At 41.5% G+C, this 232,072-nt stretch overlaps 6 protein-coding genes and 2 long non-coding RNA genes across 20 annotated transcripts; 2 read left to right on the top strand and 6 right to left on the bottom strand.

The window, feature by feature from the left end:
• Positions 1–57,970: 57,970 nt before the first annotated feature.
• On the bottom strand, positions 57,971–84,686 carry FAXC (failed axon connections homolog, metaxin like GST domain containing). 2 transcript variants are annotated; one of them, XM_071806716.1, is made up of 6 exons: positions 84,628–84,686; positions 83,676–83,811; positions 77,607–77,803; positions 71,216–71,433; positions 66,206–66,322; positions 57,971–64,680 (listed from the first exon to the last, which is right to left on the bottom strand). In XM_071806716.1, exons 2-6 carry the CDS (start codon positions 83,712–83,714, stop codon positions 64,397–64,399), a joined length of 855 nt encoding a protein of 284 aa, XP_071662817.1. In that variant the 5' UTR covers positions 83,715–83,811; positions 84,628–84,686; the 3' UTR covers positions 57,971–64,396. The 2 variants fall into 2 exon arrangements, with proteins under 2 accessions (XP_071662817.1, XP_065689834.2); XM_065833762.2 differs by lacking the exon at positions 84,628–84,686 and adding an exon at positions 84,307–84,583.
• Positions 84,687–93,046: 8,360 nt separating this feature from the next.
• Positions 93,047–95,088, bottom strand: LOC139827607 (uncharacterized). Its single transcript, XR_011738433.1, has 2 exons — positions 94,943–95,088; positions 93,047–94,831 (listed from the first exon to the last, which is right to left on the bottom strand). It is a non-coding gene; the product is annotated as an uncharacterized lncRNA (long non-coding RNA).
• A 1,582-nt stretch (positions 95,089–96,670) lies between these two features.
• Positions 96,671–103,784, bottom strand: COQ3 (coenzyme Q3, methyltransferase). 5 transcript variants are annotated; one of them, XM_065833763.2, is made up of 8 exons: positions 103,662–103,782; positions 102,780–102,866; positions 102,337–102,460; positions 101,809–101,961; positions 101,550–101,649; positions 99,735–99,977; positions 98,535–98,694; positions 96,671–96,957 (listed from the first exon to the last, which is right to left on the bottom strand). In XM_065833763.2, the coding sequence occupies exons 1-8, from the start codon at positions 103,747–103,749 to the stop codon at positions 96,761–96,763; spliced, it is 1,152 nt and encodes a 383-aa protein (XP_065689835.2). In that variant the 5' UTR covers positions 103,750–103,782; the 3' UTR covers positions 96,671–96,760. The 5 variants fall into 5 exon arrangements, with proteins under 5 accessions (XP_065689835.2, XP_065689837.2, XP_065689838.2 ...); XM_065833765.2 differs by having other exon boundaries at positions 102,337–102,430; XM_065833766.2 differs by lacking the exon at positions 102,780–102,866 and having other exon boundaries at positions 103,662–103,784.
• Positions 103,785–106,554: 2,770 nt separating this feature from the next.
• Positions 106,555–134,669, bottom strand: PNISR (PNN interacting serine and arginine rich protein). The gene is made up of 12 exons (XM_065834276.2): positions 134,532–134,669; positions 121,988–122,106; positions 120,557–120,745; positions 117,295–117,518; positions 115,457–115,634; positions 114,960–115,150; positions 114,232–114,369; positions 113,093–113,192; positions 112,338–112,391; positions 110,874–111,044; positions 107,142–108,243; positions 106,555–106,900 (listed from the first exon to the last, which is right to left on the bottom strand). Exons 2-12 carry the CDS (start codon positions 122,073–122,075, stop codon positions 106,870–106,872), a joined length of 2,466 nt encoding a protein of 821 aa, XP_065690348.1. The 5' UTR covers positions 122,076–122,106; positions 134,532–134,669; the 3' UTR covers positions 106,555–106,869.
• A 153-nt stretch (positions 134,670–134,822) lies between these two features.
• LOC136099281 (uncharacterized) lies at positions 134,823–149,988 on the top strand. Its single transcript, XR_010651066.2, has 3 exons — positions 134,823–135,271; positions 144,428–144,487; positions 146,626–149,988. It is a non-coding gene; the product is annotated as an uncharacterized lncRNA (long non-coding RNA).
• Positions 141,270–196,278, bottom strand: USP45 (ubiquitin specific peptidase 45). 4 transcript variants are annotated; one of them, XM_065833283.2, is made up of 18 exons: positions 196,148–196,278; positions 187,624–187,733; positions 185,345–185,514; positions 183,655–183,758; positions 183,055–183,155; positions 173,707–173,852; positions 172,343–172,438; positions 169,916–170,046; positions 157,868–157,955; positions 153,947–154,028; positions 152,854–152,945; positions 150,718–150,774; positions 150,002–150,145; positions 146,350–147,022; positions 144,620–144,717; positions 144,176–144,262; positions 143,570–143,723; positions 141,270–142,392 (listed from the first exon to the last, which is right to left on the bottom strand). In XM_065833283.2, the coding sequence occupies exons 2-18, from the start codon at positions 187,721–187,723 to the stop codon at positions 142,259–142,261; spliced, it is 2,457 nt and encodes an 818-aa protein (XP_065689355.2). In that variant the 5' UTR covers positions 187,724–187,733; positions 196,148–196,278; the 3' UTR covers positions 141,270–142,258. The 4 variants fall into 4 exon arrangements, with proteins under 4 accessions (XP_065689355.2, XP_071662808.1, XP_071662809.1 ...); XM_071806707.1 differs by lacking the exon at positions 196,148–196,278 and adding an exon at positions 195,648–195,666; XM_071806709.1 differs by lacking the exons at positions 141,270–142,392; positions 143,570–143,723; positions 144,176–144,262; ... (1 more) ...; positions 146,350–147,022; positions 152,854–152,945 and having other exon boundaries at positions 150,007–150,145.
• Positions 196,279–196,681: 403 nt separating this feature from the next.
• Positions 196,682–201,781, top strand: TSTD1 (thiosulfate sulfurtransferase like domain containing 1). Of its 2 annotated transcripts, none has more exons than XM_071806714.1 (4): positions 196,682–196,751; positions 199,518–199,688; positions 199,892–200,051; positions 201,389–201,781. In XM_071806714.1, exons 1-4 carry the CDS (start codon positions 196,697–196,699, stop codon positions 201,450–201,452), a joined length of 450 nt encoding a protein of 149 aa, XP_071662815.1. In that variant the 5' UTR covers positions 196,682–196,696; the 3' UTR covers positions 201,453–201,781. The 2 variants fall into 2 exon arrangements, with proteins under 2 accessions (XP_071662815.1, XP_065690785.2); XM_065834713.2 differs by lacking the exon at positions 196,682–196,751 and adding an exon at positions 199,271–199,397.
• Positions 201,782–204,031: 2,250 nt separating this feature from the next.
• CCNC (cyclin C) lies at positions 204,032–222,735 on the bottom strand. 4 transcript variants are annotated; one of them, XM_065834032.2, is made up of 12 exons: positions 222,591–222,735; positions 221,978–222,084; positions 218,206–218,290; positions 217,894–217,963; positions 216,410–216,461; positions 213,540–213,595; positions 212,368–212,403; positions 210,581–210,672; positions 209,787–209,854; positions 209,423–209,502; positions 206,457–206,575; positions 204,032–205,821 (listed from the first exon to the last, which is right to left on the bottom strand). In XM_065834032.2, exons 1-12 carry the CDS (start codon positions 222,620–222,622, stop codon positions 205,767–205,769), a joined length of 852 nt encoding a protein of 283 aa, XP_065690104.1. In that variant the 5' UTR covers positions 222,623–222,735; the 3' UTR covers positions 204,032–205,766. The 4 variants fall into 4 exon arrangements, with proteins under 4 accessions (XP_065690104.1, XP_071662811.1, XP_071662812.1 ...); XM_071806710.1 differs by lacking the exon at positions 222,591–222,735 and adding an exon at positions 222,380–222,559; XM_071806711.1 differs by lacking the exon at positions 222,591–222,735 and having other exon boundaries at positions 218,206–218,558; positions 221,978–222,039.
• Between the last annotated feature and the right edge of the window lie 9,337 nt (positions 222,736–232,072).

Here is a 232,072-nt window from a genome sequence, read left to right as displayed (position 1 = left end):
AGGTCTGCCACCCAAGGAGCTGAGATGTGCACGTGTTTTCCATCACCCTCCCCAGCCTCCTAGTCCCTGCAGGCAGGAATCCTGGTGCTTTGACTGGCAGGGGAACGTGCTGCACCCCATGGCACACAGGTTTGTCATAGGGTGCTCAGCAGCTACGTCGAGACATGGTGCAGGGGAATCAGATGATGGCACCCACTTCTACAGTGCCACCCTCAATGTACCACAGTATTCTGTGGGGTTTTGAACTGGAGCCAGAAATTGTCACTGACCAAAACTGCTTGGCCAGTTAATCGATGTTAAAAAGTGTAAATTTTATCATATATTTTTAAATGTGAGTTATGTCAATGTGATGGATATTAAAAAAACGGAGATATTTTTGTAAACAAAGATTTTCAGATCCCCTTCTTTAACCTCTCTTCAGAATTTAAAATTGCTGCTTTCAATTTTTCCTGAAAGGTATGATATCTGAAAACACTTTCTGTTGCCCTTTTTTCTTTTTCTTTTATCTTTGTTTTTTAATTAATAAAAGCTGAGATATCTACATCAGTATAGCACAAACATTTGGGCTCTGAAAAATAAATCTACATTTTTTAATACTTGATGCACAATATTAAGTGATCAACACCAATTTAAAATCGTGAGTAATAATAAATCAATAGTGTGCATTTCAAGAAATTCACTTGAGAAGTTAAAATTGACAGCTACCTTCCTTTTACTAAATAGGTAAATGCTGCCTTTAAAGCAGTCATATTATTTCTCAGCATCAACATAAACTATTTTCAGCTAGCTCTTGTAAATAGTTAAGACTGTGTTTTCCTCCACTTTCCTGTTGCCAAATGAACTAACATAGATTGTTTATGCCTTTTAAATGGTGCTTAGGGCATGCACACAAAGCATAAGTCATCCCTGTTTCTTTTGCCCACTGCTGAACACTGTATTTTCCCTTTAGTGGACAAAGATTTTACTCCCACTCCTCTAACAGAAGGATTGTGAAGTCATCTCAGAGCTTATTACCCAATGGAGGTGTCACACAGGCCACTTTTATGAATGGCCCTGGAAGAAGTAAACATAATAAATCAGTGCTAAAGGGTATGTGGCCATGTGAAACGTTTCCAGAGTTTTTTTCCATATCATGGGATTTGAGTTTTCTCTACTTGACCAATTATTTAATGAGATTATTTTTGTGTGGCCATGTGAAGTGATAAGAGATTGTTACCTCTGGATCACAGATTTAAGGGCAGCCTAGGTGTCCTTTCAGTAATGGTTGTAAAATTAGCCAGCAATTTTAGTACTCTCTTCATTTTAACAAAATATTTAACCTGATGGTTGAAATTCTCTCCAGATAAGGAGAATGATGAAGGAGTGATCAAGACTGTCCTGTGCCCTGGATCCTCTCACCTGGGAGAAAACCAGGCAAGTGGCGATGGAGCCTTGTGATATGTCACTGACCATGAGAAAGAATGTTTGCTGCTCCAATTATTCTACCTGGCTCCACCGTTTCAGGACAGACCACAATCACTGCTGGGCCTCATAGCATTGCCTTTCATCCTGGTCTGGTTACACCCTCATGGAGCAGTCTGGAGCCTGCATCACTGTGGGTAAATTCAAAATTTCATTGCCTGCTTCAGGAAAATATAAAAGATATCCATCTCCAAGCCTATCAGTGTGGCAAACAGCATGAACAATAAATTCAGAAAATGTCGTATTTTGAACAACCAGTTCTGGTGTTTTCCTCCAGTTCCCAAATGAAAAACTCTAATGTTTTCTAAACACTGATTTTTTTAATAAGAAATGATCTGTGGTGCCAGGACAATGCAGTTTCAGACTCATGCATGTTTATTGCACATACCGTGAAGCTTGTGAAGATTTATACAGTGATCAACTGCTTCTGCATCCTGAATCATTCCAGAGACAGATTATCTGTAAATAGGAGACCTTGAGGGAGCAGAAAACATAAGAAAGAACGTGCAGTTGCTCTAACAAGCAAAAAACCTTAAAAAAGGGGATGAGCTTCTGTACCCAAAAGCATTTAAAAGAAAAGCTGATGGTTTTCCCTGCAAAGACACACTGATGATACAAGACAAGTCAGAGGAAAGGTGACTGCCATATAAAACAAGCCAGGACAAACCTCCACAGCATTGGAGGTAGGAGAGCATCTTTCACCCTCACAGTCCAGCAGTATGTGGGCAGTTGGTGGGCAGCACAGCCTCTAAGAGAGCAGAAAACTCTACCTTTGGGGCTTCCCACATGGGTTTGCTTCCTCCTTCCAGCACAACCTCTAAGGTCAGACCTCCTTGAAGATACGGGGGCCACTGGTGGCTATGACAGAAGCTCTGCCACATCCAAACACCCCCAGATGGAAGGTGGTAGGCAAGGTCACAACCAAAATGACAACTGTCTACTTTTAAGAACAGTGGCAGTAAGCTTGTTGGGACAAGGTTTGAAGGCAGTGCCTTGGTTTGTCAATAGGACAGCAATGCCCTACTCTCCCCCAGGGCTTGTGTGGGCTGAGCTGGGAAGGGGCACATGTGTGGGGAATGGACAGGCTTGTTTATGCCACCTCTTATAAATGCATTAGTAGAGAGATGGGGCAGCCTCTGCATTTCAAAGATACCTATTTCTGGGTAGATTTTATTAACTTGAAGAACTTGGCTCCAGACACCTGGAGAATAGTTTAAAGTGATTCACAGAATCATGGAATCACAGTATCATTTTGGCTGGAAGAGACCCTCAGGATCATCAAGTCCAACCATAACCTAGGTCTGGCATTAAACGAAGTCCATAAGAACCTCATCTACATGTATTTTAAACACCTTCAGGGATGGTGACTCCACCACTTCCCTGGGCAGCCTGTTCCAATGCTTCACAAACCTTTCCATGAAGAAATTTTTCCTAATATCCAATGTAAACCTCCCCTGGCATCCTGAGGCCATTTCTTCTCATCCTGTCACTTGCTATTTGGGAGAAGAGACGAACACCCTCCATGCTACAACCTCCTTTCAGTTAGTTGTGGACAGTGATAAGATCTCGCCTCAGCCTCCTTTTCTCCAGGCTAAACAGCCCCAGTTCCCTCAGCCACTCCTCATCAGACTTGTGCTCCAGACCCTTCACCAGCTTCATTGCCCTTCTCTGAACTCTCCAGCACCTCAGTGTCTTTCTTGTAGTGAGATGACTTCATCATGCAGAAGTTTTTGGGAAGGAAAAGGACTTTCAAGAGTCGCCTTTGGGCAAATTCACAGGTGAATCAAAGTTATAATAAAATGCTCTTTGCAGACAGCACAAGCCACAACAGGTAACCTGCAATGACCTGGACCTGTGTGTTGTCATTTACCTGTGGGAAATGACTATGTAAAGTTTCCAAATGGCAGCATGGACACTTCCTCCCTCTGCATAGGGCTGAGAATTTGCAGAGAGGTCTCAGACCTGCCTGAGCTGGCAGTTATGGAGAAGTCCATCTACGATAGGAGTGGGTGTGACAAGAAACAGTGTCCTTGTAACCAACCATACCTAGTGTAGCATGGGAAGTATGTACCAGGGCCTCGGCACAGTTAGGAAGTGAACCATTATACTCACATGGAGTTCATGCCCTCCACAGCTCGGCAATCTGAAACTACAAGATTCTTTAAGTCATACAGCCAGGAGACAGAAAAGTACAATCTACCTAAAAATACAGCTTGCAGAAAACTGCAAGGAAATTCTGGCTAAAGTAGACCACCCACTACTTTAACTTCTGCCTTTTCCAGGCCACAGAATTATATCTATTACCTTTTATGTACTGTAAATGTAAGCAGTGAATCTAGACTGTACCAGCTTTCCTGGCCCCAAAAGCTGACCCACTGTCTTTACTTTCAATGGCAGAATTTATAAAACCTGCATTGCAGTTCAGCCTTGAGTTTGGGCTGACATGTGTCTCCTTCCCCAAGTGAGTTGCCTGGTTACATTTCAAGCAGACTTCTGAAAGTATACAAATGTACTTCTTCTAAAACTGATAATCATCTTCAAGGGGGGAAGGCTTATATCCTGTTTTTGCTGATGAGAAGGGCCCCGGGCACCCTGATTTAAAAAATAATCTGACAAGAAGCGAAGACTCAAATGCTCCTTGACACATATACATCTGACACCTCAGATAATCAGCATAGTTTCATGGAATTAGATGAAACTCCATACTCAACCCCCACCCCACACTTGTCATCTCACAGCAGAAAACATGCTGAATAACAGTGTGTTGCACCAGGGCTAGGGTTTTATGATATTTTCAGTCCAGGAGAAAAATAATAAAATATTCTCTTTTTTCACTGTTAGTTTGTTTGTTTGTTTTCCATCAACAGGGCTATTCTTCTCTTAATGCCATATCAAATTTTAAAAATTTTTCCACAGTCCATTTCTAAAGGCAATACATGAACCCAAGGAAGGAAAAATGGAAAAAGAGAAAACAAAATGGAGCTGCTTGAGCTCAGCTTTAAAAACAAAAAAAAGAAGGACTTCCATACCCTGGAGCTGGAAGCCCCAATCTGCCTCCAGACAAATTCCTTCACTTGCCATTGATTTCAGTGACACCCACATAGTGTGGGCATGGGAAAAATTTGGCCCATCTTGTTTAAAAAAATACTATCTATCTGTGCAAGATTTTTGCTCACAAAAGAGAACCTAAAGGATATGTGAGTCATGTGAAAGCACATAGATTTGGAAAGGGAGTGCTTTACAATGTAGAGGAGCACAATAAAGCTTTGCTCCCCCCCTTACCTGAAATATTTTTGCAACAGCTGCATTTCCAAGATCCCTTCTTTATTCTCATCCTCTTTGATCTATCCAGTTCTTTTTATGCCAGTGATCGATCCCAATGACTTTCCTCCTGAGACTTCCAGACAGCCTGTGCCCTACTCTCACAACTACAGGCAGTATCCCCTGAGTTTAGTGGCTCATCTTCCTCCTCAATCCTCCTCCTGCTCCTCCCACTGGCCAAATTTCTCAGTCTTTGCCCATAGCTGTCTGCTTATTCCTTGGCAGCACTATCCTTAGGTGTCCTCACATGTTACATCAATAGACAAATGACCTGTAATCCTCTCTCAATCATGCCCATATCTACTTGGTTTCCAAGGATGTTGATGCGGGAGGTGAAAGGAGAGTTCTGTATGATCTGGCACCAATGGTTTTGTTTTCATTATTTCATCTCCAAACGTAGTAGAAAAAAATATAATTTCCTTCACCTTTCCTGGCACCACTGTTTTCTTGATGATCAGTATTGCTGGTCCTGTAGTCCTATGTCTGTCTGTACCTACGTGTCTCCTTGACCCTTCTTCTATGTGTTGCAGTCCAGGGCAGGAACTCTCTTCTTCTTCAGTGCTTTTGTAGCCATGGAGCAGAAATGTCCCAGCCCATGCCTGGACCTCCCATCCACTTGGGTCAAGGCCATATTACTGGTCCAATACTGTAGATGAAGGGTTTGGATTTCTAGACATATTTTCCTTTTCATTTTTTCTTTCAGCAGTAGGCTGAAGAGTGGAATCTTTATACAGGCTTTACACAGGCTCCGATTATCTTCCATCTTACTGGAGGTAGCTTTTTTATCAGTCTTCCAAGTCCTCACCTAAGGTGGATCAGAGTTTCTTTCTCAGACTTTGCTTTAGCTCACAGAGATTTGAATTTGAAGTTAGCATCCCCATAATAAGACTAGAAGAATTTCAGCCCACATTATGTTTTGGTTGTTTATCTGAGATCTCTGAGCAACCATGGTTTCCATCAGCTTCAAATATGGATGCTCAACAGCTTTGCAAAAAAGTAGGTCCCTAAATTCAGTAAATTTCATTTGAAAAAATGGTATAAAAACTGGTATAAACACTGGTATAAAACTCTTCTCTTTAAAAATTCCCAGTAGTTTTTCCTTCTAAAAGGCTAGGTATAATTAAAAGTATGGTCTCATCCCCCATATTTTCAAGTTGCAGGTGCCAACAAACACCAAAAAGTGCAGACAGCTGGAACAAGGAAGACAGTGGGGACTGATGTTTTACAAGTTTGGCAAGGGAAGTGAAAAAGCCAACGCAGTAAAAGGAAAGAATACATACGGCAAGTAGATAAGGTATCTCACCAGCCTTACAGCATTCGTAGATAAAGAGTTCACAATCTAGCCTCATTGTGTTCACGTGGGGAGTATTTTGTCAAAGCACTGGCATCCAGCTATACGCCTTACTGCGCAAGTGTTACTATTGATAGTTAAGGCTGGTGTTTCTTTGTGCTGGACGAAGGTAGCAACAGTGATAGCTAAGACTGCAAACACTGCTCACTTTAACCCTTTTTTAAATCGCTCTTTACCTTTATTTTCCAGACATCATTTTCCTTATTCATTTCAGCACTTTGTTCCATGCCCACACTGGACAAAAAAAGGGTTTTGGTCAGCCCATTACAGTAATCATTAAATGTAAGAGGGTTAATTTCAACAATTACATATAAAGTATATCTGTAAATGATGCAGACATTATCATTGTTTTTAGTTTAGATATTCTGCAAGTCATTTTGTGTGTTTACATGTAATTGTCCCTCTATTTTAAGGACTGTCCTGGGCTCTCTGTTGTTACAGAATGTCTCTGTCTTGTGGTATTTGGCATCACCAGGCATTCTACAGCAAAGGCAATAAGAAATCCAGAAAACAATTGCAGCCCCAGGAATTATTAATGTTCATTGTGTGCTCTTGTAGGTAAGCGAGACCATCCGTGGACAAAGCTTGCTTCTCTGTCCGGGTTGATTGCATGCCATCAGGAGGGCACGGCCACAGCCTGAGCAGAGTGTGTTGCAGGGGATTGCAGTGTGCTCAGCCTTGTGAGGTTTACACAATGATCAATGGCTTCAGCATCCCGAATTACTCTGGAGACCATTTGTTAAAGAAGGGGCCTTAGGGAGCAGAAAACAGAAGTAGGGAGCAGATTCACAGTTAAAGGAAGCATTGGTACAAGGCAACTAATAAGTAAAAATTCAGATCATCTTCTGAATTTCCTAAAAACTCAAGGTGTTTTAGACCAGGGTTTTGCTCTGGTCCCACCTCTAGAACTGAAGCACAAATCAGGCCCCTGTATGAAATCTCTCTAAATGCACAAGGCACCATCAATCAAAAGGTGTAATCAGCTTTCCCCTGCTCAGTCCCCGCAGAGCTATTCCTGGCATGCTGTTGGAAGAAAGCAAAGGCAGAAAGATGCTTTTTTTTCCCTCTGAACATGGTCCTAGTGAGATGGCTGCCCTGCATGAAGAATGCAGCCAATATCCCCTATCTGTAAGCTGAGTTGCACAGTGTGTCATCTCTGCCTCTGCCAAGGTGATCGATTCCCAGTGTCTGGGACTGTCGGATCAGCGTCTGTTCCACGCTCAGCTCACCCACAGATACTTCTACCTCATTTGACTGTCAAAAGTTTTCTTCTCATTTTTGGAATAGCATTACCAGACATGGCCTAAAATTTCATGAGTGAACTACAGACCAGCTCCTGCCTCCCCTTTTATGTGTGTTCAGCTCCTCAGTGTACCAGTAGCAACATGAAAGCAGAGCAAAAGGAGTCGTGTCCCCTCACACATATGGCTGTGAAGCAGGACTTGGGAACAAACCTCGCAGAAGTTTTGCACACCCTCACTGTCAGCAACAATAGAAAATCTCAGTATGTTACTGCCAGCCCCTAAGGGGCCACAGACACAGACTTTCTGCTGTGGCTCTTCTCTAAAAACAGGAGCACTACACAGGGCATCAGGGAATCTTGCTTATACGCAGAGACATTTAGTTACAGGCCTGGGTCCTAAAACAATTTAAAGGATGTTTGTGGAACCAGGAGGAGATATAAAGGCAGTAAAGCCTCACAGGAAATAAGGGAGGAGAAGGAGGGCTGGGAATTACTATACCTGGAGCTGCAGCTTTAAATCTATCCCCTCAGTCCCCCTCAGCACATCGCAGGATTTTATGTCAAGGTTGCCCACACTGACGCTAACCCTCAATCCACACATCAATGGAGGTCTCCCTATTGGGACGGTTCAGAAGATATACCGCCAAATGAAGCCTTTCAGCAAAGAGCACAGCAGTGAAATCAGATTGACCTCAGAAATTTTCTTCCTTTTCTTTCTTTTTTACTATACAAAAGTCCTGCATAGGGGTTACCGCATATTTTGCAACGCCAAGATGCGTATCATTCACATGTAGAGGTTATACAGGTGTCACTGGGAGAACGTATCCCTTCAAGAATTGTTCTAATTAGTGACTTGAGCTTTCATTTAATTACACTCTTTAATACACGATTTGGAATTACAGAGGTGGGTGTAATTTAATTAGCAAAAAAAAAAAAAGACATATTTCTATTCCCTTAAAATATAGGTTACACTTAAGACATGACAAGGATGGCACAGATTTTTCCTGGGAACCAGGACTGTATCCCTTCACCTTGAGGCATGATAGGATGCAGCCTTGGGCATGAGAGTGAGAGCATGACTGGGGGATGGCAGCTGCTCATTAGGGCCTGCCAGGGGTCTCAGCCTGGCTCCTGGCAGACAGGTGGCCACATGACTAACGAAACTCCTTACAATTAGCACTAATTGACACTCTTGTGGCCAGTCTCCAATGAGAGGTCAGGGACTGATTGAGCTTAGAGGCTGGACATCCCGGCCTGGCAGCAAGGGTCGAGGGCAGGTCACCCTGCCACCACCACTGCTGTGTTGCCACGTGAGAGCACAAGATTCAGAGCTAATATTTTGACAGCTCTGGTGTTCACCAGGGCCTCCTGCAGCCACTGACCTAACCTACCCTGGCTTTAGTTCTGCTGTAAATGCGTCAACCTGGCCTCTTTCCTACACCAGCTCCAGGAATTTATCCCATCCTTCCTGTCCTCCATCCCCTCCCCACAGAGGTGCTGGTTTTCTGGGGAGCAGAAACAGGAGTCTGAGTTCACTACCATCTCCCACCTTTCATTTTTTTAATTTAGTAACATTTCCACATTAAAAATGTGCAGTAAACTGACCAGCTGCCACCCCTTGATGCTTAATCCTCTCTAATCTGGTCTGGGAACACTGAAATGTACAACTTTCGTTCATTATGCAGCTTCCAAAAATAATTGAATGTAGCAAGTAGCGAGGGCAGAAAGTGAGGAGAAAAGGAAACTAACCCCCCAGCTATTTATTTATCGTTTGCTAATGGCTTGCATGGCATGCTCACACTACCGAGGGTGATGTTCACCTCCTTAGAGGGCACATAGGCTACTCAAGACGTGGACTGAAAAATGCTCCCCATCCAACACAGGCCCTTTCCACCTGGGAAAGAGATAGCCCGTGCCCCACAGACCTTGCAATCTAACAGCAAACAACATGGTCCTTAGGGACAGAATTAATTGGGAGTTTGGCTTTTACACTAGTTGGCTTGATTGACTTCATCTGAGGCCCCACAAACGCAATAAGTCTTTCTGAGGGGCTCCCTATAAATTTATGGCTCACAAGGCAGGAAAAAAATCTCATGTAAATTATACCCTTTGAAAATGATCATGAGGTATCTAGATGGCCCAGGAGACTGGAGAGGAAGGCTCAGGTTTCATCTCTGGCTCATTTAGTATAGGTAAGTAGTAATAACTCATTGTTATTCTCCTAAAGTAATGCAAAAGCCTAGGAAAAACAAGTTGGTTTATCAGTCTGCTTATACCATGCCCAGTATCCAAACACATCGCTGTCTACAAGCACACATCTATGAGGTTTTCCACATGAAAAGCAGCAGGTCTAAGGACTGACTGGTGAGTAGTCACAGAAATGAACTGGTTCTCTTCTTTCTTCATGGATGGCCTCTCCTCCTTTTGCTGAAAAGCCACAGTCACATCAACATATTTTTATTAAACAACAATTAGGAAACCCTACCATTTGGGGAGCGATTGAAGGTGCATCTGACAGAGCCACTGGCACGTTGCTCCATGTTGCTGTACTCTGAGCCTGGGTTCACCTGGAGACCCACCATTTAAGTTTTGCCTTCAACAGCCTCCATGGCTCCAGTCATGATTTCTAATCCAAACATCTAACGTGGCCTTTTCTTATGGTGCTGACAGCTTTTTCCCCAGCATACAGCTCTTTTTCTTGACAGAAATACAAAGCCTTATCCTTCAGAGAAAGGACTTCTCTCAGGATCTGACTGTCTGACTTGTATAGAAAAGCTAAGACATCTATAGAAAGTGAAGTATTCAGTAAAACTCAACTTTAAGAAATTATTTTCCAGTCAGCTGTATCCCACACAGGTCCCATCTCTGAGAAACTTTGAGTCTTTGCTTTTACTTGGCCTCAGCAAAATCTTAGAAAAAGCAATATAGAAATCTCTGGAGGTCAGGGTCCTCTCTCAGCCATCTGCAAACTGTCTAACAAAGTCATCATTTCTTTACAAAGTGCAATATCAAGAGCATATTGTTTCACACATGCTGCTTATAATTTTCCACTTTGAAACAAGCAGCTACAAGCTCTTCTAGAGGGGCATTTTATTTTGAACAAAGGCAATCAACTTGGAAAAAGTGACTGATTGCTATAGTGTTAGTTTGCATTTCATGTCACCTGGCTTTCAAGTTCTCATTAATTACATTATGTTAATAAATTAATCCTGGTAACACACCTGTTGTTAAGAATTATCCATACTTTATAGTTAGAGATACCATAAGAGGGCTATTAAGAGGTTTGCTTAGGTTCTATACTAAAACTGGAAACTCTAGTCCAGTTTTATACTGGATCCAGATTATATCTGTATAAATATATGCCTTCCCTCTACCCTTTTCCAACTTCTACAAATAGAGGCAGCATCAAAGGAGTCATGTTCTCCCTTCCCAGTACGCAGGAGATGGCTTGGTTCATTTATGGGGCTGTACGGGTACAAGAAAATCATTGCAAAAAGGTAATAATTGAAAAACTTCTTCATTTGCATGCCTTTTCTGTTCACCCCAGCTAGGACAGACCAAAGTGGCTCACCCTTAACTTCTACCTGGAGTTAAGGCAGAGGCAGCAAAGGCAGCTGAGCACCTGCTGGAGGACACACAGGGTGATGGGTACGGCTGGATTAGCCCTAGGGACAGGTGGAAAGGGCAACGGGTGGAGGTGGCTACTGGCCAAATCCTTACTAGGACTTTCCTTTCTGGGATGCGGAGGGTGGCACCAGTGCTGGTGGTGCAAGGAGTCTGATCAGGCTCCCCACTCCTCAGCTTCTGTACTTGGGGTGGGTAGTGGTGCAGGAAACCCCAGATGGGCCAAAACACTGCCCTCTCCTCCTTCATCCATCCACCCAGTATAGCTCAGCTTTGCCCCTGCGAGCCCTGCCATGGGCTATAGCACTTTGTGCCAGGTGTGTTTCTACAAGAGTGTAATTTTGTTCCACAATGACACAGCCGAGTGTTGAGTTGATAAGGACACAGACCACCATGTCCCTATCTCTGCCTGATAAGATGTATTAGAGATTTCCTGGTAACTTCTTTTAGGGACAATGGTGTGCTGGGTAGACAGTGGTGTCTAAAACCCCTTTGGGCTGTGGCCCACCTTAATCTCTGAGTCTGTGTCCTCAAAGAGGGACCACACAGCCCTTCTTCACAAACCAACCAACCAGCCAGCCAGCTCAGGAAAACTAAGAGTCCTTGCTGCTAGGCTGGGTGCTGAAGTGTGTCTTCACATCTCAATGAACCTCAAGCATCCCAGGTTCCCCCCTTTCTTTATTTCTCCCTCCATCACCTTTTGTTGCACATGCAGAGGGACTGGGTCACCTGGGACATCCCTGTTGTCCAAGTGGCTCCTCAGAGGCAGGAGAGGTAAGGGAAGGCTAGCACCAGCAGGCATGGGCTGGCCACCACATCCCCTCATACCCCTTCCTCTCCAACAGTATTTTAGAATCACTCTGATCCTGGCAACTGAGTACTTCCCAGAGAGTTAATTTGTGAAAAGAAATGTCGATTAAAAGGGTTTGCAGCAATAATTCTGTCATTCAGCTTCAGCTCCATGAAATAACACTTCATTTTTAGTGTCCAAACAATAAATAAAGATAAAATGAGCATTGGCTTAAACAGCATTTAGCAGGCGTGAGTTCCCAAAGAATGGCATGAAACCAGTATCAGTTGCTGCTTTTCCTTATGAGAATCAATAGGAAATGCTGAATGAGTTAAAAAAAAGCAGAACATAATAAAAAAAAAAAATTACTGTTAGAACAGGGGGCTCTCTGCATTGCTTGCGCTGTGTATCCGTGATCCTTTTGTGTCTCTTTTTATCCTACCCAGGAATGGAATTAGCTTTCAGTCTTTCCTTTTTTTTTTCCTAAAAAAAAAAAAAAATTGATCTTATTTAAATCAGCCCCTTAGCAGGTTGGCTGAATTCTTGAAAGCCTAACACAGCCTGCAGATGTCTGTCTGTGCAGCCACATGGCAGAACCAGGCTTTGGGGGTCCCCAGAGCATCACGCGGGACCAGGAACTTCTTGGTGCTGGTTCCAAAAATCCATATCCCTTTCCAGTTCATTACAAACGCCTATTGTTTGCCATATTTATCTGCCATCACTGCTGTTTGTTAGCAAATGGAAAAAGAAATGCCAGGACTAAATTTCAGCCTGCCCTTAGAATAGTGGAAAGGGGCTACAGGAATTGAATGACAGATGGTCTTTGAATGATATACAGAACCTCTGCCCCTGGGCCTGCTTTGGAGGAGCTGTTTTGGATTGTTGCTCAGAAGAGTGGGAGGTTGTTGTGTGATATGTGATTATTCCATAATAATTTTAATTATTTTGCCTGTTTTCAAACAATAGTCTCAGCCTTTTTTAATTTTTACACTCACTGAGTTGTGACACGAGCATTCTTCCCTCTGTGTTAGCAGGGATTAAAATCAAACCCTGTATCCCTTCCTTTTTTTTTTTTTTTTTCAAATAATCCATGTTTAAATAAATTACCTCAGCCTGGAAAAGTGAGTTACAGGGCATTCTCCTGACGTGCGCGATGGAGAGAAAAGTGAAAGGCTGGGGAGCAGGGCTGGGGGGATGGGGAAGGCTTTATTGTGTTTTGCAGGATGAGATTGTCACCGTAACAAGTTTCAAGAAGAGGCTGCTCTTTAACTCCTCTTCCTCGGTGCAGAGAGCGCAGCTCTGGGAGCCTCATTTACATGCATATGGGTATCTGATTGGATCTGTTCAAAGGTACAGTAGGAGTCAGTCAGATTGCATATGATGTGCATATAAATGAAGTTCCCAAAGTGGGGTGTGATGCTTCAGGAGAGACAGGGAAAATATGCTGTCTCTGCTTCATCCAAAGTCCAATAGAAACTTGTGGATTATTTTTCTTTTAACCAGCTTGAGATAAGCAAGAGTGCAAGCCAAAAAAAACATATATGTACGATATATATATGTATGTATGTATATATTTCTCCCCTCCCCATTTTCTGAATTTACATTTTAGACCAAATGCAGTACATCTCTGAAACACCATAAATTGCATTAATTCTGCATTACCAGAGCTCACGTTGTTTGGTTTACAGGCTGACTGCACACACATTGCTCTGCACAGGGCAGGGGTGCAGAGCTCAGTTCCTTTGCAGCGGACACTCATCCCGGTCAGCATACCAGCATCGCATGCACCTCCATCCCTCCTCTGGCAAGCAGGGATCCAGGGAAAGCTAATGGCTTTCCTGGGTTTTGGTCTTTCTCCTCCCCAAGGAGAAATACACAGGAGACTGGGAGGCACCTGGATGAGGCCGTAAGGATGGGTGCTTCTCTGAGCCTAACTCCTGCCCCAAGATGCTGCATTTGTGGGGCTGGGGTGATGATGGAAGCTGTAGACAGGGGGGATCCTGCATCTCATCCAAGGGGACACACTGTAATATCTGCAGTTTCATCTTCATCAAAACACAGAATATCTCTCTGCAGAGAGGTGCCTCACTCATCCCACAGTTAATACCCAACAGAAATTCAGATTATTCTGTCCCACTAGTGATGAGAGTCTGACAAGTGTACTCTGCCTCCCTGGGATATCCACCAACGGACGAAATCTGGCTGCTCCTCACAGGGCATTCTTGCGCCACAGATGCCAAACCAAGTAAGCCTATATCTACCCATGGAAATAAAAATGCCCTCTATTCCTCTCTCCTCAGTGTTACAGGGAGACCAGAAGAAATAGGTTAGACAGTGATGAGGATGCTCTGGCAAACATCAAGAGTCCCTTGAAGCTAGATGCCGTGGTTTCAAAACCTTAAAGCTACAATGCACATCTCTAAGAGAAATGTTTCCAAAGCAATCTGAAAAACTCAACTTAAAAGATCTGTCTTTTTCTCTTCTTTTTTTGTTTTTTTTTTAACCTGTCAAGACTTGTCTCCTGGTCTGGGTTTTTCTCATAAAACACTAGATGATATCAAACACTTCAAACCATCATTAAAAGGAATTTACTGTACAGCTTTAGGGATACTATCAGACATAAAAGGAGCCAAGCAGAACACTGAGCACAGGTGAATACAACAGAGAGACATTTCCAGTTCTGCAGCTTAAAAAATATTTGTTTCTGTAACTTTGGGCTACTTCCTATTTGTGGTTCAGAATCTAAAGAGCTTTGCTTTGCCTTAAAGCTGCACCTTGAACTCCTTTTGAAAGAACCTGTGATGAGCAGAGCAGGTATCAGGTCTTAATAACAAAGCCTAAATGCAGGTTTTTGTGGTGAAATATGAAGGAGGGTCATTGCTACAGGGGAGGGCTTGCAGGCAGGAGCCCATTTCAGTTTTCATCAGTAAACCAGATGACCAAATGAAATCTTGTAAAACTCAATGATGACATGAAGACTGGTGGAGTGGTAAACAAGGAGAGAGGCTTAGTGTTACAGGCTGACAGGAATTGCCTGGATGGATGGTTGCAAGCCAGCAACATGCGTTTTAAGATCATTGAATGCTGTGTAATTCAGGTAATATATGAGGGACTGGACAACAAGCTCTGCCTGGGACCATGTGGCCTCAGAAAAGGATTTAGAGACACCGATGACAAGTGCCTCTACAGAAGCTCTCATAGCAGTGGTAACGCAGAAGAGAGCACTGTGATCTCTGGATGTTTAAGGGGGATATCTTGTAGAAATCACAAACTATCTTGCCTCTACAGTCCTAGATACTAACGCCCATCTCTGGAGAAGACCATGAAGAGATCCGTGTGCATACAAATGAAATACAAAACAGCTTCTCTGACACCGGCACAACACAAACGATGAGCAAGAAGCTAAGGCCTAGTGCCTGCACTCTAGATGTCAGGAGCCTTTTTGAAGATAAGGAAGCCTAAGGGTGTCCCATGCACAGGGGATTTGTGCTGTGTGAAGGAGTCTTTTACCACCTGAAAGGTGTCCCTCAGTCTGACTTGTGGCACTAGCAATTAAAAAGTTACAGTGGCTGATCAGCATCCTGTTTACAGTGAGCCTGGAGATCTCAGTAGTGAACCACTCGCTAAAATCCTCCATTAGTTTCCTGATAATAATCTGATGTCATAGGCAAAGAAGCACTGGGCAGAGGGCCTCATTCTTAAGTTTGTCTGAAGATAGGTTGTTGTCTCATATCTTTCCATACTCCAATCAGGAGGCTGGACTAAATGACCTCCTGAAATTCCTTTCACCCTGAATTATTCCATGACTCCACCCTGATACCTTGTAAAACGTGAAGATCAAGTCACAGATTGTGCCTCCACACCTTGCAGGGCTTTGCTGTCCATCATGTTTGCAAGATTTTGAACTTCCCAACTGGATAGCAACTCTTACCACTGAAATACTGCGACTGCCTCCGTGATACACAGAATAGCATGTAAAGAAAACATGATTTCGGCCAGCTGGGGTTATTTTATAAAGACTTTTAGAAGACAAAAAAGTACCTCTGGGAAATAATTGTCATTCTTCATTCATTATTTAAACCTTCAGAAAAAAGCTTTGCAAATAGCTGTGTACAGTGTTCTTTATTAAAAAAAAAAAAAAAAAAAAAGTTAAACCATAAGATACATATATGATATGCATTATATCACTTCCCCGAATTGGCCCAATGTAAGAGAGACTGTAAGGTGAGAATATAAGTGGTTGCTTAAGTCAAAATTCATATTAAAGTTTGGGATAGTTAAATACAGATCTGGCTCCCCGCATTAATAATAGCAACAACAATTATTACGTTTACTTAGGAGTTTTTTCCCAATCCATCATATCTAGGGCTTAGATTTTAGCGATGTATAATGCTAATCCACATTGTTTAAATGCCTGCTGCCCATCAAAGTATAATCCATCTGGAACTATGAGAAAAACAAGAATCAGTATCCAGTGGTGCTATTAATTATCCTTCAAGGATTAAATGCTTCGATTTCACCAAGTTGTCGCCCTATAACACCACTGCTCGGTAACTTTGTAGTACCTTTGCTTGCCCAAACAAGCTGAATCACATCATTTTTGCATATTGCTGCTAACATAGTTCAGGGCACCATCTACATAATGTGGTTCCTAGGAGCTGGTGATTGAGAGAGCACAAAATGTGTGTCCTGAGGGTTTCCACTGAAGGACTTAAATGTAATAGAAAGTCAGAGGTCCTGAGAGGTCTCCTGGTAAGGATCGTTTGCCATGCCTTTGAGCAGAGCCCTAAACTGCAAAAGCAGCAGAATATTGGAAATTTTTTGTGTATTTTAGAAGCCAAATCCTCTTGAAGTTACTCAGCTCTGATTTTGAAACAATTTATGCTGGATACCGTAATTGCAGATTTAACTTCTTACTGGCAATAGTTTTATTAAACTTCACTGACAGTTCACTGAGAGATCCTAGGAAAAACAGTGTTAGTCAGTGTAAGAGTCGGTCTGAAGATTTGCCTGACCATCTCCATTAGGAACTGAGAAAACTGAGGCCCTGACAGAAAGAATGCACGGACAATGACTTGGAGAGAGGCCTGAGGAGAAGCATTGTGTTGCACTGGTTTCTCTGATTCGGGGGGGCTGCTGCTTATAACGACTGTTATATGGACTTCACCTGCTGCTTCAGACAAACCAGCCCTTGCCTCCTAAAAGGGATTGTTATGAGGGTCTCTTTGACCCAGGGACAATATCTGCCATTTGGAAGATGTGTTCTCACCTGCAGCCTCAGTCACAGTTGTTCCCCAACTGCTCCCTCAAGCAATGGCCAACAAAAAGGAGCATCCCCAGAAGCTCGCCAAGGGTCCTGAGGTCACCCAATGGACCAGAGAAAGACCTCTGAATGCTGGACACAGAAGCGCTGGCAAAAGAAAGTGTGAATCTTTCGAGCCTGCGCAGTTTAAGCCTGGGTTGCAAAATCAAGGTGGAGACTAGCCTCAAACAATGGGAGCGAGGAGGGGTGAAGAAGTATAAGAGATGACTCCAGAATGGACACTGTGGAGATCTTCCCACCAGAGGATCCCGAACCACAACGCAGGACTGGCCAGACTCTATGGGACCGGAGACCAGATGGATGTCTCTGGAAATCGTCTGGTGGTAAAGCAATCCTCATTCCCACTTTTTTCTTTTTCTTCCCCTGTTTTTTTTCCCTTTTCCTTTTTCTTTCTCTCTCGTTATCGCGTGCTGCTTTATGGGCAAAATAATAAAGTAACATTGTTTGATTGAATTATAACCCCTTGGCATTTTGGTTGGCTTAATTTTGTGCTTCGAGATCAAGGTAAAGGAACCATCATGCGTCCATCACCGAATGGACCGTAACACTCAGTTCATACTCTGATCCTGATCCTGCAGATCATGTAAGTTGGGAAGTGGTTTGTGTGAGGACTACTGGAAAAGATCCTTAGTAGACTTCATCAGTATTAAATGCACCAACATTTCTTGCAAGTGATTGACAGGCTTCCTTGTAAATCAGTTCAGAAACCAGCTGTCATGAAATGGTGCTCCTGGCTTTGCTTTGCTGTTTCTCATTCAAGATGGGTGATATGGGGACACACAGATTGTCCTAATGCTTTCCCAGACACAGAGGGAGACCTTCTCTCCTGCTATCAGATCCCATCATCACCTCAGCTCTTAATTTCCTCAGCAAAACCCAAGCAGCAAGAGCTGGTACTGCAAGAAAATATATTCTTACTGAATGCCGAACATCTGTATTTGTTTTCAGGAAGCCCTTTCCGCCACAGACAAGGCACTGGAATACTATTCAGTAAGATTTAACTGCAGGATTCGGGGTCCGTCTTCTGTTTTCAGCAGAAACTTTTTTCTTCAGCTTTTGCAATTTCAGACGTAACTGTTACAAAAAGCTATATTTTCCTAAGTTTTTACAAACACTTACACGCATATGCACACACAGAGATGGAAAAAATATATAAACAGCCTAATTTAGTATAGCATCCTTCATGACACTGTGCCCAGTCTGTATTTTAAAAATAAGCTTATTAATCATTATGAACATTAGAACAAGAAAAGCTCTTCAGCAATTATAGGAAGCTACAAAATAAATTGAAATAGTTGTTCAATGCTTGTTAAGCGCAGTATATATCCAGTTAATCAATGCAAGAATACAAAGGATATGATTAAAATGCAGTTTTTGTTATTAAAAGGTACAAAAAGCTAACTCTCCATACCTATGACTCACCTCCACTAGAAGCAGAAAGAGTCAGAAAATTTATGGCTGAGGAAAAGGTTGTTTTGACTGCAGATAACTGCAGGTGAAATCATAGCCAGTTCAGTGAAATTTTCTTTAAAAAAAAAATATGTAAGAATGTAATCTGGAATATAAGAATTTTGTGTTTATTTGAATTTCATTTGAATGCAAATATTTACTTACTGTAGTACATATTTACATGGTCAGAGCATGAATGCATCTTTTAATTATTATATTATCTTAATGGCAAATTGACATTTTAAAATGTCACATAAAAGCACAAATCAAAGAGGCTAGCTTAATACAATAAACATGATGTGTGACTGAGAACAGGTACTTTCAGTTTTCTTCTGTTAGTCCAGAAATCCTTAATTAAGCTGTTTTGAGGATTAATAAAACAGTTTCAAATGGATTTATTAAAATATACACATGGAAGAGAGTTTGATCTAGCAAAAAGAGTTTCAATCCCAGCTAGGTAACAAAACCTGACGATTTCTGTTGAAACTTTATAACTTCATTCAGTTCATGTTTTAGTATGCTACTAATTTAAGTAAAGCAAAGAATACAAAATTTAAAAAAAAAAAAAGTTAAATTCAGGAATTTAATTTTCAGAGTGGAAGTGCAAAAAATTTGCAAAAAACACTTGAGGTAATTCTTGTTTCATGGGAAAACTAAAGATGTTTAACATGATTACAAAGAAAGCAAAGCAGTGATGGTTTACTACTATAAGCATATTGATGTATCATATTGCGAATAGAGGAAAACCATCCCAGTGCTCAGCGCTTTTGGAGGCAGAAGCTCTTCTTCCTGGAATCAAACCTACATCTCTGTGACTTCTCATCTGATCTCCAAAGGACACCCAGATCACTTGAATACCTTCCATTTATGCTCACGGGGTGGTAAAACTGTCCTTTTTCTTCTTCATATGAAACAAAGCTAACCCTGAAATTTTTCCTCCAAAGGTCATGTTTGTGGTGATGGTTCCTGCTGCCCCTCCCTGGCCCCTCCTCTTTCCTGAAGATGCCGTCTCCACTAACACTGGTCTCCAGTGCCGAGCACCACGCTATTTGAATATCTGCATACTAACATCTATAACATAGCTTTAGTTATTCTTAAGTAATGCTGTGTATGTACACTCATCATTGCACTTCCAACTCTTCTGTGGCCAAACTGCTCCCTAGACAGTTATTCCTTTTCTTGCATTTCTGCAGTCTGATCTGCTACCAAAGTGCAGGAGCTTGCACTTAGCAAAATCTACCCCATTTTTTCAGACAAATTCCTCAAATTTTCAATATAATTTTGAATTCTAGCCCTGCCCACCATTGCACTTCAAGTGTTTCACAATTTGGTATTTCTTTAAATCTGTCTGCGTGTCCATACCACAGAGGAGGGGCACCTCAGTGCAGTCTGACAGTGAAGGGTTGCCTGCTATCCTTTGGCCATTTTTCCAGCAAACCATCCACCCAGCTGACTATAGGTCATGTTTTAAGAATTTGCTCATGAGACATGACATCTAGGAATCGCAATCTGTCTTGCATATCATTCTTCCTTCATCCATAAGGTCTGTTGCCCGTAAGTCAGTGACCTGGGCTTGATGTATTTTATTCTTGATGAGGCCATTACTGGCTGTTGAGCTTTTTTTTGTCCTTATCCACATGGTTACAAAATGCTGATCCATTGGCATGTACATCCAAGAATTGAGTTAAAATGAGTCTAATACCTGGCATCCCCCTCAGTTGCCATGACCCACTCTTACGAAGCTACACACCCCCTTCCCAAAACCCCGTTAATTCTCCCGCTCCTTCAGGCAGCTCCCAAGCTGTCCAAATTCAGCCCTGGTATGTCCAGCTGATTTGAAATGATTCAATTTTCATACATATTTCTCTCTTATTCTAGTCAGAGTCCTTAGGTGTTATTTACTAGCATTAATTGTTTTGACTGTCTCATTTAATCCTTCAGGAAATACAAGGAAATACTGAAAACTTTACCCTTCTTAGCTTCCTCTTTGTTAGATTTTCCTCTCCCTTGAAGACTGGACTGATGTTTTTTCTGATCCTTTTCTTATCAGTAGTACATTTTCAGAATCTTGTATATTTTATAATTAACTTTGCTTGCTGCACTTCCACTTAACTCAGTAAACACCTTGTAAAAATCATTTTCGTTTTAAGAGGAACACACAAAAGAAAAATGCAATTGCTCTCCATAACATAATCAAATAGAGGTTTTTCAAAGTTACTATGTCATTTAAATATCCTGGATCAGCAGTGATGTGGTGAATGCCAATGAAACACCACTTTCATATTATACCAGTATCATTCTGCCAGTAAATTTCTCCATGTAGAAAAGTCCTTAGCAGTATTCCCCAGTGTTCTCCCATTGTGAGTGACATTTCATAGAGCTGAGAAAAATAACATTGAAATGACCCTAAACCGTGATGAAGCGTGGCAAAATTGTGGAAATGCAGAGGCTTTGAATACAAATGGTTTTAGATTTTAAATACATCTTCCTTTTATTAATCTAGTGGAATTGGGGAGCTATTCAATACAGCAGACCAAACAAAAAGAAGCCAGGAACTGTTGTGCAAAAAAATTATTCCAGTCATAGTGAGACCAACAGGCTAACAAATCTCACTGCAAAATATCTATGAGGTTACACCTATTTTTACATGTAGATCCTAGTGTTACTATTCCATGTGCTTATAAATGCTAACTATGCATATTTTTTCTGAGAATTGGTCGTTAATAATTAACATAATAATATCTGCCTCTAAATAACAGGTAGTTTCTCCATTTTTGCCAGCCTGTCACCCTCCTAGCTGTGTTACCCATGACAAGCAGTGGCACTGTGGATGTCAAACTGCCTGGCAGCTTCATCAGGAAAGAACAACCCCAGGCTTTTCCTCTTCCAACAGCCATTGCAGAAAACCAGGAAACTTTGCTGAGGAAGCAACAAGTCCAGCTGAGGGCATCTTGTCATCAGGAGTCCTATAGGAGTTGCACTAAGGTAGATTGAATTAGCTCCCATGTGTCAGTCATATTCAGGATGACAGCAAAACCTCCCCCTTGCAACAAAGTGGCCGAACTGTCACCCTCTATTCAATAAGTTCTGAGCAAATGATACATATCTAGAGAAAGGAAGATCTCGATCATAAATTAATTGTGCATCAAAGAACATCACGAGAGTTGGCTCACAGGCAAAACTTTTCAGTGCAAGTGTTTCTCCACAGAAAACTGGAAACTTATCAGGGTAGGTGATAAACAAATAGTAATAAGCAGGGCCACATCCCATTGGGTTTTGAATACCTCCACGGATGGAAACTTCACAACTTCTCTGGGCAGCCTGTGCCAGGGTTCAGTCACCCTCATGGTAAAAAAGTGTTTCCTGATGTTCAGAGGGACCCTCCTGTGTTTCAGTTTGTGCCTCTTGTCCTGCCACGGGGTACCACTGAAAAGAGACAGGCTTCTTCACACCCTTCCTTCTTAACATCTTCCCTCTTATTCAGGCTGAATCATCCCAGCTGTAATTCCTGTGTATAGAAAGCTCATCAACTTTAAATCACAGTCTTAAAAATAGACTGGGATGGGGCCTCTCCAGGATGCCTTTGAGCTACATCAGCAGACCACTGCAGAGCAGACTTGGCTGCCATGGGCTCTGCAGTAGTTGTTGGGGGTTTAAATGGGAGGCTTGTAGGTAAAACATCTTCTATTCAGTGCAGTTTAGAAGTAGTAAAATTCCATTTGTTTGGAAGGTTTGTCACTGTGTTTAATCATGTTCTTTCGTTGCTCTTTGATAATGCTTGCTTTGTTCTCACATCTTTTTTTGCACGGTTTTAAAATGAGTGTTGGGAGATATTTCTCAGGAAAAAAAAAATAAATATATATATATTAGCAAAAGAGAGTTTCATACAACTGTAATTCCATTTAGATCACTGTCAGTGACAGGCAGAATTTACTTAAAGATATTTTCTGTGCTTTACGGTTACTCATTCATGCAAATAAAGATAGCCCTTGAAGCCAAGTCACCTTGCCCTCTCAATCATCCACCTTGCCCTCCAGAGCTCTGGGGGGAATGCTAAATTAAAATCTGTCTGCTCTGGCAGAGGTGGGTTTTTTGATATAAAGCCAGAATAATTATTCAGACATATGTTTACAGCTGCAAGGTTGTATTTTGCTGAAGATTTTTTAAAGTGAAAATGTAACTTGGTTGCTAAAGGGTTTTCTGTTAATCGCTGCAGAGGTATGAAAGACAGGGAAATTTGTGAGTTTACCCTCTTTCATCTCACTCCTTGTGACTTTTTTTTGTCCAGCTCACCTTTTTTTTTTTTTTTGGAGGGTTAAAAACATTTCCAAGTCATATCATTTAAGAAGTTTCATGATATTTTTGTGTGCAGAAACAAAGTTACAGTTTTCACCCTTTTTTGGCTTTTTCTGATGGTAACAAACACTGGTGAGACTGAAGTAAAAGGCTAAGGAAAGGTTATGTTAGTCACATTAAGAGTTCAATGGAGAGCTTCAAACAATATTTAAAGTTGTTTTGCAGCACTGAAAATTAGCTTAAAGGATAACAAATGCAAATTCAGAAATGCATAGCTGGAACTTGCAAACTCTCCAGTAATGGAAAGAGATCAAGTCTTCAAATTTTTTTAACTGTGGTGATCCTTGAAGCAACAAGAACAGGAGAAACAGAAGGGGAGAATTCTCAAAAGGAAGAAGAGTCTGTCTTTGATGTTTTAATGGCACTCACGTTGCATAACCCTTGCAGGAACAGGTAATATAATACAAAATAAAACTTCCTCAAATGCAGCAGGATGTCACTTTGGGTATTAAACTCTTGAGTAGTGATACATCTAAAGCAATTGTCATAGAGCTAATTTAATCAGAGACCTGAAATACCTCTAGATGTTCCTCCCCACTTTTTATTTTACCCAATTTTTATCTAAGCTTGAGCTTTCAAACAGTGCCTGTTGTGAGCCAGGTCTGGCTAGTCTGACAGACTGTTTCCACCTCAACAGCTGGAATATATGCAGTGAATGAGGTCCGCAGTGCATCTTGATTTTTGTCTCTCTCTTTCTTTAGTGTGTTGCCTAGCTGTTCTCAGAAGAAAATCAATTACAGTAAGATCAGCGGTTTTCAGCTGCCTTGAGCTAGGAAGTCCTGGGAAGCACTGCCTCATGAAGCTACAAAGCCAGGAAGATGGTGGTATCTGAGCAAGTGGAAATTGGAAACACTGGGAAAAGCCTCAAGTCACGGTAAGCATTCAGAAAATCTGTCTCATAGCAAAGGACTCCAGAATCCTAGTAATATTATTTAAACAAAATGAAAAGCTTAAGAAGTGATTGACTATTGTAAGCAGGCACCTTTGCGAGGAAGTGATCTCCAATGCTGCATGGCTTTTTGATTAAACAGAAAAAGACATCCAGGAGTAAAAAGCTGAAGCCAGAGAAAAAAGTAAAAACAGATTTTTTTAAAGAAGCTTTATTAACACCTTAAAGAATCATGGGGTGAACTTTTGTGGATCCCTCAAAGTTCACATTTCAGGACCCAATAGGTTTCTAAAGATGTAGGAACTGCCTGAGCACAACAACATGGGGGGATCCTGGTCTCTGTCCCGAGGGAGGTCACAGGAGATGGTCACTGAGGTTCCTGTGGCCCTGCAATCCTGTGGAAACACTCAGAGACATCAAGAAAATAGTTTCAAGTTATGACTCTGTCATGATCCATTCGGTGATGGACTTTTACCTTGATCTCAAAGTGCAAAATTAAGGCAACCAAAATGCCAACGGGTTATAATTCAATCAAGCAGTGTTACTTTATTAATTTGCTCCTAAAGTGGCATGCGATAGAGAGAGAGAGTAAGAAAAAGAAAAGGGAAAAGAGATGGGGAAAAAGTAAAGGTAAAGATAAGAGATGAGGTTGCATTTATCACCAATCAGGTTCCAGAAGTGTCCCTCTGGTCTCCAGTCCCATAGAGTCCTGCCGGTCCTCTGTCGCGGATTGGGGTCCTCTGGCAGGAATCTTCAAAGTGTCCATTCTGGAGTCATCTCTCATGCTTCTTCAGCCCTCCTCACTCCCATTGTTTGAGGCCAATCTCCACCTTGATTTTGCAACCCAGGCTTAAACTGTGCCGGCTCAAAAGATTCAAGCTTCTTTTGCCAGCGCTTACATGTCCAGCATTCAGGGCTCTTTCTCAGGACCCTTGGCGAGCTTCTGGGGATGCTTCTTTTTGTTGGCCATTGTTTGGGGGAGCAGTTGGTGAACAGGTGTGACTGAGGCTGCAGGTGAGAACACATCTTCCGGACGGCAGATATTGTCCCTGGGTCAAAGAGACCCTCATAACAATCTCTTTTAAGAGGTGAGGGCTGGTTGGTCTGAAGCAGCAGGTGAAGTCCATACAGCAGCCATTGTGAGCAGCAGCCCCCCCGAATCAGAGAAACCAGTGCAACACAATGCTTCTCCTCAGGCCTCTCTCCAAGTCATTGTCCATGCGTTCGTTCTGCCAGGGCCTCAGCTCTCTAACTTCCTTATGGCGATGTTCAGGCAAATACTGCTCCATCTTTGGAGCGACTCTCACAGACTCTTACAAGCAGAGAGAAATTACCCGGAGTCCCCAAACCACTACTTGTGGCCCAGAATCACTTCTGATAAAATCTTTTAAATTGGCCCAAGCTTCAATAGGTAGAGAATGGGCCAAAGGAGGAAAAAAAAATTGCTATTCATTCAAAACAGGTTTGCTTGTTTGTTTTCTTCACCTGTCTGTCTCATACTAGGTTATGCACCATGTTGCTGAAGTCTTTAGTGTAATCTAATAATCAATAGAGTTTGGGAACAAATTTATGTACACAAAGAAACTTTCTCACTTACAATGTCTAATCCTGGATAATGACATTACAGTTTTGAGACACTGTAACTGAGCCCATTCCAAGACCTATCAGCTTTCATTAACACAGCCATTCATCCCCGCTTTAATCTTTCTTCTTAAACTAATCAATCTATGAATCAAAGAAAATGTCTGTGTCCATATGGCTCAAGTTTTACCAAAGTCTGATATTTAGCTCAGGGTCTGATTCACAAAAACATCCGCCCGCCAATCTAGATTTGTACATTAATTTCCAGGTAAGACACCTTTCTTGAAAAGATCATACTTCAACTGGAATTTAACACTGAGTATAGAAAAAAAGCACAATGACATTCAGTTCAGGGGCTTAATGAATCAAACCAGAATGATTCAGGCCTTATTAGCCCCAGTTATGTGTCATTTCATCTTATACAATCATTTTCCCCGCCTATTTAATTTAAGAATAATCTTTTGTCATGGTTATTTTTTAACACTTAGGAATCAGGTGGACTGCCACCGAGGCCACTTTCTAATACAATTTATTCTTCTCTAATGAATTGTCAAGATGTTTTCTAGTCTTTCTGAAAGCAGCTCATAAAAGGCACTCCTTTTTTTTATTATTATTATAAGAGTAGATTTCTGCTCTTCATGGATCTTGCAGAGGATTTTGCTTCCTGTTTAATTGAACACCAGATGTGTTAGATGGAGAAATTTCAACCTGTGGGTCGACTATTGAACTGGGAAGTAGCAGTTTCTTCTCCTTGGTCTTCTGTCTTTAAGGTTTCCAAACCTGGGGTTGAGCTGACCAGCATTTGCCAATAGCAGAATTTTTGAATGCCAGCAAAGACTCATCTGCTCTCTGATGCTTTCAAGGTATCTAAAATACCAAACATTCTGTTTCATTTGCATTATACTGTGAAAAGATGTTATCTGTAGCCAGGCAGACAGATAAACACCACCACCAGCCCACCTGCATTTGAGGTCAGCACTGCAGTCCTGTAACCAAGCGGTACTGACATTAAGCAAAGAAAGATCTCTCTTTTTAGAAAAGTTATTTACAGCACATACAAATCCTTAAAGTTTAGTTCTGTTGCGTACATCCAGGTAACACTCATTTACAGAGAGTCCTCTGAACTCATAAATACTACTCCTTGTGAGCTTGTGTTGCTGAAAATAATGGTGAAGGTGGAGGAACAGAAGAGTATAAATACACCAGGTTGTAGAGAGAATACCAAATTCTTGCCTCCCTTTGTGACCCGCTCTGGTAATCAGCCTTTGAAGTGGTGTTTGTTGTCAATATGAGTGGCTAAGAGCCAGATCCAACTCCTTTCCTCACTAAGAGTAACTCCTTACTCCCTGAGAGTAACTCTTCATTCCCTGAGTAACCTTGCTGATGGAGAGGTAAGAAAGTGTGGGAAACCTTTGGCTGTACAGCAACCTAAGGAGCTTGTGAGCCCCCATGGTTCAAATAACTAAGCAAGGTCACTAGTCCATCACAATCATTGTATGCATACATGAGGTGATAGACATGCCTATCTACCTGCCTATATAGTATACATACATGTTGGTGGCACTTATATTCATCAAATCCCACTGATTGGGTGAGATGATAAATAACAAACAAGAATTTTTGGAAATGGCTATCAAAAACATCCTGCACCAGTAGTGAGAGCAAGAAAACAAAAAGGCAGAACAAGTCATTTTCTGCTGCAAAAGGTCTCTCTTCCTCTGGCTGAAGTTCTCATAAAATGCATCAAGACAACTCTATGGAGAGCTACAGCTGTATCTACATCTACTGAATGGACCCTCATGTCCTCCACAAATCTCTAACTGCAACACAAAACTCTTCACTGGATCCTGACAGTCATTTGGTTCCAAACCAAGGCTGAGTCCTTCTCCTGCAATGGGACTTAACCTCCTTCCCAGAGGCCTCATGCCCAGGGTCGCTGTTGCTATCCCTCCATTCCACCCCACAGTGTCCTGCCACTGACGCCCAGAGAAGAGGAGAAAAGCTGGAGAGTTAAGTGGTGCCACGTAGACAGCCAAGGTATGACCACGAGGAGGCATGGGCTCGTGCAGGTGGCATTTATTTCACAGCTGTGTGTTGGAAAGGCTGATTTTGGAGCAGTTTGAAGTGTAAAGTTACTTTTCTGTCTTCTGGCACACTGCCGCCTGCTAGCAGGAAAGTTTTCATAGGTATCTGGAGAGAAAGACTCGTGATTTTTTGCTGTCTCCCTTAGTACCACTAGAGGCTTTATGCTCCCTGTGAGCAGGTAATATTAATACTTCCACCTCTCTCCACTGCAACTGGCATTGCAGTGCTTGATAGACTTATAAAACCATGGGTGGCTCAAGTTAACATCCTCCCTAGGGAGTATAGGACTTGCTTGTAACAGGTGTTATTTATTGTAGCTTTTGAGGTTCTGGAAATTGCGCAGCAGTTAAGGGAAAGAGAAGAAATAGGAACAAGATGTGCTCCAATAGTTTTAGGAGTGGAGGGAAGAGAAAGTTATTGAAACCAGTGTCATACAGATAACACTAAAGAATTTACATTTCAACATTTGAAGCTTCAGATTAGCTGGTTGTGGTCAATTTTTTCAGTCTTACAAGCTAGGTAATATGCTTTAAATGTGGACACGGTGCAATTAATTTGGAAGCCAAAACAATGTAGTTGTTAGACATCCGAAATCAGGTGAATGTGAGTGCCCAGTACTTAGACCCTAGCAGGCTCCTGCTTTAAATCAATTTGCAGAGAGGCTTCACGTGAACCCCATGGTCCTCAGAAGAGAATAAGCAGGACCCAGATCTGAACTTTAAAGGTACATACACAATCTGGTACTGCAAATGAAGTCAACAGAAAACAAGTATTAAATACAGAATTTTCTTTTATCAAGTGATACTGTTGTAGTTCCTCTACAATAGAGTTGTATCAGTCCTTGCAAAGGAAATTTGTTTCCTATAGCAGACAGAAGAAAAAAATTATGTTTTGCATTGATGAAGTCTAGCTGAAGAAAAGCATAACTAGTAGACCACAAGTATATGGATGAATGAAACAAGACATATTTTGAAGAGGAAATTGTCGTAACAACATAAGAAAATACAGATGGGCATTATAGTTGCCTCCAGTGACCAGGAGCAAATGGAAATTGCAAAATATCTCTTCATTGTTTGATGAAAATCCTTTTTGGCAGAGACTAGAGATGTGGTCTCCATACCAAAGGGTTGCCCAGCCTACATGTTTCCCAAAGCCCATTCATGATGATGAATCCTCAGTCAGCTTGCATTATTCATGTCCCAGTATGCACCAGGCACAGAGAACATGCCTTGTCTGGGTGGGACAGAATGGGCCTTGCAACTACATGATGGCATTAAACCTCTCACCATGGCTCCCTGAGATGGAGAAGGATTTCACAATGATCCCATGGAGACAGACATCATTCAGGGAAGGTACAAAACTACTCAGAGACAAATTCATCCTGGATTCCTGTCCTCCACTTAGACTTGGGTAGGTCAACCAGCATTAAACTTTTGGGCTCTGTTTATCTGCAATCAGATGGAAGAATGGCAAGAAAAATAAAGGGACTGTAACCAAGCATTTTAACAACTAACACTGTTAGTACAAAATCCTGCCATTTAAAACATTCAGTTGAAAGTCTACGTTAGGCTTCTGAATGACTCTTTAATTTTTCCTAATGGAACTTTTCTTTCTTCTGTTCAAGACTGTGGAGGAACATCAGTGCCTGGAGTATGTTGGTATGCACAGAGTCTCTTGTGACTTCTGCTCCTCCTCCAGCTCCATTCCTTAGCAAGTCTTACACAGGAAAAGTTTCTTCAACTTTTTCAGCATTTCTGTTACAGCACCTGACCAAGCCAGCCTGATCACAGAGAAAGAAAGTGAGTGTTCATCATCTGCCTCATCTCCTTTCCTCTCTCTGCATGGTAGAACCAGCCTGGATAACACTGGAAGCCACCAGTCTAGTGTGCATTGGTCTGATATGAACCTTTACTGATCATGTTTATCCAGCACCTACTCAGTTCAATCTGCATACCAAGCCACATGAAAGCTGTGAGGCAGAAAGTGAATTTCAAAAATGTGATTTTCCTTTCAGATAAATGCGTTTTACTCAGAGCAAGCTGAATTCTAACTTCTCTCCCAGATTCTGCATTTTAAAATTGCTCTTGAAAGTTGAGCAGCTAAGCATCCAAATCTATGGCAAAAGTTCTAGCATCAGTCTGTAAGGCAGGAACTATCCTCTATCCATGCCCTGTGCTTTCTGTTTCAGCGTTTGGGTAGTCTTGAAATTTTTTTATGTGTTATTGTTTTAGTCAAGACAGTTTTGGATGCCTCCAAGTGCCCAGTGGACTGCTGATCAATTAATATAGTGGTAGATCGATCCCTAAAAATATTGGAAGTGGGTAACTGAAGTTACTTGTGGTTGCTTAACTGGACCTCTTTAATTTATGTTAGTTACATCAAAAGTTAAACTGATGACTGGGAGGTGCCTGACCAACTGTCACTGCCCAAAGCTGCTGCTATAGCTTTCTAACCGGAAATGACTGCTGCCTTTCGATGAATTTTGTCTGTGTAGGACATGATGCTGCCTGGGACTACATGGGTCTTACTTCAGTATTGTAACTGGGGTCTGTAGCAAGATAAGACTTGTTTTTCCTGTGCTTTCTGTGATGGCAGAAAAAGTTACTTCTGTCAAATAGCATGGAGAGGCTGAATGGTGTCAAGGAATTGAAGAAGAACCAAGACTCAGGGAGGAAAATAAGGCTAGAGCTATTGCCATGCTGCCGTGTGCCAAGGCCAGGACAGGAAGATGAACAGAAGCAAAATCTGTGACAAAGAGAGCAAGGAGCTGGGGATCAGAAGCTAGCAGAGTGGTGGGGAAAAGATATGTTAACAGTTACTGCACATTACATTATAGGTATACGCTTAAACATAAACACAAACCATTTGGGAAAATAAAGCCTGGGTCCTGGGGACTTCAAACTGACCACCTGAAAGTAGATCACCTGCAGCTCCTCTTTGCCCCTGCTCCTCATCTTTAAGACAGCAACCTGCACTGACACCATCACCACCCTCACTGGAGAGCCATGAAAACAAAACAAGGTTTCTGAAGCACCGTGAAACCATATTGGTGGACAATACAGCAAAACCACAAGAAAATTAACAACTTCTGCCTGCAGAGCCCAGTTTGAATAGTACACAGAGACCACACACAGAATAAGTCAAAAACAAAGCACTGAATAGTTGCCTGCTACATAAGTATAGCCCCTTCCATGTACAGAATAAGGCCACAGCGCCGTGGGAAAAATATTATGCAACACTATGACTAAAGCTTGTTATGAAGGGGGTAAATTAAGGACTGCATAGAAAAGTTAAACGCTGTTGATACATCTCTTCTGAGGGCTTATCCACATAATCATTTCCTTTGAATCTTTTAGTGTAACAGATATAAGAGCGGGAAACAAAATTATTCACAGCCACAAGAAGGTCCAGAGAGAAATGAAATACTTGTTTTGTGCTTTCGGGTGGACTTTCAGATGGGTGACCCTTGCATGGATTCCAGTGATTTCAGACCCTTTCTGTGAACTTTCCTACAGAAAAAAAAAAAAAAAATCTGTAAATTTCTAGAAGCCAAAACAAACAATCGATTTGCTAAATTGAAGTTTCCTCCACTTTCTTTTTTATACATCCCCAGAACCAACAGTAAGTAAATGTCTTTTTCTGGGAGTGTACGTATAAGAAGTACATACAGCTGTTTGAGGATTTTTTTTTTTTGATTCATCAGATTCGTATCTGAAGAGCTTGTCTGAGAATTGCTACCCAGCTTCAGGTTTGTAATCATATTAACTCAGAACCTAAGGCATCCCAGCAAACCCTCCCAGAAGAGAAAGCCCAAAACGTTTGGGATCTGTGTCTGTATCTCTGCATCCAGGAATCTCTCTCTATATCCCTATATAAAAGCACATATGTATGCACTATACACGTCCTTACATTTTTATTTCTATTTAGGCATATACATACATATATACATTTATATGTCGGTATAACAAGTGATACATCAAAGAGACAGAGAATAAAATATTGATCCCCCCCGTGCAATGCGGAGTGAGCCTGAATGTTGAGGGGGGAAGCAGCAGGGAAAGGGAAGCCCCTTGTGCCCCGGTGTGGCCGCAGCCTCATCCTGTCCCACCACCATTGGAGGGTGCCTTGGCCAACACTGGCGCTCCTAGGGGAGCCAGCAGGGCCGGAACTGGTGGGAGCAGCGGGATGGGAGCAGGACCGGACTGGGATGGGGACCAGGGAGGCTGTGACACGTTCCGTGCCAGCAGGGTCCCCAGCGATGCCGCAGGTATCCCCTGCTGCAGCTCAGCCTTCCCAGGGAAGGAGGGCCTGGGGGAGAGGAGGAGAGGCTTGGTTCCCCCGATTAAATTTTATACATCCCTCTACTGTTTCTCAGGTTGCTTTCAAACTCACAAAATCCAAGAAATATATTCACAGATGTTCCCTTGTTTATTTGTTGACTCTGTGTAATTTGTTTGCCCTAATTTGTTTTTGTCTATCATGGGACTTCCCTTTTTAATTTCCCTTTCTCTGTTTACCACTCTTTGTGGAGCAGCGGTCTGTTAAGCTGTGAGAGGCACATGCCAAATTAAAAAAAAAAAAAAGGAAATAAAAAAAAAAAAAAAGCACTGCAGATTGTTTTAAGCATTGGCTGCCCCTTTGGGCCTGAAGGCCTTGCTTGCAGCCTGCACCTGCTCCTCCTCTTGAGACACAGGGCTCCTGATCTTTATCCCCTGCCTTTAAGCTGCCTGATTCCTATTATCCAAAGTCAAACAGCGTTCTCTACATTCACGCCTCCAGCACTTGGCATGAAATTAATAAGCCTGGCTGATACATTTCCCTGGAAGCCTGCCACTCTTTAACAGTGGTGTTAGATTAAAAATTTTGGCATGGTTAATGAACAGGGAAAAGCTGAAGCCAAAAGTTTCATGCAGCAATGCAAAGATTTGGGGGTTATGAAAAGAATACCAACTTTGTTCGCATTTTCTGAATGCCGTCCTAATTACAGGGTTAGATAACAGACACAACAAAATAGTCATGGCTAGAAGAAAGGACGTGTTCTCATCCTTCCCTCGCATTTGATTTTTATCTATAGCCTTTTCAATCACATCCCATTTTGCTGTATTGTGTAACCTGGAAAACAGTGGCACTCAGTTGGATTCAAAACCCTGCAGTTCACACACATAGCAACAAAAGCGGGACCCAAACCCAGATACTGCCCTGTCCCCCTTCCGCAGGGCCTGGGAGCAGTGCAGTCCTCTTTCAGCCTCTTCTGGAGACTGGGAACAGCTTCTGCTCCAGAACGCAAAGTCCAGTGTGGATTGCAGGGGGTGGCAACATTTCCAAGTAATTCTGGCATTTGGGCATTTCAGATCTTCATCCATCTCTGGTTGTAACAGATTTGGTTTACAGTATGCTGCCAGCATTGTTAGTTTTTTTCCCCTAGAAATAATAACCCTAACAAGAACTTCCATGTGTTTACACTTGTATATGTGTATGTTACGTAAATACATGTTCATACAAATACTTGGGCATGTGTATGTGCAACACAAGAAATGCTATCTGAGTCTTTTGGGTGCAAACCTTTTACTTAGATTTGTGTGACACACAGTGTGCATCTACTGATTTTGTATGCTCTTTGAAATAAAATTATCTCAAAGATTCCCCACAATAGCCACTTTCTGCCTCCTGCTTACTTCATCACGACTATATTGTTACTACCAAAGCTACAAAAGTACTCTGAAGCATACAGCCTGCTAAACTGAAAGAGATTGAAAAGATGCTAAAGCATCCTTAGCATGTCACCTATATGTGTGATTTAGTGTTAGGAAGAACACAAGACCTCTCTCTTTCCCAGCCTGCTATAGGTCCCACAGCTGCAAAGTCACAGTGTCTTACAGTGGCAACAGTGCTTCCACCTTCTGTTCCCTGTAAGACTCTGGCCTGTGTTCCTGAAATCCCCCAAAAGCACCTTACCAAGCAGCTGAACTGTATACAAGTGGCCATCCTCTAGTGCAAAGAGACCTGCTCTGGAGAGATCTCCAGCAGCCGTTTTGCTTCTGAGGAGCTGTGCAACAGTGCTAATGGCAACAGAAAAGATCGACTTCTCCAGCTTAGTGCTCAGGGGAATCTTGAAAGAAAGGAGCCTTGTATTGCCTTACTATTGTATTACCTACTTTTTCCTGATTTGCTTGCCATCCCCTGCCTTTTTTTCCTCTGTCACAAACACAGATTTGTCACTATGCCTTGACCAAAGTCATTTAGCACATCCTGGCTCTTTTGCTGCTCCCAACTTCCTTCTCTCATTACCTCCCACCTCCTGGGATGCATTCACTTTCTCTGTCTGTCAAGGGACTCTTTGGAGCTGTGGTTTCCTGGTCTTCCCATGCAGATTCCCTTCATCAAAAATTTCCTTTTCCATGGTCTCTAATGACTTCCAGCTGAGTCAGAGAGACATCTCTTCCACATTAAAAAGTCTTGGCCATTCTGCTGCTGATGAGGCAGCCAAACTCCTTTTGCTTTGGAGAAATGGCCTGTCCTCAGAGCTATTTTTCTGAAATGAAATTTGTCCCTCCCTTAAATTATCAACATGAGGCACACTGGTTGGGCTGGCTGTTAGCTCTTCACCCACCACACTATCTGCCTTTGCTCAGAAAGTGCCGGTATCACACAGCAGCTAATGTATTAATAGTTAGCTTATACTACCACGTCAACTGTGGCCTCAACTGATATTGTAGAAAAGTGTGAAACGATAAGGAAATAGCTATTCTGAGTGATAGGACATGGCTCTGTGTGCAACTCCTACCTTTCACAGCTGCTCTTTACTCATGCGTGCCCTTGGACAGCTTCCCAGGCTGTCTCACTCCAAGAGTCTCCTATAATGCTCCTCCTCTCCACCTAGGGTCAAGTCATCTTCTCCTACGCTAGCACCAACAGCTGGAGGCCAATGACATATGAAGTGCACACCAAACATAATAAGAGTTTACAATGCTAATAACTTAAGCAGGCAGCATTTGACTGAGGCGTAAGTGTGACATGGCAAAAAAAAAATGACATGGAAGTTTAGACAGCACAACTTGTCAGACTTTGCATCTTATATACAGATGAAATAGGGCATCTGCAAAACATGACCTTCTTAAGCTATCCTGCTTGACCTACTGTGGAGCTGTTCCAGGAAGGACAGACACATGGGGAGCTGATTAGACAGTGGGAGCTTTTGTTCCAGAATTTTGAAATTTTGCTGAGAATCTAGAAACCATTTTTTTCAATTGTCTGCTGAAAGAAAAGCAGTTTATAGTTTTTATTTTACAAGCAACAATTTCAAGAAAAAATGAAATTTTCCCATCAAATTATCAGTTTCCCATTTGAAGAAAATAGATTGGAAGGAAAGTTTTTGATCAGTCCCTTCCACCAATCATCAGGTTCTTCATTCTCCAACCATACTTTATGAGTCCTTTGTGCACCATCAAGCTCAACTCCTCCAGCCTACCTAATGGCATCAAGAACTGAGACTTTCTCTGTACAGGCAGAGAAGGCTATGCAGAAATGGTGTGCACCTCCATTAGATCATAAGGCCAGGTAACCCAAACAGTACACTCCAAATATTGGCAAAGCTGTGATGTTTTGAATGTCCAGCATGCCTCTAATTTTTAATTATGAGTTACACATGAGTTTATAGTCAGTTAAGGAGAGTCAAAATCAACCAGTTATGAGATCCTTATGTATTAATCAGCATTTTCTGCTACTACTAAAAATAGCAATTCGTATGTATTATTGCTGTGGAAAAAGCAGAGGACTAGTTTAAATACGTGTTAAGTCACCATGTGGTATTACGTGGCTCCTGCTGTTCTGGTCTCTCTGTTCCATATGAGAATGGCAAAATCAAAACATATATAGAGCAAAATGATATTGCATCAACTCCTGCTGGTAGAAACAATAAAAATACAGAAATTATTTGTTTATGTGACATTTTTGAAAGAATGTGACAAAAATGCTAAATATCTCTCTACATAATCTCACGACATAAGCTGTTTCTAGCATCTGAGTCAGCCATACTACGTGATACCACAAACTCTTCAGATTACATAAAGTTTGAGAAGTGCAGATAAACACAAATGTTATAATTGCCAAAATAAAAGAGTGTAAAGGCAGGGAGAATCCAGCTTAAAGCCTAACTTAAGGGACTGGATCCATTCTTTTTCTGAAACAGTTTCAGCTGAGCACATTTATAAATCTCCCTATAAATCTCATCTGTAGCCGTGTTTATCTATCTCCACCATTCCCAGCAGGCAACCTGATGCCTACATGCCTTGAAACCTCCTCTTGATATTAATTCCCCCTCCCTTTATATTTCACCTGAATATAAACCTTTTTTCCCCCTTCATCTTTATTATTGTTTATGTTGATGTATGGAAATTAATGCTCATAAGGGAAAAGACATCTGTATTTAGACTGGGTTGCAGAAATGGTGTAACGGAGAGTGGCTGGGACCTGGTTTGGAGAATTTTCTCAGGAGATGCTCTGAAGTGGCGTATGGACTAGTGATAGATGCAGCTTAACAGTCTGCAAGGAGGTTCTGCCACATTTGTTTGTCTATTCTCACTGTCCACTCTGCCTTCACACCTCTTCCCCAAAGCCAGCAAAAGCAATATCCCAGGGTAACGCTAGCACACTACGGAGCACCAGCAAAACTGGTGCACATCAACATTTAAGGTTGAACGAACTGGGGAGGTAAATTAACATGGGGGCTGTGCTGAGAAATGGGGCTGTGAGGTTATCTAGTGAATCAGGGAAGGGGTGGAGGAGAAATGGATACCATGTGTGAGAGACGTATACGTGTTTTGGAGACCCACACAAAAGAAAAGTCACAGGGATGATGCACGGGAGAAGATAAACCAGAAATGGACCCAAGAACAACTGCCTGCTGGCATTCAGTCCCCTGGCCTCTCCCAAACGGTGTCAAATAATCAGAGGTCAGTTGCAAAGCAGCAAAGACCACAAACCTGTGGCAATGCAGGATTTTGAGAGTGTCACCTGTTCTTCAACCACCTTCTTATCTCCTTATCTTCTGTGTTCACAAGGGGTCGGTTTGATTACCAGTTCTAACTCTCTAGAAATTCCCCAGCTCTTAGTTTTACCCCCATGTGTCTCCCCAAATTAAGATCGGATTGTACTAATTTCAAGATTTTCTCATGTTATTTTTCCTAGTGGAGGGGATGCCAGATAATTCCTGTGATACCTATTCAGCTGGTGCTCTCATCCCGGCAGTGGCACCAGTGCTGCCCCACCACCCCTCCCAGTCCCTTGTCCATGTGATGCCCCTCACCATCAGTCACATATGGGTGTCAGGGTGACGTGGCAGCAGCATGGCATGTGAGGACTGTGTGTCCTGCAGGGTCCTGCTATCCCAGCTTGTAACCCAGAATATTTAGGAACAGAGCTTTTGTGTGATCCAGTGTATGTAACTACATCCATTGTATGATTCAATATGCCAGATTTCCACCCCAATGTGTAACTTAAGAAGTGTCATACTACGTTTCACACTCACCTAATTACAAGCGACATCTCAGCAGTTCATATTTCCTGTCTTTCTGTGAGTTTTTTCCTCTATTTCTTTTTTCTTCTTTTTTTTTTTTTCCTTTTTTTAAGGCAGCGGATGGTTGTCAAACATGCTGTCTGCACAGATCAGTCCCACTCGAAGCTGGAACACATCTCTGGAGTTTTTCCCTGGGGTTGTCTGGGAACTGTGCATACTGCACTGTGGCGAGCTCTTGCTTGCCCTGCAACCAGCGAAAAGATCTTAAACTACCCCAGGTGCCAGCTGCATCCTGCCAGATGGTCAGGGATTTTTCGCTGTCGGTCTCAGACTGACCCAGCAAAGATGGCACATTCCCACCAACTCTACGTGACCCACCGCAAAACTACGTCCTTACGCTCAGGCAGCTTTGAGTGGCTGCTCTCGGGTAAATGTGTCACAGTCAGTTTTCTGAGAGATCTGGGAGGGGAGTATCAATCTTCATTAATTTGTGGAATGGGGACCTTGCCGTTACCAAATGATTAGTTTCCTCATCGCCTGGGAGCACGCTGCAACCTCCAGCCCTGGAAAACCCCGGTTCCAGGCACCAGAGGCACCTGGTACAAAACTCTGTGCCATGGATTTGGCATCTCGCTGCACATTTGTTGGAACGCTGACGGCCAGAGAGGCTGAAGATGCCATGCGTTGTCCTGGGGGCTCTGCTGACACCCTGCCAGAGCCAGGCTGGCAGGAGCTACTGAGGCAGATGCTTGCCCACATCTCTCAGCAGAAACACAGCCGAGTGGTGACTATCCAGGAGAGGGGGAGAGGTACGAATAAAATCCTCAAAGTAAAAGCATGGTGTACTCGTGAAATCTGGTTCTTTCCTAATTATTTCATTTAGCACTCTTAATGTTGCCAATTATGCAAGAGGGTTCAATTATTCATACCATAGGAATTGTGACATGAGAGCAGGTCAGTGGACTTTTTATTATTAGATAAAGTTCATGTCTTCAGAAATATTCTCATGGGCCAGTCTGTGGCAGCTGAATTAACTCTCACAGGAGGGATGAACCATTGCTAATTCTCCACTGCTCCGTATGCAGAGCATGATTCAGCATCCTCATCATCTTCAACACTATCAGCAAGGTACCTTTTAAAAAATCTGAATGACCCTCCAACATGTGCCTCCAGAGTTCTCTGCCCTGAGAAGAATACAAAATTTATTTAAAAAAAAAAAAACACAAGGTAAAAAATGCACTGCTAATGTAACACGGGAGAAGAATTATAGACACATTGAAGTTAGCGTTGTTGTGAAAGAATACAGCAGAATAGGACAGAGCAGAACAGAGCAGAATTACTTCTTTGTCCAGATCAATTAGCCTATATTCTGGCAATTAGGAGTAGTTCAAATTGATGATGGCAGTCAGCTACCTCTTTGAATCCTTTTTATTTACAGACGTGCATACAAATGCCCTATTCCCTGAGCAGGGCAGGAATCAAGAGGATTCCTCAGTCCAGCTCTAGACCTCTTCCATCCCACACTCTGCCCAGAAACTGAATTCTCTTTCTCTTTTTTGCAGCATCATGTTTCCTATCCATTTTTTCGGTCCCTTGGATTTTCTTGGCTGCGTAGTTTGTCAAACTCTTGTTCTCCCTCCTCTAAATAAGTTAGTTTCTGACCAGGCTTACAAGCAATCCACATTTTTATGCAACTGTTGTATTTGGTTTGAATAGTGTACAGTTGCCATGTAGACCGGTTTTGATCAGGTTTCCCCTAGTCTCCATCATAAAAATAGAATAGCCAAATAAACAAAGTTTGGTAATGTCCAGTGACAGATTCCTTGAAGAAAAAATGCAAGAAGTCTTCATACAGATAATTAAGAAGAAACTTGCTCTTGGAGGAAGTGTCTGCTTAACCCCTGTCTCTTGAATGGCTTCTGTATTCAATGAGGCAAAAAGATTTATATTCCTTTTGCATTTTTCATGCTAGCTAATGTGACTGTAGATTTCTTAGTTATCTGTCATTGCCCTAATTGTAAATGTCTAATCTGCTTTTAGTCCTGCTAACCACTTGGAGTTCTATGATATGTAGCCACCATGAGCATCACAGGTTTATTTTGCGTTGTGTTAAAAAAGCATTTGTTTAGATTTTGAGTGGTAATGCCACTTTTTAGTTTAGATATCCATCTGGCATTACCAGAAAGTATATGTGATCTATTTACCTTCTCCATTTTCAGTATTTTATATTTTGCCAATATGTTCCCACTTCCCTACCTTCTTTCCAAACTAAGCAGTCTTAGTCATTCCAGCCGTAACTCTGATGGAAGCACTTTCTATTTTTTACAACCACCTCTGCTACTGAGATAGCAGCTTCTGCTTCACAGGTCTTTTTGAGACAAAGGAAGCAGAACTTAGACCAAAATTCTGGATTATGTCATACTTTATGTTTTGTGTCTTCATAACATGTCGGATATGGCTATAACATGTTCAGCATTCAACCCATTTTTTGCACAGCCAACCTTATGATCCTTTCGCTTATAGCTGCAAATTCATCAGCCGCTTTCACTGAGCTCTCGGGCTGACCCAATTATTTTCTTAGTTATGCGGAACTGACATCCCACCAATATTTGTAAGTAACTTAAATTATTCCATCTAACTGTATTAGACACAATAATGTAAGCTACCTTGTACTCATTAAGAACAGAAGCTTTCACTTTTCATTTCACAATCTATTAATGAGTTTTTTTATTTTTTAAATCCTCTTTTCAAAACCTGACTGTAAACGCCCTATTTTTTGGCATAAGCTCATCTCTCTGGTTATTGAGCTTTTGCCCCACTGGTCTTGGTTTTCAGCAGCCCCCCATACTTCCTACCTGAGTTCTGCTCCATGCCCAAGCTGACACATCCAGCCTCCTCTCTTGTTTATTGGCACAAAATTGAGGAGCTGATTTCTCTCCCTCTTCATCATGAAAATTTGCATGCAAACAAGGAAAAGCCTGGGTCAGTAATGCTTGATTATGCATGTGTTTCCTAGAACCTAGGCCTTGGGCTGTTGAGGAGCTATTTTTGCCATCCTTCTCCCAGTACAATATACTTAAAACTATAATTCATTATGTCACTCATTTTGTCCAAAAATACATTTTTAGTCTGGTTTCTTTTGCTTTAAGAACAAAGTAGAGCAATACAGAACAAATTCCAGCATTCTTACCAAAGGAGAAAGGGATAGAGAGAGAGAAGCATGACCTCCTGATACAAGTAGGACTGAATATGGCAAATCCTCTACAGTAGGTGGAAGAATTTCGTTTTTTGGTTTTATAATCATAGACACCACAGTGAATGCCTTAAGCTATTTATAATGTCATGCCTTATGCCTGGCTCTTCCAGAGTATAAATTTATTATAGTTACAGATATATAAGAGGAAAGTGTGCAATTATGCTTGGACACAAAGATCTTAACAATAAAATAATATCACTGACACACCTCCATGTCAGAAGAAATGCAGCCTGGACAGTGTCAGAGGACGGGATATAATTATGTATTAATAACAAGGAAAGAGAAAGATTTTGAAAGAGGGAATTAAATGTGGGAGCCTAGCACATCAACAAAAGGATCCGTCTGCCCTAACTTTCAAGGCTGAAAAGATGACAAAGCCTGACCTCGTTGACTTATGTTTTTTGAATTATCAACAAGAGGGAACAGAAGTTTCCAGAGGTGATTCGTTGCCAACTGTTGCAGATGTCTGTCTGAGGATGTTCTTAAATGTTCTCTGGAGACATCTGTTCTGTATATCAGACTCTGAAGGGAGCCTTCATGATCTAAATCCAGTGTAGACACCCAAGAGCCATGAGGGAACTAGCTTTGATTTAGACATCTAAGTTTAAGACCATTGAATTAAGTTGGATGTACTTCTCCCAGTCTTCCATTTTTAATGTCATCTTCACTTTCCAGAAGAAAGATTGTGACCTCAGTGCATAGTGACCAGGGGTAGACATTGTGCAATGAACCCAAAGAGATGTTGAGCACAGCAAGGTCCCGCAGCATCTGACATTGCAGTGGCCCAAATCTCAGCAGTAGTTTCTCCAGAGATGAGCTTGGCCACCTGCCTTTTTAGCTTTATGTACCTTTCCAGGATATACGTAGTTTTACCTTCTGCTGTAAACAACAGGAAGACTCAGGCTGACAGCTTATGCACCTGTATTCACAGCAAAGAATCAAAATTGCAGGTACACAGCAAAAAAAACCCCTAAACCCCAAGATTTTCTCCATTACCCCATTAAACCCACGCTGAAGACAAGAAAGGGAAACATGAGCTGCCATGAGAGGCACACTTATGTGACTGGGTGCAGACAGATGTAATCTCACTCCAGTATGAAGAGCAGAACTGCATTAGTGTGTGGATGCACTTGAGCTAGAAACTCACCCCATGTCTCCTCAGCCCTTAGTTTCCTTGCAGTAACACTGGTGGGGATGGCAGTTCTGAACACCTGCTTGAGAGAAATGAGTGTGAAATGCAATACTGCTTGTTCAGCTCTTTTACTATGTTAAGTGCCACTAAAATACTGCAAGTGCTAAATATATATTATTCAACTTTTAAAGGTATAATGGGAACTGGCAACCATAATTGGCTTGGTCAGTGTGTATGTCATATTTGTCCTGGCTGGAAATAAAGAGCATAGCTATTACAATTTGAGTAGGAAAATTTGATCAGTGGCTCATATAATTGCCTCATAATATATAAGGGCTAGTTTATCTCTTTGTGATCAAACCAGGGAAACAAGCTTGTAATTCTCATAGCCAGTACCACCAGCTTTTTCAGTCCATGCATGGGCTGAAAAATCCAGTTCAAATTCTGCTCTGGTAGAGAACCCATATTAGACCTACCACAGGCAAAAGAGTTGGGTGGGATGTGAACTTGATAATGACAGGAAAAGAGAGAGAAAAAAACTTTAAAATAAAAAATAATAAAAGATATTTTTTTAAATAAATAAATAAATAAATAAATAAAAATAAATCCACTCTTATCTTAAAAATACAACAACACAGCCTCATCAGTTCCTTGCCACTGGGCTTCTCTTGCAGTCAGACTTCATCGGCCAGACCAAGGATGTGCACCAGCAGCTGCTTTCCTCTCGCACATGGTCACAGCTAGCTGGGCAAGAGCTACTTAGTCCAGAAGATCCTACGAAACATCTGTTTCACTGTCACAATACTACCTAGCCCAGAAAACACTCTCTAAAATGTTATCACAACCACCAGTAGAAGCTAAAAGGCATTGCCTCGGTGGAATAAAAAGAGAGTGGGAGATATCCACCAGCATCTAAACATCTAAGACCACGACATTTAGATAATTATTTTAATAATAAATGAGAAAGTAATATAAGTGTTCAGGACTCAGGAAATGACAATTGTATCCCTGTCCATGGCAGGGGGGTTGAAACTAGGTGATCTCAAAGATCCCTTTAAATTCAAACTATGATTCTATAACAAAATGAATGTGACCCTGAGGTTGTCTCATGCTTGTTTCACAATACAGTCCTTAATCACATTACCACTGTTTTTTATTATTCTTTCAATACTCAAGATATTGGGTACTGGAATTGCTGTTTTCTCCTTATAATTTACTTCTGTAGCACCCAAACCTTTTCTGTTAACTCCTTACATCAATGCAGCTACCCATCCTCCAATGACTGTCCCACACTCATATATTAGATCTGACACTTCCCAGAGCTCGAGGTTAACTATAGATGTGTAAGGTACCCCATCAGCTGGTTTGACAGCTGGATTTAATGCTCTCACACACAGTCAAATAGTCTACAGAGTACTTTTTCTGAGCACACTCCATAAACCTGATACTTAGCTTATGGGTGTTGGGAGTGTCTGCACGTGCAGTGTCGTGTCTTCCATGGGGTATTGCCCTCTGGAGGAACATTTTCCCCCTCTGATTGTATAGGAGCAACCTCATCCCTGACTTAGCATTTGCTGTTTACAGTTAGGCAAAACAAATAAGCACCTGCAATGCCTCTTTTGTTGGATAGCCAGCATTTTTGTAGTAGTCACTGTGGTTGGGTTGATCTCCATGTACTGCATTTATTGCTGCATGTTTTGGTGCTCTGAGAACCAGGAGCTGAGTGACTCCACCTGGGCAGCCTTAACAAGTGACCACAGAGGTGTGGCTACTTCTGCATACATGGTCATTCAAATTACTTCTTCAGTATCACTGAAAAACTCTGGGCCAAAATTGAATTCTCCAGGATGGTATTATCCAGCTAAACAATGGTGCTATCCTTTTTCTTACTGTTTTGTTCACTACTCCCTTCCCAACTCCTGCAGAAGACATGCTGTTGAGGCACTGAAGGCAACAGTCTCTTCCATGATCCAGTCCTGCCATGTCTCCTGCACACCTTCCCAGATGTGCTCCGGGCTCCTGGCAGTTGTTCGAGCCCAAATAACTCCATGGTTAGAGGAAGGACTAATTAAATAAGTACGTTGACAGACTTTCTATAGAACTTTGCTCCCCTGCACTGGAAAAAGTGAAAAAAAAAAGAAGTTCACTGAATTCTGTTTTAGAGTGAAAACAATGTCAAACAGGCTCATACAGATCGGTAGATAAAAATTTTAAGTGGCTTTAAACTACACTTACAGAGGTCTTTGTCCCCTTTCCTATAATTACATGTATCACATTCCCATCTTCCTGAGGAGTGAAGAACATTTTAGGAAGGGTGGAGTTCGATAATCAAAGGAAAAAAAAGCTAAAGATAAGGCAGCTTTTTCAGGCTGGGCAGCATAAACATGGAGCTCACCAAGGTTTAAAAGAATCAAAATTAAGGGATGCAGTGAAGAAGCTGCAGGACTGACTACCCAATAAGGAATGAATCTGACAGAGCAGGATCAAAGGGTCTAGAGGATGACGATGTTTTTCGAGTTAAAATCAAAAGGAACGTTACAAAGGGGAGGAATAAAACAGGTAATGAGAGCAGCGTTTAGATACCCCATCTGAACAAACAGCCCAGAGGAACCTGAGGCTGTCCAGATATCTAAATGAAAAATTAAGAGAGCCCTCAGCACAAGAAATGAAGAACTTTGCCTGGAGCTCTCACCTGGATCCAGGAAGCAGTGGCACTTAAGTACCAGGAGCATAAACAAAACTTTAAAAAAAAAAGAAGATTAAATGCAATCTTCACCTAAAATGGGCTCAGTGATTCATACCTCTTCAAGATAATAGAAAACCTTATTTCTTCTACTCTTCTTCTGCAACTTTCACCTGTACACTTATCATCAGGCTTTTGAGACGCATCTGTGACTGTTCAGAAAGTCGTAATAGTCAGTAGAGCCTATTTCTGCACAGAACCCTCTTCAGGAGCAAAGACAAAGAGACTGGAAAGGACATCAGCCTTATAAATTTGCTCCACTAAAACTGGGCTTATGTAGACCAATCAGGTTTGGGAACACCTTGAAAATTTTTTGAAGGACCACTAAAGCCAATTAGCACTGCCTTTGCTGGAAGTTGAACCAGAGCTGATGCAGCAGGTAAAAATATAGAATAAACTTGGTCAAACATATCAGAATTCCACCAGGATGCAGGAGGGATGGATTTGATCTTTTGTTTTGACACTGTAATCATCTGCTACCTGGTTTATCCTCTACCCTTTATAAGATACACCAGTGTTCACTGATCAAACATAGTTTTTTTCTACCAAAAGGGATCAAAATACTTTGTTTTGTGACCCAGTGCCTGACTAACCAGATCTCTTTTTATTAGTATTCTGATGGTGGCCCAGCAGCAGAGTAGCATGGAGGGAAGCAGTTGTTTTGATTTGCGTCCACTTTGTGGTTTTTAGCTCCAAGCATTGCCTCCAGCCACTTGCACTTCCTTAAGAGGATTATTTGCTAGTGATATTTTCTTGAAAAAAAAACCATCAACTCAATGTTATGCTGTTGCATTTGCTTAGGAAAATAAGAGAACTTAATGACCACGTATATGTCCAGGAGGGAATACCAATGTCATTAATACTTTATTTAGCGGCTTAAAAATAACAACAGCAATGCAACCAGACTTGCCTCAAAGCTTTTTTAGTGCAGAATAGCTGGTCTTGGTAACCCCATGTCCCTCTCTCTCCTTCCACCACCCCTTCCACAGTTTACCCTGGGAGAAGCATTTGGCTTGCAGCTCTGCAGGCAACAGAAACAGCTCTCAGAAACAGAATGTTCCTTCAGGTTGACCCAAGTAAATATTTTTTCAGAATTTCTGGTGAATTTAACCTGCAGTTGGGGTTATTTTTGGTGAAGACTAGATCACTTGGGTAAAGTCACTGTCAAAAAATACCTCCCATGAGAGAAAATCATGATGGGGAAGACGTTGTGCCCTGCTGCTGAAGGCAGCAATGGAGGTTGAAGTGTGTTGATATGGGGACAGCTGTGCTTCCATGAGAGCAGAGAGGTGAACTGTAACTCTCCACTGTTCAGAGCGGTGCCCTAAATCCCCAGCAGTCCCCCTCGGCCCTCATTGTCTCTCAGAGGATGGCAACAGGGGATGCTGTTCTGGGAGGGCAAAAGAGTCTGAACGTGAGTGTACAACCAGTCATCTTTGTCCTCCTCCTGAATCTACAGCTGTTGTGTTGGGGGCTGTGGAGAGTATGTCCCTGTCCCATAGGTGTTTGTGGACCTACAGAGCACTTACGCAAAGCAGAACAGCTGCAGCAAGAGAAACTAGGAACACGTCCCAGCAGACCACAGAGTGGAAAACACTTGAGTTTGAACCAGGTTTGAATTAGAGGAGGAATTTGAAGTATTATCTCCCACAATCCAAGTTATTGTCCTAACTCAGTTGGGAAGATTTGGTGTGTAAATGAATTATTTACAGGTAACACTCAAATAGAAAAAGGTTAAAAGTGATTATGGATTGGGACTGCAAGTCAAAATTAACATTCTGCTCTGGAAACAACTTGTCATTTTGATGTACTACTTCTCTCCACCTTCACTTGACACAGGCCCACCAGCCATAAGCAATAATTCCCTTTCCGTGCAGCAAAAACTGTTTCTTATGGGAGAAATGTCATAGAATCATAGAATCATTCTGGTTGGAAGAGACCCTCAAGGTCATCAAGTTCAACCATTAATGTAACTCTGGCTTTAAACTGTGTCTCTAAGAATCTCATCTATACATCTTTTAAACACCTCCAGGGACGGTGACTCCACCACTTCCCTGGGCAGTCTGTTCCAATGCTTCACAACCTTTTCTGTGAAGAATTTTTTCCTATTATTTCCAATCTAAACCTCCCCTGGCACAACTTGAGGCCATTTCCTCTTGTCCTGTCACTTGCTACGTGGGAGAAGAGACCAACACCCTCCATGATACAACCTCCTCTCAGATAGTTGTAGACAGCAATAAGGTCTCCCCTCAGCCTCCTTTTCTCCAGGTTAAACAACCCCAGTTCCCTCAGCTGTTCCTCATCAGACTTGTGCTCTAAGGTCAGTATTCCTTCAGTGGCAGCTCTGTAAGTACACAGCACCATTTCTCTGCCCTTACACATCATTGCTCTTTAGATAACAGCACCCAATATGAACACTTAAAAAATACCTACCACAGACAGTCATATGTTCCTCTTTATCTCAGTCCAGTGGACTTTTCCTCGGAAGAGGAAATAACGGAAGTTCCTACTTTATAAACAGGGAACTTGAAGGCCAAGCAGGCTGCTAAGACCCCACAGCAAGGAGGTGAGGTTTTAGACCTAGTTGTTAATATACTGGGGAAAGCTCCAGATATTAAAATAATAGAATTGAAAAAAAAAAAAAAAAAGCCTATGTATTGGTAGCTGCATCACAACAAACCAGCAAACCAGCCGACAGTATGCAATATTCAATACTTGAAACAGCTGAAATGGTCACCACCCCCATGCTGCATTTTTTGTTCAGAGAAGGTAACAAAAACACGTATCTCTGCAGATACGGTTTCTGAACTCCTTCCTGTTTTATTACAAAAGTCGTTTAGAACCTACTTTATCAGGAGATGTTTCTGTCAACAAACTTATTGCCCCAAATATTGAGGAAACCAATCAGAAAAGGGAATAAGAATCTAATTACAGAAATGCTCTCCCTGCCTGCCCTAAAAAATCAGTGCTAGTGGGCTGTGTGTGGGTTTGTGCACTCACACTGCTGTTGGGTACGAGCCTGGAGGCTCAGTTTGACATAGGGGAAAGAGTGAAAGCAGTGCACATACAGAGAAATCCTGCTTCTTGAAGTTTACATGCCATTTCGGATGAACGGTAATCCAAGCCTTCAGCCAAAAGAAATGTGTTACAACCCAAGGCTGGTGATAGATCTAGGAGGCCATAGTCCCATGGCAAATAAGCCAGATTTGTAAATTCATGTAAAAGCACTGAGAGATAAATCACATATGAACCTACACAGCAAGTCCAGTCCATTCACGGTGGGCATGTGGAGCAAGCACCAGGCTGGCCAAATAGAGATTTTTGTCAGTCACCCCCATGGTTAAGGGTCAGGATCCTTTTGCTTTTCCAGTGCCATCTGAGCATCCCCTCCTGTTGGTGTGGGCATGCTGAACCTTGCATGGGGAGTCGGTGATCAGCAAACCTGGCAGATGGGTCAATAACCTCCTGGTATGCACCTGACCAGTATATCTATACACTGTCTGTTACATGAAGTCAAAACTACTTCAGCACAAGTCACAGAGCTCCTGCTTTGTCCTTTGGTAGGGAATGTTCTTCTCTGACTGGCTGATGGAGTATGTACTTGGGGAAATGTGAGTTTTGCTTCTGCTGTGACCCTGCAATACCTCAACAAAGACTGGCTACTACTGCTGTTACTACTCATATACAAACAGACACCCTTTTCCTAGCATGAAAAAGTTGCAAAACCAGCTCCTTGACAGGCATTTGGAGGTACTTTTGTCCCCAGTTTGTGATAGGGAAACTGAGGCATGGCAAGCGTGGGTGACTAGCACAAGGTCATACACGCCAGTGGGAGTTCTGGGAATAAAGCCCAGAAGCTTTTGATGTATTGAGGCACAGGCATATATTTCATACCGCCTTGGCAGGCTGTGGATGCTCTCCTCTCCTCCCCACCATCAGTGTGCCACAGAAACAGCCTTTGTTCTCCCTAACTTGCATCCAAATGTTTCAAATATCACTTCTGCTGTGAACTATAAAACTCATATTTGGTCTCTATGGAGCCCTTGCCCAGCAAGTATGTGGCTGTTTCTGCTTACTGCTGGGCTGGACTTCCTCTGGTCCTGAGTATTTGCCAAGTTCTGTACCTTTGATCAGGGTACGGGGTCAGTCTGTACAGCTTGTCTTGACATTTTTAGTTGTCTTTTGTCCATCACAGAGACCCTCTTGCCATGAACACTGATTACAAGGAGACCTGGTTTTGTTTGTTTTTACCAAAAATGTTTAATTCTGATTATAATTACAAGTTTCATGCTTTGCTAGCTTAGCAAAAGGCTAAGGTAAAAAATATAACAGCCCATTAGCAAACTACAGGAGGGTCTAGAGCTATAATTTTCCTATTAAACTACTCGTTGGCTGAAACCCGTGCTGAACATGGGTCAGGTCTTTTAATGTAAAAGGAAAAAAATCTGAGTGCATCTAGGACGACTTGCGAGCACCACAGATAGCCATTAAACTGTTTGTGAGTTCTCTGATATTTTTTTCTTGGGAGGAAGTCCTGACCTTGAAAGTTGTGTAAACACAGGAGTTGTACAAAGACATCTCCCCGCTCCCCTCTTGCCCTGCGTGTGGTACCAGGGATGGTATCGCACACTCTCCACACACTGATGATAAGCTGAACTAACAAGAATATGAAGAAAATGTGCCAAACCTGCCGAGGGAAATGAAAATCAAATCCCCTTTCTCGCATCAGCGTCAAATTTTTATTTCTCGACAAGATAGGAGCTCGGTGGAAGGGAAACGGAACGATTAAAAAACAGATAAAAACTAGAAAGAAAGCACATATCCAAGTCATCCACTGCCCCCCCGTGGCTGTGTGTGAAGCACCTCCAAAGCACCTGGCAGCAGAGGAGGGCCTCATCTTCAAGTCCATTCAAATACATTTGCCAAATTAGTAGATTGTTTTTATGTTGTCTTTCCTCAGCACTTAATGCTTGGGTGATGGGTGAAAGATCGTTTTTAACTTAAGTAGTGGTTGAATATTAATTTAAAAAAAAAAAAAAAAGTATGTTACGTGTAAAATTTTAAAAACATGGGAAAGTATAATGTATTCATAGTTGTCTACAATTTTTAGAAAAATATAATTGTACTTTTTTTGTGACAAATTCAATAAAAACTCTTGCTATAATAATATTATGCTCTAAGATCTACCCTGTACCTTTCCTTAATACAGTGCAAGAGTCCCTGAAAAATTCCTGGATCAGGCACAGATAGGATTACTTATTTTCCTGTGCCATTGCCAAAGGGGCAGGATTGGGATTGCTGAGTGTGTTGGAAGTGTTGTTTTGTGGCTTTTGATTCAGCAATATTTTTGGCGTGTGGTGTATTTGTTGTCGACACATATACGAGTGACGTTTAAGAGATGTTCAACAATCCTAGATCAAAAATCAATTACATCTTTTCAGTATTTCTGCTGTTTGCATGAGCTGTTTCCCACTTTTGCCAATCAGTAATCTACAAATTGCTTAATTACAGACACACTTCCGACACTGCACAAGTGCACTGTTGCTTCTATGAAAATGATGGGAAGATGTGCTGCCACCACAGAGGTGAGTGCTGAAGGTCAGATGAAGAAGAAGATTGCCAACAGAGGTGGTGTGACCACAAATGTGATAATTAAGGTCCAGCTTCTCTGCCATGGATGTCCCTGCCGGGGCAGAGTGAGAGACAGCTGCCCCATGGAGTGGCAAGGGAACCCTGTGGCGAGATGTCCCGTGTTTCCCAAACCCACCATGCGCACCCTGTGATTGTGAGGAAAAGCCTAAGCAAGGGGATGAAGCAGGAATTTTAAATTATGCACAAATAGTTATTTTACTATTTATAACTATTCCCTGGAGTCCTGCATCCAGCTCTGGAGCCCTCAACACAGGAGAGACATGGACCTGTTGGAGAGGGTCCAGAAGAGGCCACCAAGATGATCAGAGGGATGGAACACCTCTTCTATGAGGACAGGCTGTGAGGGCTGGTGTTGTTCAGCCTGGAGAAGAGAAGGCTCCGGAGAGATCTTATTGTGGCCTTTCAGTACTTAAAAGGGGACTATGAGAAAGATGGGGACAGACTTTTTAGCAGGGCCTGTTGTGACAAGACAAGGGGTAATGGTTTTAAACTAAAGGAGGGGAGATTCAGACTAGACATGAGGAAGAAATTTGTTACAGTGAGGGTGGTGAAACACTGGCACAGCTTTCCCAGAGAGGTGATAGATGCCCCATCCCTGGAAACATTCAAGGTCAGGCTGAACGGGGCTCTGAGCAACCTGATCCAGCTGAAGATGACTCTGCTCCTTGTAGGGGGTTGGACTAAAATGACCTTTGAAGGTCTGTTCCAACTCAAACTATTCTATGATTCTATTTAAATACTTCTCCACAGTAAGTATCCGACATGGAGGAAGAAGGAAGGACCCTGATATCCTCTCCACCAGAACACAGAAAAGATGGCTGAGTTGGTGACACATGATGAACCCTGGAGGCATTTGTTTCAGCACAACATAGCATCTCCAGAAAGCAAGTTTGCTTGGACAGCTACGTCCAGACACCACAGAAGGAAGAGAAGATGGTCAGGAACCAGAAACAAGAGAAAGTAAGAGGAAGATTTGTCACCAGGGGAGATGCAGGAGTCATCTGAGCATGTCAGCAACACTACACTACACCAAGTATCCATCAAGATGAGGACAGAGGGGTTGTCTGAGAAGGAATGATTCAGGATGCAATGGGGACCTTCCCTGAGGCTAACAGCAATCAATAATCAGCAAGGATTCTACAAAAGGAGAAGAAAGGGAACAGAATTCCGTACATTTCCCTGATGTATAACTACAGCAAGATTGAATGGGACATCTCATGTCTCTCTTCTAGTAACAATACATAATTAAAATCAACAACAATCCCACATGGGCAACTCCTTGAAGAAAGACATCAAGGTCTTTTTTTCTAGCTTTTTCCAAAAGAGTCTCTTCAGAGTCTCTTTCCATTTTTCCCAGGAGAGAAAACAGGAATATTTGTGGTCTAGGCATTCATTGCTGGATCCTCTCCTGGTGAGACAGCAGACAGCAGGAACAGGAGGGTGCATGTCGTCGTGCGCAGGAGCAGCCAGCTCTGCTGGAGGCACATCAGAACAACCAGGAGGAGGCTGAACTACAGAAGCAAACTGAAGGCAAATAAGGTAGAAGCCCAACATCAGCCCTCCACAAAGATGTTTTGCAGAATGCAAAGCGGATGATTTGTTTCTGCTTCCTCACATACAGCTAAGAGATGAAGTACCAAGTAGGGAGCACTAGATGTTTTAGAAACATGGATACCAGTGTTAGATGTAATTTTGTCACTGGAAGTTAGTGGGCACGATTCACTTGGCTTGAATGTTAAACTGGCTGACTACACCCTGCTTAGGATTAGGAGGCTATAGGAGGGGAAGGATCAGCACTTGAAATTACAAACGTAATTCTCTCGTTTAGAGTTTGACTAAACAAAAACTAATGACATTTTGAAAATGCATGGAACAAAATGCTGACTAAACTAGGCCAGGGAGGGGGCATCTGAGGGGTCTGACATCTCCAGTGTCGGTCAGTCATTCGTATCTATCTAATTTCTTTCACATGTTGAAGAGAAAAAATATTTACTTACCTAACAAAGCTTTGCTTGCTTATGTTGGCAGTGGCCTGATGACATGAGCTACCCTCAGCTCTGGTAGGGAGGCAAATAGGCTTAGATTACAGTTAAAACTGGCACTTCTGTTTGGCAGAGATTACACACAAAGCAAGAATGAAAAACAGCTAAACGGGGACTTTGTTGGGCCTTTTCTTATTTGGGGCATTGTTATACCAGATCAAAATCAGGGTGATTGACACCTAAGTTGTCATTTTAACCCCAGCACAGAAGTTTGGGGATGTGAAATTAATAACTGGCCCTGGTGCCTCCTGACAGCAGGGTGGCATAAGGGGCATGGTGTGATGATGCTGCTCGGGCCAGGGCTACCTCAAACTTGTTTGCCTAAAGACAGTTTCACTTTGAAGCATCCTTCTGTCTTGAATCTGGATGGAAACAAGCAAGTGTAACAAGATTTGTAAGCAGAAATGCTGCAAGACAACTCGTTGTTGTTCAACATTTTTTGCCTTGTTGAGTGGCACAGTGTGTATGGAAAGGTAGCCCCAGAGGGCAGCATCCAGCAGCCTGCATGGAAGTACTCACACCAAAATAAATGACTTGTGTCTCCTCTGAGTCATTCCAGCCATGTTTTGGTATCTGTGAAATTCAATCATCAGTGTTTGTAATCAGAGCGGCGCAAATAATGATTTCATAAACATGTTTACCTGAATGGTAAGTATTTTATTTATCATTTCCTTTCTCACCCCAGTTTCTTCCCCCTCTTCCCATCTCCTCAAACACCAGAAGACAGCAAAATACAAGATTGTCTGCAGAACAGTTGAGAAACTGTTTCATTTAGATGATGAATGAACCTCTTCCTGACTCACAATTCAGTGTGACAAGCATGCATTTACATTTGTGCAAGTAAAAGTTGTCACAGAATCTACTACTGTTTGCTCCTGCTGATAAAAAGAAATCTCAAACAACAGCAGCAAATCCAGAACTTTCTCACCTTATTAGGATGGAAAATGCTGAATTTTAAGATAATCTGTTAGAAGTCATTCTGAAGCCTCCAAGATGCATCCAAGGCTAGAAGCCTGGTTTTAGACTGGTAAAAGTCTGTCATAAAAACTACCTGGTCTCTTTGCCAGCATCTGCTGAGGGACTAAAGCATCATTGCAATAAAACAAGCTGTTTCATACAGTTTTATGAATGAACAACCTGTGTGCTGCAGCCTCCAGATCTCTGTTGGTGGGTATCACAGCATTTAACATGATGGAAACGCATTCCTGTGGATCTTGTCCCTCTTCCTCCCTGTAAAACTTGAAAATTCTTCCAGGTAGAATTTTAAAACGTCACATAACAAGCATTAGGCTTACATTTGTAAAATGTTTGCTCACCTTCCATACCCTCCTCCCACCAATAGCTTCTGGTTTACTCCATTTTTTAAAATGTTGTATCATTTTTCCCCACAAGCCACAGCTATTTGCCGGCATGTACCACATATATGGTCCTTTCTGACATTTTCTTTATGCTGTCCCGCTCAGGTGATGAATGTTTCCAAAGTTCTCTGAAATCTATCTACACATTCAAAAAATATAAAATAGACAAGGTATGTCATTACCAAGTATTTGAGTTTTATCCAGTTTTTGTTAGCCAGCTCCAAAACCATGGAGAGATTCACACTATTCATTCTTGTTTGTCATATTTTTAGGCTAATTGTAAAAGTATTAATGTTTTAATGGCTTTAAATAAAAGACTGAAGATTTCTTTAATGACTTGTTGAAGGGATTTTATGTTGTGGATCATTTAATAAAGGAGGCTTTAAAAAGATTGTTATCCACTCTGATTCCCCAAGTGGGTTCCAGAATTATCCATTATATAATTTATTTATTATATAAACAGTATATCAGATTAAGTAATTTTGCTTATCTTTCAGTCTTGTAGCAGAAAGCAAATAAATTAGCTAACAATAGTTATAGTAGCTAGAAAGTCTTCATATAATCCTCAAACTTTCACAAACTCCAGCTATTCTGCAGGGGTTTGGTAGCTGGTTGTGAGCTACAGGGAAATCCAGGCACTTTCTAACTCACATTCATTAGAATGTATACATTAAGACAAGTACTATCTTTTGAATTATTTTATGGGAATAGCAGGGCTGGCATTGATTGGCTTTCAGAAGACAGCTGGGAGAATATTCACTATCCCAGTGGTACCAAGCCTGAGAATGCAGAATAGCTGTAGTCCCACCTTTAAAAAGTGTGATAGTACTTTACAGATTAAATATTACAGTGAAGTTTTCCAGAGTGGTAAGAGGAGAAGCTCTGGCTGTTCACAACTTGCACAACTCAGGAGAAAGGAGGCACAAACTTCACCCCCTGTTTTTTCAGGAATAATGGATGCACACAGTTGGGAGCCAACTGTTTTCACAGTGATGCTTTCTTCATCAGCAAAACTTCATGTTTTCCCCTTCCGAATCATTGTGTGACAGTGAATCACTGATGACCTTCAAGCAGTGAGATCAAAAATAGAGCTGGGTGCAGAGAACAGCTGGTTTTGGGGGAACCTTTCCTATGCTCAGCTCCAGGTCTCCAAAGCAACAGCAAGCATATCGCTACACCTCTGAGCGCTTTGGATGCTCCTGGGAGCCATCACCTTTCCCTGCCCCACTGGCTATTCCTGTGACGCTGTGTTCACAGGTTAACTGGGGTGCCAAGAAACCGTGTCAACAGGAGCCGCGTTAGCATGCAGTGAAGTTTGCACACTGAATAATTATGGTTTTCTTTGTCACAATGAATCACTGTATGTGAAATTACAGCAATTCCTCTATGTGTAGATGTAGCTGACAAATCAAAACTTCTTATTACACAATAACTGTGCTTCAGTTGGCTCCCAAATAAACGCTGCCTTCAAAACGATGGCACAGCATGGCCCAATCTTAAAGCCTTCATGCCTGGGCAAGGGAAACTGAGCTCCTTTCATTATTGTCTGTAAGAGCAGCACACCCCCCAGCTGCTGCAGATTTTGCTGTGAAGGAGAGAAAAAGGGCCTCTGCCTGGTGACAGCCCATGCCTCCTCTCTCAAAATCTCATTATTTCTGTGTCACATTTCTCCTTTAAATAATTTCCTTTCTGTTTTGACAAATAAGGCTTTACTTTAGACCCTCAACTTCCATCCTAGAGCAATCGGCACTTCTAGAACACCCTCTAACCCACACAAAGTGCATCTGCTAAGAGTATTTTTGATGCCTATTGCTTGCTTATGTCTTTCATTTCTTTGTGTCCATCCACTGGCTCTTCTTATATCAAATTCCAGTTTCTTCACTTAGTTTCAAGGCTCTTGACAACTGTATCTTTCTAGTCTTGTCTATTTACTGAATCTCAACAGGGATGTTATGAAAATAAACTTGTTCGTATTTTTGAAGCACCCAGAAATCACGATAATGACTGCCACAGAGACGCTCATGAGGAAATCAGTCATTCTGTTTCCATTGTAAGGCTCATCATTAATTTACCAGTCTCTACCCCTGCACCAGATGAGGCAGAGGTCTTAAGGAAAAAAAAACTGTAAGAAAGAACTGAAATCTGAAACTCGATACTCATGCAAAAAGAGATGGCATTAAAACTACACACGCAATTGAACTCTGCTATTTCCTAACTGTAGGGTGCTCAACATTACAGCTTGAAATTTCATTGAACAATTTCTGTCTGCAATGGTACATCATTTCCCAGAAAAAGTATCAAAATTGAGGTGATGTCTGGGCTTCCAGGTAGAGACACAGCTGTTTTAGTGTGCGACGCAGCCTGGGATTAAGAGGTGTTAATTTCAGTGTCTGGCTGTAGGGTACACTCATGAGCTGAGAGTCTGGCGTCCACTGTCATCCAGGGAGCTCCAGGCAGTGCAGCCAGCACAGCGGGAGCAGCTCAGCACACCCAGAGCAGACACTGAGGAGCCCCAGGGCTGCACGGACCACCGAGAGCAAATCTCCATGGACCACAGCAATGCAGACACCTAGAGATGCCTAGCGAGGCCTTAACATAAAAAAAAGTAGTTGGCTGAATGCAGAGCCAAATATTGAAACAATAAACTGTCTCTTCTCACTCCTGTTGTACCACTTTTCTTCTGGGATTGCAAATCTTGTGGTAGGCAGTCTGAGCCTCTGAAGAACATTGTATGCAAGGACTCATGCTGGTCAGATTATTTGGGCCCTACCACGGTATAAACGTTGAATATTACCAGTTGTGACACCACCACCACTGTTTTCTTTCATTTTCCCTTTGAAGTGGTTACCCAGGGTGGGATTCAATTGCCTGAACACAGGTGGTTAGCCATAATTTCAGATGCCACAGGAGAGCTTGCTTGGCCCCTGGCTGCTGCTCTTGGTCCCAGGTGTCCCCTGGGTGCCGCCAGCCAGCTCTGCATGGATGCCCCAGATCTGCCAGGGCATCTCAGGAGGTACCGGGTACCTACCTTGAACCCCAGCCTCACAGCAGACATCAGAGTGGGGACAGAGCTGGCATAGAGACTTCTGATCAGCTGCTATTAACAATTTATCTGGAAAATGAGGAATACTCCCACCCAGGATTTGGTCAATGGCTAAATGGCTGTTCAGGGAAGTTAATGGCGCAGTTCCCCTCAAGGGTGCTGCCCTGGGGCACTCTCAGACCAGCTGCCTCCATCTCCTCTCATGGAAACTGGGGGTGCATGCAATTTTTCAGCAGTGCTCTCTGAATTAAGAATCAGGCTTACCAGCAGTTATGATGATTCACCACATTCCTGCTGGCAAGGCTGCAGTAAGCAGCTATATGTGCCCGCATGGCCCAGAACTACTGTGTAATGTCCAGAATATTTCTCACATGCCATAATTTAAAGTTTTGGGGACTGGGGGATAAGCAGAGTTTGTGAGTATTTCACCAAGACACAAGTTCACTGAACAACCAGAGACCTTGACAGGGCTCTCAGTTTAGGCTGCCAGGTCTTCTGAGCTCGCAATATTTAGTGTTTCAAGTCCTGTATTTCAACCTAGGTACCTGTGTCTGACCTCCATGTTTACTAAATACATTGACACTTCCAGCCTTCATGGAGCAAAGCTCTATAAACATCAGCTTCACCAGCCATAAAACTGTAAGGCCATGAAAGGAGCCAAAAATCTATTCAGAATGGTAGTACAGGGTTAGGCTTGACTTGTCATTTTTAATGCTCAAGTGGGTGAAGTGCACCTACCTGTCCCCTTCAAGACACAAAACTGGGTAAATAGCCTATAAATCCCACCTTTTCTTTCTCCCATCAGGCACTGCCCTGATCCTCACTGGAGTAAAAGTATCCCCTGTCCCAGGCTGTGTCCCTGTTAGGGGGACACAAGAGCAGGACCTGCAAAAACAAGAGCAGGGGGCAGGCTGGGTGCCTGCAGGGCTTCCCAGTGTGCCAGCAGCAGCATCGGTCCACTGTCAATCCCACCATAGGGCCAGAACGCCCAACCGCACTCTCTGCTCCCCACTGAGGGCACCCAACACAGCCCAAGGAGAAACGTCAGGGCTATGTTTAAGTGCAGCTACAAGCCCACCCAGTAGGTTTTTATGAAACACAGATGTATTACATACGCCTGCAACGCTGCCATCATTCCTTAAGAAACAGGATTTTATGTCAATCTTCTGCAAGGTCTGAAGGTACCTCTGCATAGTCCTGCACCTTGATCACCTGCACGCTGTTGCCCCATCTTTCTTCCAGCAAGGCCACGCCTCCTGTCACACAGTCCCTAAGCTGCATTTGGGGCAGTGTGCTAAGTCTGGCTAAGGACTTACACTTGCTGAAAAATTTCCAAAAATATTATCACACAATGAAACTAGTCAGAACAGAGCTTTGGGCAAAGACCTTAAAGCTTCTGTGCTCCTGATGGAGCTCCCTTCTCAAGAGTATTTATTTTCACTCTGGTAGCAGGAGCCACAAAAGAGAGAGAGGGGAGCAGGAATCTATCCTCCCTCCCAAGTTTAAGTGCAGTCCTTCCTCTTGTGCTGGCCCCTGAAATCCATCCTGATGCGTCAAGGAGAGAGACAAGCAGTGACAGATGGACCCCATCCAAACAACGCTGGTAGCTAAAGTATTTGCCTGGGGAGATGAGGGTTTAACTCACTGGCCACTGAAGTTTCATACACTCCCTGCTCTCACATTTAAGAGAACACTGTTAGTTCACAGCTCTACAGAAAGCACAGACACATTCAGAGTAAGGACATGAACCAGGAAGGTATTTTAGATCCATTAGTTATAATTTACACACCAGTGACATACAGCATAAAGACAAAATATACAGATTTTCATATATATACACACATGGATCAACACAGTGCACAATTCAAAGTTATGTTACAATTAAGTGTACAATTTTAAATATGGCTTTATAAACTAGTAGTAATAACAGTGCTAAAATAATGTATGTCTCATGTAAGTTCATAGACAAACAACATGGTGTAGCTACAGCATTAAAGTCCTCATTTCGCAATGTGTTGCTTCATTTTGCTAACTCTCATACACTGCAGCTAGCACATACTTTATTCTTGCTGGATTGCACACCCCAATGACTAAAACTTTGGGATTTGCTTTCTTCAAGTATCCTGAAAAATATAAGCCCGCACATTCAAGATTAGTTGTAAGAACAAACTAAGAAGTGAGGGAAGAACACACATAGTGCCCAGTGAGAACAACAATACAACCAGTGAAGCTTTAAAAAGTACTTTTTTATTGTTTAGAGTTGAAAAAAAACAGGATCATGTTTTGCTTGTCTTACTGCCCCCAATAAGATAAATTTTTAGGTGAGCATAATTAGAGGAGCAAGAGAAATTGTAATTTCTGGGTCACTTGGAAGCTTGGTTGGAAACTCTGGCCTCCCTGAAGCAAATGGCACTTCTGACAGTGACTTCAAAGGAGGAAGGATTTTATTTGTTCTGCAAAAGTTGAATGCGTTCTGGAAGCATATGCTCCATTTCAGCTTTAGTTTGTTAAGCTGAATGTGGAAATCATTAGATGAAATCCTACAATCCTTTTTATGCACAAGTCAGACTAATGGTCCATAATGATCTCCTCTGGCCTTAAAAATCTGGAAGTGGGGCAAGCAGGATGTGGCACTAACAGTTTAGCACTGCAGGAACACACTGAATGTTTTCATTGACTGAGACTCCTGTGCTGTACACAGACACCCCATTTCTTTACCAAACTCCTCAGGGAGCTGTGGAAACCTTTGTTGAGAAGTAGTTCACATGAGGGTACTTCCACCGGGAAGGAATGCAAGAAAAGCCCTCCCTGATGGCCATCAAGGAAAGAGGATTGCCTAAAACCACTGAGACAGAGCTGATTCATGTTGTTACAACTTCCTCCACTAAGACAAAGCTGTAAAGACAAGGGTCACTGGCCTGAAAATTAAATCCCCCCCTCCTACCAGCAACCCATGAGGTACAGAGGAACACCTTCCCTTGACAGGGTACCAGACGACCATGACAGCCCACGTTCACCAGGAATCTCAAAGCTGGGCTCACCACAATGCTCTGTAAAGGGGTCAAACCCAAAAGAATCCTTGTCCTTGCCCTTCGTCACCAGGATGCAGATGACTCTGCAGCGCAGGCACGGGGTGACAGAACGGTGGCAGCCTCACCGGAGCCACAGCTACCAAAAGGGGTCCCTCTGCTGCCCACCTGGCACTAACGAACACCCAACACGTAGCACAGCACACACAAATACCCATAGCATTAGTCAAATGCTGAAATCACCACTGTCAGAGGTACCTCTACTCCTGGTCCCTGGGATTAGACACTACCGCTTGGGTGCTCCTCCAGATCACAGCCACTGACAACTCACACTATATATATGTACATATATATATATATATATATATATAAAAATTTCCATACACTAGCTACTGGGCCATTCAACATAATTCTGCATTTAGAGAGCATAATTTGCTTAAATTCGATCATGTGCCTAATTCCTTATTTTGCAGTATTTGGAGATGGAGGAGGCTAGGCTAAATAGCTACTTGTCAGAAAACAGATTCAAATTCTTATTCAAACATCTAAGGACAAGACCCACTTGAATTCATCCTCTGCCACAGAAATTTTACTTGGTGAGCTGCCCTGCATAAATCTGCACATAACACTTTTCCAGCAGGCAATATTTTGTAAGGCTTAGTATCTGACAGATATAGCCCCTTCAATGAAAACAGCATGAAACTGTCATGATTACTTGAGCAGACATCACTGACAAAAGGAAATTTGTGCCTGATCTGCTGCTGCAGAAATATTTCAGGCAATATTTTTTCAAAGAGAATATAGATCTGGAGGGACATTGCCAAGGTTTTAAAGATCAAAACGTGTAACTTGCAGTGTTATAATTGGATGGGAACAGTCCTCCAGATCTGAAACATCAGGTTTGGTTTGGTTTTTAAATCAAGCACCACATTTGTAGGATTTCTGTAGGACCTATACACGTCCTGGCGTCTGTTTCCCCCACTCGGTAACAGTGAGCTCTGCTGACAGAGCCAAGGAGGCCGACAGGGGTAAACAAATCCCGTCTGACATGACAGAGTGTTACACAGTCAAACACTGCTATTCACATGAAAAAACAACAGACTGCTTCAAATCTAACTGTACTGGAAATGCAAGCCTTGATTTAAACTCCCAAATGAGGAGCAGACTAATTATCCACTCTCTTAAAGTAGAACCACAGAAACAAGGGCAAATGCTCAGCCTTTGGGGGCATTTGAGGTAAAGTAACCAGGAGGAAGCCTGCTATATCTCAGTGGGATGCGGGTTGTTCTCCAGGTGGTGAGCAGGGCAGGGCTCCTACCTGTTGCTGGAACAGGGGTGTTGGCCAGGCTGCAGGTTCAGCCTGTGTCCTGTGGTGACCCACCACTCTGCACCCTCCTGGCATCCACGCCTCTCCCACCCACTGCCTCCTTCCCTGACCACCCAAAGGTCCCGTGCCCTATTTTGGGAGGGGATGGACAGCATAGAGGAGCCCCAACCAAGCTCTCCTCCTGCCAGGACCATGGACCACTCTCTCCGAAACCAGCCCAGGGCTGTGGCTGGGACCACGACCAGATTTAGCTGTGATGCTCTCAGGGACCTGACGGACATCTGATGCTCAGACAAAGGTCCCTGAGCCTTTCTTAATGTCACCCTGCAATTAGCATCTGGTCACCAAAGCAGGACACCTGGCCAGGGAAAAACATTATGTGGTCGGTGTCACCTCAGACACAACGTTGTGGTTTCCTTCCTCCTCCAGCTTGAAGTGGCCATCCCAGCTCACCCACGGCACAGCTGTCCCAGGTGGCACTGCTGCAGAGACACCTGGTGTCCCCAGCCCCCGCCAGCAGCACAGCCAGGACCTTTGGCATCCCTACGATGGACTTGCTTGCAATTTTCATCAGTGAGGAAGAAAACAAAACAGAGGAAATAAAGATGCCTAATGACTATTTTTAGTTCTGCATAGCCCCTCGGCCCCAAGATAGAAAATAAAGATGATTGAAGGGAAAAAAACCACTGTGGAACTAAGAAAATGTTGCTCTTCTAGCAGAATTTTGGAAAGTTCAAGAATTTTCTGTTTTTATTGAGGAAAACTCTTGTCTTCTCTTTCCCATGCAAACCAAAATGGACTAGCACTTTTTCATATCTGTTGAAAGAGTAATTTTTTTTTTTCTAAAACATCTTTTTTTCTGCCCAGGAACACCTTGCCAAGATGAGTTTCCACATTAAAAAAAAAAAAAAGCTTGGATTAAATCCTTTTAAACAGGTCTAACAGTCAGTATTCGTTTCTGGATGGGATAAATATACACAAGGATTTCCTACCAAACCTGAACAAAATACTACACCTACAACTTCCTAAAGAGACACTGTTTACTAATTTCACCTCCAGTTTGAAACATGGCCAAACATAACAACACAGACTTTATCTAGAGTAGCTGTCATAAGGAGAAAGCCAACTAACTTCTCCCAACTAACTTCTCCTCTAAAGGAATCCTGAGTAGTCCCTCAGAAAGGGAAGGCATGTGATGAGCTACAAAATACATTCACCTCACTGATTAACACCCTGAAAAACCTCAGAATTTTTTTACAATGAGGGTGGTGAAACATGGAACGGGTTGTCCAGAGACGTGGTAGATGCCCCATCCCTGGAAACATTCAAGGCCAGGCTGGACGGGGCTCTGAGCAACCTGATCTAGTTGAAAATGCCCCTGCTCATTGCAGGGGGGTTGGACTAGATGACCTTTGAAGGTCCCTTCCAACCCAAACTATTCTATGATTCAGTCCACAGCAAAACGCCGCTCCCATTTCTACAACCCCTTTGGATCCTCTCTTTTTTTCACCCTCCCCAAGGACAAAGCCCATTACCTGGCCAGGGAGGGTGAGGTTCAGTTTCCACTGATAACACACCAGTTATTCGAAACCAAGGTAAAAATAAAAATCTCTGGCTGTGAATGTAAGTGTGACCCTGCGAGGCACCTAAATCCTCAGCGCAGGTCCCCACATCATGCTGTGGTGGCACCAGCCCCAGCCAGCACACCAGCAGCTCTGAGGTGGGGCAGACAAACAAGGTCACGGCATGACACCAGCTGTGGCACTGCCCATCTCTGTGCCAAGCCACACAAAATCCAAATCAGGCTGTGCACGCATGGGAGGGTAAAATTACACCACCAACTTGTGGTTAACCTGCTTTTTGGGATGTCACAAGCGCCATTGACAAAGACATATCAGTCAGCCCACCAAAATTATAAAGATGACACTTTCTGCTGAACTCAGGCTGGTCTTTTAGTAACCGTGACAAACAGATGGGACTCATCTGCTGTCAGCAGGAGCCTCCATACCTGCAACCACACCCTCACAATGCTGAAAAGATGCAGAAAGCACGGCCTTCAAACGCACATAGGCAAATGAACAAGAACATCTCCATCAGAATTTCCAACATGCAAATGTTTTTAAAGACGAGCTTTCTGACATGAATACTTTTTATCCAGAATACCAATGCCTACGTCTCTGCAGGCAGCAACTACCCTGACTTGTCTATGAAGTTTCGGACATTTTAAGCCATCGCCTCTGTGCTTTCAAGCCCAAGATTCATCTTCTTGTGCCCTATTCCTGTGCTTAGTTTCCTGAGAGGGGTCCCAAGTAACCGGATGATATCCTCCTCCTTCTTGGTTTTGGTCCGCTTTCCAAATGACACTTGCCCACAACAACTGAGATTATTGATCAGAACATGGCACCAAGGATATGGCTGGGGAACTGAGGAAACAAGTGCAAATTCACACCCACCTCAGGCCACACCACACTTGCCAGCTCTCGCTGTGGTGGCTCCCATGCATGAACAGAGCTGGAGACTCACTGCAGATTTGTGTTCCCCTGCTTTCAGTGCCACAGTTAGCTCAGTGTTTCCTCAGCACAAGCACTTTCCTCTGCAGGAGACACTCCAGAATCCAAGAGAGAGAGGTGTTCTTTGAAAACTGCAGTTATTTCAAGCTCCAGACTATTAGGACTACCAACAATTAACATGCTAAAGCAGTTGTCTGCCCTATCTGCTCCCAGAACACGTGGCATCACCAGTACATTATAAAAATTTTGTTGAGGGATCCTGATTCATCTAACTGTAACTCATTGAGAAGGTCATAATTAAAATATCGCACCCACTGAAGCACCTTCCTAGGCAGCTCTAAAGCAGTTGATTGCCTTGGCCAACATCTTGCATTTCCACAGCATCCCATGCCTAGAAACACCGCAAACTGCTTTGCAAGCTCCATGGGTTTGATGTGTCTGTTGGTAAAGAGCACAAAGCACCCAGTGCTGAGATGCACCATTCTTTAGTAACAAATCCCAATTCCTTAGCCTTGCCTAGCAATAGCAGACAACAGCCAGAGGCAGGAAGCAAAAACGTAATAACAATCATTCAAAAACACAGAAAAAATTTAGATGCCTGAGGCAGGTTTTGACCAACACACATTCCAGATGAGCGTTTGTGAGATTATACATTAAAATTGACATTTCCCTTCTGAATAAAAATATTCTAGACTAGTGATTTCAATCTTTTGCAAAGAATCACTAAAAAGTTCCTTTCTGCAGGAATATGTTTTCTTCCCGCCTTCCTTGACTGTCTCTGAAAGAATCAGGAGCAGGTTTTTCCTGCAGACACTATAAACATATGCACCCAAAGTACAGGTAGCTATCAGCTAAAAGCCCTCCCGAAACTCCACCAAATCAATACAGCATCAATTATTTTCTTCCATGGGAGAAAGGTGTGCCAGTCAAGCCTCTTCCATTTTTGTCCTGAGCCCATTCCTGTAAAGGTATCAACACAAACCAGCTCTGGCAAATGCTCCACTTCCCAGAGGTCTGTCCCACCTGGTTGCGGGACCTGGTTTTGAACACAAACAAAAATGTAGATTGAAAGGTCCTGTTGCCTTCTGGACCTTCAGTTTGTCCACATGTGTTTTAAGTAACAGTTTACCTTGGTTCCACTTGAACAGTTACACAAAATGAAATAAGGTTGAAATAGTCCAGGTAGCATGTGACAGTTGAGTCAAGCACAATGGTCTCTTCCAAAGTGGTATAAACCTCTTCCAGACCTGGAGGAGAAAATACATCAGACAGGTGCCAAGAACAGCTTGTCTGCAAAATGGGAGATGCTTGTATGCATCACTTGCATTGTTCATGATCTCTGTACTCATCCATGTCCACATCCGAATCAAAGAGTGAGTGTCCAGTGTAATCTGTGTCAGGGGTTTGAGAAATACTGTTCCCTTCCTCATCAAGTGTTTCTGTCCTTGAATAAAAACTCAAGTCCCGCAAAGGGGAGTAAGTCTTGCTCGCTTCGCTGCTTTCCTCAGATTCATACAGAGTGTTGTCATCATCATGGTGCCATTCTGGCCAAAATTTCCTCCTTATTCTTTCACAATACATAGCAAGGTTAATCAGTTCACCTGAAACACAGCACAACAGACTCCAGTAAATGCATCCAGTCAATAATGCTCTAACTCACCTACTGATGCAGAAAGATGTTGGCACTGTTTCAAAATAAATTGTGCAGGTTCCTCCCAAAGAGGTTTCAAAGTGTCAAGATCCCATCAATCCTCTTAGCAGCTCTGTTTGGAACTTTCATGTAACTTAAAACACGTATTATTAACCTACATACAACAAGAAGGGTTACACTGGCATAAATATAAACGCATGTAACAAAATAATTATCCCAAATTCAACCTCTACAGAAATAAATCAAGACAAGATAATAATACTGTAAGTTTTTCATAGTAAAATCCTGCTTACTTTGCAGAAACCTGGTTTCTAAAGACAATTTGATCCTATTTAAACAACACTTGGTTAGTAAAATAGAGAAAATTTGCAGTTTCCACCACCAGATGGCAGCCTTGCCTGCAAGATAAATTCACACTGTAAAGTTTTTATACAGTCACTGGCTCACCCCTAATGTTACCAGCCTTAATACCTTACACCTCGTGTTTATATAGACATGTATGCTTAGACTGTGCTTAGAGAAGAAATTACGAAAGAATTCAAAGAAATAATAGCACAACAGCATGAGTAAGTGGTTGGGTACAGAGAATCAACCATATTGCTTGGGTATTTGCATCTATTACCATGTAGTTAAGACAAACTAGTTCACCAAACATAGTATTCCTCCTTGAAAGCCACGGACACTTGAGGACTTTATCTGCCATTTGCCAGACATCAAAGGGAAGAATTGTATAGACAATACTTATATCCTCTAAGTATTTTCTTCCTCAAAGTTTTAATAATGAGGAAGTCCAAGCCTCTTCACTGTTGCTTTAGTAGCAGTCTCTTTCACAAAGATCCACAGGTCACATTCATTTCATTTGCACCTATTTTACATCCTTTTCCTCCTTAGCTCTTCCCATTTTTCATGCTGCACAGCTTTATTCTGAAAAGGGATGCAAAGATACTTTGACACGCCTATACCACCCCACAAGAAAAAAAAAAAAGGAAAAACAACAAGTGGAATGGAAGGCTATGCTGGTTTCCAATTCATGCAAAAATACAGTGACTCCAAAGTCAGGCTGGACCTTTTTCTTGCTCAGCATCTTCAATAACAGCAAAGGCTGTAATTTCAGCAGAACAATAGCACGTGCAGTTCCACTGTCAACAAAACTACTCAGTTCAGCAGAATTTGGCTCATGGCCATGCGCCCGTCTTCTTGTACTTTACTCAGCAGTCATTTATTAAACGCATTCAGTCCTTGCTATGTTAGACAGCGAAAAGATCAAGTACAGGAATAGAAACAATTTCCATGTGGAACATTAAACAGAAAAACAAGAATTTTAAGAGAAAACAACATTACAGGATACAAATGTTACATCAAAGGCAAGGACAGCCAGCGATGCAGTCTTCAAATGTCCTTACAAGGTGCTTCAAGTTTAAACATGGCAAATGCCACCAAGAGTTTTTCATCAGAGATCACCTGAGCTTTCTTACCTTTAATTAGTCTCTCTGGTCGAGTACCTGGTAGTGTCCACATGGCCTGTGCCAGATGCCCGAAGACAGTGGCATCAACAGTGGAAACGTGTGGTCCCATAATGTACTTCTTGTCACCTGTAAATACAACAGCAAAACATTTCTCGACTGGATGTCACTTCTCCCCAGTTATTAAGAACAAAAAAATAATTTCCTGGTTACATATTCAGTGTATTTTTTTTTTTACTGAAATCATTCAGCTGAAAAGGTTCACCTGTTCAAAGACAGGGATTCAACACTGAATATGGTTCGAAAGCTGTTTCCAGGGTTCAGCAGGTGAAAACCATCACTGCAGCTTCCCCTGTACTCACCATTTCTGTAACCAGGCCCATTACAAACCCACCACTGGTCACATAACCTCCTCTGCTCGTCACTGCTGACAGCGCACACACACTGCACTAGTTCTGCTGCATTTAAAACCTTCTCTGCAGCCAGCAGGTGCCTGCAAGCACGATTTTCTCCTTCAGTGCAAACCCAAAATCGTTCAGCCATGGTTGGAAATCACTAATGCATTTGCTGAAAGAAGCTCATCACCCTGTATCTCTCCTGCACGCAGACCCAGCTTCAGGTTACTCAACTGATCACACAAAAAAGGAAAGCCATACCCAAAGTTTTCCTAAACTGATGCAGCAGTCAGACTGGCAGTGGCTGCTCAGAAACAACCCGCATCTCCAGGAGGAAGACACAGCCATCAGAAGGAGCGAGCAACTCCTCTCTCACAGCATCAGTGAGGTGCCCCCACCTCCAAACACTCATTTCTACCTGGCAGGGACCAAACAGAGGCACCTCAGGCAGGCAAGTGACTCAACAGCCACTTGGAACTGGCCGGGGTCAGAGGAGGGATGTGTCTGCTCCACACCACTATTCTGCTTACCTCTCTGGGCATCCCAATGCCATGATGGTCCTGAGAGGCCACCACAGCACAAACAGATAGATAACTACCTAAGATAGGGAAGAAAATCACATTTCAAAGCCACCATTTGCAAAGAAATCTCCAGTATAAATGTTTTCGTCACCACAGGCACAAGACCTGGAGCAAAGACCACACACAGCACACACAGGTGAAACATGGGGTATTGCAGAGGTCAGGTTAGATGGTTTCACTGTCTCTGCCTTGGCCCAAAGTGCTATAAACTCTGTGAAATGTGGTATGTAATTGAATTCTCCAAATCCAGTTATCCCACCTCCCGAGGACACTCTTCCCCTGACCAATATAAGCTGTCTGTAATCCAGCAGGTTATTAAGTGTTAGGGTTATTGAGCGAGTTTAGAAAAACTGTCCAGCAGTAAAATGCATCAAATTCTGGAGTACAATCCAATGAATGCTGTCATTCCCCTGTACTACAGTGGAGCAAAGCAGTGCTCAGGAATAACCTCCTCTAGCCTGTCAGGTGTAATTTTAACATGGAGTTAAGTCTCCCCAGCTCTTTCACGATTGCATCAATCTATTGTTTGAAAACTATGTATGGGGTAGATGTTGTGTCTTCTCAGCATTTACGTGACGCATAGCATTCATTGATTTTAAACACAGCTCAAAAATTGGTCCCCAAACCACAGTTATATGCCAACACTAGGAATTCAGGACCATACAACTGGGTTTGAGACTCCATCCACAGCAATGTGCTGGGAAGCAATTAATGCCGTTTCCACCTTGCTACAACGAAGGCAGGCAGTGAGTGAGGGCTGAACCATCCCGCTCTTTTGCAAACAGAGTGGCTCCCCCCTGGCACAGCACCTGCACCTTCAGGTGTGTGGAAACAAAGGGGAAGAGAAGGAAATAGAGCTGTGGTTCCATAAAACTAAATCTGGTTTTAGATCACCCTGCGCTGCATAACACAGCCTGTATGCACATTTCCTTCTACCAATTCCAATCTGTTCCCAAAACCTTCAGTGCAACTTTTTTCCAGAAGACTTTCTGACAGACCAGGTGTCACCTCTCAGTGTCTAGTGTTATGTCTGACTACACAGTGCCTGTTGCATTGAGGCTGCCATAGCACTCATAACCTTCAACACCTCCCTGTATCCTCTGGCTAATCCCACAAAAATGCAACCACCAGGTCACACCAGTCTTGGATGAAATTTGTACTGCCCAGGGATTTGCGAGCACACAGCTCCTCTATTCACAGATACATGCGCCAGAGGATTAAAAAGCAGCTACTTGAGCACTGGGTCAAGAAACCCCTGTAAGAGACAGATGTGCAAGACACAGGTCTGGCAGGAGACCTGTACCCTGCTCAGTTCCCCCCATTTCCTTACACTACCAGGCAGTACGAAACTACAACACCACAAGGAAATTACAGTTGTGGTTTAAGAGCTGCAGGACAGAGAGCAAGGTGATATCAATGGGGCAAGCCGATCCATCACAGGATGATTAGTTCCCTTTTCTAGGTTTATAAGACATCTGGAGGATTCTGTTAGGGAAACAGGTACATGGGAGAAGGAAAAATTATCCTCAGAAATGAAAAAGGAAAAAAAGTAGCACCCAAAATGTGACTGGGAATGTCAAAATGAGCATCACAAGACCTGGCGGCTGCCAAGCTGTCATTCTCTGGAAGGAGCACTTGGAATTTAAGTTATTCTTGTTCCCATGTGAATGGTTCCTGTTAAAAAACAGGGAGCATTAAATTAATCTGATATTCCTGATGACTGACAGCTACAGTTTGGTATGTGCAGCTATTCTGCATCATAAGTATCCTTTTTAGGATCTTAAGATTGCCTTCTAATTAACAACCAAAACCCCAATTGCTTCCTCTTCTAGGAAAACACATGGGCACATATATGTGGAGTAGAATCTCACAAAGATTTTTGTGCAGCCAACAGCTGACTGATTGCCTTCCCCTCCCCGCCGTGAAACAGCAGTTTCCAGCCAGGCTGGAAGTCCGCATCCCACCTCCTGTCCCCATCCCAGTGACACCACCTGGAGGCCACAGTTACTAGACCCAACCATATACAGCTGACTGGAGAAAACCTGAGCATGTTGGTGTTAATGAAAAATCAGGGCAATTACATAAAAGCAGATAAACGTACCAATAATCAAAGGGCAAATATGATTCATGTAACTACACACTGAATAATCTGACATCCATTTCTGAAGGGAAGATAAGAAAACATACAACATTCAGCTGGCAATGTATTAAAATAAGAAGAATACAACAGATGCCCATCAAGGCTCTTTGAAGTAGACCAGGCACCACATTCTCATCAATAATCTGGAAGGAAAAATAAATCCCTGCAGATAACATGTATCAGACATTAAAAAAAAAAAAAAATTGGAAAAAAAAATAACACCTTAACTTTGAAGATTTCCAGTGATTTCTCCCCACCAAATGTAAGAGACTGATTATAGCATTTACCTTCACAAGGAGATGACCCAAGCCACCCAAGGAAGAAGACACATCCACTGCTGCTCCATTCAGCCTGCCAGAATTGACCAGCCAGAACCGGGGGGCTCCGCTGAGCACCCAAGTCATAGGTTAAACTTGTCCCAGCCCCATCCCAACCCCACTCCTCTCTGTGATGTACATGGAGACACGTGGTGCCAACCTTGAAGCTGCAGCAACAGCAGTCCCACAGGGGAGGGTACCCTGGGCTGGCCACAGCTCTGCAGCAGATGTGCCCAGACTTTTTCTTCTCAAATGAGCTGCTCCCTCGCTTCCTCCATCAGAAAGAAAATGGATCTCTTAAGCTCCAAAACCAGGTTTTCTTGTTAACAAATAAAATGCAGCATGAGAAAGCACTGACAGAAAAGGAGCTGTCAAAAAATATCCCACTTGCCCATTGTGCCCCATGCATCACGTCTTTTTTTCCATATTGCTCCAAATCCAGCAACTTGGCAGGTTTGTTTCAGAAAACAAAGTTACAGAACACCCTACACAGCCCCATCTAGGTCCTCTGTAAATATCTTCATTTCCAAAACACCTCAGAAGTCCAGGAGCATCTCTCTTCCTTCCCTTTTCCAGCAAGCATTCAGTTTTTGCCTGTTGCTCTCATCCTGCTCTCCCCATCCACTCCACCTTTACTTATTTAGAGCACATGCAATGTGTCCCCCCTTCAGAGCACAGGGCATGGAGGCAGCCCTGCCCTCCACTCAGCCACCTCTTTAAAGCCATCATAACAGGGAACAAAGCAGCCACACAGATACAAACTTTCTTGGTTGCTTGTGCAAGAGACACAAGCTCAAGGGAAGCGACAATCTGCCCCAAACGAATTCCTCAACTTGTAAATTTTAACACAGAAGCACAATATTGTTAGCTCTCAGCAAACTGCAAGGCAAGCAGCACAGTGCAGACAGCTCCAGCGCAGATTTCAGCCTGAGCTACACAACAGAAATGAGGCTCATGTGGTTCTAGTTGAGTGAGGTCAACCTTCAAACTAACCCTATGGGATCCATCCATGACAACCAAGAAGCTTAAAACCACCCACTTTGACAACACAGACCCATCTCCTACCAGCAGCTTTGAATAAAGCTGCCAACACCAACCAAATACAACAAAGTCCAGCTCACCAAAATAACATCTGCAAAGGGTTTTCAAACAGCAGCCTCATAACAATCTATCAAACAGCCATGACTCCCATGAAGAAAAAATGTGACCCCCCCCACTCCAAAATATAAGTAAGAGGTTTCACATGCAAAGCTAAACACTACATTTTCCTAAATTCAAACAGCAAAATGCTCTTCCAAAATTGCAGGCCACATTCTGCTTCTTTAGATACACCTAGCTAATGCTTGGAGAAAGCCACATATCCCTCTAGACACACAATTTGGTAGCAAAAAAAGAGCAGGGAAAGAAACACTGTCTCTCTGAGATCAAGGGTGGCACTGAATGACAGCAGCAGTGTGGACTCCACCTATTGACAAAATGAGATTATTTGTGTACACCACCAAGCTGCCAGGAAGCACTCGCAGTCGATTTCACCCTGTGGACAGTGGGTTGTGAACAACCAGAATGTGTGTTAACTTGCTGTACGTTACCCAGGAGGCCAGCTAGTGTCCGCATGTCCTTCTCCATCAGCGTGTACATCTCCTCCTCAGAGAAGCGGCCGATGCCGTGGCCGTACATCTCACGCTTCACGATCCCTTTAGTCAGATGGCAGAAGATCCACTTCAGCAAGTCGCTGAAGGGGCCAAAAAGTGACACCATCTTTTGTGTCTCGTGAAGATTTTCCACCCATTGGCAGTAAGCCAAAGTCCTAGAGGGATGCAAAAATAAGTTAGAGCAACACAGTACCCAGACAGCCCATGAGAACCCTGCAAAGTCTTACACAAAAGTTAGGCAGTGAGTTTTTTTAAAGCTGAGCGCTCACTGCCCTGATGGAGAGGTAGTTTCTAGTGAAGAGTAGACCCTGATGAAACTCAGAGTGACAGCAAACTGACTTTGCAATACTATCGCAGGCTGCCCAGTGCTTTATTTTCTCAGTAAACCACAATGCACTTTAAGAGAAAATGAGATTCACATTGCAATATAAAATAAAAGCTGCAGAATTCTGCTAAGCTCACATAAGAAAACACAGTGCCAAAAGTGCCACGATTTATTGGCTAAAGCTGATTGAGTGCACAGGCCTGGGGAAAACAACAACCAAACAGCCCACGAAGAAACCAATCATTCCCACCAACCTGTTCTCATTGTTTTCTATACTGCTGAAACTTAGCCAAGTAGTAACTTTGCCCCAACAAAAATATTGTACCAGTCATTTTTCAGAAGAACTCTGCTCTTCTTAGAAACCAACTGTGTTGGTTTTGGCTGGTATAGAGTTAATTTTCTTCATAGTAGCTGGTATGTGGCTATGTTTTGGATTTGTGCTAGAAACAGTGTTGATAACACAGGGATGTTTTAGTTACTCATGAGTAGTGCTTACACAGAGTCAAGGCCTTTTCTCGTCCCCACAGCATCCCAGCAGTGAGTAGGCTGGGGGTGCACAAGGAGCTGGGAGAGGACACAGCTGGGACAGCTGACCAAAACCGACCAAAGGGATATCCCATACCATATGACATCATGCTCAGCATATAAAGCTGGAGCAGAGGAAGGAAAGGGGGCACATTCAGAGTTATGGTGTCTGGCTTCCAATGTAATCATTCCATATGATAGAGCCCTGCTGTCCTGGAGATGGCTGAACACCTGCCTGCCCATAGGAAGTAGTGAATGAATTTCTTGTTTTGTTTTGCTTGTGTGCGCAGTTTTTGCTTTACCCATGAAACTGTCTTTACCTAAACTCACACACTGTTCAGTACCACTCTTTGAACTGGGGCATTCTGCACAACCCTTGTTTTCCAAAATGGGTGAATCAACTCATGTCACTGGGCTGGTTTCAGGACAGCAGAGTCTGAAACAAAGCCAGATTTAGCGAGAGGCACCAGCACAAGATGGCAAACATGAAGTCAGCAAGCACAGAAATTAATGGCTACTGAAACTCCGAAGTATTAACCTCGGCTAGAAGATGCGATGTGACACTGCCTTGCGCGGGGAATAAAAGAGGATTTAAGAAGGATGGAAAGAAGACTGGGCTGAAAGCATAAGGGTGCTCCACAGAGCAGAACGTTCCATTAGTTGAGTTTCACAGGCCTGGGAAAAGACATGGTCCCTTGGGCAGGTACAGCTCTGAATAGGAAGAAAAACCCTGGTCTTGATGCAAACACTGGGAAATAACTACGAACACTATCTATATCTGTAAATTATTATTTATTACTTGGATATGCTAGGAAAAACCTGTTCTCTAAGAACACTGCTGTGTGCAAAGACCCTCTTTCCCCAGCATGGACCTGACCAGCTTCACTCAGCAACTCTGCAGCACAGCTTAACTGCTTTAGGGCAACAGGTCTGGCCACAGAGAGGGACAACAAAAAAGGAAGAAAATATAGAAAGTCGGGAGACTCCGCAGCTCCTTTTAAAAGTCACCCCAGTCACACAAGACTGACTTGGCCCTGCGGACTTGCCATTACTATTGTTCACTCCAACCACACCAGCGAGCTGGCACCACATCAAAAATGATCAACCACATTCAGGATGGTTTAATTTCATGAGACGGGATGAACAAGGTTTCCCACAAAGCTAACTGGCCTACACTTTAAAGTAAAAATACATTTCCCATGCTCTGGGGGGAAAGGTCTTTGGGTGTGGAAAAGGCAGAGATGAGATCAAGCATTTAACTATCAGGACAGCAGTGCAGGAAAAGCAGAATTGCACAGGATTTGGGTAATCCTGCTTAGGCTAAGATGTCAAGCACAGTCTTAAGACATCTGCTTGTCACTTTGAATAAATTGTCACATGTCCCAAATCTCAAATTTACATGGGCAATGAAGGCAGCTAAATGGACAACCAGAGAGTTTACTTCTAAAATTTTATTGTTCTGAGCACACAAAAGCAAAGAAAAAAGTAGGCTCAGATTCAGACAGACAGTTAAAAGCACTTTTAAAACTGGCTTTACGAGCACTTTGTTAAAAGAATTCTACTCAAAGGTTCATTAATCTGTGCTTCCTACCAAAACATACTCCTCTTCATTTAATGCCACCCATCATCCCTCTGCTCAGACTACACTAACAGAGTAATATCTACATTACAAAAGGTTAGGAAATGCCAGAAATTGGGTAGGCTACATAACCTACTTCAGCATAACTACACCGTTTAAACTACCATTAGTATTTATAGGATGACATAATTATTTTAAATAATGGCCTGAACTGAGCATTTTGGGAAACATTAACGTTCCCATTTGTGCCAGTACATCTACATCTGTACGAATCTTAAGAGTATAAATAAAACAATAATGCGTTAAAGAGCAATGCTGCGGGGGTGAAGCAAATCTGAAGTCTAAATGTAACACCAGCTTTGGCCTCAATACATAAATCAGGAGAGGAGATGGAGAAAGTGACTCATCGGCAGCGGCTTGCCTGATTATCCCCAAACTGTCTGCACATCAAGGCAAAGGGGAGGTGTTCACAAGGATGTGAACTGGGGGTTATTTTTCCTATCAGAACCTGTGCAGGGTGGAATTTCTTGATATACATAAGCGTAATAACAAATTCATTCCACAATCAGCTGTAGAAAGCCCACCTGCTGCGCGACTTCCCAGAGCAACTGGCTTTTAAGCTGCCGGTGACATTCAAGCCTCATCATTGTTAACAGCAGGAGAGACGTCACTCTTATAATTGGCTTGATGTATTTAAACATATTCATATTACAAACATATTTTATGTATAATACATGGCAAGTCTGAACACCGACCAAAGGCAGATTAGTTTTTATTTGCTTTTCCTGTACTTCAAGCACTCACCACATACATGATGTTTACATGGTCTTCTTGAAAGACAAAGCTAGAAATGAGTTAAATATGTATGTCTATTTATACATATATATATATATATATACACACACACAAATCACTAGGGTTCTGTTTGACAATACAGATAAACCAATCTAATGGGTTAGTTTTGTTAAGCTGCATATTCAAGGTTTTAGGTTCTCACTAAGCCCATTTGTGACACCGACCTGCAATCCTTCTCCTTAGATTAAAGTGCCAGCAATCACCCCGCAGGGGCTGCCAGCTTTCCAGGCACCAGGAGCTGCCTGGTTTGAACGCCAGCAGTGCTGCCAAGCCCGGCGTGCCAGCACCAGAAGGACGCGAGAACCTGACGTCCTCCAGCCCATCTTACACAGAGGTCTGATCCCACAAATATGCTCCATATACACCAAAAACTCAGTGCATCCTGAAGATGGCTGTGGGTGCTCCACAGGTTTCTGAGGGCCCACGAGTCACTGCAGGCAGTGGAGGTGACCCAGGCCAAGCCCTGAGCACATGACAGAGGTCTGCTCTGGATCCAAGATCTGGAGCAAGAGCCACAAGAATCAGTCTGCTCCCATCTCTTCCCTGCTGATTCAGCCCAACACCCATCCAGGTTAGTAGGCTTTTTTCTTTTGCAGATTTAAACATAGCAAAAGCCTTATAGTTATGACATTCCCCAGGCACAGGAGCTCCAGTGCCAGCTCCAAATCAGTCTGGTGCATCTCTGAGATATGCTCTAATCCCAGCACTAAGATAGACACACTCACTCCCTGTCTTCCTGCCTGACCTCTGCCAGGCACTGGGTGGAAGCAGAGTGTCCAGAGGCTGAGGTTCACAACAGCCCTGCACTGCTCCCAACTCCAGCCAGAGCAGCAATTTCCACCTGTAAGAGGCACTAATTGGTGAAGATGAGCAATTACCTTGGCAAAAGCAAAACGGTTCAGGAGGACATGCTGAGCACCCACCAGGATTAGCTCCATCCAGAGACAGCACACCACAGGATGTACTTAGCTTGTGCGTTCAATAAATGTACTGCAGTATTACTTATTTATGATGAAGCTACTTTCCATGCTGCTGGCCATGAAATGGTAGGAATCACATTTTATATTGCTGCTTTGGAGGCTTGATTTTATAAATCTTATTGTGCAGAAAGGCCATCACCATTACGAATTCCTCACCATGGGACTTGAGGACACCATGAACAAACCCTAAGCTTCTGGTGAGACAGGTGGACAGGTTCAAGGACCAAAATGAAAGGATCCCACAACCACAGACGCCATGCTGTCAGGCAGAAAGGCGGTTCTATGCAGCTAAAGCCTGGTTCTATTTTAGTGTAACTACAGGATGGTCAAAGATGTTAACCAGGAATTATAGCACTACAACTGTGACGCCTCATAGCTCAGGCTTTGCCCAGTACAGAGAACCAGCATGGTGTAACCTCACCACTACAGCAAGCCTCTGGTACAGCCACACAGCAGCGACATACAGTAAGACTTAGAGTTGGATGTTTTTCTACACTGCAGCAAAAATACACGCCTTAGGGAAACTCAACTGTGTGCCTAAACAGGAAAGGCAACAGGGATATACAGTCAGGCGTGCACACCTCTGCTCTTACTTGGTCTAGTGTTGTCCACCCATTTCGATGCCATCTGCCTGGGTCAGCACCCGAACCTGCACTACCTGTCCCCTGTGCTCCCCTGTGTCAGACCCAGCAGTGCCGAGTCAGCTCAGGGGGAGTCTGGACAGACAGACAACAGCTTCACAGATGGACAGACAACAGCTTCATAGAGGAAAGCACGGTTTGTAATTCAGACAACAGCCATATAAATTTGCCATCAGTAATGTTACATTTAAAGCAGTTAAGTCTACGAACCACAAAACAACTGACACTAAAGCAAGGAGATGGAGCTTTAAGGGATTAAAAGGCCTCATCTTCCCTTTGGCAGCTATAATAATTGGGGAAGTGAAATTTTTTTTTAAATCACACTTGCAGGCATTTGAGTCAGATTTTTGAGGCTATGGCACTGCACATGGGTGTAACTGGTGAAGGTCACACTTCTTGGAAAGTAAGGATTACATTTCTAAACTACATCATTTAAATCGGCCTACTGAACGCTAAAATTGTTCCCTTGAAACACTAAAAATTATTTGCAGAACTGTATGTACACATGCTGCTGCTCATCTTTGATCATAAGGTGGATGAAAAAGCAGGTAAGGGCATTCTAGTTAAATCACACATTTTTTTAAGAAAATAAGTGAAATATAAATGCAAGACTTATTACAGTAGGGACTTAAATGCATGCTAGAACGCAAACTATTTGGAAGGAGCCTTGTCCCTACTGAGGCAGCCAATACAGCATGTAAGATGTCATGTCCACCTGCTACTTCTGTGAATCCAGACTGGAAAGGGGACTTTGTAAAAAAGGACTGAAATGTAAAGTGGTGAGGGAAAACTACAGGTGTTATTTTCAAAGGTGTCAGTAAAATGCATAAAGTACCAGTAAGGTTATATTTATGTTTTCCATTCACACACCTCGGCTTCTCAGTATACTGTGACTAATACTGCATCCTATCACCTGGCAGTGTTGCCAGCAATACATATTAACCAGGAGTATCCTGTTTTACAGGAAAGGCAATAATCCACACTGTCATCACACGCACAGATAAATAAAATCAATAACTGTAAGAACACAATATTCTGGATTCACACTAAATGCTGGATTTGTTCCCACCCACTCCCCAAACCACAAATGTATCTAGGCATCTTGATATTTTTTCCCTCTTTATTAGGAAGGCTGGTTTTATATGGAGGTCATATGAAACAGGTCAGAGGAACAGCCCAGTGCTGCTCCCTTCTGCAAAGCTGCAGGCAATGGGCCTGAACTCCTCACCTCACCCACACTGCGCTACAGCTGTCAGGGGAGTTACGCCTGCGTACACAGAAAGAAGCAGCAGTTTTCTAAGGTGAAGAGAGTTGTGAAATTAAAAATTGGGTACCCACACTTTCAGAGAGAGAAAATAAGGCCGCAGCACAGGCGCATATCTGGCAGCACAAGAGCGCAGCCAGCTTCGCCATGCAAGCTTACCAGTACAGGTGCTCCTCCACCATTTTTGTTATGGCTCTGGAAACAGCTCTTTCGTGCGGACCAAGGTGTTTATTCAAGTTCACTCCAAGTTTCTCTTCCAAGAAGTCAATAATGAACTCGGTGCCAGATACTTGCTTGTGATTGTATTCTATCCAAGGCATTTTCCCTTGAGGGGAAAGTTTTCCATCAAAGTAATTCTAAGGAAAAAAAAAGGTAAGTAAACAAACAAACATGCAGAAAAAAAGGCCATTCAAGTTCTGTTTCAACAAGAATAAAGCTTTAAAAATATTTTTGTGTTTTTAAAGGCAACATTATAGAATCACAATCATTTTGCTTGGAACAGAACTTAAATAACATCGAGTCTAACTGTTAACCCAGCACTACCAAGCCCATCACTAAACCATGTCCCTAAGAGCCTCATCTAAACACCTTTTAAATACCTCCAGGGATGGTGACTCCACCACTTCCCTGGGCAGCCTGATCCTGACAACCCTTTCTGGGAAGAATTTTTTCCTATTTCCAATCTAAACCTCCCCTGGTGCAACTTGAGGCCATTTCCTCTTGTCCTATCACTTGCTACTTGTGAGAAGAGACCAACATCCTCCATGCCACAACCTCCTTTCAGGTAGTTGTAGACAGCAATAAGGTCTCCCCTCAGCCTCCTTTTCTCCAGGCTTAACAGCCCCAGTTCCCTCAGCCACTCCTCGTCAGAATTGTGCTCCAAGCTCCTCACCAGCTTCATTGCCCTTCTCTGCCTTTTTTTTTAATTCAATACTCTAGACTAGTGGCAGCTGTTCAGTCACAGCAACAACTTTACCCTATATGACAATTCAGATGAAATTAATTATTTCCAGGCCCTGCAAGATGTTATATGCTTTTATGCTGGATGCCACATGATATAATATTATTTAAGTACCTGAGTTATTTAAGGGGTTGGAGATGCCCAGATTTCCCAGAAGATTTGGTTCATTATTCTAAACAAGTTTTTTAATCACAAGACTCACCCCTAAATTTGGCTCTTGCACAGAGCAGCACTTTTCATGTTAGGAGTACTTTATAAAGATTGATTCACTACCTATCTCAGATAGCTGCATTACCTCCAAGGATAAAATATACATAATCACAAGTGTATAATGAAAGGCATATCATTCCTTCTCTGGGCAGGAGGGAAATCTGCCCTACATATGCTTCTGCAACTTTGTAACTTAGAAATCTCATACATTTACAGACTACACTTATCAGAACTGGGTCTCCAAGAGCCCAGCACCAATAAAGCACTAGTGCATTGCTGAATAGTGGTACATGTGCCCAGTGAAGCACTCATGCACAAGAAGCAAAGTATTTTCCGCATTTTACAGCTGGAGAGGGTAAAATATAGAGATTAGAGATTGTATGTCTCATCTGACAAGCAGGAGAGGAATTGTGGGCTTCCAAAAGGGGATCAGACATTTCACTTCAATTCTCTTTTACTTCTAAAGGCAGAGACACAAGGTAAAGCTTTCTTCCTTTCCCACAATTCGCATCCTCATGTCCTGTCATTTAGTGAACAAAAAATCCTTTCTGAGAAAGCCAAACCACAAAGGCTCAGAAAAAGGTTCTGCACTCAGCCTCTGGTAGCCACCCTAAGCATTTTGGAATTTAGGTCCTAATTGCTGAAGGTTTAGGGTTAGCAGTTCTGGACTGACCTGTTTGGGTTGCATGTATTTACCCTTTTTGAATTCGCTACAGGCAGACCGCAGTCCCCTCGCAGCAAGGAGCACACACCTCCAGGCACCTCCAGCTCGGTCTGAGAGAGCAGCAGCCCGGCTGCCGCCCAAAACGCGGATGGGCAAAGCACCACAAACACGCAGCCATTCCCGGCAGCTCTTCCCTCGTGGATGGAAACAGACAGAACAGGTGACGCTGCTGGGAAAACAATGTCTCCTGGCTGTAGCCTTTTCTGGGACTTCTGCCCAAAGAGCACGATAGGGACACTGGATTATATAACGTCTCATCTACCGCATCCCTGCGTGGGTGAGCAAAGCAACTGCATCCACCCCACCTGCCACCATGGGTGACATGGGGGTTACTGCTCTGGGCCACGAAACTCTAAAACTGCTGAGCACTTGACACTGAGAGCACTGCCCCATCCTTCCAGACCTTTCCTTCAGCAAAAAGGCTCTTTCAGCACTCAGATTAACTGATAGGTTTCCATAATTTTTCATTATCAATTTACTACAGAATCATAATCTTTTCCTGGACCTACACAGTGTGTTGATACAGCACTGAGCCTTGCTGGCTTCATCTTCATTAAGCCCTTTCAGCATGAGATTCCCTTCTTGTGCACAAACACTGAAATTTTGCAGAAGCTATTAGACTTGAAGACGTGTTTATTACATATTGCAATTACTATAGTCCATATCATTTGCAACCCAGAAAAAAAAGAGCAAGTTCTTATTATTCAATTACACATTTTTTCAAGCACATATATTATATAAATAAATACACTGCATAAAATCTTGTTAGTGCTGCATTAACATTACACTCTCAAAAACACAAATGAGAGTTAAAGGTCTTGTAGGAAACTTGGTTTAGGTAAACTTAAAAAATCCTTCTCAGGATTTTAATGTTTCATTATGTACCATTTATCAAACAAAAAAGGAAACATCTTCCAATGACCTGAGAAAACCTGAGTGTCCTGACAAATCTGTTACACTGTTCTTGAATCCGCTGTTCTCAAATGGGTATTTTTAAGCTTGAAACCTCCAGTATCCTTATGGCTGCTCTTAATTGCCATCGAATATTTATTAACTTTCCACTTTAAAATTGTTCCAGCTGCAAAGCAGGGAAAAGCTATGGTATTATAATTAAAAAAAAAAAAAACCCACACAAAACCCTCATACCTCATAATACATTTAACTGAACCACAGCCTGCAAAGGAACAATAACAAGCACTCCCCATAACCTCATTTATAGAGGAATTTCTAAACAGAATGGCATAGGACACCTCTGTGGTAATTTTATAGTACTATCCAGAAAAAATTAAGCTCCATATTTTCAATTAATGCTGCTCATGCTTTTACTCACATCTCTTTCCAAGGAGGCAACCATCTTCCCAGACCGGGCATCAAAACAGCAAGTTTCTGCTGTGCTAATTACTTCTCACATTACATAAACACTCAGCTCTCCATATTTGTGCGGGAATCAAGGAACACTGGAAAGATCTCCACAAGCACCCAAAGTGGGCTCTTCAAAGCAAGCTTTATCACGAAAAGCATCAAACATTTTGAATAAACAGACAGGTATTGTGACAGCCCAGCTGGGGTGGGGCTGCCAAATTGGTTTTGATAGAGAGCTCGCTCCTAGAAGGGCAGCTTCAAGACTATGTAAGCTCATTACAAGAGCGTATCTGTTGGGAGGAATTCAAATGAGAGTCAGGCAGGACTGTGTCACCCAATTTCACTTCTCACATGCCATTAAAGCATGTTGTGTAACACACAGCACGTGATTCAACAGTCTGAAGCACCATAAAAAAAGTATAAGCACAAGGAATCAAAAAAGTAAAAGCGGTCTGACCACCTCACTGCCTTTTCTTCAACCCATTTCACAACTGCCCCTGCCAAGCATCCCCTCCCCAGGAAGTCAATGACCACAGCCAGTCTCCGTAGGCGAGCCCTGGCACCAGCTGCCAGCCGTGGGGCCATCGCTTCTCCATCACAGCCACCGGCACACAGGGAGGTGAGGGGTTTCCTCCTGAGTCCAGCTGTACCCCCCATACAGCCTCACAACGCTGCCCACCACAGGGACCATCAGATGTCTCCATCACCTACAGGCAACACAGGCACAAGGGAACAAAATAAAAGCCTCCTTTGGCAGTCAAAGTATAGGAAACTTCATAATTCCAACCGAGGACCTCACTGCCTGACGGTTCCACTCCCACTGCCTTCTGGTCCCCTACAACTTAATCCCACGGCAGCATCCGTACCTTCCTCTGCCCTCCTGAGCCAAATGCAGTGCCACAGGACAGAAACAGCATCTGCCTCTTCCAGAAAGCAAGCTATACCCTCTGTCCGTAAGCTTAGCTTCACCAAACTTACCTCTAAAACCCTACATAGGGACAATAACTTCACAAACACCTTAAGCCCATACAAGCATGGCTAAAAGCATCAACTTGATGTTCCCAGCACCCACAGGACCTGTTCCTGCTCCTGCAGCACAGCATGTGGAGCATGTGGAGAACCAAGCTGGATTAAAAACAAATAAACTAAGCCTTCACAGCTCCAGCTAGGCCAGCTCTAGCCCAGCCTGATCTGGCACAGAAAAACACATGCAGGAAGGGACAAGAGGGAGCCACTAGCTGCTGAAGGTAGGACTATCGCTTGGTGGTCCTGCTGACCTATGCCAGCTTGGTGTGCTCACAGGTAGCGAGTAGGGATAGAGAGAAGTGCAACCCCAAAAAAGTCATACTGATATTCTGTACAGAAAACAAAGAGTGGAGGATAACCCTCTGGAAATCTTTCTCCCTCCAAAAAAAACGGGTGATTCACTTCTACCCAGCACCAGCTGTCTGAACGATTCCATCCCGAATCACACAAATGCAGTGTTATCTTTCAGAAGTGACCATATCCTGTCACAACCATCTTCTATACTGCAGCTTTCTTTAACTACTCTCCACCAGAGCAACTTTGACCATTGCAGACCTCTGAACCACATCAACTGCCATTAGAAGGAAAACAGAACTCACCAAAGTAGCTTTCCTTTCAAACATGCAATTTCTACCCAAATTACTTTGAGTGCAGAAGCAATGTGCATTTAGTCCTCCTGCTACAATGACATGTTCAAACTTCAGCATCTTGCAGGTTCTGTAATACTAAATGAGGGAAATACATCCCACGGGATGTAAATCTCCCTCTTTAATGCTCTGGAGTATCAGATTAAACATTAAGTCTTAAGATAAAGAACATTAAACTCAGGTTCTAAAACACACTTAAGCAAAATGTACTAATTAAGGTTTTCTTTCACTTCCGATATAAAGGAGTTTAATCGCCTATGATGCTGAATGAACATCAACCACAATTGTTTAGGAAAAAAAAAAAGTTGTAACATGGTTGGTTTTCCTTTGTAAAACACTGGACATAAATGAAACATTCTAACACCTTGGTATGCAGCACTAAAAAGTGATTTGAACCCATACCAGGTGAGTGTGCAACTTACCTATAGCTCAGTCTCTTTGAGACAAAGTAAGATGCCAAATTTGCATGAGTTGGGGACAAAAAAAAGAGAGACATTTCTTCTACCTGAGATCCTCATTATATTTACCACCACTGTTGTGTCATCTTAAATGCACTCAATGCTCTACACAAACAGAAAAGAAACCTACCCCATGCTTCAAAGAGCCTGCATGCCAACGCCACAACAAGGCACATGCCAGACTCGCGGCGTCACAACTAAACCTTGACGCTCACAAGCGAGACTGCTCGATTCAAATTTCTGCTCTCCTGGTTTTCATTCACCGGCATAGCTCGAGCTTCGCCCACTGCAGGAAGATGGCACGGAATGCACCCAGCCCCAATTAAGGAGCAGTATTCACGACCTCTAAAAGCAATCTTGTTTCCCTTCACTGGGATGGGATGGGATGGGATTTGAAGCAAAAGGCAAGCACATCTTCCCAGGAGAGCTCCAGAGAGAAACCCGCCAAGAAAATAAGAAGCCGCGGCTGTCTAATCCTGATCTATTTTGCGTGGTGAAATTCAAAGACCAAACAATGTTATGCTTCAGCTTCGGGGTCTTATTTAGTGTTACATAAACTCCAGACTGCTCTCCCACTTCACCATTTCCAGACAACTTAAATTGAAACATCCATTTAGCTTTGCCATTTAAAACCAGAGCTGCTCCAGACCAACCCTATTCAAGTTCTATCTTTAAAGGTTATACACCAAATACGACCAGAGACAAAAGTTTTGGTGTACCCACCTAGCTCTAGGTGTATGTTTACATCCCCCTGGGTGAGGAAGACTGGAGGGGATGCCTGTTTGGCATTTCATTAAATTATAGAAAACTGCAATGTAAAGGAAAACTGCACAGATATACCTGGTAAGGTAGATCAGCCATCCTTAAGTAAGTTTCCATTTTCAGACAGAACGGAGATAAGCTTGGAACACCATTGGTAGGCCTTGAAAACTGATGCAGTATGATAGCATCTTTCGAATCAAGCTCTTCCTCTTTCCTGTCAGAAGCAAAATGGAATGTAAAAAAAAAAAGAACAGGTGCATGATACATTAATACATTAAACAGAAAAGGAGAAATTCTGGCCGAGGCAACACACCAACACACACCCCCTCCAGTAAAGAGCTGCCGCGGGTTTCTAATCCGTGGCTCCCGGGCTATGGAGGCACCAGGAGCGGGCTGGGCTCCCCCTGCGCCAGCCACAGCCCCGCACAGCGACAGCCCGGGGACACCTGTGGAGGCGAGCGCAGGGCACTGCTGCAAAGGGTAAATGGGGGGAAAGGCATTTAAAATAAAAAAAAAAAAAAGGTTTTAAAAAATAAAAAGGTAAATGGAAAAAACCCCGGTGAAGCAGACAAACCAACCCACCAGGCCTCAACGCTCCCTCCCCTCGGGCAAACGCCTCCGAGCGCCGCCTCAGCCCTTCGCTTCCAGCGCTTCTCCCCAGCGGGCAGCCCCCCGCCCCGCCGCAGCCGGGGCCCCGCCGCAGCCTCACCGTATGGCCAGCAGCTCATGGAGCAGGTAGGCGGCGGCGGCCAGCAAGGCGCCGCCCGTCAGGTACAGCGTCTTCTTCCACCAGGAGTCAGAGCCCAGCGCCGCCATGGTGCCGCCCGCGCCCCCGCCCGCCAGCGGGAAGGCGACGATCTCCCCCCCATAGAGGGCGGGCGGCGGCTCCTCCGGCCCCGCGCACCAGCCCAGGGACAGGCTGCGGTTGCGGCTCAAGTCCGCCACGCAGGAGCGGGGCGCCGCCAGGCCCACCCCCCACAGCATGCTGCGCCCCGGGCCCGCATCCCCCGCCGCGCCCCGCAGCCCCCACCTGCCCGTCCCGCCCCGGCCAGCCCAGCCGCGGCGGCGGGGAGGACCGGGCGGCTCCCGCGCCTCCCTCAGCCGTCGCTGCGCGGCTGCGCAAGGCGGCGGGGAGGGGAGGAGAGGGGATGGGGGGGCCGGGCCTGCCCTTGCGGATGCCCCCGTGTCCCCTCCGGGGGCGCACAGACACAGCCAGTGCCGGGGGTCGGCAGCCTCCGTCCAAAATCTGGGGCTAAAGGCCGTGCTGCTGGCTGCGGTTCGCGTCTGAGTGCTCGCGTGTGAGCCGCCTCTGTTAAAGTACCCGTGATCGTCTGCTCCGAGCATCACTGCGCTGTTCCTTCATGGAGGAACGGAGGCCTCGTATTTTATTTATCCTGTATTTGGGACAAAAGGCACCACGCCATCACACGCCAGTGCCTGACTGCCCCTGAATGTGCCATGCGTGTCACTCAACACCTGGCATCCAGCAGCAATTTTCTTTCTGTAATTCTGGTACACGACAAGGTACAAAGATAGGGAAGCACAGTGACCCTAAAGCAAAACCCTCAAGATGTATCTGGCACTGGGAGTCCCTGGGGTGCCTTGTGATTATATGAGCAGGAGCTCGTGTTATATTCTGTCCAATACCTGCAGCTCTGTGTGTCACACCGGCCCCAAAATGCTAACAGTGCATTTTGTTTTCTGTTTCATGTCACTGCCCAAATACTTAGTTCTTCATTAAATGCTGTGGTGTGTACATAGCTGCTGCAAAAAGCTCCCACAAGGTGGAAGTTTTATTATGCCATTGGGGGCAATAGAACTGACCTGATTGTTCGCACAAATGGAGCAATTTTCAGTGTCCAGTAGGGCATAGATGAGTTCTGTGACCAGGGCTTTGTAGACGCTTTATCTCAGGGTATGGGACAGATTAGACAAAGGAGGAAGATGAGGAAGAGGAGAGCCCTGAGCAAAGCCACAGAGTTCAGATCCATGTGCCAACTGCTCCAAATGCCACCGGTGGCCAGTTGCACCAGTGTGTAACATCAGTGAGGGTGATGGTCTCTGCCTCCTGCCTGTGCTCACCAGCAGGGCTGCTGTGCTCTGACACTTTCCTGTGGTAACTCCTTGCAGCATTTTGTTTTATTCCTCACTAAACTTGTTGTTTACAGGTGTTCAGTAACCACAGGCTACAGCATAAGAGCTTCATGTTTGATACATTGCATGTGATACTGTGCTGATGCCATGCTCTCAGGAATTAATGGGATCACAGAGGTCCCAGGGACCTGGTAAATCTTGTTCCACAAACAGGCTGCTCCCTCCAAAACCTGCTACGCTCCTTTGCCCTCATCCTTAGTGAGGTGCTGGCTGAGCACCTTCTTCACAGCTTTTGGGCCACTCCACATTACAGATGGTTCACAGATAGTGAATTAAAAGTGGAAGGTAAGAGCAGAAGTTGCTTCATGCCATGGCTGATAATTTGCAGCATGAGGTTTGGTTAAAGTCTTACGACAGGGCAGCAAAGACACAAAGAAGAAGAGTGTTTTTTCTCTGCTACAGCACCTGCAAATCTCAGGCTGAATATTTGTTTCATGTGGCAGCCAGCCTAATAAATCTGGACTGTCACATCCTGGTAGCTGGTCTCAGCTTTAGCTACTGCAAGGGAATTGCTTGCTGTGGTACAGATAAGAGGGATCCAGTTACAGATGGAATCTAAATTTCCATGAGGGCAGAGACAGGTCCTGGGCATCCACATCCCCGCTGCTGCCACTTCTTGACTTTCAGAGGCAAATGAGCTATCCTAAAACTTGCATTTTGAATTGGTGGCCAGCAGAAGCCGGGGAGACCTGTGAGGGAGAGGAGTGTGAGAAAGAAGTATTAAACCATTTGCCTCCTGGAGCTGCCCCAGACAAGGTAGGCAAACCTGGTGTTTGGGAGAAAGCATTACTGCAATTTATACTCTGGAAGTCGATACTTTGTGTTGGTAGTCCTGCCTGTACCTTTGCTAGCATTAAGATGCTGTGCAGATGCAAGGGAGATGGTAAGGCAAACCGGTTGCCCCAGGATTATTATTTAGTCAGATGTTTAACGTCTTTTCAGCAAGGAGTTTGTCACCCTTCTTTTGGACAAGGACCTTATGCTGTGTTACTGCTGTTCTGGATGCCGTGTTGCCCAAAGGCTGCAAGGGTCCAGCGCACAGAGGGCAGCTGCAGCTGCAGATCCCATGTGCCTCAAGGCATGTTGGATCCCTGCAGACACCCTGACAGCCTTGTCATCCTGCTCATAAACTAGATTTTAAGAGGTTACTTATTACCTGCATGGCACTGACCAGGCTGGAGCATTTTAAAAGGTGTATGTCCAAAAGTCACATCCTGGTAGCCAGAGTTTAACAGCAGCAAATAAAGAACACGGATAAAACGCAAGTTCCATACGCTCATACCTGTCCCACACACTTGACTCGCTAGCGGTGCTCTGCCAACCTCTCTTCCTTGTGCTTGCAAAGCCTCCTGCCACTGAATCCAAGTGGCCTGGCAGGCTGGTAGCTGAGCTTATCTGCAGGCAAAACAGCAAAGAGCGTGTCTTCAGTCCGGCTTTTCCCTGGCTGTGGAAGAAGGCAGTGTCCATTCCTCCAGAGAAGGTGCCGAGCCTCGCAAGGCAACACTGTTAGCTGTGACCAGTGACTTCTATTACAGAGGCTTTTTAGAGGGCAGTAGTGCCCCTGGACCCAAGCCTCAGCACTGTGTCTGGCAGCGGGTATTGCTTTCTGCTCCTGTGCTTCGCAGATTCCTCAGTCTCTGACTGGTTCCTGGCATGTGGTCTGTTTTTCTCACCTTCACCTCAAAGAAACTCAAGGGCGATGCACACCAGACTGACAGCCACCTCGCTTTCTCGCTCAGGGAGGTTGGGAATCCAGCTCTGCTTCTTTGCTAAATTACCACTTTTTAATTTTTTGAGTGGGGAAAATAAGAGCTAACAGTGATACACCCACATGCCTGTCTGGCAAACACACACCACGCATGGCACAGTCTGGAACAGTCATCCCTCAGATACATCGTGCAGAACAAAACAATATCTGCATCTTAAAGTACACTTGTATCTGTAGTCTGTGGTAGTGTGGCTGCCTAAAGGAAGAGAGAATAATAAAATAAAATAAGTAGATTTTTCCAGTTAACATAAATCTAAGCTTACTTGGTTATATAGCAAGTCAAGTTTTTCTACTGAAGTATGCAGTTTGATTTGGGGGCAGGCAAGTACTGATAAACTCGTTAGTATTACTGGATTCTTCATATTGGTATAAAACCTCTTGATCTTCATTATATTAATCTGTGTTTTTTTCTGTAAGGTATTTGGGTTCATTGCACCTCTTTAAAAAAAAACAGTGTTAGCACAGCAGGCTGCCCGTGGAGCTGGCAGCAGGTTTCAAAACCACGGTCTGATCCCAGTGGTTGCGATGGGTCCTTGGAGAGCCCCACTACAGGAGCTGTCCCATCTGTGTTTTGGCTGAAAACTAACTAAGCTTTTTAAAAGTCAGGGCTCACACCAGATACCTCACCCCAAGTTTTGCTTTCCCGTACTGCTGCCAACCAGGTTTGAACGTAAGAGCTTCATGTGCCAAATTTATCCAAATGTCGAGAAATAGTGCCACCACTTTTCTGCTTGTCTCCCACACCAACAGCACTCATGGCTTCTCCTCACTGCCTCTCTCTCTTCCAGAGTTTGAGCAGCATGAAGCTTTTAACAGCTCCAATGACTGGTACAGGTTGTTTTTATGGGTTTCTCTGCCTGAAGCAAAAGCACCTTGCTGTGCCTGTGCATGGTGATCAGCTGTTCCCAGCCAAAGTGACATCCCTGCCCAGGTAGGGCTCTGGCTTCATGTCCTAGTGGGGCATCCTCCAGCAGCACGGAAATACTTTCCTTCTCTTTGAAATAGCCCTTGTCTGCAGAAGACATAATTTAATAAGACTTTGTGGCGAGGGCTGAGCTTATGAGAGGGTGAAAAAGGCCTTTTATTGCAAACAGGCTCTCCAGGATCCATTTGAGATAATCGCTGACTGCTACCAGGATTGGTTTTGTTGTAATATTGATGATCTCTCTGGCCAGCTTGAGTTTCATATACGTATCTTTTTAATTATTAAGATAAAAATAGCCAAGGTATAGCTGCAAGGCAGTCATGGTGCATTTCAGTTTGAATTTAGAAAAGAGGTTAATTAGAACTTTAATGACATAGAAAGGTACAAATACATAGGAAATGCAAAACATATGGAATTTAAACTACTACTTCTGTGCTATACAGAAGTACCCATATCTAAGTAGTCCACATTATGTGCAATTCCAGGAGTTCCCTATAGTTTACCTTGCACTTTCTGGTAAACTAAGACACTTTCTGAGGTGATGTATACCTTGAGATTGCCCTGAATTATGTAAATAACCCAGCATTCTTTGCTTTCGCTAAAAAAAAAAAAAAAAAATACTTTGCATGAAATCTCCTGCTTTCTGCAGGTGGAAATACTCAGGCTAGCAGTTCACTGCTAAGTTGGTCACATCCATAAGTTATTAATACAGAGCCAGATAAAAGAAAAAGCTCCAGCTGACAGACCTAGCATCTCACGATATTTTAGCTGGTTTTATTTTATTTTATTATGAGGTTTTTGGATGACTGACAACCCTCATAATGTCATGGGGGCGGTTACACACCTTTATAGTCAGATCTTTCATGTAAAACTTGCTCAGTAGCAGAATAGCATTGTGGACCAGCTCCACATTGCTTGCCATTGCCCGGTGCAGCAGCTCTCAGTCCTTGCCGATTTGTAGGTGCTCTCCCTCTCCCATTTACAGCATCCTCGATCAGAAGAACTAAGATTTACAGTACACACTGCTGTGACCTGGGTGGCATCTCAGTTCATATTTCATTAATAATAGAGAGATATTAAGTTTTTGCATGTTTCCTTAAACACATTTCCTTTACTTACCATATTTATTCTTTTCAAAAGATGAGTACTGTCTTCAGATATAACCCTGTTAAATAAGAGGTGTTTTCTGTGGGAAAACAAGTTGTTTAATGCATCTGCCTTAGATTAGCTAGCATCTAGCCTAAGGTGGCAACAACAGAGATAAAAGTGCTAGCTGCTGCAGAGCCTGCAAAACAGGGTGATGTACCATTAGCGAGCACAAACCCCGTCAGTCCAGGGCAATAGGACCATAAAATGTGAGAAGATCATTCCAGCACAACACATTAGTCTACAAATCAACTCCCAGCTGAAGGCAATGGGAGGAGAACAAGAAGGGATGGAAACAGGGAGGAGGAGAGCCCCTTCAGAGGCCGTGTCCCTGAGGCCAAGGCTGTGCTTTCATCTCCCGAGAGCTCTGGAAATAAAGATGGGTGGGAGAGACAGTGGCAGAGCCGATAGCCTGCTGTCTGCAGCCTCTGGGAAAGCAAACTGGTTTGGGTTTGTTGTTAATTTGGCTCTGGAGGAAGGTGCTTTTCAAGTAGTCCTGTAGACAGAAGCTTTTTTCTTATCTGCAGGTAGGATTCAATAAGGGAGAGATGCTGCGCAACCCACATAGGAATGCTGTCCTGCCTAGACAGGCTGTTTGAAGTTTCTTGTATTACAGCCATGAAGTCCTTCAGCCCATGTAGTTTCCTCCTTTTCTCACCCTTTCAATGGGACATCATCTCATTTGACTACATCTGCAGAAACTTTGGCATCTGGCGTCTCGAGCTTCATCTGGAGAAGGAAAAAACAAAGTGTCTCCAGAGTACTTTGTCAGCAGCAATAGTGGGGTGAGCCAGATCTCATCCTTCCCACACATGCATGTTTCTCCTTAGCAGGCACCTTTTGTTGGCAGCTTTGGCAGGACTTGTCTGAGTGTGGTGTGCTGACAAGTGCTGTTTTGGTGACTCAAAATTCAAAGGGTTGTGTGTTCTCTGGCTGGAAAGCAGAGGCCTCCAGGCAAGCCCACAGTCAGGGAACCATCCCAAGGAATTAGATGGTCAGATGGTCTCACTATTAGGATTTGGGGGGTGGTGAGGGGATTAATGAACACAGAAGCACGTTTTTGACGTTCAGAGGAAATCAGGACCACCTCTCTCACACAGCTGGGGAGCGAGGCAGGGCAGTCAGGTCCCATTCGCTTTTTTAAAGCGTAACTTCAAGGTGGAGCCAGGGAGGCGAGACATGGAGCTGCCACATCTCTGGCAGCAGGAAGGCAAAGCTGGGAGTTGAGCCTCAAGTTTGTTGCTGGGGCTTTGCTTCATGAGAGTGAATCTGCTGACTTGTGCAGTTCTTCATGTGAGCTGAATACATTCTTCTGAGGTCTCCTTTTTATCATATGTTTTGTTTACTTTCATTTTTTTATGTCTTCAGATTGTATGTGCTTGTTCTAATTCAGGAAAACAAGCATCAGATCTTTTTCCGTATCTTCTATCATTGCAAGTTTTTATAATAAGACTACTGGACAAGGCAATGTTAGCAGTTAAATCTCCAAGTTGTTTCAGGGTTGGTTTTGTTTTTTAAGTTAACACATCTCATGAGGACACGACAGTGGTTTTAGTTTTATTAATGGAACACTAATAGTCTCCACAATGCTTTTAAGCTGGAAACTATTTTATTTTCTAGAAAAAGTGAATATTGATTCTATCTGTGGAGAGACTCCATGTGGGAATAAAAGCACAATAAAATGCAGATGAAAGTATATATCCTGAATTTCTAATGCTCTGAGAGGTGGCTGTGCAATTAATGTGTGTGTAAGTCAAGACAGGCCAGATGACTTTACATCCTAGGTGAAACCCCAGCTGTTCTGGCTGGAGTAAAACATATCATCATTTTCTATTGCTTCAAGAAAATGGGATGTGTGTTGATACAAATCAAGTCTACTGTTAGCACAAATTTTAAATGATTAGAATTTTGTCCTATAACTTGCAGAAACCAGGGTAAATACAGGCCGATTTTTATTCCAAAAACATAATCTGAAAATAATGATATTTTTATTCAAATCTATAGTACTGTTCAGCCTAAGAAGAATCAAATTATTTTTTAAAGGGTTATAAAAGCCACCTTCTACTTTCCATTAGAAAAGGGGCTGGTGAAAATTTGTGGTTATGATCGCATGACAGTGTATTACATAAAAAGAACTATTTTACAGTCACTCATCATGAAGCAGGAGGCAATGCAACAAAATTCACATTGAGTTGGAAAAGCAGAACGTTATTGAGACAACACAGAACCAAATAAACCACAAGTTCTGCTTTAGAGGTGCTGAGGGATGATTGTACACCAAGTGCTACTGCTCCCTCCTAGGCTCAGCAAAGCCCAGCAGAGCCAGCAAGGGAGAAGCACGGACGTCGAGCAGTTTCAGAACTTCAGAGGGAGGTGATGGGGAGGAGAAATTACGCATTTGGGCTTCCACGTTTTCCCTTTAACAAAATAATGCTAGTAACTTTATTAAATAAATGCTGACTCACATCAACGGTGTTACGGTTTTAGGATACAAGTTGTTCGTACCTGTGGGCATCGTGGGATAGATAGTGAGGAAGTTTTGTTGTGGCTTATGCTCCTGATAAAACGAAATTAAATGCAAAGAAGGAATGCAGGAATACATCTGCATGTGGCAGAGTGAGAGATCCTGTACAGAAACATGGGAGCACCATGAATGAGGGAGCGGGCAGCTACCCATGAGTACCAAGTCACCAAGACTCAGTTTGAAGGGAGAGGAGCCCACCTTGCCTTTGCAGGACGTCAGCAAGGGTGCAGGCATTGGAACAAGGCACTGGAGGTCAACATGCAAAAACAAGTGGGAAGCTGGGAATACCTGAACTGTTATGGTTCAATCTGACACAGAGCCACTCTCTCAACCATCAGTAGTTCCTGTGTGTAGGCACATTTGAACCCAACTGCCCTGTATACTGTTATTTCACAGTTCTCATCTCCATTGGAATCACATTTATCTTGCAAGCATCGTTCTTTTTCCCTCTACAACTTCTGTTTTTTCAGTGCTGTCCCCCATTCCAGGCACTCCTGGAATCCTCAAATCCCTGTAACTACAGTGTCAACACTGGTGTGATGATTCATGTTCTGTTTCACTTTTTCTCCTCCAATCTGCTTCATCAGGCTGGCTAATTACAGAAGCTGAGCCTTTTGCCTTCTAAGCCTCTGGACTGCACGCAATTATTGCCTTCAAGCATCACTTAGAAGTGTGTGGGAAATAGGCTTTTTTTTATTTTTTATTAAAGCTGAGATTTCAACATATAATGAAAGAATCAGAGAAGCTGTTTTCAGGAAAGCATTCTACAAGACAGTCTTTATTCTTATCTCCACTCACAGCCACTACATATTTCTGTTCCTACTACTTTCTCCTTTCTCTTTTCCACCTGACGCAGGGTGTTTGTGGAAACATATGTAAAAAATTCGTAAAGTTCTGTAAAAACAGTCATGAAACTGGACCACCAAGGAAGCATGGGTAACGAGATGCCTTAATGAGACATCTTGGCAACTTCAAGTTGTTTTTATTTAAAAAGGAAATTAAATGCAAATCTCCTCTGAAACTCTCATACTACTCAAATTAGGCTTGAGTGCAATTAGTGTTTCAGTTACTATCTGAAAGTGCCATTCAACAAGGCAGGGTGAGCCAGCCTGTTGAGCCTCTACCCTCTCCCTGGCCCTGTGCTCCCACTGCTTACCTGCTGGCTGGCACGAAAGTGGGAAAATTCTGCTCCCTGAGCAGCGCAACCACCATCAGCACCCCAAGGGAAAAGAAAAAAAAAATATCTATATTTACAACTCAAGACAAGCATCATTCTCAGCAAAGGGGTGGGACTGGGACCACATGGACTGATGGGGAAGATAAGACAAGATGAGCCACATGAGAGCTGAACAGCTGAGACCACCCAGAACAACGTAGTTTGCTCTGTTGGATTTTATGGCCAGATCAGCTCCTTGCTCTGATTTGTTGCACTGAAGAAACAAATGGCTGCAACAGTAGAGTCAAGGGTCTGCAACCAGAAACAAACACAAAAGCTAGAAAAGATAAGCCCACGTATGTCTTTTTCCCAGTCCCAAAGCAAGCATCGCTTCTTGTCTCGCCCTAGTCCCAGGTGCTTGCCTGGTGCTATAACATTACTTTTCTTCTCCTCCCACCACCACTATTGCTTCAACCAGCAAAGCTATGACTGCGTACCCATGAGTGTCTTGCAACAGAAAAGCCAAAGATTTGCAGACTTATTTGACTTAAATTCTATCCATTTCAATAGCACCTATTAAATTTCCGCAGCAACTGGTCTAAGAGAAGTGTGAAATCCCTATTGGTTTCCTAAGCACAGATATTAAGAAAAAGGTTTCTGCAGCATGAATACATATTACGCATTCAGTGCATGGTACTGAACTTGATTACACTGTGCCAGAGATACACATTTATGAATAATGCAAGGATTAAAACAAAAAGAGCTAAAAAGCAAGCAATATTCTTGCAACGTTTGATAACTCACTAAAATGATCTCTAGTTCAATCATTTAATTTCTAGCTTAAAAAGCGGTTCTTTTAACTGGAGGGAGGAAATACAGCCAGAAGTGAGGATACTCCACCAGGAGAGGAAAACTGAGTGCTAGAGACTGAGGATGGATCACACCAGGATGTCTGGAGATATGCCCTGGGGTACAAGGACCGCTTCAAGCCATCCCCACTCCTGTGCCACATCACTTCCTCAACCTTCCCAGGGTGACACTGCTCCTGTACACACGCAGGAGCAAAAGGTCAGGTGCTGGTGACAAGGTTTTTGTCAAAACCAGGGGTATCCATGGACAATCAGGTCCATGTGTGTGTTGCCTGAATGCCAGCTGTTGCTAATTAGGTACATGAGCCCTTCTGTGAGCCTGGGCAGAGAACTCAAGCAGCATCAAAGGCCTTTTGTGCTCAGTGCAATAGAAATAGCGGTGAAAAAAAAAAAAACCAGTTCCTTCCCCAGGCAGCTCACAGTTGAATGCAAAAATACAAGCAAGTGGGAAGAAAGGATTAATATGCCAGGAAAACAGCTTGTTATACAAACATCTGGATTTAGGGCTTTTAAACCAAACAGAAACAAGCTGTTCTATCCCAGTTTTATCTACCTTAGTTTTACTTCACCTGACAGGTCTCCAAGCAAATAGGTGAAGCGGGGACTATCCCCTTTGGGGGATGTTTCTAGTGGGCTACTGCAGGAATCCATCCACATCTCGGTGCTTTTCAGATACCATTTCTTGCAATTCACTGTTGGTAAAATTTGAAACAGTTATATTGTGGTAATAGCTTAGACAGACTTAGCTAAGGGAATTGTCGCATGCCTGAAACACACTGTTAGGAGCAAAGACCACTGGCTACCTGCTCTGGCTCCATGTTTTTCCCAGTGTCTCTCCCCCCACGAAGGCTCTGTGCTACTGTACACGCGTGACCAGCGGAGCAGAGACTCCCGTGCAGAAGGTGGTCAGGCAGAAGGAGAATGCGTGTCCCTCCTGCAAACAGCATCAGTGAGACCATGACTGAAATGCTGCCTCCATTCCCACTGTCATGCTTCAGAAAGGATGTTTAACTCAACATTTTACAGTAAGTCAGAAACCTACACTGTGGTGGCAATAGTTGTAGAGACAATCTCAGTCTCTTTATCTAAGAGAAATTTAAGGGGCGACTTGACTCAAAACTACAACTACATGTAGAAGACAGAGACAGCCAATATCAGAGAAGTCGTTAACCTGAAAGAAATGAAGATGTTGAGACATGCCTGGCTGGGATGCGAGGTTAGGCCACTTCAACTGATGAACTTTTGGAACAATTTACTTATCCACAGAGTGGCTTCTCCATCACTGAACTGTTTACGTGAACATGAATCTTCTTCTCAAAATGAAACTACAGCTCAAACAGATATTACAAAGCAGAATTCCCTGTCATGAAAGTGATGACACTAGATAACCCTTTTCAGACTTAATACCTATGAATTACTGTTACTTCCATTATAAATAAACAATATTCTTCTGTGCATCATCAGCTCGATCATGAAACTTGGATCCCAAGGCAACATGTAGATGCAGCAAAGCTGCAAGAATGCAAAAGTGTAATGCAATAATTTAGTCTACCAAACATCTGCTGCTGGGAAAATGTAGAACAACAAAAACCCAAAGTTTAATTTTCATCCCTGCAAATTCTAAGTTTGAAAAACACAGCTGGCCAACCTCTCTACCTGTATACAAGCTGAGAGGAAGAGAGAAAGAAAGAGATACAGCCATGGACACACACACCATTTTATTTAGAAAGTCGTATTTCATTACAGATCAACACTTTTCCTTAACCTGGCACTAGGACTTCAAGACCGAGTAGGTATTACACTCAGTTCTAGGACAGACTGCTCATGTATCATTTTCCTAGCATAACATTCTGGTTCCTTAGTAAAATTTTACCTGCAACTTTACTTCCTTTTATTCAGGTAGAAGGAGAAAGTTGACAAGATACAAGTACCTTGATGTTGAAGAGGCTTCTGACACTGAGGTAACTCTGCTCTAGGAAACTCTTCCACCACTGCACAGTTAGCTGACATTGACTGTAGAAACAGCATAACCTGACAAGAAAAGGTTTGCTGGTGGTTTTGTTTGGTTGGTTTGGGGTTTTTCTGGTTGTGTGGCTTGTTTCTTTTTTTATTCCTCCTCTCAGGGAGAAAGCATAATATAAGAACAAGTGTTTGTGGTTTCTAAGTGTTTTGCATATTTAATATATTTAACTGACTCAATTGTGTAACTTAAATATCTAAGGCATTTTATTTATCATACACCTGTGATTTTAAACTCATTATACATTTAAGGTATTACTCCATGAAGATCTGAGTTTCCCTAGTAGGACTGAAAATACCATCACATGTAAAAGCTTCCTCCAAGGTACTGGCAGAATAACTTGCATTTCCCTGTCCAACAATTTGAAACTACTTTCTTATAAAGCTTTAAAAGCTTTGCTCATTTCAGTCTTAAATAATTCCTGAGATAATGGGCACTTGTTTTTTTTCTGAGACTGACTTAAAATATTTGGCCAAAAATAGCATAAGTATTATTAATGCAAACAGCAAGCTTGTTGTTACAAAAGGTTTTATTATGTCCATCTGGGTAAAACCTTATTTTCTGTTCCTGGTGGCAGTCTGTCACCACGCGTCTCGGCCAGTCACACGGCAGTGCCAGCTGTGGCTGAGGGCTGGTCATTTTCCAGCTCTGACAAGGCGTCTGTTGGGCTTGGCTGTCCCTGAGCCCCAGATTTCACAGCATGCAGGGCATAGTTAATGTCTGTGCTTTCCATCCAGCTCCACGACCCCAAGAGGGGATTGTACAACATCCCTTTCACAGTCTTAACTGAAAAGCCATCTGGAAAAGAAGAACAGCAGAAAGCAACAGATGTTCTTTAATATTGTGAGCCTCCGCAACATCAAACACTTCAGAACAGCAAGTCTGGAAACACGCTGCTGTCTCCAAGCAGGGGAGCAGTGCTTCACAGCTGCCCTTTGTCGGAGCTCACTACAAGCACCAACACGCGTGACTGGTGACAGCGGGTCCTGCTATTGGCAGCAGCAGCAACAGCTCTGTGCCAGGCCATGTACCATTAGCAGAAGAGTTGGTGAGCCACCGCAAAGTGGTATCATAGAATGGCCTGAGTTGGAAGGGACACACAAGGATCATCGAGTCCAACTCCTGTCCCTGCACAGGACAACCCCACAGTTCACACCATGTGTCTGAGGATATTGTCCAGTCTCTTCTTGAACACTGTCAAGCTTGGGGCTGTGACACCTCCCTGGGGAGCCTGTTCCAGTGCTCCACCACCCTCTGGGTGAAGAACCTTTTCCTAATGTCCAACCTAAACCTCCCCTGGCACATCTTCCTGACATTCCTTCAGGTTCTGTCATTGTTTGCCAGAGCGAATGGTATGCTAGAAACCCCAACTTCACAACACCGCATTTGGGTGAGTGGTAACATTTTCTGTAGGTGGAGACATTCCTCAAACTGATATCACACACTTCCAAATGAAAATCTAAGTGTATCTTTGGAAGGATTCTGCAGACTCCCCTTCAGGACGGAAAACAGGAAGAAGAGGTGGCAGAATACCATCAAGGACTCGATGCAAGTAAGGAGTGATTTAGCCTGCCTTGCTGAGCAGCTCTCAATTTGCTGCACAGCTCTGCTGTGTCCCAGCAGGATACAAGTGGGAATGCAGAAAAACACCCCAACGAACAAATCACTCCACTGCACTTGCTTCTCCCTTTGAAGGGAGAACAGAAAGAACTACCAGCATGTGAACTGGTATTAGTCATGTTCCTTACTGCATCACTGCAAAGTGCCAGGAGAAGACCTTGCCAAGAGAACAGCTCAACTCATACTTCAGCAAAACTCATATTAAAGCAACGTGAAATATTCGATAAGAGGGTTTTAAAACACCTGCAGGTAAGGAGGGCAATGGGTAGAACTCTTTCCAGCTCAGCGCTGGAGAAGTTAATTATTTCTTCAAATCAGTATCATCCTAATGAATTTGTGGTAGGTTTTGTCTTCACATTTGTGAAGAAGTATTTTAGTAACAGAACATGAATAAAGAACATGGAGCAGCAATCAAAAATAAAAACACTCAGAGTGTACCTTTTGCCACCAGAACAGGATGGAAAACCTTGGCATTTTCACTTAGGCTATCAAACAGTGGGGCACCTGTAAGGTTGATTTTGTTTGAGTGATCTCTGCATTCTTAGGACAGCATTTGGTTATTTACTTTACATAAAATCCAGTAAGCAGTAGTGTCTTTAAACCAGAAACGATACTCCTAATATATGACTGATACCTCCCACAGGAAAGGCTGTGTACTTTTATTAGCACTCACCCCCCTGTCTTATCCCCTCACCATTTCTACAGGGAGCGTTTCAATCTCTCTCTGCATTCCCACCATCTGGTCTGGCACTCACTTGATTCCAGGAGGCGCTCCAGCTCTTCCGGCGGAACAAACTTCTCCCACTCGTGTGTTCCTTCTGGTACAACGCCTATTATCTTCTCTGCAACCACAATTCCCAGGATGTAGGACAACTGTGTTTTATTGATTGTAGTAATGAATAAAGAACCTTCCGGCTAATTAAAATATTAAAATGTTCAATTAGAAGAATGTTTAATTTTAAAAAATGTAAATGTAATTGCATTACAACGCATAATCTGTCTACAAGTCTACATGCTTATCACAACACAATCAAAATAGTCAAGGTAATCAAAGTCCTCGTTGATCCAATAAACATTTCCTTGCCCAAAAAGTAAATTATAACGTAACATTACCCAGGAAATGGATAAATAAAAGGTATCAAAGTATATACAATACTGATGGCAAAAGAAACACTTTTTAAAATTAAAACCAAAATAACATATGCGATGCTGCCTGAGTTTTGAGGCTGCTGTATGCTGTGCTTATTTTAATGATTACAGGGTCAAAAAACAAAGTCAGAAAGGAATTCTAAGTACTTATGAGACTATTTGGTGGAAATAAAAGATAGTTTCTGTGTCCCCAGCAGGTTGAAAATTAGTTAAGCGTTCCACTCAAATACTCTATATTCCTTCTGATGACCAGAAAGGTAAATCAAAAGATTAAACGAAAGCTGCTGCTCTTGTACTGGGCCTACCATCCTACTTTACAAGAGAAATAAAACACCTGATTCTCTCCAAGCATAACTATGACCCACAAAAAGCAATCCAGGAGCACATCTGATGTGATGCTAGAGCTGGAATAGAATCTTATGTGTCAGAAACATCACTACAGTCTCGCTGCAGCCAGAGCCACAGCCGCCCATCAACAGCGGCACTGCCATGTTTTCCCTCATCCAGGCAAAATCAGATGCAACCAGATTTCTTAAGGTCTTGATGCACAGCAACACTTCAATGCCAGGTAATGTCATTAACACTTCTTTAAGGCAGCACTGGGGAAATAAATTTCCTCTAACTTTAGTTACTTAAGTTGGGAAGATGTGTTTTCATAATGGAGGAGAACGGAAGGCACCTCTAGAGCATGGTTCAAGGTGGAGAAACGAAAGCAGATGTAGGTGTTTTCACATTCCTTCAAATGAAAGCCTTAATAGTAAAAAGAGAATAAATATTCCCAATAATGAAAGCAAAAACTCTCTTACCTTTAACACCTGAGAGCAACACTTGATAAACATTTCAAGGTCAGCCACATGCTCCACTACTTCAGAAGCTACGATTACATCAAAGGTTTCCATACACTCTTCCACAATCTCCTCCAGTGAGCTGGACTTGTACTGTATTCTCTTGGCCAGGACCGGATCAAATGACTTGTGCTGATCTGCTGTTCTAATGTTGTCCTCAAGAGGATCAATTCCAGTAACCAAAGCTCCCAGTCTACCTAGAGGCTAATAATACAGAGTATACTTTATTATCTACATGAAAACAATTTACTTAAAGGTGCCTGCAACGTTACAATGTACGTACATGATGCTGAAAACATCTATCAGAGAACAGGACAAACAATAGTAAATGATGAGCTCCAATCCAGCAGTTTTCTTTTAAGTCTTTCTTACAGCAAGAAAACCCATAGACTTGGGGCAGGCAGTGTTAATTTTCTTAGAAAACTATATACTGGAATATATACACTTAAACTGTCTTTTAGAATAAACCATTCTGAATCCATTTTGCTACTCCAAATAAAGATTTCCTCCACTGTTACCTTCTAATAGAGAAAAACAAATGGGGAAAATCAACACAGTACTTAAAGAGGGGAAAACAATGCCGTATTTAATTACTGTCATTACTTTCTTCAACATCCACCTGTAACGGTAAATCCTCATATCTTTTTAATGGTTACTTAATATGTGATTATCTCTGGGACTTTCTCACTGCTGAGAACTAAACACTGATATTTACTAAGATAGCACCAGGCTTGGTTGTCACTCAAGTTTCTCCAGTGTCTTCTTACTCATAGGTTAACACCTCAGCCATCACCTCTTTTGAAACTGAAACAGGCTGCAGAACATGACCACATGTATGTTATTCCAACCTGTAATTCACCGGTTGTTCAGCCTGAGGTGGTGAAGCAGCACACCAGTTTTGCCAGCTTTCAAGACTACAGGATTTTGCTCAGAATAAAACAAAACAAAACACACACACACAAAACAAACAAACAAACACACACACACACAAACAAAAAACAAACAAACAAAAAAAAAAAAAAAAAACAAAACCAACCAACCAAATCCCTCCACCCCACAATACAGGGAGGGATTCAGGTCGCTTTCTAACACCTCATTGCAGATGCTGATGAAGTTCCCAGAGCAAATCAGCCAGATCCATAATCGTAAATTCACAAACCAGCCCTAGATAAGATAACAGGGCTCTTCAGAGCCCATGTGCCAAAGGGTTCCACTGTCAGGTGTGTGCCATGATTCCATGCTTTTCCTGTGAAACCAAAGCAAAGGCGAGAATCCCTACCTCCAATATAAAAAAAAAAAAAAAAAAAAAGAAATTCAAATAAATGAATGCGTAAGAGCAAGTTTATAACAGAAAATACTTCTTTTGTAACAAGGATTGTCATGGTTAAAGTATTCTTGCCTAGGCTTGTAAATTAAAAAAAGAAAAAAATAGTTGCTATACTCTCACTGCCCAGAGGAATAAACTAAGAGTTTTACATCATTCTTCCCCTCTCCTTTTCTTCACAATGTTTGAAAACCTATTTTTCTGATGAACCTCAGAATTTCAGAATGTCTCATTAACAATTCCCTCTTTTTCTGTAAACCATCACCATTATGCTAACCAAATATTCCATGGGGTTTGGTAGAATGCACTGCACTCCAAAACATTCAGTAACTGGTGTATCACAGAAGAGAAAAGCTCCTCCTCAGAGGATTACAAAGTAAGCAGCGTAATAGTAAAGCAACACAAATACTTTATATGCTTTTCAACAAGAGAAACGGGAGCACACTGTTTACCTCACTTAGCAGGCCACCACCACAGCCAACATCGAGAATCTTTACTCCAGAAAGCGGATTTCCCAGATGATAATTACTACTCATGTTCAACAGAGTATCTCTGAAATAAAAGGGATGTCATTAAGGGCGAACACACAAGATGGTTTAGTAGACGCAATATGCAGTTACCTTAAGTAGTGGTAATTGTTTTTCTTTTACAATGCTTTCTGAGGCTGAGCAGAAACACCACCTATAAAAAAATCTGTCTTCAAAACCATACCTAATAAATGGCACTCTAATATCATTCATAGAATGAAGGGCTGAATATTCTCCTTCTTCATCCCACCACTTATGTGCGAGGAGCTGGAATTTCTTCATCTCCTCTGAATCCACTGATGAGCGTGAAGTACTGAAAAGTCTCTTCATGGTCAGCCTAAATAAGGAAAGCTGAATGTCATGAAACTAATACTGATATTTCATGTCAGTTAAAATATGCAAAAATAAATTCTGCAAGATCAGAAAGTAAACAAAGATAAACTTCATGTCCCTTTAGAGATTCTAGTTATACTGGATCCAAACCAAACAGATTTTATGTACTGTATGTATAATGTATCTTCCAAACAAGATGGCTGCACACTTGTAATTTTTAAGTTCGTAATTTAGTAAAACAAAAATACGCCACATCAAATATTTAAATATTTGTGAGATTTAAAAATTGCTTCATGTGACATTGCCACAAAGTAAAATTAAATTGTTATAGAAAATTATAGTCCTTGTCACGCAGCATTATTTTAGATACAATACTTACATGCTGCTTTTTATTTCGGTCAGGGAGACAGGCAGAGCACTACTGGAATTCAGCTGCGTTTTCCAGCTGTAGTTCTGAAGGGCCCCTCTCAGGCCTGTCTGAAAAGACAGATCAGCATGGTAGTCTGCATAAATAAAAGGCAAAACATCAGCTTTATGAGAGCTCACAGGCAAAAACCCCTAGTTTAACAATGTTGCTCTAGAGCAGTATTAACCATGCAAATCTTTACACATTTGCTCACTGTCACACTTACAGAGCACATGGGGATTAAGTAAAGCAGCACATGCTAGTTCACCACCCCGGTACTTCTCCAATTACGTATAATGACATTTTTCAGAGCCTGGATGAAACGGAACTTTCTATGCAGCTGAAATGTTTCAGTTTGTGAGAATGTCACCAAAATGTTTAGGCTGACCACAAGTTGTGTACACACACACGCTTACAGTGATCAATACAGGGCTCCAACTCTTGTTTCATCATATACTGGAACAAGAAATCTAGAGCTGAACACTCATTTTGTATCATATGAACTGGTAAGGAAACAAGTAAAACAACCTCATGAATGGTGCAGAGACAGGCCAAGGACACTGCCTCAAACTGTTCCCCATGCCTGCTTTGTCGACATCAGGCTTGGCTCTGCCTGGCATAACACAAACTAAACCCACTCCCCAGCAACCCCCAAACCACAGCAACACCCCGTTGTGCCCCGAGTAGCAGTCCCTGAAAGCGACTCTGGTAATCAATGGAGGGAACTACAGACACCTCTGGGGACACAATCCCGCTGAAGGGCTGCGCGGGGTCCAAGGAGGCAGCAAGGGAAAGGCGCCTCCCTTCGGTGAGCTCTGTGGGATGTGCGGGGAGCCCACCGGGGCCGGCCGCGCCAGCGTTAGGCCGGCGCGGCGCTAGGCCAGCTCACAGACCTGCCTTAGCAGCACGACTGGGCGCAGGAGCACGGTGCAAGCGGGCGTCGGAGGCCGCCGCACACACTCCTGGCTCTGCCGCCGAGAACCGCAGCCGTGCTCCGGCCCAGCACAGCGCCGCCGGACCAGGCGCTCCCGCCGAGGCTGCCGGGTGCCCGCCGGGCCGGGACGCCGAGTCCAGGCCGGCCGGCGGGGCCAGGGACACATCGCCAGGGGCTGTCAGAAACAACCAGCGGGCCGAAGCCGCCGGGAGGTTCGCTGGGGCCGTGATGCGAGGAAGGCGGTGCCGCGACACCCGTTAGGCCACCTCAGCCGCGGGGAGCGACGCGGACCGGCCAGACCCCGCCGGCCACGGACGCCGGGCCGAGCCCGGGGCCCTCCCACCCGCGCCCTCCGCCTGCTCACCGCCCGCAGCCCCCGGCAGCGCGGCCGCCGCCCGCCGGCGCCCGAGGGCGCGGGTGAGGACGCGGACCCCCTCGCTGCCGCCCCACATCGTCCCGGCCGCCTCCGACCCGCTGCGCTCGCCCCGCCCCGCTCCTAGCGCCGGGCGTGCGGCGGTGACACGGGGCCGACTGCCCCGCGGGGCGGGCGCCAGGAAGGTTCCGCCCGCCCTCCGTCCCCGCCGGCGGCCCCGCAGAGCTGCCGTGCCGGCCTTTGGCCGCGGGACAGGTGCGGATCTCTGGGACGCGCCCGGGGCTGTGCGAGCTCCAGCGGTGGCGCGGCAGGGGCAGTCGCGGGGCCGATCTCCTCCCCGGGCCCAGGCGGTGGCAACCCCGCCGTTTAGGATATTTTATAAAATCTATTTATATATATGTGTTATGTATTATTAAAATTTCATGAATAGTTTAGAAAATACAAGCAAAAGAAAACGCTGGGCAGATCATTACAAGCACTTATTCAAGCTTGTTTTTTCAGACAATATTCCACCTTCAGGAGACGTGGTACAACAGGCAAGAAAAGCCACTCATTTACCCTTCCCAACAGCAGCACCCGGTACGTCCCGCAGGGCTGCATCGGGCAGCCCTGCCCAAAATTCACCCTGGTTTTAATGCCGCCATGCTCCTCGCTGTAGGCGTGAGCCTTGAGTGCCTTGGAACAAGCAAACGCTCCTTTGGCAGAGGCCTGTTTGGATGGCACGGTGCTTAGCTGTCAGCTTTCTGTCCCTTCTTACAAAGCAGTAAGACTGCTCTTAGATTTGTAACAGGTACCTTGAGGTACAGACTCCCTTTTGTTGTATTCATCTTGGAACGGTATTTGCATTAAAACAAAAAAAAACCACTTTTCACTTGATTCCACACCATCCCTTATTTATTAATTTTCTTTTTTTTCAAGGGAACTGGCTCGGAGCAGCTGTGTGACATTCACAATTGTATGTCTTGCTCTCCTACAGCGCACAAGTACTGCAGTATTTTCAAGTATTTAAAAATGTAAAATAATAGAGCAACAACCCAATTTAGACTTTTCCAAAAGGCTGCAGTCCCATTTTTGTATATATTTGTACATTTTAATTTCAAATGACTTCAGATGTATTGAATTAAAGGCTGGATGCTATTTTAGCTTTTACCATTGAGAAACATTCATACGGGAGCTACTAAACTGCTAAGAAGTCTAACGTATGTGAAGTTGACGCAGTATGACGTATTTTTAATTACTGGTGTGCTGTGGATGCTGTTCAGTAATATTTCTGAAACAGTTAAATACAGAGATCGTATGCTCTTTTTATTGGCATACAGTTACTACCCATGTAAGTGCGTTTGTGTCAAAAAATAATTTTCATATTTACAGGAAGTGACAGAACTCCAGTTGTTGGCAGAGTATATAAAGCTTTTCATACACAATCTTTTTTATTATTAAACAAAGAATATAAAATCTGAACTGAAAATCAAATTCAATGCATCATGGAAACTGTATTCCTCAATAGGTTTTCCTAATTTTGGTTTCTTTCTCTCTCAAGCCATCCTAAGACATCTGAAGTGTTATGCCACCTATTAAAAAAAAAATCTTCACTTTTACCAAGAGTCAATAGTGTACTGAGATTCAATCAATATATCAGTATTTATATCCATACCAATGCAAGTAAAATTAATGTGTTGCAAATTATGCCTTATTTTGCCAATAGGTATGACTGCTTACTCTACGTAAAAGGACTTAATTGATTTTTTCTCTGTAACAGTGTTTTGATAAACATGCATGTAATTTGCCAGCCATTAACTTCCTTAATAAATGTATAGTTAAAATGTGATTCTTTGCACTGAAGCAGTTTACTTCTGCATCTAATATAAGAAAAAAAAAATACATTGGCAAAAATGCTACATAGCTGAATTCTCATTTCAGTTAAATGGATTCATCTGTTTGTGAAGACAGGCTTTGCAAATTGCCTGTACTAGTATATTTTTTCCTCAGAAGATCTTACTTGGATGTTAAGCCTTTTATCTTTTTCACAACCAGTACCATACGAGACCTTCAAGGCACAGACCTTCACTCTTCCTGAATTAATGTTCTTCTCCAACAGTCACTGCCTAGCATAGCGTGTTGTTGTGGGGTTTGGTTTTGTTTCAATTAGTATTATTTCACACTTTTGTTACGAACAGCAATAGTTCATTTCCTGAAGAAAGAGGTAATCCATGACCTCTTTCACCTTATGGTCATATTAAAGCCAAAGGCTGAGTTACACTGCTGTCTAATCAATGTATTAGCTTCACAGGAATCACAATTCTCGTAACACTAGCAAAAATAACCAGCTTTAATGTTTACTACACATTTAAGGCATGTGCCAAAATGTAAAGTTAACCTATTATCAGTTTTCTGATGTGTACTGAGTGCCATTTATAAATATATTCCATAAAAACATCTAAAATACTGAGTCTTGTTTCTGTAATATCTGTGAATGTCCAGAAAGTTCTGTCTGAAAACTGGGTGAGGAATATAGTTCCAGAGCTTAACGCTGTCCCACAGATCAGTTAGTCTCACATATTTCTAACGGGGTTCAGTCTGTTTAAGTAGAGCTTGTATTACAGTGACCCGTATTTCACACACACAGCAAATATTACTTGCTAGTCCAAATAAAAAGGATATTAAAATCTATTACATATATCTAAAGAAAAAATATGATGTCTTTTCTTGGTTCTTCCACACCCCGCAAAAGATTAATCTCATCAGGTCCACAGATTACATACTTTGACAAGTGTTTCACGTTAAAATCTTCTTCAAGTATTTTAAAAATTTGTTATACCAAAAAAGCTGCCTTTTTTTCTTTGAAATCCTTTCTACAATTCAACAGAAAATTCAGGTGCAAGAATTTTAAACAAAAATGAACTAAAGAGCTTTATTGACATCACAGTACATTCAATAGTAATTTTAAGAACATTACAGCTGAAAGAGAATGGCATGTTTTATATTCTTCATAAGCACTACCGTTCTTGAAAAAAATGTAATACAAAGAAATCCTATTAGGTATTTAATTCTGAGCAGCATTTGGAAAAAATACACCTATTTACAGATAAAAAAATGACTCTGGTTTCACCTACATAGCCACAATGTGCCTCTATAATGAGACAAGCCTTTTATAACTCATGGAATTTTTAAACATCATAGCACTGGTGCCATAAATTCCTCAGCGTTTACGACGAAGAGGAGTTGTTGATCTGAAAAATAAAGGAGAAGGGGCAAGAAGTTAATTGGAAAAAATAAAAGACCCCCAAACCCACACACACTTTAGGCTTTTTAATTAATAGTTTTAAAAGACTTTTCCAAAGTTACTTTTGCCCAAGACAGAAAAATTAATAAATACCATACTTTATTAAAAAAAAGTTCATATGCTGTACACATGAAGACGAATAGCAAAAAAATAAAAAAGTCAGACAAAGTACTTAAAAAGTATACTACCTTGATCGTGACTTAGACTTGTGTTTGCGGCTTGCCTTCTTACCAGACCTTTGAGATTTCTCCACGGAGCATGACCGAATATGCTTCGATTTCTTAGCCTTCTTTTCTTTACTGCTTCCTGGTGACTCAGAACTACTCCTCGCACTAGATTCAGAGCCTGATCGTTTTCTGCTATCTTTGGTAGTAATTCTTTTGCTTTCTTGCCTGGAATCCTGTCTTATTATTTTCACACATATTGAATCACCACGAGAAAAAGTTCTTTCGCTGTCTCTTTTTCTCTTTAATCTACTGTCCTCATGATTGCCAGCCTTACTTTCTTTTTCCTCTTTTTTGGGCTTATCTTTTCTTTTTTCCTGATCCCTCTCCCTTTCTCTGTTCTTTTTCCTGTCTTTATCTACACCTCCACCCTGCTCCTTCTTCCTCTCTTGATCTTTACCCTCACTTTTATGTTTGTGCCTATTTCCAGTAGGGCTTCTACGCTGGTCTTCAGTTTTACGTCTATCCCTGCTCCTGCTGCGGCTCGCACGGGTAGCTCGCCTGTCTCTTGAACGGCTACTACTTCTGCGTCTATCCCAGCTTCTCTCTTGGGAAGGACTCAGATTTCTCCGCCTCTCCCCTCTTTCAGCGCTGCGATTTCTACTAGGTCTTCTCCTTTCCCTTATTTTCTCCCTGCTCCTACTCCTCTCCCTCCTGTTTCTGTGGGTGTAACTCCTGCTTCTGCTGTGCCTGACTTTGTGTGACGGTGTTCTACTGCGGCTGTGCCTCTTCTTCCTTTTAGGAGAGGAAGAACGTGAAGAGCTGCGGCTGCTTCCTGAGCTAGTGCTGTAGGATGAGCTGGATACGGTGCTGCTACTGCTGCTGCTCCTGCTATTGCTGCTACTGCTACCACTGCTGGAGCTGCCTGACCCGCTCCTTCCTGCCCTCTCTTTACCCTCTTTTTTGAGTTCTAGATCAGGTGCCATTGCATTTGGAGATCTTTTCTTTTCGTGAACCATATCGGCTTCAATTTCTTTTGCCTCTTGTGAAGCCGAGTTACTGTTTTGTTCTTTGTTGATAAATTCATTCATCTCTTTTGAAACTTTTTCATTTTGTAGCTTTTCTTCTGGAAAAAAAAAAGGTATACAAAAGAAAATGCAATTAATTTAGAGTAATATGTCAATAATTTCCATACTCTTGCTTTTTGCAAGATCACATTTCCAAGCACCTTTCATAATACTTACAATGAATACAGTCAGTCGTCATACCAACTACCTACCAAACAATTTATTTTCTTGTTTTATAATTCTAAAAAAGTTGTCCCTCCTGGTAGAAAAAGCGTACAACCCAAACGCTTTTAGAAGTCCTTGATGTTATTTCATGTTTCAGTGGTTTAAGACCAAGTTCTCAAACGAATATCCTAGAGCACCAGAACTCCAGAATTCATCTATGCACACATACTTTTCCTTCTGCAACTTTCTGACACACCTGGTTCTCCCCTTCTCCCTCCTACAACACTCCTCTAGCTGTACCTATGCTTCTTGTTCAGCTCTCTCCATCTGGGTCTGAATGATCCCCGGCTGCTGTGAAGTTGTATTTCCCACACAGTGCAAGGGTGGCCTCTCGACCTCAGAACAACGCTGGCTGTACCTGTATTTGGTTTTGTAGGCCTCATTACCCAAAAAAGCCTTAGAGAAGTAGCTTGTGCTGCAGTGACACGTTTGTTTTTTGAAAGAAAATATCGAGCTTACCGCTTTAACTTAGGTTAACTTAGATTACTCCTAAATGCTAACTAGGACAAGTAATTTATCTTTGTCCTTGCTTTGAACAGGTTTTACAGCCAATGAATTCAAAGGAAAGAAAGAACAACATGAAAAGGAGACTTGTAGACAATTCTTTGCTTAAGACTCAGCTCAAAGTTAAGACTAAAGCATTTCATACAGATAGATGGTAAAGCTCTACAAAACAAAAAGTTAGTGTCAGTGAAGATTATATATAAGCTTCGTAGTCAGCAAGTAAAATACTATAAACATGGTAAGAAGATAACAAAAAAGATCACAAATACATTTATTGAAAGTAACTTAATGAGTATCAGGCCAAGATTTTCATATAGCCAAATAAAGAAATTCAGACCCTTGGAGCATTTTCCAGAGGTTTCCAACTTTTAGAAATATTTACTTATTTCTATTTAACCTAGGATCCTCTGCATCACTGGCCAAGTTTATCTCCCCTTCCCGTTCTAAACTGAACCCAAAAAAGTAACTGACATACAACATTTTCAGCAAAAGTAAATGGACTTTTGATGTGGACCATCAGTTCCTGAATTATGTTAGGGCATAAAACTGCATCCAGAAACCCAGAATGATCCAAATGGCAACTGGTGGTCAAATCTAACCCAGAAAATAATTCCATCTGGTTCCTGAGTTACTAGGTAACACAGGCAGAAGCCAGCGTATGTTGGAAGATGCTGCATTGTATATTAGAAATCATCTGCCTTTCCTAAATGCTGCTACGAATGAGACCCTGCATTTAGTATTCTTCAGATGTATAGAATTTTCAGATTCTTTGGATGTATAGAATCAACCTCTTTACTCTAGATTTATATTTCTGTGAATAGCCCCATGGAGACGCCCCCAAAATGGCATCTGGTCTCTTGCACTAGGAAGACAGAGGCCATAGGCCACCACTCAGTCACTCTTCATATGGTTATTGTTTTGTGCATAAATCTTAAAACATCAGAGGGAGATAGGAATATTAAGGAAATAAAAAGTTTCGTTAGTTCAGCCTTTTTTAAAGAGATTCATAAGTCTTATTTCTAGGTTTTTAAAATAAAAAGGAGGAAATAGTCCATCTTAAAATAAGAAATAAGTATGCTGTTGTAACAGCATGCACTTTCTCCTCCAGCTTATGAACTTAGGACATGACTTCTTCCCATTGTATTCCTCTGTTCATCCAGACTGCCCTTCAGCAGTGCAAGGTGACCGTGATGTCCTTCTGATCTATGTTCCTGGTACAAAAGGACAAGCCTAACCTTGTACAGAAAAGCAGAAATAAACAACAGTGTTTTGGGTTTTTTTTGTAAGTCACATTCTCAGAGGCTAAGTGTGAACTGATTGGGTTCAATAATCTTTCTCTGGTATTAGGTATAAAAATACAGTTATGAAGCTACAGCATATGGACACAAATCTCAACTACAACTGAGAAGAATGAGTGCAAAGAAACTGCAGCCTCCCCACTGTACATTCTGAAAGGCGCACTGCTTGAGATTATGTGCTAGAAAAGCAAGTTTTTCGGATGGCATGAAATGAGCTTCACATCCTTTAAGTATACAACTTTAAGGAGCCAAGTTTATACAGACTGCAGTCTGGTGAACAAAAGTGAAATATATCCCCCAATCACAACTAAGATACTAATATTTTTATTTAAATACATTATACGTACACATGCATTTTTATAGAGATACTGTTATTTATATTGCACAAAATCTATAGCATATAGATGCATATGCACCATGTCTGTTCTTTAAACAGTGAAGTAGAATAGCTTATGGAAAAGACTACACGGATTTTTTTCTTATTAGAAAGAAGCAAATCCCACTTTTATCAAGTAGCTCAGACATCTTTTTGTTAAAAATTTTAAATTAAAGAACATTCTTTCTAAACTTGGCTTAAAATGCATTTTGTCTCCTACCAATTTACACATACTCAGCAGTAAACTACACATATAGCAGCAAAGAAAGAAGAAATTATGATTTACCTTCTAGCTGTTTCTCTAGTAGTAGTTGCTGTTCTCTCTCTTTTCTCCAAAATGCTTCCTGTTTTTGCCTGATTCTGTGTCGTAATTCCTCATCATCAGTATCAGATGATTCAGAGCCTCTGTCACTCCTCTCATCTTCACTGTCTCCTGATCCATAACCACCCAGTCCACCTGCGTGCATAAAGTCCAGTCTATCACGAGGAAAGATTAAGCTTTGTTCTTTATATTTCTGTGGGGCAAAGAGGAGGGTAACATTGCCCTTCCTTCACTTCCTCTTCTCTGAAGAAGTCACTTTATTCTGGTAAGTGCCAAAGTTGTTTGACTGGCGTGATCAATGCCCCCATATCTGCATTGATGCTCACTGTCTGGTTCTACTCCTTCTGGAACAGCTTGTCTATTTTCAGCAAGCAACCGCTGTGATCACAGTACTTTTTCCATTGTATGGAAGGGCAAAAAAAGCTCCCTGCAGAGATCGTAACAGTGCCTGCCTCTGTATCGACAACTGCACAGAAAATGCCTGGGATCTGTCCCAGAAGACATCTCTGAAATGACTTCAGCCGCCTCCGTAATCCAAGGCTACAGAAATTCTGAATGCCATATCAACTTGTCTATATTGATTTAGAAAACACTGCACTTTGACAGGTACAGAGATGGAACAGAAATGGACCTTCTTCTCTAGAGATATTAATAACTACTGGACTGATAAAAAAGATAAAGTCAATTTAAACATCTGACATGGAAACATCTTACTTCCTTTCAGTCTGAGGTTCTTATCATCTTTATTGAGTTAGTTTTAAAACACGTAAATACTTGTGATGACAACATTCAACTAATTGCACGGAATTCCAAGTAATGAGCACATAACTGATGACTGACACTGTAGTAAGTTTTAGATGATAAAAAGCATGTTGGGAAAGATCTTTTGCTGTTGTGTCTCAAGCTGGAATTTCAGTCTCTTTTTCCTGTGTTGTTTCTGGTAATATATGATACAGGAGCCTCTGTGCCTATGTAGCTTTTCAGTAAAATAATAATTCCAAAGATTATAATATTTTATTTATAGACATTCACATTACTCTTCTACCAACTTTCCCTTCTTGTTTGGATGGATCTAAACAGTAGAAAAATATAAACCAGTACTCCTCTCTCTGAAGACTGCAGTGTGCTTCTGAAACAATCACATTTTGAAAAGTAAATTTATCTAAAGTTTTTATGCATTTTCAAAATCAGGGCAAGACTCTCATACACTAACTCACACTGACTAGTCCTTTACTCCAAAAACCATCCCACTTACATCAGTAGGATTACCTGTGGAACAAACAAAGGTGCTGATAATGATAAAGTTATTGGAAAGTGACCCATGCTCCCAGTCAATTAAAATGTAGTTTCAAAATGCAATTTCTAGAAACGCAAGGCAAGAGTGAAACTCCCCCTTTAAGCCCTCTCAAAAATAAGGAACATACTTACCGAGTCCAGTGAGGGAAGCCAGTGCACTGGACTGTGCCAGCTGTTTTGCAGGAGCTTTGTATCACATCAACAACAGGAACAACATGTTAACACAAATAGCCACGATTTCATAGTCATGAGTCTATGGTATTGTTAAATCTACTACTATTGCTGTTCTTTGGAGGGAGAGAAGAAACATTAAAAACGCATCATCCATTTAAAACCAATTCTAGATTTTCTGACCATGAAGACTTAGAACTGCAAATTAATAGTGAACAGAAAAACAGAAACATATACGCATAAATCATTTTCCAAGTTACAGCATCTGCACATAATTTTCAAGTTTCAGTAGTTACATATTTAGATTAACTCAGTTATGTTAAAAAATTTGTTATGTAAATACATGTTAATAGTGAAAGCAAATGAATTACTAATTGAGGACACAAAGTTTGTCTCTTTTCAGTTCTGAACATCTAAGAACTTGAGATAAAGATGATAGCATTTAGAAACAGCTGCAACTCAAGAGCCATTGACAAACAGGTACCATTTTAACTAAATAAATGAATTGTATGAAAGAAATGGAATAACTGAAGTAACTCACAATACACTGCACAGGACAACAGTACATGATTACTGTATTTGAACTCTACCAAGTTGGATGCATTATACTGGAATTGTTCTTGGGGGATAACTATGGAGGTTAAATGTTCTAGAGACATGCAAATATAGAATATTCACAGAAGAAACTAAAAATAATTTAAAAAGAACTGGCATACCTTTAGTTGCTTTACGGTGAACATCTTTGGCCACATAATAAATTTCTTCATTTGTGACATCTAAGAGAATCTCTGTCAGCAGCATTTTTGTCAGCATCATCTGAAGAAAATTGTACATACAATAAAGGCCAAAACCTCTTTAATAAATGCTGCATTCAACTTACGTCCACAGAACTTCACTTCTTTCAACGGCTAAGAAATTACTCTCCTGCACATTTCATTTAATGATTTCTTTCAACAGATGTGACTTAAAAACCTAAGTCTGAAATTGTTTAACTTTGACCTGATTTCAAAACTTTCAGAAAAGTTTGTATTTTGACTGTGAACTGTATTCACACGTATTACACAGCTATCTATGGCACTGACGCATAATGTCAAAGATGATAGAACAGATTAATACATAAATCAGAAACGTACTTCGACTAATCCCATTTATTCTTCCAAAAAATAAAGAGCACATTTCTGGCTGGTATGGTGTCTCACTGATCCCAATCCTTCACAATTTATCAGAGATTACCTATATAGGACTTTATTATTACATATTTACTACAAAAGTTGAAATGTTGGTAGCTAGTCCTCCAAGCTGCTCAATCTGGTCATGTGCTTTACAAAAATATATTCATCACATTTTTTAGAATTCAGGGCCTTCATTAACTAGGTTTCAGTTGTACAATTAGCACACAACTATGATTTTGAAGTATGAAGTTTCTGCAGAGAGTGAAACTGTTGCTGGTGTAGGATTTGGATTTTTAACACTTCCTTGCAAGAATGTGTTTCTTAAATTCCCTTTCACAGGAACTGAGGTGGAAGCATAGATTCAGACAGGTGCACTTAATCATTAAAAGTTTTCAGGAATTTGACAAGTTAAGCAAAACCACCGAATTAATAGTGATCCACATGAAGATTATAGTCATTTCACCTTTTCACTAATGTCCTAAATATGACTTAACCTATATCTGTGCCTATATGAGAAAGACAGCATCATAAAGAGACACGCAAATATAACTGATGTTCACTGTATGGTGTGTACTATTCCTCTACTGGCAGTATCAGGCAGAGAAGAAGTGTTCTACTTTGCTATGCTCAAAAAATACGAGCAAATAGACAGAAATAATTAGTGCAAACTACATTACTAATACCATTTGATATTCCTTTTCTTCTTCCGTCATTTCTGGTTCACTTTGCTCCTCTTGAGGAGCTGGGGATGGACTCCTGCTGATTTTCCCAATGCTTACAGCTTCTGTGTTTTCAGCATCTTCTTCTTCCTCATCACTGTCCTACAAGAACAACATCATGCATTTCAGGAAAATCTTGGAAGTGAAGCTCAGTAGCTTCCCTTTATGACAGTCAACTTGATGTACTTCATACTGAAATCTGTATTATATTTATCATAAAACTATTTCTTTTCTCCCCTCCTAATAAACATGCAGATACCTCTCTAGTCATGTGAGGTAAGTACATAGTTGCAATTCACTGCTGGACAGGTACTAAGAACTGCAAACAAATCAGATAACTGCAGAAGTGAAGGCAACACAAGGCTTCCTAAATGGACTCACTTCAGCAAATAATCATATCCAAATTTTTTCAGCTGCTGATTTAGAATTGAAACCCCCAAAGCCTATGTATGCTCCCAAAATACAGAAAAGAAAAAAGCTCAATTTAATTATTTGTTCTTTTCTACTACAGAAAAAATAATTTACTTTAACAACTTCAAAACACCAATTAAGTATCAACAAACCAGCAGCTTGACTTTAAGCAACACAAACAGAGATCACCAGGAATACAGAGTCTCTGTTTGGAAGAGACCAAAAAGTCAGTATCTTTCAGGAAGTACAAACCCGAACAGAAAGCAAACCCTTCTACTTACAAATTTACTTTTCTGAGGTAACCGTGGGCCGTCCCCTTCTTCAGCCTCCTCATTTTCCTTTTTTTCTTTTTTAGACATCTGTGAACGTTGCTGCTCCATCCTCTCTTTTTCCAATTTTTTCTGTTTTTCTCGTTCCATCTTTTCCAGGCCCTCACGAATCCAGGCGGGCAGAGTTCTACGCTTCACAGCATCTATATAAGCAAGGTTTGTGGTTTTGTAAGGTGAAAAACAAACAAACAAAAAAACAACAACCAAACAAACACCTTCCCCTGCCAAAAGAAAAGAAAAAAAAACCCCAAACAGGAAAGCAAACCCTCCACCCCAATTCAAACAAACCACACAGCTGATCGGGGCGGGGGGCCGGGGGCGGAAATCTATAATAGCTTTTTGTTTCCCTTTTTACTTTATGGAAAAAAAAAAAAAAAGCCTTCAAATTTTGCTATTCTTTCTAAAACACAGCTTTTATAATTTTTCATTAAGGAGTGGTTAACATGTACCAATCTGTGGAGGCTCCTGCTTCACAGGCATCGCAATAGGTGAACGCTGTCGGTCTCTGAATGAGGGTCTCTCCCTTCGGTTTTGAGGAGGTGCAGAAGGTGCTGGTGGACCTGGTGGTCCTGGCTGCCAATAAGGTGGATGAAATCCACCTTGAGGTGGACCAAAAGCAGCCCCATGCTGAAAGAGTAATGCAGTTTATTTTTCTTCACATGGCAACACTAAATATGGCATGTGCGTAAGTTGGTCTACAGAAATCCATGCAAGTAGGAATCCACAATTTCTAGGCTACTGAGATCTCTCAATCTCTTTTTTTTTTTGTGGCCCCCAAGAAACAAGTTTTCCTTAAATACTTATATAAAAGTAGGGATACTAATGAAGCTGAAAGGGCTTGATTCAACCAAACTCTTTTAACATCGTGCTAAATATTCAGCCCTATAATCACCATCTATCTCCAGCAGTTCCTTGCCAGCTTATCATCAGAGCATGCAGTTAAATGAATACTATACAGAACTAAGGTTTAAAAGCCTAGCTATGCTAGCAGTCTTTCCTTGTAACTGCAACACAAGGACAAAAAGTTCAAGCTTTTATTACACAAGAATTTTGCACTGTGCACTTTCCAGTAATCATTCACAGATGCTATTGGTATAGCTGATGAAAATATTAAATGCATAAATATGTGAGTTTAGGACAGACCCTGGGTTCTGAGCAAGATGTATACAATCCAAAAGTCACACGTCTTGAGGCATACACGAGGGGGGGCTTGCTTTAATATTTGCTGCCCAGAAATGCCTAATGAAACTATTTAAGAGGAGACTGTTTAGGATTAAATTTATAGCATTATTTCTTAAAAATTATATTCTTCTGACTATTTAAATCACTAGTGGTAGAAGCACTCTTCCACTACAATTTTTGGTCAAGCATCCCTCTGTTATTTGCTGCTAAACAAGTCTTCTGTAGTATTTAGAGAAATTAATTTTAAAGAGTTCGTCCCACAATAGTAAACAAAGGAAATTATAATAAACTAGTGTATTTGAAAATAATTATTTCACTTCCTAACAATATTGCTGAAAAGAGAATTTAATAATAGAGAAAAGCAGGCCAGAAGACAGAAACACATTGCTGCCCATCTTCCCTTGGGTTTGTTTACAAACAGAAGGCAGGTGTTTTAACAGCTACAGTTTGTCATTTATATCAAGGATTTGGACAGTACTGAAAATAGGGTAAAGATCCAAAACTTCTTTGTACTTCAAGATCTGTGCAATGCCCCCTGCTATTATTACTGCTAAAACCACCTACAGATTATGGTATGCAGTTTATATGCCGGAATTAAGAAAAAATTGGCTGTGGATTTTTTAGAAATACCATTGTTTATTCAAAGAATCACAGCAGATAGATATGGAAAAGATCAATGGATCATCCAGTCTACCTTCCTGCAAATACAGGACTGTCCCCTATAGTAGATTATCTAGTGTATTTAAATATCTATTTCTGAACTTTATTTTTTTCCCCTCTTCTTCTTTTTTTAAAATAAAACCCAACAAATCTACATAATGTTAATTCATATACTGGAACACAGTGATTCATTTTAATATTGCAGACAACAGCCACTTCTCATTGCTAGTATAGAAAAAAAAACAACTTTGGCCTCAAAACGGAACTGAAAACTCTAAAGTCTCTTCTGTAAAGTATTTGGTAAAAATACATCTTAGCAGATAACAGATTCTGTAGATGTTTGTAGAACTGAAGAATGAAAGTCGCCGCTAGATGATATTAGAGGAACACATCCACGGAAGGGACTCTGCGCGTCTACAATACTAAAGCAACAAATATGTTTCACCTGATAGTCAAACTGGTTCACTGGCCCCATTGCAAAGTTATCGGGAGGTGCCCCAAAGTTGTGATTGTTCTGGTTAAATATATGCCTGTTGTCAGGAGTAAATTCCCCACTGTCCTGACTGTTGCTGTCTTCAGATGGAGGAACAATTTCCATTTGACTTGGGGTTGAAGCCATCCACTGCTGATCTGGAGGTGGGTGAGGGGGCTGGTGAGGCATTCCCCATTCTGTTTAGGATTCAGAATACAATTCAATATCAAGTTAGCATGATTTATATGAGTCGTCAATCACTCAATGTTCTTGTATTTATCACGAGGCTTCTCAAAGCAACACAGATGATGAAGTTATAAAGAATCATCAATCTACATACTGTATCACACTGTCTCAACAATTCTTCAACTAAACAAAGGAAATACAAAATAGCTGTAGCTGAACTAAAACACAGGGGGGCAGAACTGGACACACAAGCTGTAAACTTCTTTTTATAAATTTCCAGTGATATTGAGTCCTCTATAGCACTTACAAAATGTGTACACTTTTAAAGAACTGCTCCTACTTCTCTGTTTCTATGTTATTTCAACTTCCAAAGAAATTAATCATTTTATTCCTTTGCATAATAGACTTACAAGAGCTATTATGGAAAGCAAATGATTTTGTGAGCAGCAGAACCACCGAAATCTGCCTTCCAAAGTCTTGTGTTTTCAAAGTGGGTAACTCCCTGAATTCTCCAATATCTAGCACAGGTCCAAGCCTAAACTATAATCATAAGCCCTCAAACATAAGCTACAACTGGATAACAGAGTGAAAGGGTTTAAGGAATAAATTCATAATATGCGGCCATAAGCTTTGTCTTCTTAAGAAATCAGTATAAAGATTATGTCCACCATGAAGACACTTTCAGACTACAACAGCATCCCCTTGTAGCTTTCACCAGTAACAGTAGTAATATTAATACCTCACCTCTCAGGTTAACTCCTACCTTCCATCCAGTCCTTTACTAATTCTTTCAATTTTTCTAATTTTTACTGTCCTTCCAAACCGCATCATAGTTGGATCCACTACTGTAGCAAATAAAAGGGTTAACATAGCTTTTCTACTTCTTTTCTGGTTTGTTTTTTTTTTTTTTTTTTTTCCTTGTGTATCTTCAAAGATTGTATCACTTGTTTCACTCTCACTGTCATCCTGGCAGGTCATGTTTAGCTGACTAATCAAATCTTTTTCCTAGAGTCAATACTCCTAAAGTATTCTAAGGGAAAGAATCCTTTAAGTGTAGCTTACAAGAGTTATTGTTCATAAATATCTGTGTTAATATTTGTCAGTATTTAAATGCCCAGTTTCCTTCAAGTCAACTGACTTGAAAGCTTGAAAGTCACATACAACAGATTATGTTTTCACCTGTGGAACATGAATGCCTTCAAAATGAGGCATTCATGATGCTAGTTACACAGTTCGTTTTTCAATTTTTTGCTTTTTTATTAGTAGTGCATAAGGCGCTTTTGGATCCAAAAAGAAACTTGGAAGGAGCTGAATAAAGACGAAGCTTTGTAGAAAGACAGTAAACACATGAAGAGAAGTTGGGCTAAACACGCATGCTACAATTTAGTTTGTATGCTGTGACTGCTTTTACACATTAAGAATCACATTGCCTTAATTAAGGGAAGCTGGGTCATATCCACAACAGCATGGTCTTTATCAGTGTTAAAAAAAATGGGAAAACAGCATATCCTTTGAATGATATACCTAATGACAACAAAATGCATTGGCACGCTGTTTCCCATTAACAAAAGGTTATTCTCACTCCTAGATCTAAGATGTTTTCCTGTTCTGTATTTTCTGGGTGAGCTTGGGCTCCTAACATTTATAATTATCGGTGAAATGTCTTCCTCACTTTTTACCATTCTGTGACTATTTGCAAAAACTACCACTTAATATATTATTGTCTTTCACCTCACAGAAGAAAAAGCATAGAAGGAAGAACTCACCACCACAAGATCATATGAAAAACAAGTTATCCCATAATGACACGGTATTTTTGTGAAAACCTCTGCTTACTATACAGAAATACAGCTAGAATACCCTCTATGTTCTGACACATAGTAAAGTTAAAATTCTTACATGTGGCTACAATAAATCCTAGCCCAGGGCAGGCAGGTTAAACTTAAGTGAAACCTGATGTCTACCTTCCTTCTGTTATGCACGTGTAACAACCACCAATGACATTTTAACCCTACTTTCATTAAAAACTGCACTTCGACAAATTTGAATAGTCACAGTGAAAACTGGAGGTGTCATTCTTTCAGTTATTACCAGAATCAAGCATGAAACGCAGTTTCCACCGAGACAACAGAAGGCATGCACACAGGCTGACTAACTACCTTGTTCACACATTTCAAATTGCATTATAGAGTGGTGATACAACAAACCTCTCAGAAGACTTTTGGAACACAACTTCAGAAAAATTCTTAGCAGAAAATATCCGATCTCTACCCCATGCTTATTGTCAATGTTCTTTTATGAAGTTTTAAAAAGAAAATTAATTTTGGCCAGAACTGAATTTTTGAGGAAGTTATAAGGAACTGAAAATATTATATACTAACAGAAGCATTCAATCAAAAATTACAGATTACAATCTCATACATAAGTCAAAAAGGGCAAATACTAAATATATGAAACATGTCAGAAAAATACATTTTACCCCCAGAATTTTGCTTATCTCCTTTTTCTAGGATTTAAGACACCTGAAGCCAGCATCTGCTAGTTACACTCTGAACTCAGATTACATGGCAAGATCGTGCCAGAAGCAGATACTACACTACAGAAGAGAGCAACAGATGCTCTTTAATTTTGAGGCATCCTTTTGCCTTCAGTGCTGCTGTTCCTGTTGCAGTAGAATAGGCAACAAAACACATAAGATATAGGAATAAGATCCAGGGAAATAAATATGTAACTGCAATTCACATTTTATCCTTCTACAACATTCAGGGACAGAACAAATCTTTTGCATATGTATATTATAGGCCATTTTAAAAATTTTACAGAGAGATTACTGAGTTGTGTTATCAGACCTTCATGCCTGTACTGCTACCCATTTTGTGGAACACTTGACTGGAAAGTAGCAGCTGTGATACTCAGTTAATTAGTTGATGCTACTGGTAGTTTTGCATCTTGAAACCTGAGGGACAGGGCATATTCATAGCCCAAAACGTCTGACAAAAATAGAATTTCATTACATGAGAAAAATGAATGAATGGGAAGGAAAACAAACCTGGCTGCCACATTCTGTTGAAGTTGGGATCCCCCTGAAAATTATTATGGTTGTTTGAACCAGACTCCATTCCTGAAATATCCTGTCCGTTTGGCATCATTCCTTGTTGTTGTTCCACTACATTCTGCTGCCCTGAGGCTTCTCGCTGAGCAATCCATGCTTGAGCTAATGCAGCCCAGTCAATCTGGCCTAAAATAAACAGAGGAAATTTAAAAGGTTAGTATTCACATGTCTGAAGTTTAACAGTTTCTCAATTATATGTCTCACTGCTCAAGAGAAACAGGCAACGTTTACCTTCAGCAAGTATTATACCATGAGTACCACTGAAACTTATTCACAGTGTACAGTAAAACAAATTGAAAGCAAATGTCAAAGTGTATATACTTGCTGAAGTAGTTTTTCTTCATATGTTCAAAATACCACAAAGCACATTATTTTAAGTTCACATTAGCAATGAATAGGTGGTAGTAATACACTTTTCTCATAAGTGAACTTATTTTGATATAAGAAAGAAATATATCTAGCTTCAAATTCTAAATTCCTGATGATTCAAGTGTAATAAAGAGATATCACTGGAAAACTACACCTTGTAATGTATACTCCCTGTATAACTCCCAATTTCTGGAATGTTATGTTACAGCTCCTATCAGTAAGCAAATAAATTGCGCACTCAGACGAAGACACTGGTAAGTCTGCTCACTGGCAAGTCAGGAAATCTATCTAGTGAAGATACAGAAACTGAAGTGACAGAAAGCAGTGTAAAACCAGTGGGCCTGACCACCCTGCCTGAGTATCAAATGTAGTCCTCCATTCTCTTAATCCTTTTCTGTATTTCTCTTGATACTTTGAATTGTTGTCACTTCACTCTCAATCTAAGGTAAATTACATTTTACTGTTAAAAACGGGTGCTTGTTTTGAGGTTTGTGTATGTGTGTCTGGTTTTGCTTGTTTGGGTTTGGGTGGGTAGGGGGGGGGCGGTGTCTGTTTTCCGTCGTGAGGGAAAAAATCCAAACAAGAGATCATGGTTATCACTTCTGTAATCTAAAACAAATACTGATCTTAAAGTGAGAGCTTTTCTGTGTATACATCTGCATTAGTACATCTGCCACAGATATTTGCTCAAATAAAGGATTCGGCCTGGCTAAAGAACTGACAGGGATACAGATTCTGTAAAAACTACATGAGGTCTAAATGTTGATCTGTATGACTGGCATAATGTTGATAATTTCTCCAGGATAACTCAGGGGTTGCTTGTCTTTATTTTGCACATTAAATATTAACTATGTCAAAACATTTGGAGAACATCATAAATGTATTATCTTGACAGCAGCTACAAAAAAAAAGCAAGTATCTGTCATGCTCTGTAACAAATATTAAAAATTCAAATGACAACAGACTAAAAACAATCCACAAAGCTTTCTATATACTTACTTGGATCTTGCTGGTGTTGAAATGACTGCATCCACTGCTGTTGGTTCAAAGGCCATTGCTGCCAAGGTTGTCCACCTTGATCCCACATCTTTTAAGTCTTTATATAGTCTATATTTCAACTAAAAATAATAGTTGTATGTTTAAATAGATGCCCATGAAATATCACATAACTGAAACTTACATAAGTGCAGATATAGTTAAGCCTTGCAAAGCAAGCTGAAGCAATGCTGGCTTAATATTTTAAGCTGGAGGAAACAGTTCATCCTTTAGAGCAATATCTGAAAACATTACTGTAAGATTTCGGAAGACTAACAGGCTCTGTATTGTTCAAAATAAATTAACTACAAAATGATGTTCAAGGAGAGATATAACGAGTTGGTAAGACAAAAACTCATCTGACAATAAATGCAATTTAAATAAGTCAAAATATAAGACATTACTTAAATTATATCCTTGCCTGTTTCTTATGGAAAAGATGTGTATTTTTCTACACAAGTGTCATGCAAGGCTGTTAAGCGAGACAAAGGAAAGTCACCGAATGGCAAAACACATCATTAACAATTGTGCTGGAGAACTGCACAGATACAAGACGGTGCCCCATATGTATTTTATGCATTGTACAGGCTTATTATAATTTCTAAATAATATATGCTTTCAAATCTCAGAAAGAAAAAAAAAAAATATCAGTGCTTAATTGTTCATTTCCAATACATTCTTTTAAAATCACCAGAAACACTTTTCGTGCAGTGTTGCACTTCCTCAGTGAGCTGGCAGCAGCAGTCCTCGGACCTGAAGGGAGCTTCACACCCCGCTGTAAGGGAAGCTCCAGGACGAGCTTTACAGGACTTCGATGAGGCTCAGCAGTCTGCCAGGTAGGTATGTCTATAACGGCACACCAGTTCCTTCCACGCATTTGTATTTCCGGTGTCCACCCAACCTGCTACACAAGGAGGACCAGAGAGCAGCCACCCACGCTGCTCCAAACTGCTTTTCTGAAGACAAAGCCTGGGCAGTTTTGGGAACACTTCACTCCAATAACTGTTCCCAAATACCAGTACAGGTAAGACTACACCGAGTGTGACCCCCCCTCTGTTAAACAACTCCTTAACAGGCTTTCTACTCTCAATCGATATATCCCTCACATTGCTCAACACAAAACCCTTGATTTCATGCTGTAACAACTACCAACCCTGTAGGCTGATTCAAACACTCCAAACTTAAAAGAAACTGAGAAAAATTCATTCCTTAAGGTCACAGGAGCATCACACAAGACATAGATGATGCTCGCAGCTGAGTGCAGCACAGAACAGATGAAAACAGCCAGTTCACTCCAGAGAACACAGGCTCAGAGCAGCCCCTGGGGTGGCCGGCTGGGAACACCGCCCCAGCCCCGCGGACAGAACAGAGCCAACATTCAGCGGACACAAGCAAAGCAATCAGAGCAGATCCCGCCTGCAAAGGAATCTCGTGCTTACACATTCCTGCAAATAATTGCGTGACTGCATGGGAAGAGAGCATCACGCTACAAGAATGCACGGCAAAAAAAAGCTGTACGTAACATCATGGGGTGTTGGGTCATGCAGAGATGAATGCAAACTCATATTTTACATTGTCAAATTTTACTTTTAATCTGAAAAACAGTAGATCACCTTTAGTTTGAGACTGCTTACATTCAAGCCAGTGCAAAATCAGGTATGAGTGGCTCAGAAAAATTCAGTTGCAAATGCATCTTTGGGGGCTTTAAACAAGACCAGATCAACTTTGGGAATGGGGTGGGAGTACTGGGCAAAACCTACTTTTCTACTTTCACAATCTTTTCATGCCAAATTAAGTTGGTGGGGTTTTTTTTGTTTAGTTGGGTTTTTTGTTTGTTCATATTTTTTTTTAACTTTTCTTTATGATATTCAAACTTTTAGTAGGTAAAGACAGTGATTTTATTTTGTGGCATTTTTGTTGTTGTTTTGTTGTTGGTGGTTTGTGTTTGTTTTACCTGTGAAATTTCACTAAAATAAACCCAGCAAAAGATTTAGAAGATTAAATTGTTCAACCAGTAATTAAGAGGTAGGTCTGCATATAACTGAAAGCCTGAATGCCAAAAAAACCCCAATTTTTCAAACAGGTAAAGAAATTATGGAAGTGCAGCAATATTAAGAGCACCTCCACAAATTCACCTGAACTGGAACCTCCTACACACAGACTTCACTTGATTGGATCAGATGAGATTTATTTTTGTTCAACTGCCTATATCTCCGTCGTAAAATAAATTCTGAGTGTCCAGGATTTTAAAAGCTCCAGCTAATGCAGTTAGCTTGTAATAAACTTCTGTACCTGTTAAAACACTTATCAGATATCTGGTTCTCATGGATTCTGCACCAAAAAGGATGCTTAGTATACTACCCTGTCTTTTTTCTCTCTCTACTGACAAACTGAAGCATCAGTTTGGAGTGTAAGGAGATCTAAGATAACAAATTATTCCAAATCTCCTCTGTATAACCTGCCCCCAAGACAGTGACTATCTTATTGTTTTATAAGGTATTAAAATAAATTAATTCTTTTTTCTTTCTTTTTCTTTTTTTTTTTTTTTTTTTTTTTTGTGGTGGTGGTGTTTTGTTTTTTTGGGTTTTTTTTTGTTTTTTTTTTTGTTGGGGGATGAGGACAGGGGGAGATAACCTGCATGCCTCTGGCTGCTCCCAGACATGTTTCATGTGTCAGCACCGACCTGGGACCCAGGGGGCAGTTGGGATGTGTCTGTTCTGGTTTGGAAGGTCAGAGCCTCTCATTCAGTGCCAGCTGGCTTCAGGGCCAGAGGAAAAACCCCAGTTGGGCTTTGTTAGCTTACATAGCTGCTTCTCCATCACTCTGCAATATAATATAGCCTAGAGTCTTCAGCTTTCCTCAGAGAGATTATTTTACCTTATTATCAGTGTTTTGGGAAGAGAAATCAGGTGGGGAAGTGCAAAGCAAGAGATCAAGACATGGAGCCAATTTCTATTTTGATGCACAACAGTACGACAAGACAGCAACAACTGTGTAAAACCTTGAAGAACTTCAACATTTGGTTAATTCCATTTATGCCATCCAGAGCAGACTGCTTTAATATCACTGCCATTTGAAACTGCTAATTTTAGTTTGTGAACTGTATTTGAAAGCTTTTAATTCTGTACTGCATTTGTACTTCCACTATTTTCCTGAAGAAATGCTGATTTTCATACATTGGCAACTACCAAACATGTTGGCTTTCAAGTACACAGATTCATTATCAAATTCAGTACAAAAACTTTCTTTACTAATCAGAAATATACACTACACAAATACATCAGCAATTATATCACTTCCTTATGCATCTGTATACATACACACAAAAAGCCCTTTTTCAAATACCAAGTGAAAATTGGCCTAAACTATTTCAAACGTATTTCATCTTCATCGTCATGTTATTTTTTGGACAGAAACAGGAACTGGATAAGAAAGGAACAAAATCACCATCTTATAATGTTTATAAAACTAACCTTAAGATATACTGGCTAAAAGAGAAGACCACCTGTATTCCAATATTTTTAGTATTGAAAAGTAAATTATATATTTTAATATGCACTATTCAAAGCCAGTGAACAGAAGAGGTTTTTTTCTAAGGCCTCCTTCTATATGGTGATCTGAAACAGCAGGACACCATCACTTTCTGAGAAACAGATTTCCTTGCTTTTTTGCTCTATCTAAAAGATAACTAAATAAATCTTACATACATCCACATATATTAAATTACGTGCACGTTGGCTATTTGATGTTACTCTTATGTAAAAGTAATGTACCTTTGTATGCTGCTTGTGAAACTTTACTGAGTATAATAAGAACTTGTCAACAGAAGCTCAGTATTGTCCCATCAGACATCACCGACATTCTCCTTTGCAAGTGATGCTATTTTAAAGATGTCAAAAATAAAAACAGATCGACACAGGTCTTACCATAATGAACAAACCAGATGTGAGAGTTATAAAAATAACACTTTTGAACCTTAGTGCCATAATACTGGAAAGGGCACAAACTACTTCTAAAAGAACTCACAAAACACAGCAAAGAAAATGAAGCCTATTCTCAGTATTTTTAAAAGTACTGCAAAGGATTCATCCCCGATACAGACGGGAAAAAAAGCAAAGAACCCCAAACCAACAAACAATGCCTCTCCCTCATCAAATCTGTAACATAAAGGCTTGAAACAGCTGAAATCTCTTGTACAATTGTGTGTGACAAGAAGCAAACATCTTCCTGGGACACACCAAGGAGTAACAATGGAGAAGAGAGAATCAAAGTCCTCTCCCATCTAATTAAAATCTGCATTGCCAAAACTAAATTAGGATGCTGCCACAGTAATTATAAAGGAGTTTCGATTTCTTGTAAGGTTCCCAAATCAGCATCGCCTGAAAGAGGCTTCACGTAATAGAACGGACAGCTCTAAGCCCACTTCCCACTAGTGACACAGGGCCAAATACACAGCAGAGCACCCAAATCGCAGAGAAGCAAGCTTTATTTTCCACTGAGTGGGGGGAGAAGGGTGAATACTGGCTAAAATCGACTAAATTCAAACATTAGCAAAACACTTGCTTACTAACAGAGAGGTATATCAAACAAGAAGTCATTAAGACACTGTGGTTCTGATGTCTCCAGTGTATGCAACAGGTTTTGAAAAGGAAACAGATTCAAAGAATGGACCCATTTTACAGGTACCTACTTGCAAAGGAAAAGGCAGATGCTGCCCTCCCTTATGATGATGGGTTAAGGTTCTTTTACTTAGCTGTTCTATTGGATATAGCCTTGCTGCTTGCTCTCTCTGGCCAACACAAATGAACAAAAGAATGTTTACTGGTGTTATGGTTTAACCTGACAGGTGGCTAAACACCTCACACAGTTGCTTGCTCACCTCCTATCTCCACAGTGTGATGGGGCACAGAATCAGGAAAAACAAAAGGCAAACCTCAGGGGTTAAGACAGTTTAATAGGACACCAAGGGAAAATACCACTAATACTACTACTAATAATAAAATATATTAAAGAAGTGATGCACAATGCAACTGTTAACCTCTCATCAACTAACATCCAGACAGTTCCTGAGCAGCGCCCACCCGGTTAACCTTTCCCTAGTTTATGTACTAAGCATGACATCATACAGTATGGAATATCTGGAATATTCCTTTGCTCAGTTGGGGTCAGATGTCCTGGTTGTGCCTCCTCCCAGCTTCTTGTGCATCTCCAGCCTCCTTACCCAAAGTCCTTAACTTGGTATAAGCAACAAACAAAACATCAGTGCATTACCAACATTCTTCTCAAACTAAATCCAAAACACAGCACTATACCAACTACTAGGAACAAAATTATCCCTATCTCAGTCGAAACCAGGACACATTCCCTGATGCCAGGTCACAAAACAGGAACCCAAATCTATTGAATATCTGTTTACCAACGAAGAAACGGAGCCGATTCATAATTATTTTTTTTAATACAGAAACACAATCAAATGGGGAAAAGCAACCCATCAATTCACATTTAAGTTACATGTACTTAACATTAGGAAAAGTTAATGTGGTATCTTAAAATTTTACTAGAGTTCTTAAGAGTAGACATGTTCTGAAACCTGTTCTGTCATATGTTTAAAAAAAAGGTGGAGGGATTCCTATTCAAAGGCTGGGCCTACGGGAACTTCATTCAAAGGCATAATCTGATGAAGTTTTATCATAGTAAATTATTGGTATTAAAACATGCCATCTTTGAGATGATTGCTGGTGAAAGCTCCTATGCTGGCGATGAAAGCTGATGTTGTAGCATAGACAGGACTTACCTTGATCCTCAGCAAACAGCAACTTCTGAGAGCCAACAGCACCCAGAAAAAAATAAAGCTGGTGTCTAACTCTCTACTATACTTCAGTATTTTACCCAACAAAAAGCTCGGTTAAGATACAGAAATAAGAGATACTTTAAAAGGCACCTTTCCACTCCTCTCCTCAATTGCAATGTACATCTCAGCTACAGATTACACCTCGATGTTACCTTTTTTCCTAAAAGAACAGTTTAGCTCCTTTAATCTTCCTGTTTTTCTGCAAAATAAGATATTTTCTGATGCAGTTGGATCATCCGTCCAGACACAATACACACAATGAAAAGTTTACAATTAGAAGCTGCTTACCAGTAACCAGAGTTTGAGTGATAATTCACATGCTCACCTTTAACATTAAGAGAGTCCCCCCAGCACTCCCCACAAAACACCATTCAGTTACCTTGAAGCAACTTACAGACTTGTACGCTGACAGGAATGCCACCCTGTCAAGTACAGCATGGTTTCCTGACAATTTCCTGATGACACACTGCTTGATGAAGCTCCCCCTAGTTAGTTTCCCACTGATGTCAAAGATGAGTTCATTTTTAGACAAGGCCAACCACACAACTTGAACTCTAATGGACTCGCTCAGATTCCTTGGACAACTCTGCCTTGGCAGTTTCATAGTGTAAGCTCATAAAATCCATTATCCAGTTCAACAAGACTTGTGGAAAGGTAACTATGCTCAGACCTCTCAACAACATGGAAGAGCAGTCTTAGGGAGTGAGGTTCAGTCCTGCAAATATCAAAAGACAAAGCCCATGTGTCATCCTGAAGATGCTCTTTTCCTTACATGCCTCATGACACTGGCTGCATCAGAACTGAAAAGCATCAAGAAATTTCCCCTGGAAAAATAAGCAAGATCAGCCTCTAAATAGAATTTAATAGAGCTAATGGATAATCTGAATTGCTCCAATTCATGCAGACAGTCCAAGACAATAAGCACAAAGACTTACAAGTTAGATCAGTTCCAGAAATCATCAGGAAGATAACTAATCATACCTAGCTGGCCAGGTGAGTACATCTAGCAGACTCACTCTTGCTTCAAGAACCTCCTGTCACTGTGACAATATGCTTCACCCCAATATGAACATTACACAGGATGTGAACTACGCAGAACACCTTGCACACAAACAGCTTCTGCAGAAGAGCTGTGGAGATTCTAAATGGCTTGTCTGAGGAAATTCATGGAAGTGAAATATCTTGACAATGAAAAACAATTATTCTTTGGGAGATTAAATTAAATAGGGGCAAGATTACCTCAGGCTGTCCCTTGGAGAAAAGTAGCACACACCTTCTGCTGTGTCATGAGCTGAAGAGATCAATGTTAGGAACTCCTGCATTAGACATCAGTATCACTTGACCAGACCTCCAGGACACAATCTGGCAGTCTGGTTTATTCAACTCTGTGGACAGGTCTACTAATGACAGATGATTCTAGAACCTACAAAACCTGAGTCAATAACCAAGTGCTTTCTGATGCAGCAGAGAGGCTGCTGCATCACCTTTCTGACAATGTTACTCATCATCCCTGAATGACAGGTCCATATGTGACACAAGATGGCCTGACAAATTTTACTTGCAATCTGAGCTCTAATACACAGCTGCAGAAGTTCTTCTGGTGACTAAAGATCCTGTCTCGCAGGCCTTCCAAAGAGGCATTGCATTTCAGCAAAGAAGCATCTATTATCTAAATAAACAAAAAAGCTGAAACCGAAGGCCATGCATACTTTGAGATCCCTTACACAGCTAATCTTTGGACTCCAAGGTTTAAAGACAACACACTCTTTCTGATATTCCATTCACAGGTCAGATACCTAGGTAAAACAGATGTTCCATCTCCTCTAAGATAACCTGCCATTGCAGCCAGGAATTTTTTCCTATCATTAGGTCTACACAGCAGCTGAAGGGAAGAAGCCAAAGAGATAGAAGTCCTGGTTTGTAATAAACTGTGAGTAGTGGTTTTACAACAAATAATCAGTGCCATTAGCCAGGTTATCTTTTGGCATAAGATCAAGACAACACACACAGCAAAGGTATATCAGTCTCTGATGCTCTTTGTGGAATTCCAGGGCTGCAGGGAGTCATCCATGTCACACTTTGAGAAGGATGTCAAAAGCACCATATACTCCACAGGCAGAGTTGCTCTGTCCCATACAGGGTTAGGCTCTGGAGACAGACATAAAGGAAAATGGAGATGTTTCAGAAGCTAAGGTCCTTGAGATCAGCAGCCTGATCTCTTATGTGTGAATGCCTTATTCTAATGTAAGGCCTCTTCTTTCATTCAAGGTAGTTGATATTGACTCTCTCAAGTTTTAGCACAGTGACTGAAGGTTTATGGTGAATTTCCATGATGAATTTTGTGGAACCATTGAGATGCAAACAGGATACATCTAACCACACATTTACAACACCTGGAGCAAAGCAGTTAGTAGAAAGACAGGAATCAGACCGATGTCACAAAGATTTCAAGCTGAATAGTGTTGCTTGAGACCTGTTTCCCCCGCACCTTCCTCCCACTATGCTATTGCTTTATCAGGGTCATGATAGTATAGACATCACTGATGAGGCTAGAAGAACTAGTGCATAAATACTCTAGGGATACAACCCCAACACTTCATGTGTTTCTCCCAAGGAATTAGACAAAGCAGTTCATCCATGGTATTACTGACATCCAACCATGCTGGAGCCCAAAGTCAATAAAGGACAGACACTGTATAAACCCCAATAATATCTATCTCAATGTACTCCAAACTGGAAGGAAACAAACTGAGCACTTCTTCCATGACTGTGCCACTGAAATAAAGAATACTATACTGGAAGAATCTGTATACAGCAGGTGTGACTAAAAAGAGAGATGCAAAGGAAAAAAGGCCTTACACACCCAGAGGAACCCCTCTACCAAAATCTAATGCAGAAAGGGCACCACTGGAATCATCAGCTGGTGGTCTTAATGTGGGAGACCTAGGTAAGTCGTAACATCTCCACAGCTGTAAAGATGTGGGAACATGGAAAAGCGCTGCGCCCAATGCACCCATGTAGGAATGAACTCTAAGAGTTACTACAAAAGGGGCATAGACACACATTCACCCAGAGCCAGAACAAACACATACCCATCGCTCAGACAAAAACATACCAGCTTCCATTTCACTTGGGAAAACTAATATTTACTACTATATAATACTCAGTTGCTGATTAGAAAATGAAGCATTTATGGGGTGAGTTAAGTTTGCAATAAATCAGAAAAAACAGTTAAAATAACTATATTGACTACTACTCTGTTTCACCCATCCCACTTTTAGTTGGACAAAGACTTCTCTACATCACCTAGGGCATCACCATAACTTATTGCAGGTATTTAATACCCAGATACTATGCATCTTTTCTCTTCCTGAGAACCAGAAGCTACACCAACGTGCCTGCTGGGATCCGTCAGCAAGAAGTCCCGTCAAAAAATGTGTAAAATTCTTCCAGGTCATTTATAGTTGTGTATCACTGGAATGCTGGAAGTAAACTTCAGTTACTTCACTCCATTTTTTAACGTCAGAACTACTCTTGCTCAGATTGAAGAACAAAGGGTTTCCAAGTATGTAACCAAGATCCAAATACAGAACCAGAAAAAGAATTGAAGAAAACAGCTTGTTCAGTGTGTGCAAAGTTTTCCAAAAGCTAGTTTCACATGCCAGCATGTCTGACTAATATCTACAGTGCTACCAAGATGAAGTAGGCTGAACAAAGGCCAAACTGAAAAAAAATTAAAGCACTATGAAAACTTCTTCAGTGAGTCATTCAAGCAGTCTAGCTTCCAAGGTCTGTTATTTTAAACCTATCTCCATATATTCACCAAGCCAACCCTTTTTTTAAAACAAAACAAACAAACAAAACCCAGACATTGGCAACTCAGGTATCATTTACTTTTTTTTTTGTATTTATAAGACATAAGGACAAATACATGCTTTGATTATCATAAAGCACCAAAACCACGGCTAAAACATTTACTATCACAGAAATATCATAGTAACCTAAGTAGTTTGAGTAAAAAGTTTATTGGGTTTGGGGAAAAAAAAGTCTGGTCTGATTATTTTTTGCACATATTGTTCCATTAGAACACCCAATGCTACATTTTCAATTAGCCATGTAACACAGCATGGATTTTTTTCCAAAGTGAACTGTCCACCTGCAACTTCCTGCTTAATGAACATGCTCCATACAAAAAATGAATAGCCCCGATAACTAAACAAACAACTATTCCTCACTGGTCATGAGAAGATATTACCCTTAATGATAAATACATTTATTACTTAATGAAAAGAGATCAGCTAGTGATTAAAGTGAGAATGTTTAATAAATCTACCCACAGTATTATTTGTTGCCAAAGGCAAACACACGATCGTGATGTACCTCAGTCATAAAAAGAAGGGAGACCAGACACTCCTGTCTCCATAATATCTTTAATGCTGCATCTAACTGAAAATCAAACATGGTTAGGACTCCTTTGTACCACTACAGGTTATATGGTGAATTGTCCACTAAAAAATTTGTGGAATTGTGCTAAATTTGTGGACTCTTCAGCCCTGCAATACCTCTGAGCCCAAAAGTGGAGAAGCCACTCTGTCAGAGTAGGAGCTTCCATGTCACACATGACAAAAGACAATACAGAAAGTCCCACAATAGCATAATAGCAGAGATGACACATGGTTTGTTGCTACCCCGGACAAATTAAAAATCAGTAGCTTGTCTTCTGATTCGTCACTGACTGTCACTGTCAGTAATGCTAGTGACTTGTCCCTGAACAAAGCCGAAGCTCCTAGCTCCCCCTGTGTTCTACAGTCAGGCGGAGCCGCAGCATCTGACACCTCCGTGAGAGGCACCATCTCTCAGGGCAGCCTGACTCCAGAATTTGAAAGGGGTTTCTTACTCCTACACACAACACAGCTATTGAGCTGGACTGGACTGTCATTTGTAAACCTGTCTTTGTAAAATGATGCTTGAATATTGTCTGCTGGTAGACATGTCTTACGCTTTGAAGACTACCATTCCTCATCTTTAAAAAGGCGGCTGACCCTTTGCTTTTAAACAAATCCTTTAGAGCATCCCTTGCTCCCTGTATTCTACACCTTTCAATAAACATTATTTACATACAAACATTTACAGGTATGACTGTAAGAGAAGAAATGAATAACAACTAACATGGCTGAATGGTCTGTGTAGTAATTTTTTTCAGAAACTTGGTAAGTTTCAACTAGGGTAGGACATCATAGAACCATCCAGTGGTCTGGGTTGGAAGGGACCTTCAAAGACAATCTGCTATGAGCAGAGACACATTCAACTAGATCAGGTTGCTCAGAGCCCCATCCAGCCTGGCCCTGAACACCTCCAATGATGGGGCATCCACAACTTCTCTGGGAAACCTGTCCCAGTTTCTCACCACCTTCACTGTAAAAAACATTTTCCGTATGTCCAGTCTAAATCTACTCTCGTCCAGTTGAAAACCACTGCCCCTTGTCCTGCTACTACAGGTTCTGGTAACAAGTCTCTCTCCATCTTTCTTATAAGCTGCCTTTAACTAGTGAAATGCCACAGTAAGGTCTCCCTGGGGCCTTCTCCAGGCCGAACAACCCCAACTCTCAGTCTTTCTACAGAGGAGAGGTGTTCCAGTAGGCTGACCATTTCTGTGGCCACATTCTTAAGTGTAAAGCCTCATCCAAGTGTAATTCAACACTGAACTTTGTGGGATTGTCAAATGAAGTACTGAAAATCTACACAGATAAGTGCTTAATGCAAAAAGGCTTGGAAACCTGTGTTTTGTTTAAGGATTGATTTAGAAACATCCTGCATTTGCCAAGCTACTGAACCAGGCTCAGGAATCTTACAAATATTGTTGTGTGTGATGGTATTGCTAATTTTCGTTCTCTGGAGCCCTCCAGTGGAACAAACCCATGAGAATAGCCACAAAACCCACTGAAGAGCAGAAGTATTTCACGAAGGCATTTTATCTGCAGGAGCCACAGGCTGCTGACAGTCTGCTACCAAATCCTGGTGCACGTGTTGTTTCCTACCGAGGTGACCGACGACATGAGTCGATATTCTCCCGCGCGCCCCGAGGGGCGTTGCTTTGCCAGCAGGGAGCCGCGTCCCTTCGCACGTCCAGTCCCACTGCGCGCTGCCCCCGCCGGCCGCCCCGGTCACCCCGGGGGGCCAACACCACCCACGGCGGCTTCACTCCCGGCGGAGGCGGCGCCAGACGGCGCCGGGCGGCCCCGCGCCCCCCGCGCGGCCCCAGCACATGCGCACTGGCGGGTAACGGGACCCGTCCGCGCCGGCCACCGGGGACCCCTCGGAGCGGCGGCGACGCATGCGCGCTGGGCGGGTCAGGGCCCCCTGCCGCCGGCCGCCCCTCGTCCCCCCGCCACGCATGCGCAGCGGCTCAACCGGCAAGGGGGAGCGGGGAAGGGCGAGGAACTCGAGTCTTCCCTTCTCTTGCAGGCTGGCGGGTTGCGCTCCGGGTAGCGCGGCGCCGCCGGCTCCTCAGGCCCGGCGAGGGGCTGCCCCGCGGCGCCATCCAACGCCTCCCGGCTCGGCTGGGGGAGGAGGAGGAGCGAAGGGGAAGATCGGGTCAGCTCGACACCCGCCGGCCTCCCGGGAGCGCTGGCGAGCGCAGCCTGCCCCGCTACTTACACTCTCCCCCGCCTCCCGCCGCGGGCGCCGCCGCTGCTACCGCTCCGCGGCCGCTTTCCCCTCTCTTTTGCTCTTCGTCTTCACGAACAAGACAATATGGCGCCGACTGGTGCTCACCCGGAAGTAAAACGCGTCACGGTGTTGACCCTTGCCTGGAACACGCGACCGCCTCCTTCCACCATCTTTGCTAAGGGCTCGTGGGCGGTGCCTCCCCTCCTCCCTCGGCGGGAAGCGGCCGCCCGCGGGCACCGCCGCGCCTCCGCCATCTTTACTGTGGGCAGCTACCCCAGTTCCTGTCGCTTGCCGCTCTCCATGGCAGCCGCGGCGGCGGAGGAAGGAGGGGCCGTGCTCCCGCCAGCCGCTCCCTACCCGGGGAGGGACGCCCCGGCCGGCAGCGCCGTCCTGCCCCGCCATCCCGCCCCGCCAGCGGCTGCCGCTCAGGTCCGCCCGGCCCGGCCCTCTCTCCCTCGGCCCACATCACCTCGTCAGCGTCGGGCGCCCCAGGGTCCACCCTGAGGCCTCCTCCCGCGGCCGGGAGCTGTGGGAAGTGACCGGGGTTCAGACGTTAGTGTGAGGAAATCTGCGGGCAGCTCTTCGGCTCTGTGGCCTCCACAGGTACCTGCCCGCCAGAGAGGATGGTTACAGGTTGCAGCGCACGGGGTGGGGTCTACATGAAGAAGTATTTAAAGCTGCTTCATTAAGTGGATGTGACTCTGGGCAATGATGCTGCATTGAAATATGTGAGTAACTTACGTGTTGCACAGCTGCAGGGTGTCGGTATTCTAAGGTCAGCGTATGCCTATCTGGGGTATTCGTGGAGCAGGACAATGCTTTTAAGTAGTTTATTCATAATATCCAAATTAACTTTTATCATGAGATTTACCTTGAAATTATAATTGTATTTTAATGTGTGAAGCTAAAACCAAAATCAGAAAGAAAGGCTGAGGGAGCTGTTTATAAATACGTGAAGGATGTCACAAGGATGGAGCCAGGCTCTTCTTGGTGACAACCAATGATAGGACAAGGGGTAATGGGTACAAACTGGAACACCCGAGGTTCCACTTAAATATGAGAAGAAACTTCTTCTCAGTGAGGGTGACAGAGCACTGGAACAGGCTGCCCAGGGGGGTTGTGGAGTCTCCTACTCTGAAGACATTCAAAACCTGCCTGGACACATTCCTGCGTAACCTCATCCAGGTGTTCCTGCTCCAGCAGGGGGATTGGACTAGATGAACTTTCGAGGTCCCTCCCAATCCCTAACATTCTGTGATCATCCTAGGTAAATAGCTCTACTTGTATCGACATTAGGGTTGATTCTGTGGGCAAGGACTTGGTAGTAGCATTGCTTTTTGTGGAAAACAGGTTTTCATTAGCTAGCACGTTATTTGCTGCTGTGATCACTGCCTTTTCTTCCTTTAGCATCATCTCATGTAAATACTTAAAATATCCATAATCTCTTTGCTCATTGGATAAATTATAAAAGATTGAAAGCCTCGAAAATTGTGCTTTACTTCCTGTAATGATTTAATTGTAAGATTTGTTGGTGCCACTTATGCTACATATTACTGTAAATTGAAGTGTTCTAGGCTTTTCCTGTTTTGTGTCACAAGGAATGGCTGGACTGAGAACACTTTCCATGGTCAGAAGTGTTCTGGAAGTTTTAAGTGTCGACTGGCACAGAGCTAGAACCCTGGCATGGTACTTCTGGATGGGCAGCCTTTAAGCTGCTACTGAAACTGGGGATTTGAGAGGGAAACACTCTTGGTCCTGGTCTTATCACAGAATTACAAAACTCTGTTCCTGGAAAGGGAATGAATTGTCTTTCAATCTATGACCTATATCACAGATGGTAGGGCAGGGGGAAACAAGTGATGTAGCTTTAGCGCTCAAGGATCTGGACTCATCTCTGGGTAACTCTTCCAAGTGCAGTGAAGTTGGGACACAAGATGAAAGGAAAAAATGATCGCTCTTCAGTTGGGAAAAAAAAAAGTTTTGTGAACTGAATTGTACAACTTACAGCTTATATTTAGACAATATAGTTTTCCAAATGGTTGGATATTTTATTCATACATTTGTCAAATAATATGAACCATAGATTAAATGGCAAAATGAAAAGAAGAAAACCAGCAGCTTTATTCTAAGAAGCTTGTGAAGACACCTAGGATAGACTGGGAAACTGATCAGACTTATATTTGGGTTTTAAATACAGTTTGTGTTTAAGGCCCTGTTTACTTATTAATATTTGGAATTAGAAATCAACAAAGTGCACAATACATCAGCACTGTAGTAAAATTATTAAAATATTGTTATTTAAATACCTGCAGAGTAAAGAGTTAGACAACTAGTTCAAACAGATTAAAAGAGTAAATGAATTAAAATAAGGTGAAACTTGAACATGCTTGATATATTGCTCAAGTATTCCAGACTTAGCAAAGGTTTTTTTGATTACTTGGATTGTCTTTTGCAAGCACATATGAACATACTGGGGACCATCCTCATGCATAAATGACAGTAGAATCACAACTCTGTGAAGTGGCTAAATAGGGAATGGCTGCCATTGACATGGTGGTTTCATTAAAAAGTTTACTGTAATGATCCCCAAATTACACAGCTCAAACCGAAAAAAATAATCTAGTGCAGCAGTGAGATAAGTGCAAAATAAATACAGCAAAATAAATGCTTTTCTGTTATCTTTTAAAAGCAGTACTGAACCTTTATATAATATTCTGTGCTAGAAAAACATTGGAAGCTGCAATAGATGTAAGAAACATTCTTGACATTAAAAATATCTTTTCTTCTAATATTAATGAAGTCTGAAGTGTTTATAACTTTACATAAATTGAATGTACACCATGTAGTTTTCAAGTAGTTGCAATGCATTGCAATTATTTCATTATAACAAATAAATTAACTTGGACTTTATTTTATATGTTGTGCAAAGGAAGCATTTTGACTTGCACTAACAGACTTCTGTCTGAAAACATATTTAATAATCTCAGTTTACAAAAAAAAAAGATTTTTAATACTTTTGAATAATCACTTCTGTTTCTGCAGTTTATTTATACACCAACAGGAGATGTACAAACAGCTAAAACAGCTGGCAAATTGACATCCTAAGACAGAATCAAAAAATAATCCATTCACTTCTTTGCCGTGAGGTTGGTGAGGGTCTGGAACAGGCTGTCCAGAGAAGCTGTGGATGCCCCATCTCTGGAATTGTCCAAGGCCAAGTTGTATGGGACTCTGAGCAACCTTGTCCAGTGGAAGGTGATCTTTAAGGTCCCTTCCAACCCAAACCATTCTATGATTCTGTGAAAATAATTAGACTGAAATGGTTCTACTGAAAATTAGTAAAATCTCTCTCACATAGATACATAGATCTTCATAAAAATGCATAAATGTGCACAGGGCACAGCAAAAATAAAGTTTACAGCTGATGAAAACTGAGGAATATAATTTTTTGTTTAATCAGGGCTGCTGTAACGCTCTTTTGTGAACTATGATACTACTTTTTAATTCAAATTGGATTTGCTAATTTTTGCTAACATGAGAGTTGTATTCAAATGCTTTCCTTTTTTTTTTCACATTTCAATACATCTTAAAGTTTCTCCTCAATAAATTATTCCTTTCCAAGTCTTAGTTTGTTACTAATATGTCCAAATAAAAAAATCATAATGGGTTAATTTGAGAATGCAGATATGTTACTTTCATGTCTCTTTCTGATTCAGCTTGTGTTAGTATAAAAAAGAAGTCTAAGGAGAAACAAATAGTGAAGTTAAGACATTTCAGCCTTTTAATGAATTTATAAACCACTCTCACCTACTACCACTTGAAATCCATATGCACTTCATTGATACACACAGGGTGCAGATGGGAATAGGCCAGTAAGGTTTGGCAGACTGCATGGATTTAATTTTCTAATCAAAGATGATTACAGAGCATACACTTTGGGCAGAGGAGGTTTGGGTTGGTTTGTTTTTCCTTCATCACTAAGTATTTGTAGCCCTCTCTTAGGCGAACAGGGTTATACCAACATGATGTCTGTGTATGTATTGGTGTAGACAGGTCAGTGTAATCATTTTTCTCCCCCTCACTTATTTCCATATTTAGCATAAATGGTATACAAAGCCAAAGATAACAAAGTTCTTTCTGAGGAGAAATACTGTATAAGTCTGGACTAACTCCTTAGCTGATAGAGCCATCTCTGTTGATGCCTCAGCTCTGGGGACACTTTTTTAGGGGGTTCCAGTTGTCCATATACACATCATGTACTTTTCATAACTTAGGCTTACTTGCTGAAGGAATTATTTGCTTTGCTTTCTTACCATTTTAAAGGCAGCAGAGGGCTGCTCCAGAGTCACAGCTTTTCTCAGATACCTGTATTGCCATCTGTAGGTAGAGCCACTGTGGTGGTAGGGAGAGGCAAGAGTCTAATAAGAGTTTTGCTAGTTCATGGAACGCAAATGACGGGACTGGGAAACATATAATCATTAAGCATAAATGAAAGACATTGACACAGAGGCTTATGGAGTCCTTGAAAACATGAAGAACAGATGAGGCTGATGAAGAAACAGTAGCGCCCTTGAGAGAAGAGAACCCCATTTCTAAGCTATTCCACATGAAGCAGCAGGCTACTGCTCTTTCTTGGGGTGGGGGGGACCACAAAGGTATGATGTAACTCTGTGAAGGGTAGCTGCTACAGGCCTGAAAAGATTTTTGGTCTGGTAACAGAAAATATTTTAAGGAGAGTCATAAACTTTAGAGCCCTTCAGTTAAATTCTGAAATCACATCGCTTTTCAAGAGTGTATGTGCACCTGGCAGTTGCAGGAAACTATAGGTTCCTAGACTTTGCAAATAGCCTTTAGAATCATGTTTGACATTTTAGCAAATGTATTTTTCTGGAATGCTCTGATCTTCTCTTGCAATTCCTAATAAGTTACTATTAATATAACAGATTTTCAGTATGCATGTTTAAGTACAATCACTTGCTTTGGACCCAAATTTTGCCACAAAAGACCCAGAAGCCTGTATCCTGAAGGAAACACTATGACTTGCAGCTAAAATAGTGTACAACATTCTCTTGTTAGTCATCAATTCTTCATTCTAAAGCCACAACTTCACCTATTGCCCTCAGTTTTACAAAGTATTTCCTTCTATAATATTTTCATATGTGTTCCCAAGTCTGAACTTACTAGAGTTGCTGCTAACACTGCTTTTTATTTCAATTCAGGAAGCCTGATCCAGGAGCAACAGTGATGGCTGACTCTGATAAACGCGTTAGCTTTTTTCCATGCCATTTTCTCTCCATGTTCGATAAAATACCTCAATAGCAAGGAAATGTTCCCTAGCTGTAATGAGAAAATAATCATGCCAGTATCTTTCAGAGCATCCTAGTCAGTATGTCTACTTGGGAAGATTTCAGCAGTCCACACAGCATGTGAACTCCAATTAAAGAGAGGCGAAGACCACCTCAAGAGTTTCCTGAAAGTCGCACTAAAACTAAGCAAATACAGGTTTAGAACGTCATTCTGTTTCTCTCCTGGTTTTCTACACTAGGGAGGTAGTTTTAGGCTAGAAAGTAGAAGGCTAATATAGGTACTTAAGTTCAGTAAGTTTACAGAAATCAGCAAAACTAGGAACTTGAGATCTCATGTAGTCAGTCTGTCTGCTTTGAGGTAGATGAAATACATTCCATCTGTGGCCTAACAAGACTATGTCACAGAAGTAGAACTTCAGTTGGTACTTGCTGTGATTCTTGCTCAGAACTAATTTTGAGGTTTGATCAGCTGTATACAAAGAGGTGGAAGGTATGTTTAGGTGGATGAAGGGTATGGGAAAACAAGAAGGTAAAAGAGAATTAACATATTTTAAGCAACTCTAGTCTAAATGTGATTTTTTTTTTTTCTTCCTTAGTGTAGACTCAGGTCAAAATGTATTTAGTTGGAATACAGATGGTTCAAGTTGACTGCATGGTTTCTCTGAGTTTTACTACTTTTGGGTAGACTAAGACAATTTTAATCCGTGGAGGGAAAAATGATTGTGTTGGCCAAAATGCGTAGTCAAAGTTTGACCTAAACAGAGAAGTTTTTCTTTGAAAAATGAAATCCTGTGTGACCAGGGGCCCGCTCTGTTATGACCATCAGTTGCGTGGCCTAACAGTCCTTAGTGCCTGCACAAGTACCTACAAGTAATGTGACAGTTTAATACACCTCTGCAGTTTGATGCAACTATGGCAGGTCTTGCTATTTTCTTATGCAAAAGAGGGAATGCAGGTGGGATGAAGCTTTGAAACAGAACTAGACAAGTCATGCAAGTATGGATGACAATATGTGGCAGAAACAGTAATAGGGACAGCATGTGTTTTTTTCACCAAAAAAAATTTCCAGAAATGAAAATAGTAAGCAGAAATAAACATAGTCTTTTCTCTACCAAAGAGCAAGTTGGACAGGATGGAAATGTTACAGAAGTAATTTGTATTTAAGTAACTGCTTATTAAATAAATGAATTTCCACATAGCTTCAAAGTAATAATCAGATTTTGACCTTAAAATGTATCTATTACTCTCTGGGATGGAAATGGGAAATCACTAAAAGAAGTAACAACTCAAAACAAGGCAGTCAAACAGGACACAGAAACACATCCTGCCACCAGGACACCTGCCATCCTCCACCAATGATAAAGGGAAGTCCAGATGTGTATCAGAGGGCAAAAGTCATCATTACTGTCCAACTCACAAACACAGTGCAAAAATAAGGTATAGTTTATTACTCCTGTGAGAAAAGTATTCGGGAACAGATAAACAAATTTATGTTTAGAAACCAAATTAACATCATTACCTGGTTACACTTAAACCCCATATGTAGTCATACACAAGCTTATATGCTGTACACTGTCATAACTGAAAATTTACGAAATACAGAAGTATTTGCAATTCTCTTTCCTAGTAGGTAAAGTGACAATATATATTGATGCATTTATGGTGTGCATATATATATACATATGTGTATCTATATATCTATATCAGAGGATATACATATGCACACCAAGTATATATTCATATTAACACAGGAATACATTGCTATACCAGTGCCAGTTGGAGACAGCTGAAAGGGTACTGGGTATGGGCGGATTCACTGTCATTTTGCAGAAGCCAAATGGATCTTTTCCCAGTCCCTTCCCAGCTCTATCAGGAAAGCACAGAGCTAGCTGCTGTTCCTCCATTCTGGAAGCACTGTGTCTTCCAGTTACTACATGTGGAAGGAACAGGATTTGACAGGTTCTTGTTTGCAGAAAACTTACTAGCTGACATCCAACCCAATGACAGGAAGGATCTGGACTAGATCACAAAAAAGTTGAAATACCAGGGAATCCAGGCACTTAACGCTATGAGTATTTTTATTTTCAACTGTTCTAGAACTAAGGATGAAAGCTTATCTTTATTAAAATCAAGAACAAACTTTCCATAGACCTCAGTGGGACAGGACATCATCTTACATTCTAACGGTACTGTATTTTAATGAAGCCAAGAATTTTAAATGTTTGGCAAAGTGCATACTTTCGGAGAACCATTCAGATATTTATAATAGCTTGACTGAACTTTAAAGTCGACATATGATAAATTCTCTACAAGATAAAGGCACAATATCTACAGGTACTCTTACCACTGCAGCTTTAAATAAGATAAACTAAATAACCACTACCATCTTTTAAATTAAACTGTTGAGAATTATAGTAATAATCTTTCATAAAAAAGTAGATATGCTTGTGCATTTAGTACTCTTGCTTCTGGAACCATCTGAACGTGGGCATCACTAACATACACCCACTGGCCTCCTGATGCTCCCATGGCTTCTTTTAAACCTGGAAAATAAAAGCAAAAGAAGTTGTTTCTTGTCTTTCATGTCATCATCAAATACAGTGGATATTTCAAATAGGAAAAGAAGCCTCTAACCCGTAAGAACTCATGACTTAGATGCAAGCCAGTATTTGCAGTTTGAAATGTACATGTCAAAGAGTACTGTAAGAGAAACTGGTAGAAGACAATGCTTACACACCTACACTGCCAGCGCTTTTTTCATATTTTTTTAAAAGCCTAAGACATTTTAAGTACAGCTTGCTGTATTCTAACAGTAAGTTATACTAGCACACAACCAGTTATGACATAGGAAAAAAAACATATTTCAAAATCTGACCAGTGTGAAATTAAGAACACAAAAAATTCTAGTCTGTTCTAATAATTATTGCAAGGGAAGCATAAGACTGAGGGAGACTTTCATTTCAAAAATATTTATAAATTGTCCTTCTGGGAAATAAGCTTCAAATGCAAAGTGATGCTACACAGGATAGACAGGACAGCGCTTGGCTCTCACTCTACCCATGAAGGGAAACAGTAAATGTATTTACCTTACTCTTGACAGCTCAAAATTCCTGCCTCCACAAATCACTCACTTCCAGATTCTATCCTAGAATCTTATTTCATTCTGCATATCCAAAACATATTAATAAGAACTAGTGTGCTGTTCTCAAAATACTAACAGAAACCCTACAGTAAACCTTGTATTCTCCATGAAAAAGTTTCTTGCTGTTCACATTAAACCAGAGTATTACAGATTTTTAAGCACTGAAAAATGTACAATCCTAAAACATGTAAAATGCTCAAATATACAGAAAGTTCAATTCAAATTGTCATGGATTCAGCTCTTGTTCTGGAACATTTTAAAATACCAAATATGCCAAATAATTACAGTTTACCAGGCACAACTATTCACCTAGACAGATTATTTTGACTAGGAAAGAGAACAGAGTTTCCCATCAATTCTCCATTCAATAACTGAACCCAAATTTCATTATTCACTCAGCTCTCTGTGGGGCTAATACAGAAGTAGGTTATGTACTGGGTGTAACAGAAAAAATAATTTATTTATGTGGCCCTAAACATTACTGAATATTGCTGGAAATCCCCTTAAGGATAAGGAGCTGTAGCCAGTGGTTGCTTTTGGTTTTCCTCACAGAGAAAGGAGGCTCTGTTTGTACATACCCAGAACATTTTTGGTGGTAGAAATATGTTCTAGTAATTTCTTGGAGGGTGTCCTGACTTTCACATACGCTGCATAATGACCACCTCTCATGGACCCACTGTGCTCCACTATTCCATAAAGACTATATAGTACTCTTGCACCATCTGTAACATTCTGCATTCCCAGAAAAAAAAAAAAAAAAAAAAAAAATTATTTAATGATTATTTTTACAGATATCTTAACTAGCTATCAACACTTTAAAAGAAGCAAATGGACATCTACAGCATTTCCAATGGATAAATAAATGTATTAAAAATACTCAGTATTAATTTAGTTACCATGGAAGCAGCAATACTTGTCCTTAATGCCGTTATATACAATAGCGCCATCAGGGCACTACAGCTTAACTAATACTTGTTAACATCCGTGATATTCTTGATATGAATGGAATTTCAATTAGTTACAATTCTGATCTCAGGACACTATTTGAGAATATTCACTCTGTTATTTCTCTAGGAAAGGAAGGAATAATAAACAGTCATCATCTTCATCATCATCAACCTGACTTAACTTGTGCTCAGGATAACTGTTGAATCACAATAAAAATAAAGATTAGAAATGGGTACCTTGCAAGATGCAGCACAGAATGGTGCCAAGTCTAAAATCAATGGGAAATCCACGTGCCTATTTACTTTCCGTAGACTCAAACCAGCCTTCAAAAGAAAAAAAAAGGGTGTAAAATAAATATTTTTACTGGGAAGTTTTTTAATGCTAAGGTGTACTACTATACTATTAAAATAAACCAAAACTAATAAAAGATTGCAACTGATTTAAACATTCTTTGTTATGTTTTCTATATGGTGCCTGTGACATGAAAGCATGATGGACGTGTAAGAAGTTTCCCTGGATACATCTGCACGGCTAAGTGCTCTCTGAAGGTATTAGTTTCAAACAGGGGTTCTACCAGTTCTCCATAGGAAAAGGAAATATTGGTACACATGATGACACTAAAAGAATTTCTTGTCCACTAGTGGGGCAGAGGAATACACAAAGGGGGTTTGGCTTTTTACCTGGTGGAATCTTTTCAGATGGAGAATAAGAATAGCGGGAACTGAAGAAATCAGCAGCTGTTTCCGAGCATTTGTGTAGACACCTTCCACCTTCTTCTCTGTATTTATGAATATCAAAATAATTTGTAAAGTGAGGGCAGTCACACAGAATTTAAGTATTTTTTAAACATTTCTGAGGATAGATCTATGTTGCAATAATTTTGTACATGTTATATAAAACACAAGGGAAATTTTGTGGAGTAACAAAAAATATTTTCTAATTTTTCTAGTTTGTAATAAACATAATCTGCCAAATCTGAGCATTATTTTAGCCTCTCCTGTGCAGATCAGATCAGAAGTTGGCAGCATGTACACTATCTAGGTGTGCTTGCATACGGAGATCCATATGTTACCTGTTACTATAGCACCCAACTTTCCTGTTAAAACCACTTCACCTGAAATAAATGGATGATCACTGGAACAAGAAATGGAAGCCACAGGTCTCTTTATCGATGCTAATGTCCTAACCACTAAGACAGAGCTTAATTTTCCATTTGTCAGTTCTTTCTGAATGACAACTTACTTTGTGCTTATTTAAGAGAAAGGCCTGGAGGGGTGTGGCTGCCTCAGAACCTGCTGCCCGGAGCACACACAGTTGGGGAACAGGGACTCTGATCCCCTCGTGGGACAGAAGGAATTGAATCTGGAGTTCTTCTTCGCTGAATAATTAACTAATTTACTAGTTTTACACACATCCATAGAAAAATATTTCATCTGAGGTAGAATGGAGCATTTCAAGTAAAAGTAGGTGACTTCTTACATCTTTTGTTTTAGAAGGAAAAAAAGTCATGATTAATTATGAACTGATTTTAACTTTCAATTTTTCACTGTGCCCATAGAATCAAAATAGTATTTATATAGCACTTACAGTCCAATAACAATAAATGAATTATTATAGGAAACTTTTTTTAATTAATTTTTCTAAATTTACTTACGCTTAACTTGTATCTCTCCAGATATCTATATACACACAGCAGTCAAATTTTTTTACTATAAGACTTCCCTGTATATTTTATTTCCAAATAATCAAAAGAGCTTATTCTTTTTCAGCTTTCTGAATTGCTATACATTAAGAAAAATCCTCCAGACCTTTTTAGAAGCTCATTTTTCATTATATTTAAATTGGTTTTCTTACTCAGTGAATCCTATCGGTCTGCCGGGGCTATACAAACATAGAGGAAAACATTGCCACAAGAAGGTAGTCCTCTCTCATCTCCCATTCTTACAAATCTTTGTAACTTGTTTTTCCCTCTTCATTACAAGTGTCTTTTCTTGCCCCACTTACATACCTAATTCCACGACTTCCCCAAGTACATAAGTTGCTAGATCAGAACATTGCAGCACTTATTTCAAAGCTTCGGGGATTGTAAAGAACAGAAACAGCAGCAAAGATTAATATTGAACGATGAGCCTATTCCGTTTATGGTCATCTTTAAGTTATTTATCTTGGATAAAATAAAGATGCACAATGAAATCTAAATTACATCTATGATTACATTCTTATATAAAATTTAGTTTTGTTGCCTTTGTAGGATGAAGTTTTAAGTTGTTACAAGCAAGTTCTGCTGGGGGAGACATTTTGTGGTTAGCCCCAGCGGGGAGGCCCAGGTTGTAGCAATGACAGAGCAGTGAGGGCACAGGTTTTGAGAGGCGATTTTGTAAAGTGTCCAGACAGACGCAAGGACATTTACCTGTGGAGATGGTTTTCTTCTGATACTTCTGTTTCCTTTCTGTGCAGCTCTCACATAACAGCTTGTTGTTCCCCATGAGAAGCTCGACAGAGGTAAACTGGTAAAGGCAGGACTGAACAGAACATTCCTTTGAGCTAGTTATGTAGCTTTGGGAAAGGGTCTGGAAAGCATTTTGAGGAGTTTGGGATAGCAGGGGTTTGTCTACCGAGAACATGGAATTATTTGATAAACCTAATGCTGTATCCCCACGGCTCAATTTTTTATCTTCCTTTATAGTATCGCAGAAGCTGAGTTTGGACATGGCACTGGAAATCATCTCATCGTTACTGTCACTGGGTTTGTTGTGTGGCATTTTAACATTTACGTGGCTGACGTGCAAAGCAGATGCGTTGCTGCCGGACGGGCCGAAAGCTGTTTGCTTAGAAGCACTTTCACTCTCCGAGGCTTCACTGTCTGCATCAAAGCTGCTTTCAGAGCGACTGGCTTCCTTCTCGCTGCCGTCCGTCTGGCTGCCATTCACAGCGGGGTCGGCAGCCGTATCTTTGGAGTACGGGACGCCAGAGCTACCTTCCAGCTCAAGCTTTTTGGTTTTTCCCTGCAAGATAACAGGACTTCTTTGTTCTTCACTGGAGGAAGCTTTTCTGGCAAGCCGTCTCTCCTGGTTCAATTGATTCTGTAAATTATGGCATTCTTATTTCAGTAATATAGGGGAGAAACAGAAATCAGATCTATGATCTAACATAGCTTTTGAAACATGACAAATTCAAAGGAAATTCAAGCTATTATTTCATATTCTACATCTCTCACATGTTTAAGCTACTTGATCTCCTTAAGGTATTTTTAAACCAATTTAGGATTAGAAACCTACACCCCAGTCAGCTAAGAGCATTATACTTACTGTGAGATCAATACTTACCCCAACTAATTACATCTACTTTGTGACAGCTGTGAATGGCACATGTGAAGTTGTATTCACTTAACTTAAGCTTCGAAAAGGGTCTCAAATTTGAGCTAGTGCCTTGGCCTCCCAGCAGAGGCCTTAGCTGATGAGCACCTCCAGAATAAAATCCAACTCACCTGTAGGCATTTGTCTTAGAATAAAGCATCCCTAGTGACTAGGGATGCTAATTTGTATATTATCTGAAGTTGATTTTTTAATCAAGATTGCAAGAAGAAAAAAACAACTTTGCTGCCACAGAACACTACTGCTATAGATTAAACAAACAAACGAAAAACAACAAAACACTTAAAGGTGCCATAATTTTAACTGATGTATAAGTGTTCATTATTATTTTCTTTCTTGTGTTGGGCTTCTTTCCAAAAGAAGTGAGAAACTTCCCTTCTCCTTTGCTTTTTCCTTTATCTGAGTTGGATCAAAATTCTAGTGATGCCAATGGGAATCCTTCCATTAACCTCAACAGTTTGAGTTTTAGGCCTTTTCTCCTGTACAAATCAGTGTATGCACCTTCTTTCCATTATTTTCATTTCTACCACATGTCCTTTTTCTACTTCTGTGTCATTCTTTTCTCCTATCAGTTTTTATATGGGCATTCTTTCATATTTTTTCTTTACATGTATTATATTTAGTGTGTTAAGACCTGTTTCAGGGGAGTATTTATGGTCCCCAACGGGGCACAGACCCTTCCAGCAGGGCTCACTCAGATACCAGGTAAAAGAATCTAAAACTGTCATGATCTCATAACGTATAGCATAGGCACATTCTTAAAATAAGGGTTGAAATTCCCTCTGAATGTCAGGAGGCCTGCACCTGCATCTTCCACTTCCCGGCATTAATAAGAAAACACCTTTTAAACACACAAAGAGACACACAGCAGGAGTTAAGCTCCGATCAGTGCCTTCACAGAACAAGGTACAGAAACTAACTTTCACAGAATCATAGAACCATTTAGGTTGGAAAAGACCTTTAAGATCATCCAAGTCCAACTGTTAACCCAGCACTGCCAAGTCCACCGCTAAGCCATGTCCCTAAGAACCTCATCTACGTATCTTTTAAACACTTCCAGGGATGGCAACTCCACCACTTCCCTGGGCAGCCTGTTCCAATGCCTGACAACCCTTTCCATGAATAATTTTTTCCTAATATCCAATCTGAACCTCCGCTGGTGCAACTTGAGGCCATTTCTTCTCATCCTATCACTTGCTACTTGGGAGAATAGACCAACACCATCCATACTACAACCTCCTTTCAGGTAGTTGTAGACAGTGATAAGGTCTCCTCTCAGCCTCCTTTTCTCCAGGTTAAACAGCCCCAGTTCCCTCAGTTGTTCCTCATCAGAATTGTGCTCTAGGGCCAGCACCAGCCTCATCACGGCCTCTGTGCTCTCTCCACCACCTCAATGTCTTTGTCATGATGAGGGACCCCAAAATGGACATGACTGCTAGTGTTCAGGGATATTATGCAAACAGCAGTCAAAAAATTCTTAAAATTGTGAAGCTCCCCATTTCAGGAGAAACGCCTAACACCCCATGTTCAGGTTCACTGTTGCCTACAAAACCACCCACAGGACACCCCCCCTTTTCACATGCAAACCTGCAAGCTGATGAACTGAAGTCACAGAACATCGACAGTGACTGAAATCAACAATTGTTTGTTTTGGATGAGAAGTTTTACTGCTGAACATTACACTGAAAATATTTTTTTTTAAAGTCTAAAATAATACATGTCTGAAAAGATGGAGGAGGAGTGGAGAATCCAAGTCTCACCCATTAGACATACTTCATAGGTCACTTTATCCATTCTTACCAAAAGCAGAATCATTGCGTCCTTTGTATTAGTCTGTCTAATCTAGTTTATTGCATCCATACTATATTTTATTTTCCTAATTTTGAAAACGTTTCAGTAATAGTGTTTCACACATCAGTATTAACACTATTATTAAGATTCTAATTGGCCCCATAACCCTATATGGATGATAGGTCTTATTAAAAAAAGTACGTTAATAATGACAGTGTAATGACACTATATGACAATAATGACAATGAGAGCCTTTGTCTTGACATTATTATTAACAGTAATATATGTGCACAGTAATTACTACAGATCTCTTTAATCTGTAAACACTAATAAATGCAAAGAATCAGTTCTGTTAGGCTGACATATTTGCAGCACCCTTTTGCTGCCATCATAATGGGAGGCTGCCGTGGGGACAGGCCAAACCGAGTTCCCCAGCCCTCAGGCTGCTGAAGGCCACCTGGATGACCCAAACTCTGCATTCAGTCTCCAAGAGTCTCTGCTGGCTGTACAATTTTTGTTGTACCCGCTGCCTGCAAATTCCTTGGATGGCTCTAATGCAGACTGGGCTGCTCTCTGAGCCAGTGTTACTGTTTTGGTGATTGCAACCAGAAACAAACTAGGAGGACACCAAAAGAAAAGCCATCAACAAAACCAAAAGCAACATGAATTGAAACTAACTTGCAGATTTTTTTTTTTTTTTTTTTTCCTTACAAACAAAACCTTGTAACTGAAAACTAAATGGTTCCCAATCACTGTCATTTCTCACATGGCTAAGAAGGACTTAAGTCTCAGCTGTATAGAAAAAAAACCCCATTGATATGTGTTAAAATTCCCTTGTTACCCTGGAAACTTAATAAACTCAAGATGATTGCTTGGTGCAAGTATTTAAGTTCTTACCTTATCTTTTGTTAAAGCATGCCTCTTGACAATTTTGGGTTGATTATTCAGTGTAGTGATAGAAGAACAGTTATACTGACCAAGATCTGCCTCTTGTACACTTTTACCTTTACCTGTTCTTCCCAAAGGTACAGGTTTTGCAACCTAAGAAATTAGACAGGAAATTAGGGAACATAGCAATTTTGTATTCCTTTGCAACCTACAGAAAAGACGGAAATAGGTGAGGTTTTTATGCTGAAAACACCAGAATAAATATATTCAAAGTCCACCCATTTTTACACTGTCCCATCCCATAGGTACACATCAGTCCAGAGGGACTCCATTCTCTCAATGCACACCAATAGGCTAGCATCTAACTTTATTGACCTTCAAAAAAGTCTATAATCATTCTATTCATACAAGTATATACTAAAAATACTACTAAATTAAACTAATCTCAGACCTACATATGCTGTAAATTAGAACGGTCATTTGTTCAATGTTCGGACTAATTTAAAAATATGTACTTATTGTATGTCTAAATATACCTACGTATGTGTATACATAAAATCACACAATGAACACGCAGCATGACAGTATATGTGTTTATGGACAAGCATAAATTTTTTGGCTGGAAATCAACACTGTGTGTATACATACATAACCATCTTCATAAAGGTATGTAAGAAACAATCCACTGGAAGCAATAGTTAGTTATTACATATTCAGTGTCTTACCCTCTCTTCTATTATAGGAAGTGAAAGATCAATGAAAGGTTCTTTTACTGTTGAAATCTTGAAGAAAAAAAGACAATGCATATTAAATGGAAAGAATAACGTATGGGTTTAGCATATAGCTCCCATTTTAAATCAAATTATTATCAGAAACTATACAAAAATCTAATTAGTTACAAGATCCATCAAACTACAATGAAGAACTTCCCAAAAACATTTTTCTTATTTTCGTTTAATTTTGAGGTAGCTCCAATTTTCTTTCAAATGCTGCACAAAATTTCAGCATAGAGATGTAAAGTGCATGGCATCATCTGGGCACAAAATGGACCTAGAAGCAGTGTGGTGCTCAGTCCCTCTGAACTCCAGACAGATGGTCAAGTATCACAGTATCACAGTACAGTACACTTTGGCAGAAGACTAACTTTTGGAGTTCCCTGATCCTGGACACCTTTGTGCAGGTGTTTGACCTCATACACTATTAGGCAGCAAGGACTGGTTAATGACAGTTAGATGACAGGGTCTAACCTGATGCTCTCAGAAAAGATTGATCAGGCTTACTGGTTACAGCCAAAAGCTTTATCAGAAATTTTCACACCGTAACATACACTAGTAATTGTTAAAATAAATCCAACTACGGAGCATTGAAAAGAAAAAAAAAAAAAACAAATAACCCAACCTTTTCTTTACTGGAGTTTTATTTTACCATCTATAGACCATAGAAAATCTAACCTGAAACTGGAAATATCTGGCAAATCATACTAAAGACATTCTCTCTTGGTGCTTCTATTTGCCTTTATGAGTAGAACATCCCTTCCAAGCTTGTTCCTTAAGCTCCCTCCCTTGCCGTTCTCAAATTCCTTCCAAAACTGACTTATCTTACATCTGGAAAGACCATAGAAAACAAGGCCTTAAAACACATAAAGATCATGTTGTACAGGTAAGTGACTGAGCAGAGTCATGCCCTCAATTACTGTCATCGTTGCCCTTCTCTTGTATTTATGACCCTGTCTCCCACCTGCAACATTCAATATGGACTGTAAGCTTATTTTTTCTTTATTTAAGCTTCTTTTTACTTGCTGTGCAAGGGACTCAGCATGGTTTAGGTTCCAGTAAATCAACAAATGAAATCAAACCTATTGTAGCTGTGAGGACACACTGCCTTATGGGTGGTGTTCAAACAGGGGTTCCTCTTAAAAAGTGAGTTTGCATGAACAAACATGAGTCAAAAATATCTTTGCCTATGCAGGCAAAGGAAAGCAAATGCTAAACTCTTCCTCAAAGGACTATGGCTGGCAAATTCCTGAGTCCTGTGCAGGCAGAATACAAGAATCCAGCAAAAATAAATGAGGCACACAAAACACATACAACCTCTATTTTGAATATAGACGAAGTTCTTCATTGATACTAATCGCACATTGAAGAGTAAATCTCCACATCACACACAGGGAAGTTTACCTGGCACTGCAGGACTGTGCTTAATTATTCAGACTGATTGATTTACTTAATCTCTACAATACGAAATACAATGTTTTAAACCAAACACAAATGTAACATTCAATTAGAAAAGTCATGCAAATAAGATTTTTCTCTTCCAAAGTTAAAGAAAATCATAAGGATTATGGGAAGCATTTATGATGAAATGTCAGTAATATTAATTATGATAGAAATATGCTGTTCATTAGGGTTATTACATTAATTATCAAAAATACTTCAAGGAAAAAAAAAAAAAAAGTAATTTTAGCATTTCCCCACTCATACTAATTCAAAGTGAGTAATTCCCAGTTTTCAAGCAGGCAGGAGGATTTATATTTTAAGGTAGGTAGGTGTTTTAAAAATATCAAATAAAATTGTGTGTAACATGGATGATTATAGAATTTGGAACCTCCAGCCTTAAGTCAGATGTAAAATCAAGCCCAATACTTGAATCCTTTTTGACTTCAAAGGACCCCTCTTCTTAGGTGTAGGAGGATAATGCTTTAAAGAAGGAATAAATCATTTTAAATGAGAAACTTTCAATAAAGTCTTGTTTTTACAAACAAACAAGTATAAAATTGGCAATACAATTTTATACTTTCGAGACAATGTAATCAAACCAGTATGTGATCTATTCCACATCAAACCAAATTCCAGAATACCTACATTTTCACATTCCTCACACATGACAGTGCTAGTCAATTCACCAACAAAGATCCTATCTATGAAGTTCATCTTCACACCCTCTCTTCCATACGCTGAAAAAACATTGCCTTTTTTAAATGTGAAAAATAACAGATCCAATGCCACACTATAAGAACAACAAAATTCTTTCTAAGATATATTATGAAAGCACAATCTTTAAACATATTCAAAACATTTGGAACACAATATAATAACTAATACATCATATACTGTATTATCTCAACATTTTAAAAGATTTTAGCGAAACAGTTCCCTTCTATCTTTCCCTTCCCCTCCTACTGTAACAGAATAATAATGCTGTATCTCTCAAGAAGAAGCCTTTTAAATAAAATCTTAGTTTTATTTCGAATGCATAATATTGTATGGCTTCAATACAAACACGAGGGTAGCAGACAGGTTGTCACCCTTTCTAAATGGTTTTTGAAACTGTAACACTCTAAAAAATGAGACAAAAGCCTGTTCTAATATGTCTCTCTGTCTTAACTGTTGCACACTTAGGAAGAGAGACTTTCAAAACAGCTTAATCATTATTAAAACTTTAATTAAAACAAACCCCCCAAAATTAGAACTTTTGAATAAACACACAGGAGCACACAAAAAAAAATTAAAAACCTCTTGTTCTGAAAAAATATGCCTTCTTTTGAAACAGCTTCCAATCATGGCTTTGTAACCATATTTAGAGTGCTCACAGCAGCAGCCAACTGACAGAAATCAGTTTTATTTATGGAAAGTGGCCTCTCTGAGTGATACAATAATTGTGGCTATATAACAAACCTGAAAATGCAGCAGGCTATTTTAGAAAACAAAATTAAATCCTGTCTATCACTAGAAGAGGCATTATTAATACAGTGGAAGCATTTATCCTGGAAACACAGATGTGAGCACATAATAAGGTCCCTATCCTTCAGATACACACTAGGTGGCACTAGAATAACACATAATAAAAGTGTAATTGTAGCATTTTGGGACTGCTGTTTGCAATGGGCAGTTTTGAAGAAAACGGTATTTAAAAAACTTGTGTGTTTTTAATAGTTTTCAATAAAGAGTTGCATACCTTTGACTTTTCTTCTAGTTTCTTCATCTGCCGTCTTAGTAGTTGGATTATTAAATGCTTTTAAGATACCAGTTTGTATACGCTACAATTTAAGAAAAGCAAGAATTTTAAGTGTAAACTTTCTAAAAACTATTAATATATTATTAAATTTTATCTACTCTTATTTCTATAAAATAAGCATAATTTAATATTTTAAAATTATTGTTGTTATTCACTAGCAGTGTCAAAACTACATAAACTTCAGTAGGTAACCATCAAAACATTTCCTCCCCTTAAAATGGGAGCTGTTGTAGAGCACTCCATAGGTTATCAAGAAATCACAAGATTTTCAATGAATACTGTAAATTTCTTCCATTGTTGGGGAGGAGGGCAGAAATAACGTACTGAAGAATGGACTATTCCTGATTGACTAGGGTATGAGATACTTGAAGGCAGCAAAGTATCTTTTAATAGCCAGAATGTTTTAATAGCCAGAATGCAATGACTGTGTTTGAGCAGTATTTTCATTACTTCTGTTTATTTTCTAATAATACACATTTCAGAGTTATGTTTAAAAAAAAAACCTTACGAGAGATATAAAACTTTTTAGGAATCCATATAAAGGTCATCAACATTTGCTCCAAAAAAGAAATAAATCTCCTAAAAACTACATTTTTGAGGGAATAACCAGTATTCCTGAGGCATTCCCTGGCAGCAGAACTGCAGGGGCTGGTGCAAAAGGGGCTCAGCTCAACCTCCCACCTGCTGTGGATGGAGAAGCAGGAGGATGAACCTGGTTCCCCTGACAGGGAACAGTTTTGGGTGTGACGCCCGCTTCCCTTTTCCCTGGCAAATGTACTTGGTCTCTCATCCACAAACTCTAGTGACATGTGCGAGTCTCCCATGTCGGTGTGCAAATTACATTTATCACAGAATCACAGAATGTTAGAGATTGGGAGGGACCTCAAAAGATCATCTAGTCCAATCCCCCTGCCGGAGCAGGAACACCTAGATGAGGTTACACAGGAAGGCGTCCAGGCGAGTTTTGAATGTCTCCAGAGAAGGAGACTCCACAACCCCCCTGGGCAGCCTGTTCAGTGCTCTGTCACCCTCACTGAGAAGTTTCTTCTCATATTTAAGTGGAATCTCTTGTGTTCCAGTTTGCACTCATTACCCCTTGTCTTACCATTGGTTGTCACCGAGAAGAGTCTGGCTCCATCCTCGTGACACTCACCCTTTACATATTTGTAAATATAAATTTTATAATAAAATATTTCTATAATAAGTTTTATAATAAAATGTGTCGCTGAAGTCACACTTAGAGCAAAGTCCCTTTCTAGGGACAAATGGTGCTACCAAACCCCTCTGCAAGTAACTCAAACCTCATGTCCGAACAGGAAAAGAATAATAAATAGCTCTTGTTTGCAGGCAGTGACACTTTCAAGCCATACATTACAAAAGCGTCAGGATGACAGACAGCATCGGAGGCTCAGTTTCCAGCTCAGGCAGCCATCAGAAAAAAGTCATACTCCTACCTTATGAGTATGTGACCTGGCTTGTGAATTAACTCCCACTGCCCCTAGCTCAGCTTTGTTCATCTTAAAGCCAACAATATACTAAAAGGACTAATCAATAGGTAATTCATGAAGTTGAGCACCATAAATGGGTTTAGGGCCATAAGCAACTCTTTTGTTGGAATTAGGGCGTTGAACCATTTATTTAGGTCAAAGAAAGACACAGTCTTTGAATGGGCAGGGTGCTGTCGACAATGGCAGCAGACATTAATCAATTAGCAGCAGGGTTCAGCCACTTCAGGCCCTGGTGTGAAACCATCTCAGGCCCACATTGCTGGAAACAGCAGACGCTATGTCATCTTTATTGCAGTATCGACAAGCTTTTATCTTAAAAAAATCCACTTGTGTACACAGGCACTTTCAAACTTTTTTTAACGCAGACAGGAAAAGGTTCAACACTGGTGTCACAGAGCCTTTTTATGAGATACAAAACCATGGAGAAGAGGTAAAAGTGGAATGTGGTTTTTTGTTAGTTCCTGTAACGTGCCATGTTATATATCATATGTATTTCCCGTCAAAACCAATTAATGCCAGTAGGGATAGGGAACCAAGGACGGCTGTGTTCAGCCCTCTCGCAGGTGGATGGCAAAGCAGCCGGCTGCCCTTCCAGCAGGGCTCTTCCCTCTGCCCAGAGCAGAGTTTTAAGTGAGGTGGAAGAGAAGGGTTAGTGGCAGTCACCCCGCTGCAGGACTGCAGTGGCACACAGGGTGCTGCAGACAGGCTGTCCCCGGCCTGGGCCAGCCTGCTGGGGAGGCCATGGGGGTGGCTGCTGGGATAATTACAAAAAAAATGGGATAATTACAAAAAAAAAAAAAAAAAAAAAAGACTGAACATTGAGTACTGTTGGTGTCAAAGCAGTGTGAGGTGATGAAGACGAGTGTGCCGCAAGGCACCATCAGGGCAGCAGAGGGAGGTAATTGCAGGGCAGGGTGGGACCGACCTCTCTCTGCCTGGTGAAGGGGGCAGCAGAAATACTGCCCGAAAGGCTGCCAAAAATTCTCACCATCTTCCATTGCTCTTTCGTGGTAGCTACTATAGCTGTCACTGCTCTCTAATAAATGATTCAAAAGGTAAATATGAACACAATACAGCACATTCACTGCTGAAACGGGAGAGTGACTTGAGGGGAAAGCGCAATCACCCACTGGAGAAGAAGCTTAGTTGTTCTAATAATTCTGCTTTTGGTGAATCTTCACTTGTGAAGCAAATATATTTTCCACCATTTATTACATGAAAATCAACATGCAACAGAATAAAGTTTTCCTCTACCACAAAAACACGACAACTGTTATTTAACTGAGGTCCGCTGCTTCTGTTGCATGCCCAGTTCAACACGACAATGTCAAGGTTTAGCTGTTTCTCCCCGTAGTTAGTTCTGCTAAAAACAAGCGTGCTGCTGACAAGACCAATATACATTATTACTCTGGTAGGATGGGGATTCATTCAGCACTATTCCAGTATCAGAAACTGGGCTCAGACACAGCTTTATATCTCACCTCCAAGATAATTCAGCTTGGGATCATGGCATTCATCATATTACTAATTGAGAAGGAAGAGCAAGTACACTGGTCAGGACCAGATTTAAAGACCTTCTTTTGAGAAGACTTAGAAAAGGCTGTTTACCAAAATATGATCTGAAAAGAAGTTTCCAAGACCAAGTCAGGCCAATGAAATCAGATTTAGTCAAAACAGCTCATGCAAGCAACACACACTTTCTTGCATTCAGCAATGCAGGAGGTAAAAATAATGAAGGAAAAGAAAAAAAAAACACACACAGGGATGTCTTCAATGTAACTGATTATATACTTAGCATACTTACATGCAGATTTAAAATAATGAAAAGCAGCGTGTGATTTACAAAACAAGTAGCTCTTCACACTTTCAAGAGATATAAGAAACTTCACAAGATTTTTTTTGTCCTTTTTTATTTTTTCCATTGAACTCAATTTCAATGAAAATTGAGGGCTGGCTCACAGCTAGGAGCTGCCCATTTCTGTCCCAAAGCTTCACCCTAAAATACACTTTGTCAACTACATTGGAGGTTCTACTTCTACTTTATTGTGCACCCAGAAGGCCTTTTTTCTGTGATTTTTTTTTTAATAAAGGAAAACAATTCCAACTCCTAAAGTTATCATGACCTACTTACCACATTCTTTCTGGAACTGAAACTTTTATTCCAACCAGCAGTTTTAATGTAACATTAACGTAATTAAATCTTCTTTCAAAAAAGTCATTATTTTTCTCAAGGTAACAAAAATAGCCACTGCTACTCCATTAAGAACATCTTTAAAACATGGGGAGCATGAAGAACATTGATGCAATGACACAGTCACGTAAGTTCTTCAAAAACACGCACAAAAGACGTTACCTTTGTCTCCTCAATCCTCATTGCATCCAACAGATAGTGCAGAAGCTCCTGGCTGTCCTGCTGCTGGAATCCCTTAAATCGAGGAGCCCTACAAAAGAAGCGGTAAGGAATTTAAATTTACACTGAGAAGTTCTAATGAGACAATGTCTCCATGAGACTCTAGTTGGATGCCAGGGGTACAAATAGGTGCACAACCCCCACATAAAGGGGCTTTAGGAGGTCCTGGTGTGGCAGCAATTACACCAACAAGGTTGCTTTAGCTCCCTTGCTATCTCACCTTTCTCTCTACCAACGTGAAACCTCAAACATGCATAAAACAGTCAGTATATAGTAAAACAGAAACAGCACTATGGTCTGAATTGGAAAAAGATGATCTTGAAATGAAAGGGAAGTCCCAAGGCTGTGCATCAAACAAACAAAGGAAAACTGCAGGTCAGAATTTCTTTACTTCTTAAACAAAGGTATGTGTAACCACCTCTTCAGAATGGCTCCGCAATCAATCAGTGCAGTAATCTTCAGCTTACTGAGTTGAATGAACAGTCAATGAGAAGATGGTAAACACTAAAAATAAGTAGCATCACATAAGCATACGGATTTCAAATGTTATTAAGAAAATGTAAGAGAAAATTATAATGATATCCCAATATATGTAATTTACATTGCATTCAATTAGTCTTTTATTTATGCTTAATTTCTTCAATTAATATTATAGATATTGGAGAGAAATGCTCTAATCATAGGATTTCCACTCCAAGAGTATTGCTAATGAGAAAAGCCAGGGTTTGGAGTGAGGTTTTTTGGTAAAAGAGTTAATCATTCTTCTGTTACCAGATAAGAGTTACTCATATAGTTTTAAAAGAACCTTTTAGCATCATGCGTTATCAAATCACACCATAACCACATCGAAACTCGTGTTCTACAGTCTAACAAACTGCAATGGTTCATATTTGAAATTCATATTAAAACATATAGTATTACCAGAAGCAAACAAAACACAGCTTCATACTTAAAACGGAAAGAGCCCCAAACCAATGACACAATCTCTTCACAACTGTTTTGATTCAGACAATACATCTGAATTCAGATTCCAAAAACTACCAGGTCTGCAAAAGCAAGAAATAAACTGGCTACATATAATCTGTTTTTTTCCCCCGCAAAGCTGGTTACAGGAATCATATACCCAACTGGTCTTGAGAGAAAAAAAAATCTGAGATGACAGAGGTTCAAACTTCACAAATCTTCTGCACTAATTCAAAGAAACCTTCCTGACTCACCCATCACAACAACCAAATATATCAAGTGTTTTGCTCCTACTGCATGTTGAATACAAAAACATTAGAAAATTTAGCTTTTTTCCAACTCCTCAGTGCACCAAAACAAGTTATCTGAACAGCCCATGAAGTGTCCGTACTGTTACTGTGATTTAATATCACTACATTTCCTACCACCATTAGTTTACTTGACTAATCTGCATGGTCAGCATTAAAAAGAAAATCCTGATACAATGCTCTTTCTCACACTGCTCAGGTTCAGAAGATGGGGGACAGTGTGGTCCATCCCATCCAAAGTTCATAACCCTTGGCAAAACTCTTTAAAGTCTCATTTCCACGCTGTGTCCGTAAGCACGGGTGGCAGATACACCAGCCCCAGGCCCATGGGCCTCTGTTCCTGCAGGGCAGCCCGCTGTGGGGATTCCTCCAGCATCCCCAAAATGGCATCGAGCCACATCTCGAGCGTGAAGAGGTCTGCAGGAGGAAGCCACAAGGCAGCAGCTCTCCAGCTGGGATTTTGTTCATGAGGTAAGTGACAAGCACTGTTTGTATAAATGCGTGCCACACCCATCCTTTTTACAATAAAGTTGAATGAAGGAGGGCTTTTTTTTGTTTGTTTTGCTTTGGTTTTGAGTTGCCAAATGAGCTAAAAAGCACTAGAGCTGCAACTGAGAAAGATACTGCTTCTGCATAAATAATAACATTGCTACCTTTTGGATATGTGATACTGAATTATTGTCTGGAATTCCCAGATTACAAGCCCACCTTCTAGAATAACCTATACTGGCTACCTGGGTTAAACAGAAAACCAAGTCATCAAAGACTGCAACAGCTTATTAACAACAACAACAAAAATCTGCACACTTCCAAACTTTTCACCTGTAGAAACCAGAAGTCTTGAAGGAAAGGGTCTACATGCCCTGGAAGATACCCATCTGGTGTCGCCTGTGTCCCTTCAGACTCCACTGCCCGTGCAGCTGTCCTCCTCCGTGCTGCCCGGCCACAGCACCAGCAGAGACAAGCCAGCTCTCGCGTCAGCCCAAGGACACAGAAGGGACACCGGTGCTGGCAGTTTGCACCACTAACACTTTACTACGCAGGCCAAACAAAACCCAAAGGCTCCACAGGAAAGGCTTTTCTTTCGTTTCATTTTTTAGATCACCAGCAGCAGCCACATGGCCCTCATAAGCCAAAAGAGGAGAACCCTCTGTTTCAGACTACACTGCCATTTATGGCAGTGATGCTGTAGCCACCTGCACAGGGATAATGCTGCATCTGCCATTCAGCATTCTCAATCATTGCTATTCAAAAACTGTAGATTGTTTTTTTACTACTCACAGTATCTAAATATACTTGAAATATCATATTTTGCAAGCACAGATTACAGAGAAATTACAAAACATGCTTATGAATATGTGGGTAGATCCTTAAGGTGTTATCCTTACCAAGATAACTATAGCTAGAAGGCTCTTCATGAACAATCTGGATCTCCAGCTTCTTGCAACCCCAAATGAGACTGTGTAAATATTGACTATTAACAAATCTTTATTCACATAAACTATAGCTTATTGGCCAAACCATACCTGTCCTTCCAAGCAAGCTACCCTTTAGATCTTCAATTGCAGTCTTGGATCAATTCATCTAAAATGGGATTTGAAGAGGTGGGGTTTTTGCATTTCCAGCAATGCCATCAAGTGGCAGCTGTGACTCTCGCTGCACACTGGACAGAGCACACGCAGGTGTTTCCACAGGCACCCCTTCCAAAATCTATCACAGGAGACAACTGGCTGAGCAGAGCTCAAACGGGAATTTTATCAAACTGTCAGAGTGGCCAGAAAAACCAACCATTTACTCAGTTATTCAATTTTATAAAACGCGTGTTGAACCAGTGTTCATTTTCAGCCTCAGACTGCATGCTTTGGCTCACCAGTGCATCAAGCGGTAAATATGCATCAGTATTTTTTCCAAGGCACAATAATTTCACTTCCCTGCCCATGTTCTTCAGCTGTTCTTGGGCCCCTGAAGGTGAGGTTTTCTTTCCCACCAACACACTAAAGCTGCTGAGGTCTGCTTCAGAAATTTGTGCTCGTGGACAGGAGAAACTAAAGGTGATCAGAAAATGCATCAGACATGCGAGGTGCCCACAACAGCAGAACTTAAAGGTGGGCAAGATGTGGAGATGCCCAGGCAGGGCAAGGCAGCCCTGGGCTACGGGAAGGGCAGGGATACAGGGATATGGGGATACAGGGGTACAGGGACACAGGGTCTGGGTTCTGAGCTGCTTGCGGGAGGCACTTGGGGATGTAACTGGAGAAGGATCTAAGGTGACAGGGCATCTAAGGTCAGTACCTAAAATTAAGTGGAATAAATCTGGACCTGCATATGCAAAACACCATGTTCACATTTACAGATATCATGCTTTCGCATTTGTGCTTCCCAGCTACTTTTTGACACAAAGTTGACAATATCTTTAGTTTAAAATGATTTAATGATGCTGCTCTACTATGAGGCTTACTATAAAATCTGGAATCAGCAGAGCTGGTGATTTTTTTTAAGCATTCGTTTTAAAGTCAATCTCTTTTTTGCATGTGAATGTTGAACTAAAAAAATTTATTTCAAATTTTTAAAAAAATCAATTAATTCAAACTTGAAATACTCCTTTTTAAAATTAAATATTTTGGTTTGATATTATTAAAATGCACTTTTTTACTTCTATTAAAAGCGAATGTTTTCTTTCCAATTAATCTGATTACAAGAACCAAATACATTCTGAAAAGCACTGAACCTTTATGTTTTGACTGACTCAATGTACATTAAAAAATAAGTATGTACCTGCATGCACATAAGTTGCATTTATGAGAAATGTATTTTTTTCCTCAGACAGTGCGAATCAATTATTATAATCAGCCTGCCTTCTCCAACATATGCACAATAATAGCTACAGTGTATACTGAGATAACAAAACCTTGTATTTACACAACTTCGATCCTGGTACTAATAGGGACTCTTTTTTTTTCGCCACAAAAGCAGGGCCACAAGAGACATCATCGTAAAACAGAAGAAAAATAAATAATTACTCAACAAAGAAGCAAGCAGAAACTCCACCACTGTTACAGGAGGGTTTTCTTCATTGTAGGCACACCTTGCAAAGCTAGATCTTCAATGTAAATCAGAAAAAAGCCCCACACATACCTTTTGTTACTGTTTATGGTTTGCTGATTAACATACAATAACCATTTCAGATGAAAATTAATTTACTAAATGATATTTCAAGAGACAACAGCTTACCCCTAACTTCCACACAGTTTTACTAGCTTAAATGACAGGGGGGGAAATGAACTCAGCCCTGGCAGTTTTTCATTTCTCTTAGTTTTTCTTTTTACTAGCACATACATAATGCACCTGCAAGGACAAGATTATTTAGACTTCTCTGCGCTTGTACTTAGTCCTCTTCCAACCTCATATACACCTAGATGCTTGCATTGTAATGGCAACAAGGATGATGGGAATTTAACAGCTACCACTTTAAAAGCGAAGTGGCAGGAAAGGGGCTTGTAAAGATGTCACCTAAGGTCTGAGTCATTTACTTGGACTGACAAATAATATCATGGTTTACACTGCTTAACATATAGTTAATCTGTCACTCATGTACATAGCACGCTATGTAAATGTTGCATATAACTCTAAATACCTGATATTCTGTGAAAAAAACATTTGAGATCAGTGCATTTGCTTTTTGGGAGAAGCCACAAAAGAAAACAAAAAAAAACAACAAAAAATACGAGGAAAGGAATTTCACACCACAAACTGCATTTACTGGAAACTTCCTACAGTTATAAACCAGTATTCGGGGGGGTCAGGGAAGGAATTAAACCATTCTGATACACAGACATCTGACAACTAAAAGATGTGCACTCTCGTCTCCTTGAAAATATGCTCCAAGCAAGATCCTTGGCAAAAGTGGGGGACTTGAAGATGGTTGGTTGAGTTGACCGCTCACAGATGTGCTGACATATGGAAGCCAGTGCCGATGCGATACAACCTGTTGTACAGTGTCAGCAGGATAATGACAGAACAGGTTGAACTCCTGCTAATGGCCATAAGTGGTGAAGGACTACTGTGACATCTACATGCATGTGACTTATCTGGCCTCTCGTTACTCATCTGGAGACCAGTTATAATTGCTTGACTGTCAGTTACAGAAATACTTTTCATGACTATCTACTTCCTAGAAAACTACATAATCGTGTAATTTTTAAAAGGGAAAAAAATCACAGTCCTGTAAGCACTGATACTTTTAGTTCCTATCTTATATTCATTCGAGGGAAACTATGCCATGTGTCAAAAGCAAAACTGAGGTACAATTACAGTCATTCAATCATACTGCACAGACTTGCCACACCTTTACTGTCTAATAAAAAACTCTCCAAAATTACCCTTTCAATAATTACTCTATTGAGCATAAGTTAGCTTAATACCTTGGAAAACTTTAGAAGCAATAGTAAGTGCCTGGAAACAGAAAACTGAACATACTATTTTATTTATTTCCAGTAGTGCAAAATGCAGAAGCTCCTTTAACACTGCGGTTCACTCTAGAGAAGCAAAGTGTTTACATAATGTTAGCCTGAGAGAAAAAATTTTGCTTCTCTGCAGAGGAAGATGTTCATTTCTAAAGACTGATCAGTTACCAATGAAAGTTACAAAAAAAAAGCATGAGAAGGGACAGCTTATGAAAGTTACCACAATTCACAGGACTACACCTTCCCAGTGACACTATCAAATACCTATTCACTGTCACCATACAATAGCTAGCATGAAAAGTTTTGTTCTTCCTGAAGCAATTGTTCTCATTAGCGATCCTGAGCTATATAGAGTTATATGACAGGAAAGACAGCAAAATCCTACAGCACCATTAATCCCCATGATTAATCTTCTCTCAAACCTGATAGATGAGTTCTGCTACTACAAGTTGCTTGGTAGGAAAAAACCCAAGCAAACATGGGCTTGCCCCTACATGTAACTAACAAAATACAGCAGCCATGCCTGTCCTGTCTCCATGGCACGGACAGACAGCACTCAGCTCTCCTTTGGACGTGCTGGATGATTTCTTTCATTCTTTTCTATCTCGGCCTTCCCCCAAAATGAAATGAGGCACCATCACTTTCTTGCGATGCACCAGATCTGTGGTACCTGGGCAAAAAGTACTTGCTAGAAGTGGCTCTGAATGGACAGAATAGCTGGCATGCTACTATAGAGTCATTTCCCACTTGACCATCAGAGGGAAAATACAGCTCTAAGTACTGAGTAATTGAAATATCTGTCTGGGGGAACTTCTCCCTGCCAGCTGGTAGCCGAGTGAAGGCCTTTATGCACGAGGTCTTGCAATCCTAGAAAAAAAGTTTTCTTTTTATGTGGATGTCTAATTCTTCTTTCTTCCTTTAAGTTCTGCTAAGATTTTCAACAGCACTCTGCGACAGCAAGTTCCACAGGTTAACTCTACAAAATGTTAAAAAAAACCCCTTTTTTTTCCCCTGGCTCTAAATCTCTTGCCTTTGAATTTCACTGACAGCTCCTTGAACTCTATGAGGGCAGTTAGATAAGCACAGCTAATTTATCGTTTATCATTTACTGTCTTCTCTTGCTGTTGTGCCTCCTTTTCATGTCCTCTCCTGTCTAAACTCAGAATATTCAAGTTCCTCTTGAACTGAAGGCTTCATGTTTCTGTTACTTCTCCTCTCCATGAAGCCCTAACCCACCTTCATCTTGCAATGTTCTATTCTGGTTAACATGAGCATTCTAACTGAAGATACACCTCCAATGTACCTACCAAATCACTGTTTTCCTCCTTTATTGTTTCTACAACATTGTTTATGTAGCTCACCAATACCACACGCATTGCAAATACTTGGGTTGTCCAAAACATTGCACAGGTCTTCCTCCTGAGTGGAAGAAGTGGACACAAAACTCAGGAACAAGTGCAGGTAACTCCTACCAATGCATGTTCCTTATATATGCAATTAATCTACATAGCACTCATAAACCTCATCCATCTAGCTTTGTTAACGTGTTCCTAAAATTAAGGGAACTCTGACAAAGTTAACTGAAATAAAGGCAGGCAATCTCTCAGCTGCTGCTGCACAGAGGAGCAGAATCAATCTCCTCTGTCAGTGAGCTCCTGAACACGACACAGCATCGTCAGCAATGCATGAAGAGGCACACCTGGGACCCAAAATGGTTCTTCACAATTTGTCAAGGAAACATCAGTTGTGTGTTCTGCTGCTATAATATTTAAAGAGTACAAGTCAAATAGGAAAAATAAGCAAGTTAGAAATCTTTTCTACAGAGAAATTTTTCTCTACAGCAATACTATTTTAAAAGAAAAGGCTCAAAAAGACTCCTAATTAGTGAGAAAAATCCTGTTTCCTTCAGCCCTTAAATCTGGTACATTATCTCAGTTTCCCTTAGCATTTCCTCTCAGAAGTGATAAATGCAGAATGCTCCAAGTGTTGTTTAGGTTTCCCTCCAAAACTAATTAACACTCCTAACTATGCATGACCTCCGTTCTGTCAGCCCCACCTCTGTCCCAAGTTCTACTTTCTGCACCTCAGAAGGAAGGATGAACACTCCTCAGGGAGGAGCAACCACCCATAAAATCTTTGTTAAGACAGTATTTTTTCCTGCATGTTAAGGTAGCAATATGATACCCCTATAAATAATTATTTGGTGGAGGTCTGAAGCAGCTAAATTCTGTAACTACTTTCTGGACTCATCACTTAAATGCTGCAACATTTACTTGCTACACAAATCTAAGCTTTCTTCCACCAATAAAATTATTCAGTCATAACAAATAAAGGAAATAACATTTATGTCCTCCTAATACATCAGTGTTGCATTAGTCACTAAGTCTCCAGATAAGTCAGAAGTCTGCAGTCCTAATATTCAGCATAGTGGAAAACCGACAGAAGGGCCCCGTAGCTATGCTCACAATCTGTCCTCGCAAAACATCTGACAGCTGCAACACTAACAAAATTAACAGTGGATGAATTAGTACCAGACGCTAAACAGTTGCTATAGAAAGACGCATCTATTTCTTTTCTTCTTCTCCCCTTCTTCAACCTGGCTACCCCACCACTCGATAAAATTAACACTCAGTATCATTTTTTTTCTGTTATTTAACAAAAAAAAAGCACCACACAAGAAAACAAACTTCATGCTGTGATCTCCCTAGACTCTTAAACAAGCAGCTCCCAGCTGACAGGACGATGCCCCAGTTCTCTCACTGCTTTTGAACAGCAAACATGCATCCCCCTTGCAGAGTTTCTCACTTGCCTGCTCCCCTTCTTCACAGGCTCTCTGCCCACACCGAGCCACATTCCTATGGGGTTTTGCCCGCTTTCCTTCTTTCCTTCTTCCCTTCCTTCCTTCTTTCCTTCTTCCCTTCCTTCCTTCTTTCCTTCTTCCCTTCCTTCCTTCTTTCCTTCTTCCCTTCCTTCCTTCTTTCCTTCTTCCCTTCCTTCCTTCCTTTCTCCCTCCTTTCCCTTCCCTCCCCTCTTAGGTCTTCTTACACTGAGCACTTTTCAGTCTTTGAATAAGGATTCCCAGTTCAAATGTGAGCATTCAAACTCTTCCACCCTGCAATACCTGAAGCAACTGGATTCCTGAAGTCCTACAAGGACATAAAAAAACAAAAAACAACTCCAGACATCAAATCCAGAAGTGTTATTCCAGCATGGAACTGGAAATGAGGGCAAGTGTCAGGTGTTAAATTATAGAGCTACCTTTACTCTATCTTGCATTGACTGATCCAACATGAAAATATGTCACCATTCAGTTAGGAGACCGAAAAACAAAAAGACACTCAAACTCATCAATAACATCTTAATCCAGATTTGTATGTATTTTTATATATATAATCCAATTGTGTCATCAGGGAAAAGTAACCATTTTTTAAAGGATCAGCCTTCTGCTACACATGAGAAAAATGTTATTTGGAAATTGCTGTGTTACTTTTTTGCCAGATAGTACACTATAAAAGCCCTGACAAGTAGATAGATCTAAGCACATAAAGAACAGCAGCACACCATCACCTGCTGACAGCATCAGCATTTCAACCATTCACCTTTGTAAAAAGCTTAGTAGGATTGGAAGTGACTCTAATAAGGATTAAGTAAAATGTCTATATTCTGCATGACCACTCAGTGTCCTTGTCCCTGTTTTGCAAGCTACTAGCAACTACTCAAAATGATGTTATAGTAATGACTGGGATTGGGAAGACAATTCCTGAGTCACCGAGTCTGACTCTTGATATCACAGACATGTACCTCCTGTACTATCTGTACAATCTGCTTCACAAATTCTCTACTGAAGAAAGATATGGTCATATACTGTAGACTGGGACTGAGACAGCAAGATCTGTGAAGGGGAAATAATATTTTTTTTTTAAATTAAAATAAAGAGGCTGCACCTGGAGTCAGCAAACTCTTATGTAAAATATATAAAACTAAACCATTATTATTAGAAGTCCTTCCCCATGCCCTTCTCCCCAGTAAAATGATTTTTCTTCCTCTCTCTGAAACATAAATTTTTTCTTTTTCAGTGTAGTTCTTCCTTTTACACATTCATCTTGTCACCTCATTAGAAGAGATGCTGGTTGAATTTTACTTGTTAAGTAAGAAGAGTTTGTGCTAATGCATGTGAAGACTGCAAGTAGTGCTAGTGCATGCCTTTCCTTTATTAACACAACTTCTTGGCAGGATTCAAAAAGCAGTTTATGTAGAATGCTGCAGCAACGCAAACTTCTTCCTAGCTGGGACTCCTGCAATCTTGCCACGCTCTCTCTTTCATTTCAGCTTCACTAAAGAGTAGACAGACAACTTTAAAATATGAAAAAAGGCTTTGTAAAAATAGCATGATAGAACACTGCATTCATTCTGCTTAAGTTACTCTATACTAAATATATTCAGTTTGCAAAGAAAGATTCTCCGTTTTCCCATTTCCACCACTGCAGACTTCTGAATTTGCTGAAATTCTCCCTTTCTTCCTTCTTGCTCATGTTACCATCAATAACAAAATAATCAAAAGACCAAAACCTTCTGTCATACCTGTGCAGCCACTTACTGCCCCTGAACACCTAATTTCTTGCTATCAGGATGTGGCTGACACTTCTGTTATTGACACTAGAGCTAGTAAAGGATTTATACTTCAGTTGTGTTCTGCAAGGCTAACAAAGAAGTAGGGAAGAAGGGAAGAGGCAGCAGAAGCTGACACATACATGCCTAAACAGCAGAAGTCTGCTGCCCATATTAAAACATGTTTCAGGTGCAGCTGGTAGTTAAAGTATATGTCTATCTCAACAACAACAAAAAAAAACTACAACAAAAGAACAACAAGGTATCTGAGACTTAATGCTGATACATTGTGTAGCCATCGCTTGATAGCTACACAAAGACAAATACACACACAGAGCAGATACAAAATAGCTCTCACTTCAAAAATACAATGCCATCTGAAGTCCACTTTTCACTTCCGTTCTTAATACTGAGAAAAAACCTGCTATTTTTATTTAATAATTTCCCTTCCATTTCTCAACCAAATTTTGTTCTTATAATAACATTTTTGAGTCAGCCCCAAAACTGGAGGAGAAGTGAGAAAACAACATCTTTTTCTTCTCTACACATTTTCGTTTCAGGTAGATAACACTAAACAGAAAACACCGCTGTTTGACTCAAAAGCACTGTAAGGACACTTTCTACAAATTTCCTTTTACAGCTCAAAAGAATCAAAAGGAAGCACAACACAAAAACGTAATATTAAGTTTCTGAAGTTAAATTCTGAGGAAAAAGAAAAAGTAATAACTGATTTCTTTATCAGAACTAAATTGTCCCTGCTCCAGTCTCAAATCTTTTGTTTCTTTATACCATATTTTAAACCCATACTTGCACAGCGAGGTTGCCCTGGAATGCCATGGTAGGAACCTGCAACTTTCGTCTTAATTCTCTTGCTGCAGAATGCTTAAAATTCCATACAATAATACTGTAGCAAGTAAATTAACATGCATTATTAATATTTTTAACTGTGAGATACAGCTGTATCATCCTCCAATTACTCTGTTTCTACAGCTTCTTTTCCTTGTAAAGTCAATACTTAAATATTTTTATCAACTTTTAAATAGGTCTTCTACAGGTGTTTTATAAAGCATGATTGTTTGCATCATAATTGAAGGCACCTACAAAGCACCACTGTAAACATTTTCCACACCAAGAAACATGAGTTTCTTTAGGGCTTGCAAGCTCTTTGCAATCTGGAGCCATATGCCATTTCAGTACTGCTTCAAGTCCTTACTTGTTAGACTCTTTTTCGTTTTGAACTGATGCCAAGGTCAGACATCATAGCAGAGGTTTCCCATTTAAAAGCTTAGCCTTTTTTCCAAAATGCCTACATACACTTTGCAGTATTAGCACAGCTTTATGGTAGTATACAAAAAAACCCCTGAGAGGCAATTTCATTTTCTTCAGGTTTACCATGACCTCTTCTGTCCCCTTACACTCAGTTCAAAGCTCATTGAATGTTACTGGTTATGGACTAGGCCATTCATTACATGAGGAGCAGGTACATACACTGGAGCGCAACAAGGAGCCCTGCAACCTTAAAACATGAAGACAACATTTTCTGGACTGCCCAATAAGAATCTAATGGCACCTTAGAAAGGACAACAGATATGGCACACTCAAAAATATACCACTGTAAATTATAAATGAAAGATACTGACAACACATACTTTTGACAAAGCTGGCTGAAGAGCACTTTGGGAGAAAGAGGACCTTTTCCAGCCTCCCTCATGTTGTGAAGGAACAAGAACATCGCTGATGTCAAAGGTCCTGGGCTGGAGAGGTTCACCACCAAAGGATCCTTCAAAGCAAAAGTAAACTGTGTATCAGATTTTGAAGTTAATGAAACACAAGACTATTTCAGGCTAGTATATTTATGACAAAGAACAATGTAACTTTCAGTCTTAAAGTCTTTTGGGTTTGGTTTTCTTTTTCTGTATGTTGATGACACCTAGATAATTGAAATAGTTGAAAAGAAATCCTATTATGTAAGCAGTAATAGTTGCGAAACCAAGCAATTATTGTCGAGCAAATTGGTTGATAACCAATAGTTTTGTAAACAGACATGTCAATGAGCCAGTCTGATTCTCACAAAACCAGGCCAGCTGCTGCACTACCTGCTTTACTCTTACTCCCACCTGCACCGCAGTTCAGTAGGAGAGACAACACAGGTGACCTCCTCCATGAGCCAGCATAGTGTGCAACTCAGTGGCACCGTCCACCCAACCTTGGACAAGGGGTGGAAAGCTTCTCTGACCTGTGAGCTGCACACCGACATTTCCACACATCCAACAGGCACACAAACACACCCTGTTCCTCCAGGAGCCAGGCGCTGGGAAGGCATCAGCAGTGGTTCACAGCAGGAGACAACAGCAGAAGCCACAGGTCCACTGTGGCAGCAGGGAACAGGCATGGGGTGCATCCTGGACAGCCCCTCCTGGCATGGGATTCACCCCAGCCAGCAGGTCCCAGGGCTGGATAGAGCTGGACAGCAGCCAGTAGTGCCAGCCGTAGAGCAGGAGACTCCTGCACTACTGATGTGTCACCTGCATCTCAAAGGCCACAGACGGGCCAATCTCCCTAACGTGCTCCCAGGTTATCTGTGACCACGGTGCTTCCAACTAGCAAAACAGATTGCAACTGCAGAACAAACCATTAAAGATGCTGTCTCATCTGGAAAGCAGGTCCGCACAAAACATAAGTGCTATGGATGCACACAAATATCAAGTATTTACATTATGTACACTAACAAAGGCTAGACATGAGGAAGAAATTTTTACAATGAGGGTGGTAAAACACTGAACAGTTTGCCCAAAGAGATGGTAGATGCCCCATCCCTGGAAACATTCAAAGTCAGGCTGGATGGGCCTTTGAGCAACCTGATCCAGTTGAAGATGTCAAATCCCCCTGCAATCAGCAGGGACTAGATCATCTTTGAAGGTCCCTTCCAACCCAAACTGTTCTACGATTCTATGAAAAGGTGGAAAAATGCCTTTTACCAAGTGGGAAGCCGGGAGTTTCTATGTTACCATTAGACTACTGCAACCCTCTAATTCTGTGTCAGAATTAGACCAGAAAGCACAGTCTTTGCCCTGAAAATCTTATTTACATTCTAGGCATTGCCATTAAACAAAAAATAAATATTTCAACCTTATGGCTGTGCAAGTTTCACATCAAGCATAAGCCAAACTCCACTGGCTTTCTAAGCCTCTGGGCACGAACAAGCTCCAGACTCCCGTTGTGGCTCAGGATAATTTAGTGAAATGTGTTGCTGCTCAGAACTGCCACTGAAGGTAATATAGACAGCAACACAGTGTATTTCGCACTGTTCTTGCCTGGAGAAGCTATGAACATCACCAACAGCAACACAGAGAAATAATTTCAGAGGTATCCAAAACAGAAATCCACCCCTCAACCCTCACTGTCACTAGAAAGCTTCCAGTAAACAGCAGAAAAAGAAAAAAAAAAATCCTCTGTAAACTGCTTGCTTTAGCTAGCAGAGGGAAAGGGGTATTATCTTTATTGCCAACAACCTATTATGAAATCCTTAGTCTCTAAGACATGACTGGAACAGCAGCATATTCTTTGATAATAACCACAGCAGTCTCTTCTCCATACGCCCACAATGAGCTTGAGGACAAGAAATTCGGTCCTCTCTGAAATTTTGCTGCTCTCAGTTTAATCCTCTGGCCTGTGAAGCACATAATAAATTTTACAAGCCTTATCAATGAAGGGCTGGAACAGGCTGGAATAAAATACTTCATGAACACTTTCTAGAGCCAAACATATTATTTCCTGCATTATATACACATACTGAAGAAATAAAATGGGGAAACAAAAATAAGCCAGCCACTCTTTCCTAAGATCAGACATTATTTGCTACTTCGATGTCACAAATGTCAAAGGAAGTGATTATTCCTCTCCTCTGGGGCTGAATAGTTTTGAAAAAGGAGTTCACAGATATCGTAAATCAGTTAAACAATTAAAAGGCAAAAGAAACTGGAAAGGAAAAGCATGTCTTAAATGGAGATGCACTTTCTCATCCTCCAGCTTCTTCCCACATTTCCCCAAATCTGTATTTCTCACTGCATACTCACCAATTGGGAGTCTGAAGTATGACAGATTTTTAACTTTGTTCCTTTCTCTTTCATCTCACACATCAGTTCATTTAGTATGTGAGTCTGCGCCAAGTTCTTGAAGACAAAAAAAAAACAAGAAATGCATGCTGATCTTTCAACCATACATTTTCTTTAGTTATAAACTCTAGCTTCATGGATAGACAAAACCAGATATATTTCATAATGTACAACTGAGGTTTGATTCAGACCACTAGGAAAAACATTTATCACCCCTATAAGAGCCAAGATCACTGATCTCAGACTGTTTCTAAAATTGTATCTACTTCTGTTTCAGCCATTCCAAAAGTGTCCTAGTAATAACTTTGTTACTTTTGCTCAACAACAAGATTTTTTTTTTAATGGTGACATTAGTATCGGAAATCATTGTTTCTTTTAAACCCTACAGTCCCCCTCATCGTGGCCCAAGAAGCACAAAGGCTTTGGCACACTGAAAAGCAGTAACTCTCCAAATTTAAGAGAGAAAGCAACTCAACATATCTCAGCTTTGTTTCCTTATTTTTTGGCTAATTTTGACTGCAGATCACTTGGGTTTCTACAATGCCCTAAGTATGGAGAGAGAACAATTTGCAGTAATTCCACTCCTTACAAATTTACTCTTTGTTTGCTGAGTTTTGTAATCGTCACCATAAGCACAAAGTAAAGAGTGCCAGTCCAGAACATTTTTGTAGCAGTTTTCTCTTATCTGCTCACTCCTGTCTGCAATCACACAGATGTCTCTGCTCAACTGACAAGTAACAGCATGTTCCAGTACAAAACCCGCTAAGGCTGCTGCTTTTTTTAGGATGTTGCATTAGCTGTACACTCAACATCAATAAAAGTGCATTGGTATAGTTCATTCCTCTTAGTCTGGTCAGGAAAAAAAAATAAAAAAATCAATAAAAGTACTTTTATAACTGCACCCATTGTAGGGGCTTAATATCATCACAACACACTGTGCAGACATTTACATTATACATAAAGTACCACTTTTCACACCCACCAGTATGGTAAATACTGTGCCTTACTCATGACTGCCTAATGCTGAACTACAAATAAAACCATATGCTAGAGTACAACCCACACACATATGCAGTGTGCAAAACACTTGACATTTTCATTTGTCTCATTACTGTGAAAAATGCTGCTGATCCAGGAAATTTTTTGTTGTTATTACAGGAAATAGTGCTTGGATAGCAAGGAGAGAAAAGAATTTGAAAAGGACATTCAGAAGGCAGAATGCAGACTGGTAAATCAGTCAGTACATTTTCTGAGGCCTACAGTTTATACAGACTGAGTATTTCTGAAATTTATTACGACAAATCTGTAGGATCTTTACATCTTACCTGCATGACAGCATTAAAAAAGCATGTATTTCCTAAATTATTTATTCCTTTCACGGGAACTGTCGCACCATTACCAGAACTTTTTCCTTTCAGTATTTCACTTGTTTCACTGTTTTCTTCACGGAGCCGTATGATTTTTGATGAACCTATAATTAAACTATAGATTAACATTACTATATAATCACATAGTTTAAACAACTTAGTGCTTCCATGGATTACATTTATCATTTTTATTATAATGTATACAGAAAGATATCTTGATGGTACCCTAAGCTGCTTTACCTCATCTTTAAAAACCAAGAGATGTCAGCAACTAAACTCCTGGAAAAAAAAACATCCCCCCAACAACTACGTATATCAAACAAAACCTTCCACAACAATTACATTGTCTCATAAGACTGTAACTTCTTCAATTATCCAAGTAATAAATAAACCGGGCTTGGTGAGTTTATTAACAATAGGCAGTTTAGATGTACGTTAATTAGACACACTAGAAACAGCACACAAAGGCTGATTTTTGGTGCATTTGAAAAGAAGTAACCAAAAGTTACCATCTGAAGGCTGCAAGTCTTTAGCAATTACCGCACTCTGAATTGCCCTGTACAATCCGGTCAGCAGCCAAATCAGAATTGGTACCCGTTTCCCCAAACATTTGCTTCTTCACCCACCTCCCTTTGCCACAACCAGAGGAACTGCTAACGTAATCCAAATGAATAGAATGCTGCTCTTTTAATTTTAAACAATAGAAATTTGATAAAACTGCAATGGAATATGCTACCACCATAAAGTCCACATATTTCCTTATTTCCCTTATTATTTAAATAGATGGGTGGCAGCAAAGTTAGACAGTCATTAACTTGTAGCCTAGAGGTAATGGAAAGACTTGAGATAACAATATTTAGCCTTGAATTCTACTAGCAACTTTCATACTGTCATGGTTGCAGGACTAAATATGAACATTACTGACATCTGCAGTGTCTTAAATATTGATTAACAATGCATGTCAATGTAAACGAGTTATGGACTTAATAGATGCCAAGAACTGTGATGCTGCAATCTCTGTCTTGACATATGAATTCATGTATTTGTTCTAATGAGTTTCACATTGAAGTCTCATTAAAGTGTTCTTGAGAAATAACTAACAGAGCTATTTACGTTAATGAAATGCTCATGTCAAAAGGTTCTTTTATGTACACTCCTAGGTAGTTTCTTGCTTAGAAGATTAAAAAAAACCCATATATATATATATATGTGTATATATATATATATATATAATTAAACAAAACACAAGTCATTAAAGTATCTATTGTATCTGGTAACAAGCTTATGACACAGTCTGTCTGCATCCTGCAGTGTCATCAAAGCATAATAATTTTTCTAAATTGCATCTAAGTTTGTCAAGATGCTGTTAGAGGTGCTTTGCTGTTTAAAAACATTTTTAAGTGTTCTCAGTAATACTGCTCACACAGCTTTAAAATATTCTCCCTTCCACTGGTGTGGAAAATTAAGACAGTACAAGGGCAAAGTAAGAGATCAAGTTCTTGAAAAAGCAGACAACACAATGAATGACAAATAGCTTGGGAGCTGCTCACGCCCTGAAACACTCACAGCTTCACAGGCTGTGTGCAGCAACGCCTTTTAATTGATGTGCTTACAAGGGGCAGCTAAAGTGCCTGAGCCTCGTCCACCCACACAGAGCTCCAAAAGAACCTTAGCAGGAGAATGGGAGCTCTGAGTGACTGCAACTTGAAGGCACTACTCACTCTCAGAAATTTAATGTTATAAGTGAACACTTCTTCCCCTCAGAAAAGCGTGCCATACAGAGGAGTGGTGGGGAGACGGTTAAAAAAAAAAAAAAAAAAACCAACCAAAATTGTGTAAATAATTTGTGTATTAGTATACCACAGTTGTTGCATTTATCCATCGGCATTCAAAAACATCTGGGACAGCATCTTAAAGTAAACAATGTTCACAAGGCCATCTGGACAAAACTGCAGGCAAAAATTAAAGCATAAGCATATGGAAAAGCAGATTTTTCTCTTCCCTTTAGCAGTAGAGGATGACAAATGTCAAATCTAGATCTGTCCACGCTTCACTGTGCTACGCTTTGCAGCACCACCTGGCTCTCCTTGCACAGCCACCAAATATGGACAGCACTGCCACAGCGGACCATATCTGCAGGGCAAACTCAATAAAAGCATTTCACTTCATGGTTAAATGGCAGCTTCACACAAGTAGCAAGGTCCCATTTGCTGAACCTTACATACAAATTAGTTAAGGGAGGGGAAACAAAGCCGAAGCATCCAGCTTTGCGATAAAGAGCTGGATGAACAAGCAATTATAAAACACAATAAATGCGAACCAGACATCCGATTGCCACAAAGCTGGATAATTAGTATAGGGACAAGGAAAGTAGTAGTAAATTAAGAAAAGGCCTGTATCTTGTTATTGAAGTCTAGGAACATTCTTCCATTTAGAAGATTTAAATTACTGATTAATTACTCTTTTTTAATAATTTTACAAATACAATCCACATGACATTTTACTATGGTTTTTTGTATCTGTGAAAAAGTCTTGACAGAAAAGTGTTGCTTTGCAATTACAAACATTACCTGCTGTCTCGCTTATTCCACGCAAACATTTTTAAAGACATACACAGAGCCAGAGGAGGGATAGCAGTTTTAAATTTAACTCTGCTTAGTGTCCCCAGCTCGGTGATAAATGACAGATGAGCCTGAAGCTGAATGTTTAGTTGACATGTGAAGAGTTGGTCAATCCTAATAGAAGATGCTGGTAATGACTGCGACAGCTATTACATCTACAGATTGGGGCTGGAGGGTCCTTCTGCAAAATCAACCCCAAGCTACAAGCATGTTATTAATCAAAAGGCTAATATGTAATTTTTTAAAGTGAATTTGCACTGAAATGTTTCATGGAGTCTTGATGACTCAATCTTGCAACCCTGTAATGTTTTAACAGGCATGCTTTTGGATATGAAAAATGACTTGTAAGCCAGTATAGACACAAAAGGGACCCTAGCAGAAGGATTCTATGGAAATGGCTGTCATCTGCTGTTGCCCACAAGGACCTTCAGCTGCTGGCCAGACAAGAGAAAAGAAGCAGTCCAAGTCATTTGTCTGTGTGCAGTAATACCTGTTATAAAGGAACTTGTTAGTGAGAGCAAGGTGAGTGAAAAGCACAAAAGTGATTAAATTCATAGATTGATTTCTATCCATAGTTCACTATTACATCTTTTAGAGAGCTGACACCGTGACCCTCAACCTCTCTGCCCTTCCCAGGCACTGTAAACATCAGCCCGAGGCAGGCCTGTCCTCCACTGCAAGGACAACATATCTGGCTCTGACTGTTTTGGAGCTCACACATTCAGACTCCTCCTGCAGTTTTGTTGCAGACGTGGCCTTTCTCATCCAGTCACACAGGGACAACTCTCAACCAAGGTGGTCCTTGATCACCCCAACATACTTTTCCCTTGACAAAGCGTATCTCCCCTACCAGGGCACTCTGCCAAGACCCATTGCCCAGCTCTCCATCCAGCTCATCACACCCTACTGACCATATCTTCCCAGGCATCAGGCCAGTGCCTACTTCTGGTCCCACCATAACATCCACCTCCAGCTCTCACTCCTTTGGCTCTCAGACAGCTGCCTTTGTGCATGGGCACCAACCTTCTGCTCAGCAAAGCTTCCTGATGTTGCCCTGCTCTCCTCCATGCTAGCAACCCTCAGTCCTGAGGTCACCCTGCTCTCCTTCACGCTGGCAACCCCCTACCCCACCAGACCCAGAGGAAAGACGACAAGAGTCACTGACTGCTCCTCTGCTACTGCTCTTGCTTGCAAGGCACTCTTGTCTTGCCACTCTTTTCCTCAGCTTTTTTTTTAACCTACATCTGCTCACCTGTAGTCTTGTCTCTCAAGCTCTCTGGAGGCATGGAACATGGTTTTGTCCCATGGCTGCACAGCACCGGCCTCATGGGTGCATGACTGAGAATCCCAAGCTCAACGTTAACACAGACAATGATTCAGTCCATGAATCAGAGCAAGTCACCAGACTCAGTGTGCAAACACACATGGGTGCTGACACACCCACTTGCAAAAGATATTCAGAAAAGTTATCGCAGGTTCCCTATCAATTTGTTTTGCGCATATTTCAGCCATTTATAGCAACCATGGACTTCTGAAGCTCACTTACTGAAAGTGAGCTGCGCCCAGGGGTGCAGATGGTGTGCAAGCAAAAAGATAAATGACATCCAATTTTTCTTTCAGCCGGGGGAGTAGTGTTTTTGCTTATCTCTTCAATGTGACTTTTTTTTTTTTTTTAATTAAAAATGAGGGTTCCAGGAATATGCACTTTTATTCCAAGGTCAAGCTTTTTCTGTTGAATGCAACTCTGGTACTTCAGCTGAAGGTCTTCACAGTAAAAACAAGGTTAATAGATTGCTTTTCTTTTACCAAGTTCTCATCACACTGTGTTATGAAATAATACCAAATTGTCTGGCACTCCTTTTTTATTTGAAATATTTAATTTTTTTTTCAACACTGTACAACAGTGAGAATCTAACCCTTAGAAAAAACAGCATGGTTCTCTTCTGAAATCATCACTAGCTTCATGTTTTACAATCCAAACTTCTCTTGCAGTGTTACAATCCTAACTAAAGACTACAAACTGCAATTTTATTTCTCTGATTTTGCCAGAATGTTATAAACTAAAAAACACATCTTCGGAGTGTGAAAGAGCAAGCTATTCAAGCACCAGGTTTGATCCTCTACACTAGATGACTTATGCTGCACCTCACAAGTAAACAAGTACCTGGAATGGAAAGGGAAGAATCCATGGATAAAAATGACATAAGGTCTAAAAAAATTTTTTCTCAATTGTACAGTTTTCATTTCTTTGTGATGGGTATAATTAACAGTAGCCCCTAAAAACGTAAGTAAACTTGAAAGAAAATTTATGATTGAAAAAAAAAGTCTTTTTGCTGAAGTGTAGCTCAGATTTGGAGAATTAACACATTCTGCTTCATTTTGCTATTTAATTTTCTTTTTAAGTAGACAGAATACACCTATACGACTTCAAGCTCCAAACTACACATAATGAAAATCAGTTATGAAATAATACAATTATGTTTTTCAGTGTGATCCTTTGTCAACTGCTAATATCCACAGATGAACACAAATCTGAGAAGTTATTTCTCATATTATTTGTTTTCCCACACCACTTAACACCTCTTACTTGTACTATAAAATTATATATATTTTTAGTCTTTGTTTTACATCAGCTATATTCATTAAAATAGAAATCACGTTTCTAACTTTCACCTACTGGCAAATCTGGGCAGCTGAAGTTACTAGCAAAATCTCATTCCTCTGCTTGACCTTCCCAACGATAAATTTATCTACAAAATTTGAGAATAAATATTCTTTCTTTCCATTCTATTGCCACACAAACCAATTTAATTAACTGCTCTATAAAAAAATCGAGTATTCAATCTTATGTCTCCACTGACATCTAATTTGGCTTTTGTAAAGGAAAAGACGCATAATACTCACTTTTAAGACTGCAAAACAATTTATTTTCTCCAGCAAATGAGCAGACATGCAGATCGCAATGTCTCAGCATGGTTTCTGTGTACTACATGTGCATTATGTCCATGTGAAGCTCACAAGTGTGCCACATGGACAATACTGCACCTGCCTTTCTGTGAAAATCATCATGGCCTGCTAACCTTTTCCACAAAACACATTTCTGGGTGGTACACCCTAGAAAGCAATCTTGCTTTATTCTTCCATCTTGTGCCCAACATGACCTCTTAACCAAACAGACTCCTCTAAAAAAATAAAAAGGCCAAAAAGAAAAAAAAAAAAAAAGCAGGCATTGCTGGGTACAATAAACCATAGGATCAGATGCGAAAACCACACAGCTGCAAGCATTCTTTTGGGAACCCAGCACTGGGATTTATCTCAATCGCTTAATGTAATTACAAAAGTCAGTCATGTAGTAGTAATGTAATTTGCACATTTTTACAGCTGAAGTGAAGTTGAATCTTTATGAGAGGCCGAGTGAAAAGCAGGGATCCTGCTGCCACACTATTCCACCACATTAGTACCAAATGACAAGCATTTTGCTTTTGTTTATTTTCCAAGATGCATTAATTAGGAAATCTATATAACCCTCCCTTACATGTTTAAGCTGATTATTTTATCTTTAAATGGCTCCTGCACTTTCAAGAACTGAAAAAAAAAACCTAGCAGCCCTCATCGGTTACTTATATCCATGTTCATTCTGAATTTCTGCAGAAATTTCTACACGATGCTATTTGAATTTTAACGATGTACCATGCCAACCAGTTGTTGCAACAGAAAGAAATCCAGACATAAGATGAATTGTTGTTGCAGTGTCACATTCTGATAGGAAAATTGAGTGTTTTCACTTTGGTTTTTTTTTTTAGGAAGAAACTGAAAACAACTGGGAAAAGAGCACAACACTGATTTTCAAGTGAGAAAGATGAATTATTAATTGTCAGGTTTACGCTAATGGTTTCTCACAAGATATTTTTCATTCATTTAAAGTTAGTTTATGTTTTTAATGGCTAAATATACAAAATACATTTAAAAAATCTAAGCCAACTAATAATTTAAAACATGACAGTTACACTGAAAACATCACTGTAACATGAAAAAAAGCTACACTTAAATATAAGTTATCAAAAGTAGAGTTAATTTTCACTGTTATGCTTCATGTCCTTTGTGTTCTGGAAAACAGTATTAATTTCATTTCAATTTCAGATTTTATTTTTTTAAAAATCCTTAAAGGCAGTCTAATTTAAAGACAAGAAAAAAATCTTAACTTGTTACATTTCATTAGGGGAAGGACCAAGTGCGCCAGTGTGTTTGACACAAAACAAAAAACACAAAACAGAAAAGGCATTGCTGTTACATTTATGGAAGTGAAACAAGAATGCCAGCCCTGGTTGGGAATTCCCTCTCATGCACATTACTTATTTATCAATACATGGCTCTTCCAGTGAGTAACATGGCCCAAAGCAACAGCCAGTGCCGGGCAAACAGCTTTTTTCCTCTTTTCCTTGCCACTTAAGAAAACCAAACAAATCATAGAATCATCGAATGGTTTGGGTTGGAAGGGATCTTAAAGATGACCTAGTTCCATTCCCCCTGCCATGCGCAGGGACACCTACTAGACCAGGTTGCTCAAAGTCCCATCCAACCTGTCCTTGGACACTTCCAGGGATGGGGCATCCACAGCTTCTCTGGTCAGCCTGTTTCAGAGCCTCACCAACCTCATGATGAAGAGTTTCTTCCTTATATCTAACCTAAATCTACCCTCTCTCAGTTTAAAGCCATTACCCCTTGGTCTTTCACTACAAGCCCTTGTAGAATGTCCCCCTCCAGCTTTCTTGTAGGTACTCTTTAGGTACTGGAAGGCTCCTGTAAGGTCTCCCTGGAGCCTTCTCTTCAACAGGCTGACCAACCCCAACTCACTCCACCTGTCCTCATAGGAGAGGTGTTCCAGCCCTCATGTCAGTCAAATCAGATTCCACTTTTGGAAACAGCAAGACGTAAGCCAATCCTTTGCCAGCAACAGAAGGAAAAGGGATAAGAGACTGTGAACGCATCTACCAATCTGCGTCGGACGATGGGAAAAAGATTATTGGTGTGGCTTAATTGATCTGGGCTGAGGAAAAACTCCTCATTCAGCAGGCAGAGCTCCACTGAAATTAAGAAATTGCTGGAGATACATTAATCCTGATGAGATGCCCTGCTAGTTAATTGGCATTCCCAGAGCTCTCAAGAATGGGATCCAAACTGCCATACTCTGCCACATGGAGAAGGTCACAGACTTTCCCCTTTAAAACATTTCTGGCACCAAACACACACACTTTTTGCATGAATACAAGCTTGCACTTGACCCTCAGCCCTTTCCAGGCATGGAGCAGGAGCCACAACAGCCCCTCAGGAGCAACCTCCACATGCTGAGACCTCTTCCTGCCACAGTGGCCCCCCCACAAGGCTTGTGCCTGAAAATATGCATTTTCAAACCAGTATCAAAATAAAACACAAATACATATGCAGCAGAAATACATTCTGCCTGGTTCTGCTATAAATACCTGATTTTTAAGAAATCTTTGGCCTCATTTAAACTTACTTTTCCTGAGTTAGTTTGGAATTTCAGTTGCTTAATTTAAGACATTTCACATAAAACTTCTAAGTGCCATACTCTGAAAACTTTAAATATTTTGAAGTTTCACAAATTAAGAATCTGAACCATGAAGCACAGAGTCATATCTCTCAGAAAGTCTTATCCAACAGCACAAAACCAGGATGAAATTATTTCCACTAAATGAACTCAAACAGACACTACAGCATTTTCATCTGTAAGTAAGCTGTAACATCCATTTATTACATCTAAACTTAAAACTGAAGCTGTGAACAAAACTGTATTTCCATTGCTGCAAGCAAAAAGATGTAAAAGTAGCAATTTATTGATTTATTACAATTAAATAGCTTAACATGCAACTTGTCGCTAGACCAGAATATAAAATATGTATTTCTGAGTGGCCTTTGATTTTTTTACCCTCAAAAAATATATAACACCTCTTAAAACCAGTAGGATTTATGCACATGAAGCTACAGGAATACCTGGTCTAATTCAGTAAGGCTCTCCTTCTCCATTATTACTTCTAACCAGTTGATTATCTCTGCAGTTGAGGGCCACAGGTACAAAGTTCTATCTACTATTACACAGATTGAGAAGATACAGTAGGCTCCTACCATGAGAACATAATTTAATACTATTTTTTATTAATAGAGTGTTCTATCAATTAAAACCCAATAACATAAATTAACAAAAAGCATTACACCAAACAACAGAGTACTAGAAAATCCACTTAAACAAATTTAATTAACTGCAGAAAACAAATTTAAATCAAACGCATTTTAAGATGTAACACATCCACACTAGGAAAATTCAACTCATTTATACTACTATACGGGTTTAGCACATTAATTTAAATGGCATCTTATTTAAGGTAACATCTTCTCTACAATAAACTTCCTTCATTAAAGAAACAATTTGGAAAAACTGTCCTACAGTGCCCATAATATTTTTAAAATGTAATGATACTGTAGAAAAAAAAATGATGTTTTGACAGGTATTGCTTCCCCAAGTAATTGTTCAATTACAAATTGCATTATACTCACATCATACACCATTTTTCAAGTGTATGTTTAACATGACTCAAAATCTGAAATGCTCATTTTAGAGACAGTATATTACAGATGCCTCCAGATAAAACTATTTGCGTAAACTTACTTGGTTCAGCCCTGGAGCCATGTTTTTGAAGAAAGTCGACTATCTGTGCCAAAACTTTTTTGTTGCAATGTGTTGACAGCTCTTCATCACATTCATAACACCTAAACAAAAGAATTGGAATTCAGGATACCTGGATGCAACTCCTAGCTCTAACAAACCTCTCAAACAACCTCATGCAAATCACTTCAGGTCTGGGTTTCAATTTTTCATACTAAAAAGAGGAATAAAGCTGAATTATCTCATCCCATATATGCTCTTCTATAGATCAGCCCCAATTCATTGCAATACTTACAGATTTATATAATCTCAGTTTATAGTCCTGCAAATAATTATACAAAAACAAGCAGTAAGGACAAACTCCTGTAACCAGCCAACTCTCCACAGAACACAACGGACTCAAACTTCTATCCTAGTATTGACTTGTGACCCCTCCGAGAGTCCTAAGGACAAACTAATTTTCTCTTCAAAAAGCCTCTTTCCTCTATATAAAGTATTCAGTTTATCTGTCAGAATCATTCCTTATCACAAGAAGACACTGCTTTAAGTTACAAGTAGTCCTTATATACAGGCATACATGAACACCTGCATGCTCATTCTCACCATATGATCCACGTGCTGAGGTTGATAACAATGCAATGAGGTTCTGTGCGTGCCGTCTGGAAGTGTTTCAGAGAATGCTGGCCTTCTGAGTTCTTACTACATCCCTGAAAACGGAAACATCAACACGGCAAAGGGAAAAAAGGGAAGTAGGAAAAGATTACATTATTAGTTAATAAACTGCAAAAACTTTACTTTTCAAAATTAGACAGAAAGCTGTAGTGGCCTAAATACTCATTTAGCATTCTCAAGGATTGAGAGGGTTTAACGTTCTTTATAATACAGTATTAAACATATCAGTTAATTTTTTTTTTTTTTTAATGAACACATTTTCTTTTTACTAATATAAGAAAATCAAAGAAACACAGACCCAAAATTTCATGTTTTCTACTTGGAAAAAAATAAGTTAAAAGTACAGAAAATCATTATGTTTGTTTTAACTTAATAGAAATAATTCCTAGTTTTTGAGTATCAATAGCAGAAAACTATGCCATTCACAAAAGAATTCTCTAAAAAATAAGAATGAAATTACTATGTATCATATTTGGTTCACAGAATACCAAGAAAAGGACAGCATAGGTAACTCTCACTGGTAAGAATGTCAAATGCATTCCAGATAGCAAATGCAAAAGGTACATAACTTGTACCAAAAAGCTACTCAGAACACACTATGCACAGCACCTTCAAGAGAAAGCATTTGCAATTTTGCAAATATCTACAGAGAGGGACTGAAAAGATTCAGGACTGGTCTCTCAGCAAGGCATGAGTTCTGGAGGCTATTAACAGCACTAACATTAAAAGCACGCAGAGTTAACTTGTTTTAAAAACCCTTCTTAACTACAAGTTTTCAGAGACAAAATTTACGAGTTGTCCTCAGACCTAGTTAACTATCTTCTGAAGCCTGCAAAAAAACATGTTCCTTTCAAAATTAAATCTGATTAGATAATACTGGTAGGAGCTGGCTTCTGTCCTTACTGAAATAAGATCTACTAGAAGTCTAAGAGAATTGCAAAATGCTTTGTTCAGGCAACTATTAGCCAAACCAAGTGTGACACTGCCTATAAAATGAATTTTTCTGTATCTGGCTTTACTTCACTCACAGGGCAGAAACCTGTGCAAGCCCTTGGGGTCAGGACCTGCCATTTCAAACTCCGAAGCCACAATTTGACATTATAACTGATCCAACCTACTGGCAAGCTGCCACAAAAAGCAGCATTCTCACTCCAGCACAGACCTTTCTCCCTGGTTTCGATCAAATCTAGAAACTAAGTGCCCACAGTATAAGCTGATTCAGTGATACACATATTTTTTTTTCATTCATTTGTATTTGCGGGATCTTCTGTGAGACGAGCCAGCAGAATGGACGCATTTTGAAACCACGGAGTTTCTGCAGCCAGTTTTCTGTTAGCAGCAAGAGCGTGCAGGTGAAGAGCACAGCAAAGGTAGGACCATTACTTACTGCTCATGATGCCAAACTGCACCACAACACAAAAAGCTAATCCAAAGCACTGCTGAAAGTGAGAGAAGAACATAAGGGCACATCCCACTCCACTGAAGAAGCTGAAGCATGGATTCTCACAACTAAGCACTTATGTCACAGTGTTTCACTGAAGGTGATGAGAGATCAAACAGACAACGATCCTTTAGAAAACCAGGGCTGATCCACTTCCATAAATTGACAGCGTATTCTCACCTGAGAGCCACATTTGAGACACAGCCATATGTCTGAAGGTGCCACAGGCTCACCATCACTCATCCGCCTCTCCTTCAGACACTCTGCACATATCGACCAGACGCTCTGAGCTACCGCCCTCTTCACATGATGCACATCCACCGCTTGGCTCACGTGCTGGCAGGTTAAGCCTAGAGAGAACAACACATACTCACTTTCGTCTATTAAAAATCATAGCTATGAAAGGGAACTTGTGTAGACTAAAAGAGCTGAGTCTTCAACGAATTCAGCATCAGGAAAAAAAACCAGCAAAGAACTAAAATAGGAAAAATCACCAAGCTGCTCTCCATATACTGAATTTCACGAAATATCTATTTCAGTCTCTCTATAATAAAAGTCCTTTTCAAGTTAATAAAGCCACCTCTTAAAAACAGATAAGCTACTTTGTACAAAAATGCAAGGACTTCTGTACAAAACTAATTTCCCTGTTTCTTTGTTTGTTTTGTCAACAGTAAAAAACTACATAAATCTATTTTTGCATATAACAACACAGGCAGCTGACCTCCTTTTCAATCCTTGAAGAAAGATTTCCAAATACCCATTCATCTCTACTACAACTGCCCACTCTGAACATGAATATCAACCACCATTCTTCTCTGTGATACTTTTTGCACAAATTCCACCATATCACAGAAAAAACTAGGTTTGAAGGAACCTCTGAAGGCCATCTTGTTCAAACCTTCATTCAAAGCAGGGCCAAATATAAATTTAGATCTGGCTGCCGATGGCTTTGTTCAGCTGAGTGTTGAATATATTCAAGGACAAAGGTTAACCAACTCACTAAAAAATCAGTTTTCTGTCTGACCACCCTCAGGGTGAAAATAAATTTCCTCATCCTTCATTTTCCTTGCCATAACTTTTGTCTGTTGCCTTTAGCCCTTTCCTTGTGGACCTCCTAGAAGGGTCTGCTTTTGCCTTCTCCATAACCACCTATCAGGTATTCAAAAAAAATAAACTATACTTTCATTCATATGGCTTTACAAAGCCATTACCTTCAGCCCCTCTTCACACATCATGTTCTCAATCTCCTTAATAACGTGGAGAGGGTGACTCACTACTGCACTCACTCCAACAAATCAATGTCTTTCTTGTAACATGGAGCCCAAAATGGGACACAGTACTCCAGATGAAGTCCCACAAGAGCTGAAAAGATGGAAAGAACCACATACCTCACCCTGCACTCTAGTTAATACAGTCCAGCATACAGCAGGCACAAGCGACACCACTTGCTTTTATTCAGCATGTGCACTGGGACTCCCCAGGACCTCTTCTGCAAATCTGCTTTCAAGACATTGATTCCTATCCTGTAATTGCACATAGCTATTTTGGCCGAGGTGCCAAACTATACACTTGCCTTTGTTAAACTCTAAGAAGCTTCTCCTAGCCCATTTCTCCAGCCAGTCTAGCTCACTCTGAAGGGCAAACCCACCCTCCAGCACATTAACTGCTTGCCTCAATTTGCTGTCATGAAGATGACAGAGCTCAGCCTCACAATAACACCACCCAGCTCTCTCTGCACCTTCAGGTGCATCCCATCTGATCCTGTGGACTTGTACACGTCTAGTTTGCTTAATAGCTCTCAATCTTCTTCTACTCTGACAATGCCTATACCCCAGCATCTGTCACTAGGCTCAGGGACCAGGGAGGACCAAGTGCAGAGCTTACATGTGAAGACAAAAGCAACAGAAGGATTGAGTTACTCAGCCTCTTCTCATGTCACGTGTCCCTAGGTTCCCTGATCCCTCAAGCAGCAGGTTTGCACTTGCCTTAGCCTTCATTTTACTGTCACAGTATCCACACAAGCCCATCTTCACAGTCCTCATCAGATTCAACTCTGAGGCTGGTTTACGTAATCCCACCCCTGCACATGAAGGGCCCCTGTAAGCACAGCCTAAACCTGCCTTCACCTTCTCTGCCCTTTCTTTTTGTCTCTGAGCTCAGTCTGAAGCTTCTTGTTCAGCCAAGCAGTCTCCTGCGACACATGCCTGACCTTCCATACATGGGAAAGGATCGTTCTCCTGCTTTGAAGTTGTCATCAAAGATGAAACAACTCTCCAGCCCTTCAGGGTAGTCACACAGTGTAACATCCAATCATGTCATAAACACTTGACTGGGGATATTTCTGTTAAAATTTAAACAAGAAAAGTATTTAATGGTACTGCTGATTTGTGGGTTTCATCTATCAACACCAAAGTTATTAGCCCTCAACCTCAGGGCTGAACATCACCTAATGTATTTACCTGAAATATCATCTGAAGAGTCCTCATCCTGCAGCCTGTTGGGCCTTTTGCTTCTCTTTGGTTTCTCGGGGTTGGCTCTTGATGGATCTTTCACCCGCATCTGTTACTTACTAGGAAAGAGAAACAGAGGTTGCTTCGTCGTCTAAATGCTTTACCAAATGGAGTGGGTTTGAACTCTAAAAGTATGAGATCAAATCATACATTCAAACCTCACGAACAGAGTTTTGGGTTTTGACTAATGTCAGCTACTGCGTAACAAGGAGTATGAACGTGTCAGGAATGAACTCTTAGGAATGCAACAAGATCAGTTAGTTACACTACCTGACATTATGAATCGTATCTGTAGCTACAGGGGAGACACACTTCCAGGCAGTGGTGTTAAATATTTGAGATATCAAGATTCTCTTTATTTTTGTTATGGTAAACTACTACAGAGCTCCAGCCGTACCTTACCAGGAAAACTTCATCAAAATGAAATCATCTCTTTCCTAACATATCTCCCTTAGGAAAGGTTTCAGTCACCATTTACCCTTGCACATGCCCTAAAAGCTTTTGAGCAATTTCAAACACTTTAATAAAACACAAAATCTTTCAAATCTCATCGAAGTGTCGTCTCCTATGAGGGAGGACACACTGGAATGCAAGCTGACCCTTTTATTAAACATCAGAGAATCCATATGGATGAAGTCTCTCATAGGATATTTGAGTCATTAATGAAGCAGGCCTATAAGGAACAGAATTAAAAGATAAACATTTGCCACTAAACTTTGAAAAAAGTCTTCAGAGATTTCAGCACAACAGTAATTTAATCAAAATCCAAATGTGAATTCACTGCAGGAGTGTAGCCGTGCCTCACACAAACAGCTTCTGAGCCTCAGTTTACAGGTTGTCTTTTAACTATGTGCTGCATAAAAAAAAAAAATATGTTTTCATACACAAAGCATATGAATGTAAGACAGTCAAATACTCACACACTGCAATCATGTGAGCCATGTTGTTTAGAAAAAAAATGACATCTTGTGTACCACAAACAGGTTAATAACATCACCTAAGCCACCAACACCAAACATTTTCAACAGTGCTACTTCATTTATGTATAGGAAACCTCTAAAATGCCCTACATTTGGGAACAGCGAAACACATATTCTTGCTACAGATCAAGTAGATAAGTTTGCCCAAGTCTAAAAAGTTTGTCTACCTACGTTTTTACATCTTCTCTGTACTACTGAAGCTCTGAGAAACACAGGAACTGCCCTGTATATTGAACTCAGTATTCCCTCTCCTTTCTTATGGATTAAATCAATCAGCAGAATAGTCATCTATATCCATACTAGAGCATCACCACCACTGGTACCTCAACAGCTTTCACCAAAGTGAAGCAGGTAATCCATACCTCAAAGCTCCTGTTCCAGTTTCTTACATATCTGGACGGACGTTTCTGCATCTGCCACACATACTGTTAGCACTGGAGGTTTCTGCATGAGTGTATCACCTAGAGATTTACTTTGGGCAAGTCAAATTTCTATAGAGTATGAAAGAAACTTTTAGTCTCTCCTTCCTTGCATCAGTGGCTTCATGTCTCCTCAACCTTTCAAAATGCACTTCATTTTTCACAGAATGCTAGCTTTACATAACAATCAGTTTATACTACATTAAATACCATTATGTTATTAAATTATAGATTTTAAAATTTCCTGTGCTTAAGGGTATAAAGCTTGAGATGCTTAGACATGCAAGTGAACAATGCCACTGAATTCAGCTTTGCTGGTTTTGTAGGTTTGCGATTCATGTTCATACAGTAAGAAAGATCTCAATATTCCAGCTCTTGACTATATTCAACAAATGTTAGCATGCCTAATGTACATCAACAGCCACATATCACAGCATCCATTGAACATGAAAAGGTGCTTCAGAGCTCAACAACTTCAACTGTGTATTTCTGCCTTGGCACCTTATCATATATATCCAACCTTCATGTGAAACTACCCATCACCACTTGTCCCACTGCTGCGTAACAGAGCACAAGATTCATCGAGACATTCATCAAACAGTAAGGCCAATACAGCTGCTCTTAGAAAATCCATGATTTTACACTAAATTATGTAGAGTCAATAGCAAAGACAGCAAAAATGTCCTCCCTGAAGGAACATAGTAGTATTTATGTTATTCAACATTGACATAAACTATCTACAAGTTCATTTCAGCATAACAATTTTAATCTCTTCGGACAGATTACATAAACCTGTCCAAACCACAGATATCACCCAAATGAAAGTCATGTTCGTATCAGTACACTTTGAGAGCTCTGATAACTTCATGAAAGAGCAATTATGGGCCCAACCAGCTGAAATACAAGCAAGTCTTTACCACCTGTGAAATCCCATGGCCCACAGGCCAGGTGACGCGATCCAGATCGGGGCACACACAGCCCATCGCTGAACCCACCCTCTAGGGTCCTTCAGGACTCATGGAAAAGACAAAGTGTCAGCTGGTACCCACAGCAACTGAAAATGTGGCATTTATGACCCAACATAATCAACATGGCATTAAAAATGAATACTGGCATAAGAAGCCAGCGTTCACACTGCAGGTTTGGGAACCCACTGAGCAACCCGGAGACTTCTCAGTCTTGTTTCAGTGAGAGCAGGCAGAACAAAAGATAACACGGACCATTAGATTAATCAGTTTCCATGAACACACATACAGACAGGCATCCATCAGACAATGTTTACTGACCTGTGAGCATATCAAGGACCTAGCTAGCCGGGGTTTGTGCCTGGTTTTGAAAAGCATGTAACTGGGATGAAAGGGTAAGAGCAATGAGCTACTCAGCGTGTATCTATGATGTAAGTAGCACAGTACATATGCACTACTATCTGCCCTCTTCCAGCATACTGGGAACAGAAAATATTACAAGTAAAAGATCTCATTTAACAATTAAAAATTATCAACATTTCAAAATGTTTACACCAGGAATTTGATTATTATATTTAATTGAGACAAACAAAGAAGAAATCTGAGGTGCTTCAGAAATTACTTCTCAGAAATCTTTTCATTTATGGGAAATAAAAGATCTAGATTTTATTGGAATTAAAACACTGAACAAACACAGACCAAAGAAAGTATTAAATACAGCTAAGAAAAAAGCAAGAGAAAATTGCTATGTTGACCATAGACACAAGGCATTCAGGACAAGCAGGCAGAGGAGAAACAATCTACACAAAATGAATTTGATACACAGAATATTAAAAACCATGGCAATATTCCCATGATTTGCCTCTTAACAAGCAATTCTCCTATTTTTTTAATATGTTCAAGGAGTAATTTGTGGCTACAGCCATCAACTGTGGAGTGTCCTAACGGAGACAGACTCGCCCTCTTTCCCCACGCAGACAGAAGTCACATGAATCCTTGCTTGGCAGTTTCTTTTTGTGACGGAAAAACAAACACAGCAAGTTTTTCATTTTGTATACACAAAATTAAGTCACAGTGCAAATGGTACTTGACTACTCCACCTGACAAATAAAACAACCCCTGATTTTTGTGGTAGAAAAAGCTGAGTTCAGAGGGTATGTTAGCTCCACCCTGATATCTATTTGGCACACAGTAAAAATCTTAAGTAGAAACTATGCAGTTTCATGGGCATAAAAAAACTAAAAATAGAAAGAGCTAAATGTCTTCCTTTTAAACAATCATCTCATTAAAAAAACTACGAACTAGTCCTTGCAAAACGTGTCCAGATTCTTTGAGTTCAGCATACAAGAGTTTGAAATGTAATCATCACTTGCTGTTCTCAGTTTACATTTTACTTCTCAAAAGACTCCTAATGCCAGTCTGCCTACAAAAAGCTGATTAAGATCAAAAGCTCCTCGCTACAACAGCTCATTTCCACCTTTCTAGAAAGAACAAACCACTTCAAAAGCAGCAGAATGATCTGCCTACTTAATTTTAAAAGCTTCAAATTTGACAAAGTGCCAAAATCAAAGTGCTAAATTTGTTAAGTTAAATGTAAAGTATGCCTGAAAGTCTATATTTAACAGCATTAATATTTCTATATTTAGAAATGCATGCTCTTAATAAAGTATATATTTAGAAACTAAAAATGGATGGATGCAGTTCCTAAAATAAATAATTGTTATTTTTTAAAATGTTATACTTTACTGGAACTTAGTGGAGCTAGGACCAATAAAAGACAAAAGGCTGGTGTGAACTAGAATTCACTTTTCTTAAAACAAAATGAAAAACCAAAACAAACAAGTTGTTCCTCTGCACAGTATCTTTATGCAAGAGAGGTGGAGAAGCAAATTATGTCTTCACAGTCTAGACTCCCCAAAAACCTATTCCCATCTTATCATCTTGCACACCTTACTTAGAGGTTGAGTCCCTCCTCCTACAATGTCTACAGCTCACTTGCTAAATTTTGAAATGTGCCACCTTAGTGAGTTTTCCCATGCTGTAACTTCAATATGATTCTTATGAGAAACCCGAACAAGATCATCAATACGTTAGAGAAACAACCTGCTGTGCTGCCTACTACCGTGTCGTGGTTGAGACGGACAAACGACACTACCGTATCACCGCTTCCATCTGCCAAGATCCACTTTTTCCCTCCTCTTATAATTAGAGTGCCAGCTCTCTCAGCCAAGTGCCACATTTTTGTTCTTATCTGTGTAATACCCATCATGATACTTTTCCTGACTCTCAATTAATGAGGATTACACTTGCATTACTAGAATTCAAACAACAATATAAAAATGCTATAATAACCATCAGCTCATCCAAGCACACGTATGCTATGAAATACAGCCATGTGAGTCTATGGATAGTCTCTGGGTAGTATTTTGGACACAGCTAAGACTCTTCCAGTAGAACTGGCCATTAACTGTCTTGTTAATTATTTCATCAGTGAGCACCTGAATTCAAAGAAGCCAGGGCAAATACATTCATCTCAATTAATCTGTGGTATCTTAAATTCCAGCTGTCTTACCACTTGTAGTCAAACTTTCAAGTTAAAATGATACCACTTTATGTTGCTAATGTCAAAAAAAAAAAAAAAAAAGAAAAGAAAAAAACACACGACAACCACTTTCATCATGTTGAAAAGGCAGAGCATGCACTGGATACAGTGCAAAAATAGCATTTTCATGTAACTTAGCTAGTACCCAAACAAGGGCCTGAGGAGCAGCACAGGTGTGCAGATACAGTCCAAAAGCCAAGATGTTCCGCAGCACATCCATGAAGGGTCTTTATGAGCTTCCATGGTACTGTCAGAGTACAGAAGGAAAAGCCTCATACAGATCAGTAATGCCAGTTCCTCTACAGAATTGCTACATGTTTTGATATAAGCTGCAAGTTGATATATTTTGGATGTCTGTTCCGAGCATTACCTGTGGCATTTTGGCTTGCTCACCACTAGATCAAATGTCATCCCATCAGAGCAAGAACCGCATCCATCACAGTTGGCAACCGGGCAGTGTCACCCATCAACGGGCTGGGAGGCTCAGTGCTCTGACAGCCACCAAAACCTTTGCGGCAAACAAGCCCCTGCTGCCCACTAGAGCAGTAAAAGGACCAGAACTGCTGACTGGTAGTGGCAGCAACACTTCTTCCCCTGGAAAATGTCATCTGAAATTCTGAAAGTGTCATCTCCAAGATTTCCTAGCCCAAAGGCACATCACACATCCTACACCGTCACTGGAGCTCAAACGCCAATCTTGACATTATATTACAGTCCTAAAAGGGTGAGACACTGATGTACTTTTTGCACAAGAAGCGAGTTGGAGCCTTCAGACCACTAGATAGAACTTTGCAAGTGACAGTAAAAATTCCACAGCATTTCTCACTTTTATTAATCTTTTTTATCCAGCTGGCCAAGGTAAACATGGTCTGTCAATGTTCACTTGTGCATCCTGCACAATCCCTCCCAGATCTCTTATTGAAACCTACCCACCACAAAAAACCTACATCTAAGGATAAACAGAAACCAGATATGTCCAGAAACTAGAATGATCCTGTAACTAGGTTTATGACTTAAGTAAATAAAAGATTGAGTGGGTAAAAGGACAAGTATTTTGATGACATATTTCTGGTAGTATCTTATAGCAAAGGTTTTGCTAGTGTCTTATGCAAAATTCCAGGGATCCCTGTCAATATCAAACTCATAAGGCAAACTGCAACTTTTGCTTATGCTCTCTACCCCTCCTTAAAGGTATTTAAAAAAAAAATGAACACACGAAGAGGTAAAAACATCTGGGTGGATGGTCTAACACAGGTTTCCCAACATACACATGGATATCCTTTAAAAAGCAAAACACCTAAGTACCATAAAAAGAGCCATAGCTTATAACTAATGATGTTGGCCCACAAGTGAAAACTCCCTATGAGAAAAGGCAGTCAGATGATAGAGCTAACAAACTACGCACTTGTATGATATGAACACCGATGCAAACAGCGTCATCATTTCAGAAAAAGTGAGGCCATAACCAGTGAATAACCAGTGAACTCATAGTATCTTGGCAGGAAAATCACATAGACAGAAACCGTGAAAAGGCAGTTCAAGATAAAATATGAGCGAAGGATGAACTTAAAAGAAATGCTAACTCTGTGAAGTCTTAAAATAAATAAATAAATAAATAAATAAAAAGTAAAGTAGTAGCAAGAGTAACAAGAGTAACAAGAAGAACAAGAAGGAAGCGCGGTTGCAGCACAGCGTGCAAGATAGCGGGCTGCAGCCCCCACAAGATAATAATTCAGCTGAGACTCACACCATATCCCTGCCTAGGGGCTGTCAGAGCAGGTGAAGGAAGACAACAGCTCTCACATAACTTTCCATCTACTCTGGAAGGGTGTTGTGGGAGTCAGCTAATTAATGGAAGTAAACCAGACAAAACCATAAAGAGCTAGAGAAAACTCAACTGAGCTCTTTGAAAGTCAAAGTCTTGCCACTAAGCACAAAAAACTTCATTCCATTTTCCTCCTCAATACAAACTGCCCCAGTTTGTTTTGATGACATGTCTAAAGTGGAACAACTTGTCCTTGATCTACGATTGATGTTCACAGCAGAACCCATGAGACACTAGCTGCATTTCCGTGAAACTCGCAGAAACAAAATTACAGAGCACCAGTTCTTCAATATTTCATGAAGAAATCTGACAAAATATTTACAACCGTAGTAAACTACACAGCGATTTCACATACACACGTTCTGCTATCAGTCTGGCACATGCTCATGCCACTAATATGCTTCCATTTAAAAACATAGAAAACAAGAGTGGAAAGAATCCTTTTAAACACAACTCCGCTTTATATGACTGTATGAAAGGATTATTTAATGGAATTGGGAAATACTTGTAGGTAAAGATGACACACAACAGACTACAGCACTACACCTGAAGTTATTGCCACCCACTTCTACGTTCTTGATGTCTTACTTAATTATTCTGCACCTGTGTTTAACATGCTGACATGTGTATCCTATTTAACCAGGCGATTAGCAACCTATCTATAGCAAGAGGAGGATGAAGTCCCAAAGTAAAGCACATAAACTGCAAAAGACTGAACGAAGGTCTAAAAAAAAATCCAGGAATCTGAGAATCAAGACATTAAATCAAATACAACATGTGGAGTCTGCAGTTACGGGTCTAAAATACAACATCTCCGATTAATTGAGAAGACTGTCACCAGGCTGTCATCTAATCACCAAGCATGTCCCGGTCTGCATTCGCTGAAAACTAAACTTGAGGAAGCGCAGCACCAGCGCTGCGGCCACGCGCGCTACAGCCCTTGGCGTGGGGACCCACAGCTGCCGCGGCAGCAGGGCCGGCGGTGGCATCACCAGGCCCGCATATGCCAGGCTGTCAGAGCGGGCATAACCACTCCAGCCTCATGACACAGAGCGGCAAGGCCATTTTATAACCGTATTCACTTGCTAACTTGCCTAATGCAAAGTGAACGGAGCTTATGTTTAGACCCGACCAAAGGCGATGCTACCGACTCCCTCTAATTTAACAGACCGAGAAACTTACTGCAGGTCACGGAGACAGCCGGTGCTGCTGCCTCCATGTGACGACAGGGATAACCTATTTTAGACCGGCAGCGGACGGTCGGCACCAGCAGCTCGTAGCCGGTTACCGAACGCGAGCCCAGGCCAGCCGTATTTAGCCGCCGGTTCGGAGCACCGCGGTGAAGCGTCGGGTAGGGGTGCCCCTGGCAGCGGGGAGGGCTACCGGCCCGGCCAGGGGCCACGGCGGGGCAGTGCTCCCCCCCACGCCCGGCACAAGCGTCGCGGTCCCCCCAAAATCCGCCCGGCTGCACCTGCGCGGCGCCCCGCTGGGCGCTGCTCCGCAGGCCCGGCCGCCGCCATGGCGGAACGGAGCGGATTGGCCCCTCCACCCGCGGCCACCGCGCAGCGGCGCGGAGGATCCCCGGCCACCCGGCTCCGCAGGAGAAGCCGGCTGCGGCCCCGGCGCCCCCCGAGCTGGGCCTGCGGCCTCCCCCCTCCCCGCCTCAGGCGCCCCGCACTCACGGAGCAGCGGGCGGCAGGCAGGCAGGCAGGCAGGCAGGCGCGGCGGCAGGAAGCGGCGGAGGAAGCTGGGCCGCAGCCAGGGCCGCGCTGCTCCGCTCCGCCCGGCGCGGCCCGCCCCCGGCCTCGCCGCGCCTCTCCCCGCCCCAGCGCGGACGGCTCCCGCGGGCCCAGGGTGAGCTGCCCTCGGTGCCGTGCGAGCTGGCAAGGCGCAGGCGGACGGGGCAGGACGGGTGGGATCGGGGGAGTGGTGCCAGGTCCTGGGCAAAACTCGTATCCCCGGTAGGAAGGGCGGTGGGGAAGCGGGATTGCCCGTGGCTACCGGCCGGGCGGGAGCGTGCCTGGGCCCGCCGAGAGGCCACAGGCAGCGGCAGGTCTGGCTGCGGGGCAGCTTAGAAACTCCAGGCAAAGAAAAGCAGGGGGTGCAAAGGAAAGGAGGCGTGATGGCGTTACCTTCCTTTGGCGGGGTCTTGGTGAAAGACCTGGAGATGCTGCACTGGATTTGTGCAGGTGGGGAGCAAGTTACAGGTTTGCCTGCATGCAGGGGTGTGGATGGTCGTGCCCAGAAGTTATGCAGAGGGGTCTGAGCCCTGCAGAGATTTTCAAGGTAACCACCGCGGGAGAGACTGGAGGGAGATGAGAATCAAAGGTGTGTGTCCCACCTGAGGGACAGGCAGGGTAAAGGGTGTCCAGCGCACGAGGGAGAAGGCAGTAGAAACTGGAACTGAGATTAAACTCAGCATGTGGCTAGACAGCAATAGGGGTCTTATTTGGAGAGAAGACAAATCTGAATTAAAGATTGAGAGAGTTTTATTGGAATAAGGTTATCTGCTGATAAGGCATAGGGGGAAAGGGTGAAGTTGCTGTGGCACCCCTCAAAAACCAAGGATGTAATGGATCTGCTGACAAACAGACTGAAAGAATGGTTAGAGGAGCCATTGGACCAACCAAAGACAAGATGTCAGAAAGTATTGTTGAAAGAGGTTGACAGATTAGAGGGATTTGATTTAGGTAAGAGGAATTTTTTAGGCACTGGTGAGAACTAAGCACAAGGATTTGCAGGCAGGCTGCAGACTGTAACACAGGAGCCCCAGGACATGGTATGTGAACACTGTGTTCATGGAGTCTCTATGTGAAAGGGAGAAAGAATATGGGACAATACTCTGAAACAAACTGGATCAAGAAGTGGGTCCTTTCTCTTCCACACAGAAGAGATTCAAGAATTACTGCACTGCAAGGGCAATAGCTAGATTAAATGGTTAAAGAGAAGGAAAGAAAACTAAATGTGTGTGAAAGGGGGATAGTATGATATAAAGGGGAATATGTTTGTTTAGCACAGGAGAGAAGAACAGAAATATCTGGAAGGGGTAGAAAAGCAAGCAAAGGAGGTTGAAAATATGAGGTGGGAAAATGTTTCACAAAAAAAAAATGGTTTGAATTCTGTACAGAGAGAGAGAACAGCAGGTTTTATGCATAGGTTCCCGTTGTTTTGGGAAAATGGGATCTAAATTAGAGTTGCATGTTAGGAAAATAGATTTGTCACAGAAATCAGCCAGGTCCCCAGCTTTCCTCCAGAAACACTCAACAATGCAAAAGCAGAGCCAAAGAAAGCCAACATTGACATTGAGTCCTGTCTGGGATTTGGTAATGAGAGAAAATGAGGAATCAAGGGCAAAGAAGACAGAAGCATGGAGAGCATCAGCAATCAGAGGCATGGATGAAAGAAAAGAGAAAGCAGAGGGGGAAGGCCAAAAGCAAATAGTAAAGTATGGTGAAGAATACTATGGGAAGGCTGAAAAGTTTGGGGGGGAAAAAAACCCAAAACAGATGATAGTCAGAAGAGGAACGTGCAGTAACAAAACAAACAAACAAAAATCAGAAAAGCAGTAAGACTTTATGAAAGCCTAGGTCTGTGAACCATTTGTTCGATCAACAAAGACTTCACTCACATGAGAAGATGAGGATAAAGAATGTGCAAGGGTAGATGCAGCTGGGTAACCAGCTGGGAAATGGCTCCCACAGTCCTCCTCAGAGGTACCTGTGCAGAAACAGAGAGTGAAATGGAAAGAGAGAGAGTCCCAAGAAGTGAAATGAAGAAAGCTGCTGAGGAGGGGTTGAGTGAGTGCTGGAAGACAGTGCTATGAAAGTGAGAAAGTTGAATGAGCTGCTTTCCACATTTTCACCATCGAGGGGTTTTCCTTGCTTGATCTCCTCTGACTTCAAATTCTCAGCCCCTCACAAGATGGATGGTGGATCATTCCTATTTCTGCAAGCAAGCTAGTGTGTTCTCTCTTCATGTGTAAATATGTATCATCCAGGGTCAAAACCGTAAATTAATTTATAAAAATGCAGCTTTTTGTGAATTTGCATTTCGTATGACAAGTATCCTGATGCTCCATGTTGCATGCTTTATGGTACTTATATACACAATAAACGGAGAGTAGCTGTAGTTGTTCCTTTACTACAGATAAAATCTACAGTAATTGATACTTAAAAAGATATTTTCTATGAGTAGTGTACTCTACAAATACCTTGTTGAAAACGGAAACCATACAAAACTTTGGCTGATCTATAGATACACCCTTTCAGAGGTAATTTGCAAATGCCTGTAAAGGAGGCCATGTGGAAGGGCTGGCAGAAGGGCAGCTAGTGAACCAGTTATATCTGCCAGGTTCAATTTGTCACACTTTACAGTACTGAGAAATATTTTGTTCTCATTTTGAAAAGGAAAACTCTCATTAGTAAATATTAAACAATAGACCTCTCAAAAAGGGGAAGATCCAATGCGCCTGCCTTTGAAGACTGGAACCACTGCTGTGTAATGTATCTACGAAAGTACGTAGCAAATGCAGGCTACTGATCTAAAACACTGACCGTGGGGGACCCTCATTTTTCCACTTAAAATACGCCTTGTGGCCATCGGTCCTTGGGGTGGGATGACTGACAGAAATTACTTTGAGCGGATTTGACATCAAAATTCCTTCCCCCTGCTCAATCTCCACGCTTGTCTTTACCCCAGCCTGGCCACCCGGGCGGTGCTTCCGGTTCCCCTGGGCGGGCCAGGCCGCACCAAGGCCTTCGCGGTGCTGCCCGGGGAGCCGTCTGCTCCCCGGCGGTGGGGGCGGGCGGCAGGCGGCGGGGATGGCCCGAGCGGCCGCCATGTTCGGAGGCGGGCTGATGGGGGCGGGGGGCCGGGGCTGCTGGCGGGCCCTGCGGGCGACCGGCGGTGGCTGGTGGCGGGCGGCAGCGCTCGGTAAGGCGCGGGGCGGAGGGGTGGCGAGGTGTGGTTTGCTGGCGCCCGGTGGGAGGCCGGTGTGAGTGAGGCTGGGGGAGCGGGGCTGCGCCGGGCTGACGGGCTGCGCCTTTGTGCCAGGTGCCGGCGCGGCGGGGGCCGCCAGCCGCGGGCTCTGCGCCGGCGGGGCACCCAGCATCTCCTACACGGAGCTCAAAGACTTGAAGAAGGCCAACGTTCTCCACATAGACGTGCGGGAAAGGTGGGAGATCGACAGGTTCGGAAAAATCCCAGCGTCCATCAACATACCGTGTAAGTTATTATATTGACATTGGGTGCTCCTCTTGGCTCTGGACAAGCGGCAGTGACTGAGCACAGAGGAGCTGTGCTAGACAGCTGCTAGTGTGCTGTGGGGCTAAATGTTTCCTCCAGAGGAAGTGGAAGCCTTACAATATCATCCTCTCTGTGGATGGAGAGTAAATTAGATTTTATTATTTTTTTTCTGTATTTGCCAGTGGGTGAATTGGTGGAAGCCCTGCAAATGGACCCAACACAGTTCAAGGAGCAGTACAACCAAAAGATGCCAGCCAAGTCGGACCCTGTGGTTTTCTCCTGCTTGGCAGGAACTAGAAGTAAACAAGCACTCAATTTTGCTATGTCCTTGGGTTTCAGCAGGTAAGCTGCTGTGTGTAGGGATGAGGTTAATGTGGCTTCCCCTGATGAAGCAGAACTCTTACTCAGCTTCTTGTGGGCAAGGGTAAGTATTTAAATGTGGAATATGAACAGAACAACTGGTATTTGAATTAGATACCTCCTTGTGCCTTCACTGAACCTTGAAAGACACCGTTGGGTGTGCCAGTAAAGTGAGGTGTATGGACCTGTGCAACAGCCCCGCAGCAGCTCTGCGCGTCTACTGCAGGTGACACAATATGCTGCAGGACCATGCTGCCACTGAGGGGCTCTTCTGCCTTTTGGGACTCCCTCACTGAGACGTCACTTTCTTCTACAACTTCATAAACGCTAGTTCTGACATACAGGATGATTGGAAAGGTGGAGAACTGCTTGCTTTGGTAGAAGTACAATCTTAACTGAAATAGTTTATGAAACCACACCCTTTATTAAATGGCAGTTCTACCTGCACAGTTCACTGTTGACCAAGTATGTCTTCACTTCCAGTAAAGCATTAGATTGTTTGCCAGGAGTAAAGCAGTGAAGGCAATAGCGAAAAAGACAAAGAGATTGATAGACTGGAAGCAAAAGCAGCATTTGGGTGGCAGAATTGTTACACCTGTGCCAGAAGGTGCTTCACTGGCTTAACGACTGCAGATAGAATTTTTAAAATGGGTTGTTTGCTCATGTTTTCACAGAACCGCAATTAATGAACTGGAATATACCTGCTGATTCTAGTCAAAAGTATGGAACTATATTCTTGTTTTATAAATATATTGTTTTAATAAGTGCAAAATATCCCATTACTTGCTTTTCATGCTGCCTAATTGAAGAAGTCGGTATTGTGTGGCGTGTTTTCCAGAGTTTAGTTTTGTGCAGGCTTTTGTTGGATCCATATAGCATGTAGGTTTGCAAGGAAGTAAAGATCAAGTGTCCTGTGTTTATTTGATGACACCTGAAGTATTGGACATAATAACATGTAAATGTCCCACTGCAGTGTTCTTCTTTTTAAAATAAGTAGGGAACTGTTTAATTGATTTGGCTGCTACCACTTTTGATGTTTGATCTCCAGCATTGTGTAATTTGGAAGAAAACAGTTACAGAACACACTGCATGGAAGCAGGCAGCATTAGAGTACAAGCAGTGTCAATCTCAACTGGTCATTGAAGCTAGGCACAAGTGTATTTGATTTTAGATAATTTCTGTATGCTTTTTTCCCTTTTGTGGTGTTTTGTTTTGTGGTTTTTTTTTTTTTCTTTTTTCTTTTGGGTTTTTTGCCATGTCCTTTTAGAAACTTTTTTTCAAGAAGAGTCTTAACATTGTATCTTCTGCATATTTTCCAGAGTTCAGCAATATGCTGGTGGCTTTGAGGACTGGGTAAAACATGAACCTCCAGAGAAAAAATGAAGATGACTATCTCAACTCTTGCCCCATTCAGACTATGTGCATTCCACTTCCAGAATACAGCCCACTCCTGTTTTCTTGTGTAAATGGACATTTACCTCCAAATAGCCATGCATATCAACTGCCTGGTTTGAATTATATCCAAAGACTATATGATGCAAACAGAGGATGTTAAATTCGTTCGAACTTTACTTTGTGCTGTTTTTTTGGTGAAAGTATATGTGAACAGAGCCTAAGTGCTTGTTATGTTTACTAAGATTTTTGTATTACTTAGTTTATGACTGTTTAAACTAATTATGATGGTACAAATAAAACTACCCTTTCCCAAATAACTGTGTTGGGTAGTTTGTTTAGAGTAGTTAAACTACAGATATTCTTACGGAATTGGGGTAACTGTCCTAAACAAAGATTTACTATACTTAATCTGTAGCTGTAGTTGTAAAATATTTACTGTGTTATCAAAGAATACGAGTACAAATTTTTAGGTTTGTACTATATGATTTTAAGGCCCAAACTTCACTACTGGTCAGATAATACAAAGGGAAACTGGCCTGTTGAAAATTTTTGTGATTCCTTGTTTTAAAAGTAAATCCATTTTTATATACAGATCTGCTTCTGAGCAAAAAATGCTATAGCGTTCAGTCAGCAGTATAGAGTAAAATTTTGCCTATATTTGAAGTTATTACAGAGATGTAATTATTTTAGGCTGGAAAATTCGAGGTGTCCAAGGAAGTTATTGAACTCCCTTCTTTTATGTACATTAATTTGCATGTCTTAAACTTTAAAAAACAAACCAACCCATCCCATCCCCACCTATACATTTCCATAGTCATAATTCTAAGGATAATGTTTGGTTGGTTTTCAATGCTGTTAGCAGTTCAGAGGAGCAAAGGTGAGCTGCTTTGGCCTCTAGACAATGTAAGTCCTAGCACAGAAGTTTAGGACTCTGCAAAATGTCTGGAAAAAGGAATGAAAATTTTTAGTTCTGCTCTAATCAGTATTGCAGGCAACATTCACTTGTCCTGCAGCTCTTCCATTCTGACAGTGCAGCCTGTATGGTGAGAAGATGAACTAAAAATATGTACCCTGTCAGGTTTACAGAACAGAGAAGAAAAAGGACCAAATCTTACTAGGATTTTATTTCTATTAAGTCCCCCAGTCTCTCTGCAGTCATTTGTTTCTAGAGGAGAACTTCCGCAGTTGGCACAGCTAGTGGTGTTAGCTGGGCTGCCCTGACAGAAAATACAGGGGTTTCTGTTGTCTCCACTTGGCTAAGAGAGACCCTGTAGCAATAGCTGTCATAATAGTGAGTAATGAATGCTACATTAAAGTTTGTTTGGTACATTTAAAACTACGTAGACACAAACAACAAACAATTCATTGGGCACACCAAGATCTGTTGAGCCCATTATTTTGTTTGGCAGCAACTGTGGTCATAAACATCTGAGCATAAAGCATGATAAACACGTACTGGTAACCATCACCAGATTCTCATTTACAACTCTGAGTGCTTTGATTGTTCCGTCAGGCTTTGCACGTCTGGATATATTTGGGTATTTGTAAATTTTCAGCACAAGCTCCCTGCAGTCACCATGGGCTGCACTAGGTTTAACAACGTGTTGTGAGAAGTCTTTTCCTTTTTTGCTTCTCAACTTACCACGTATTGTTTTCATCAGATGCTCCTGCTATTTCTGTTAGAAATGATGAACAGGTGTCACCTCATCAGTCTTCACACCACTCATTACTTTTATAGATCTCTGCTATCTTTTCTGAACTGAAAAGTTGTGGACTTCTTTGGTTTTGTTTTTAAATAGGAAAGTCACTGTATACCTCTTTTTTCATTTTCATTAGCTTTTATTAGTCTTGGTAGTTTTTGGCAAGGTGTTTCTCAAACTACTTGTAGCTTGTTAAAGTTGATGATCCTTTCTGTGTCTTCCTCTGTATCTTCCTCATGTAGATATAACTTGCTTTTCAAATTATGCTTTTTGAGTTAAATAACTTCTCTGATCCACTTCGGTTCGCTGTCTTCTAGATTTGCCCTCAAGTCTTTAGGACAGGTGGCCTGTGTTTGCTTTGACACTCCACTGTCACCTTTAACCATACAATCCGTGAAGACTTTCAGCTACTTCTCTTTTAATGAGGTATCTCATTATTACGCATTTTTCTCCTTTGAAATGAAACACAGTAAAGATGATTTTTCTTCTGTCTGGCTGGTAGCAGAGCTTTCTTTTAATAACTGTCATCACTGAATCCAGTTCCTTTGACTGCACTTTATTGCCTTTCACTGTTTACACTGTAATCAGAACTGGTAAATCTATCCTTACCTCCCCAGTAAAGAAATGTTGTAAGATACTTCTATTTACCATCAAGAAGTGCCTGATATTTTAGCTCTAAGGTTTAGGTCACATAAGTACTTTAAGTGTGAAGTCTGCAAAGGCTCTTGAGCAGCAAGAAAACTTTTAATCACTCCAGACAGAATTCTTCATTAATAGTGTGAAATTTCCTAGCAGGTTATGTGGTATATGTGAGAAGACTGATGTTTACCTAAAAAACAATTCCTCTTCAAGAAGTCCACACAGTGGTCAAGTTGCATTGATTTATTTCTGCTCCCCAAGTCCACATTACAAATAGCACACTTTAGACTTCAAGAAACAAAGGCAAATAGCCAAATTCCACTTCATCAATCAAGTGTCTATAAAAGGTATGGATCAAATGGCAAGAAAAGTACGAAGGACCAAAATTTATATATTTTCTATCTCACCCAAGTGGTTTGGGATTGTTTCTCTCATGTTTTATGAAAATAACCTGAACAGAAACAAATGCTAGTAGCCTAACAGGCTACATAAAAACACACTTTAGTTACATTTCACTGAATGACCAGCCAATTACAAAGACAAGTATTTGCAAAAACAGGGGTTTTTTAAGGGGCCAGTTTTTTGAACAAAGACACATCATAGAGCAGGAGTTTCAGCTTCCCTCTAATATCTCAGACAAGTGAAATGTGTTGCTTCAAGGAAGAAAAAACAAACAAGCAAACAAACAAACAAACAAAAAAAGCAAAACCACACACCCCACAACTATATTCTTGCACTTTTTAATTCAGTTTTTATACTTGGGCAATTCAGCATTATTATTCAAAATGATGTTGTACAGACCTTAATTAGAAACAAAATTATCTAAAAATAAGGAAATTTGAATTAGGCCAATTCCTGACTTCAGTGGGATATCTGCCTGAGTAAGGAACACAGGATATGGCCTTCTGTTTGAAGGAATCTCATTTTCTCCAGCACATTGCTAACCAAGGAATCCCATTTCAGTTATTTTTAAGGAGTCGCTCCTAATATCACAATTAAAGTCTGCCAGCATGAAACTCACCAAAAGCTTGATCCTCTTCAATAAACTCTCTAATGAACCACAGAAATTTACACTAACAGTGAAGGCAGACTAACAGTGTATCTCTTTTGTACAAAAAAAAAAATCCACCATAAAAAACCAGCAATCATATCCAGATTTGTACTTGATCATGAAATATCCCAATTGTACTATATAGTACATTTCCTTGCAAAAAAAAAATCATAGTATGGTGGGTTTTTTTAATTCCTAACACATGAAATGTTTAAGAAAACTGCTGAATCACTATACATATTGCACTTCTCTGTTAAGCTGGGCTACTACGCTTCATGGCAAAAACAACCAAATACTTCTACTAAGTAAAACAGCATTTCTCTAACCCAAAAAAAAGAAAGGAATTTGTTTCCTGCAGCTTTCATTAAAACTGTAACGATATTCCTTCCAGGCTCTTCTAGGCTTTGTTTCTGAAGGATTGCTGTGTTACTTGTTACAGAATCCATATTTATTTTTAAAAACATCAGTAAAACTCAAGGTAATGAATAGATTTAACGTACAGTGCACCATCTTCCTTCAGTCACAAAATGAAGACAACACACAAGTCATTAATACAGTTACACTTAGGCTTCAGGTTACTGTTGCTTTAAAAACAGTTCATTTCAATGTCAAGTTACAATTTTCTCAAAGCAAACAAAACCAATAATGAACTATTTGTTTTGAGTGGATAGTGTTAATCTTGTGCAGCTTGATTCCTTACACTCAAAAATCTTAGTACATTTGCTCCAGCGTCAGAGAAAATGATGCGGTTTTAGAGAAAAAGCTTTCAAAATGCTTGACATAAACAAGCTATTTATTCTTCAAGTTCTTTGTCAAAGATGTTACTAAAACCTTCTGTCCATTTCATGAACACAGGAAAGATCCAGGATGTCTTGAGTCAAAGTGGTCCATAAAGAAATTCTTTGGAATGTCTTAAGATTGGCTATAACTAGAGTTCTGGCTACCATTTGGACCCTGTTCTCCTTCACTGGAAAAAACAAAACACATACCTTCAAAAAGAAGCATCATGTTTCTTTTTTTTTTCTTTACTAAAATACAGTATTCTGAAAGTAGTATAAACCTTCTGAAGGAAATACTTAAACATACAGACAAGTACGTTAAAATATTCTGCTCAGTTTCATAAAAATGCAAATGTTATTCTCAGCACGTATAAATAACTTCAGTGTATTTATTTGAATAATAATTTCAATATATCCCCATGCAGCGGCCTGCTGAATCTGCTTCAGAAGTCAATGTTTCAAAGTTCACATGACATAAGCCTGTGCACAGGAATTTGCATGTGCAGATTCCCAACAGTGGTATTTAATCACAGTAATTAAATACGACATCAAGCGGGCCGGGCTCCAAGGAATCTGGCCCAGCCACGGAGCCTCACACCGCAGTTCCTTACATTTGCTAAGCTGTATTGATCACATTCTGATCACGTTAATGCTCTCCATAAAACAATGAAAGTTCTGCTGCCCACCAAATCAGACCGGGCATTTGCAACAGAAGAGTCTGCATTGTAAAAACATACACCCTACCTCAAATTAAACATTTACTCATTATTAAGATAGTCGTCCAGTTTTTCCATATGAAATGTGTATTAAGGAAGTACCATACCTGTTTGGAGGTGGTTTTGGTTTAGGCATTTTACTAAGAATAGTAGCCATCTCTTTCCTCTCATCAAAGTTCTTCCACTGCTCATACAGCTTCAGAATAACCCTGATTATTTCTAAAATCTGATTAGAAAGAAAAGAGATCCTAAGGTCAGACAGAACAGGGATTTTTTCTTTGTCATGGTCAGTTTATGTGTGTAATTAATTAAACATGTCCCAAGCTAAAATTAAGTGGCACGGAGCTGTCTCACATTTTATCTGGTCTGACAGTCAACGATTTCCGTAACTAGCTTTTTAATTGTGAGTGGAAGCCTGAACAGAATACTTTCCCTCCCATTCAACCATATATACCACTTCCCCTGCCCTGCAAGCTAAATAGCTTTTTATTTATTTACTTGCAACTACTGCCACAGTTCATAACTCTGCTACTGGGAAAACATGGACACCTGGCAGCATGACTGCAGCTGGATGACCATGGATTACCAATACAGTAACTGAGGATTATCAATGTTCTATACACATCAGAGGCACAGTGTAGGAAAAAAAAACCAAAACACAAACACTAAACAGTGGTCTGAATTCTTTCTTTCCAAGAAATAAAGAGCCAAGAAGTGTGTAAATACTTATTATATTCTTAAATGTTCTTACTATATTCTTATATACATATAATAAGTATTGTTGAACTTTCATATTCCACTTCCGGAAGCGTAAGCATTCTCTACCAGTTTGGACATTTTCTATCTACTGCACATCAACTACCTGAATTTCCTGTTAAATTTCTAGTACAATATTCTATATAGAAAGTAGATAATGTTTGGTTCATAATTTGTTTTATGGTTCTCTACATTAATAAAGTAGACTTCTTAATACATGTACTTTGATTAAGTGCTAGAAAAATATATATCCTTGAAAGAAAAGTCATTGCTGGCTCGGAAGTCCATGGTGTTAATGTAAAAAAAAAAAAAAAAAAAAAACCCCACAAAAACAAAAATCAAGCTTAGACTGTCCCATTGTCATGAGAACCAAGACATGTAAACATTCAAACATGTTCAGTATCAAGCTTATGGTAACCTTATCTGTCAAATATAGGTTGGTTTTCCCTGGAAAGGTTATGGAATGACTTATCCTTGGCGCTATCTCAAGGCATATCAGGGATAAGAGGGTCATTAGGGGCAGTCAACATGGCTTCACCAAGGGGAAATCATGCTTGACCAACCTCATAGTCTTTTATGAGGACATAACGAGGTGAATAAATGACGGTAAAGAAGTGGATGTGGTCTACCTTGACTTCAGTAAAGCATCTGACACAGTCTCCCACAGCATCCTTACAGCTAAACTGAGAAAGTGTGGTCTGGACGATTGGGTAGTCGGTGGACTATGAACTGGCTGAAGGAAAGAAGCCAGAGAGTGGTGGTCAATGAGGCAGAGTCCAGTTGGAGGCCAGTATCTAGTGGAGTGCCTCAGGTGTCAGTACTGGGGCCGGTATTATTCAATATATTCATCAACGACTTGGATGAGGGAATAGAGTGTACTGTCAGCAAGTTTGCTGATGACACCAAGCTGGGAGGAGTGGCTGACACGCCAGAAGGCTGTGCTGCCATCCAGTGAGACCTGGACAGGCTGGAGAGTTGGGCAGGGAAAAATTTAATGAAATACAACAAGGGAAAGTGTACAGTCTTGTATCTGGGCAGGAACAACCCCAGGTTCCAGCATAAGTTGGGGAATGACCTATTAGAGAGCAGTGTAGGGGAAAGGGACCTGGAGGTCCTGGTGGACAACAGAATGACCATGAGCCAGCACTGTGCCCTTGTAGCCAATGGCATCCCGGGGTGTATTAGAAGGGGGATGGTCAGTAGGTCGAGAGAGGTTCTCCTTCCTCTCTATTCTGCCCTGGTGAGACCACACCTGGAATATTGTGTCCAGTTCTGGGCCCCTCAGTTCAAGGGCAGGGAACTGCTGGAGAGAGTCCAGCGCAGGGCAACAAAGATGATTAAGGGAGTGGAACATCTCCCTTATGAGGAAAGGCTGAGGGAGCTGGGTCTCTTTAGCTTGGAGAAGAGGAGACTGAGAGGTGACCTCATTAATGTTTATAAATATGTAAAGGATGAGTGTCACGAGGATGGAGCCAGGCTCTTCTCAGTGACAACCCATGACAGACAAGGGGTAATGGGTATAAACTGGAAGATAGGAGGTTCCACTTAAATATGAGAAGAAACTTCTTCTCAGTGAGGGTGACAAAACACTGGAACAGGCTGCCCAGAGGGGTTGTGGGGACATCTTCCTGTGTAACCTCATCTAGGTGTTCCTGCTCCAGCAGGGAGATTGGACTAGATGATCTTTCGAGGTCCCTCCCAATCCCTAACATTCTGTGTGATTCTGTGGTTCTCTGCTGGCAATTTATTAGCACCCTGCTTTTACATGCATGACAGAATAATTCACAGAGCTCTTGATGCAGCACAGTCACATAGACACAGCATAGATACAGTCCTGGTCATCCTGAAACTGTCAAGAATGTCTTACACTCTGCTACACTACATACATTTATAGGGAGAAAATGAGAACAGTATGTAAGCATGATGCTGAAGGCGAATCAGAAAAATCACATGCACTAGAATTTAAATGTCAAACTTGTGCTGGCAATCTTTAATGAAGAAAAACACTGGGAGTTATTTTTCTGGCAAAGAATACAAAGGATATTGGTTTTATATTTCCATCCGAAAAGTGGCAGCACCAGCAACACTTCGCTGTTATGCAATGGTTCTCTCTTGACTTTCAGAGCAGGCTGATAAGCAAATGACCTGACACTGTCTCTCTCCCCTGGAGATCTACCTAATTCCAGCAGTCCCCAACATATGATCACTGAATGAAGTTCAACTCAGTACCGCAGACATATAAGGCAGTAGTTTTATAACCACGGCTACCATATACAGTCAGTCAGTTAACAGGTGACAGGAATTAAAAACAGAATACCTTTTCCATATCGACAGATAGCTCAGCAAACCATTGCCTTGCATCCTTCTGCTGGACAACACAGGCCACGTGTAGACAAGCTGCAAAGACCAGGTGAGACGGATACTAAACAAAGATTCACTCATGATGCAGTTAAAAAACATTCTAATTTTTATAAACACTCTAGAGTTCAACAGAGAAAACTCAGGGTTAATTATCTGTTTTTTCTTCAAGACTTCATAAGTTGCAAGGCTACACTGTCACTACTGTATGAAATACAAACTGAAGCAGATTATGGGGGCACCCTACAGAATGCTTGTTGATGGGACAGCACCCAGAATATATCCATTTAAATATGACAAGAGATATTACTTGTGTTACTTACCTAGGGCTATCATGAAAGGAGGGTACAGCAGACAAAGATCAGTTCTATATGTGTCATTCACTATCCTCCTGTGCAAAAAAAAAGGACTTGGGAGTATCATCCTATTCACCTTTAGACTATATGTCTTCAAAAACTGTCAGCTGTCAGTTTATAAATATGTTCTGAGCTTCCCAGATGACAGAAGCAGTGAGGCTGCAGCACAAAACAGCAAGAGAAGAAATCTTTTCCCTTGTAAAAATCTCTTAAAGCCTTTAATTTTTTTTCTCTGTAGTCACAGCAGAAGTTTATTTGAAGCACTATTATGGTACCATAAACGTGTTTTTGCAAAGTGTGTTGATGTAGAATATAAAATAATTATCCCTGTCTCACAAGTAAAAGCAAGCATAAAAGCAGTAATTTTACTGTCTTCCTGTATCTGAGAAAGTTCCAAGAATGAGAATTCTACTAACACAGCTAAAATCCCCTATATACTGCTTCTGCCTTCTGTGAGAAGATACAATAGAAAGCCAACACTGACAGATCACCTCTACTCATAGTCACCATTCAGTAGTGTCAAAAGCTGTGCTATTAGAGCTAGTCTAAAAATAAAAATCCAACCACTGCAAAGTAAAATCATTACAAGGTCAAAGACAGAATAAGCTAAGGCAGGGACATACACCTCCACGGGTTAACTAGGGCACCCTTTGTGTTCAAATGCAGCTAAGCCTGCTTTTGCTTAACCACCCTTGAAGCACAACTGTTAAACCATTGCTTTCTTGCTGAAAGGAGGCGCTACTGTTAATCATCGTAATTACCATGCAAGAGGTAGCAGCATGTCTTCTTGGCCCATATCTTGCACATACTGGAGCAAAGGTCTATAAGGATGATACACTATCAAACAGCAGTCCTAGGAAAAATGTCAATGGGATAAAAGTTAGATTACAACGCAGAATGCATTGTCAGGTCACATTAAAACCATTTGGTTTACAAGTCAATTACTAATTTATTTATTTTTTTAAGTAGCATTCTGACACCTAACCCTGCTCTAAATGAGGGCAGTGCTCTCTCTAGAATACCATTACATAGCATGGTTGCCAGTCTGTCAATGTTCTTCCCCTAAGAGACAGAGAAAGCCACATCTGCAGAACACTGAAACCTCATCTGCTTACAAACCCGTAATTCCCACTTGGAAATACAAAGCACTGCCAGAAAACAGTCTGTCACTAAATACCATGCACGGAAAGCATGCCAAAATAATTGACACTTGTTTGGAAAGAAAGAAAAGATAAAAATCTACTGCTCCTCTTTTCAGGCCCAAGTTGGTGTAAACAAGACAGAATAACCCTTTCACTGAAAGCAGCTGTGTGGATACCGTAGGGAAAATCCATATTAAGATACATGTGCGGAACACCAAAGTAAGACACAGTTATTATACATACAATATATTGCATAGCGTATTGGAAAAAACAACCCCCAAAATGTAACTTCTTGTAAACACAGTTACTTGTGAGAAAACTCCTGTATACAAAACTCAAGAGTTACTGCCACGTATAGCAGAGGTTATCAAGGACTATATCTAAACACGATACCTAAAAAGGGGGGTATAACTGTAGGCACAAAGAAAAACTTTGATCTGACCTCCTCCGTGTCCTGTTTCCAAAACATACTCTTCCTCAGTCAGCTGCTGCCCAGCTCTCCAGGCTCCTCCCTGGTTTCTCTCTCCTTTTCTCCACACCTGAGCAGAACTACTCCAGTACAGAGAGCTCAGTGCCCAACCCATCCCAGTCTAACCAATACACAGGAATCAGGCACCACTTCACCTAAGCACCCCGGGCTGCATTCTTTCAGCTGCCCTAGAAAACACAGCAATGGGTTGTGCTCCCTTCACCCAACAGCCGAGTTACACCACCAGCTCAGAAAATGGGAGGCCCTGAATTCAGCTTCTTCCTCACAGGATTCAAACCCACATCTCACTTCCTAGAAGATTACTCTAATTATCAGGTTAGAGACTAGCCTGAGGGGGATATTACCCACACCTTCTGCTGGAGCTATAATGTATATATACAGCTCCAGGTTCTTCCAGGCCAGAAGAGGGCATAGAAAGAATAACAATTTTTCATGCTCTTGACTGGCCATTCACCTGGGGAAAAAAAAGATGCTGACATCCTAGCCTCTGCATCAGGGCTTAAATGCAGTTACATTTCTTTTAAAAACAGAATCAGTCCTGGAAACACAATTTATGCTTTACCCTTCCCAACAGGGCTCTAACCACTAGGACACAGAGCCACATGCTCTCCTGTCCCCACCGCTCCCGCACTCTGCCCTCTTTCTCTTGAGAAGTCCAGCTTGAGCGCAAGGGCTGAGAATGCCTTGGCTCAGCCTGGATGACAGCACAGTAATTACGGCATTCTGCTGAAAACATAAATGTTAGACCTGCAGGGACGTCATTCTAAAATTGGAGTTGCGGGGGGGGAAGGGGGGGAAGACAGCACAATGCATATTTCATAGCACAAATTCAAAATATTCTTCATCAGCAATAAATAAACTGAAGCAACACTAAAAAAAAAAAAAAAAAAGGCAAATTACCAAAAATCCCACCTACCATTAATTCTAAGAGATAGAATTCACATTCTAGTATCTGCAAGGAAGTAAAATTACAGTTAAAGAGCAGCATGTTTCAGACAGCACAAAGAATTAACTGGTATCCAGCTTAACATCATGAATCCACAGGAATTCTCACCACGTATTTCCAAAAGTCCTAAATACATTTCATCTGAAACTACACCATCCACCAAAAAATCAAACTTTTATTAGCCATTGCCTTACCACCATTATAGCTGTAGAATTCGAGTCTCTTCATCAGGCCACTAACATGTCAAATGACCTTTTAAAGTCTTTCCAGATTTTAATTTCTTATTAAATATTCTGTCCAACTGTAGCAATTAAATCAGCTTTCATTTTCCATAGATAGTGACTTATTAGTGATATCAAGGAAAAGACTGGACTGCTGTAGCTACAGGAAAACAGTACTCCAAAATATATTTCCATTTGCCTTTATCTGTAAAACAGCAATGCAGTTGTATTCCAAGATCTTAGATATTTTATATTCTGATATATTATTTCACCTTCTAGATTGAGTGTAAAGCAAACCAACAAAAAAGTAGTATTTGTCACAGTTAATCTAAAAATAATTGTAGCTGTTTAACTTTCAAAATACTACAGCACAAGTCAAAACTGGTTTGAAGAAAAACTACAAAATTTAATCAGCATCGTGACTGAGAATGCCTTGAAAACCACTAGTAAATCTAAATTTTAAATAATAAATAAAAATTATTTTTCAAAACCCATTACATTTTACAGGCAAAAATAAAACTGCTCTCTGTAAGCCAACTGCTCCTGTGTGCAAGCTTGGAAGCATCCCAGGTGGAAGGGCTATTTACCTTCCCTGGGGCAATGTATTTGTCAACAACAACATTCAACAGAAGCTAAATCTCTTTTATCATCATACCACATAAAAATTACTATTTCAGCCACCCAGTCTTGTCCCTTCTCTTTATGGTATTCCTGTCAACAATTTAAGGAAATGAGGTTACAGAAGATAAAATATTTTTAAAAGTAATTTTCCCAATAACCTATCCAAAACTAATTATTATCAACCTGGCATATGAGTATGAAAATATTTCTTTCTTGGAATTTAAAAGACAGGATTTCCTGCTAACAATTATTTGCCTTTTAACTTATTTGATCAAGTTGTATTTCAAACAGCATACTTACATGGTTCATCCTATAAGGAAACTCCTTTGGAAAGGCATACGAAAACCTAGTTTTCACTACAGTAAAGAGAAATCGGTATGTTAAAAAAATCATACAATTAATACTTTTACTTATTTCTCTTTCTATTAATTCACCTGTATATAGCCCTTCATTCAGCAGCACAAGTGATTGCGGTACAAAAGGTTTGTATTTGAAAGAGAAAAGTTCAGTAATAAAATTTAAGATCCTGAAAGGGAAAGAGAAATACACCTGAAACCCAGATTTACACAGGTGCTCAGCAACCTGCCTGCTGCTTTGTGCACTATTAAATCTTCTGGTTAACCAACAACTACCTCATGGGCACCTAACTTTCCACAAGTTATAATTCACAGAGCTATCTACCAACCAATGTCACTCCAAATCTGGTGACATCTACAGGATCTCTGTTCCAACACTAAATGGAATTTTTATGCGGAATTTTCTACATAGGCTTGATCCTTCAACACGCAAGATTTCAAACCATGTAATGAAGTATTAGAAAAGCAAGGGCAAGGTGAGGGAGCTCAGCCAAGAGTTCTCATACATCCACGATGTAAAGATTTTGGATATGCAAAAAACAGGCTCAAACTCAAAGCAAAAAGTCAATTCACCACATCACAGATCAATGTCTTGGGCACTGGATTATCAGACATTCAAGGATGTTTCTCTCTTTGAGAGAGACACCTAAGCATCTGCTTAGGCATATATGATTCAAAACGCTTGCCTCCAAGAGAATGTTCAAATATATCATCAGTTTCCTAGCTTATGATGATCCCTGATTTAGATACCTAATCATCCTCATGTATTTTACAAGAACCGATACAAATACTGCACTGTTCAGAATTATGTTAAGGTGCAAAACCAGAGTAATCTCACATTAGAATGCTGAGCAAAGGAAAACTTAAGTACACTTGAGGATGTGGATTTGAGATCTGTAGAACTGAAACATTTTAAAATCTATTTTAAGTCCCTGCTCTTCAAGGAAAAGAGGTAACATTTAACATCCCGAAAGTGGACAATATTCCTTACATTAATAACAGATAATATATGGTGAATTGAAACTACTTCCAGAAAATCAGTATGCCATTCACTTTGATGAAAAGATAGTGTCAATCCTCCAGGCTAAAGACTTCAACATTTAGACCTATGGTGGACTTTGCTAGAAAATTTGCTGTAGGGCAATAAGACTAGGCTATTGGTTGGAAATTTTATTGATTTCAAGAAACAGAAGAATGAATAAAAAACATTTCTCAAGAAGCATGGAAACTGCAGAGACATTTAAAAAAAAATAAACCACTCTGAGGAGGAAGACGGGGAAACAAAACTTGTTTTCCCACAAAGCAAGCTGCAGAGACAACCATAGGGAGTTGTCCTTTTAGTGAGCTGTGGAAAGAGAGCAAAAAGCTTTTGAAGAGGTTGCCAGAAACCAATCTGAGATTATCTTTCTTTCAAAGGAATCATGTGTTACTAAGTCTATGTTTCTACCTAACTGAAAGCAAACAAACCTTTTCAACCCACCACTACTATGCTAGTCATCCCTTTTGTTAGCTTTGTTTTTTCCTTTGTCTCCACTCATCTTTTTTCACCTTTTGCATGAAGACCTCCAAAAAAAATTGCTGTGTGCTACTGAAGCAGCTCTGATAAAGGAAGACCAGGTAGAATAAAAGACAAACACGAGGAGAAAGACTGTTGCTTTCTGTCCCCACTTCCATGAAACGTAGAGTACTTATCAGGGCAAGCAAGGTTTCTAGGTCTGAAGGAAGAACCATGGGGGGAAATCTATAGGATTCCAAGACCTAGGATTTTCAGGAACAGCACGGCTCAGGATGAGAAGCCCAAGTAAAAGCAGCTACTGGATATTTACCAAAATCCATTGAACTTTCTCACTGATGCATCAAAACTGCCACATAGATCTGTGCTGAGATGCTAACGATGTAAAAATAGCAACTCTTACTGCTCAATCCACTACTGGTCTTGGTCACGCTGGCACTGAAGATGCGTTTGTGTTCCTGGTGGTGGAACTGTCACATAGCCAGCCCCACGGACTGATATCCTCACTGCATGTAGAGGCTACAGATGCAGCCAGTCACCTGTCCCCTCAACAGCTAAGAAGGATTTTGAAAGCACTGACCTACATTTTGAGAAGCACAGCCAGGAATTGCCTACTGAGAGCAGCTGGACCTTCTGGGTCAAATTATACCATTCAGCTGAGAAAGCCATCACTTTCAGACTTTGATGGATGAGATGTGAGTTACAAAAACTGGGAAATGTTAGGCAAGTGGGAGAGATATTTAAGTAACTACAGTGTTATTTTATTTAACTTATTTGTGAACAATATATAGGTTATAATATGTATTTTTAGGAATAAATATCATGTGCACAGACTAATTTTCTGATGTGGAGGAAAGGATTTTAAAAATTAGAAGGTATACAGCCTACCAAAAATTCTGAACATGGGTACTTCCATGGAGCCATAAGTTTTACAAAACAGACAAATAAAACTCTAAGTTTCAAGTTCTATCTTTGAGTAGTCCAGAATTCAATTTACCACTCAAGACTATTTCTAAACCTCAATAGTTTAATGTTATTGATTTTATTTATGCTTGGCATAAGTTCCAACCAGAATCAACCAAGATTTCTGTATAAAAGACCCTTCTGTTTCACATTTGGAAACCGAAGGTATTTATTCTACATGGCTTTAACTGGCTCCTAGCAGTCAACAAGTCAACAAGCAAGCACCCCCATGACTTGATAGAAAGCTACCTTTTAAAAACAAGCAAAACAAACAAAAAAAAGGTCTGATGTCCCTACAGATACCTAATTACACTACAATGAAAATCACTGATACTTACATACAGAAGTAGCAGCAGAAATCAACCTTGTATTTGAAACAACACCGAATTCCTGAAGAAAAAGAATGACAAACAAGGTGAACCACCTAAAATACCATATACTCACACTGTTATCAAATTAAAATAACACCTTCTTACTAAACTGGGCTTCTTTCAGCAGTATTATTTCCCCACCCCTTTTTTCTTTTTAATTTTTTTTTTAATTTTCCTAAGGTCAACAGTGTGAACTCTTAGATAAAGAGTTTTTTTCATTGATTAGTTACTTTATTGTTTGAGTTGTGAGAAATAGTAAACATTTACAAAAGGTACTAAAGCCACAAAAGCTCAGCTGGCTAACACTCTACATATAAAACAGACAAGAGAGCTTCAAGAAGGTTTTCCTTAAACCACTTGGAGAGAAAATTGCCTTTAGAAACTTGTCACTAACTACCTTTTTTTTATTGTTTCCATGAAGCCTTAGCTCCTCTGCTGAAATAGTGAGCAAGCTGAAAATTTTCTGTATAGTGTTCTTTCAGAGAAGTACATAGCTGAATCACTGTAGCTATAGCTGCCCTCTAAAGGTGCAGAAGATTTAGCGTAAGGAAGGCTGCATGGACTTCTAATATTTGTTGTAATCTGTATATATACACTCTATGTCTGTACTTTCTTAAAGACTTAATTAATAGGTTGATAAAAAATACTCTCTCCAGTACTCCGAGCTTTTCTCCTTTCCTTCATCTCTTGAAGTGAAAGGTGTCATGGTATTTGTACAGACAACAGTCTCACATGGCAGGCACTGGTTTAAAAGGACTGCTTCTACCATCCACTAGGTATTTGAGTTCCTCCAGGAAAATTCATTACTGTTCCCAAACAGCTAAAAAACTTCCTGCATTACAGAGGACTGAGGGCAGCGCCCAGCTGATGCCAACTGTCGGCCACATTCAAAGTGGACTTTTAATGGTGGAGGCACAAAGCCTTCCCACCACTATCCCTAATGGGTCAGTACCTTACGGTCATTTCTCAAAGACAGTCTATGAGCTACAACATACTTTTAATTCAAGTAATGAAGTGTGGTAAACTCTGAGGATCCCTCACTATGTGAAAGGGAAAAGATAATTAGGAAAAAATTTCAAATTATGTTTTAAAGTTTGAGTAAACATAAATAAGGAAAAATACACCAGAAAGGAGACAGTGTTTAAAATATAGGGTATGTAAACACATAAACACTGTATCACAGTGAGACAGCCATTTAAAACACCCTTCCCAGTTTTCAGAGGCCCTTCAGGGTTAGTAATTCAGGCAAATTTGTAAAAGATTAAATACTAAATAACATGTTTGAAGGCCTTCTCTGTCTCCTTTTCTTAAATGCTATAGAAAACTATACAAAAAAGAGAAGGTTTCAAGCCCCAAAGCATGAAGAATGACAAAAAATTTAAAAGTCCTAAATGTTTTCTCTCTCTCATACATCACATAATTTTACATTAAAAAATTGTAATACTTCATACCTCTACTTTGGATGCCAAAAACACACACGTAGGAGCCATTAATACTGGATCTATACTTTTTAGGGAATATCTGAAATGTTATAACAAAATTATAATATGTTGTTTCATACACGTAGAACGATTAATCTATTAAGAGCACCACACCTCCTTTTGAAAAAGCAAAGCTTAAGTTAACTTTATTAGCATAAAAGCTTTACACCATCCAGTAAACAAAAGTGACACTGTTTTTAATACAGAACTGCATTTAAAAGGGCTACTAAAATGTGCCTAGCAAATGTTTTATTCTTGTACCATCATAGTAAACAGTCCTACCTGGCATAGAATCTCTTGAAGTAGACTGTAGCAGTGGCAATAACTTGTTGTCTTAATTTAAGATGTTCACCTAAAGCCTGGATAACTTAAAAAAAATGAACAAAAGCTTGAGTTGAGTTTTACAATTTGACACCAAATAGTACAGGATCTCAAAACATGACTAGCGCTGGAAATTCTAAGGAGCAGCAGCACAGTCTTCTCCCTCAGTTCAGAAATGTGGTTCTGGTGAGACAACATGTCACTGTAAACCTACAGACCTGCAGGTGAAGCAGCAGCACTGCATCCTGAAGCTTGTGGATGCCTTCAAAAAGGGAAATGTAACTCGACTTCATTGTGTACAAGGTGAGTATGACCTTTAAGAAGATGACAACACAAATCTCAGAAGGGTAAAGCTTGGATGTTCAATTTCAGAGCAAAACAAATTCAAGCACTTGAAATATAAGACCATGGCTTTTCAGTGCCATGCAAAACGTATGGGGGTTTTTTTTCAAACAACTGAAGCTGCCAACACGAACATGGTCATTAAATTTGGCAGAGGCAGCAGGTGTTAAAAAAATGACATATTTAGTCTAGGGAGAGGGGGTGGGAGACCAGAGGATGCAGTCAGCTGCTCCATCACAGTGGTTCTCTGCCAGTTGGCCAAGAAACAACCCTGGTGTCATCTGTGCAGGTAGCTCTTGTTTGGCCTCCCAGGCAAAGGAAAGGTGCCAAGCAAATTAGATGTATCAAGCTGGGATTAGGAGCAGGGGTTGGATATAGAGAATGGCACAGCGAAACATAAGGTTGTTACTTGTTATTTTTCCCATACTTCTTTGCGGACATTATTCTGAGCAAGGCTTCGCTGTGTTAAGACTCCCTCTTCTTTTTTTCCTCTTTCACCAGAAATGTCCAAATCAAAAATATAAAATACACTTAGGTATATATTTAAAATACGTACAGAAAGATCAGGACAGTGACCACTGATGGGAAAAGCAAACAATTCCGTTATCGATCATTGCTAACTTCTTAATGTCTACTGATGTACACAAGTCCAGATTTTTTTCCTCATGCTCTTATCCCTTAGGAACAGTCAGGGTAGACCCCGCTCTCACTTTTAATGACCATCACAGCATTTGAAAACAAGCAAGTATCAAGGGTGCTGTTGGCTAGACAAGGGCTGAATGTAGGAGAAAAGGAAAAAACCACCCTGAATAGCACTAATGATGGGCAACTTATTTTTTCTTTTACAGGAATAGGTAACTAATTTGTCACCCACTACAACTACCTAAAGCAACAATGAAACCCTGTCCATGTCATATCGTTCTTTTACTAAACAGGAAAATGCCAAATGTGGACTAATTTGCCAGTGACCGTAGGGCAAGCAATGCTGCCAGAAAGGAGGTTAAGCCCAGTATGCAATGTCTGTACAAATATTAAAATATTTATCAGCATATCTTGGGAGGTTTGAAAGGATTTTTCCCTTTGATTTGACCATGGGGCTACAAAGCTGTCCTTCTACTAGGGCATCAGAAAAATTGAAATATCAAGCTAAACAGAATTCTCCAAATATGTTTCTGTTTCCCATGGGATTTTCAGGAATGGTTAGGCCATCTGCTGTCAGAGAAAAATCAACTGTGGTTTAGGGAAAAAAAAATGGACAAGAGCCTAGAGAGACTTAATGAAATGGAAGCTTGTATATGCTGGGAAAAACTCCAATACTTGTAGTTAATTTTTTTAATATCTTAAAATAAACTGTTGGATAATTTATTCCCTTAATGTTTACAAAATACGTGGTTTCGGTCGTTTTCATTAAACAAAAATTGTTTTAAATCTGAATATCTTGAGTAGCTTGTAACACAACCGTTACAGCTTCTGCCCTAAACCTGAAAGGGAAATCAATTAACATGCTTATCAACCAAAAACTCTTAAGACTTGGTGATCCAAAGAGATAAATCAACATCAATTTCCTTTTTTGAACTATTTAAGAAGATGATAAGTTTTCCTTCTCTACAGTATGAACATTCTGAGTAAATTGCACATGACCATATAATCAAGTTGATAATCTACTGCACATGCTTTCCAGTGAGAAGGCAGCAGGAAACTGCCTCTCTCCGGCCAATTTTTTGGTTGCTTTAGGAAACAACCATCTCCTGGGCAGGCACATGCTGAATGTGACAAGCCGTGACCAACACTCATATCACTACCCCAGTAATGGATGAGGTGGAAGAGAAGAGGGGGAGGCTCTATAAATCCAAAGCAGGGCCCCTATGCAGAGGCAGGTGATGATACGACACAGAGCCAGGGCTTGACCATGGCAAGTTCCCACCAGCACAGAGCAGCCCCTGACCATCCTCCTCTCTTTGCTACAGGAGGGGTGAAAGCCCAGCACCACTGTTTTCTGCAGGGCAGGCTGTGTTCATACGCACACAAGGGAGGCACTGGCAGAGCTCTTCTCTAGCTGTCGCAGGTCACAGACTCTGCAGTTCGCAGAAGGCAAGGAGTGCCAAGGAAAAGGAGCCTGAGACCCAAACTGACACCGCCTTGTCTACTTTATAAACCTTCGTTTACTCAAGAAAAAGACTGAAGTGAAACATTTTTAAAAGCATAGATCATAATTCAAATTAATACTCATGAAAAATACCACAGAAATACAGTTTTAGAAATATCAGTACCCCATTTTGTCTTTTTGCAATTACAAAGCTACGACACTTAGTTTTAATCTCAAAGAATTCCAGGAATTGACTGAACAGGTAAATCATTGCTAATTTGATTTTCTGGTGCTGTATAAGCAATAACACAGATGTATCCACAGCAGTCAGATCTGTAGCACACACAAGTATTATAAAAACAGCCAGGCTAAGAGAAAAGCTGGGATAAGTGTTTTTCACAGACATCATTCCAGCACTGACATAAGATCTTCCAGTGGCTTTCGAAAAGTCACTTCTCCTTCTCAAATCTGGCCAGAGAGCTGAAAAAATTAGCATTCTGTACTTTAAAGGTCTGCTGTGAAAAATATTAAAAGAGCTGTCTGCAAAAAAATTACTACTTAGCAATACTCTTTGCTTAGAGAGATTTTTTAAAAACGCTGAACAATTGTACAGAAAAGAGTTTAAGTGCCTACGTAATCTGATATGCTCCAGTGCAGCCATTCACATGGTTAAATGGTTTCCGGGATCAAGTAAGTCTTAGATAACTTCACAGACAAGCCCCACGCTCTTTGGGAGAACAGTCTGCCTGCCAACAGCTCTCAGAAACTTCTAGACAATTTAAGAGCCACCCAGTGCTGGGGACATCAGTCACAACGCAAGACACAGGCTGTCATGCAGGTTTCAAAGACTGTAAATGAACACAAATAAGATTCCAAGCTTCACTGTTCAATAGGACTGCACTGATCTGCTAAAATACTTACTACAGCCCAAGAGCCCATCAAAAGCCCAGTTTGAATATTAATGTTTGACATGGAGACATTAACATGCTAGCTTAGCAGCTTCTGCTTGCTTCTCCTCCCTTATGTTTTTGGTAAGAACCTCCTGAAGATAAGAAAATGTACTAAGTTTTGTCCCATTGCAGCTTAAAGCATTATATATGCAGCTAATGTGCCCATAAATTCTCCTACAATTGTGTTAACACAACGAACAAAAGAAAATGTTATTGATATTCCAGTTCTTTGTTAAAATAGGTTGTGACAGTATATGTAATATCACAATGAAAACATTACGTTCTCTAAGCGATTCAAACTTAGGTTTAAACACATACAGATTTTATAGCAGAAATAAAAATAAAACAGTTTTACCATTAGTAAAAAATATCTGTAGTTTCCAATATTCTTCTTCAGTCAGAAACTTCAAGTCTTTCTGGCGCTCCTTCAACAGATCTTGTTTATCCAAAATCCATTGTAGACTGAAAGAAGGGAAAATCATTTCAGCAACACTTTGTCAACATTATATCGAGTGACTCCTGTACAGACTACAGGGCCAGAGCAAGAGGGCCAGTGACCTTTACCCGAACCACAGGCACCTCTCAAGCAGCTGCTGGCGAGGTTTATATTATATTTAGCACATTAGGGGCACCCATTTAAACGCCGAGGGCTGGGGATAAACAGGTTACACCCCGCGGACTGGAACCGCCTGCACTCGATCGCTCGGGCCGAGGCCTGGGCAGCGGGACGCGGCTGCTCCCCCGGGGCGCCCCGCACCCTGCAAGTCCCGGCGGCGGCATCCGGAGCGGCTCCGGTCGCTCTCGTACTCCAGCCCGGCTCCCGCCGGCGCTCCGCGGTGCGCAGGCCCCAGCGCCGCACCGCTCCCTTCGCCCCCACCGGGCCTCCCCACAGCGCCCCGGCCCGCCCGGGCAATGAATGGACAAAGCGCGGCGGAGGCACCGCAGCCCCCCCGCCCCGCGGCACCCACTAGTGCGAGCTCTGCCAGAAGTTCCCAGCCATGGGGAGGACAGGAGACGAGAGGGGAGGAGGCGCCCAGGCCCGCGATGCCCCGTCCCCGCCGCGCCAGCGCCGCCACCCCCGCGCCGGCAGCAGGAAGGAGGCGGCCGCCGCCACCGCCCCGCGCCCGCCGCCGCCAGCACCGGCCGGCAACACGCGGTACTGCGAACGCGTTCCCCCGCGCACGGGTTCCGCCCGCCCCCGGCGGGTCCACATGTTGCTGCGTCCTCACAGCCTTCGCCCGGCCATCCGCGGTGCCGGCCGGGTCTGAGGCGCTGTGTACAGGCAGCAAGCGCGGAACTGCCGAGGGGGGATGGAGCCGCTGGGGATCCCGGTGTCCTTGCGAGACGTGCCGGGGCGGTGCTCGCCCAGCTCACGGGGACGCGGGGCGGTTTGAGCTGGAAGAGACCTTCAAAAACCACGCTGTCCAACCCCCCTGCCATGGGCAGGGGCTTCTTTCGCTAGACCAGGTTGCTCAGAGCCCCGTTTGACCTGGCCTTGAACGCTTCCAGGGATGGGGCATCCACAGCTTCTCTAGACAGCCTGTTCCAGTGCCTCACCACCCTCATCATACAAAAATTATTCTTTATGTCCAGTCTCAACCTGCCCTCTTCCAGTGTAAAACCACTTGCTGTCTAAATTCGGTGCCAGTCTGCTCCCAGAAAGGTCCCAATTTGGACCACAGACTAGTGTTTCCAATAAGACCACTTACTTGTCTTGCACTGTCTCCATCTCACCTAAACTTCCTTTTACCTCACCCTTTCTCAAAGTTTCAGGACTCAGGCTGCTTCATGCTGGAATATTCTTATTTGGAGAAACCCCATGTGGGTAAATTTTTTTGAAAGTAAGAACCTGGGCTTAAATCCTTTGCAGCTTTCCTTGCATGCTCCTTCCTGTGCTGGCAGACAAAATGCTCACAGTTCTCAACTTCTGGGTGGGATCTGCGATGCATTAATCCATGTCCTGCTGGGAAAGGTCCATCAAGGCGGGAGAGGTAGGTCCCCATTCCTGCACTGCCAGGGAAATTCAGTGAGCAGGGAGGGAGGGAGGGATGGTGCCTCCATCTCTTCTAGCAGCACTGTCTCTAGGGGAAGCACACCTGAGTTTTGCCTAGCGAGATCAGTAAAAAAGGACGTATTTTAAAAGTCTGCAGAAGTCTATCTGGATACCAGCTGTTTTCAGGGCTGAATGTGAGCAGGAATGGGAAGGCTGCCTGGACACAAGACAGACAGCAGCTGGCAGCAGCTATGGGAAAGCTGCAGCCCTCATGGCCTCCCCATTCCACCATGAACCCAGACTGGAGTTCAGACCCATTCCTGTACCCACAAAAGTCAGTAGAGTTTCTGTTAGCTGTCACAGTGGCAGCAAGAAACAATCCCACAGGCCAGATCCTTGGCAAGATGAAGTAACTCCTGGTTTGTCCTGCTGGGAAGGTTTTGCTTGGTGCTAATGGTTGGCAAGACCTGTGAGCACATGAGGACTATCTTTTGCATGGTCTCACAAAAGCTATTTGTTCTGAAATTTAAATATGCCTTGTCTGTCTGCACACAGCATAGAGTGTGAAAAGCAGCCTGCTTGCTCCCTAGAGGTTCTCCCCACAGTGGGCAAACTCCCTCCATCCCTGTCCACCACTTCAAACATCTCCTTCGGCTTCACCAACCTGAACTGAGAGGCTGTCTGCAGAGCCAGAAGTAAATATCCTGCAAGGCAGGCAACACCATTGTCAACAATAACCAAGTAAAGAGCTCCTCTAAGCAAAAGTTGACAGAGGAACTTTCTATGTCTTCAATGAGCAAATAATTGATAATATAATTAATGCAGCTCTGGGTATTTTTCGGGATATATATATATGGCATTTTGTTAGGCAATGATGATCCTAGAGGTATGGAAGTGTATATACATATTTGTGTAGAGGAAACTGAATGCTATTTCGATTTTGTCATGACGGAGGTGGTCTGTGAATGTCTATTCCTGCTCTGCAGCATACAAGGGGTGCTTAGTTTGGGTTTTGCCTTGAAACTGGAAGCAGTAAACCAATAATTTCTGGGTGACAGGAGCTGTGCAAACCACCCAATGGTTGTCCTTAGACTGACCCAGTACCCCTGAAAGGCATTTCAGACCCAGTCCTGCAGTACTCTGCAGTGATCTGTTGATGGTGGTGTAGCTAATGCTGGAGATGCATGAGAAACTACAAAGCAGAGAGGGAAGATGTGCAGGATAACGGGACAGTGGTATTTCCAAATGGCTTTGCTGGCAGAATGAGACACCTTTCTTGGCATATCAGAGATAGTTTAGGTTTGAGACCTTGTTTGTAAGTAGGAATATGAGGGTAAGAGGTGAGGTAGGGAAGAAAGAATCTGCATACCCTGGCTATGTTTCCTTCACTTCTCCTTTCTCAGTGTAAGGAGACATGGTGGAGGCCACAGGTTGAGCTCCATGGGACTTCTGTGGAGGGTCTCTAACTTGATGCCTTTCTCTAAAAAGCCATCCAGACCTTGCAGAACTTGCTGAGCATGTGAAAACTGAAAGGAGAAAGTCCTTATTCCATTATTTCAATGTCACAGCTACAAAGAGGGGAACTGGACTGCCAGTACATCTTTGGATCACATCCACCCACAACTGCATCACACCCAGCTTAGCAGAGCACCCAGGAGCCAGCAGAGAGAGAAGCTGTTGTACAACAGAGAAGCTTGTCATTGCCTCACTGAACATACTAGAGCAACTAAAATAGCAGCAGACCTCGTGCTGCTGCTGCTTATCACATCAAATAGGCATCTCTTTGTCTCACCATCCTGCTCAACCTCCCCCCTTACCTTTTTCTTGCTCTGCTTTCATACCTGCATTTTGTTACCTCATGTTGGCGATTTGTGTTTCTGCACACTGCAGTGTGGCAGGAAATAATTTGCAGGGACTGGGCAGGAGACTTACCATAGCTGTGATAAATACCATTGCTTCGCTGCACACTGGGCGCAGGGGACAGCTTTGCTTGCCCTGCACCTGGCATTGCCCTGCACCTGGCACTGCCGGGGCTGTCTGATGCTGCTGGAACAGGAGTGCCTGGCACTGCAGGATCTTGCCAGACTGTCTTTTTCTTGGCAGGGCAGGCCTCATGTTGCATGACCCCATTTCACAGCACCGCAACAGACCATGCTAGTGCAGAGCTGTGGAGGAGTAAGCCCTCCTGGTGCCCTACAAAGGGACATCCTGCCATGCCGGAGAGCCTCCCTGCAGTGTGGCAACCACAGTGGCTCCCACTGCTTCATGGGGTCCATCCCAGCCCTGCAACAACCCCTGCACAAAGGGGCAAGGGCTCCTCTCAGCTGGGGCGTGCTGGGGATGCCCATTGCCAGGCCAGGAGTCCCATGGCTGATATGAAGCTGTGGGGCCGCATTACATAGCGCAGGAGGGATTGATGCTGTGTGCTTTTTCCCATGTTTCTTGGAGGACGTGGATGCTGCTGTGGCTCCATCTCCCTGGAGGCCTAGCTGGGAGGTGCTTCCCTGGGCAGGGGCATAGCAGGGGGCAGATGGGGCAGAGCATTTTCCCCTTGACAATGCTTTGCAGCCTTTCTTTTTCAGGGCTGTGCAGAGGATTGCTTTATTTACCATGTCCTCTCTGTGTGTTTCTGTCAAAACAGGCAAACGAAGATTTCATGAAACAGATGTGCAGTGCTGCTGTGTGTGCCGATGTCTCCCGCTCAGCTTCGAACCTGGCTGCTGCTCTGAGGGACATCCAGATATAGGATGAAAGTCGCAGCCAAGAACCTGCAGGTAAAATTATACTTTGTCATATTTGTGAGATGAAATTATCTGTCAGCTCTCGCTGATCTCTTCCCCCTCTACCCCCCTAATAAAACCCGTCACAAACATATTGAATATGCTTAGTAGTCCATCGCTAGATATAAATATACGCACAGTAGTTGGATAGATTCTACTTTTTTTCAAAATAAATGCTTCTTCCAATCCACATGTTATAAATAGCATTTAAAATGATGAAAGGATGATGCACATTCAGTTTTTTGTTCATGGGCCCTCCTCCACAATTCCAAATACAACATTTCCTTTAGCCCTTTCCCTTAGTTGCACACAAAAAAATAGTCGCTACTAATACTCTCAGGTTTTTTACATGTTTATATATTCATCTAATAACTGAACACAGAACATATCTTCTCACAGATCTGACAATAAGCATTCCTGTTTGCCTTCTTCTGTTTAATATCCCCTCGGGAAATGAATGAGTGGTACAAAACCAGATTTCCTGACTTTAATCAAGCTTCCACAAAACATACCGAGAATGTGAGACATTTCAAGGAAGGAATGGGGAAGAGAAGTGTAAGTGGAATTGAAAACCCCTTCCAGCTTATGTTATGTCACTTCTAATGGAAGCCTTTGTTATGATTTCACTAAGTTAGGTAATGTGACAGTTGTCTGATATTTTTCTCAATAATGGTGGTCTTTTAGGCTATATCTGCAATGAGGGAGACGGATTGGAGGAGTGGTGACTCTGGATGTGACCCCATGTCAAACCAGTGGGAAGTATCCACATAAGATGTTTATCCAGAAATAATGTTTATACACATTAAATAAAATTTCAACTGCTCAGTAGCATGTATCTGAACATATTGTTCCTGTTGTTCTTGATTGACAAGTTCAGGGGGAAAGAATTTATATTTGAGAATTTTTCATTAAAAGTACCCTCACCCTCCCCAACACACACACACACGCGCGCGCGCGCGCGCACACACACACAAAGACAGACTCTTGCACAGGCAACCATTTAATATTTCACATAGAAGACATTCAGGATAATTTCATTAGATGGGGAAAGACTTTAGAATAATGACAGTTTGGTTTACAACATGAGGATAAATTCCAAGAGATAGAGGCATTAGTAAAACCATCAGCTCTATTGTGAGAACTCCTTGGCAAATGTAGCTAGTTCAGAAAGATGTCCTCAGTCACCTCCTACCAACCTGCACTTAAAATAATTTTTTAAAATCACCAGCTTTCACACACAGTAGCTTGTTATTTCAAAGGGTTTTCTTTTCTGGGTCAGAGACAGTGACATTTAAACCCACCTCCTCTCAATAAAGCATACAGAGCAGGAACATACTCAGGATGGAGTATCAGATCAGTATTATGTTAGTTTGAGTTTTGGCTTGTTGGTTTGGTTTGTTTTTTTCCTGGGGTCAGCTGGAAATGCATCCTCCGCCTCGATGGCTCAGGGTTTTCGTGCAGTGAGTGTCCCTGGTCCCGGCGTGGGGACTGGATTCTGAGCAGCACACCCGGTCCAGGCTGAGATGGAGGTTAAACTGTCCTTCAAGTGTAGATCAACCTGCAGCCTGGACACCGGGTGACCGTTCGCTCACGTGGGGCATGTGTCCCATCAGGGAGGACTTTCCCTCCTGGAAAGACCGAGTTCCCAGGGTGAAATGCAGCCCCCCGAAAGGGTATTTTGGGGGTTGCCCCTCTTCTACCCCCGCCTGCACCCCGCGAATCGCAGCGCTGAGCAAAGTCACGGCTTCTCCTTCCGTTGCTGCTACGAAGTGAGAGTGACCCCGCTGGGAACCGCCGCGGGGACACAAGGAGGGGACTGAAGGTCTCTGATGTAACCTGCACCTCGCAGGGAGAGTTTACCTCTCTTTTACCTCTCGCAAACGTTCACTTAAACAAACATTAAGCCGTTAAGGAGGACGAAAGGCGTCCAGAAGAGTCAGGCGGCTTCCTAAGGCTGTCGCCTAGCCCAGGACAGGAGCCTCTCTACCTGCCCCCATGCCCCTGCATGCCTCGGGGGACCCCTCTGCACCCTAAATAACTTCTGGAAAAAGTGAGTCTGCCCCCAATGTGTAGGTTTTCGCGCTGAGCTCTTGTCTCCTCCGGAGGATAGGACGCTGCACTAAAATGGAAATGGCCCACGGCCCCTCCGCAGGACACCGGGGATGCTCCGGTGCTACCCCAGGCTTGCATAGCGGCTTTGCTCACCTCCCCAGAACCTTTCGTTCCTTTCTCTGTATTCCTCCAGGTTTTCACTCAAAAACCTGCGTTTCTCCTCGCGAAAGCAGCTCCTCCGCCTTCAGCCCAAGCCGCCCGCTTTTGCAAACCTGTTGTGACGCTTTTATTAACTCGAATAAAATTAGGAACACGTTTTTTCTTGCTTGCCTCGGTCCCGTGGGACCTTCGGAGCCGGGTTTTCTGCACGACTTGGCGAAGGTATCAAGTAACCTTGAAGCAACGCGGCAGGCGGGAGGGGGGGCTACAGCTTCCCGGTGCGCACGGCGGAGCCTGGCCCGAGGAGAAACCCCCCCTTCCCCGACAAGCCCCTGACATTACCGGAGAGAAATGAGCAGGAAACAGAGAAGCGAGTTAATTAGTTGCATCTTTGCCGAATCACGCTTGAGAGACGTTTTTCCGAGGGGAGGCTTCGCTGCCTCACTCTATCTGGTAGCAAACGCTTTCTCCCCAACCCAGAAGAATAGAGGGGGCTTCGGAAACTATACAAATGGAGAAAAACTCTATAACCGCGGAGAGAAAATATATCACTGCTGCCTTATATATTTCCGTGTCTATGCATGTCTATATATGTGTATGCACACCTTTTCCTCCCAGTTTCGCGGGCTCACAAAGGGAGTTTGAGAAACTGCCGTCTTCTGGCCCTAGGTTTCAACCATCTCCAACACAACCCATGGGGCAGCGGAGCGGGACGGGGATGCCGCAGCCCGGCACCCCCGGCACCCCTCAGCCGCTCCGCACTGCGAACCCCGCGGGTCTGGGGCGGCTTCTCCTCCAGCGGGCAAGACTGCGAGGGGAGCGCTGGTATGGTTGATATTTATAGGAACTGAGGGACACGGAGAGCGGGGCTCGCTGTGACCGCTGGCACAACGGGGCGGGGTGACAGCTTCAGGTGTGCCGTGATGAAAATCTAGATATTTCCCCTCCTGGGAACTCATCCCAGAGGACAGACGTATTTTTGCTCTCTCGAATTTAAAAATAAAATAATAATAATAATTTTTTTAAAAAAGTAGATTTTTTTTCTTTCTTTCTTTACAAGGTAAAACGCGAGTGGAAAATCTCGTCACACTGGCTACGGGACGTCCGAGGTTGTGGGTCTTCCGAGGTAGCGGGCAGGGCAGCGGCGCTCAGCCCGCCAGCCTGGGAGACAGTGGGTACGTTGGGACCCTAGAACCGGGGAATGTGGGCACCTTGGGGACTGGCCTGGCCCTCAAATTCTGGAGGAAGAGCTGCCTGGAAGGCTTATAAGGGGTGGCTGAAAGCCAGGCATTCCCTCCGTATGGGGTTACGTTTGTAGAATGTCCAATCCTGCACCTATCCGAGAGCACTTTCTGTACCTGAAGGTGATCCCTAAAGACCTGGGGACTGCTCTGGCTAACACGAACTATTGAAAACCTCTTCTCAGCGGTAGATAAATGTGCACACTTGATTTTTTTCTTCAAATGTCTCAGGACACAGGTTTAAACACAATGGTGGCAAAGTCTTCTTTGTCAGGAGGAAATACCCATACAGTGGGCATCGTAATTTAACTTTAAAAGCAGTGACTCGAAAATAGGAGTTAATTCGACTCTGATATTGTGAACTCAGCTTGACTCAAACCCGATTTTAAGAAGGGTTCATTCCGCAAATAATTCAAGGAGGTCAGCTTATTAAAAAGACACCCCCGCCAAATACCAAGCCGTGATGGAAATATTCAAAGATAAATGGGATTTTTCTTCCTAGTTTGGAAGAGATAATCCTTCTGTATTTGTGTGTCCGGGATGTGACCTTATTTTTCCGTGTGAGAGACACAGAGAGAGATAGAAACTTTGAGGTGAATCTGTCTTCTTCTAAACGCATATTTGAATATTTAGACTAAAAGATGATGACACTGGGGAAGCTGAGGGCAGCGGTCCGCAGGCGATCGGGCAAAAATACCGAATAATTTTGTTTAGATTTTATTTTAATAGCACAAACAATGAATAGAAAGAACAACATTAAATCTACAGGCTATAACGAAAAATTACTTCCGACAGATGACACCTACAAGTTTCTTTGGTTTCATAACTCCGAAGCTGCCAAAAATGATGCGTATTTTAGCATCAAAATATGCAATGCCGAAATGAAGAGAAGGAAATGGGCTGTACTTCGTGGAGTACTTTAAGATAAGTCCTAAATAACGTGGGTTCAACGTCCGTTATTCTGCATATCTAAAGCAAATATTTTATTGTTTTGGGTATCTTTACTGGGGTTAAAAAAAAAAAAAATTCGCAGGAACCCGGGAAAAGCCTTTCAGTTTGTCAAATTCATTAATTAGACAGCTACACATATTAGAAGAAAATGCGTTTTCTTGCCCTGCCTTTCGCCCCCACCAACAATTTCACCATGAGGGGATGTTTACCAGAGTGTAACGAACAGATTCTGATGGCTGCGTTTGTGCTAAAGTTCTTTTTTTTCTTTCTTTTTTTTTTTTTCTTGCTGATAGTCGTATCTTGAAAAGCATAAAATGCTGAAACCCTTTACAACATTATGTGCGCTCATTAGGAAGTCAGATCTCTTACAGCCCTCTCTCCTTGCTGGCAAAACCTATCTCTTTCTCCATTTACATCACGACCAGCCAGCCAGCAAGCTCTGCCCTGCTCTCTGGTGCCACTGCAGAGAGAGATCTTCCTTCCAGCAGCTACCATTTTTCCATCCCTTTCTATTTCTCTCTTCCGTGCCAATGATTCATTTCCCTGCCTCTCCTGAGATCAAGTGCTGGATTCAGTGGGAGCCTAATAGGAGAAATCGCCAGGGTTTTCACGTCCCGACTCCTGAACCAAGGGCATTCGCAGGGGGAGCGGGTCGGCGTCCTCCCTTCAGCTTCGCTGCCTCCTCGCTCCCATCCCGGCCATGGCTGCACTTGTTTCTCTCGAGGTGCTTTGGCATCTACCTGTGAACCACCCGTCCATAAGCGCCAGCTATGTCGTTGCTGCTACTCTGCTATAAAGCTGCCCCTCGAGGGGGAAGATTTACAGAAATAAAGTGCCTCTTTTTTTACGGCTGCAACTCTTCTGCAAACACAGGGCTGATTTTAAAAGATATGAGCCCTCCTGTAAGTTCTTGAGGAAAACACACAGTGTATAAAGAATATTTTTTTCGCCTTGAGCCGAGCTGTGCAGACCAGAGGGGTCCGAGGAGGAGGAGGAAGGGAGCTCTGCGGGATGCACGCTCTGCTAGCCTGCTTTGGCTTCCTCTGTCACTGCACAATTCCGTCCCTGGGAAGAGATTCAGGGTCGCACTCGGATCTATCAAGCTGTCAGGACGGAGAGAGACAGTCCGTGGAAATGGTTACAGGAGGAGACTCCCACTGTCTTTTAAAAAACCCAAATAATTAAAGCCCAAACTGCGATGAAAGTCAGTGATAGCTTGCCTACCTAGAGGTAGAAGGACCATGTGATTTTAGTGGTACAACCACTGTCTCTAC

Source organism: Patagioenas fasciata, chromosome 3, assembly GCF_037038585.1.
Source record: "Patagioenas fasciata isolate bPatFas1 chromosome 3, bPatFas1.hap1, whole genome shotgun sequence".
Taxonomy (NCBI): domain Eukaryota; kingdom Metazoa; phylum Chordata; class Aves; order Columbiformes; family Columbidae; genus Patagioenas; species Patagioenas fasciata.
Note: the sequence above shows the minus strand (reverse complement) of the source record. Positions and strands in the feature narration are given on the sequence as shown.

Bases quoted from the DNA above. Each gene is read 5' to 3' on its own strand.
- FAXC (XM_065833762.2), bottom strand. From the start codon at position 84,581: ATGCTGTGGGGGGTGGGCCTGGCGGCGCCCCGCTCCTGCGTGGCGGAC. The intron at 83,812-84,306 runs GTGAGGCTGCGG...TGCTTCTGACAG, and splicing joins CATGAGCTGCTGGCCATACG to GAAAGAGGAAGAGCTTGATT. The intron at 64,681-66,205 runs GTAAGAAAGCTC...GCTGTGTTTCAG, and splicing joins ACCAGAGAGACTAATTAAAG to GTGAACTGATTAACCTTGCT.
- USP45 (XM_065833283.2), bottom strand. From the start codon at position 187,723: ATGCGGGTGAAAGATCCATCAAGAGCCAACCCCGAGAAACCAAAGAGA. The intron at 157,956-169,915 runs GTATGTGTTGTC...CTTCTTTTGTAG, and splicing joins TTCAGCCAGCTTTGTCAAAA to GGCTCCTCGATTTAAGGGAT. The intron at 152,946-153,946 runs GTATGCAACTCT...ATGTTTTTTCAG, and splicing joins AACTAGAAGAAAAGTCAAAG to CGTATGGAAGAGAGGGTGTG.
- COQ3 (XM_071806715.1), bottom strand. From the start codon at position 103,463: ATGTGTCCCTGGCCCCGCCGGCCGGCCTGGACTCGGCGTCCCGGCCCG. The intron at 98,695-99,734 runs GTAAGAGAGTTT...TATTTTAATTAG, and splicing joins GTTGCTCTCAGGTGTTAAAG to CCGGAAGGTTCTTTATTCAT. The intron at 96,958-98,534 runs GTGAGTGCCAGA...CTTCTTTTCCAG, and splicing joins GGAGCGCCTCCTGGAATCAA to ATGGCTTTTCAGTTAAGACT.
- CCNC (XM_065834032.2), bottom strand. From the start codon at position 222,622: ATGGCTGGGAACTTCTGGCAGAGCTCGCACTA. The intron at 212,404-213,539 runs GTAAGTATGCTG...ACTTCCTTGCAG, and splicing joins TTCCTTATAGGATGAACCAT to ATACTAGAATGTGAATTCTA. The intron at 209,503-209,786 runs GTAAGTAACACA...TGGTCTTTGCAG, and splicing joins TCCTTTCATGATAGCCCTAG to CTTGTCTACACGTGGCCTGT.
- TSTD1 (XM_065834713.2), top strand. From the start codon at position 199,286: ATGGCCCGAGCGGCCGCCATGTTCGGAGGCGGGCTGATGGGGGCGGGG. The intron at 199,689-199,891 runs GTAAGTTATTAT...TGTATTTGCCAG, and splicing joins AGCGTCCATCAACATACCGT to TGGGTGAATTGGTGGAAGCC. The intron at 200,052-201,388 runs GTAAGCTGCTGT...CATATTTTCCAG, and splicing joins ATGTCCTTGGGTTTCAGCAG to AGTTCAGCAATATGCTGGTG.
- PNISR (XM_065834276.2), bottom strand. From the start codon at position 122,075: ATGTGGGATCAAGGTGGACAACCTTGGCAGCAATGGCCTTTGAACCAA. The intron at 114,370-114,959 runs GTAAGTAGAAGG...TTGTTCTTGTAG, and splicing joins TACCTCAGAAAAGTAAATTT to GACAGTGATGAGGAAGAAGA. The intron at 111,045-112,337 runs GTAAGTATGTTC...TTATGCACGCAG, and splicing joins GGCTTCCCTCACTGGACTCG to GTGGACTGGGTGGTTATGGA.